Raw genomic sequence first — 243,793 nt, 5'->3', positions numbered from 1 at the left:
AACTCAAGCTCGCATTTTGTTTTCAAACACGCTACTGTATTTTTGTACTTGTTCTGTTATTACAATTTTAAGTCTCTGTAATTATTTATATACTTCTTTGATTGCGATACCTGAAGATGTTGATCAATTCAACGAAACTAGTGTACTAGTAGTATCTTTTCAAATATATCATGTCATATTTTTATCTCTCTGTATCACATATATATATATATATATATTACGAATTTACGATATAAATAGGTTATGCATGTAAATCTCAACATGTTCCTTAAATATGAGGGGGCGACACTTTCTGCGAGCCTAGGGGTGAGAAATACCTAAATACGCCACTGCCTATACGAGAATAAATAGAAGTTAGTTGATTTTTTTTGCATGCATACATTCATTAATTAATGTCATGTCATAGATACATTATATTTATGTATGTATGACATCATCATCATTATTATTATTATAAACCTCTAAAAAGAGGTTTTATAATCAGTAGAAGTGGCTTCCTCGAGACTCACGACGGCCACACATACACGAACAGAAATTACCCGATGTGGAAATTAAACAATAGCATCCTCCACACAGACAAATTTACTACAGACATAAAACAAATATTAGACAGCATAACTGACATTAAACATCCAGTGGATGCCTGGAACAAATTTAAAACACAAGTTAAAAAAGCGGCTATGAAAATAGGGAAACACAGAAAATACAACACAAACAAAGAAAAATTAAGCATAATAAAAGAACTCACTTAGAGCCTGTGTAGTTCAGTGGATGTGGCGTTTGCCAACCACGCCGCTTGGCCGCACGAAGGTAGACTTGGTTTCGAGTCTAGTCGGCGACTAGAGGAAATTTTTCTAAGCCTTTTTTCGACCGGTTCCTGAGTTAGTCGATCTCTGGCACGGGCAAGCAGGTTTTTCCTCCCGGAAAATCGGGTTTTTCGTCCTCTAAACTCAAGAAAATCGACCGTAGAACCCACATTATTTCAGACATTAAATATATTGTGTCAGGGTTAGGGACCACGAGATGGCGGCACATTTGAGCCGTCTCTCTTCACTGAGTACCGCTTAATTAGTGATAGCCTTGGGCCATCTATCTCTGATTGGTACCAGTGGAGATTGAACTGCCCACTCAATCTCCGTAAGTTAGATAGGGCTAAATGGCCTCGCCTACTCCCCATATACGGGAATAAAAAGGCGTTAGCTGATTTTTTTTTTAAAGAACTGACAAAAAATACAACACAGATAGATCCCTTCTACAAAACAAAACTGATATTAACGCCCTGAAAGCCAAATTGAGACTAATCGAAATTAAAGAGGCTGAAGGGGGCATGAATTCGGGCGAAGACCAAAACTATGGAACAAGATGAAGGTAAAACTAAATCTGGGTTTCTTGTTTGGAGACTTAAGAAAGCAAAAAACCACCTTTTGTAAAATCAAACACGAGGGGACGGAGGTCGAGGGAGACGCAAATCTCCTCCGCCACATCCACTCGGAATATACAAAGATCTTCGCCCGAAAAGACAGTTACACAACAGAGACACAAAAACTATTAAAAAACTTCCCCACACTCAAGGAGACAGAAGCAGAACAAATAGACTCACCAATCACAGGAACAGAATGCAAAAACACCATTAAGGCACTTCCACTACACAAACCACCAGGACCCGATGGCCCACTTCGGAATTCTATAAAGCGTACTACTCACTTTTTGAGGCACTATTTGTGAACATGCTTTACGAAATACAAAAATCTGAAAGCATCCCAGACTATTTCAACCTTGGATACATAACACTTGTACCCAAAAAGAAAGACAACACAAATAATGGAAACACACAATGGAGAGGCATTACACTTCTCAATACAGACTTTAAAAGCATGTCAAAAATATTGTCACACAGAATATAAACACACATTCATAAATTAATATCGCCATCCCAAGCCTGCGGTATAAAAAGCAGGAAAATATTAGACAACATCCTACTGGCTCGTTGCGTATATGAGCATTGTCAGACTACACAGCAGCCTTGTGTGATGATAAGGCTTGATATTGAAAAGGCTTTCGATTCAGTTAGCCACCACTATCTGAACGAAGTCCTCATAGCTGCAGGCTCTGAGAAGACATTCCAAAACAATATCTAACATATACAACACAGCACAGTCACGCCTCATAATTAACAATAAACTGTCAGCACCTGTTAAAATTGACTGTTCGGTCAGACAGGGAGACAGTTTATCTATGATTCTTTTCGCTCTTGCCTTAGAACCGGTGATACGCGCAATCTCAGAACATCCCAGCATAGCGGGTACTCACATAGGAGGTGAGGGACAAACAAAAGCCGAGTCCTTCGAGCTGGATCTCGATATATTCCACACATTTCACAAAGCTTCAGGTCTAAAGTTAAACCTAAATAAATGTCATGCGCTGTTCGTCGGCAGGTGGGCAAATAAGCCAACCTTGCCGAACGAAATAAAAATCAACGAATACCTCCCACTCCTGGGAATCACAGTAGCAACAACAACAAAACCCACTATGGGAACTAGCCCTTAAAAAAATAATAGAGAAAATATCACAAATGAAAACCAGAAAACTTTCGGTTAGGTCGAGGGCAAAAATTTGCAACCAATACCTACTATCAAAGGTACGGTATCTGGTGGAAAACATCAATTATAACGGGAGACAAGTAGAAAAAATACACCGAGAGTGTGCAAAATTTATTTGGGGTTCAAAATATGCACTCCTAAGAAGGACCACAAATTTCCATGACGTTGAAGCTGGAGGACTTGGCCTGATCAACGTACACCTGAAAACTCTAAGTGCAAGAGCAAAGCTGATAGGGAGAGCGTACTCCGAAAGAAAAGAATGGAGCACATACATTATACATTATACACAAAGAATAATGCCAGACAAAATAATCTGTACCCTTTCCCAGTCGCATGGCAAAATATCCAAAATGTTCTATGAGATTGCTGCAGGATATAGTTTCATTAACAATTACATAACAATAAATGAATTCCTAAACATGAAACCCAAAACATGGCAAATCAATCTCACGAGAGCTGTAATACCCCCCCCCCCTCAGCACCGTGAGATTGAAAGAGGACAAATAAAACAATCCCATGTACTAAAAAAAGTATTCACATTACCCATTAACCCAAACTTAAAACATTCTTTTACAAATTACACCACGCCTGTTTACCCACAAAACTATGGTGCATCGCGAAAGGCATTCCACTGCACAATCCAGCCAAATGTCATTTTTGTCACCAACCAGAAACACTATACCACATAATGCTCTACTGCCCTCATACGTCTAAAATATGGAATACCGTACAGCCTCATACACACACAAACTACCCATCACAGAACACACTCTTCTGGCTAAACGAAGGCCACATTAACAACATTACAGCAATAATCATCATTTCAGCGACGTATGCTATCTGGACCTGCAGATGCAATAAAGTTTATGGCAGAGAAGCAGGCCCAGATATAATTACAAAGCTGAACAACTACTTAAAACAAATCATTACAGACTATACACAGAAAAAAGATTACAAGAAACCAATGGCGCAGATCAGGTCTCATGACAGAAGATGTGGATTAACAAGTACTTATTCAAGAAATAAAAGACCCACCGTAAAACAACAAATCAAGCCCATCCCCTATATACGCATACATACAAGAGATAATGATATAGCAATAACCCAATTAATGATATACAGCCAAAAATATATGAAAGAAACTATATGTATAGAATATGTATAATAGGTAAAATAATTATATCTATAGAATATGAATGATCATATGTAGAGAATATGTATTATATGTAAAGTAGTAATAGGTATATATGTATGTGTATGTAAATGTGTTTATATGTATATACATATATAAATATGGTATATCGAAATAGAATTCAGTTGTCAGATTAATTCACAATGTAAAATCCGAACCTGTATATCTTAAAACAAACCTTACATAGGCTTGTTTTTTAAGTGTCTCCTAACAAGAGATACTAACGTAGATCGAATCCCATGTGTAAGTGGAAATATACAACAAAAATATATGAATATCATATAATAGAAGGAAATATGATTTATGAAAATAGATATGTCACTGTTAACTTAAATTCATAATATTAAATTGAATAGATACAAAAGATATGTTATATTAAAAGGAAAAAAAATACTGCTCAGCTCATGTTAAAAGGACTTTAGGATGAAGCAGACACTGAGCAGATTATGATGTTAAAAAATACGGAAGAATAAATTGTAAAAATATATATATTGCTAAGATATGAAAAAATGTAAATCAAAATGCCCAATAGAATAAGCATTCTATGTACATGTGTATATATATTGTAAATAGTTGTACATATATTTATTTTGAATGTACTTAGATGCTTTGGTGTAAATAAAAATATAAATAGAAGTGGCGTTTGCACTCTACAGCGCTTGACCGCACGAAGAAAGGATTTGGTGGTTTAAATCTAGTTTCCGACTAGAGGAAAATTTTTTAAGCCTTTTTTCGACCGGTTTCCGTGTTAGTTGATCTCTAGCAAGGGCTAGCGGGTTTTTTTCGTCCCGTAAACTCAAGAAAATCGACCGTCGAACCCACACTATTTTCAGACATTAAAAATATTATGTTAGGGTTAGGGACCACGAGATGGCGGCACTAGCTTGCCGTCTTCTTCACTGCATACCGATGATGAATCATTGATAGCCTTGGGCCAGCTATCTCTCTGAATCGCTACCAGTGGAGATTGAACTGCCCACTCAGTCTCCAAAAGTTATATAGAGTTAACGCCCCCCCTACTCCATATGCGGGAAAAATAGGCGTTAGCTCATTTTTTTTTTGATTTTTGATTAAAAACCTCTATGGAGTTAAAGACTCATCATGGGAGGTCTACTGTTATACACTCAGTTTATCATACCATGTCATAAATATGTTCACTGTCTCTGTGCTCACCACTCTCCATGCAAAAACTTGCTCCTAATTCCTTGCTCACACTTTCCTTATACAGTTTCCCAGAATGACCTCTCGTTCTCTTCATATCTTCACCCATTCTATGCAAAATCTCCCTGACATTAATCTGGCAATGATCTCTTAACAGCTTATGTCTCGATCATATTCCCTCTCCTCTGGCTATCCACCAATTTCTGCAAATTGCGTTTTGTCAGTTTGTCTTCATACTCAACACTCCAGAGACCATAACCCACATTACACAATTATCGCTGAACCTTTTCTAATATATTTCCATCTTTTTGAAAATCAGGTGACCAAAATCTTCACACAGTAATCCATATATGGCCTGATCAAAGCCTTATACAAGGGAACCATAACATCCTTACTCGTAGAAGTCAGTGCAGTCTGCATCATTCCCATTATCCACTGTGTTGTTCTCACAATTTTGGTAACATATCCGCGAAATTTTAGGTCCTCCTCTACAATTAGTCCCAGATCTCTCATCTCCTCTTCCTGTATATTTCTACCGATTGTGTACTCTACATCCAATCTCTGCTTCCTAAATTTCAAAAACCTTACATTTTGCATTTTAGCTGTACTACTGATAACTTTGCATCATCTGCAAACAACTATTCATCACCATTCAGACCTCTTCAAACATCATTTTAATACAAATTAAACAGCAATGGACCCCCGACCAGACCTTTAGAGTACAACACTAGTAACTTTCCTCTTCTGAGATATCGCTCCTTTATAGATATCTCGCTGATACCTATCAGACAGCCAATCTCCAATCTAGCGAACTAATCTACTGTTCAGCTCCATCCGTTGGAATTTAATTACTAGCTTGTCACGTGGCAATTTATCAAACGCCTTTGCATAATCTAAATATACCAGTGATATGCAACATCCCTATCCAATGCATTTGTTACTTTATTATAAAAAGTATGCCGTAAAAGTGGTCCTAACTAATTGCTCTAACACCTTAACTACAACTCCAGACAAACAGACTGTTCTATAATTCAAAGCCCAACTCTTTTAATCTCTCGAATTGGAACAATTTTATCCTCTTTCCAATCCTTCGGAACTTGACCCAGTGAAAGACTCATGCTGAAAAGATATGTAAAAGCTGTTGTTAACTCTATGGAACATTTTCACAAAACACGTGGTAAAATAACATCACAAACATGTATGATGAAGTATTGATGTATGTATATCTGGTTGTGTGTATATATATTTTTTCCTAAAAATCTGTCGGCTGAATTGATTATAATGTTTTTTAGAAAGCCCCATTCATTTTCAGCGTTAACATCTTCCTTGTTATGTTTTATATATATTTTATATATGTTTTATATATATGTATCATTTCTTGTATCGATTATATATATATATATATATATATATATATATATATATATATATATATATATATATATATATATATATATATATATAATATATATATATATATATATATATATATATATATATATATATATATATATATATAACCCAGTGAATTTTAGTGAACGGTGACAAATGTTGTCTGTACTTGTTTATTGCATTATTTGCTGTAATTAAAATTTAAAATTTGCGCTATTATGTTCAGGAAGTTTTTGAATTTCGATGGAACTCATAGACTCACAAAGTTATAGGTGATCGAGATTCCTGATAAGTTGTATAGCTGTTCACTGAAATGTCTGTGTAAGATTGGTTCAGGAAGAAATCGATGTTCCAAGATATCGATAAAGCTTTTTTTTAATGGAGCTGATTTTTCTCGCAAGATATATGTGAGCCAGACTGATATCATCAAATCCCGTGTCCTGTCTGGTTGTAGAAACCAACCAAAACTAACAAAAAAAGAAAAAAAAAAACATACCAATCAACCTGAAAATAGGGTACTAACAATGGCGTTAGCGTCAGCGAAACAGTTGTTGGATGAGTTAATGGGACGTGATCGTAATCTGGATCCGTCTGATAAGAAACGTGATTTCAATTGGAAAGCTCCAGAAGTAAGTGTACTGATAACTTTAGAAACTGTTTGAAATTTTCCCATCGATTGAAATGTAGCAGTAAAGCAGTTGATTTGTATGTACACAGTATAATGATTAGTATGTGCGATCCGTGCATAGTGAGTGGTAAATTTACAGTACTATCTTCTTCTTATAAGCACCAGTAAAACATTCGTTGTAAATAAAGTCTTATATCCGAGGTATGATAAAAGTACAACTTAAAATAAACATAGCGTTGTATTACACTAATTTTCATTTTATTTCAATGTAGGTAATGGGGATTCATGTTAAAAAAAATATGAAACTGAAACAACTGGAAATAAATTTGAGTATATACTAATTTAAAAACTGATTAAATTTCAAATACACAGAACTCATTGTTTTCCTAGATTTTTATAACTTGCATTATCACAATACACACCACAGAGGGGGGGGGGTAGCAGATGCTGCTTTATTATTATAGAACTAGATGGTTCCACATTGCCCTCTTTGTCGCTACACATACCAGCCTCTGAATTAAATTCCTTTATGCAGATGTATGTAAACTCACTCAATATATATGCAAAATGGTGTCAAGAACGCCATGACTAGATGCTAGAAGACTGGAAAGAAGTCATGTCTGATGAATCATGGTACACCTTATTCTGTACTGAGAGTAGGTAGAGAGTTTGGTGGGAGCCCCCTCCCGAAGCAATGAACCATACCTTAAACACATCTCAAGGACCTGGAGCTGTTGTCATGGTGTGGGGCATGTTCTGTTGGTATGGAACAGGATCCTGATATTGCTGGTAGGTCGGATGCCCTTCAAGAAATATCTTAATATTGTTGCTGATCAAGTCCATCCTGCAATTGACTTTTTATCCATCAGGTGATGGTGTTTCATGGATGACACTGCTACTGTCCTTCACTTGAAAATTGTTCAGCGATGGTTCACCAAGCATGATAACAGCTTCCACCATCTTCTGTTGCCACCACAAAGTCTGGATCTGAACCCCATTGAGAATGTATGTGACATGTTAGAAAAACAGATCCAGGAGCAAAGTCCCTTCCTTCAAATTTGAGCTAGTTAAAGGACATCTGGTGAATGCATGGTATGTTGTAGACGTAGCTACAATCCAACACCTTGTGGAATCTATACCAAACTGCATATCTTCTGAAATTATGGTTTAAGGTGGTCCAACAGAGTATTAAATAAAAGTCTGTGATTCAGTGACTGGTATGTGCATGTAGATTTGTGTGTTCATGAGATGAGTTTGCCTGTTTTGAGGAATGAAAAACCCAAGTTTCAAGGGGAAATCCCCCACTACCATCATGAGACAAAGCTTACTCCCTTTTTTTGAAAAGCCCTAATAAAGATTCTTTCTTTGCATTATAGACAAGATTCAAACTTAGTTTCAGCCAAAGGGATCCATTGAAACCATCTTAGGTATAAAGGTACCTCATCAGTAGTTCGAGATTAAAAATAGTTTGTACAAAGGGATGGGAAAACTGCTGCATATGATAGATTTTTTTTTGGTTTTCTTGGATGGCAGTATGAAGTGAGAAAGAAAATGTTGATTGTCATGTGCTAACTAAAAATAGATAAAATTGTGTCGTGATCGGCTTCTTTTATTCAAGGTCACCTCTCCAGAGAATCCAGTCATAATGCAGCAGTTCTGCATATCCTTGGAAAGCACATTTAACTACTGATAATACCTTTACAGCTCCACTGGCTGTTGGTGTATATGTATACTTGTGCACATGCACTGCTAGATAATACCAAGATATAAAAATTTACTGAAACATTGATTTCTGTATATTTTGATTTTATAAGTTAAATTGTTTTTATATGTTCACTTTGTTTCTGAGTGGTTTCAGTTCAAAATATTTTTTCAATGTGAACTTTTTTTTCCTAAATCATAACATTCTGTACAATAATCTGTATATAATATTAGTTAAAAAACAACAACTCACATTTGGTCTTTCAGTTTAATACATATATATGTGTAGAATGCAGAGAACATTTATAAACTTTTATTACATTATTACATTATATAGGCTGCTTGGAAAGATAAAAGAGAATAGTGTGACAGGAAGGGTAGCCAGTGTGTTGCTTAGGTATAATTGTGGTGAAATGAGGCAGAGAGCAAGGATTATGAATGATATTCTGGCTGAAATGTATGAGGAGATGGGAGTACAGTTTGTTAATGTGTGGAATGAGTTTGAAGCCACTTTCCAAGTGAGTCAGCATGATCACTGTCACCAATCAGAGGCAGAATAGTTATGTCTTTAACTGAAACACCCTCTGACACTATAATCAAATTTAACATTCTTTGACCTCAAGTTCTTTCTGTTATGTGCTGTTTAAGGAAGTTGTCTTGCAACAGCTAAATAAATTCAGTTTTATCCTTGTGAGAATTTGCTGCTACTCAATCAATATTTGGATAATTAAAGTCTACCCTCCCCCATTATGATTATTCTTTTTGCACCAATCATCTTTAATTGGTGATGCATTTGTTCATTACTAGCAACTGATGGACTGCATTTGAGTGGTTATGGTGTGAGTTGCTTGGAGAGACTACTGTTGGAAGGTAGAGAAGTGAATAGAGAGAATGAATCAGATCGAGAGAGGAGTGATGTGGAAGAGCAGGAGAGTAAGACAGGAGAGATTGAAGAAGTGGAAATGAATGGGGAAGTGAGTGGTATGAGTATAGAAAATGAGAGAATGGGTGTGCAAGAGGAGCAGGGAAACAGGGAGGCCCAGGGTGGGCAGGGGTACACAGCGTGAGAAAGGTGGATGCTCCAAGAGGAGGTGAGAGCGTGTGTAGGCAGGAAAGAAATGGGATGACCAGGGATCAAGAGGAAACAGATGAAATTGAAAAGGATTCTAAATTGAAGAAGCAGAAAGGGAAATGGCCCCAGTCCAGCATGGAGAGATCACATCGAGTGAGTGGTATCAGTGGAACTAGCTGTAGATCCAGAAATGAGCTGTCGTGTTTGTATACCAATGCTAGAAGTATAAGAAACAAGGCAGATAAAATGGTTGCACTAATTGCGTCTGTTCACCCAAAGATTGTCGGAATAAGTGAGACATGGTTAGATGAGGACGACATCCTGACAGGAATAGAGATGGAAAGGTATGATATGTTTCGTGAGGATAGAAGGGGTAAAAAGGGAGGGGGAGTGCTATTGACGATAGAGAAAGCGTTATGTCCATACAAAGTAGAGATGCAAGAGGGAAATATGGCCAGTAGTTTTGAGGCAGTATGGTGTGAGATAGAGGTGAATAGAATCAAATACTTGGTGGGATGTTGTTATAGACCAGGTAATGTGGATGGTGGTGATAGTGAGATGTATAGTCAAATAAGCCAAGCAAATAAGAAAAGGGTGATCATTATGGGTGATTTTAATTATGGCAGTATAGACTGGAATGAAGAGATAACAACTGGAAGTAAAGAAAATGAGTTTCTTGAGTTTTTGAGGGATAGCTACCTCAGACAGTATGTAACAGAGGGCACACGAGGATTAAGAGTCTTGGATTTGGTCATCTCATCAGAGGATAATATTATAAATGAGGTGTCAAATCATCCACCAATTGGTGAGGGTGACCATGAGGTGATTACCTGGGTGGTTGCCAGCAGTGCAAGGATCCCTGTGAAAAAAGGGTATATGTGGAACTATAAGGGGGGAGGGGCGATTATGAAGAGCTCAGGAGACAGCTTGCGGGTGTAGCATGAAATGAGGAGTTAGCTGGAAAAGAGATCAATGCAGCTTGGGGGATTTATAAAAACTATCTAGTAGATGCAATGTCTAAATGTATTCCAAGGGTGAGAAGGTTAAATAAGGTAGGTGTGAGATGGATGAATAAAGAGATTAAGCATGCGATACAGAGAAAAAGGGCATTGTGGAGGCAGCATAAGAGAAGTGGAAATAACCAATTCAGTGAGGTCTACAAAGAACAGCAAGGAGGATGACTTGTTTGGTGAGAGTAGCTAAAGAGAGGTATGAACAGCAGTTAGCTAATGAAACCGAAAAGAATCCTAGGGAGTTCTTTCGATATGTAGCCAGCAAAAGAAAGAATGATTATGGAAGGATGACATTGATTGGAGGATATGGTATAAAGACAGCTGTTGCAGAATGTGTGGTGGAGATACTTAATGAGCAATTCATAAAGTTCTTTCAATCTTGTGAATGTGACTTCATGGAGATATTGAGAGCAGTTGATAATGGGGAGGAGAGACTGACTGTAAGTGAGCAAGAGGTGTTTGAGGAGTTGAGTAAACTAGATGTAAATAAGGCTGTGGGACTTGATAATATAACACCGCGTATTCTGAAGGAATGTGCCAGAGAGTTGACACCTGCCTTGACATATTATTTTAATAAGAGTCTTGCACTTGGTCAAGTTCCTGAAGAGTGGAAGGTGGACAAGATTGTGCCACTTCATAAAGGAGGTGATCGAACTCAAGCATTAAACTATAGGCCTATCTGTGTGTCAGGTGTTGTTGGTTAAGTTGTTGGAGAAGCTTGTGAGAACTAGGATCCAGAGTTGGGTTGACAACAATGGTATAATCTTTGATGGACAGCATGGATTTGCTAAAGGAGGTCATGTTTTAGTAATCTTCTTACTTATTACAATAAAGTAACTGCTTCCTTGGACAGAGGAAAAGGATACACAGTAATATACTTGGATTTTGCAAAGGCTTTTGATAGAGTACCTCATGATAAGTTGACAGTCAAACTAGAGCAGATGGGGTTGGATATTAGATTAGTGCATTGGATTGGAAACTGGCTATCTGATAGGTATCAACAAGTTGTGTATGGGGGTGCGATATCCAGGAAAAGGAAAGTCACTAGTGGAATGCCTCAGGGGTCTTTTAGGGCCATTACTATTTAACTTGTATATTAATGATATTGGCGAAGATTTGGATGGAGATATTCAGTTGTTTGCAGATGATGCAAAGTTGTGACAAACCATAAAGAGTAGTGAAGATGTTGTGGCTTTGCAAGAAGACTTGAATAAATTGAGTGATTGGGCAAGCAAATGGGGATGTGAGTTCAATGTTGCAAAATGTAAGATTTTAAAATTTGGAAAACAAAGATGGGATGCAGAATTTATGCTTGGTGAGAATATATTGTTGGAGGTAGAGGAAATAAGAGATCTGGGAGTGATAGTGGATAAGGATCTAAAATTTAGGAGGACACATCGCCAAAATTGTGAAGACAACAAAGACTTCTGGGAATGATGCGGAGGACACTGACATGTAGAAGTAGGGAGATTCTTGTTCCATTGTATAAGGTTTTGATTAGGCCACACATGGACTATTGTGCCCAGATTTGGTCACCGGTTTTCAGAAGGATGAAGAGATGTTTGAAAGGTTCCAAAGGCGACTGACTAAGGTAGTTTCTGACCTCTGGAATGTTGAGTATGAGGAAAGATTGAGAAGATGTAATTTGCAGAGTCTGGTGGAGAGAAGGAAGAGGGGGGGAGATATGATAGAGACCTACAAGTTGGTAAGTGGTTGTTATAAGATCAATGGTGGAGAAGTTCTACAGAGAATAGTGGGAGAACCAGAGGTCATCCCTGGAAACTGTATAAAGAGGGTGTGATTAGGCTAGTGAGAAGCAGGTTTTTTCGTGCAGAGTTGTGAATGATTGAAATGCCTTGCCTGAGAGTGTGGTGTCTGCAAGGAGTTTGAGTGTGTTTAAGGCACAGTATGATGAGATGTGTGTGTGATAAAAGGACCTCCCAGATGAGTCTTTGACTCCATGAGGTCTTGGGAAATAATAATAATAATAATAAAGACTTTTCAGCTGAAGTTGAGTTAGGCAGTAATGTATATAGATGGTGCAGTTTCATATAAAGATGTGTATGAATGCTTCTGGGTTTTTCCCTTAGAAATGTGTTCTGTCCCTCATTTTCAAATACAAAACTGGTAGGGTTTTGTTTTCCTGTTGGAATTTTAGTCATGTATACTCTATAAACTCTATGAAACATGCTATTTATACAGATAACTTTTTTTATTTATTAATTATTTTTATTTAGTTATTTTTTTTTGTTATAATGAAACAAAGAACCTCTATCATAAAGAACCTGGAGATTTTTTTTATTAGTTTTTGCAGGGGCGTGCAATTTAGGTGATGACACAGCAATGCCAGATGTGACATTGAATAATTAGAGAATAGAGGTTGAAGAAATGGAGGTGCCTTGAACTATTGCAGAACCTCAATATGAACACATCTGTGGGATTAGAGGGCATATTAGCCCATGTATTATGAGAATATGCAAGGAAACAGATTCATATATGCAAGGAAACAGATTCATATCCATCCATTCATCTGGATGGATATGAATCTGGTGATTTGGATTAGAGTGTTACTGATGGACAGATATTAAAGAGCGGAGTTGAGTTCAGGAGAAGGCAAGTGACCAGTGATGGGCCCAAGAGCTCAGTACTTGGGGTCCTATGTTGTTTAATTTGTATATCAGTGATATAGGAAGTGATTTGATGGGAAATATTCAATTGTTTGCTGATGATGCTCTGCTGATTGGGAAGATAAATGGTAACTGAAGATAATGCAGAGATCCTGCAGGAAGACTCAGACTAGCAATATGAGCAGAGGTAAATGGCTGCCAGTTTAATATGGCCAAGTGTAATGTGATGCACTTTGGGAAGAGATCAGAAGCTGTGTACTATAAGGGGGACCGGAAAGTAATCAATTATTTTTAATAGGTCATTTTTAGCAGATTTTTTTTTTCTTAAATAACACATAAATTATTAAATTTGATTTTTATTTAAATATTAGCATTACTTTTCTATTTAAAAAATCTCTTTTTTTAAATTTTAGATTATTTTTTTTAATATGGCTGACTTTAAAGTTGAAGAGCACCATTTACGTCATTGTATGCTGTTTTTGTTTCACCAAGGAAAGAATGCTACCGAGGCTACCAAAATCATTTGCTCAACTTATGGAGACGTATTGAAGGTTAACAAATGTCAGCGATGGTTTAGGATATTTGCAGAAAAAAATATTTTGATCTCTCTGATCGTCCTCGATCTGGAAGACCTCTTACTCTAGATGTCGATTCTCTTAAGACTCTCTCATTGAATCAGATCCAAAACAAACTATACAAGAATTAGCAGAGAAACTTAATTCATCATGGTCAACTGTCCAAGAGCACTTACATAAGAGTGGCAAGGTTCTTAAACAGGGTATATGGGTAGCACATGAACTGTCAGAAAACAAAGCTCAGAGATGGGTGATTTGCAATTCATTGTTGACCAGACAACAAAAGATCCCTTTTTTGGAATGAGTCGTAACTGGTGGCAAAATATGGGTGCTGTATAAGAATAATAAACGCAAAAAACAGTGGCTTTCTCCAAATCAAACTCCAATTCCAATACCTAAAGATGGACTTCATCAACAAAAGGTTCTGTTGTGTGTTTGGTGGGGTATTCATGGAATTATTCATTACGAACTCATGGAACACGGTAAGACTATCACAGCAGCCATCTACTGTGAATAATTAGAGCGACTACATCAAGCATTGTTAATCAAACATCCTGCGCTTGTCAGTCGAAAAGGGGCAATTTTGCAGCAAGATAATGCAAAACCACATTCTGCAAGAATGACTCAAGAAAAAATTAGGCAGTTAGGATGAGAACTTCTACCACATCCTCCATATTCGCCGGATATTGCCCCTAGTGACTATCACTTATTCAGGTAATTAGAACACAGCATAAGAAATAAAACCTTCCATTTGCAAGATGATGTCCAAAGGAGTTTGATATCATTTTTTGCCTCTAAAGAAAAGACATTTTTCAAAGAAAGAATTCTAAACTTAGTAGATCGTTGGAATACGGTTATAATTAACGATGGCGATTATAGAATTGAATAATGTTAATTTGTTCTTTAATAAAATTTATATTAAAAATGTAGTTCAAAAAATTTATTACTTTCCGGTCCCCCTTATATATTGATAGAACTGAACTGAACTGCATCAAACTGATGAGGTCAGGTACTCAGGTGTGATTATAGACAGGTAGTTGAAGTTTAGAGGACATATTGCAAAAGTTGTGAACTGGGCTGCGCTGTGGGTAGAAGGCGCCCTTGTGCAAAATTTTTTTCAGCTTCCCCATAAAATAAGTTTCCATGAAAAATTTTTGTGAAAAATTTCTTTTTTTAAAGTACAAAACAGTTTATACGCATACATAAAAATAAATTTTATTTAACAGTAGTAGAACATTGTAATCACTGAAATTCATTAATAAGGAATTTTTAATAATAAAGATTTTCAAAAATATTTATTCCTTAATATATAAATACAAGAGAATATATATATGTATATATATATAAACCAAAATTACATTATTTTAATATAAAAAGAAATATTACATAACAAAGATAATATGGATATATGCTTTTAACTGTATATCAAGATTAGTATAAATGTAGATTTATTTTACATATTTATCTGTCTTGCTTTAGCCGCCACAAAATTTTTAATATTATCTTTAATGTCTAATGAATCCATGATATTATTTTCAATTGATATAATTGATAAATCCTTTAGATGCTCTCCAGACATTGTTGACCGCAAAAAAATTTTTATTAGTTTCAGTTTTGAAAAACTTCTTTCCCCTGATGCTACAGATATTGATAATGTTAAATAAATACACATCACAATCGCAGTATTCGGAAACGTGTCGGTTAATTTATTTTCGTATATATAATTTAAAACATCCTGAGGAGCTGACCCTTTTTTAATAAAACATTGCAAAGTTTTTAATTCCTCAAATAAAGTCATACCATCAATATTGCAATTGTCGGAATCTTGATTGTCACTCAGTTTTAAGTGCAAATCTTTACAATGTTTCATTAAATCTTCATCGCTCCAGTCTTTTAATTTGCTAATGTCTCTTATAACTTTAAAGTCCTCTCTATGTTGTTTTAAGAGTATGAATCTTTCTGTGACGGAAGTTAATGTCGTGTCTAAAATCATGAAGAAAAAAATTATTTTAAAATTTTGTTTAGGATCATGCATTGTCTCATCTGATGCTTCGTAACCAAACATTTTTGTTTTTGTTCTTTTGCGAATGTCCGGAAAAATAAGATCAATATTAAGATCGTTTGCTACTTCTTTTGCTATTGTAATAATATTTTCAAAATATTGGTCTGTTCCGCGAGTATTTAATTCTTGTATAACATAATCAAGATTTTCTGTAATTTTTCCTATATCAAATGTCAGATTCTGCATTATTTTGCTTGTAACATTTACAAGACTTAAGATTTTGTACCAAACATGAACAGAGCAAATAAGCTTAAACGGATAAATCTTTGAAATTAAGTTGTCTGCCTGAACTCTAGAATCAATATCTTTAGTTTCATCTTCCGTAATATCAAAAAGAGCCTGGTAAATTTCCTTGATATTATTTTTAAGTGGCTTTATTACTTGTACTCTACTTTCCCACCTAGTAACAGAAAGTGGTTTCAAATTTAAAACATGAATGTTTTTTTAATATGCTCAATGCTTCACAGATATTGAAAAATAATTATATAATTCCTGTATTACCCCCCCAAAATTTACAGCTTCACAGGATATCTTAGCATTCATCATTAACTACCAAATTTAATGAATGAGCAGCACACGGAATAAAAAATGCCCTTGAATTTATTTCAAGGATTTTATTTCTGCAGCCCGTTATGTTTGCCTCGCATATTTGAACCGTTATCATAAGCTTGGCTGTGTAAATCCAAAATGGTAATATTCAATAATTTTAAATAATTTTTTATAAATTGAAATAGTCCTTGCCCAGTGGTATCTTCTATAGATTGAAAACCCAAAAAATGTTCATGAATTTCTGCTATATTTGTATCTTTATTTTGATTAACAAATCTAATAACAATAGATAATTGTTCTGTGTGGCTTATATCTGGAGTAGTGTCAAGAATTAATGAATAATATTTTGCCTCTTTAACCATTTCTAAAATTTTTTGTTTTAGAGCTTCAGAAATTATACGGATGATTTCATTTTGTATTTTGTCATCTAAATAATGAGCAATGTTCCTTTTTTAGATGTCTGAATGCGATTCACGTGTTCTGCCATTATCGAATCAACAACAATGAATTAAACGACACATCAAATATAATCATTATGGTGAAGCTGGCCTTTCTGATCATGCTCTGAACATCTTACATAGAATTGACTGGAAAAGCACTAGTTGTCTACATCACACCAAAACATGGTATGAACGCAAATTTAAGGAAGCTTGTGAGATCATTATCAACCACCCCAATCTAAACAATAATGATTGTCTAAAAATCCCATACATATATATATTCATCCCATGAATCCTTCTTATCTAAGAACAACTATAAACAGGACTCTAGAAAATCCAGGATCCTAAATCTATAAAATGAACTTTAATACTGAAAAATAGGACATGTTGTAATTTTTAATTTTTTAATTTTTATTTATTTATTTTTATTATTATCAACTTTTCTGATGCTATAACGAAATCCAAAACTCTTGAACCTCTTGTTCCCTCTGTTACATGTTGCCTAAGACATTAGTCCCTCAAGAATTCTAGAAATTCCATTCCCTTATTGCTACATGCATGTTCCTCTCCCCAGTTTATACTGCTGTAGTTAAAATCTCCCATAACAATCATTCTTCTTGCACTTGCCACACTCAACTGTCTCAACATCTCTTGGTCCCCACCCTCTGTGCTCCTGAGTCTGTAGCAACACCCCACTAAATATCCTGCCTTGCCCACCTCCACCTCACACCATATGCTTCCAAAATCATTAGTGCCACAGCTTTCCAAAGCCTCCACTCTTAGAAGACATAGGTCGTCACTTATCATATGCAGTATCTCCCTCCACCACCACGCTTTCTCTTCCTATCCTGCCGAAAAATGCTATACCCAGCAACTTCTATTCCTGTTATTATATCCTGTTATGTCAACCACGTCTTGGTGATCCCAATAATCTTTGGCCAGGCTGATGCTATCACTGCCACCAATTCCTCTCCCTTATTCCGAATACTCCTGGCATTAGTATAAAGCATAAAAATGCCATTGTTTCTATACCCAGCACATTATCCCCTCTAGACTCCACTGGACTCTGCGTTACCTGATGTCCCTCTTCTCCCAAGTACCCATTCCTGCAAGAGGCCATTCCTGCTACCACCCACACTGGGACAAACTGACTCGTTCAGAACAGCAATTTCTTCAGATGCCTATGTCCTTCCTCATTCAAATGCAAGTGGTCTCTCGCATACAATTCCTCTCTGTTCTCAAACGCACTCCAAGCATCCACATATTCCAATCCTGTCTTCTGACACATTCTCGCTATTATGCCATTCAATATCACCGCTCTTCTGCTCAGCTCATCACTATCATACCTAGGCAACACACACACACACTGTCTTTCCTCTCTGTGTCTTCTTTCGTACACCCTCAAGCAAGAATCTCATATCTCTCTCTGCCCTACTTACATTGCCACTCATGTCATTTGTTCCTACCATCACAAATATCTCATCCACCCTTTCACCTCTCTTAATTGCCATAGCCACATTCTCTGTTGTTCCTCCAGGCAAACACTCCTCATGCATCCTATCTTGCACACCACGAATCATTGAGTCACCATACATTACACCTCTCATTATTCCCTCTCTCCTACTGTTTCCATTCCCTCCTTCTCCATCACTCCCATAACCCTGTCATTCCCTCTCTTCCAGTATTCCCATTTTCTCCTCTTCTATCATTCCCATACATCTCTCTAGCATTCCCGTATCTCTCTCTCTCATTCCCTCTCTCCTGCTATTTCCATTCTCTCCTCTTCTGTCATTCCCAAAATGCTCTCCTCTCTTGTCATTCCCAAAATGCTCTCCTCTCTTATCCTTCCCAAAACTCTCCCTCTCTCTCCTACTCTGATTTGCCTTGCATTTATCTCTTCCATTCTCCTCATCTCATCTTTCATACTTCTCATCTCATTTGCAAGACATTCCACCTCCTCTTTCAGCCCATCTATCTCCCTCTGCAAGTCAGTCATTCTAAATTGAAATTCACTCTCCCAAACAAAACCATCTCTGAAACTTTCACAGTTACTCATGCCTTCCACACTATCGACTATTATTTTCTCATTCATATTTTTTTCTTCATTCTCTCCTATCACACTACTCATCTTCCGATATTCATTTCCCTTTCCTGGAGCAACTAGGTCAGTTATTGATATATCTATTTCATTTATTTCCTCCCATTGGCTGCATTTCACGCAAACCCCCCCCCCTCCCTCTCTCAACAGCCACATATCCAACTTCTTGTTGGTTTACCTAGTTCTACTTTTGTTTCAACTGTTTGGTTACAAAGGTTTTTAAAATCATTTTCTAATTCCTCTATTTCTACTTTTAATATTGGGATATGTTTTGCTTCTTCCTTCTTTTGTGTATTAATAAATCTCCATGTTTGTTTCTGTATACCATAGAAATTATGTTCAAGTTCTTTTGTATATGATTCCCAAAATTGATTTTTGCTTTCTATTTTCATTTGATTTATTTCTTTATATTTGTACCAATTATCTGTTGTTTTCATTTGTAGATATTTTTGATATTTTTCTTTCTTTTCTTTTGTTAATATTTTTATTTCTTCATTAAGCCGTGGAGTCCATCTTCTTGATTTTGTTATTCTTTTTTTTTTTTACCCCTAATATTTCTGTTACTATTTTAGTTAAATTTGTTTTAAAAATCTTCCAGTTATCTTCTACATGTTGTTCACTGCTTAATGAGTTATCTTGAAACTTTTGTTCGAATCTATTGTAGTGTAATGTTTTTATACTTTCTTCTTTTAATAATTCCACTTTAATTTTATTTCAGCATTCTGTTGGTTTTCTTTAGATTTTATTTTCACCCATTTCTTGTAAAGTCTTAGTTTACATATTATGAACACTTCCATGCTGATGCTAACACTCTAATATCTTCTATTTCTGATGGATGTATTACTTTTTTACATATAATATAGTCTGTTATTGATTCCTGTCTTCTTGTGTTTCCAAAAGTTATTTTATGCTGTTTTTTATGTTGATGAATTGTATTCATTATTTTAACTTATTATTTGCACAGAATTGTATCAATGTTTCTCTATTATTGTTTCTTCATTAAATCTTTGAATGATTTCATTTATTGGTATATTTGCTATTCTAGCATTTAAGTCATTATTATCATCATCATCATCATATTCCTGCCATGTGCCCTCAAGGGGTATACAGTATATGATAGTACTACATGAAAAAAATTACATCATTACTAACTTCCTATCTACAATTTTCCTCCAAATCAGTCTGTTACTTGTCAAGACTCCAACATTATCAGATCTTATATTTCTATCGTCTAAGGCACTTTGTACTGTATCAATCCATCTATATCTTGGTCTTCCTCTGGGCCATTTTGCTGCCAACCTGGCAAAGAACACTTGTTTTGCTAATCTTTCCTCTCCCATTCTGTTTAAGTGACCATACCACATGAGATTAGCTCTGTTAACGCATTCCTGGATGTTGACAGTGTCAAGTTCTTTCCTAATATATTCGTTTTTAATATGATATTGCCATTGATGCCATCTATTCACGCCTATAATCTTTCTCAGGACTCTCATATCTGTGGTCTCTAGTCTTTGGTCAAGTGTTTTACTTTTGACCCAGCTCTCAGATCCATAAGTTAAAACTGGTTTGAACTCTGTCTTGTATACAGCTAATTTAGTGTTCCGACTAATTTCTCTCTTATTCCATATGAATTTCTTCAATTTACTTCCCACCATACCAGCTTTGCTGATTCTGTTGTCTATTTCTATTTTTAATTTATCATCTTCAGTAAAAATCGTGCCTAAGTAGCTGAAATATTTTACTTGTTCCACAGGTTCTCCATTCACAACACAGTTGACATTTTCAATGATTCTGCCTATTTTCATTATCTTTGTCTTTTTATTGCTGACCTTCATACCATATCTAATTTAGTCAGAGAATCTTGCAGACTTGTAGCGGATTTATTTAGAAGTATAACATCATCCGCATAAAGCAAAGAGCTGACATTAACATCTCCAATTTCAATATCATTTTTAATACCACTTTCTTTCATAATGTGATCCATATAGATAATGAATAACGGAGGGGTTAATGTACATCCTGGTCCCAAACGAGATTTAACATTAAACCATCTTCCTGTACTTCCTTCAATTGTACCTGCTGATTAAGGATTGCTTGATATAATGTCCCATTGACACCATATAACTGCAACGTATTGAATAGCTTCTCTCTTGGCACCTTGTCATATGCCTTCTGCAAATCGACAAAACTTAAATACAGATCTTTGTTATATTCCCATGCTTTCTCGACTATTTGTCATAAAGTGAAGATCTGATCATGACAGCCTCTATTTGGCCTGAATCCAGCTTGTTCTTCACCAAGCTTTTCTTCCACAATTCTTCTCAACCATTTCTCAAGTATACTTGCTTAAATCTTGCCAGGAACACTCAGTAAGGAAATACCTCTGTAATTCTCACATTCAGTTTTATTTTCCTTTTTATATATGGGTACTATGAGAGCTCTACTCTAATCATCGGGAATTCGTCCCTCTATCCAGGCTTTCTGAACTATGCAGTGCAGCCACTGTAAGACTCTTATACCACTATACTTCAGCATTTCTGGTCGAATATCATCTACTCCTGCTGCCTTTCCACATTTCAAACCTTTGATGGCTTTTTCTACTTCAAGTATGGATATGTATTCCTGACTGCATGCCTAGTCAGTGTTTTTTTACCACTGGGCTGTCATCACTGCTTGTTTCATTTAACAGTTTTTCAAAGTAATTACTTCATACTTCAAGGATATCTTTTTCTCCCGTTTTCATGTCATCTTTATCATCTCTAACTTCTTTTACAGCACTATTTCCTCCATTCCTAAGCTTCTTCAACAACCTCCAGAATATTTTGCCACCTTCTTGATATTTGTTTTCTATATTTTTGCCAAAGTCCTCCCATGACTTTTGTTTAGCTAGTTTTACACAGTGTTTAGCATTCTTGCATTTGTCTCTGTATTCTCTAAGAGCACAAGCTGACTTATTTGCAAGGAACTTTTGATATGCTTTCTTCTTTTCCTTCAAAGCCTCTTTAACTTCCTGTGTCCACCATGGAGTTCTGATTTTTCTATCCTTGCAGACAACCGCATCACCACATGCCTCTCTAGCTGAATCAATCAGGGGTTTTCTTCAAGGCCTGCCACTGAATCACCAAAGTTTGATTCCTATTCTCAAACTCTTTCATTTTTTCTTCAATAATCTTTGTGTATTTTAGTCTACAGTTCACATCTGAGAGCTGCTCAACTTTTATTCACTTTAAAACTTTCTTACATGTTATTCTTTTTAATATGAAATTCAATTTTATCCAGCTCAAGACTAAATAGTGATCACTTCCAATTTCTAATCCTCTGTACACTCTGGTGTTCTGAAACAGGGAGAAAACATCACTATCAACAACAACATAGTCAATGAGACTTTTCTTATTCCTAGCCTCTTCTCTCCATGTGAATTTGTGCACATTTTTATGTTGGAACATGGTGTTAGTAATAAACAGTCCATGTCCAGCAGAAATCCAACAGATATTTGCCATTATTATTAGCTTTGCTCTTTTCTCCAAATTTTCCAAAATATTTTTGTATGTCTCACAATCATTTCCTACTCTGCTATTTAGATCCCCAACAAGGACCAACTTTTCCTTTTTCATTGTGTCAGTTACTTTTTCTAAAGCCTCAAAAAATTCCTCCACTTCTACCTTAGTAGAACCTTCTGTGGGACCATAGGCACATATAAGTCTCATTCTCCATTTCCCCATTCTCATATTTGCCCACATTACTCTAATTGAGACTGACTGCCATTCAAGAAGATTAGCCTCGTATTTTGTGTTGAATACTATGGCTACTCCTTCTTTTCCTTGATTGTCATTGCCTGAATATAACATTTTGTATTTATTGCTCAGAAAGATCTCACCAGTTTTTGTCTTTTTTTTTGTTTCAGTCACCCCTATTATGCCGATCTGGTACTTATTTAATTCCTCAGCTAGCTCCATTTTTTTGCCATTCAGGCTTCTTACGTTGATAGTACCGATCTTTAACTCTGGTGATGTTGAGTTGGAGTTTGTTTTCAGATTTGTTCCAGTAGCTGACTTTTTGCTGTTTGCCCTGGTTCCCTGGGGAAAACAATGGGGGGCCTTGTTTAACCGGGCGACGCCCCAGCCGGAATGAAATTTTGTCATGTTGTACCATCATTTTTTATTTTGGTTTAACCAATAAGAATACAATTTGGTCGGCTAAATCCCAAATTGCCAGCCCATCCTCATTCGTTCAGTATCCAAGTAGATACTCAACAGGGTGCACCGCGAGAAGGTGAGGATTGGACATTAGGTCAGAAGCCTTGGTCGGTTCACCGCATTCCTTTGAAGGCTATGTGGAGGTCTCCTCTCAGTTATACAGCTTTGAACCTTAAGCACCCCTACATTTAAGTCTCCCATTATAATTAATTTTTCATTTGGTTTTATTTCTTGTATTATTTGTTGTAAGTCCTCATAAAAAGGTTCTATTTTATCTTTTCTTCCTTCTTCTGGGACATATACTTTAATTATATTTATTTTACCTCTGTCTGTTTTTAACCTAACTGTTAATATTCTTTTGTTTATATATTTATATTCTATATTTTCATTTAACTCTTTATGTATTACTATTCCTACTCCGTTTCAGCTCTATTTTGTTTTTTTATTACATTGTATATAAATATATAGTCTTGTATGTTCATTGTTCCATTTCCTTATTATTATTATTCTTTTTTGTTTGTTTCTGTTATGTGCCATATTTTAATGTTTCTTTTGGCTATTTCTTGTACAAGTTTTTCCTCTTTTTCATTAATCGCTCTTACATTCCATGTTGCTAGTTTTATTATTCCGTATCATTTTCTTTTCCATTTCCAATCGATATCCAATTTTTCCATCCGATTCATGTTTGTCTTGGTTTCTCGAGCAATATTGTTTTATATCCAATGATGGGTTGTTGGCCCAGTCGCCAGATGCCTCCCACGTTAGCTGAGAATATTGATGTAGCTTTCATGCCTAGGGTGGCCCTGCTGGAAGATCAAGCTTCCAATGAGGTGTGGGTAGGATTTAGAGAGGCCTTTTATAAATTTGATAAATAATACTATATTCACAAAACACTATTTCGCCAATGCATGTTTCTAGAAAACAGTTGCTCCTACATAAATATTGGAGAGTTTAAATGTTCCACATCACTTTCAAAACTCAGTTTACAAGTATATGACTGCTACTGCTTTGTGATAACTGAGAATCGACAAAACCATGTATATATATTTCGTCTTAAACATGGGTGTTTATATAAAGAAAGTGCTGAAGCCTTATGTCATGAACCCATTCTGAACTGTAATGACCATCTCACTATCCCAAAAGTCTGGGAAATTATTATCCTCAATTGTATAAAATAAATTTATCAGATATATTTTAATTTAATTTTAATTATGGCCACCCCACCCTTCCCAAAAAAACAAAAAAAACATGCTACTGTACGCATAGAGGGATTCCAATATGAGCATGCGCACTGTGGTATACATGTGAATTTTTAGTTATGAATACTCCACAGGTTTCACTGTATAATAGAATGCAGGGCTGGTCGGAGAGTATCTGATGCCCCTAGACAAAGAAAATTTAGGCGCACTTGTACATTGTCTCTCTCTATATATTTTGTCATATCACACAAACACACATACACCTACACATGTGCCCCCCCCCCCCCCCCCGAGGCGATTGCCTAGGTTCACCAAATGATAAAACTGGCCCTGATCGAATGTATGTATGTATGTATATATATATATATATATATATATATATGACTCGTAACTGGCGTTACCCGAGGTGGCCACTTACTTGATAGTGTGCTAAGGAAGATAAGATGATACAGATTTTAAACAGATGTGGTAAGGATAAGAAAATGATATCAAGCTCCAAAAAATTGAATGAAACCACACAACAAATGATAAAAAAATGCAAAATAAACAATATAATAAAACCAACAAATCACAAGTGCATGAACAGTATCACACAAACACCATACCATTTATAAAATCAAGAAATGACAACTAACACATCAAACTTTAAAAGGATATTTAATTTGTATGAAGACAGATAAAATGTCAAAAATATTCACAACATAAACATTATTATTATTATTGTCATACACAAACAGGAGAAATATATAAACATAACACAAACAGGATGGGGAAAAAAGCTCCATTTGAAGAAATATTAGCAATACAAACATTAACAAAAAAAAAGACAAAAACAAGTAAAAAAACACCAATGTCATCAATAATACAAATAGTGCTGACAGATACAAGGAAAACAGCAGAATGCAACATTGAAAGTTAACTTAAACTTCTGGAATGCACATAACTTTGTGCCTTTTGATTTATATGCTAAACAACCACCACCATTTTTACTCAGTCCCGTCATTAGCTTAAAAAAATGCAGTTATTTATTTATTTATTTATTTTTGTTCAGATTGTCCTACATTTATAATAAAATGTTAATATTTTTTTTATGGGTTGATGGGATATTTTTGTGTAATGAATTATTTTAACCTTCCTCTGATCATACATTTTTGATTTATAATTTGAAAGCAAATTAATATATTTTGGTAAATAAAAGTTTTGTATTTTTCCTGCCACTAACAATATGATGCAAATGGCAGACAACATCCATGCTATTGTGTCATTTCCATCACCTTTGCGGTATAGACTTTAAACTTGAATATCAATATAGTAAGCCATCTGGGAACACCTCAGCCCATAGTATTTATATTCGGCAACATTGAACTACATCTATTATTGTTTGTCCATAGCACTAATCTGTTCAGATCTCTTCTTGATGAGACATTGTATCAGAGCTGTTCTGTTATCGCTGTTGCATTTGTCAGCATTAGCAGACAACTGGGTATCCCAGTTTAAGCCTTTATGAATATCATCAGCATGTTTACTCTGAGCAAGGACAAAGTGCTTTGTGTTATGCTTGTTTGTGAGACATGAGAAGTTGTTTTATGCTTTCTGTTTGCATTTTGGGTGAACATGCCATAAGTTATGGCATACCTGCTTTCCAGTTCAATTCAAAGCTATGAAGGGTGGTGTAGGTTTCCAAAACTCTGTAGAAAGGGAAAGAATGTATTAGTTTCAGAATAACCAATAATTAAGAGATTTTGTATATTTGTTTGACATGTTAAATTATTTAAGGATAGAGAGAATTGCATATAATTTATAGTCTAGAGGCATGAATTACACATGCATTAGTGGTAGATTTAAGGCAGAAAATAAATGTTATATAAAGCAAGAGAGAAATTTCGTACCAACAAATAAATACCCAATAATTTAGAAAATGTTTGTATATAGGTGGTATGGAAAATTACTGTGGAGTAAAACAAGCAATGTGAGCTTATAATATGTAATTGTGTGTTTTATATTGAACTGAGTGCAGCAAAAAAACCTAATATGGAAATAAATTTTATAAGAAAGGGAAAAAATAAACAGTTTCTGTATGAAATCTCTGTAGCTTTTTGGAAATGGCATTTGAATCCATAACACCAACCTGCCTGAAGAAAGATTGTTTTACTCTAGTTGCTGACTAAAGGATTTTTTTTTTTCTAAGCCTTTTTCCAAATGGTTTCCGAATTAGTTGATCCCTAGCTTGGGAAAGTAGTTATTTTCATTCTGCAAACACAAGGAAATTGACCATAGAACTCACACCGTGTCAAACTGTAACATTTGGTATTCAGGTTAGAGACCTGTGAGATGATAACGGTTTGCAATACTCTCTTTAAATAGTAATATTAAAATTGCTGATAGTTTTGTGACCATCTGTCTGTGACTGGTTAAGGGTGGAGACTGGCTGCCCACTAGTCTCTGAAAGTTAGTGAAGGCTGAATGGCCTCGTCTACTCCCTTTGGGAGAATAAAAGATGTTAACAGATTTATATTTATTTATATTTACAATTTCTATATATATTTGTAGCTTAATAAATGATGGCGGGAAGAAGCAAATCTATCTTTTTATAGTGTGTATCATTATATGAATCATATGTGCCGTAGAGATTGGTGCTTAGCAGACAAAACTCTACATTTTGATTGTTTTTATACAGTTCTGAAGAAAAGCAAATAAATGATATTTCTTGTCATGTACATACTTTTTTTTTATATATTTATGACATGAAAGAAAGGAGGGGATCTTTTTTAGCTTTAGGAGTGTATTTTCACAAATATACAAAGCTATATAACTGAGAGGAGACTTCCACATAGCCTTCAAAGGAATGCAGAGAACTGACTAGGGCTTCTGACCTAATGTCCAATCCTCACCTGCTCATGGGGCATCCTGTTAGATATCTCCCTGGATACTGAACGGACAAGGATGGGCTGGCAATTTGGGATTTAGCCGACTAAATTGTATTCTTATTGGCTTAAACCAAAATTTCAAATGATGGTACAACATGACATGAGTGTATTTTCACAAATATACAAAGCTATATAACTGAGAGGAGACTTCCACATAGCCTTCAAAGGAATGCAGAGAACCGACTAGGGCTTCTGACCTAATGTCCAATCCTCACCTTCTCATGGGGCATCCTCTTAGGTATCTCCCTGGATACTGAATGGACAAGGATGGGCTGGCAATTTGGGATTTAGCCGACTAAATTGTATTCTTATTGGCTTAAACTAAAATTTCAAATGATGATACAACATGACAAAATTTCATGCTGGCTATGGCGTCGCCCGGTTAAACAAGGCCCCCCATTGTTTTCACCAGGGAACCAGGGCAAACAGCAAAAAGTCAGCTACTGGAGCAAATCCTAAAACTTACCCCAACTCAACATTACCAGAGTTCAATATCAGTACTATCAGCATAAGAAGCCTGAATGGCAAGGAAATGGAGCTAGCTGAGGAATTGGATGAGTACCAGATCGACATAATAGAGGTGACAGAAACAAAAAAGACAAAAACTGGTGAGAACTTTCTGAGCAATAAATACAAAATGTTATATTGAGGCAATGACAATCGAAAAGAAGGATTAGCTAATCCTTCTTTTCGATTTAGTGTTGAATAGTATTCAACACTAAATACGAGGCTAATCTTCTTGAATGGCAGGCAGTCTCAAGTAGAGTGATGTGGGCAAATATGAGAATGGAGAACTGGACACTGAGACTTATTTGTGCCTATGGTCCCACATGAGATTCTACTAAGGTAGAAGTGGAGCAATTTTTTGAGGCTTTAGAGAAAGCAACTGACACAATGAAAATGGAAAAGTTGGTCCTTGTTGGAGATCTAAATGGCAGAGCAGGAAATGATTCTCATACATACAGAAATATTTTGGTAAAATTTGGAGAAAAGAGCAAATCTAATAATAATAGATAATACCTTTTTGGATTTCTGCTCAGGACATGGACTGGTTATTACTAACACCATGTACCAACATAAAAATGTGCATAAATTCACATGGAAAGAAGAGGCAAGGAATAAGAAAAGTCACGTTGATAATGTTATTGTCGATCATGGTGTTTTCTCCCTGGTGCAGGACACCAGAGTGCACAGGGATTTGAAATTGGAAGTGATCACTATTTAGTCTTGAGCTGGATAAAATTGAATATCATTTTGAATAGAATAACATGTAAGAAAGTTTTAAAGCGAATAAAAGTTGAGCAGCTGTCAGATGTGAACTGTAGACTAAAATACACAAAGATTATTGAAGAAAAAATGAAAGAGTTTGAGAACAGGCACCAAACCTTGGAGAGTCGGTGGTAAGCCCTGAAGAAAACACTGATTGATTCAGCTAGAGAGGTATTTTGTGAGGTTGTCTGCAAGGATAGAAAAATCAGAACTCCGTGGGGAATACAGGAAGTTAAAGAGACAGTGAAGAAAAAGAAGAAAGCATATCAAAAGTTCCTATCAAATAAGTCAGCTTGTGCTCTTAGAGAATACAGGGACAAATGTAAGAAAGCTGAACACTGTGTCTTCTTCAACCTTTTGGTTCTGTCCACTGCTGGATGAAGGCCTCCCCCATAATTTTCCAGATCAAGGGGGAGGCCTTCTGGGATGGATGGGAGAGGATTTCTGCCTCTCCCATCCATCTCACTCGTGGAGTTTGTTCCAGTTAATCCCTCTGCCTTCTTCTTAGTCTTCCTCTTTGTCTTGCTCCATCCATTGGTCTCCACTCTGTTTTTTTCTAGTCCATCTCCCGTCACTGCATATGGCAATATGACCAGCCCATCTCCACTTAGCCTGTTTAATGTATTTTACAATATCCATTACACCTGTTTGAGATGTTATCCAGGTATTTGTCTTCCTATCTCTTAATGTTATTTTTAGCATACTTCTTTCCATGCGATGTTGTGTTGTTCTGAGCTTTTGTTTAGGACTTCTGTTAAAGTCCATGTTTCTCCTCCATATGTTATGACAGGAAGTATGCACTGGTCGAAAACTTTCCTTTTTAGACTCATAGGGATGTCACTTCTGAATATATCACTCATTTTCGCCTAATCCATCCATTCAAGGTGAATTCTTCATTCAATCTCATTTCTTTGGCACTCCTCAAAGGATAACAGTTGGCACAAATATACATATGAAGTAACTTGTTTTATTTCATGGTTTTTAACTTTGACAGTTCTATGGTTAATATATTTATTCATCATTATTTTTGTTTGAAACTGGCTAAACAAAAGTCATGGGAGGACTTTGGCAAGCTCAGAAATGGAATAAAGAGTGCTGTAAAAGAAATTAAAGATGGTAAAGTTGACATGAAAACAGGAGAAAAAGATATACTTGAATTATAGAGTAATTACTTTGAAAAACTGCTAAATGAAACAAGCAGTGATGACAGTACAGTGGTAAAAAAAACACTGACCAGGCATGCAGTCAGGAATACATATTCATACTTTAAGTAGAAAAAGCCATCAAAAACCTGAAATGTGGAAAGGCAGCAGGAGTAGATTATATTCGACCAGAAATGCTCAAGTATGGAGGTATTAAAGTCTTACAGTCGCTGCATAGTTCGAATGCTTGGACAGAGAGACGAATTCCGGATGATTGGAGTAGAGCTCTCATTGTATCCATATATAAAAAGAGAAATAAAACTCAATTTGAGAATTACAGAGGCATGTCATTACTGAGTGTTCCTGGTAAGATATATGCAAGTATACTTGAAAAGTGGTTGAGAAGGATTGTGGAAGAGAAGCTTGTGAAGAACAAGCTGGATTCAGGCCAAATAGAGGCTGTCATGATCAGATCTTCACTTTACGACAAATAGTTGAGAAATCATGGGAATATAACAAAAATCTGTATTTAAGTTTTGTCAATCTGGAAAATGCATATGACAAGGTGCAAGAGAGAAGCTATACGATACGCTCCAGTTATATGGTGTCAATGGGGCATTATATCAAGCAATACTTAGTCTTTATTTCAGTTGTAAGTCAGCAGTTACAATTGAAAGAAGTAGAGGAAGATATTTTAATGTTAAATCTGGTGTGAGACAAGGATGTGCATTATCCCCTCTCTTATTCATTATGTATATGGATCACATAATGAAGGAAAGTGATATTAAACCTAATATCAAAATGGGAGGTGTTAATCTCAACTCTTTGCTTTATGTGGATGATGTTATACTTCTAAATAAATCCGCTACAAGTCTGCAAGATTCCCTGACTAAATTGAATAACTGTTGTAATAGATATGGTATGAAGGTCATCAATAAAAAGACAAAAACAATGAAAATAGGTAGAATCATTTAAAATGTCAACTGCATTGTGAAAGGAGAACTTGTGGGACAAGTAAAACATTTCAGCTACTTAGGCATGATTTTTAGTGAAGATGGTAAATTAAAAATAGAAATAGACAATAGAATCAACAAAGTTGGTATGGTAGGAAGTGAATTGAATAAATTCATATGGAATAAGAGAGAAATTAGTCAGAACACTAAATTAGCTGTATACAAGACAGTGTTCAAACTAGTTTTAACTTATGAGTCTGAGAAACTGGTCAGAAGTAAAACACTTTACCAAAGACTAGAGACTGCAGATATGAGAGTCCTGAGAAAGATTAGAGGGGTGAACAGATGGCATCAATGGCAATATCATATTAAAAATGAGGATATTAGGAAAGAACTTGACATTGTCACTCCAGTAATGCGTTAGCAGAGCTAATCTCAGGTGGTATGATCACTTAAATAGAATGGACGAGGAAATATTAGCAAAACAAGTGTTCTCTGCCAGGTTGGCAGGAAAATGACCCAGAGGAATACCTAGATATAGGTGGATCGATACAGTAAAAAGTGCCTTAGAAGACAAATAAAGGGTGTCCCAAAATTCACGCAAGATTTAAATTTAGCGCCATTTGTGTGGTAAAGTGTTGCCAATGAGAAAAAAAAGACAGCGTGACAGCTGACAGTTCAGGGTTATTAAAAATGGAGCGCTACACGAAAGAACAATGCATTTTCATTGTTGAGCAATATTTTAAAAATAGTGAAGGTTTGGCAGCTACAGTTTGCAATTTTCGAAACTCTAAGAACTAGGACTAAGATCTATGAGTTTCATACTGAAAAACTATAGGCAAATCCAAGTGTAAGGCAAGTCCAAGGCAACTCGTATCAAAGGTGGAGCAAGCTCCCACACTATATTTGATATTTTCTCATAATGTAAAAACACAGCCCCTAGGGGATGTAATACTGTAATTACATTATGAAGAGAGGTCACTACCCAGACCGGTTTCAACCTTTTTTGAGGTCTCACCATATTATAACATAGAATAAAAGCCAAAAGGCTAATATACAGGCACACCTTTATGGCATTCATTTAGTGAAGGTATGTAAGTTCTTTTCACTTAAATCTTGTTATCTTCCAGGTCTACCTACTCACTGATGATATCTCAAAAAAAGGTTGAAACCGGTCTGGGTAGTGACCTCTCCTCATAATGCAATTACAGTATTACATCTAAGGGCTGTGTGTTTTTACATTATGAGAAAATATCAAGGATAGTGAGGGAGCTTGCTCCACCTTTGATACGAGTTGCCTAGGTGTTGTACTATCAAGTGGTTACTTACACTTGGATTTGCCGATAGTTTTTCGGTATGAAACTCATAGATCTTAGTCCTAGTTCTTAGAGTTTCGCTTACTGGCAGATAAACATCAAAGGATTTGTATCCCCTTCATTATTATTAAGGTTGCCAGAAAAATAGCCTTTTGGCTTTTATTCTATGTTTAAGTTATACTATTTACCCCCCGAAGATGTAAATCCTACGATTTACGAAACTTGTCAGGAACTATTATTTCAGTATTTTGTATAACTGAATAATAAAAAATATGGTGTAATCACCGAAATATATCTTTTGAATGTTAAATGTAGTTAAATGAAATGGAGGTGCATAGCATATTACAGAACCTTGATGTGAATACAGCTATGGAATGCATATTGACCACATTGTTTAATCTGAGACACACACCTTGGTTAGTCCCAAGGGTGGAAAGAGAGAAAAGTCGTTCCATTGCATAAAGGTGGCTCCAAGACTGATTTGACAAATTACTGATTGATCAGCATATTAGGAGTTGTTGTTGTCTTCGAGATACTGGAGAAGTTGGTCATGAGTGAAATTGGATGCTGTATATGGGGGGAGCAACATGGGTTTTTTGAAGAGTAATTTTGCTCACATTTTATAATACAGTGACAGCTGAGCTGGATAAAGATGTTTTCTGTCAAAAGCTTTTACAGTGATACTGCGACTAACCGACTAACCCAGACATTGAACTTTGCAAAAGATTTTGACAGGATATCACATGGAATTCTAATCAGTAAACTGCAGCACATTGGGATGGATATAGGGTTAGTGAGGTGGATAAGAGGGTGGTTGATGGAGAGATATCAGAGAGTAGTTTATTTAGGAGTAGAGTCCAGAAGAAGAAGGCCTGTGACTAATGATATATCACAGGACTCTGCTCTTGGTCACTACTGTTTAATTTGTACATTAATGATATAGGAAGGGATCTAAGAAGAGCTGTTCAGTTGTTTGCCAATGATGCAAAATTGGGTAGTGCAGTAGTTAATAGAGATGATGATAAAATTTTGCAGGATGAATAGACTGGCAGTGTGGGCAAAGAAGAATGGATGTCAGTTTAATGTGGCAAAGTGTAAGGTTATACATTTTGGGGTGAAATGATTACCAGCTGTATACCACATTGGTGGAACTGGACTCCATGAAATTGACGAAGCCAGAGATTTGGGAGTGTTTGTGGATAGAGAGTTGAAGTTTAGAGGGCACATAGCAAAAGTGGCTAAAGAAGCCTATCGGATTACTTGGTTACTGAAGAATACTTTGACGAGCAGAGACAAGCATGTTATCCCTCTTTATCAAACCTTGATAAGACCCCATCTTGACTACTGCATGCAGATCTTGTCACCTAGGTTTCTTGGCGATGGAGAAGATCCAGAGGTGAGGGACAAAGATGGTAGCAGGTCTATGGAATGAAGGGATGGTTGAAAGAATGATATGGGTGATATGATTGAGACATACAAATTAATGCAGAATAAATTTTTCAGAACAGGTCTGGTGGTGGTGGGAGAACTAGGGATCATCCTTGGAAACTGAGCAAGGGTGTTAGAACTAGTTTTTTTTTGCTTGGAGAGTGGTGAATGAGTGGCCAAAGTCTGTTGTGGCCGCCATGACTGTGAATGAATTGAAAGCAAAGTATGAAAGATACTGTGCAAATGTTGGATAATACTTGGCATGATGTTTAGGTCCTACCTTGATGAGGCTAAGAACTCCATAGAGTAGTCCATAATAATAATAATAGTAATAATTTCTAACCAAACTCCTCAAATCCATAAGTTAAAATTTGTTTGAACATTTGTCTCATTTACTACTAGTGTTTTGGCTAATTTATCTTTTATTGCATATAAATTTATTGAGCTAGCTCCCCACCATATTTTTACTTTGCTTATTTTATTGTCTATTTCCATATCTAATTTGCCATTCTCGCTAAAAATTGCACTTAAAATAGCTAAAGTATTTTACTTGATCTATAGGTTATCCATTCCAGATGACTGATATTTTCCATGTTCCTGCCTGTTTTCATGATTTTGTCTTTTTTATTGATGAAATCAGCAATGAAATTTGTCATAGCAATTATTCGTTTTGGTAAAAGAATCCTGAACATTTGCACTGGATTTCTTTCAGAGTAGATCCGTGTAAAGCAAAGAGCAAGTTGGATTCTCCAATTTTTGTATCAGGTTTTATACCACTTTCTTTCATAATATAATCCATATAAATGATGAATAATAGTGGAGATAAAGCACTTAAAACATCCTTGCAATATATTTGATTTCATTAAACCATCTTCTTGTATTCCTTCAGTTCTGTTTGCTGACTTTAAACTTAAGTAGTAACTGTGCATTTCTTGATAGAACAAGGTGCTAAGAAGAACAGGTTTTCGCTTGGCATTTTGTATGGGGCAGGGGGGGGGGTCTGGAAAGTTTTCATAAACACCTAGAACAAAAATTAATTAATTTTTTCTTATTATTTATCCTAAAAGAAAAAGAACAAATTATTAAATATGATGAAACATGGGAATTAAAGGGTTTTAAATTGTGTTCTTTCTTTCTTGTGGTTATATCTGTTGCTTTAATATCATTTTTGTTTATCAGAAATTTCCATACCCTCCCCATGTGTGTGCGTGCGGTCGCGCGCACACACACAGGTATCCCTTGGTTAATTGATTAATGCAGCAAAATTAATTGCGACAAACCCTTTATATACACGGCAAGAGTTTTAATTAACATGCCTTTAAATTTACCACACAAAAACATGCAAGCCTCGAGGAATGTTTGATGATGACATCATTCCTCCCATTAAGCATTAAGAGTGGGTGTATTACAAGCTCCAATTGTTCTGCTGTATTTACAAATTACATTCTTCGTAAATTTTACACCCCATTATTAATTTAAAAATTATAGGTGAAACTGCAAGTGCCGATGAAGATGCTGCATCTACATTTCTTGCTGAGCTGCAGAAAATTATCAAAGAAAATAATTACGATTACCACTAAATTTTCAGTATAGATGAAACTGGACTCTGTTGGGGAAAAAATGCCATCTAGAACTTTTATATCAAAAAAAAAAGAAGCAGATCAATGGCTATAAAGTATCAAAAGATCTCTTAACTTTTTATTTAAATTAAGAGATCTTTACTTAAATAAAATTTAAGTAACTTCTTGAAATTGAGTGCTTGGAGGAAATGCTAATGGAGATTTTAAATTGAAGCCCTTGCTTGTCAATCAAACTCAGAACCCAAGGGCTTTAAAAGGATGTAACAAGAACTCTTTACCTGTAATTTGGGTGAATCAGAAGGCTTGGGTTACCCAAAGCCTATTCGAAGATTGGTTCGAGTCTTATTTTTGTCTGGCAGTTGAAGTTTATTGCAAGAGAAATAACTTAGCTTTCAAAGCTCTTTTGCTTTTAGATAATGCACAAGTTCTCTTAATGATCTGTGTGAGAATGTGACAGTTTTATTTTTCCCATCAAATACGACATTATTGCTACAATCCATGGATATGGCGTCATTGCAACTTTCAAAGCTTGTTTTCTTACAAGGACATTCTCAAAGGCAGTAGAAACAACAATGGGAGAAAATGCGATTACGCTCCAAGAATTTTGGAAAAATGTTAACGTTAAACATGCAATTGAAAACATTCATGACTCGTGGGAGCAAGTATCTTCTAGCTGCATGAGAGCTGTTTGGAAAAACCGTTTGCCAGAATGTGCTAATGACTTAGGTGATTTTCAAAATCCTGTGAGCAATGTCGTTGAAGAAATCGTTGCAATTGGTGAAGACCTTGATTTTGATGGTGTTGATGCAGAAGATGTTAAAGAATTATTGGATTCAAATTCAAAAGATTTCAGTGACAACGATCTTCTTGAAATTGAACAACAACAACAAACAAATGGAATGTGAAGATGAGGTGTTAAAGGAGATAACAATCAAAGAACTGGATGGAATATTTTCCAGTTTAGAATTGCTTAAGCAGCAAGTAATGGATATGGATCCATATGCTAATCGAAGAATGCTTGTTTGCCGAGATCTAGAGAGTCATTTTGCTTTGTTATTGTAGAATTTATGCTGATAAGAAACAAACTAAAACTGTTCAAACGACTCTTGATAACTTTTTTTTTTTGACAAAAAATTGCAGTAACTAATGTAGGTACAAGCATTTGTTAAACATTTACTTTGCATTCATTTTTTATCTTTCTTAAAAGAGTACTATATAAAACGAACTATTAATACAGTAATCGATCATGGATGAATTGTAATTTTTACCATTTATTATATTTAATTAATGTGATTTTGATATACGCACTAACATCGAGAGATTAACCTCTTTGCAGGCCATGGTGGATGAAATAGTGAGACCAAATTGCACTACTTATCCATGTTATTCTGTAGGTGTCACAGAATCGTAACCACATTTTGCTGGACATCTATAGATGTCATGGCCAGTTGGGGTGTTAATTAATTCACGTTAATCAAGGGATACATGTGTATATATATGATGCAATGGCTTTGTTTTGCTATATGACAGTTATTTATAGCTGCCTCTTGTAATGCATATTTTTGTATTTCTCGTTTTCGTTTTCTAATAAAATGAAACTAAGTTGTGTGCTCAAATAATAAATAATATATATACAGGGTGTCCCAAAATTCATGTAAGAAGTAATTTTGATAGAAAACACAGGTTTTTAATTAAAAATTGTAATTTCTTATTGATTCATAAAGTGTACAGCATAGGGTTATGCATGGAATAGCATATCGGGTAAATGGCCTCCATGGCTTTGCTGGCATATACGCACTCTTTTGTCGAATTTTTCCATGACCGTTTTGCATAAATGTGGCTGAATTTCGTTGATACAGCGCTCAGTTTCCTCCTTCAAGGCGTGGGTGGTCGTGGGCTTGTTGGCATAAACCTGATACTTCAAAAAACCCCAAAGAAAAAATTCCATTGCCGTTAAGTTCACATGATCTAGGCGGCCAATTCTGATCACCAAAACGGGAAATAACACAACCAGGAAATGCCTCATGCAGTAATTGAATTGTTTCTCGGGCTGTATGGCATGTGTCACCGTCTTGTTGAAACTACATGTCGTCCACATCCATATCTTGCAATTTAGGCACAAAAAACTGGATTATCATGTCGCAATAGCGAGCACCATTAACTGTTATTGCCTTACTAGCCGCATTTTTGAAGAAGAATGGCCCGATGATGCCTCCAGCCCAAAATCCGCACCAAACAGTGACACGTTGTAGATGCATTTGTTTCTCAACAATCACTTGTGGATTTTCTGAACTCCAAATGCGACAATTTTGTCGATTAATGAAGCCATCAAGATGAAAATGAGCCTCATCGCTGAAGATGATTTTGTTCGAAAAATAAGCATCCACTTGTTGTTTTTCCATAATCCATTCAATGAACTCTCTTCACTGTGTGTGGTCAGTAGGCTTCAGTTCTTGAGTCAGTTGAACTTTGTAAGCATAAAGATGCAAATCTTTCGTGAGAATATTCTGTAGAGAGCTTCTCGAAATGCCCAATTCAAGACCACGGTGCCGAATTGATGTTCCTGGACTCTCAGCAACACTCTCATGAACTGCTTCGATGTTTTCTGTTGAACGACTTGTTAGGACGGCCAGAGTGTATAAGATCGCTAATTGACCCAGTTTCCTTGAATTTTTTAATTAATCTTTTCACAGTTGATGAAGTTAAATCACAGTTCCGACCATATTTTGTACGAAAATTGCGAACTGTAGCTGCCAAACCTTCATTATTTTTAAAATATTGCTCAACAATGAAAATGCATTGTTCTTTTGGGTAGCGCTCCATTTTTAATAACCCTGAACTGTCAGCTGTCACGCTATCTTTTTTTTCTCGTTGGCAACACTTTACCGCACAAATGGCACTAAATTTAAATCTTGTGTGAATTTTGGGACACCCTATATATATATGTGGGCAAGGGGGGTCTGAAAAGTTGTGATAAACACCTAGATAAAAATGATAGTAAAGCAACTGATGTAACCACATATAACCATTCTAGTAGAAGAATTATGAAGGTAAATTATGTTATTATATCAGTTGCTTTAATGTCATTTTTGTTCTAGGTGTTTATCAGTGCTTTCCAGACCGCCCTCATGTATGTGTGTGCGTGTATGTATATATATATGTTTTTTTTCCTTTTTTTTTTTTTTTTAAAGTAATAATGTAAGAAATTACAACAGCAACAATAAATGTATTATTTTTGTACATAATGTTTTTTTTTTTTTTTAATTTAATTTATTTTTAATTGCTCTATCGGACAGTAGGTAGGGAAATAAACAATGGAAACTATTTTTCAGTTTAACATGACAAATTGATCATCTTTATTATTATTATTATTATTATTACAGGCAACTCCAAGGAGTCCTTAGACTCATCAAGGGAGGCCCTGAACATCATGTCAAGAACTATCCAACATTTGCGCAGTACCTGTCATACTTTGCTTTTAACTCATTCACAGTCATTGTACCCACAACAGACTTTGGCAACCTATTCCAATCATTCACTTCTCTCCAAGCAGAAAACCTAGTTTCCTAATCCTTGCTAACTACACCCTTACTCAGTTTACATGGATGACTATTAGTTCTCCCACCAACACACCTGTTCTGAAAAATTTCCTCTGAATTAATCTTGTAAATATCCTCAGTAATTGGATGTCTCAATCATATCACCCCTTTTCTGCCTATCAACCAGTTTCTGTAACCCACAAGTCTTCAACCTGTTCTGATAAGGTTCATTCCATAAACCAGCTACCAACTTGGTCACTCGCCTCTGGATCCTTTCCACCTCCTCCTCTTCATCACCAAGAAACCACAGCGTCCTGCCTTATCAAGGCTCGATAAAGAGGAACAATAACCTGCTTGTCAAAGTATTCTTCAGTAACCAAGTGATCTGATGAGTTGATTTAGCCACTTTTGCTATGTACCCCCAAACTTTAACTCCCTATTCCACTAACACTCTCAAATCTCTGGCTTCGGCAATTTCCTGGAGTACAGTTCCACCAATGTAGTATACAGCTGGTAATCTTTTCACCACAAAATGCATAACCTTACACTTTGCCACATTAAACTGATATCCATTCTCCTTTGCCTAGTCTCTCAATCTATCCAAATCATCCTGCAAAATTTTGATATCATCTGTACTAACTCTTGCTCTATCCAACTTGCATCATTAGCAAATAACTAAACAGTTCTTTTCAGATTCTTTTCTATATCGTCAATGAACAAATTAAACAGTAGTGGTCCAAGAACTGAATCCTGCAGCATGCCACTAGTCACAGGCTTTCCTTTCGACTCTGCTCCTGAATTAACTACTCTCTGATATCTCTCCATCAACCACCCTCCTATCCATCTCACCAACCCTATATCCAACCCCATGTGCTGCAGTTTAGTTTACTGATTAGAATTCCTTGTGGTATCCTGTCAAAGGTCTTTGCAAAGTCCAGCAGTATCACTGTAAACCTGCAAAATTTTGTAGCTAATGAAAACGTGAGCAAGTTACTGAGGCATGACCTGCCTTCACAAAACCATGCTCCCCCCCCATACAGTATCCCATTATTTCCATCTGCCCATTCCTGTATTTGCTCTTGACCAACTTCTCTAATACTTTTACTACATCGGTTGGTAATTTGCTACATCAGTCTTGGAGCCTCCTTTATGCAATGAACTATTTTCCCCTTCTTTCCATCCCCCCCTCCCCTCAGGACTAACCCTGTGCTGAGGCTTAGATTAAGCAATATACTTTCCTTCATGTTTACACTGTGATCAGAATACGTTATGCAAATTATGGAAACAACTACCATGTTAGAGTAAAACTTTAGTTTAATATAAATCAAAATTGACACTCCATGTTTCGACCTTCACATTAAGGTCATCATCTGGAGTATACAAAGAAACAAGCTGCACTACAATCTACATGGCATGCTAAAGTTACTGACCAACTGTTACAACTATTTTCCTGACCTCTGGTAAAAAAAATAAAATAAAATAAAATAACTCACTACATCAAAGCTAGAGTCCTATTATTGTTATTATCCATTAGGTTACAAAATTAAATGAAGCGGAGAGCAACATGTTTACAAAGAAAAAAATAAATAAATAAAAATTATTACTTATATAAGTATGCATATAAATTGTAGCCAACTGGTATGGATAGTGGCCAATAAAAACGGAAAAATTGCTTGAAGTCCTAAAGTCAGGGTATAATGGAAACTAAGTGGGCTGAATGTGTGCCATCCAAATTCTTGGGATTTTTATGTCACCATTATTGTTATGATTTGGGTAGTTAATCAAAATTTCACAGGCTTCTTTAAACTTTTGTTCATAACCAGGGTTTTTGTATGATGTAATGAGCAAGTACTTTTCCAATCGATTTGGTGTAGGGTGTTAAGAGCATGATCTGAGAGGCCTGCTTCACCAAAATTGTTAAATTTAATGTGGCATTTTATACGTCCAGTTTCCCCAATATGAATAAGTTACAGGTGCAATAGATGCAATAAACCAAAAAATTCAAATCCTTAGAGGGGTTGAATGTGTTTTTTAATTTTAAAGATGGTTTATAAGTGTCATTAAGTTGTACTGGTGTAGGATTCTATTAATTTTCTCTGATAACCCTTTAATGTATGGGATAGCAATGGTTTTACTGTAATCTATATTATTTTTTGATTAAGTTTTATGAAGAATTTTATTAATAGTATTTTTTCTATAGCCGTTATTTATGAATGTATTGCTAATAATTTTTACTTCTTGTTTAAGAGCTTCTTCATTACATCAAATTGTAATAGCTCTGTTTTTGAGGGTGTTAATGACTCCAAATTTTTGTGAACGGTGATGATATGAGTTAGCATGTATATATTGCTCTATTCCATAATTTGCATAATGTATTAAACAATATTGTTAAAGGCACTGACAATTATCTCGCTGCTTTATGTAAAACTGGAGTTGGTATACCAACAACATCCAATCCCACAGCTGTATTCACATTAAGGTGAATACAGCTGTGAGATTGGATGGTATTGTTAAGATGCTATGCACCTCCATTTTGTCCTCAATTCCCATATAAGCCTTTGGCTCTCTCATTCCTGCAATATCACCACCTGGATGATATACTCTTGCAAAGTGTTCACTTAGTAATTCTACTATTTCAACTGATTCAGTTACCTCCCTACCATCGGCATTCCTTAAACTCATTCTACCATATGCATTCTTTCTTTTACTTGCAGCATATCAAAAGAACTATTTGGGATTCTCTTTAGCCTGCATTGCTAAATTCCTTTTATAATCTGCTTTTGCCTTTCTTACCACACTAATTACCATTCTCGCCAGTGTCTTGTACTGTTCCTGCAGGTCACCTATCTCCTTAAATTCCCTCCACAATTGTTTCTTTTATTGTAGCTCCAGCTTGATGATGATGATATTCACCCATTTAACTCCCACTTGATTTACTCCCCTGATTCTAGGTATGCATCTGCCATTATATCCCTCAAAGACTTCTGTACCACTTCGCATGAAATATCAAATTCCAGTCATTGCAGTTTTATTTACCATGGCACCGATCCAAGTAATCTCCTAAGGTTATCATGCTTATAGCCCTGTAATTCCACATGACACTCCTTAACTGAAAATTCCACACATTTGGCTACCTTCCAGGTCAAGACTATATGGTCACTCTCACCAATTGGTGGCAGTGTAGTCATGTTCATTATAGACAAATTCTTAGATGCAGTCACTAGATGGAACACTCTCGAATCCCTAGTATATTCCATTACATGCCGTCTCAGGTAATTATCCCTTAGTAACTGCATAAAATTCATTTCCTTCCTCTCATGTATCCCCTCCTCCTTCCAATCTATGTTTCCATAGTTGAAATCCCGCATAATAATAATTACTTGTCCTCCACTCATTGAGTCAATTGCTGATGCATACTATCTCCATCATCTTTTCCATCCCCTGGTCTATAGCAGCATCCAACTGTATATTTTGCTCTGCTGGCCTCAATCTCGCACCAGATAACCTCAAATGTGCTATTTTCACTGGCCTGCAGTTGAACTTCTACTCTCTTTGGTTGCAGTTCATCGGCTATTATCAATATACCCTCCTCCCCCATTCTTTTCTTTCTGTCCTCCCTGAACACACTGTACCCTTCACATTCTATCGCACTAACTATATCATCTTCTGTTAGCCATGTCTCACTAATGCGTTAACCTTTGGCCAGGATTAGCCAACCAATGCCCAAAATTCCTCCTGCTTTTCCTAATGCTCTTGGCATTAGTGTACATAAAGTGCAAAAACCCCTTAGGCCCACTGCTATCTTGACGCTTTATACTGACTATCCCATTCTGGTTTGTTACCAGTGGTACTAACTTAAGGCATATTATACACATTCTTACACTCAACTGCCTCACTGATGTCTGCATATCCACTCAATAGCTTAACCCCCCTCCCTTCCCCTCCAAAGCTCTAGTTTACCTGATTCTGCACATCCACTTTCACTTCATTCAACAACACTTTTTCCAGTCTCCGAACACCGAATCCATTCAGATGTAAACCTTCTTTCCTTCTTGTATAAGTCCTTTCGCCCGCCATTCACTATTTTAGCTCTCCTTCTCAGCTCTACTTTGTCATACCGCATCAACAGACTCACTATCTCAATTCTCTCACTCTTTTGTTTTGCTACTTCCAGTAATTCTTTCATGTGATTGCCTTTGCTTTCTCTTGTTGTATTTGAAGATTGTGCAGTATGCTATACATATATGCAGGAACTGACTAATGATCCCAGTTGGAATTTTTAAAGTTTTTTTGAAAAAAAAACTTATTCTTTTGTCTTTAAATGAAGTTTTGTGGGGGTTTTTCTAATGTGATGCACACACAAAAAAAGGAATCTTCCCTCTTGGTGAACATTCTTAGCAGCCCTAGTACTTCCTTTCCATTTCTTTTATATTCTAGTGAAATCTTTCACCTGCTGTTTGCTACCCATTGTGGGAACATTCTCAAAGAAATAATCTAAACAGTGCCAGAAATGAAACATCATGTTCATATTTCAGCCTATCTGAATAAGAATAGATATGAGATAATAACATGATTAAAAAAAATTAAATACTTCGACTTATGCAAATATTTTATTTTCAAAAAATATTCGGCCAAGTTTCTTGCCCATTCTGAGTGCAGTATGCAAGCAAAATAAAATAGTTATACAAATTAAAATTTGCAACAACGATGTGTGTGTGTATTTTCAATGTAGATGGAGAGATTGGTTGGAACTACAGTTAGATTCCATTAGGAATAATAGCCGAGGTGATATATATGTTAAAAAAATTCCTCCTCTAAAAAAATTAGCAACTGTGTGGGTGTGTTTAACAAGACTACCTCCAAACTGGGAGAGTTTTAAGATGGTCATTTATATTAGGTTCATACTGTGCAGATCTGATTTGTCGTACTCTTGAAATTGTCAGATTATGAAAAATTGGTGTGCCTTACATGATTTTAATAAGCTGTTTTGTAAATCATTTGGAAGGTGACATATAGATTTACAGTGTGTAGAGCTTTCTCAAGGTTGCTTGGAAGAAAGACCATAGTTACTTATTATCTTCTCTATAAAGCAGCAGTTATAATTATTAGTGAGAAAATTGGATTTTTTGAGTTGTTATTGTAAGAGCAAATCTAGGGAGCATAAGTGTGAGTTTGATGAACTTGTATTTTCCTGGTGCTTAACCAAAGATAAATGTGATACATATGTAATGTCTTGTATCTCTTAGTGCTTCATTTCTTTTTTGGACCAAACATTGTGACTGCTTCTTGGTTGTCCTAGAATGAATCTAAAATGGAATCCATTTGTTAGTTTTGACCTTCAAGATTAATTGAATTTTCTGATGGATTGCGTTTTCAAAGGAACATTTGTAATTCTTTTGCTGAAGAGCTCCAAATCACAAAAATATTGTCCACATAGCTGAATGACATGGAAGGGATGCAGAGAAAAGATGTTTAAGGTGCACTACTTAAAATATTGGATGAAGTGAAATTGGTGAATCCATTGCTGTTCCTTCTATCTGTTTACAAAGTTTTTTCATGTGAAGTATACAGTATATCTGGAGGAATTTTTTAATAATTCTAGTGTTTGAAAATGGAATGTTTATCAATACTAGGACTGTATCCAGACTAATTAAAATGTTTGGATGAATATAGGAGTAAATTAGAAATATTTTAAAAATTTTCAGTTTTTGATGTAGGAAGGAGAAATTCCAAGAAATGGCTAGGGATAAAAAAAATAGATGTTTATCCAGATTAGGAAATTGTCTGTATATTAGAGGCTTACATGTGTGCAAAACACAGTTAGCCTCTATATACAAGTAGACCAATCAAGAAGAAATTTCACATGGAAACTTTGTTTACTTATACTTGGGTAAAGGATGAAAATAAGAATATAATTTGTTAAGCATAATGCACTTTGTAACCAAGTGAAAAAAACTTCTCATCTCATCTTCCTTATACCCTCTTTTACCTTGCGGTGTCGAGGGTCCATTGATCATCGGACCTCACTCCGTTTACAGGATAAGGTGGTCAGCCTTATGCCCCGGTGTATCCTTTGGCCTGTAGTGTTGAGTTCTCAAGGCCAGTTTGCCTGCTTTGTGGGATGAAAACCCCCAGAATAAACTGGGGGAAAAACCCTGCTGTCCACGCCCAAGACTGGCTAACTTGGCTATGGCTGAGGAAGATCCTTCAGCTCCTCACGTCACCGATGGGAATTGAACCAAGGACACTCCTTCCCCAGGCATATGGTTGTGAAGCGCATAGCCACTAGGCTAACCACGCGGACTCCTGTGAAAAAACTATCTGCAGCTATCTCTGATTGAGAGTATTTTAGTAATATGGTGATGTATCATTTTACTACTCATGTATGGAAAATATAGAACTTCTTCATTATCTTTCTGAGTCTCATTTCTGCTGATGAGAAGATGTCAATAAAGATCAAACTGATCATCTGGGTAGCAACCCTTACCATAATGTAGCGGTACGCATATCCATAAGGAAGTATGCTTTGCATGATGGGGTACTGAGGAGACAGTTGATGTCAAGTCAGTAGCCTTTATATACAATGATATACAAGTAGATTAGTCACAAAGATACTTCACGTGCACACTTAGCTTACTTAAGTAAAGAATTAAAACAATAATATAATTTCTTTCAAGTTCAATATACTTTGTAACCAAGTGGAAAAAACTTACTACAGTTTTTCTAAGAATATTGGAAAAGCAAAAAAAGAAAAAAGCTACGATTTAGTAATTAACTGAAGATTGACTTTTTTTTTTTCTGGCAGATGATGCAATAGATCAGGAGTGTCAAACTCAAATTGGACTGCAGGCCATTTGCTATAAAAACTGTATCTCAAGTGGGCCGCAAAAAATTTTCGACTAAAAAAACCTGCACTAATTAGAATCGAAGGGAAGTGAAAAAATGAGTATAAATAAATTGGAAAATTAATAATAAAAATTTTATTTATTCTAAACATTGCAAGACATAAAATAATAATATAATGATTATGACAACTCAAAAAAAATAATACTATAAAGAATATTTTTATTATATTAATATTTACAATAGATAGCATTTAATCCAAATTAAAACGAAATTAAATTTTATTAATTTCGTTTTAATAAAACAAAAATTTTTAGAATGTATAAATATTTATATATTTATACATTCTAAAAAAAAAGTATAAACTCTCATTACTAACCATCACAAAAATTTACAGAACGTCCTGTTAGTTTGAAATTTTTTGTGTTTGCGTTGAAATAAAGTACTTCTATATATATATATTTTTTTTTTTGGTGGTGGGAGGGGGAGGAGCCTATATTTTGAATTTTTAAATGTTACTGAAAATATTTTGGGGGAAATTTATAAAATTTTCCAGTTAAAAAAAAAAAAAAAATATATATATATATATATATATATATATATATATATATACATACTTGCATAATATAATTATAATAATTTAATTTCAGTATTTTATTTTTTTCCCTGACACTTGACAGCGTTTATTATTAACCAGCCTGTCAAAATTTGGAATCAAAGATTGTAAGCATACGACCTTCATTATGGCAGAAAGGTTGACGTCGGTTGATCTTGAACTGTGGGCTGTTTTGTTACCTTTCATACATGAGAATAATTGTTCACATAAATAGGTGCTTCCAAAGTAGAATATTTGCTGCAAACTTTTTTATTTCCAAATATTTTTGACCTAAATAACTGTATATTTTTGGTACACCAACTTCTTGGTATTTCGCTTTTAGAATGGAATCATTTTGGAAATCAATAAGTTCCATTTGAATACAAATAGGAGCTTTTTTGAAATTAAAGGAAAAAGGATCCATAAAAAGTGAAAAAACTTCTCCTTGAAATCTTTAAATCGCCTATCAAATTCTCCTTTTATCTTTTCTAGTTTGGGACAATATTGAGAACAGGTAAAACTTTGATTCTTATTGTTCAACTGTTCACACATAGGAAAGTAATTTAGAATATTCTCTTTTAAATGATTTTGAAACAAAACTAACTTACATCTGAAACTTGCCAGTGCATCATACATGTGTGTTATTAACTGATCTTTCCCCTGAAGTTTGACATTTAAATCATTCAAATGTCCTAATATCAACTAAGAATGCCAGATCTTGTACCCATGTCTGATCATTAAGAAATGCAACATCATGATTTTTCATTTCTAGGAACAATTCGATCTCCTCTAAAAGTAAAAAAAAAAGCTTTTTAAAACCTTATGACAAGATAACCAACGAATCTCTGTGTAATAAGGTAGCCCTTCAAATTCACACTCCAAGTCTTTTAGAAATTGTGCAAACCTGCGGTGATTGAGGCCTCTGGATTGGATGAAGTTCACGGTATTTGTCACAGGCTTAAGTACGCTGCTCATTTCCAACATTTTGGAGCACAGGACCTGCTGATGAATAATGCAGTGGAAAAATTGCAGTTTCGGAATGTCTGGATACATTTCCTTTAACTTTGCTGCAAGTCTTGACACAAAACCTTTATTTTTGTATGTCATTGCTGGAGCACCATCGGTTGTCACTGCTACGAGCCTGTTCAAAGGAAGTTGATATTTTTCAAAAATGCCCAAATGGTGTCAAAAATGTCTTCCCCTGTAGTGGTTCCATGAATGGGAATCATTTCCAAGAACTCTTCAGTAATATTCATATTGTCGTCGCAAGCCCGAAGAAACAAAGCAACTTGAGCCACATTGTGAATATCGAAACTTTCATCAAGTGCAATTGAAAAGCACTGTACGTTTGCGGATATTTCTTGCAATTGGTCACGCAGATTATCTGCCATTTTGGTTATTCTTTCAATCACGGTATTTTTGGACAAAGAAATATCGCAAAATACTTGCACATTTTTGGGACATACATTTACGGCTGCTTTTGTCATACATTCCTTAACCAAGGAACCGTCACTAAAAGGTTTGGAATGTTTTACCAATAAATAGCTGATTTCGTAACTGGCTCTCACTGCTGATTCATTATCTTGCATAATTTTTGAAAATACTTGTTGTTGACTTTGAAGTGAATTCTTCATACTTCTTAATTTTTCTTCTCTCAGTTTACCCTCAAAGCGTGAATATTGTTCTTTGTGAATTTTATTGTAGTGTCTTTTTATATTATATTCTTTGGTGATACTAATTGTTTCATTACAAATAATGCACAATTTTGTCCTTTGTTTCAGTGCAGAAGTAATTTAATTCCCATTTTTCTTGAAATTTTCTCCTCTCATCAGCAATTTTTCTTTTTCTTGTTGGCTTGGAAAGCGACATTGCCTTGGTGAATAAATATAGTATTAATATTATTAACAATTTTTATAAAAATGTTTGAATAAAACCACACAAAACTGTAGACCAGTGCACGATACTATTGCAAATAAAAATAAAAAATAATGATAAAAGGGATTCTCTCACTGCTAGATTGTCGTTGAATTGTGTTTGGCGCACTGACTTCAAAGATCACTGATTGACTGTAGCAGGCAATTATAAACTCATAGCTGAATTCCCATGAGTGTGTATGCTGCGCATCACCTGAACATCTGTAGCCAATAGAATTCAACTTTTTCAGTATGCTACCAGCAGCATGCTGTAAATTAACAATGAAAGCATAAATATAGTTTATGACTGATTAGGATTGGATCTTACATTGAAATTGCGACATAAATTTTTATTATTGCAATTATATTATAGCAGATTGTTGCATCCATATTGTAATTATATAGTTTACGATTGATTAGGATCGGATCTAACATTGAAATTGCAATATAAATTTTTATTACTGCAATTATATTATAGCAGATCGTTGCATCCATATTGTAACTATAAATGTCATATGAAAACGAATAAATTGATACCGTATTTACTCGAATATAACTCACACTTTTTTCCACAAAATTAAAGATAAAAAATCATGGTGCGAGATATATGCGGGAATTTTTAGAAACTAAAGTTTTCAGAAAAAAAACTGAAAATGGGGGATGACTTACCAAGAATCTCCTCTTTGTTATAGCTACTTCCGGCCTCCAGAGCAGTTTTCTTGTATGCATTGTCAAAGTCATCTATCCAAATAGCGTCATCTTCTTTCCCATTATTCCAAGTAAAAATTACAAGTAATTTACAAGATTTTAGATACGTAATGAACACCCTTCACGAATGTCTGAGAAGTGAAAGGCAGCAATGGTAGGCCAGTAGAGATAGAACAGCTATGAAGATGTGGATATGATTAGTGTGGTATTAACAAAAGTTCACGTTACCAAAACACAAAGTCAAGCCGACATTTTTGAGCTGAAATGCTAATTCTCTTCAACCAAATTCCATAATATCGTCTTAACAACATTCACTCTATATGTCTTAGTTTTAACACGTTTACGAATTTTATTGCAGCTTTGTGTTTGAGTTAGTGGGGCACTCACACGCATCTAACTAAAAACAATAGATTTTAGTTAGATACTGTGTTTGCCGGTGAAACATATGGTTTTGCATAAGTCTAAGCAGTATGGTTAATGTGGGAGGGGGACATGTGATTCATTAGTTAGTGCCATTTTTATACCAGTTGTCTCTAATTGCAGTTGGGGAAGGCATGTTGTTTACCGCATTGAGCGAGTTATTGTTCTGATGTGAAAGTGGTTAAACTTTATTTTCGTGTGCAATATACAGTACATGCAAAACTTTTTAATTTCTTTTTTCATAAAGTAAAATCAGGATACAGGGATGTGAGTTATATGTGAGGGCGAGTTATATTCGAGTAAATACGGTATTTCTGTTTTATTATAAAAAGCTATCATCCTTTTTTTAAAATCTTTCCTTGAGGCGTTGGGGGCCGCACGAGGCCTTCCAGTTTGACATCCCTGCAATAGATCATCCAAGTGTAACAGGAGTGGCAACAAAGTTGGACAAAAATTATGGCCAATACCAAAGGCATGCAGTTTGGACATATTGCATGTTTCCTGCTTTTGGTTGTTTCAGAATTAGTTTTGGATGTGTGAGTAGTTTTCTTGCAGCTATTCTGGACTTGCATATTAAGCAGTAAAACAAGATGGGCATTTGGATGAAAGCCAGTTATGGGAACTTGGTTCTTAAAACGTGCTTGTACACATTTTGGAGAGCTAAGATTTAGATAGGAGATGGGAATTTAGAGTGGAATGGAGAATAAATGTTTCCATTCAATAAGAATTACATTGGTGATATGTTTAGTACATGTGCTTGGCTTGAAACAGATGTTAGAAGATCATCCCACTTGGCATTCTTATGGCAGACAACACATGGATGAGATTGGCTATGTGCTTGTAGGGGAAGAGAATATTAGATTGTAGTTGGAATTTCCTAGAAAGACAAGCAAAATTCACAGGGTTGCTCGTCTTTAAAATCATTAAAATTAAAATCTCCAAGGATTAGGACTTCACTGTTAGAAAATTGACTGATTAAAATCAACATTTAAAGAAAATAAATTTAAAAACAGTTTTGAATAGTTGGTGGTATTAGGAGAATGATGGAGACAACAAATGAATTGATAGAATGGAAAAAAGAGATTTTTATCTAATGAAGATAAAAAAACAGATTATAAGTTGCATAGCCTTTCACCTGGTATACCAGAACCAACACATGCACAAGTACTAGCAAGGAGTAATTCTAGGGTGTTTAGTAAGTGATTTAACGTTATTTAGTATTTTGATAGGCATGTGAACAATTTGTGTGAGATCATTGATGATAGCAACTTTCTCAGCATTTCTACCTGTTTATATGCATTTGGGTGAGAGAACCTACTTTGTGTTGTGCACATTAAAATCTCCAAGGATTAGGACCTCACTGTTAGAAAATTGGACTGATTAAAATCAACATTTAAAGAAAAGAAATTTAAAAACAGTTTTGAATAGTTGGTGGTATTAAGAGAATGATAGAGACAACAAATTAATTGATAGAATGGAACAGAGAGAATTTTATCTAATGAAGATAAAAAAACAGATTATAAGTTGTGGAATGACTTCTAATGGGACTATATTGATCAAGTACATATAATAAACAACTATGTTATACCAACTAGTTTCACCAACTAGGGCTGTTGGCATCTTCAGGGTACATAACTGATGTCAGGCACTGAAAAGTAAAAAAATGTTACAAACTATAATCAACCGATTCCAATTATATTAGACAAAGAACAGAGCGCGTACAATACATGCATAGAGTGTGCATGATCTCAGTTGTTTTTAATTATGAACATTCTATAGTTGGCACTGCAATTCAGTTCTGTTGAGTTAAGAATCTAATAAGGATCTTGCAGATCACGGGCAAGATTAATCCTTGGTTCCTTTTAAGGTTTTGTATACAGCGGGCAACTGCTGTGGCTTCTTTAAAAATTCGGGAGCGGAAGTCCTTTATTTAAGGAATTGTGCTTCTATCCCACTCTATGATATGGTACGTTCTTGAGAAATGAAAAGCTAACTCCGATTTTTTCTTCTCTGTTATTATTGATGTCACCAATGTGTTCTTTTTGCCTAATTTCAAGGCTCCTTGAAGTCTGGCCAATGTAATTCAAGCCGCACGAGCAGGGTATGTTGTAAACTCCAGCATATTTGAAGAAAGGATGGCTATCTTTTGGAGATGTTAAGAATTGCCTAATCGTTTCTGTAGGTAGATTACTCCATATTAAATGAAAAGACATCAAAATTTTCACTAGATGTTAGAGTTCACAGAGGATATGAAATAAGCAGTAACCACTTCCTTGTTAAAATAAAATTAAGATTACCACCTAAATGGCTACAAGTAACAAGAACAGAAAGAAAAATTAAAACATTTGTTTATAAAACTAGACTATTGTATGACACAAATGTACAATGGCTATATGAACAAAGAATTAACCAGTATCTAGATAAAATAAAACAAAATGAAGAAATAGAAATAGAATGGCTTAATATAAAAACGATACTGAATGCAGCAGCAAATGGAAAGCTAAGGAAAGACCAAAAAATTCAATGAAAGAAAAAAACTGAAGATCTGGGATGATACAATCAAAGAAATAATCAAAAAGAAAAAAGAAGCCTATCACAAATGGTTAAGCAGTAAAAGATTAGAAGATGAAATAGAATATAAAAGAATAAGAGCCATAGCTAAAAGAGAAGTCAGAAAAAGACATAGAGAATCATGGAATAAATTTGTTTCTAATTTAGAACATGATTTATATAAAATAAGACCCAATGTATATAAGATTTTGAAACACCTAAATGCAGATACCAAAGAAAACGTAAAATTAAACACTGAATTGAAATTAGAAGAATTTCTAAATTACTACACAGAACTGTGGACAGACAAATATTTTAAAAAAGACAACTGGCAAACAATTAACGAAAATGAAAAGGAAATAACTGAAGAAGAATTAGAAATCAGCCTGAAAGAAACAAGAAACGGAAAATCACCTGGAGAAGATAAGCTAGGTTCAGAACTATATAAATACGCAGGAACAAGATTCAAAGGAAGACTCTTATTATTTTTAAATAAAATTTACTCAACTGGTATCCCCCCAATAGAATGGAAAAAAGCAATTGTGATTCCTATCTTTAAGAAAGGTAATAGAGATGACCCTAAAAACTATAGAGGTATCAGTATAATAAATTCATGTTACAAAATATACAGCAGAATCTTAAATAACAACTAATGAAATATTCTGAAAACTTTATTCTAGAGGTACAAAATGGATGGGACGATCATGTATAGACCCAGCCTTCTGCCTAAAATTAATAATAGAGAAAAGAAGAGAATATAATTTAGAAACACATATTGCATTTATTGACTTTGAAAAAGCATTTGACAAAGTTAAAAGAAACATATTATTTAACATATTAAAAGAAAGACAAATACCAAATAATATCCTAAAAGCTGTCACAAGTATATATGAAAATAATCAAATACAAATAAGATTAAATCATGAGCTATCATATACAAGAAAGATAAACCAAGGGGTCCGACAGGGATGTCCCCTCTCAGCAACTCTTTTTAATATCTACTTAAATGAAATAATAATAAAATGGAGTAAAAATTTACATCAAGGAATTAAACTTTCACCTACAGTTAACTTAAACACTCTCCTCTTTGCAGACGACCAAATAATAATTACAAATTCTGAAGATAACTTACAGAAAGCTATTTGAAATCTAAATGAGATATCCAAAGATTATGGTATGATAATATCAATGGAAAAATCAAAAACTATGGCCTTTAAAGGACAAAATCCAGCAAGAACTAAAATAGTATTAGATAACAAGATCTTAGAACAGGTGAATTCATTTAACTGCCTAGGATGTATGATCACTTATGAAAATGAAAAAGACATAAATATAAAAATTGCAAAATATTTAAAAATAACAGGATTAATTAACTCTATATTTAAACCAAACCTAGTTCAAAAACAAACGAGGCTAAAAGTATACAATACATTAGCCCTACCGGTCTTAATGTATGGAAGCGAAATCTGGACAATAAAACAAAAAAGACAAACAAAGATTAACAACAGCAGAAATGAAGTTTATGAGAAAAACTGCAAAGTATACCCTATTTGATCACAAAAGAAACGAAGATATTATGAAAGAATTAAACCAAGAACCAGTTGAAAAAATTAAAAAATATAAACATAAATGGATGGAACACGTTCAAAGAATGAAAACAGAAAGATTACCAAAACAAGCCTTAAAGTACAAGCCATTAGGAAAAAGAAAACCAGGACGTCCTCTTAAATGATTCAACGATGACTTCTAAGGCCGGAACAGGCCATACTAGGCCTAAATCCTTGATACGTATGATGATGATGATGATGATGTTTCTGTAGGTTTAAAGGCCACTCTTATTTTATGTGGTCTAAGGTGTCTTACAATCTTATTCGAAACTGTCCCTAAGTATGGAATGACGATGGAAGAAATATAACGTATGTCATCTCGTTGTCTTTGTGGGGGGGGGGGGGTCAGAGAAAAGTAGCTTGTGGACGAGTCTTTGAGGAAATCCATTCATGGTAAGGTTGTTAGTTATGAGGGATAGTTCTTCTTGGAGGTCTTGTTGATCTGTTGTAAGGATAGAGGCTGGGTTCTTCAGCATGTGTACAATGCTAAGTTTCTGAGAAATGTAGTGGGAGGAAGTGAAATGTAAATAATGTCCTATATTCGTAGGTTTGCGGTAAACTGAGCGGCTGATACCACCATTCGTTAGCTTCTTAATTAAAGTGTCCAGAAATGGTAATTGGTTATCTTTTTCAAGTTTTAGAGTGAATTTGATTGTGTGATGTAAAGAGTTGATCTTTACACCACAGACTTCAAGGAGCCTTGAAATTAGGCAGAAAGAACACGTTAGTGACGTCAATAATAACAGAGAAGAAAAATCAGAGTTAGCTTTTCATTTCTCAAGAACGAACCATATCATGGAGTGGGATAGAAGCACAATTCCTTACATAGAGGAGGACTTTCGCTCACGAATTTTTAAAGAAGCCACAGCAGTTGCCTGCTTTATACAAAACTTTAACAGGAACCAAGGACTAATCTTGCTCATGATATTAGATTCTTAACTCACCAGAACTAAATTACAGTGCCAACTATAGAATGTTCCTAAATAACAAGTGAGATCATGCACACTCTATGCATGTATTGTATGTACTCTGTTCTTTGTCTAATATAATTGGAATCAGTTGATTATAGTTTGTAACATTTCTTTACTTTTTAGTGCCTTACGTTAGTTATGTACCCTGAAGATTCCAACAGCCTTAGTTGGTGAAACTAGTTGGTATAACATAGTTGTTTATTATATGTACTTGATCAATATAGTCCCATTAGAAGTCATTCCAGAGCTTTTATGGTCAAGAAAATTAAACGTTTTTTAACAGATTATAAGTTTGTTAGCCTTTCACCTGATATACCAGAATCAACACATGCACAAGTACCACCTTGAAACAGAATAAGTCAAAGTGTACAATTGAGATAGCCGATAAGAATAGTGCTCGAAGAGCTGAAGTTTGAGTTTTTGTTAAGAAAAGCAGTTTAAATTTTGGAGACTGAAGATGAAAATGGACATTGTTGAGGTGGGAACTGAGATCATGTATGTTGAATTTTTTCTTGACAATTATTCATAAGACTATTACACTTTTTTTATATAATCTTTGTCAAGTAGCTTTATTTTATTCTCCTACATGTTTCGCCAATTTTTCTATTGGCATCCTCAGGGAATATAAACTAGTAAGCTAAAATAAAGGTTACAGACGTTACAGACTAGATTATAACTGATGGTTCTAATTCATACAAAAAATTGGTATTGTGCGTGTCTCGTTAACGTGATTTATTCGTTATGGCTCATGACGTAATTGTTATGAAAGTTCATTTCTTTGATGTTTAATGATCTTATAAAGGTTTTCCAAATTTCTGGTAAAATTAGACCTTGATTCTTGTTTAGGTTTTCAGTTTTACGGGCGACTGTAGCTGCTTCTTTAAAGGTTCTTGCATGGTAGTTATCTTCTATGTATGGCATAAGGCTCTTATCCCACTCAATGTAATGGTTAGTAGAGGCAAAGTGGCATGAAAGGCCTGAAATCTCTTGTCTGTTATTATTATTATTATTATTATTATTATTCAGGCCTCCAAGGAGTCAAAAGACTCATCAAGGGGAGCGCCCCCCCCCCCCCCCGAGAAACACAAAGTCTATCATACCACTCTTTAAACTCACTGACCGTTCTCGCTCCCACCACTCCATCAGGCAATGCATTCCACGGCTCAACCACCCTCCACACAAAGAAACCACTCCTTACCCTCTTGCTCACAGTTTCCTTTCGTAACTTCCAGGGATGGCCTCTTGTCATCACTCCTTCCCGCTGATCAACCAAGCGAAAGAACTCCCCAGTGTCAACCCTGTAACCACCTCTGAACAGTTTAAAAGTCTCAATCATATCACCTCTCCTTCTTCTATCCGACAAACTCTGCAGTCCACATTCCCTCAGCCGATCCTCATAACTATCCTTGTACAGTCCTGAAACCATCTTTGTCATCCGTCTTTGTATCCTTTCCACAGTTAATTTATCCCCTTCAAATCCTGGGGACCAAATCTGAGAACAATAGTCTAAGTGTGGTCTGATCAGAGACTTATACAACGGAATGATAACCCTCTTATCTCTGCAGGTCAGTGTCCTTCTCATAATAGCAGCAATCCTCTGTGTTACCTTCACCACCTTTGCAATATGTCCCCTAAACTTCAGGTTTCTATCAATCATCAACCCCAGATCTCTTGTCTCTCTTACTTCCTCCAGCATAACTCCTCCCATAGAGTATGCAGCATCCCATCGATGTTTCCCAAACCTCAAGACCTTACATTTTGCTGCATTAAACTGACAACCCCATTCATTTGCCCATCTATCTAGCTTATTTAAATCCTCTTGCAGGGCTACCACATCTGCACTATTACTAATAATCCTTCCCAGCTTTGCATCATCTGCAAACAACTGAATATCCCCCTGCAATCCACTGGCTATATCATTGATATAAAGGTTAAACAATATAGGTCCTAGTACTGAGCCCTGTGGGACCCCACTTGTAACCCTCTGCCTCCTCGAAACTGCTCCACCATACACAACTCTCTGATACTTATCAGACAGCCAATCCTGAATCCAGTTGACCAATCTGACATCCAGACCCATGTGCTGCAACTTAAATATCAGCTTATCATGTGGCACCCTGTCAAGTGCCTTCGCCAAGTCTAAGAAAATTGCAGTATATGCCTTTCCCTCATCTAATGCTCTTGTAACTTTATTATAAAAGGCTAGCATATTGCTAAAACAAGAGCTTCCTTTCACAAATCCATGTTGATTCTCACAGATAACATTACCCTCATCTGCCCAATGCTGTATACGGTTCCTCACTACTTTCTCCAAGATCTTAACAACTACTGATGACACACAGACTGGCCTATAATTAGACACTTCCAGTCTGTTACCACCCTTATTTCTGACATATCCTATGTGTTCTTTCTTTCTCGTTTCAAAGCTTTTAGAGGTCTGAATCGTAACTGTACTGAGATATTGGACGTCATCACGTTGTTGATGTGGTATATCAGTAAAGAGAATCTTGTTATAGAGTCTTTTTGGGTAACCATTTAAAGAAAGTTCTCTGGATATTGTGGTTAATTCCGTTAGTAGGTCATCCTTGTCTGTCGTATACTGTATAGCTCTTTTCTTGAGACTATGGATAATGCTAAGTTTCTGAGCTATGTGATGAGCTGAGTTGAAATGGAGGTAACATCCAGTATTTGTAGGTTTTCTGTATATAGATAGGTTGATACTATTATTAGTTTGTTTCTTTATTAAAGCTAGATAGGGTATAAAGGCCTCGCCTACTCCCTATTAGGGAATAAAAGGCGTTAGTTGATTTTTTTTTTTTTCTTTATTAAAATGTCAAGGAATGGCAGTTTTTTATCATTTTCCATTTCTAATGTGGATTTGATGGTATTGTGGAAACTATTGATTTGGTTGAGGTAATTCATTAGTTCTTTCGTATGATCCCAAATGATAAAGATGTCATCTACATATCTGTACCAAATTTTCGGTTTTGGAATGATCTGGGATAAGATTTTTTTCTCTAGATCTTCCATGAATAAGTCAGCACAAGGAGGTGAGAGGGAGCTACTCATAGCTAATCTAGTGAGTTGTTTGTAGATCGTTTTTTGCCAAATAAAATAGTTAGAGTTAAACAGTGATTGAACAAAGTAGTGATGTTTCTTGGGAACAAGTTGTCTAAGATATTGATGACTTCAACCACTGGAATGTTAGTAAACAGAGATGTAATGTCCAGGCTTGCTAGTATATCCTCTTCAAAGATAGGGATGTTTTTTATTTTATCTATAAAATGTTTTGAGTTTTTAATATAAGTATCCGAGACATGAATGTGTTGTTGTAAAATCTTCGCAAGATACTTAGACAGTTGGTAAGTGGGAGAATAGATTCCATCAACTATTGGACGTAATGGTATACCTTCTTTATGAATTTTTGGAAGGCCATACAATCTAGGAGTTAGTGGGTGCATTGATTTTAGTTTTTTTATAATTTCTATAGGCCAGTTATTCATTCCACGTAATAATTCATTGGTGTCATTATGGTTTTTTGTGGTAGGATCTCTACTGAGAACTTCATATACAGACCTGTCAGATTATAGATTTTTAATTTTTTCTTCATAATCTTTAGTATTTAATATAACTGTATTATTACCTTTGTCGGCTTTGAGTATGATGATATCTTTATTATTCCTTAATTTGAGAAGCGTTCTTCTTTCCTTTTGGTTAGAGTTGGTGTTAGGAGATCTTGACGGAGTTGAAAGGATTATGCTGCTTTTTAATCGTAAGTCATTAGCTATTGGAAATGGTAGTAATGAGAAGGCTTTTTCTAAGTTGCAGATGAACTCTATTTTAGGAATGACAGTGGGTTTTAAAGCAAAATTGAATCCTTTTTTGAGGATAGAGATTTCAGGTTTACTTAAAACGTGTTTAGATAGGTTAATTATCACTTGGTTATCTGGTAGAGATGGTTTGCAGTTGCTATGATTATCATACAGCATATTGAATTTATCAGTTTGTGTCTTTTTGCTGTGATTAAATGTTTTGGTAAAACTGTTGCTAATCATATTGTCTAATAGTTGCCATGTCTCAGCGTCAAGATTATTAGAGATATCTGTGAATAAATTATAGCGCTGTGAGTCTATTTTGCTAAGCATGAATCTCGTATGGAGAATTCTTTCTCTAAGAAGAGCATACGAAGTTCGTTGGTAAATCAAGTTGGCTTGTCTAGTTTTATAATATTGTTTCAAACAAAGAAATTTTGGGATCACGCTATTGTCTCTACATCTTTTATTGTTGACTCCTTGGGCCTTGCACATCCCCTACCACTCTTTGTATTCTAGTTTCCATAATGGCAATTAATAAATTACATTTGACAAGAAATTATCTTGTTTAATCCTTTACCCAAGTGCAAGTAAAGTTTGTGTTTGTGTTATCTTCACAACTAGACTACTTGTATGTAGCAGCTATTAATAGTGCTGATGTCCAAAGTAGCATTTCTTTTTTTAATAGTCAGTGATCCATTTTGTCTCAGTAAAATCATGAACTGTGGACACAATGAAGTTATGAAGTTTTCCTTTTTTATCTTTTCCTGGAGTTGCTGGTTTTGATTGTTTTTAATACATAATAACTCTCCTTATTCTCGTTGCATTCTAATGCTCACTCTTATCAAGCTCTCCTACATTGAAAAAAAAAAAAAAAAAAAAAAAACACACACTCACACTCTCTCTCTCTCTCTCTCTCTCTCTCTCTCTCTCCAGCATTGTTGATTTTTAATTTGTACTGTTATCTTCTAGTTGCTTACAACTACATTGCACTGAGAATGGCCATAAAGCTTGCCTAAAAATTTTGCTTGAAAATCAAGTATTATTCATTTTAACCAGTTCAATTTTTATCATGTCATTTTTTTACAACACCTCCAAGGAATTCAAAGACTCATCGAGGGAGGGCACCTACTCTATAACTTTCTGTCTCTACCACTCGCTCCATCAACTACTGCGAACTGCATCTACACCAATGCCATCTACTGCCCACCACCACTACTAGTATTTTCACAGACATCCATGCCCAGTGGATTCAAAATATCTATCGAGAGGTTATTTCTAAAAGCATTCTAAAAATTCTGAGGAATGATCTCCTGAACGATGAGTCAGCAACTTTAGTTCCTTTTTTTATAGTCTTTATCTCCAGCTTTTCTTTTCATTTTCTTGTAATTTCCTCCACTTAATTGAAGTTCATCAAATAAAGCATATCCATGTTTACAATCCATCTCCCCACATGACAAGGAATGTAATTTTTCTTTTCCTTTAAACATCTTCTTCATTATTTCATTCTCTTTTATGTCTTTTTTTTTTTTATCTTATCCTTGCAGTATTTTTCTAGCAGCCTCTTTCCTGTTGATTGCCAGAAATGTCATGTTGGAAAGGTTGCACATTTGTATAATCCTGAGAGAGCAATACCATCTGGTCTTATTTCCTGGTTACTCTAGGCAACAAGATCAAAGGCAATATTCTAGACGTGATCCAAGTCACTGACTGGGCAAGAGAAAATATTCTATATTTCAAGTTGTCAAGTACCATGTATATATTGTAGTTCACCTGCATTCAAAGAATTCGCATACAAACATCTTCCAAAGAGGATCTTCCATCATTCTTGTGCAGCATCTTCACAAGTCCTCTGGCGATCATTAATTCAGAATGTAAACAGGCCCACGAATCTGTAATTTCCTAGTCACAGATCATATGGATGACATTTGATTCGTTCATCAATATAAGTTTAATTTCAAAGAAATTGACTTTTTTTTTTTTTTTTTCAAAAATTATTTTGATATTTAAAGCTGTTTAAATCAGCTTTTGATTGTAAAAATATAACTCAACACTGTTATTTATTTTAATAGGTGTGCAAGTATCACCTTGTGAAATTTTGTCCAAATGAACTGTTTGTAAATACTAAAGCAGATCTTGGTCCATGTAATAAGATTCATGATGATCACTTGAGAAAAGAGTAAGTTTTTATGCATGTATGTATATGTCTGTGGTGTGTGTGTGTGTGTCTATATAATTATGTGCGTGTACTCTTGTAATTAAAAACTTCATTTTCTTTGTTGTAGTTTTGTTATAGTGACAATATAATGTAATGATAAATAGAATATAAAGTTACAGTTTAGCTTTATATTTGGATGTAGGCCATTAAGATAGTTTTTGAAATGTTCCGATTTCTTCTTTGAGCATTGCCTAAGATGATAAAAATATTGTCAACATGACAAAGCAAAATTTTTTGCCTTTTTTATAGTATCATTCTCTGGCTTTCTTTTCAAAATATTCTATAAGTTGACCAGCACCAGATGTGTGTGTGTGCGTATATGGGGGGGGGGAGTCCATTGCAAGATGTTGTTTTTGTTTCTCAATATGAATCTTGAAACCAAAAGGGGGAAAAAATTGTTTTCTAAGGTCTTTAGTATCTAGTGGAAAAAGTTCTCAAAGAAGATCCAGAATAACTTCTTTGGGAAGCATTTGTGCATAGGTTGGTAGCATCTAAGCTTGCCAGAATGTATGCTGGTTTTATTAACATCTTTCATTCCTTCAGTAAAGTGTAAACCGATTTTAACAAATGGCCCTGTTTTACTGAATGTCCCATCAGTTGGGACAGATTCTGGGTGAATCTATTTTGTCTACAATTGGTCTCAAAGGTACTTCTAGTTTATGAATCTTAAGACTGTAAAGTTTTGGAACTGAAGGGTGTTATGAAGTAAGACATTTCTTTATTTTTTCTAGTTAGTTGACTTTCTTTATGCTTTATTTAACTCTACTAGTTTTGCAAGCTCATAGGTCAGCTTCATCAGGAGCTTATTTAAATTGCAAAAAAGGTTAAAAAAAATACCAGAGAGGTGAACATAAGTTTAGGCAATGAAAGAATATAATGGATTAAAAAATTAAGCTAAACAATGATGAAGGTAAGAGAACACAGTTGATGCTTCCATGTACTGTAATGATGTAATGTGTATCGATCTAGATAAAAACATATGATTGGTATATTAAACGATTTATTATTTTTTTTCTTGACCACAGAAGCTATGCAAATTGACTATTTGGGAAATGTTGATCAAGTATCTGAGAAAAACCTATTTAATACCAACTAGTTTCACCAACTTAAGCTGTTGGCATCTTCAGGGTACAGGACTGATGATAGGAACTAAAGCAAACAAAACATGTTACAGACTAGACATTAACAGAATTCTAATTATAAATTACAAAACAACACTGAACATGTGCAATACACATGTGGCACGTACATGATTTCACTTGTTGTTGTTTAGGAACGTTTTATAGTTGGTACTAAAGTTCATTTCTTGTGTATTTAGAGATCCAATTAGGGTCTTCCAGATCTTGGATAAGATTAAACCTTGGTTCCTATTAAGATTTTCTACAGAACGGGCGACTGTTGTGGCTTCTTTAAAAATATGAGAGCGTTAATTCTCTTCTGCAAGTTTTGCAAGTTGAATGACCCTATTATGAGCCACGAATAAACTTTAGTCCTTGTGTATTTATAAAATTCTGATGTGTGACCTCACATTCACTTGAGATAGACTGAATAAACTCGTATTGAATAAAAATCCTTGTGGAACAGTTGTATCGAATTATCAATCATAGTGTTCCAGAAGAGGATTACCGTTCTCTTATTTTTAAAGAAGCCACAACAGTCACCCATTCTGTAGAAAATCTTAATAGGAACCAAGGTTTCATCTTATCCAAGATCTGGAAGACCCTAATTGGATCTCTAAACACACAAGAAATGAACTTTAGTACCAATTATAAAATGTTCCTAAACAACAACAACAAGTGAAATCATGTACGCGCCACATGTGTATTGCACACCACGTTCAGTGTTGTTTTGTAATTTATAATTAGAATTCTGTTAATGTCTAGTCTGTAACATGTTTTGTTCACTTTAGTTCCTATCATCAGTCCTGTACCCTGAAGATGCCAACAGCTCAAGTTGGTGAAACTAGTTGGTATTAAATAGTTTTTTTTCTCAGATACTCGATCAACATTTCCCAAATAGTCAATTTACATATGATAGGTATGATCAAAACACTAAGGGGCAGAGCCTAAAACATTACAGAATTATAAATAAAAAAAATGTAAAATGCTATTACCTCACTCATACCCTATATCTTAATGGATATGGGCTCAAGACAATCCAGCAAGATTTTAAAAACTCCACCCAAGCAAGCAAGAATTCTAAGGTGCTGTACGTTCCTTCATCAGTAATGTTGCTGAGGGAATTTTTTTTATTTACTGTAGAACCATACATAAAAGTGCCTTTCACTCCACTTCACGAAATTTCCAGATTCTTACACCTTCAGAACACCTCCCCCCCCCCCCAATCATCCTCTAAAGAAACCAGCAGTCTACAAGATTCACTGCTCTTGTGGCATTTGCTATGTTGGCCAAACAGGGTACTCCAGAGAGATCTGCATATCAGAGCATTTCCAAGATGTTGAAAAGAAATGACAACACAAATCTGGATTAACCTTTCACACAACCATTGTCAAACATCCTTACTCTGACAAAAAAAACAGAAATGTTGTACATTGAGCATAATTGTTTTGTAAGGAAATTCAATCAGGGTTTGGAAATGATGATACCTGCTCACTATAATAAAAACAAGTGTGCAATACTGTACCAGATTTGGTCATCATTCATTAAATATTCAAATCCATGGACCAGGGTTGTGGCACACATTACATTACAGGATTTGGCAGTGCCAACTTGATTTCTTACCTTCACACCTTTTGTTGTTTAGTTTAAGTTTTTTTTAATCCATTGTATTCCTTAATTGCCTAAAGTTCACCTAGTGTTTTATCTTTTCACACATTCCTCAATGCCTAACAATGTCAAGTTCCTGTCATTTTTAATATGATTCTGCTATTGAAGCCATCTGTTGACTCTCCTAATTTTTTGTCACAACTTTCATATCTGTGGTCTAGTCTTTGAGTGACCGTTTTACTTCTAACCCAGCTCTCAGATCCATAAGTTAAAATTGGTGCTAACAGTATCATATATACAGTTGCTTTTCCTGTTTTGACTAATCTGTCTCTTATTTCATATAGATTTATTTAGTTGGCTCCTCATCCTATCAAACTTGCTTATGCTATTGTCTCTTTCCACATTTAATTTGTGATCTTCACTAAAAATGTGTGCATATATAGCTGAAATGTTTTATTTTATGTTATTTTGCACTTGATTTTGTATTCAATTTTGCATCACCGTATATCGTTTGATATAACATCCTGTTTACATCCTATAATTATAGCATTTTTAACAGTTTTTCTCTTAGCACCTTAAATACAAATCCTTCTTACTGACCCCATAATTTCTCAATTATTTGCCATAAAGTCAAAATCTGGTCCTTAGAACCCTTATTTCTCCTGAAATCAGGTTCCCAATGTTTCTCTTGCACACTTTTTCTTAGCCTCTTCTCAAGTATGCTTGCATTAAATCTTACTGGAGTATTCAGTAGGTAAATTTCTCTGTAATTCTTACATTGTTTTATTTCTCTTTTTACATATGGGTACCATGAAAGTTCCACTCATCATCTAGAATTTTATAATACAGTCATCCCTCGACTTACGTCCGGGTTCCATTCTATCCGGCAGGATGTAAGTAGAATCGGATGTAAGTTGATACATTAAATCAACAGAGTTATAGGGGTTAGGGACTTAACCGTAATAAGTATACTGTCATTTTAATTTTTAAACCTTATTATATGTACTGTGTGTGTTACTGCCACTATTCCAATGTGCTTTGCTTATTCCTCTTCTTCTTTGCATCATAAGTTTGTTCATAGCAAGCAAACGTGTCATATACTTTCGTCTCTACTATTGAGTAGCATTCAGCATTGGGGTCCATGTCTTCAACCGTTTTGAGAACATCGCTAACTGCGGAGAACATTTCTGCAAGACCCTTCACTGTGAATTGTTTAACTACCTTTCCTTGTTTCTCTTTTCCCTCTTCCTTTCCTTGTTTTTCCCTCTTCTGCAACAGTTGTTTCTCCAGTTCGACCAATTCTTCATTGGTCAACTCTTCAGGGGAACTTTCTATGAGTTCAATTATGTCGTCATCATTCACTTTGAGATTCAGATTGTTTGCTAGGCCCACTATTACAAACTTCCAAAATCATGCACAAACCTTTTTAATATCTTTTTCCATATGCCACTCATACATTGAGAAATCACTTCGTCCCAAGCCACAGCAATAATTTTAATAGCATGATAAATATTGAACGTTTTCCAGAATTACATGAGAGTCTGGTCATTTCCTTCAGTGGCAGAAATGGCTTGTGAAAAAGTTGTCCATAGATAATAAGCCTTAAACACTGCAAGAACTCCCTAATCCATCAGTTCGATGAATGAAGTAGTGTTTGGAGGGAGAAACATGAACTTGAACTTGGTAAAGATCATCGCTATAAGACTTACAAGACGGATGACCTGGAGCGTTATCCAGAATTAATAAAATTTTAAATTCTACATTTTCTTTCACACAATAGCTTTTTATTTCACTCGCATAACAGTTGATTAAGGCATCTTCAAACAATTTTTGAGTCATCCATGACTTCTTATTACTCTGATAATATACTGGGAGGATGCTTCCTAATGTTTTTAAAGATTCGTGGATTCTCACTGTGCCATATCACAAATGGTTTCAGTTTATATCCAGCCACATTACCTGTAACAGAATCGTAATATGGGCATTAAGACTGAAACTTGGTAATAAAATAATAAAGTAACACGTAAAAACCACAGTGAAATCTTTAATTAGTAAAAAGACAGATATTTCGTACTAAAAATAATAGTACATCTTCGGTGTCTGCAACAGTAATAGGAATGGAATACAGGCAAACGTTCGGGGGATCACCTATTAAAATACAATAGTTACTGCGTGCTAGGAAATAATAGAAATAACAAATTCAATCTATTAAGATAAATGGTTTTTTACATAAGATAAAAGTCTCCCAGATCTTTGAGAGAGACATACAGCCATTTCTATTTAAATTTGGTTGGTGTAAGATAGTTTCACAACTTTCTTTGAATAAGCGTTCATATTTAAATCTGCATCTATGGAGGAGAACTGCTTTATCCCACTGGACACTATGAGTAGAGTCAATACTGTGCTGTGCCACACCAGACTTCAGAGGTTTGTTATAATCAATATAATATTGATGTTCTTTTATTCTTTTTTCCAAAGAATTGCCAGTTTGTCCAAAATAAGAGACATTGCATTCGCAAGGTATTTAGTAAATGCCAGCCGAAGATAGAGAAGACATTTTATCCTTTATAGAAGGTAATAAAGAAGAAATTTTGTTGATAGGAATATATGTTGGAATCAGTTGATACTTTTTTAGAATTCTACCTATAGGTTCTGAGATTCCTGGAATGTACGGAATAGGAACTCTGCAGACTGTTGAAGAAACTGTAGGTGTTGGAACATAAGAGTCAAGTATCTGTTGGATTTGATTGGAGTTATAATCATTTGATTCCATTAACTTTTTAATGATGGAAAGTTCTTGTTGTAAGATTATACCTTTGATAACTTATAATTATACCTCTGAAATCTACACCTTTGAAACTAGGTATAGATTTCAGCTTTTTGTGGATGAATGCTCGGGCATTTTTTTAAACAAGGACGTTTCATCCATATTAAATAATTGCTGTGGCAAATAATTTTCCTCGGTAATAATTTTATCCAATTTTTCCCAAAACTCCTTGGCAGCTTTCTTAGCACTTGCAGAATCCCATACATTTTCACATTATGCAGCGCAAAACTCTGCTTGAATCTCATGAACCAACCGGAAGAAGTGTTGAATTCGTAGTCATAATCAGGTTCTGCTTTCTCCTTCAACATGTTAAAGAGACTTAGTGTCTTCAGGTCATCTATATATAGCCGAAAATGTTATTTATTCCCTTATGGGATCACGGGCGTAACTTGAACGGACGTAAGTTGAGGGATAACCACACCTTCTGAATTATGCAGTGCAGCCACAAAAACTTATATTCCAGCTGCTGTTATACACTTCAAATTTTTGATGGCTTTTTCTACCTTGAGTGTTGATGTGTACTCCTGGTTATATTCCTCTTGTATGTTTTCTACCACAGCTCTGCTGCATTTTTATTTCATTTAACAATCTTTCATAGTAATTACTCCAAGCATCTAGATTATCTTCATCAAAATCTTCTAGATGTTTGTGGGTCATGACCCACAGTTTAAGAACCGCTCTTTTAACTTATTCAAAGATTAGTTAACTGAGAGATTGGTTATTTGAAGTTGTATAATTGAGAGATCACTGTAAAAGGACAAATGGGAATAGCTTGAGAACCATAATTTTGAAAACAGCAGAGCTGACTGATTTCTCAAAAGGTAAGATCTCCCAGGGTCTTTAATCAGTGGAAAAATAACCCACATTGCTTGTCTAAGAGGCATAACTGAGATCCTAATACAGTTTTTGGAATGAGATTCCTCTCATTCCTAATACAGGAATGAGATTGTTATTGCCTGAGAAGGCTTGTACAGACAAGCAGAATTTCCTGTGTGCCATAGTTGATTGAAGCATTTAATGAAGGCTGTTCCCAACCTGTATCTTCACTGAGATATGTGCAGGGAATTGAATATGGATCGGTATTGGCAGTTGTATGCCTATACGGAAACCACTGACTTAGTTTCTAATTCAGTGGCCGGTATGTGTATGAGTTTTCATACACATACTGGCCACTGTTTGAACCACTGTTTTTTTTTTTTTTTTGCTTATACAGAAGAAGCCAAGGTATCAGCAGAATTTTATATCAAGAGGAATGGGATGTCCATTTTCTCTGAATTCAATATATCTTACTCTCTACACCAGGTGTTTATTTATTGTGAAAGGAATGTGTGTATATTACAATCCATAACTTTGTTAATATTTGTGAGATTTTTATATAGAGACGTTTATATTATTTGATCTCTTTATTTCTAACAATTATTTTTAATTTACGAGTGCTTTTTATTATATTTATTTATGTACAAGGGTTCACTCCGATTGGTGCAATGACCTTTTTTTACTATTTCTTTCAGAATCTAAATAAATCACCGACTCAAGACCAAAATACAAAATAAACACATTTAATATAACAAAAACAATATATATACACTTCAAAGAAATATTACATAACTAACTACAAATTAATTGGATCCAATTAATTTGCATTTAGCTTTTTAAAAATAAACTTACACTTAAGACTAGACTAAACACTTTGTTTTCACAATGACAAAATGTTCATAGCTAGTTTCTTTCTCTGTCAAGGCCCTTTTCCGAAGATATATGACTTTATTCTTCATTTTCATAGGATCCTTTTTCTTCACTCATTTAGCACACATTTAATTCTTCCTGACTCAATTCTGTCTCCTTTCCAGTAGAAATAATAGTTAGATCCGGCGTCCTTAAGACAGATGAAACTTCCTAATCAGAGTTTTCTCAAACATTCCTTTAGAATGCGAATAGCAATTTCTTATTTTATTCATAATGCTTAATGACAGTTTTATCTCTTCCACTTTAAAGGAATTTAAAGTTCTACGATTCCCTTTTCGGAACCTACTATAAATCTTTCAATTAGTGTTTTTTCCAATATTCCTTTTAAAACGCCTATAGCAATATTTCCCTTTTATTTATCAATACTTATTCCACTTTAAACTTAATAGTTCCACAATTCCTTTTTCGGAATATACTATTAATTTTCCTACGACTGTCACATAAAAAAACTTAAGTTCCTCTGAGCCTAAATATCTGCTTAAATATCTGCTGGCCTGTGTTCTAATTTTCTCTCTGAACGCTATCTTGTTTACAGCTGTTACTCTGATAACGAACGTGTTCTTGTCAGCTGTCAATCACACATCAAACTTCTCAGCGAGCATGCGCACTCCATGAAACTGGCAAGCGAGAAACTAGGTATAATGGCACACGTCTCCATTAGTGACAAGAGAATGTCTTCATAAAACACAAAGTTTAATATTTTAAATTAGAATAAATTTGTTTAAAGTAACACAACTATTAAAATCTGGTAATTACATAAATTTTTAACTGCTTTACATATAATTTTTGACAAAACAATTTCAATAACGGGCACATCGCAAGTGCCGACAGTGCGTGTTATGAAACTAAAACTAATAAACATTCTAACATAAACAATTCGTAAAAATATTCAGAATTTTAAATTATGATTATTTTTACATCTTCTTCTTCTTCATCAGCCATTTTTCTGTCCACTGCTGGATGAAGGCCTTTCCCAAAGTTTTCCATTCACTTCTGTATTGAGCTTTTCTATGCTACTGAGTTTCAGCCCTCTCTCTTTTGCTGATCTATATGACTAAGTGCCCTGTGCTATTTTTCAGCTGAAAGATAATATCAATGTATTTCACTCAGTGCTATGCACTTTTATCCAGGGAATGTTTTGATAATCTTGATTGCTCATGTGAAAAATGTCTTCAACATGACGGTGCATACCATGGCATGTTTTTCTTATAATTATTTTATAATTCATCTATTAAAACTTTTACCCAGATGGAGGAAAATAAAGTTATATCAAAATGAAAATCACCACTAAAATTTCTCTATATTTTGGTATATCATTTTTTTCTGGGCCAAATTGTATATACTGTAAAGGCTAATCACCATACATAATATTCTTTCTCTAGTTTCTTGTATTTGTTTGATTACTTATTTCAAATGATTTGTTTGTGCAGTTATTGATAAAAAGTTTATCAAACTGTGCATTAGAAACCAGAATAATCATTGACAAAGAAAATTTTTTTATTTATTTAGTATTGCTGATTCAAAGTTCTTAGTTTTAAGTGTTAATTTAAAGCAGGGGTCGCCAAACTTCTTTGACCGTCGTTCCCTTCAAGAGTTTCTTGACGTTTTATAGACCCCATCTATTTTACTATTACGTAATTATAATAGGACAAGTGAAAAAGACGCTTATGTGAGTTTTTAGATTGTTTATTTTATAGTTACAGTGTTTATTGTATGTATAATATAGTATATATTATTATATTACTATTACTACTACTATTACTATCACTAGTAATATCACTGGTATTACTACCAGCCCTGCTCAACTCTTCAACATAGAGAAGTTTAGTTCGTGAATGAATAACGATTGAATTATAATATGCATGTTGATGAATTTTAGAACATTAATGCTCACTTGTCTGTCGATGCGCAAAAATGATACTGGGATCGAATACGTGTAAGTATAAGTAAATAAGCAACCATGCACGTGTTGCCATCTCGCTCCTGCTGCACCAGCCGGGTGGGAACCACAACATCCGTTTATTGGTAAATACGTCATGTAACTATTTTCATGACCTTGCTCCATCTTACAGGTCTTATTCATGTCACTGTTCCCACGATTTTCTTAATTGTGTTGTCATTCAGGATGGAGGTAATCCAAGTTAACCGAATTAAATATTACCCGTACAATGATGTATTATATTGTTCTATCGACCCCTGAGCCCGACTCGTCCCCTAACAATGTTATATCAACACCTGGGGGTCGATATCGACCACTTTGGCGACCACTGATTTAAAGCATTTGTTTTGTTGTTGTTATTTTTCGAAAAAAAAAAATGTTTGTTCAATTTTAAAGGTATGAAAGAAGTAGTCATTATGAACAAATGAACTATGAAGATGAATTTCTTCGGTATTGTCAGAATATGTTATCAGATGTTGAGAAAAGAATAAGAAGAGCAAAACAGCGATTAGCTCTTGGCAGTCAGGAAGGAGGGGTAAGTGATATATGTTTTTAGTATTTCTGAATATATAATACTACAAAATTTTTAAATTTTACTAAGAAGCAAACTTAATGGAATGTTAGAAATGTGAATTTGGAATTTTATCTCTTGGAGTAATTTATGGATCATTAAGGGCCAATAACCTGTGTTAAGTCAAGAACGCAGAACTGCAAAACATGTAGTGGCATTTATATATGCAAAAAATTTTGTCCCATCAGCGCAGCAGGATAAAACAACCTTGTAGTGAGTATTTTTGTGTTACGAAGTTTTAACAGTAACACCTTTTGTGCCCTTGGAATCTACAGTTTTGTTTGAGGGCACATCAAAAGTCAGTAGAATCTCGTCCTTGTTTCCTATTTGCTCCAGTTCAAAATTTTCTCATTTCCTTGCATTAATGAAGAATTGATGAAATTCAATAATTTTTTCTTTATATTCAGCTGGCATAGCTGGTTTCTCTTCATGAATCCTGAATACCATGATGTTGAAGTAGTAAACTTGGCAATCCCTCTGTTAGTGGCTATCGCTTTTGCTTGATGAATAATCGTTTTTGTAGACACTGAAAGTCCCGCTTTTCTGTGGTCTAAAATCCAAGTGTTCAGTCTGCCTCAAGTTCTGGACATTTTGCAGTTTCACTTCTTAGGTTATGTTTACTGTAAGTTGCTTTTTTTAGATCTTCTTCCTGATTCCGCCAAGTTCTTATCATTTTCTCAGTTGGGGATGGCCCGAAATGCCTCTCTGCACCCTGTTTCCATGTTCTTTAGCATATGCTATCACATGTAGCTTGTATGCAATATTGTAGCAATGCCGACATTTTTCAGCCATAATTTGCCAAGAAATTTAGAGAAATTTTAACAGCAGAAATTTATCACCGTTCACAACAACCACAACAACATGCGCATCCACCGTAACTGAATGCTCTCACACATTGCAAAGAAGCAAGAGAAATCGCGTAACTCGGAACAGAGAAAATTTCCAGAAATGAAAGTAACAAAAAACCGAGTATCGGCATATATAACGCATTCTGTTTTTCAGACCTATTTTCAAAGAGAGAAGTGTGTCTTATATGCTGACATATACGGTACTTCACAGATATAAACCATTTATTTATCTTTTGTAATCAAGGGTTTGAGTGTTTCCACATGCAACCAATTTCTCTCTCTCTCTCTGTTGTATGTATATTTATCCACTTCTTTTGGTTGCCAATCTGTATTCCTTGATCTTTCCATTTAAACTATGAATACCTATCTCCCTTCTAATGTCTTTATTTTTTATGTTTACTTCTTAAAAATCTCATTTCTGCTGCTTGTATTTTACTTTGATTTTTCTTGTTAACAGTCCATATTTCTGAACCATATCCCCTCCATGTGGGGCACCTGTTCGTGGTGGAGGGGACCTCCCAGTGATGGTACTGGCCCTTTTCATTTCTCCTCTTTTTCTTTGCTTTTCTTCCCATATCCTTTGCTCTACTTCTCCTGAGTCTTATTCACTATACTTTTTCCAGACCACCATCACTGGGATCCAACGCCCTGCTGCCGTGTTTGCCATGCAGTGCGACCCGTGGACATCCGGAAAGGGATGTTCCCTTTCCGGATGTCCTGGTAGTCTTGCACTACTTTGGCCTCTGCTTTGGCAAGATGGGCGGATGGCCCAGCCAGGATCAATTGGCTAGTGGGCTTGCCTGCAAGGGTCAACGGTGTTGGTAAGTCTCTCACCCCATGGTCCGGGGTCGGGATCCTAGACCTGCTACAGTGCCAGTATAGTGTCCAGGGTAGCCCTGGCATTCCACTCCTGAGCACATTCTTTGCTTGCCGGGTAGTAGGCATCCATGTGCGACTCCGTGGTGGGTGGGGAGCTCTGGCGCTGAATTAAAAATTCCTTAAATATGAATTCTTCATCCTGAAATGTTTCAGGGACCCTAACAATGTCCCAACCAAGTACTGATAATATAGACACAGCATATGGAAACAGAAGTAAGAAACAAAAGATATCGGATACTAACAAAAATGTACCAACCTTTTTAATCATTCATGCAACAGGTGAAAAACCAATTGGGAAAATGTCACCCTTCTTTATCCAAAAAGGTTTAGAAGGACTAGCAGGATCTCCGAAAACTGTCAAGAAATTGCATTCTGTTGATATCCTCGTGGAAACAATGTGCAAACAACATTCCGAGAAACTACTGAGAGCAATGACAATGGGTGGAATACAAATTGCAGTAACACCTCACAGAACACACAATTCCAGTAGAGGAATGATATCAGAATGGGATCTCCTTGAGGTTCCTGATGAAGAGATATGTTCAGAGCTTAAAGATCAAGGAGTGATGGGTGTGAGGCGCATCCTGATATGCAGGGATGGTCGCCTAGTCTCAACCAAGAACACCATCCTTACTTTTGATACACCTAGGCCTCCGACATCTAAAAGCAGGGTATCTCAGCTGGCCTGTTAGAATGTACATCCCTAACCTGCTGAGATGCTTTAAATGTCAAAGATATGAACATGCCCAAACTGCCTGTCGTGGTTCTACTACTTGTGCTCGATGCGGTGGTAAAGAACGTGAAAATAAATCTTGCTGTGCAAAAAAAAGCTAAATGTGTCAACTGTCAGGGAGATCATCCAGCATACTTTCGTGCATGTCAGAAATGGAAAGATGAAAAAGAGATACAAAAAATAAAAACAGAACAAAACATAATATATCAGGATGCAAAAAGAAAGCTAGCCACCATTACACCTGTTCTACGATCCTCTTATGCTGAAAAAGTAACAAAAAAAGTGCCAACAGCAACTCAATCATGTATGTCTATTCCACCATTCGATAATTTCACCATATCTGAACTTTACAATCGTAAGTACTTCTCTGTTGAGCGCATTAATCACAAGACATATAGCTTTACTCCAGAGACAACTTCAAAAATGGTCCCATTTAATGAAAACTCATCTGTCAAAAAAAAATTATGGTGGAGACTTCACTCAAAGATAAACCACCAGACATTTGCACAGAAAAAATGGATACCTCGATACTCACTGAAAGCAAACTAAGCAACCGACCCTAACACATTTGATGTTTTGAACACTCTACCAGAGGAAGAGATGGACACTGGCCGTCCATACTTCCCTAAAACAGTGGATTAATATAAATCTGACAAAGGTAAGCCCTCAACCTCTCGAAAACCAGACAAGTCAATAAAATCAAAACAATATGAAAATTTTTACAATGGAACTGTCATGGGATCTGCCAGAATATTGACGATATCAAGATGTTGTTGCAGAAACACAAACCTTTCTGTTTCTGTCTACAGGAAATTTACTTAAGACCCAATGAGGACCGTACCTTTAGGAATTTCACTGTTGTGTGTAAGGATAGAACTGGATATGGTCCTGCTCATGGAGGAGTAGCTATCCTAGTGGGCTGTCATACGCCTTTCCATCAGATCCAACTTAATACTTCTCTGGAAGCAGTAGCGATTCGCTTCTCTGTGGGATTCCTTATTACAATATGTTCAATTTATTTACCACCAAATGCTGATTTAAATGAAATTTATCTTGATAACCTTATCTTGCAACTGCCTGAACCCATACTTTTGATGGGTGACTTTAACGGTCACAATACTCTATGGGGTAGTGCCAACACTAATAGACGAGGTCGAAGCATTGAAAAAATTCTTGATAATAATAACCTTTTCCTTCTAAATAATAAACTCGATACTTTCTTCCATATGCCTACCCGCTCATATTCTGCAATGGATCTTACAATCTGTTCCCCTTCAATTCTTCCACTGCTCATGTGGGATGTTGAAGAGAACATATATGGAAGTGATCACTTTCCTGTTCTTTGTACAATGTCTTCACAGGAACCATGTTCACCCACACGGATACCTATATGGAAAATGGACCAGTCTGACTGGAACACTTTCTCTCATCTTGCAAAATTCAATGCTGACGCCTTCATTGACAGGTGTTTGACTGATGGCGACAACCTCCATTCCAAAAACATAATCTTGATTTCCAGTCTATCCAAAACCTTGGTGGAACCCAGAATGTCAGGCAGCCAAAAAAAAGATCAACACAGAGCATGGAGCATATTTTGTAGATACCCCACCACATCAAATTGAATAACTTTCAAGCGTGCTCGAGCCAAAGCACGTTTTGTAAGACGTCAGAGTCAATAACAATCATGGATCCAATTTACTACATCAATTAATCAAATGACCAGTCCAAAAATTGTATGGGATAAAATACAGAAAACAAAAGGCAGATATAGTACACATTGTTTGTCCACCTTAGATTATAATGGAAGTGTTCTTGCTGATCCCAAAGCTATTGCAGATACTTTAGGAGAAACTTTTGCTAAAATCTCAGCAACAGCTTCTTATTCTCCGGAATTTTTAATACCGAAAGAGCAGCAAGAGAAACAAAGGCTTAATTTTTCTACCGACATTCTTCAGCCATTTGTCAAGGAGGAACTAAAAAGAGCTCTCCTACCATCTCACCCTAGTGCAGTAGGACCTGATGACATCCATTATGAAATGATAAAACATCTACCATCATCTTCTATGGATCTTCTCTTATTATACAATAGAATACTTGCAGAGGAAGAGTTTCCAAATTCTTGGCATAAGTCAATTGTCATTGTTATCCCAAAACCAGGAAAAGATCCAACGCAAGCAAATAATTACCGGCCCATTGTTCTGACCATCTGTCTTTGTAAGATACTAGAGAAAATGGTTAATGCCAGACTTCTCTGGCATTAACCATTTCTTTCCAATACACAGTGTGGTTTCCATGGACATCGATCAACTTTAGACCATTTAGTTATGTTAGAAACTTGTATAAGAGATGCATTTCTGAAGCGAGAACCTCTTGTCTCTGTTTTTTTTGACATGGAAAAAGCTTATGACACAACCTGGAGATATGGCATATTAAAATACCTCTATAACCTAGGTCTCAATGGACACCTCCCTATATTTATTAAAAACTTTCTGTCCAGGCAAACTTTCCAAGTCAGAGTGGGAAGTACGCTATCTCGACCATATCTTCAAGAACAAGGTGTTCCCCAAGGCTCTGTCTTAAGTGTAACCCTTTTTGCTATTAAAATCAACTCAATCACTGAACAGCTTCCTCCCACTGTAGACAATGCTCTATATGTTGATGACTTCACAATTTACTATCACTCACATAACATGAGGGTAATTGAAAGACAACTTCAGCAAGCAATTGATCATGTCTCTCTGTGGGCTCTTAATAATGGGTTTAGGTTTTCAACAGAAAAAAGTGTCTGTGTACGCTTCTGTCGAAAACGCACTCATCACCCAGATCCTGAACTAAGAATGGGACCTACTGTTATTCCAGTAACTACAGAAACCAAGTTCTTGGGACTCATTTTTGACAGAAAACTCACATTTCTAGCACACATTCGTCAACTAAGAGAAAAGTGCAAAAGAACTTTGAACCTCCTTCGCACTCTATCCTCTACTGGGTGGGGTGGTGATCGAGCTTCATTGCTCCATCTTTATCTTGCACTTATACGTTCGAAGCTGGATTATGGGTCCCAAGTCTATGGTTTGGCAAGACATAGTAACCTACGATGGTTGGATTCCATCCATCATCAGGGTATACGGATAGCTACTGGTGCCTTTCACACCTCACCCACTCCAAGTCTCTATGCAGAAGCAAATGAACCGGCTCTATCACTTCGACGAAAACAGTTGTCTCTTAATTACGCCCTAAAAATAAAATCTCTCCTAGATCACCCTACATGGAATAGTATCTTCTCTCTGCATTGGGAAGCTCAATATTACACACATCAAACTGCTATACAGTACATCCTTTTGGTATGCATATTAAAGAAACTGTGCAAGCTGTTAGTATAAATGTTGACAACATTAGCTATACTAAACATAACAGCATTCCTTCATGGCAGGTTTGCACACCATCCTGCAACCTCTCACTTTGTCAGCTACAGAAATCTTATACCCCATCATCCATCTACCTGCAATTGTTTAATGTACACAGAGCAACATATGCTGATTTCTTACCCATCTATACTGATGGTTCAAGAACTAACACCTCTGTTGGCTGTGCTGCTGTGTTTCCTGACATTATTATCTCAAATTAGATCCCACCTGACTGCAGTAATTATACAGCAGAGTTACATGCCATTCAGCTTGCGCTTGTGCATATAAAAGAAAACTGCTACCAAAAGTATATAATTTATACAGACTCATTGAGCTCTTTACAGGCTATCTCCTATCCTATGTATAATCCTCATCCAGTACTTTATGAAGTGGTACACCTGCTTCACAAAATGAAAATCCTTAATTTCGATGTTCAGTTCTGCTGGATTCCCAGCCACATCGGAAACAAAGGAAATGAGGCTGCAGATGCAGCTGCTAAATCAGCCCATACCTTCTCTACATACTATTTGACAGTTTCATATACAGACAACTTATAAGATCAAAGCTAATTGCTCAGTGGAAGTTAACATGGCAAGAAACATCGACAAACAAATTATATAACATTAAACCTGAAATTAAACACTGGCATTCTAGTCAACATACAAAGAGAAGGGAGGAGGTTGTCCTTGCTGAGCTCCGCATAGGTCACAGTCACCTTATGCATTCTTATTTACTGAGAACTGATGACCCTCCCATATGTGAAAAATGCAACACACATCTCACTATTCATCATATTTTGGTAGATTGTCAAAAATTTACACGAGAGGAAATTTTCACCTATCTAACCAAGCCATATACACTCAGGGGAAATGCTAGCAGACTCAGGCAAATTGCATGATGTTTTTAATTTTTTAGAAAGAATTAATTTGTACAAACACATTTGACCATAAATTTGTTTATATGTAAATACTTTTTTGCTTAACTTAACTTTTGTACATATATATTATTCATTATGTTAAATCTGACCAATTATGTATTACCATAGGCCTTGATCTTGTATATTTGTATCACCCTGGTGTAATTTTGTTAATATGTAAATACCATAATGCTAAACTTAGATTTTATGCATCAATGCTGTATAATAATTCCTTTCTGACTCTTAAAGTATTAGTATAATAATGTTTGTTGTAATCTTACTAGATGTAGACACTGCCTTTTCTTGACTTGTTTTGTATATACATATGTTAACCTATAGTTATCTGTTTATGTACTGCTGAAACCTCTGCAGTAATTTTGTTTATATATAGATACTGCATCTCTTAACATGCATTTTGTGTATGCATCTTATTTATTACTTTATTTTTCGAATAATCATGTAGTGTTATAGGACATTAACCTATTTGTGTACTTTCTAGTAATTCTGTTTATATGTATTCTAAATTCTGTTTCTACTGCATTGCTAAATTTAATTTTCATCCATACATATTGTATAATAATCCCTTTTTGCCTATTTTTGTACTGCTATAAAGGCATCTATTATAATCTTACATATATGTAGATACTGCATTCCTTGGATTAGTGTTTCATATATTATGTATTAACTTATATTGTTAACTATTTTTGCACTACTGTAATAACCTCTGACCTTGTGTGTTGCTGTGCCCTCTGCAACAGTTCTGTTTACCTAGAGATGCTGCTTTGTGAAACTATTTTTCTGTAAATGCTAATGTTGTAACCTTTAGTATGGCACAGTATGACCTTAGTAGTTTTTGTGGTAAATAAACTATAAACCAACCAACCAAATCTGAACTATATAATGGAGTGGGAGTGTCCATTACTGTATAAAATTCAGAAATATGGTTTCTTGTCTTGTTTTTTTAATTAGTGCCTTTTTTAATTGTTTCACAGATTTCTGAATTTTTTTCTCATCTGTATCTTTGTCTTTTAGATATGTTGTTATGCAACCTAAATAATTAAACTTTGCAACCTGTTATATTGTTTTATCTTCTGTTATTGTAGAAATGCACTAGTTGTCCAAGTTTGTACCTAGGACAGCTGGTGCAATCCTTTTGATCTCATTCTAACATGAGTTTGAAAGAATCTGCTTTTGATCTCATGCTAGAATGCTGATTTTTTTAAAAAAACTAAACATCTCCCATGGATGTCCTCCTCTGTTGTGGTCTTCTCATTACTCATAAAAGGTTTTTCATTAGGACCTGTAGTAAGTTGCATTGATAGCTTTTCAAAAATTTTCCATTTTATTGTCTGCGCACATTGCAAAGGAAAGACTAAATTTGAAATATGAAGTTGTTGCTTCTATGGACACATTGATTAGTCTAGAAATTATGATAACTAATAATTAAGGAATTGACAGCGTACACTAGAAATATAAATTAAAAACAACTTTAATAAATACTTTCCGATATTTCGGTAATGTCACGTTGCCATCTTCTTGGGAACTTAAAATAAAGAACAGGTGCACTCAAGTGCTACATAACAGCAAATGAGAAACGAAGCGAGGAAGCTACCGTTTTCCTAAAGTCCTGATGGTGCCCCCTGGCTAGCTATATTGGTAATTATTGGCCTTTGGGCTGAAGTTCTTCTGATATATATTTCCCAAATTTGGGGCAGTCGTATGCACCCACATTTGTTGAGGTTTGGCATGTTCTTAAGGGCTGAGACTGATTCCATGAATAGTCTTTCATATTTGAACTTGCTGCAGTGTATTACTGTGGCTTTCTTCCACCTTATTCTGTGGCGGGTATCCAGAGCATGGTCTGCAAGCCCAGAGTGGCTGTACTGGTGAAATCGGATGTAGTCCTTGTGTTCTGAGATTCTGATATTTGCTGTCCAGCCTGTTTGGCCAAAGTAGGACAATTTACAGCTGCAAGGGACCTGGTATACACCAGGTAGGTCTAGGGGAAGTGGTTGGTCTTTAGTGGAGCAGATAAGAGATGCCAGTTTTCTATATGGTCTGTAACAGGTGGCTAAGTCATGTTTTTTTAGGATTTTGTTGATTTTTTCCGAGGTGCCTCGGATGTAGGGGATGGTGATGGATTTAGAGTAATCTTTTTTGTGAAGGGGGTGGGGGTGGGTTGTAGATAACTGGTTTAAATATTTTTTGGATTTTTTTTGGGCAAGGGTAGCCATTGGCTGAGAAAGTGTTAAGGATGTGATTTAGTTCAGTGGTTAGGGTTTGATCATTTGAACAGATAAGTTTTGCCCTGTTGAATAGTGTCTTAATAACTCCATAATTGTTGTGGGGGGGGGGAATTGTTGGTGAATGTATCTGTCTGTATGGTTGGGTTTTCTATAAACTGAGAAAACCAAGGTTCCATCAGGTTGGCGGGTGACTAGTGTGTCTAAGAACAACCTGCCTCCCCCCCCTTTCACAAAAAAGATTACTCTAAATCCATCACCATCTCCTACATCCGAGGCACCTTGAAAAAAATCAACAAAATCCTAAATAAAACATGACTTAACCACCTGTTACAGACCATATAGATAATTGGCATCCCTTATCCGCTCCACTAAAGACCAACCACTTCCCCTAGACCTACCTGGTGTATACCAGGTCTCTTGCAGTTGTAAATTGTCTTACTTTGGTCAAACAGGCTGGACAGCAAATATCAGAATCTCAGAACACAAGGACTACATCCGATTTCACCAGTACAGCCACTCTGGGCTTGCAGACCATGCTCTGGATAACCGCCACAGAATAAGGTGGAAGAAAGCCACAATAATACACCACAGCAAGTTCAAATATGAAAGACTATTCATGGAATCAGCCTCAGCCCTTAGGAACATGCCATACCTCAACAAATTTGGGTGCATAAGACTGCCCCAAATTTGGGAAACATATATCAGAAGAACTTCAGCCCAAAGGCCAATAATTGCCAATATAGCCCGCCAGGGGCACCATCAGGACTTTAGGAAAACGGTAGCTTCCTCACTTCGTTTCTTATTTGCTGTTATGTAGCACTTGCGTGCACCTGTTCTTTATTTTAAGTTCCCAAGAAGATGGCAACGTGACTTTGCCGAAATATCGGAAAGTATTTATTAAAGTTGTTTTTAATTTATATTTCTAGTGTACGCTGTCAATTCCTTAATTATTAGTTATCATGTTTAACCAGCGTATAAGCTTTCAACAAGAATTAATCTAGAAATTGTCTCTATGTTTATTAATGTACCTATAGAAGAAACTATGGAATTACCTTAGCAACACTTTTTTGCCAAGACAGAAGTGACTTATTTGGAAGTGAACTTTTTAAGTAAAAGTTTAAGGATGTTTGCAGGATGATGAGGATTATCTGATATTTTGGTGGGTAGGTAGACAATTTGTGTTAGCCACTGCTGATGGCATATACCTTGCATCCTTCCAGCATGATTGGCAGATTTGGAAGAGGGAAGCCGATTTAAGTTGTGGATATTGAACATCTCAAGGAAGATGAACTTGCTGTTTGTGTCTTTGACTACAAAATATAACTTCAAAGAAGATAATCAAAAAGGTTAGGATTATTCAGATTTGGAGAGAACAATAGAAACAGCAAATTAATGCTGTTTTATTTATTTATTTATTCTTATGGCAAAAGCAGCTACAGGTCAATGTCCAGACCAGAAATCCAATCCAGGGCCTCATCTGTCACCTTGTGGATGTCCTTGAGGCCACCACCATGAAATTGGTGCCTTGGGCAGTCATTCATAATATGAGTTATCGTCTAGGCCACAGGAGAACAGTCACAATAAGGGTTGTCTGACAGTCTCCATTTATGCAGTAAGTAGCCACATCTGGTTAGTTCTGATCCTGTGGTACATTGCTGGTGCTTCAGACACAAGAAGCCCCAGAGATGTAATGCTGGTAACATGAAGCTAAGGTCTCAAACCAGGTATCCAAAAGTATCAAGTCTCCTGGACCACTTGCAGCAACCATGATAATTTAATGCTATAATATGTTATTAATAAGTGTGAACTAGAATTTTTTACATTCTCTGATGCATACTCACCAGATACAAAAAAAATATCACACATACCACCCTTGTTATGCAAGGAATTAATAAAATATAAGTTGGGTAGATGAAATGGTTAATAGTAAGAAGCCTGCACAACGATATGGACAGTAGTTGTTAAGATCAGCAGTTGAGGCTCTGTTAGGAATAATAGGTTGGGTGTAAGTAGTAGTATACATTATTGATGATTTTTGATATTTTTAAAATTTATTTATTTATTTATTGGTTGAATTGGTATGATTTTTATTGGCTGGGAAGCTTTCTGATTCATTAGCATTGGGTTCAACCCTATGTATTATGAATACCAGCCTTTGGAATTGCTTTATCATTGCACCTTTGAGTGAGGTGGTTTCAGATCTCTGCAGCTTGCAATAAAAATGCTCACTACATATTTATTTTGGATTGTACATTTTCAATAAAATAAAATAATAATGAAATAATGTTTCTCTGCCATTTATTATCTGTCATATAACTGTAAATGACTGTAACATCATTTGGTAATGACATTCCCAGTGAAAGTTACCTGCATGTGATGGGATATCTGATAAGATTAAAATCTTTTCCTGGATCACAGTAAAACAGTCTTTCACCAGATGATTATTTGTATAATATTATATAAAGAAATGTCCTAAATGACAAAAAAGAAAGAAAAAAGTACCTTTCTGCTGCACATAAGAAATATGACATGACAAAAATATGAAATAAAAAAACAGCATAATTCACAGCATCACTTGAAAAGGTAAATATAATGCAAAATTATGAGGATTTTTCAGAAAATAAGATAACATCACATCATGTGAAATTGCACTGTTCATGGGAATCATTTGTTTTCCTTTTCTTTAATTACAGAATTGACTTTTTCTGTGGAATGAGTACTATGAATTCTTATTAGACCAAGATCATTAGTATATTCACATGTAGAAATGCTCGTTTTTTTATTTTTACATTTTAAAGTAAAAACATTTTAGTGTGGACTGCTTTATTTTTTCATAATAATTATATATTAATGCCATAACAGGTGATGGAAGGGGTGCTTAAGGGTCAAAGCTGTATAACTGAGAGGAGACCTCCACATAGCCTTTAAAGGAATACGGAGAACCGACCAGGGCTTCTGACCTAATGTCCAATCCTCACTTTCTCGTGGTGCACCCTGTTGGGTATCTACTTTGATACTGAACGAACGAGGATGGGCTGGCAATTTGGGATTTAGCCGACCAAATTGTATTCTTATTGGTTAAACCAAAATAAAAAATGATGGTACAACATGACAAAATTTCATGCCGGCTGCGGCGTCGCCCGGTTAAACAAGGCCCCCGTTGTTTTCGCCAGGGAACCAGGGCGAACAGCGAAAAGTCAGCTACTGGAACAAATCTGAAAACAAACCCCAACTCAACATCACCAGAGTTAAAGATCGGTACTATCAACGTAAGAAGCCTGAATGGCAAAGAAATTGAGCTAGCTGAGGAATTAGATAAGTACCAGATCGACATAATTGGGGTGACTGAAACAAAAAAGACCAAAACTGGTGAGATCTTTCTGAGGAATAAATACAAAATGTTATATTCAGGCAATGACAATCAAGGAAAAGAAGGAGTAGCCATAGTATTCAACACAAAATATGAGGCTAATCTTCTTGAATGGCAGTCAGTCTCAAGTAGAGTAATGTGGGCAAATATGAGAATGGGGAACTGGACAATGAGACTTATTTGTGCCTATGGTCCCACAGAAGGTTCTACTAAGGTAGAAGTGGAGGAATTTTTTGAAGCTTTAGAAAAAGCAACTGACACAATGAAAAAGGAAAAGTTGGTCCTTGTTGAGGATCTAAATAGTAGAGTAGGAAATGATTGTGAGACATACAAAAATATTTTGGGGAAATTTGGAGAAAAGAGCAAAGCTAATAATAATGGCAAATACTTGTTGGATTTCTGCTCAGGACATGGACTGGTTATTACTAACACCATGTTCCAACATAAAATGTGCACAAATTCACATGGAGAGAAGAGGCTAGGAATAAGAAAAGTCTCATTGACTATGTTATTGTTGATAGTGATGTTTTCTCCCTGGTGCAGGACACCAGAGTGTACAGAGGATTTGAAATTGGAAGTGATCACTATTTAGTCTTGAGCAGGATAAAATTGAATTTCATATTGAAAAGAATAACATGTAAGGAAGTTTTAAAGCGAATAAAAGTTGAGCAGCTCTCAGATGTGAACTGTAGACTAAAATACAGAAATATTATTGAAAAGAAAATGAAAGAGTTTGAGAACAGGAATCAAACCTTGGAGATTCAGTGGCAAACTCTGAAGGAAACATTGATTGATTCTGCCAGAGAGGCATGTGGTGAGGTTGTGTGCAAGGATAAAAAAAATCAGAACTCCCTGGTGGACACAGGAAGTTAAAGAGGCAGTGAAGGAAAAGAAGAAAGCATATCAAAAGTTCCTGGCAAATAAGTCAGCTTTTACTCTTACAGAATACAGAGACAAATGTAAGAAAGCTAAACAGTGTGTAAAACTAGCTAAACAAAAGTCATGGGAGGACTTTGGCAAGAATATAGAAAATAAATATCAAGAAGGTGGCAAAATATTCTGGAGGTTGTTGAAGAAGCTTAGGAATGGAGGAAAGAGTGCTGTAAAAGGAATTAGTGATGATAAAGGTGAAATGAAAACAGGAGAAAAAGATATCCTTGAAGTATGGAGTAATTACTTTGAAAAACTGCTAAATGAAACAAGCAGTGATGACAGCACAGTGATAAAAAACACTGACCAGGCATGCAGTCAGGAATACATATCCATACTTGAAGTAGAAAAAGCCATCAAAGGCTTGAAATGTGGAAAGGCAGCAGGAGTAGATGATATTCGACCAGAAATGCTGAAGTATGGTGGTATAAGAGTCTTACAGTGGCTGCACTGCATAGTTCAGAAAGCCTGGACGGAGGGACGAATTCCCGATGATTGGAGTAGAGCTCTCATAGTACCCATATATAAAAAGGGAAATAAAACTGAATGTGAGAATTACAAAGGTATTTCCCTACTGAGTGTTCCTGGCAAGATCTATGGAAGTATACTTGAGAAACGGTTGAGAAGAATTGTGGAAGAAAAGCTTGGTGAAGAACAAACTAGATTCATGACAAATAGAGGCTGTCAGGATCAGATCTTCACTTTACGACAAATAGTCGTAAAGTGAAGATTTGGATTTTGTCGATTTGGAAAAGGCATATGACAAGGTGCCAAGAGAGAAGCTATTCAATATGCTGCAGTTATATGGTGTCAATGGGGCATTATATCAAGCAATACTTAGTCTTTATTTGAGTTGTGAGTCAGCAGTTAGAATTGAAGGAAGTACAGGAAGATGGTTTAATGTTAAATCTGGTGTGAGACAAGGATGTACATTATCCCCTGTGTTATTCGTTATCTATATGGATCACATTATGAAGGAATGTGGTATTAAACCTGATATCAAAATTGGAGATGTTAATGTCAGCTCTTTGCTTTATGCCGATGATGTTATACTTCTAAATAAATCCGCTACAAGTCTGCAAGATTCTCTGACTAAATTGAATAGCTGTTGTAATAGATATGGTATGAAGGTCAGCAATAAAAAGACAAAGACAATGAAAATAGGCAGAATCATTGAAAATGTCAACTGTGTTGTGAATGGAGAACCTGTGGAACAAGTAAAACATTTCAGCAACTTAGGCACAATTTTTACTGAAGATGGTAAACTAAATATAGAAATAGACAACAGAATCAGCAAAGCTGGTATCGTGGGAAGTCAATTGAATAAATTCATATGGAATAAGAAAGAAATTAGTCGGAACACTAAATTAGCTGTATACAAGACTGTGTTCAAACCAATTTTAACTTATGGATCTGAGAGCTGGGTCAGAAGTAAAACACTTGACCAAAGACTAGAGACTGCAGATATGAGAGTCCTGAGAAAGATTAGAGGCGTGAACAGATGGCATCAATGGCAATATCATATTAAAAATGAGGATATTAGGAAAGAACTTGACATTGTCAGCATCCAGGAATGCGTTAGCAGAGCTAATCTCAGATGGTATGATCACTTAAATAGAATGGGACAGGAAAGATTAGCAAAACAAGTGTTCTCTGCCTGGTTGGCAGGAAAACGACCCAGAGGAAGACCAAGATATAGGTGGATTGATACGGTACAAAGTGCCTTAGACGATAGAAATATAAGATCTGATAATGTTGGAGTCTTGACAAGTAACAGACTGATTTAGAGGAAAATTGTAGATAGGAAGTTAGTAATGATGTAATATTTTCATGTAGTACTGTCATATCCTGTACACCCCTTGAGGGTACATGGCAGGAATTTGATGATGATGATGACAGGTGATGGATTTTTTGGTAATTGCTAATCTGCTGCTGAAGCTTAGCAACTAATTTAACTACTTCTGGCACATGCTGTCTGACAAACTGAAACAATGTGCTTTATTTTTAAGTTGATGTCATTTGTGCATTGCATGTGTTCAAGATACTGATGTCCACTTGTTCATGATGCTTTGCATTGCAGTGTTTTGGAACATTTGATGACATGATTCTTGCCATCTTTTTTTTAAATACTGCCAATGCTCCTCATGCTTTTTTTACTCATTGTTAGGAGTAACTACAATAAAATAAGTGAAATTAGTTTTTATTCATCCTCTCCAACAGAAGATATATAATAAATAATACCAAAGTGACCACAGACTAGTAAGGGCAAAAGTATGGATCAATAAAAAATGGGAATGGAATAAGCTCATAAGAAAAAAGTCCAATTTAGTGAATCTACAAAACCTCTGCCACAATAAAAGCTGTTATAGAGAATCATTCAAAAATGGACTAAAAAGGTTAAACACAGCTACTACCATCGATGATGCTAATGAAATATTAACAAAATCTATCTTGAATTGTGCACTAGAAATAGGAGGTGTAAAAAGGCACCAAAGAGAGGAAAAACTAAGACAGGAAACCTTAGATCTGATGAAGAAAAGAAGAAATTTGAATGACACTAATAAAATAGAATATGGGGAAATTTGTAAAACTATACGTAAAAGGATGAAACATGAACTTAGATCATATAATACTAGGAAAATTAAAGAAACAATAGAAAACAATAGTAATATGAAGGTCCTAAGACGAACATTATCAGTTGGAACAAAGGAAATAGCTGCTGTAAGAGAAAAAAATGGTGAACTTATAAAAAATAGAGATGCAATTATCAAAAGAATTCAGGAATTTTATACTGAACTCTATGAAGACAAAGACCGTGACATCCAAGAATCAGCTATGGATAACTCGAGTGAGGAAAAACATGATGCCTCTGAGATCTTACAAGCCAAAGTGGAAATGGCACTGCGAGAAATGAAGAATGGAAAGTCCCCAGGAGAAGATGGAATTATGGTAGACTTCTTAAAACTGGGAGAAAGTCCTGTCATCAAACAGCTGACTAAACTCTTTAATAAATGCCTAAAACAGAGAAAAAATTCCAAAAAATGGGAACAATTCACTTCTAATATTAATTTTTAAAAAGGGCAATAAGGAAAAAATTAAAAATTACAGACCTATAAGCCTACTCCCCACCATATATAAAGTTTTCACAAAAATTATAAATAATAGAATAAAATCTAAACTAGTGGGAATGCAATCCTGTGAACAAGCTGGATTTAGAAAGAATTACAATACTTTGGACCATATTCACACATTAAGACATCTCATTGAAAAATCAATTGAAAAAATAAACCTTTATGCCTGGCCTACATAGGCTACGAAAAAGCATTTGATTCAGTTAAAACATCTGCAACACTAAAAGTACTTGAAACCCAGGGAACTGAGAAACTATATATTGAAACACTAAAACATATTTACAATAATGCAACTTCTGTAATATTAAATTATATAAAAATAGTGAAAAGTTCCCAATACAAAAAGGCATCTGGTAAGGTGACACCATATCTCCCAAATTATTTACAACTGCACTAGAGGAAGTGTTTAGAAGCCTTGATTGGGAAACAAAGTGAATAAACATAAATGGAGAAAGACTGCATCATCTGAAATTTGCAGATGATATTGTCCTAATAGCAGATAATCTTGAAGATCTGGAAGAAAGGCTAAATCAGCTAAATGAAGCCTCCAGAGTAATTGGATTAAAAATAAAAAGAGAAAAAACAAAAATAATGATGACTAAATATAAAATTAGTATATAAATATTTATATACTTATATATTTATATAAATATAAATATAAAATTAAATATGAAATAGAATATACATATGAATTACTTCATATGTATATTTGGGCCATTTGTTATCCTTTGAGGAGTGCCAAAGAAAAGAGATTGAATGAAAAATTCATCTTGGATGGATGGCTTATCTTATGGGAAAATGAGAGACATATACAGAAGTGACATTCCTATGAGTCTAAAAAGGAAAGCTTTCGACCAGTGCATACTTCCTGTCCTAACATATGGAGAAGGAACGTGGACTTTAACAGAAGCCCTAAACAAAAAGCTGAGAACAAAACACAACATTGCATGGAAAGAAGTATGCTAAAAATAACATTAAGAGATAGGAAGACAAATACCTGGATAACATCTCAAACAGGTGTAATGGATATTGTAAAATACATTAAACAGGCTAAGTGGAGATGGACTGGCCATATTGCTAGATGCAGTGACGGGAGATGGACTAGAAAAACAACAGAGTGGAGACCAATGGATGGAGCAAGACAAACAAAGGAGAAGGCAGAGGGATGAACTAGAACAAATTGCAGGAGTGAGATGGATGGAGAGGCAGAAAACCGAGTGATCTGGAAAATCATGGGGGAGACCTTCGTCCAGCAGTGGACTGAACCAAAAGGTTGAAAAAGAAGAAGTTTTTATTCAGCAATAATTAATAATTAAATGTTTATAATTATTTACTAACTTTGATATCACAGTGCATAAGGAGAGATACCCCTGAGATTGTGGTTATCATAAATTTGGGGAAGATCCCATTTGTTTCATGATGAGAACAAGGGATTTTTACATCAGAGGAAATTATTTTAAAAACTTTCAGTTTTATTCAGGAAATATTTTTACTATTCCTGACAAATCAGGAATTTTAAAATTATGACTTTTGTTCAAGAATTCTTTAGAAGAAATTCTGGGGAAGAAACCTAGTTATAATATCAAAGAATGCATTCTTGTTTTTTTTTTTTTTGCTATTATAACTGAAAAGATATCTTGCTTTTGACAAAATATCACTTGATATTTTGTCAGTATGATTTGCAGAAACTTCTGTGTATATTTTAAACTTTTTTTTTAAGATATATATATATATATATATTCAATGTATTTTATCTACTATAGGTACAAGGTCCTCCTGTTTTACGAGGAAATGAAGAAAAAGCCCAAGTTTTGACAGATAAAATAAATGATCTTCTGATTCAGGTGAATTTGCCATCTAACCTCTGTATACACATTTAAAGTCTGTACTGCTATTGATTATTCTTAAAAGTAGCAATATTATTACTCTGTGTCATATATTATCTGTAATTTAATATAATATAATTAAGCATAAATAACCATTTGGTACTGAGGTTTATTTTTGAAAGTTCCGTATATATCCTCATTAGTTTTACAGTTCTCTGCAGTTTTAGATACTGTTTTACACACTTGTGTGGAAGAATTTGTTACGTATAAGTTAAATAAAAACCAGAATTTTACTGTATCAGAGTTGATACAGTAACAGTTTACTGTTATAGCTTGTGTAGGTGGAATTACAGCACATAAGGATTATTATCTAAAGAAACCTGTGGAGAATTCATGACTAAATAAACACACGTAAAACCACATACCACAGTAATAGGTTTTTTAATACGTAAATATTTCAACCTAAGTGTCCTAGGACATCGTCAGTACAGTTGGGAACAATACTGGGAATAACATACAGATAGGGCGCATGAATACAATGGAATCCAAATGCGTGCAACAGCACTTTCTAGCGTTTAAAAAAAATAGATTATTTAGATTACATTAAAATTAAAATTGAATTATTTTACACAATTTTGTATGACAATTTCCCATACTTTAGAAATGGCAAGGACATCATTGCGGTTTAGAATTGGGTCTGTGAAGTATATAAAGAAAGTGCTGAAGCCCTACTTCACAGACCCAATCTAACAATGATGTCCTTGCCATTCCTAAAGTATGGGAAATTGTCATACAAAATTGTGTAAAATAATTCAGTTTTAATTTTAATGTAATCTAAATAATCTACTGATTTGTTTTGTTTTTTTAACGTTAGAAAACGCTGCTGCACGCATTTGGATTCCATTTTATTCATGTGCCCTATCTGTATGTTATTCCTAGTATTGTTCTCAGTTGTACTGATGATGTCCTAAGACACTTAGGTTGAAATATTTACATCTTAAAAAACCTATTACTGTGGTTTTATGTGTGTTTATTTAGTCATAAGGATTATGTATCTGATTCAGTGCTTTGCTTGATTTTTGTCCCTTATTATCCCTGATGGTGCATAAGATGCTTTCAATTAAATTCAGATGCTCCTTATTATGGCAGTCAAGTGGCTACTTTCATGGCACTTTATCATATCTAGTTTTTATTCTAATATTGTAAACTTTGCAAGTTTTCCTGTGCTGCCTAGCACTATCTCTTGCTGCATGCTTAGAAGCCATCATTAACTCATTAAATTCATTTATAAATAAATCCTAATGGCTTTTATTCCCATGTGGTGAGTAGTCAAAGCTGTTTTAGCCCTATCTAAATTTACTTTATATTAAGAAATAGTTATTATATTACTATTTTTATCGAATCTCCATTTGATAAAATCAGACCCCCCCCCCGCTCATTGTGGGAGGTTTCACTATCACACATATGAGCGGGGGGGGGGGGGTTGTCTGGAAAGTTCTAATAAACATCTCAAACAAAAATTAATTTTATGTCTTCTTATATATCCTAAAAGAAAAGTCTTTGCACTCATCACACTTTTTGGCAATGCATTCCGGATTCTGGTCATTCACAGTCTCTATGCAAATAACAGCTTCTCACCCCCTTTACCCACACTCTCCTTATACAGCATCCAGGGATGACCACTCGTTCTCTCCCTTCACCCATTCTATGGAAGAGGTTTTGCATAACCCCTTAACAACTTATATGTCTCAGTCATATTACCCCCTCCCCATCCTCCTATCTGTCAGTTTCTACATGCATTCTCTCAATATGTTTTTGTACTCAACATTTCAGAGACCAGATTGTCTCTGAACCCTTTTTCCAGCACATTTTCATCTTTTTTGAAAATCAGGTGGAGTGCTTAAGGGTCAAAGCTATATAAGTGAGAGGAGACCTCCACATAGCCTTTAAAGGAATGCGGAGAACCGACCAGGGCTTTTGACCTAATGTCCAATCCTCACCTTCTCATGTTGCACCCAACAGGGTGCAACATGAGAAGGATACTGAAGGATACCTGGATACTGAATGAACAAGGATGGGCTGGCAATTTGGGATTTAGCCGACCAAATTGTATTCATGTTGGCTTAAACCAAAATACAAAATGATGGTACAACATGAAGAAATTTCATTCCAGCTAGGGCGGCGCTCGGTTAAACAAGGCCCCCGTTGTTTTTGTCAGGGAACCAGGGTGAACAACGAAAAGTCAACTACTGGAACAAATCTGAAAACACACCCCAACTCAACATCATCAGAGTTAAAGATCGGTACTATCAATATAAGAAGCCTGAATGGCAAAGAAATTGAGCTAGCTCAGGAATTACATAAGTAGCAGATCAACATAATAGGGGTGACTAAAACAAAAAAAAAGAGAAAAACTGCTGAGATCTTTCTGAGTAATAAATACAAAATGTTATATTCAGGCAATGATGAACAAGGAAAAGAAGGAGTGGCCATAGTACTCAACACTAAATATGAGGCTAATCTTCTTGAATGGCAGTCAGTCTCAAGTAGAGTGATGTGAGCAAATATCAGAATGGGGAACTGGACAATGGGATGTATTTGTGCCTATGGTCCCACAGAAGGTTCTACTAAGGTAGAAGTGGAGTAATTTTTTGAGGCTTTAGAAAAAGCAACTGACACAATGAAAAATGAAAAGTTGATCCTTATTGGGGAGCTAAATAGCAGAGTAGAAAATTATTGTCAGACATACAAAAATATTTTGGGAAAATTTGGAGAAAAGAGCAAATCTAATAATAATGGCAAATATCTGTTGGATTTCTGCTGAGGACTTGGACTGGTTATTACTAACACTATGTTCCAACACACAAATGTGCACAAATTCACATAAAGAGAAGAGGCAAGGAATAAGAAAAGTCTCATTCACTATGTTATTGTTGATAGTGATGTTTCCTCCCTGTGTAGGACACCAGAATGTACAGAGGATTTGAAATTGGAAGTGATCACTATTTAGTCTTGAGGAAGGATAAAATTGAATTTCATATTGAAAAGAATAACGTAAGAAAGTTTTAAAGCGAATAAAAGTTGAGCAATTCTCAAATGTGAACAGCAGACTAAAATACACAAAGATTATTGAAGAAAAAATGAAAGAGTTTGAGAACAGGAACCAAATCTTGGAGATTCAGTGGCAAGACCTGAAGAAAACCCCTGATTGATTCAGCCAGAGAGGCATGTGGTGATGCAGTTGTTTGCAAGGATAGAAAAAAAAGAATTCCATGGTGGACACAGGAAGTTAAAGAGGCTTTGAAGGAAAAGAAGAAAGCATATCAAAAGTTCCTTGCAAATGAGTTAGCTTGTGCTCTTAGAGAATACAGAGACAAATGTAAGAAAGCTAAACACTGTGTAAAACTAGCTAAACAAAACCCATGGGAGGACTTTGGCAAAAACATAGAAAATAAATATCAAGAAGGTGGCAAAATATTCTGACGGTTGTTGAAGAAGCTTAGAAATGGAGGAAAGAGTGCTGTAAAAGGAATTAGAGATGATAAAGGTGAAATGAAAACAGGAGAAAAAGATATCCTTGAAGTATGGAGTAATTACTTTGAAAAACTGCTAAATGAAACAAGCAGTGATGACAGCACAGAGATAAAAAACACTGACCAGGCATGCAGTCAGGAATACATATCCATACTTGAAGTAGAAAAAGCCATCAAAGGCTTGAAATGTGGAAAGGCAGCAGGAGTAGATGATATTCGACCAGAAATGCTGAAGTATGGTGGTATAAGAGTCTTACAGTGGCTGCACTGCATAGTTCAGAAAGCCTGGACATAGGGACGAATTCCCGATGATTGGAGTAGAGCTCTCATAGTACCCATATATAAAAAGGGAAATAAAACTGAATGTGAGAATTACAGAAGTATTTCCCTACTGAGTGTTGCTGGTAAGGTTTATGCAAGTATCTTGAGAAACAGTTGAGGAGAATTGTGGAAGAAAAGCGTGCTGAAGAACAAGCTGGATTCAGGCCAAATAGAGGCTGTCAGGATCAGATCTTCATTTTACGACAGATAGTTGAAAAATCATGGGAATATAACAAAGATCTGTATTTAAGTTTTGTCGATCTGGGAAAGGCATATGACAAGGTGCCAAGAGAGAGAAGCTATTCAATGTGCTACATTTATATAGTGTCAATGGGACATTATATCAAGCAATACTTAGTCTCTATTTGAGTTGTAAGTCAGCAGTTAGAATTGAAGGAAGTTCAGGAAGATGTTTTAATGTTAAAGCTGGTGTGAGACAAGGATGTAAATTATCCCCTGTGTTATTCATTATATGGATCACATTATGAAGGAAAGTGGTATTAAACATGATATCAAAATTAGAGATGTTAATGTCAGCTCTTTGCTTTATGCAGACGATGTTATACTTCTAAATAAATCCACTACAAGTCTGCAAGATTCCCTGACTAAATTGAATAGCTGTTGTAATAGATATGGTATGAAGGTCAGCAATAAAAAGACAAAGACAATGAAAATAGGTAGAATCACTGAAAATGTTAACTGTATTGTGAACGGATAACCTGTTTAACAAGTATCAGCTACTTAGGCACGAATTTTAGTGAAGATGGTAAATTAAATATGGAAATAGACAATAGACAATAGAATCAACAAAGCTGGTATGGTAGGAAGTCAATTGAATGAATTCATATGGAATAAGAGAGAAATTAGTCGTAACACTAAATTAGCTGTATACAAGACAGTGTTCAAACCAGTTTTAACTTATGGAGCTGAGAGCTGGGTCAGAAGTAAAACACGTGATCAAAGACTAGAGCACATATGAAATTTCTGAGAAAGATTAGAGGCGTGAACATACACCAATGGCAATACCATATTAAAAACGAGGATATTAGGAAAGAATTTGACATTGTCGGCATCCAGGAATGCGTTAGCAGAGCTAATCTGAGATTGTATGATCACTTAAACAGAATGGGCAAGGAAAGATTAGCAAAAGCAGTGTTCTCTGCCAGGTTGGCAGGAAAACGACCCAGAGGAAGACCAAGATATAGGTATAGGTAGATTTTGAAAGTTTATTTTTCACTTGGTTGGAATATAATAAATTTAGTTTAATCCTTTATCCAAGTGTGAGCAAACAAAGTTTGCGCCTGAAAGTATCTTCAGGACTGAGGTAAGGTGGTACACACCAGGGCAACTCGTTGCAAAGGTGGAGCAAGCTACCAATACTCCTGTCTCAGTATCTCCTGTAATGCAAAACACATCTCCTTGCGGATATGTCTAATGTTATGCATTAAGGGAAGGGCCACTACCCAGACTAGTTTTGACCTTTATTGAGGTCTCTTCAGTGGGAGCCAGGCCCAAGCTGAGATACCAGGCAGAAGCATTCGCAGGTCATCTCTACCTATAGAAGTTGCCAAATGGTGTGCCACCCATTTTTAATAAATTACTCTGGATTTAGAGAAAGATGTTGAAAGTTTATTTTTCACTTGGTTGGAATATAATAAATTTAGTTTAATCCTTTATCCAAGTGTGAGCAAACAAAGTTTGTGCCTGAAAGTATCTTCAGGACTGAGGTAAGGTGGTACACACCAGGGCAACACCTTACCTCAGTCCTGAAGATACTTTCAGGCGCAAACTTTGTTTGCTCACACTTGGATAAAGGATTAAACTAAATTTATTATATTCCAACCAAGTGAAAAATAAACTTTCAACATCTTTCTCTAAATCCAGAGTAATTTATTAAAAATGGGTGGCACACCATTTGGCAACTTCTATAGGTAGAGATGACCTGCGAATGCTTCTGCCTGGTATCTCAGCTTGGGCCTGGCTCCCACTGAAGAGACCTCAATAAAGGTCGAAACTAGTCTGGGTAGTGGCCCTTCCCTTAATGCATAACATTAGACATATCCGCAAGGAGATGTGTTTTGCATTATAGGAGATACTGAGACAGGAGTATTGGTAGCTTGCTCCACCTTTGCAACGAGTTGCCCTGGTGTGTACCACCTTACCTCAGTCCTGAAGATACTTTCAGGCGCAAACTTTGTTTGCTCACACTTGGATAAAGAATTAAACTAAATTTATTATATAGGTAGATTGATACTGTACAAAGTGCCTTAGACGATAGAAATATAAGATCGAATAATGTTGGAGTCTTGACAAGTAACAGACTGATTAGGAGGAAAATTGTAGATAGGAAGTTAGTAATGATGTAAATTTTTCATGTAGTACTATCATATCCTGTACACCCCCTTGAGGTAACATGGCAGGAATTTGATGATGGTGATTTATTTATTTATTTATTCATATGGAGTTTTCTCCCTTTTCTCCCCTTTCCCTATTGGGGTGAGTTGAGTCCCCCCCTCATGGTAGATTAAGTATTTATGGCTGTAGATCTGTGTGCTCACGATGCCGGTTTGCTTGCTTGCTTGCAGGATGAAAAACCGCAGATAAACTTGGGGGGGGGGGGGGATCCTGCTGTCCACGCCAAAGACTCGCTAACTTGGTATGGCTGAGGAAGATCCTTAAGCTCCTCACCATGAGGAGCTTAAGGATCGAACCCAGGACACTCCTTCCCAGGCATATGGTTGCAAAGTGCATAGCCACTAGGCTAACTGCACAGACATAATGATGATGAAAACCAGGTAACTAAATCCGTGCTGTAATCCATAGGTGGCCTGATCAAAGCCTTATACAGTGGAACCATGACATCTTTACTTCTACAAGTCAACTCTCCTTCTGCATCATTTCCATTATCCACTGTGCTGTCCTATCAATTTGAGCAGTATGTTCCCAAAATTTTAGATCCTTGTCCACAGTCACTCTCAGATCTCATTTCCTCTACCTCCAAGATATTTCGACCAACTGCATACTCTACATTCTACCTTTGCTTCCCAAATTTTAAAACTTTACACTTTGCAACATTGAACTGATAATGCCTCTCACTTGCTCACTCAGCCTGTACATTCAAGTCCTCCTGCAAAGCTATAGCATCTGCTTTACTCCTACCCCCCCCCCCCCACAACTTTGCATTATCTGCATACAGCTGCAAATCATCATCATTCAGATGTCTCCCAATATCATTAACATACAAGTAGAACACCAGTGGTCCTAAAACAGGCCCTTGGGGTACTCTAGTAACTTTCCTCTTCTGGGATATTGCTCCTCCATGGATATCTTGCTGATCAGACAGCCAATCCATTGCACTAATCTATCTAGTCCCATTTGTTCTAGTTTAATTACCAGCTTGTCATGTAGTTTATCAAAGGCCTTGAAAAATCTAAATATATCCCTGTGTATGCATCACCCTTATCCAATGCATTTATCACCCTGTTATAATAACTAAGCAGACTGCTAAAGCACGATCTTCCTTTAACAAACCTTTAAACTTTAAAACTTTAACAAATTGTTTAGCTATCAAAATATTTTGCTGTTGTCAACCGAATTCTGTATCTTGGTCATAACTAATTTCTCTGACACGTTAAGCACAACTCCAGACACACAGACTGGCCTATAATCCAAAGCCTTAGTCTTATCGCCTCCCTTGTGAAGTGGAACAATTTTGCCATCTTTCTACTCCTTTGGAACTTGACCCAGTGCAAGACTCATGTTAAGATGATATGTTAAAGCTGTTATTAACTCCCCGGAATATTTCCTCAGTACACATGGTGAAATTTCATCACGTCCTACAACCTTATTAACATTAAGTTTATTCAGTTCCTCATATATATATATATATATATATATATATCTTACTTGCTTACTAACAGTCCCTCCTTCTCCTCCCTTCCCAGTGCATTCAAGTTCTGCATGATGTCACATTCACAAGTATGAAATACCTTTATGAATTGCTCATTAAATGCCTCAGCTATATCCTCTGAAATGATTATCAATCCAACATGCTCCAGCCAGTATCGTCCTTCCATAATCATACTTTCTTTCTTCTGCTGACCTCATATCGGAAAAACTTCCTACGATTTTTTTTTTTAGCATCATTAACTAACTGCTGCTCATATTGCACTTTTGCTACCCCATCAAGCTAGTCACCTTCCTTGCCTGCTCTTTGTACTCCTCATGCTTCTTCCATGATACACTTTCAGACTGCATGTCTTACCTCTTGATCCATTTCTCTTGGCCTTTGGGCATTCTGATATTGCTTCCACCAAATTGTTCTTTAGGGTCCAAGCAGCGTCGACATCCTTTCCATCAAGTTCCTTATTCCATTTTATTGCTGCAAGCTGTCTCTTATGGCTGAAAATTTTCTGCAAATGTGCAAATTGTCAGTAGATACAAATACACTGCCTATTATCACTGCTGCCTCCATTTCAGTTATTACATCTTTGTCTTTTTGTGATCCTTCTGCCAACAGTGAACTCTGCATAGATGGAAGAGTTCAGAGCTCGACTAGGGTATATATCATGTCATCCCAAACGTAATGTCGTTTTTTATACTGTACTTGTTCAAGCATGTCTCAGCTTGTCTAAACATGAATTTTAAAGCTTTATAAGTACTGCTAAGCTGCAAGAGCATCATTCTAAGGAATTCTACCTTGCAAGAACATCATACATTTAAACAAGTTATTGTTTAAATAACCCTTTATTACTATGGAGGTCACTGAAGAGCATATTAGGTACATCATGCTTTATGAATTCAAAAAAAAAGGCAACAGTGCTATTAACACTGTAAAAAACATGCAAGAAGTGTATGGCGATAATGTTTTGAATGCACAAAAGTGCCAGCGATGGTTCTAAAAATTTTGAAAGACTCCCTCGCTCTGGGTGCCCTGTCTCTCTCTTGATAATGATATGCTGGAAGCTGCTGTTGCAAGAAATGCCACTGTTGAAGATTTAGCAGAAGATCTTAATTCTTTGTCATCAACCATCCATTGCCATTTGCAAGAACTTGGAGTGGTGTCTAACCCAGCAAGTGGGTTCCTCACAAACTGACAAACAACAGTTCAAAGAGAGAGAGAGAGTGTGTGTGTGTGTGTGTGTGTCAACATCTGCACTGCTCTTCATTCTTGAGAGGTTCAATCTCTGTTTTTGAGTTGTGTAGTCACCAGTGATAAAAAGTGGATACTTTACAAGAATGTTAAGTGCTGAAGGCAGTGGGTTCATTCAGGGGACACAGGCTTAACCTCAGTCAAAACAAGGCCTTCACCCTCAGAAGGTTTTGTTAAGTGTTTGGTGGGACGTGGCTGGTATTACGGGCCATTGAACTCTTGCCACAAAACCAAACAACCACAGCTGAAGCATACTGTGAACAACTCAGTCAGTTGAATGAAAAACTGAAAGAAAAGAGGTGTTCTCTGATCAGTCGAAAGGGTGTTGTTTTTCACCATAACACACACACTCTCATAATGCAAGAATCACCTGTACCAAGATTAAGGAACTTGGCTGGAAAAGATTCCACATCCTCCATATGCTCCTGACCTTACATCTGATATTACCACTTATTTCGAAGTTTTCAACATTTCATTGATGAAAAACAAGATGATATATTAGAGCAGCGCTTCCCAAACTGTGGACTGGGCCCCCTTGGGGGCTATTAATTTTGTTGAGTGGGGCCTTGAAATAATGAAAACAAATTTAAAATGTTTTAAGACTAAGTGTGTCATGTCAAACATGTATGTAAGATTCTAAAAATGTAATATAAAATGTAATGTAATATTTGATTTTTGTGATATTTGCTGTGTATGTTTTGTATTGAATATAAATACAATAAATATTATAATAATATATGTCTGTATTACAATTTTTTATTTTTTTCCAAGGGGGCCTTTACATCCATAAGTTTGGGAAGTACTGTATTAGAGGACACTGAAATTGAGCCTATGTGACTTCTTTGCCTCCAAATCTCCTGAATTCTATAGAAATGGCATTGTGAAGCTTTCACAATGTTGGAAGAGCATTATTGATTCAAATGGAGAATATATACTTGATTAAATTAGCAAGTAATTTATCTTTTATATCCTTTCAAAACTTAATGCTAAAACAACATTACTTTTGGGATGTACTAATACTAGACAGAAAAACAGAAACCAGAGTCTATGGGGTTAATTAGCTCCCGGCAGCGCTGATCCTATTTCGCTCGTGAACAAATTTACTGCCTCATTAATGTCGTCTGGTATGTCTGGTTCATTCATTCCCAATGATACTTTCTTCTTTATGCCTTTACTGTTAGAACTGCCAAGAAATCTACTCTGAGGTTTTCCTCTTTTTCTCTGACAATGGTGGAAATTTGTGTTGTTTTTTTGTTGCATCTCAACAAGTAACAGTGCCTGTTTACTTGAATCATGTTCACACTTCTCCTGCAGATTAATGTGGGAAGTATCCCAATGTGCAATCTCTGTAAAAATTTGTACATTTAGACTTTCAACAGCACTGAGTACAAAGCTGGTTCTGTATTTACTTCACTCTTGTACATAAAATCTGTTATCACTTTTAAATCTGTATTTTATGTCCTTTAGGATAACAATTGTATGTTTACAGAAGTTTTCAAGAAACATGCTATAAAAGAAAGAATTAGGCAGACAGCACTGTTTTGTGTGTACCTTTAGGCTCTTACCTTTGCACACTAAATTCACACTTACAACAGTTTTACTAGAAAGTAATTCATTAAAACCAGTTTTTATATTGATATGGTAATTATTTCTTTTTAAACGGATTTGCTGAGCTTCCATCTTTATAATTAAATGACACTTTTTCTTAACCACTACCAAGCTGTAAAAATACAACAACCTTATTAGTTAGAGATCGTCATGTCTTTACTGGCATTGCATGCACGTGATGGCATCATCACGTGCATGCAAATTAGGCCTAACTCATCACATGTACAAAATTCCAATCTATGAAAGAATCACATAAGATTATGAGACTTTACTCACCATATTAATGACTTTGTTTATCCTAAGACACTTCTGATCACACTTAGACTATAATAAAAATCAACTTATCAACAAATTAATCATATAAACATGAGAACTATAAAATATACTGCATTAACTAATATGCTACCTGGTGACACCCAAAAATATCACAAGCAATGTTACGATCAGCGCAATATATCATGAATATTAATTTACACTAATAACCTATTAAAATTCACTAATACAGTAATAAAAATTAATAAATAAATGGGTGCAATTATGGACCTCTATGAATAAAATTCATATGAAATACTATACAGTACCAACACAGTAAATAAATTATTAGTTCAGCATGAGAGACTAACAGAAAAGAGGTTAAACATTGAGCTGATCATGTGGCCATCATGGGAAGGATGAGTCATCACTTCGATTTGCTCTTTCTCAAATCTTTTTATTATTAAGTGGAGTCATGGAGTCACATGACTTTAATGAGTCTTCTGACCATGGAGTCACAAGACTCATTATGGAAGCCCAACACAAAGTTTATCATACTACTCTTTAAAATCATCCACAGTCTTGCACGTTCACCATCCCCTCAGGCAATGCATTCCATTACCAGATTTTTCTTGAATATTACAAGATGTGTAATGAGTTGGACTTGCACATAAAATGATAAATATCCGGTCATATAAGTATTTTTTTTACTCTAAGCTGTGTTCATGCACAGTAGCTGTAACACCTACATGCAAGACTCAGTCTCTCACTTGCTGTTCATAGAGAATGTACTAACAAAGCATTTTTTTGTTATTGCAGTATTAATGTAGGCAGCACTAGATCAGTAATGCATGATTTTTAAAAATTTTAAGTTTGATCTTGACAAGATGTCAAAGCACACATGCAAAGATTGGTATATTGGTATAAATTGCCAGGCCATCCTTGTTTGTTTAGTATCTGGTAGATTCCTAACAGGGTGCACCATGAGAAGGTGGCGAGTGGACATTAGGTCAAAAGCATTGCATCTCTGCATTCCTTTAAAGACTATGTGGATGTCTCCTCTCAGTTATACAGCTTTGATTCTTAAGCACCCCTGAAACTGAAACTCTGAAACTGACTAGAACACTTCTAATACAATAGTATAAAATAGGAATGGGAGAATTTGTTGAGTTAAGGCTGTTGTCACTCTTGTAATAGTTATATTTTATGTCTTCTCCACCAAAAAAAAAAGGTTATAAATCCATAGTACATTAGTACTGTTAGCAGGCTAAGAATATTTTTAGTATTTTTTACATAGTTCAGAAACTGTTCTAGAGACCAAACATGGAACTTTTTCAAGTCACTTTAGGTCTCCAACAGTAGGGGAAGCGGTCTCACACTGGGTGATGAAATTCATCTCCTAACTAAAGATAATCACAAACATCCATGTCCATGGTATGATTAAAATCCTCAGTTTGTCGGTTGTCTTCTCCACCAAAGTATGTTAACCACTCAGCCAACTGGGCTGGTGAAAATATCTGCATTTTCATTGTTTATTATTCCTTTTATCTTCCTTTTCTGTTTGTTAAGTAGTGAATTGGAAGGATTTGGTAAATGAAATTAGATGATTTTCTATTTAGTGATCTCAAAAATAAAAACAATCAACATATAACTGTTTAATGTGAAACATATATTATTAAGTGTGTTAAAAAGAAAAAAAAAATGCTGATTGCACAAATTTAAAAGTATTCTTAATCTGGTGATCCATTGTCTAGAGAAGAGAAAATGTGGAAGTAGTACAAGAATTAGTAAATGGAAAATATTATTCATCTATGTTATTGTGAGCTTAGGAGAATAAAAACTAAAAATAGCCCAGATTTTTCAACAGAACAATGTGGCTACTCACTGGGTACGCTGAGCAGTTACAAACTGCCAAAGGTGCAAAATCACCTAAGACGTTCTATTTTTATGCCTAACAAGCTAACATATGCAGAGGTTTCTGTGGTTAAGAAGTTCAATCAAATTATTCCGGTTTTGTGACCACATTTTTATTGAAAAAGACTGTTTTTTAAAACTAAACAAGTACTAAAAAACAAACCCGACAGGTTTCGTTAGTCGTCAGACTAACATCTTCAGGGGTAAAGATAACTAACAGTTTAAAGCACGAACTATAAGAAATTATGAAAAAACAAGTTCATTTATTGGTATTATGAACATCAAAAAAGTTTGTTAAAAAACCGAAACCGAATAACAGATCTATGCAACCATTAATACGGGTTAGCTGGAAACAGTGCTATTTGATGTCGCGTTCTGTGGTTCACTTTCACTCTTTCTGAGGTCTGAACTGGTTAAATTTTTAATAAACGCTGACCAAACTTGATTTAAAATCAAACCTTGATTTTTGTTGCATTGCGTAGGAATTTTAATCATATTTGCTGCCTCTTTGAATTTTCTTGTGAAACAGTTTTTATCAATATAGGACAGTTTGTTCTGTCCCAGAGTACATCATGACCAGTAGAGCTGTGTGAAATGCCAAGCCAGACTTATGTTCTCTTTTTTTTCTACGTCCTTTTGTTGTTCGCTCATACGGATTTCTCTCGATCTCCCTGTTTGGCCTACGTAGCAGATGCCACAGGAACAGTGAATATTATAAACTCCTGGTTTTTTTATTGGGTGATGTGGAGGTTTCGGAGGATGAAGAGATTTTGATATTTTTTCAGGAAAGTCACTTTTATGTTGTACTTGTAGAGAAGTTTGGCTAATTTATCTGTTACATTTTTGATATAAGGAAGGGTGACTGCGTTCTTGAAGTCTTGTTTATTTAAGTTTCTTGCAGGTTATTTTTACTCCTGAAGATGTTAGTCTAACGACTAACGAAACTTGTCGGGTTTGTTTTTTAGTACTTGTTTAATTTTAAAAAACAGTCATTTTTAATGAAAATGTGGTCACAAAATCAGAGTAATTCGATTAAGCTAACATAATATTTAAGGTTTGGTACACACTCTTTTGGCATTGACCAATTAGATAGCAACTCTGTTCTCCAAACTGTGTTCAGACTATGATTTTGAGCCCTATGATGTGCATGATGTTTGTGAATGTCTTTAGATGATAATAAATGTCACCTAAGAAAATACTAAGAAAACCTTTATCAGTTGGCAAAAGTCAAATAACTGCAAATCCTAAGCAGACTAGAAGAATTTTATAAAGAACTCTGTAGTGATTCTTCAATAGATAAATCAAATATAAATAACTCTTTCCCATCACATATGGAATTAATCTCCCCATTCACCTCAGATGAAATAAAACAAGCATTAAAACTAATGAAAAATGGAAAATGATCCTGGTGAAGATCTGATTCACATAGAATTAATTAAATGGGGAGGAAACAATGTAATTCACCATGTGACAAACTTAAGTATATGCCTAGAAGAGTGAAAGATACCAGAAAAAACTGGAAAAATACAACTCTGATACTGTTATATAAAAAGGAGACAAAAGAGAAGTAAAGAACTATATACAAATTAGTATTCTTTCTAGGCATACACTTATTAAGTTTGTGACATGGTGAATTACATTGTTTCCTCCCCATTTAATTAATTCTATGTTAATCAAGTCTTCACCAGGACATTTTCCATTTTTTCATTTGTTTTAATGCTTGTTTTATTTCATCTGAAGGAGCCTGTGTAGCTCAGTGGATGTGACGTTTGCACACCACGGTGCTTAACCGCATGAAGGAAGACTTTTTTCGAATCTAGTCATCGACTAGAGGAAATTTTTCTGAGCCTTTTTTTTGACTGGTTCCCGAGTTAGTCGGTCTCTGGCACGACAAGTGGGTTTTTCGTCCCATAAACTCAAGAAAATCAACCGTAGAACCCACATTATTTCAGACATTAAATATGTTGTGTTAGGGTTAGGGACCACGAGATGGCTGCACTTATTGAGCCATCTCCCTTCACTGCGTGCCGCTAAATTAGTGATAGCTTTGGGCCATCTATCTCTGATTGGCTGCCAGTGGAGATTGAACTGCCCACTCAGTCTCCAAAAGTTAGATATGGCTGAATGGTCTCGCCTATTCCCTATATGGGAATAAAAAGGCATTAGCTGATTTTTTTTATTTCATCTGAGGTGAATGGTGCGATTAATTCCATATGTGATTGGGAAGAGTTATTTATATTTGATTTATCTATTGAAGAATCGCTATAAAGTTCTTTATAAAATTCTTCTAGTCTGCTTAGGATTTGTTCTTGATTCCTTCAAGATATAAAGGCTAAACAGAAAGGCTTTAACACAATTGATCATATTCATGCAGTAAAACAAATAATAGAAAAAGCAGAAGAAAACCAATTGCCTCTCTGTTTAGCCTTTATTGATTATGAAAAAGCATTTGATTCCATCAAAACTAATGCAATAAACAAAGCACACTGCTTTATACCACACTGCAACAATCCAACTTCACACGAGTAACAATAAAATATCAATTGAAAAAGGTATCCTACAAGGAGACTCTCTATTGCCCAAAATCTTTACAGCAGTCCTTCAAGATATATTTAACAATATAAACTGGACACACCTTGGTATGAAAATTAATAACAAACTTAACACACCTAAAATATGCAGATGATATAATTTTTGCAAACACTCCAGAAGACCTGTATCATGAAAGCAGAAAAATTGGCCTAAAAATAAACAGAGAAAAAAACTAAACTCATGTTTAATAATTTTGTAACACTAAAAGATATAATAATAGAAAACGATTTCTTGGAAAGAATCTCTTCATATACATATTTAGGTCATCTCATTGATCTAAACCGTGAACTGCAAAAGGAAATAAATAGAAGAGTTCAACTTGCCTGGAGTGCATTCAGAAAATTGGAAAGCATTTTTCAAAATAATGATGTCCCATTCTATTTAAAAAGGAAGACATTTAACCAGTGTATACTTCCATTTATCACATATGGTTATGAAACTTGGTATCTAACAAAAGCACTGACAAATAAACTAGAAACAACTCAAAGAAAAATGGAGAAGCTGATGCTAGGCATCACATTAAAAGATAAGAAGCAAAACACCTGGATAAGAAGCCAGGCTCGGCTCACTGATATCATTTTTCACCACAAGTGACTAAAATGGAAAGGGACTGGACATCTATCCAGAAGAGAAGATGAGCAATGGACCACCATACTAACAAACTGGATTCCAAAACAAGGGAAACGAGACTGAGGACGTCCTAAAAGAAGGTGGAGTGATGAATTGTCAAATTTTGTTGGTAAAAATTGGTCAATCATTGCCAAGAACAGAGAAAGGTGGAAGGAACTGGAGGAGGTCTTCGTCCAGTGGAAAAAAAATGGCTGAAAAGAAGAAGAAGAAATGTCACCTCTCATCATAAGCCAACCAACTTGCTGATTGCAAGTCTGAAATTGCCAGAAAAGAATTACATATTTGGTCTCTGGAGCAGGGTTCTCAGTTTATCTAACCTTTACACCATCAACAATATTCAATTTTGCCATATCCTCCAAGTGGTTAACATCTGCCTATCACCCAGCAGTATGTGAATTCATATCGTGCTTTGGTAGAAATGTTTGGTTGTAGACAGTTTTTATTTTCTGGTATGTGACTGTTGTTCCATTTAATGGAGAGACTGAAATGGTTTAATAAAGTTCCATGTTTGGTATCTAGAGTAGAGTTTCTAGATTATATTGTTGAAAGTTTATTTTTCACTTGGTTAGACTATAATAAATTTAGTTTAATCCTTTATCCAAGTGTGAGCAAACAAAGTTTGCACCTGAAAATATCTTCAGGACTGAATACTGGGATAGGAGTGATGTTAGCTTGGTCAACCTTTGCTACGAGTTGCCCGGTGTTGTACTACCTTAACCCAGTAAGGTAGTACAACACCATATTCAGTCCTGAAGATATTTTCAGGCACAAACTTTGTTTGCTCACACTTGGATAAAGGATTAAACTAAATTTATTCTAGATTATATTATTTAATCCTTAGCCTACCCATGACATTCCATGGGTGAGATTCATGTTAAAAGCATCTTGTTGGTTATGTAGTGATTTTAAAGGCATTTCTTGGTTAGTATTTTATCTCATTTGACCGTACTGTGATTATTATGTTATTTTTCAAAATTTTAATTAGAATTGTATTAATTGAAATTTGACTATTGTTTTCTTTCTTTTTTCATTTTTTATAATTACCTGAACATGTTACAGTGCTTCAAATGCATATATACCAAATGTATGATGAATACACATACTGTGTTTTATTTTTTCAGTTTGCATGATTCTGATATGAATGAGGTACTTAAAAATGAATCTTACATAGCTTTTTTCTTGTACATTTTCAGGTAGAACAATTAGGGTGTGAAGGTAAGGTGGAGGAGGCACAAGGAGTAATGAAACTTTGTGAAAAATTGAAGGAGGAAAGAGAAGAGCTTCAAAAATCCTCAGATTCTAATCATTGGCTTCAGGTATGTTATGGTTTTTTCAGGTATATTATAGTTATTTCTCATTATAGTAAATTTGTGGAGAATAAAGAAATAATTTGATATAGCAGAAGGAAGGTTTGCTATAGTGAATTTCCTTAGAATAGCAGTGATGCTAATGTGGCTTTAGTTGGAACATTTCTGTTAATGCCATGTTACTTAGGATGCACTTTTTCTATATTTAATTATTGGTAAGAAGTGAATTCACTTCTTCACAAATTTAACAACAGTGTTTCTATATTTAGAGCTGACTGCATATTTATTATGCATAATAGCCAGCAGATACAGTGATTTATATGATACCTATTAACACATTTTCAGTTTGTATTATGAAGCAGTCATATGCTAACCTGCCATCAAACTGGTCCCCTGATGACAGGTTAGCGATTGCTAACTGTTAATTTGCCAAGGAGCTAGTTATTAGAGATAACCAGTTTGTTGTCTAAACTAAGATGGGTGTGGCTGGATACTATGTAAGTTGCTGTAATAGTTGTTTTGTAATAGTTCATTTTCATATAAATTTTAAAATAATAGCTTAAGTTTTACTTAAATATTCACATTATTTGCATAATATATATATATGATCAATCTTTATCTCTATCAGTACTGTTTTCTTCATCATTGATTCTTAATATGTATCCCCAAGGGGGGGGGAGGTATTATGACAGCACTACATGATTAAGTATACATTATTATTAATCTCCTGTTAACAATTTTCCTCCAAATTCGTCTATTACTTGTAACCAGTGGTGAGCTATGGAAATTTTAACAAAGGGCTCGCATCGGGGGAAAAAAAAAAAAAAAAAGGCGTTACATCATTTTTATCATACTTATATTGAGACTTTGTAGAGCTTCTGACAGATATGATAATTCCTGTAGGATATCAATTATTAATGCTAGATCTTTTAAAAATTCCAAATTGAGTAGTCTGTTTAAAAAGCCCTTATATTTATCGTTCGATGCAAAATGCTTGCATAAAGCCAGGTAATTTCTCCACAAAGCAAGAGCCGTTCGTAAACTGCAAGCTGCCCATTGTGGTCCAAACACATGGTCGATCTTTAAAATTTCGATACCAAGGTCTTTTGCAATCATATTTAATTCTCGTTGATTTTTTGATGATTGATGATAAAAAGCATATAATTTATCCATAAATATTTCAAAATGATTTATTTCCTTAATGTTTTTTTATCAAATCGTCTAATGCTAATTGCAATCGATGACTACGCAATACCAAATCACAATGTTGGGAAATTTTTGTAGAAGTTTAATTGCAGCACCTGATTTGTTTCTTAACATTACACTAGCTCCATCAGAACAAAATGCAATGAAATGATTTTTTATATAGTTATCAGAAAATCCATATGAATTTAAAGTAGCAATTACTGTAGCATGTATACATTCCACTGTAGTATTTTCTAGTTCTACAAGATTATTAAACAAGAAGAACAAGGAACTTGCAAATTTGAGAAAAATTTAACAAAGGGCTCACACTAGCCCCTTATAGCTCACTGCTGCTTCTAACCACTCCAACATTTCATTCTTCTAAGGCAGTTCTGACTGAAATAATCCACCCAGACCTTGGTCTTTCTCTAGGTCTCTTTCCTAACATCTTGGCATCAAACACCTATTTTGCTAACCTTTCCTCACCCATTCTATTTAAGTGGCCATACTACCTTAGATTAGCTCTGTATACATGTTCTTGAATACTAATTATGTCAGATTCTTTTCTAATATCTTCATTTTTAATATGATTCTGCCATTGATTTACACCCCTAATTTTTCTCAGAACCTTCATATCTGTGATCTCTAGTTTTTGAACAATTGTTTTATTTCTAACCCAACTCTCAGATGCATAACTTAAAAAAGTGGTTCAAACGCTGTCTTGTATACAGCTGGTTTGGTGTTTTGGCTAATTTCTCTCTTATTTCGTTTAAATTTATTCAGCTGGCTACCCACTGTGCTTTGCTTATTCTGTTGTGTATTTCCAAATTTAACCTGCCAATGTCACTAAAAACTGTGCCTAAAGAAATATTTTACTTTTTCTATAGGATCTTTATTCAGAATGCAGCTGAACATTTTGGTTTTCTTGTCTATTTTCATAGTTTTTGGTCTTTTTATTGCTGATTTTCATGCCAAATTTGATACAGTTGTTATTCCATTTAGTTAGAGAATCTTGGAGACTTGCATTAGATGTGTTTAGTAATACAACATCATTTGTATAAAGGAAAGAGCTAAGTTTGACATCTCCAATTCTAATATCAGGCATAATGCCACTTACTTTCATAATGTAATCCATCATCATTATCAAATTCCTGCTGTGTACCCTCAAGGGGTGTACAGGATATGATAGTACTACATGAAACGTTTACATCATTAATAACTTCCTATCTACAATTTTCTTACAAATCAGTCTGTTACTTGTCAAGACTACAACATTATCAGATCGTCTAAGGCACTTTGTACTCTATCAATCCACCTATATCTTGGTCTTCCTCTGGGTCATTTTCCTGCAACCTGCCAGAGAACACTTGTTTTGCTAATCTTTCCTTGCCCATTCTGTTTAAGGGACCATACCATCTGAGATTAGCTCTGCTAACAAATTCCTAGATGCTGACAACATCAAGTTCTTTCCTAATATTCTCGTTTTTAATATGATATTGCCATTGATGCCATCTGTTCACGCCTCTAATCTTTCTCAGGACTCTCATATCTGCAGTCTCTAGTCTTTGGTCAAGTGTTTTACTTCTGACCAGGCTCTCAGACCCATAAGTTAAAACTGGTTTGAACACTGTCTTGTATACAGCTAATTTGGTCTTCCGACTAATTTCTCTGTTATTCCATATGAATTTATTCAATTCACTTCCTACCATACCAGCTTTGTTGATTCTATTGTCTATTTCCATATTTAATTTACCATCTTCATTAAAAATCGTGGCTAAGTAGCTGAAGTGTTTTACTGCTCCACAGGTCATTCATTTCACAATGCAGTTGACATTGTCAACGATTCTGCCTATTTTCATTATCTTTGTCTTTTTATTTCTGACCTTCATACCATATCTATTACAACAGTTATTCAATTTAATCAGGGAATCTTGCAGACTTGTAGCAGATTTATTTAGAAGTATAACATCGTCCACATAAAGCAAAGAGCTGACATTGACATCTCCAATTTTGATATCATGTTTAATACCACTTTCCTTCATAATGTGATCCATATAGATAATAAATAACAGAGGAGATAATGTACATCCTTGTCTCACGCCAGATTTAACCTTAAACCACCTTCTTGGCTTAAGGTTCAATTCTAACTGCTGACTTACAACTCAAATAAAGACTAAGTATTGCTTGATATAATGTCCCATTGACACCATATAACTGTAGCGTATTGAATAGCTTCTCTCTCTCTCTCTCTCTTTTGGTACCTTGTCATATGCCTTTTCCAGATCAACAAAACTTAAATGCAGATCTCTGTTATATTCCCATGATTGCTCAACTATTTGCCATAAAGTGAAGATATGATCCTCACAGCCTCTATTTGGCCTGAATCCAGTTTGTTCTTTTCCAAGCTTTTCTTCCACAATTCTTCTCAACCGTTTCTCAAGTATACTTGCATAAATCTTACCAGGAACACTCAGTAGGGATATACCTCTGTAATTCTCACATTCAGTTTTATTTCCCTTTTTATATATGGGCACTATGAGAGCTCTACTCCAATCATTGGGAATTCATCCTTCTGTCCAGGCCTTCTGAACTGTTCAGTGCAGCCAATGTAAGATTTTTATTCAGCATTTCTGGTCGAATATCATCAATTCCTGCTGCCTTTCCACATTTCAAGCCTTTGATGACTTTTTCTACTTCAAGTATGGATATATATTCCTGAATGTATACCTATTGAGTGTTTTTTACCGCTGTGCTATCACTGCTTGTTTCATTTAACAATTACTCGAAGTAATTACTCCATACTTCAAGGATATCTTTTTCTCCCATTTTTATGTCACCTTTATCATCTTTAAGTCCTTTTACAGCACTCTTTCCTCCATTTCTAAGATTCTTCAACAACCTCCAGAATATCTTACCACCTTCTTGATATTTATTTTCTGTGTTCTTGCCAAGGTCCTCCCATGACTTTTGTTTATATAGTTTTATACAGTGTTTAACTTTCTTCCATTTGTTTCTGTATTCTCTAAGAGCACAAGCTGAGCTGACTTATTTGCCAGGAACTTTTGATATGCTTTCTTCTTTTCCTTCAATGCCTCTTTAACTTCCTGTGTCCGCCATGAAGTTCTGATTTTTCTATCCTTGCAGAGAACCTCACAACATGCCTCTGGCTGAATCAATCAGGGTTTTCTTTGAGGTTTGCTACTGAATCTCTAAGGTTTGGTGCCTTTTCTCAAACTCTTTCATTTTTTCTTCAATAGATAGGGTAAACGTCCCCGCCTACTCCCTATACGGGAACAAATAGGCGTTAGCTGATTTATTTTATTATTTATAATCTTTGTGTATTTTAGTCTGCAGTTCACATCTGAGAGCTGCTTAACTTTTATTCTGCTCAAGACTAAATAGTGATCACTTCCAATTTCAAATCCTCTGTACACTCTGGTGTCCTCCTGCACCAGAGAGAAAACATCACTATCAACAATGACATAGTGAATGAGACTTTTCTTATTCCTTGCCTCTTCTCTCCATATGAATTTGTGCACATTTTTATGTCGGAACATAGTGTTAGTAATAACCAGTCCATGTATTGAGCTGAAATCCAACAGGTATTTGCCATTATTATTAGCTTTGCTCTTTTCTCCAAATTTCCCCAAAATATTTTTGTATGTCTGACAATCATTTCCTACTCTGCTATTTAGATCCCCAACAAGGACCATCTTTTCATTTTTTATAGTGTCAGTTTCTTTTTCTAAAGCCTCAAAAATTTCCTCCACTTCTACCTTAGTAGAACCTTCTGTGGGACCATAGGCACAAATAAGTCTCATTGTCCACTTCCCCATTCTGATATTTGCCCACATCACCCTACTTGAGACTGCCTGCCATTCAAGAAGATTAGCCTCATATTTAGTGTTGAATACTATGGTTACTCCTTCTTTTCCTTGATTGTCATTGCCTGAATATAACATTTTGTATTTAATGCTCAGAAAGATCTCACCAGCTTTTGTCTTTTTTGTTTGTCACCTCTAATATGTCTATCTGGTGCTTATCTTATTCCTCAGCTAGCTCGTTTTCTTTGCCATTCAGACTTCTTATGTTGATAGTACTGATCTTGAACTCTGGTGATACTGAGTTGGAGTGTGTTTTCCGATTTGTTCCAGTAGCTGACTTTTCAATGTTCACCCTGGTTCCCTGGGGAAAACAATGGGGGCCTTGTTTAACTGGACAACACCTCAGCCGGCATGAAATTTTGTCATGTTATACCATAATTTTTTATTTTGGTTTAACCAATAAGAATACAGTTTGTTTGGCTAAATCCCATAATATCAGCCCATCCTCGTTTGTTCAGTATCCAGGTAGATGCCCAACATTGTGCACCATGAGAAGGTGAGGATTGAACATTAGATCAGAATTCCTGGTCGGTTCTCTACATTTCTTTAAAGGCTATGTGGAGGTCTCCTTTCAGTTATTCAGCTTTGACCCTTAAGCACCCCTGAGAAATTAGTTGGTTTACTAAATTAGCTGAATACAAGACAGTGTTCAAATCAGTTTTAACTTATGGATCTGAGAGCCTGGTCAGAAGTAAAACACTTGAACAAAGACTAGAGACTGTAGATATGAGAGTCCTGAGAAAGATTATGGGCAAGATCAGATGGCATCAATGGCAATATCATGTTAAAAATCAGAATATTGGCAAAGATTTTGACATTGTCAGCATCCAGGAATGCATTAGCAGAGCTAATCTCAGGTGGTATGAATACTTGAACCGAATGGGTTAAGAAAGATTAGCAAACAAGTGTTCTCAGCCAGGTTGGCAGGAAAACGACCCAGAGGATGACCAAGATATAGGTGGATTGATATGGTAAGAAGTGCCTTAGATGATAGAAATATAAGATCTGATGATGTTTTAGTCTTGACCGGTAACAGACTGATTAGGAGGAAAATTGTTGATAGGAAGTTAGTAATGATGTAAATTTTTCATTTAGTTCTATCATATCCTGTACACTCCTTGACGGTAAATGCTGGAATTTGATTATGATGAAAATTTAACAGAGCGTTTTCTTGGTGAGTGACCAAAAATCTTTATGCAATCAACAATATGGATACCAATGATTAATTAAAAGTTGTATGTGTAAAAGCTAATTTCATGTTCAAATCTTTATCCCTTTTTCTGCTTCTTCCTATCTTGGATTTTAGTCCAAGTGGTCTACTACGGTTTCATGCCTTCATTTTCTTGGTTTTCTAATTCTTCGTCTTCCATTTATTTTATATCTGTATAGTATTTCTGGCAGTCTGCTATTGTCCTTTCGATTTATATGTTCTAACCATTTGGTTATATTTACTTATATAGTAGTTAATTGCTTTTATATTCAGAGACTGTAAAATTTCTTTATTTATTTTATGATCTATCATGGTATATCCAGATGTTTTTCTGAGAAACTTAATTTCTGTTGTTTGAATCTGTTTTTCATTCTTCTTTTTTTTGTGGTTCATGTTTCACTTACATATGATAAAGCTTGTTTAGACAGAATGTTATACAATTATGATTCTGGTGTTTTTGTACCAAGGATGGCTTAAATATATTATTTACAGGACGTTTCAAAAAGAATGTCCCAATTTAAAAATTGTATATCTCTGCAAACACGAACCACAAATGAATGCTACTTTTACCATGTGAAGCCTTCGCCCAGAGTTTGAAATGAAGACCAATAGATGCCACTACTAGTGCCCAAATAGCAGCTATTAGTTAATGAGAAGATGGCATCTAGTCAACAGAAGGTTGTGTTCTCGAATTTAGCAAGACTGACTCCGTGATTATGGTGCAGCATGCGTTTAGACGACATTATAGAGTTCATCCACTACTGGACAAAAACATTTGTCTTTGGTATCAACAATTTCAAGAAACAGGCTGTTTATGTAAGGGAAAGAGTCCTCGACGACCACACATCTCAGAGGGTAATATGCAACGAATTCAAGAGGCTTTTCAGCGAAGCCCGTGCAAGTCCACTCGTCGTGCTAGCCGAGAACTTACCATTTCTCATGTGACTGTTTGGCGTGTGGTACGACGACGTTTGCTTATGAAGCCATACAGATTGCAACTAGTGCAAGCTCTTCGTGTTGGTGACAAAAAAAAAGAACAGATTTTTGTGCTAATCTCTTAGAGGACATGGAGGATAACACCTTTCTACAAAGGTTGGTTTTTAGTGATGAAGCAACCTTTCATCTAAGCGGTAAAGTTTTGCACCACAATGTTCGCATTTGGGGACTTGAGAATCCACATGAAATTGTACAACATGAATGTGATTGACCAAAATTTAATGTTTTTTTGCGTGGTTTCTGTTAGAAAGGTTTATGGCCTTTTCTTTTTTGAGGAAAACACTGGTATGGGAAACTCCTATCTTGAAATGCTGCAGGACTGGCTACTTCCACAGCTGGAAGTAGCCAGTCCTGCTGAAAAATGTAATCCGAAGATTACATTTTTCAGCAAGACGGAGCACTGCCATGTTGGAACCTCCAAGTTTGTCAGTTTCTAAACGAAACATTGCCTCAGCATTGGATTGGATGCACGGGACCCCACGACTTGGCACTACACTCATGGCCTCCAAGATCTCCAGACATGATCTCTGGAGTCACCTTGTGACTTCTTTTTGTGGGGATACGTAAAAGACTGTGTTTATGTTCCTCCATTACCTGCTAACTTGGTTGAGCTCAGAACCCAGAATCACGGCTGCAGTAAATTCTGTGACTGAAGACACTCTCTCAGATGCATTTGCGATGAATTCAACTATCGGCTTGATGTTGTCTGTGCAGCAGGTGGAGGGCACATCGAGCATTTGTAATTTTGGTGTGTGAAACTTTAGGCCTTACTTCATACTTGGTAATTTATTTTATAACGCTACCACATTTTCATTATTAAATATAATTATTTGAAATCGGGTCATTCTTTTTGAAACACACTGTATTATGCCATTTACTTTAACAGAATTTAATATTTTAATATCTATATCTTTTTCACATCACAGGTAGTTGAAAGTATTTATTTGTTCTAATATTTTATTATCTATCACTACTGTATTTACTCGAATATAACTTGCACTTTTTTTACCCAAAATTAAAGTTGAAAAATCATGTTGCGAGATATATGCAGAGATTTTCGGAAACTAAAGATTGTCAGGAAAAAACTAAATTGACGTTTATAATTAAATCCTTAGTATTTATTATAATTTATAATTGCTCACATTATTTATAAAATGAATGCATTTAAATTTTAATTATCAACATTATTTATGCAATCGGCAACTCACCTTTGTCACATGATATATTTGAATCTTTAGCGACAATGCTTCTGTAATTAAATTAAAACAAACAGTTTCATTATTGCTTGTCCTTTTATCATTTCAGAATCATATGATCTTTGAGTTTAAAACCAGCACTGTAACTTGAACATTTCTCCATATTTCAAGCAAAAATTTCCAGTAATTTACAGCAATTAAGATAAGTTTGAACAATCCTTCATAAATGACTAATGAGAAGTGCCAGCAGAGTGCAAAATGGATAGCAATGGTAGGGCAGTAGAGATATCACAGCTGTGAAGATGTGCAAACGATTGGTGCGGTATTAACAAAAGATTGTGCTACTCAAAGGCAAACTCACGATTGCTGAACTGAAATGCTGATTCTCTTTAACTGAATTCCAAAATATTTGAAACTGCCCTAACAACATTTACTGTCTATTTCTTAAAGTTTTGAACTTTTTTTGTCTGTGAGGTACATGTGAAACTTTTTAATTTCTTTTTTTCTTAAAATAAAATCAGGGGTACGAGATATAGGCGAGGGGCGAGTTATATTCAAGTAAATACCGTATTTTACTTCTTATTGGTTTTTTTTCCTTTGAAAGCCATTATTTTTGTCTTTACTTTTGATATTCTCATATTATATTGTTCTGAAATTTCATTTAATTATTTTACTGATCTCTGTAGATCATTTTCTGACATAGTTAATACAATTTGATCATTTGCAAATAATAGTGTGTCTATCTTTATTTGTGGGTTTATTTGTATACCAAAGAGGTTATACTGTTTCCAGCTGTTATACTTTTATATATATATATACATATATATATCATCATCATCATCATACGTATCAAGGATTTAGGCCTAGTATGGCCTGTTCCGGCCTTAGAAGTCATCGTTGAATCGTTTAAGAGGACGTCCTGGTTTTCTTTTTCCTAATGGCTTGTACATTAAGGCTTGTTTTGGTAATCTTTCTGTTTTCATTCTTTGAACGTGTTCCATCCATCTATGTTTATATTTTTTAATTTTTTCAATTACTGGTTCTTGGTTTAATTCTTTCATAATATCTTCGTTTCTTTTGTGATCAAATAGGGTATACTTTGCAGTTTTTCTCATAAACTTCATTTCTGCTGTTGTTAATCTTTGTTTGTCTTTTTTTTTTTATTGTCCAGATTTCGCTTCCATACATTAAGACCGGTAGGGCTAATGTATTGTATACTTTTAGCCTCGTTTGTTTTTGAACTAGGTTTGGTTTAAATATAGAGTTAATTACTCCTGTTATTTTTAAATATTTTGCAATTTTTATGTTTATATCTTTTTCATTTTCATAAGTGATCATACATCCTAGGTAGTTAAATGAATTCACCTGTTCTAAGGTCTTGTTATCTAATACTATTTTAGTTCTTGCTGGATCTTGTCCTTTAAAGGCCATAGTTTTTGATTTTTCCCTTGATATTATCATACCATAATCTTTGGATATCTCATTTAGATTTAAAATAGCTTTCTGTAAGTTATCTTCAGAATTTGTAATTATTATTTGGTCGTCTGCAAAGAGGAGAGTGTTTAAGTTAACTGTAGGTGAAAGTTTAATTCCTTGATGTAAATTTTTACTCCATTTTATTATTATTCCATTTAAGTAGATATTAAAAAGAGTTGCTGAGAGGGGACATCCCTGTCGGACCCCTTGGTTTATCTCTCTTGTATATGATAGCTCATGATTTAATCTTATTTGTATTTGATTATTTTCATATATACTTGTGACAGCTTTTAGGATATTATTTGGTATTTGTCTTTCTTTTAATATGTTAAATAATATGTTTCTTTTAACTTTGTCAAATGCTTTTTCAAAGTCAATAAATGCAATATGTGTTTCTAAATTATATTCTCTTCTTTTCTCTATTATTAATTTTAGGCAGAAGGCTGGGTCTATACATGATCGTCCCATCCATTTTGTACCTCTAGAATAAAGTTTTCGGAATATTTCATTAGTTGTTATTTAAGATTCTGCTGTATATTTTGTAACATGAATTTATTATACTGATACCTCTATAGTTTTTAGGGTCATCTCTATTACCTTTCTTAAAGATAGGAATCACAATTGCTTTTTTCCATTCTATTGGGGGGATACCAGTTGAGTAAATTTTATTTAAAAATAATAAGAGTCTTCCTTTGAATCTTGTTCCTGCGTATTTATATAGTTCTGAACCTAGCTTATCTTCTCCAGGTGATTTTCCGTTTCTTGTTTCTTTCAGGCTGATTTCTAATTCTTCTTCAGTTATTTCCTTTTCATTTTCGTTAATTGTTTGCCAGTTGTCTTTTTTAAAATATTTGTCTGTCCACAGTTCTGTGTAGTAATTTAGAAATTCTTCTAATTTCAATTCAGTGTTTAATTTTATGTTTTCTTTGGTATCTGCATTTAGGTGTTTCAAAATCTTATATACATTGGGTCTTATTTTATATAAATCATGTTCTAAATTAGAAACAAATTTATTCCATGATTCTCTATGTCTTTTTCTGACTTCTCTTTTAGCTATGGCTCTTATTCTTTTATATTCTATTTCATCTTCTAATCTTTTACTGCTTAACCATTTGTGATAGGCTTTTTTTTTCTTTTTGATTATTTCTTGATTGTATCATCCCAGATCTTCAGTTTTTTTCTTTTATTGAATTTTTTGGTCTTTCCTAAGCTTTCATTTGCTGCTGCATTTAGTATCGTTTTTATATTAAGCCATTCTATTTCTATTTCTTCATTTTGTTTTATTTTATCTAGATACTGGTTAATTCTTTGTTCATATAGCCATTGTACATTTATGTCATTCAATAGTCTAGTTTTATAAACAAATGTTTTAATTTTTCTTTCTGTTCTTGTTACTTGTAGCCATTTAGGTGGTAATCTTAATTTTATTTTAACAAGGAAGTGGTTACTGCTTATTTCATATCCTCTGTGAACTCTAACATCTAGTGAAAATTTTGATGTCTTTTCATTTAATATGAAGTAATCTGATATTGATTTCCATCCTCTTGCTGCCCAAGTATATTTATGTATGTCTTTATGTTTATAGAAGGAATTCATTATTTTTAGGTTATTATAAACTACAAAGTCAATCAATTTTTTACCATTTCTGTTTAGAGTGTGTTCTCCATGTATTCCTATATTATTATTAATTTTCGTGTTTCCAATTCTTGCATTTAAGTCTTCTGCTAAAATTATGTAATCATTTTTATTTATTTTATTATATATGTTTTGTAGCTGATTATAAAAATCGGTATTATCCTGTTCTCTTCCTTCTTCTGGGGCATATAAACCAATTATTGTTAAATAGCCTCTATCTATTTTTATTCTAGCTTCTATTATTCTTTCATTCCATAATTTATAATGTTTTAACTGTTTTGAAAGGGTGTTATGAATCCAAATCATGACTCCTGCTTATGCTCTTTGGTCTCTGTCGACTCCACTGTATATCACATTAAAATTTTCAGTTCTTATAGTTCCTTTTAATTTCTTTTTTGTTTTAGCGATTACTGCTATTTTAAAATTTCTTTCATTTAATAACTGGTCTGATTCTATTTCTTTATATGCTATTCCTCTTACATTCCAGTTTGCTATGTGTATTATATTTTGTCGTTTCCATTTTCATTTTCCCTTTTCCATTCCAGGGTCGTTTCCCATAGATTCAATCCGACTGTCTTTTTCTGTCAGCTTACAAGTATGGTTATGTTCTCCATGTCAGGGGACTAGCTCTGGAATAGTTCAGATAGATGGAATAGTTCAGTGGTAGGGCTGCTACCTTAAGGCTTCTGAACTCGCCTTCTTCCGAATTTAAACCCATAGGAGGAATAGGGTATATTGAAGGGGAAAGGGTAGATTATAGAAGAAATATAGTAAGGTTTATAGAGAGGATATAGTTGTAAGGCCCCATGGCCTTACAATGAAAAGACCCCATGGCCCTAGAGTACTCTAATAGCACAATGGTCATAAAGTAAGAAGAGTTGGCTGATAAGGCCTTATTGGAAAGATTAAAGTAAGTGGGTCTTCCTCAAAGTAGAAGAAGGAGAGGATAGATCCAGCTAGGGGTCCATGGGAGTGCCGCTTCCCTTACAATCAAGATGATTGCCCCTTATGGCCCTGTTGGTCCACGAGTCCTTATTCAGTATATTCGGACCACCCCACCATATATATATATATACACACACGCACGCACATGTACACACACACACACATGGCGGGCTCCCCTATCCGCCACCCAGGGGACGCGCTCTCTAGGGGTTACAGGGTCCCCTGAGAGACATATATATATATATATATATATATATATATATTAAATTATAAATTAAATATAATTATATAATATAATGAGCCTCCGTAGCTCAGTCAGTATAGATGAAACCCTTTGGCCAGAAAGACCTAGGTTCGATTCCCGTTCATGACGTGAGAAACCTTTACTGGTCTCTTTCAAATAAAGGTGAGTTAACTGGTCTCATCTGGAGGTACAGTGTTTTTCATCCCTCAGAACATGCAAACTGGCTCATAAACACACACGCAGATTTAGTCATAAATACATACTTAATCTCTCATTAGGAGGGCTCAACCAGTCCTATGGAATGGATGAGGAATGGGGGAGGGGTGAACCCCATATGAATAAATAAATAAAATATAATATGATTATATAATATAATTAATTATATATATATTCTTCTTCTTCTGCAGCTTATCCCTCTTACGTGGGGTCGCTGTTTTTAATGAATCTCCTCCATATCCTCCTGTCTTGGGGCTGTAACCATATCTAAGTTCTTCAATTCTCAGGTCCTCCTCCTCCACCAGCTTCCTCCATGTCTTCTTTGGCTGCCTGCACTTCCTCCTTCCCTACACATCTATCTGCATGACCTTTTTTCCCACATACTCGTTCCTCATCACATGACCAAACCTTGCCTCCTGTATCTTCACTGCTAAGTTCATAACTTTCACCATTCCCCTCACATAATCATTTCTCAGATGATCCTTTCTGGTCACACCGCACATCCACCTAAGCATTCCCATCTCTGCTACCTCCATCCTGCTGATGTTATTTTTACTCAGGGCCACAGTTACCATAGCATATGTCATAGCTGGTCTCACTACTGTCCTGTAGATTTTGCCTTTTAGATTGATCGGCACCCTCTTATCCCATTGTTCTCCAGCCATCTCTCTCTCTCTCTCCCTCCCTCTCTCCCTCCAGTTCCTCTGTCTATATTGTATCTTGCATCTTCTACTTCTCTGCCTCTCCATCCTCTTTCACTGTTGAACCTAAGTATCTAAAGTCCCTAACCTTCCTGATGACATTTCCTTCCAGCTCCAGATCTGTGTCTTGGCTGCCATCCACTTTAACACATATACTCTGTCTTACTTCTGCTCAGCCTCATACCTCTCTCTTCCAGTATTTTCCCTCCATCTTTACAGTTTAGCTGCCACTTCTCTTGATTCTGCACACAGCAAGATGTCATCCGCATACAATATTGCCCAATGACAGATTCAGCAGCGCTACTCTAAGGTGGTACGGCCACTTAAATAGAATGGGCGAAGAAAAATTAGCAAAACGTGTTTGATGCCAAGATGACAAGAAAGAGACCTAGAGGAAAATCAAGTTCTAGGTGGATTGATTCAGTCAGAAGTGCCTTAGATGTATGGAATGTTAGATATGGCAATATTGGAGTGCTCACAAGTAATATATTGATTTGGAGGAAAATTGTTGATAAGAGATTAATAATAATGTAAACTTAATTATATAGTGCTGTCATTGTAACCTTAATACCTGAAGTAATTTTAGGATGAGTTGCCATGTCCTGAAATTACTTCATGTACAAACTTTGTTTGCTTAAACTTGGATAAAGGATTAAACCAAGAATATAATTTCTTAGCATCCTTAATTTACAGTATAACTAAGTGGAAAAACTTCCAATATCTATCTCTAATTCTGATTATTTTAATAATAAGATGTGACACCTCTTTGACTATTCATATATGGAAATATGACCTCTGTGTTACTTCAACATTGGTATCACTTCTGGGTCTGGCTTCCAATGATGAAACCTGAATAAAGGTCAAAACTGGTCTGGGTAGTGACTCTTCCCATAACACATAGCATTATACATGTCCATAAGGATATGTGCTTTGCATTGTGGGACACTAAGACAAGTGAAGTTATTAGCTTCTATATACAATTTGCCCTGTCCTGAAATTACTTCATGCACAAACTTTCTTTGCTTACACTTGGATAAAGGATTAAACCAAGAATATAATTTCTTAGCATCTTTAATTTATAGTATAACCAAGTGGAAAAACTTCCAATATCTATCTCTGATCCAGAGTATTTTAATAATAAGGTGTGACACCGTTTGGCTGCTTGTATATGGAAATATGACCTTTGCATTACTTCAGCCTTGGGATCACTTCTGGGTCTGGCTTTTGCTGAAGACCTCAATAAAGGTCAAAACTGGTCTAGGTAGTGATCTTCCCATAATGTATATCATTATACATGTCTGTAAGGATATGTGTTTTGCATTATGTGATACTAAGATAACTGATGTGAAGTCATTAGCTTCTATATACAAGTTGCACTGTCCTGAAATTACTTCAGGCACAATGTGTCATTATATATTTATATATAATGACACAATGAATGGATGAATAGCTTCTAATTTAAAAGAATAATTATTCCAAGACCTCAAGGATTGTCAGACACTATCAGTTCACTTTGAATGAATTCCAAGTGATTGTTTTTATTAGAATGATTTTTGCAGATTTTTCCATTAAGGAAGAATTACTTATGATAAATCCATTGAAAGGTACAATTATTATTATTAATATAACACTCTCCATGGAGTTGGCAGACTCATCGTGAGAGGTTCATTCTTCTGACAACAGATCTGTCATACTGAATATTAAAATCCTTAATATTCCCTGCATTATCAACATATTTCAGTAATGCATTCCATTCACTGACAATTCTCTATGTTAAAAATCTACTCCTCACACCCTTCTTCACCACACTCTTTTACAACCTCTAGGGATGGCCTCTGGTTCTTCCTCTCTCACCTTCTACTCTTTTTATAATCCCTTCTGCATTAATCTGATAAAATTCCCTCATTGACTTTAAACATCTCTATCATATTGCCTCTTTTCATCCTATCCACCAAACTCTGCAATCCACATTTCTTCAACCTTCATGTCTATCATTCCAGAGTCCTGATATTGTTTTAGTTGTTCTTCTCTGGCCCCCTCTCCAATGTTTCTACATCACATTGAAAACCAGATGACGAAATCTGAGCATAATAGTCCAAGTGTGGTCTGACCACTACTTTATACAGTGGCACAACTATCTCCTTATTAGGGATGTGCCAAACATTTGCTTTGGTATTCAGCCACTTCACATTGTTTTTCAGATATTTGGCTAGCTGAAGAGAAAAATTCCTAATAATGATTTACAACAAATGCAACCAGTCAAGAAAAGCTTCCATTCATCTTGTGCGACTGTTCAAATAGAAGGGTTTCCACAACTATTGAATAAACTTATTCCACAGTATAGTTTCTCGGAAAATTTCTTTCAGTATTAGATATCAGTTATTCTTTGAAAGAGTTTTTTTTTTTCCAGAGCTCAGAAATATTTATTATGGATGCACCAAATATTCAGTTTCACTACGTTATTATGTTTTGCAAATATTCGGCCTCAACTGAATCAGTAGAAAGATTGGATATTTGGCCTGTTGAAGTAGAAAAATTTGTCACAAACCAGCATAGCATCCGGAAAAAGCTTATCCATATCTTACAGTACTGCATAACCAAATCTTGTATTGTTTGCTATAGGCATTTATTATAGTGTCCTCTGTGTTAATTTAGTTTCTATTATGATGCCTTAAAATACTAAAAACAAGTACAGTTTTGGACATGAATAATAAAACAAGCAGTATTTGGAAATTTTATGATTCAAAATTTGGAATGTAAAATATGCAAACAGCAAATATCTCAGGATAGTAGAGGAAAGCAAGTACAACTTCTATGATTAATCATGTTCGAAAGCATAGCAATGTATTTGTAAAACAAAATGGTGAAACTGAAATATCAGACCAGAATGCAAGAAATAAGCATTTAGAATTGAAAATAAATTACTGAAACAGCAAACGTTATTTGATGTTATAGAAAAATTCTAAAAATGGGATGTAGATAACAAACATATGAAAACTTTGCATCATGCCATAGCCGAAATGATTGCTTTAGATAACATGCCATATGCAAATGAAGCATTTTGTAGGCTAATGGGAGATCTTACTCCACAGTACAGTATGCCTGGAAGAAAATATTTTACAGAACCTACCAGCGTGTAATCGATCGAAAGTTTCATTAGCTTCACAGGGTTCACTTGCTTAATACAAACTTTCAATATAACCATATAGTTTTGAACCGTCAACATTTTCGCAGAGGTCATACAAATTATATAATTAAAGAAAAGTTTTCAGCTATGTTACAAATGTGAATATACGTATTTCATGGATTCATGTAATAGTTCGACACAGTGGTGCTAATATTAATGAGTTTACGTAATGATCCTGAAATTACAAGTTTTTCATATTTTATTCACACGTTGCAATTAGTAATAATGGACTCTATTAATACACAGATGTCGATTTCAAATTTAATAGCATTGTGTAGAAAAATGATGGGACATTTTAACCATTCATCTGCTGCATGCTCAAAACTAAAAAATATTCAAACCAAATTGAATATTAGCCATATAAAATTAGATCAAGCTGCACCTATTCAGGAACCATTGCTAAATTTATTGGAGCCTTTTGATGAAATTACCAAAACCATGAGAAATTGTTTTATCACCTTTAAAAACGTTTTTAAGATAATTCAATTACCTGTTTGCAACCTCACTTCAATAACTATCAGATTGCAAGCTATGATAGGTTGTCACAATTGTTTTGTCAAACTATATAAGAGCAATGAAGCAATTCCTGAATTTTTACATTATCATTGTATAATATAGCCACAAGTTTTGTGTGCTAAAATATTTAACAGGAAAGAAATTTTGGATATAACTTTCAAGATTGCAAATTCAATTCATGGGTGGGAGGGTGCAAGGGGGGGGGGATTTTTAGGTTTCAGTAGAAGAATACAGTAATGAAGGATAATTTGAATTGCCTGTGCATACTGATATCAAGTGGTTAAACTGAGGCCAATTTCTGTAGTGATTTAGAGATTTACCGTATATTCTCGCGTATAATGTGATCCACATATAATGCGAACTAGAAATTTTGTTTGAAAACCTTAAAATGCCATGTCCACATATAATGCGATCTGTTAATCTTGTTCCATAACATTATAAATAATACAATACGAATTAACGAAAGAAATATTTATTTTAAAACAAAATGTCAAAATCCTTTAAATTCTTCTTCATCTTTTGAGTCATCAAACATTTCATTTATAAATTCATCTGTACGAATTGCGTCATCAGTGTAGCAGTTGTCGTCATCGTCTTCATGCTCTCCATTTTGTTGTGCATCATCCTCGCTTTCATATATGACGTGATCTTCGGATCCATCCATTGAATTACTTATTCTACATTTAAGAAATGAGCTCTGAATCATTTCAGATGGTATCGAATCCCATGCTTCTTTAACCCAGCTGGTGACTAGGGTGATCTCAGGCTTCTGAAAATTCCCACCCTTTGTCATCTTCACCAAACGATGACATCCATTCTCTCCATTTTTCATGTAAGTGATCATTAAATGGCCTATTCAAGCTGACATCAAGCGGCTGCAAAACGGAAGTTAGATCACCCGGTATGACTGCTAGGTCTGTATGTAGCTCACGTGCTTTCTCTTTGCTTGCCTCTGTTAAATGTGCCCGGAACATATCTCAGACTAGCATGCTTTGTTGATGTAACAAGCTACCTGGACGTATGTTCTATACTTGATCCAGTGAACAATTACACCTGGTGGAAATTTCATATGCTTCAGAATTTTCTTCCTTTTAAATATCACTATTGGCTTTAATTTGGTTCCGTCTGCCATGCATGCTAGAACAACGGTATTTATCATGTCCCGTTGTTTTTATGAAGACACCCTTTTCACCAACTGAGTTTACTGTTCGATGCCCAGGCATATCAAAGTACATGGGCGTCTCTTTCATATTGCCAATTTGGGAAAGTTCATATCTGTGACACTTCCGTAATTTTATGATAAATTTATGGAAGGACTGCACTTTTTCTTCAAGCTGCTTTGATAACTTCTGCGCAGTTTTTGTTCGGTGTTGTAATGTTAATGCTTTGTGTTCCAAAAATCTGTTGCACCACCAAGGTGAAGCAAGAAAAGATGAAATACCTGGTGTGTCCATGAATTTACCATTCTTGAGTTGTAGAGCTTGACAACGAATTGCATTTCTTGTTACTATAATGCCATCTTGTCGTTGCATGAAAATCCATTCATTTAGCTCTTCTTCGAGTTCTGGAAAGGATGCTACATCTCCACGATGGGCACGTTTCGTTTTGGAGATTTTTTCAAGACTGTCTTTTTGCTTACGCCAAAGTCTAATATTACTCTCTGCTACACCAAATTCTCTCATAGCAACACTGTTATTATGTTCTTCTGCAAACTGCACGACACGCAATTTAAATCCTGCTTCAAAAGATGAACGTTTAAGTTTCTGTTGGCTCATTTTCAGGCTAGGTTTGTTTAACGAATAATATTTAAAATGAACTGTGGTTAAACCGATATACCTAACTGTGCTCTATCATTCGGCGACGGAGCACGCATCGTATCTGCGCATAAAGCCAGTAATGTAAGTAGCTTTATGCGCAGATACAATGCACGCTCGGTTGCCGAATGCGAGTGGGTCGAGTAGATTTGGTTGCATAGGCATTAGGTAGTATATATTGTGTGTGCAAGTCTAATAAGATGTTATATTTTTTAGGATCTGCATATAATACGAACCCCTAACTTTAAGTAGTATTTTTTACCATAAATTTTTCGCATTATACACGATAATATACGGTAACTTGTGATATTAAGCAATTTCTTGCTGCATGGAGTAAAATTACGAGCATTTGGAAGATGATATTATGTTATTTAGAATTTTTGACTTATGTTACAGCAAAGAATTAAATTTGGAACAAGGTCAGGATAAAACAATTATTCACATGATAAGTATGTAAATGCTTTTAAGCAGAAATTGAAATTAAATCTGTTGGTGTCCAAACTTGAAGATAATAACTTGTCTTCTTTTTCCAAATGATGTTCTAGTCTCACTTAGGACTTGAACAATTTCAGAATTATACAGTTTTTGCATTTCATTTTGTTATTAACAATACTATCATAAAAGCATTGTTGTCATCTAGGTTATTAAGGTCTGACCTACCCTAAATGTCCAAATATTGTGAAAAAAAGTGTTTATTTAAAAGGTTATTCAACTTCTTAAACTCCTTAGCATCCCTCTCATCATTTTGGTTCTTCTTTAGGATGATACATAGATAAACAATTAAAACTTTTAAAGTAAAAATAAATAAACTGATAAATAAATTTTAAAAGGCATATTCCGGTAATTGTACCACATTTTTTTTAATAAGCTAAAATCACAATAAAGAAATAAAACCCGACACGTTTCGTAAGTCATTTGCTTTCATCTTCAGGGGTAAAAGGTAACTTAAAGTATAAAACAACAAAAAAGAGAAATTATTCAAAAAATAGTTCATCCAATACAGTTGTAGCCATCTGACTGTTCATAAAATTGAAAAATCAGAATGCAGATTCAAAGCAGTGCTAAGTTTAAACAATGCTGGATGATGCCACGTTCTGTTGTTCACGTTCATAATGTCCGAGGTCTGACGGAGGTATATTTATCAAAGCTGACCAAACTTGGGGTAGAATTAAGCCTTGGTTTTTATTGCATTGTGTTGGAATTCTAAGCATGTTTGCAGCTTCTTTAAATTTCCTTAGGTAACAGTTTTTTTCTATGTAAGACATGTTTGTTTTCTGCCAGAGTACATTGTGGCCGGTGGAAGTGGTATGGAAAGATGTAAGTCAAACGGCTCACGAAACTTGTCGAGTTTTATTTCTTTATTGTGCTTTTAGCTTAATAAAAAAAAATGTGGTCCAATTACCGGAATATGCCTTATGAACTTCTAAACCACAGAAAACTTCACTTACAAAATAAATTTTAAACAAAGTCAGTCATGGATGGATATTTATTGGAGAAGTAGATCTTGTATAAAAATTAGTGGATACCACTGCTGTATATTTTGTCATATTTCTTTAATTTACAGTTCTAAGACAACAGTATCTGTTTGTACCAGCTGTAATAATTTGGTCTCTGATGAATTAGGAAGCTAATGTAGGCTGACTAATGCTGACTGATATTCAGCACTTATAGCTATTTGTAATTGGAGTTGACCAATAATCTCTTCTTTGTTATGTATCTCATTATTGTTAGTATTTGTATTTTGTTTGTTATTTTATGTGCTTTATATAGGGTTCCTACCAATCCTGTGTGTGTTCTGTTGTCGATGTATGATTGCTGCTGTTTTCTTGTTGTATTTTCTTTCTGTGTGCGATTCCTACTATGTATGAACATTGTTCTATTGTATTTCGTGGAATGAAGTGGGTAGATCAGTTTTTTTTTCATAATTCAGTACAGTAATTTTATTTTTGAGAGAAACTTGTGACATGAAATTAAGAATTATTTACATGTTAGCACAAGAAAAGTATATTTAATATACTGCCAGATATTTCAGTTTGAAAATAACAAACTATCATCAGTGGCTAGACAGAAAACAGATTTTTACAAGGTGGAATACAAACAATTGATCATTCAAAAATAGACCGAGCCACATGATGTTACATCGTTAATCACAATATCATTTCACTGAAGAAAGGCAAACATAAGAGTGCAGAATTAGTTGCATGTATAAATTTACAATGTCATACGAAAAACTTAATTTATAAAATCATACTAAAGATGGCATTAACCAGATGTAGTATCTAGAAGGTCTTCATAAAAATAATAATAAATAAATAAGTAAATAAAAAAAACTTAATGTATTATTCGGATCAAACTTTCCTATATTTTTGGCGGATAGGCAGTCATTATGATTCAGGTTAGTGCAGTGAAGCAAGGCCTCAGCACTCTCTTTGAATATGCATTTGAATTTATGCTGACATCTGTGTAGAAGGTGAGTTTTGGACACAGAAAATAGAGACAAACCACAACATTCTCTGGTCCAAAATTCGCCTTCTACACAGATGTCGGCATAAATTCAAATGTTTATTCAAAGAGAGTGCTGAAGCCTTGCTTCACCACCCTAACCTGAATAATAATGACTGCCTGTCTATGTCAAAAAAATATGGGAAAGTTTGATCCAAAAAACACATTAAGTGTTTTATTTTATTTTATTTTTATTTTTTATTTACTTACTTATTTTTTTTAAATGAAGACCTTCTAGATACTACAACCGGTTAATGACATCTTTAGTATGATTTTATAAATTAAGTTTTTCGTATGACATTGTAAATTTATACATGTAACTAATACATGTAACTAATGCACTCTTATGTTTGCCTTTCTTCAGTGAAATGATATCGTGATTAACGATATAACATCATGCGGCTCGTTCTATTTTTGAATGATCAATTGTTTGTATTCTACCTTGTAAAAAAACTGTTTTCTGTCTAGCCACTGATGATAGTTTGTTATTTTCAAACTGAAATCTGGTAGTATATTAAATATACTTTTCTTGTGCTAATGTGTAGATAATTCATACAGTAAACTTTGTACTATAACCTATTTTTCTGGTTCATAGAGGTTTGTTCTAAGAACATGTCTACTGTAAAACAGGAGTAATAAATTTTATGCTTAAACCTAATGTGGTGCAAAGACAGACTAGATTATAAGATATATATTAAAAGATTAATATATATTTTAATATATATATATATCTATCTTTTTTTGTGTGGTTCCCACCCACGAAAGGTTATTTACAAACCTATAGTACATTTGTACCATGGGCAGTTTAAGAACTTTTTTTTTCTCCCATTATATTTATTGAGTTCCAGTAGAACAATATTTATTATGATTTTATTAATATTTAAAACTTGACAGTTATAAGTTTTAATTAGCATAGTTAAATACTTTGGTTTGATATTGGTTTAAATTGAGAGAATATACCTCTTTTCACTGGGTACTGTTTATAATTAGTGATATCAGCTAGTAGCCAGTCAGTTATTGCTGATTGGCTTCCAGTGCTAATTTATTAGCAAATTTCTTTATTTATTGCTATATTTTTTAACTGTGTTTACTGTTAACTGTATAAAATGAAATAAATTGTTATATGCTTGCAAGTACATGCCCTTAAAGAGCAGTGTTATTAGAGGTTTGTATAGCATTAATGAAACATTTTATAATATATTATTTTTTCTATTTCTTTCTTTCTTTCTCTCTCTCTTTTTTTTTCTTCCTGTTTTTATTTCCTCCTTAGCAGACAGCTGAAATTGCTGCAGCTCAAGAAAAACAGATGGAAGTATGTGATGTTTGTGGAGCTTTTCTTATCGTTGGAGATGCTCAGCAACGAGTTGATGACCATCTGACAGGCAAGCAACATGTTGGTTATGCTAGAGTAAAGGCTGCTGTTGATGAAATTCTGGTATGTGAAATTTAGAGTAAAAAAGTTTAACCAGAGATTACTGAAATTGAAAGATCTCGTTATTATTATTATTACATGATTCCTCAAATAACTCATTGTAAGAGGGCACTCTCTTCCACATGACCATTGTCTACACTACCTAATTCTCCATCTACACACTCTGCCACTATCTGCTCACATCTGTGCACAGTACCAGCTGTTGTTTACTAATTGTATTTTTGTCTGTAAATTGCATGTGTTCTCTTGGGTGATTTGTCTGTATGTGGAATTGAAAATCCTGCTACCTCTGTTTGAGATTGGCCAACTCACCTTCAGTTGAAAATAGTCCATATAAAGATCCCCTTGTCATGATGAGAATCAGACTCAGGTCTTTTTCCAGTTGAAGTGCCCAGTTTCTTCATTGTTCTTTCATTTGCACTGCAGAACTGCTAACACAACATTCACCTTCACAGTGATGGATATATTTTTAAAAACTATCATGTGATGTGAACAGTAATGATAATGATGTATAGGAAAAATGCATTACAAAACTACATATCTTGATACAAAATGTTTATTTTTACCTTAAAAAATGAAAGTTAGTTTGCTGGTTGATTGTGTATAGTCATTATATGCTAGTTAATACTAATATAAGGAGGGAATTGTATCAGTGGGCAGTGTATGAGTGCCAATATCACAATAGAAATTATTTTCAGAAAGTTTTATTTTATCATATGTTTACTCATTATATTTTCTAGTCTTTCAGTTGTCATACTTCATCCACATTATAATGGATTAACCAAGTTAAACATATGCATATGAAACTCTTAATTCAGAATTGACCAACTAATCAGTGCTCTATATTCTAAGAGTTCTTCATATTTTGATGGAACTTTTTGCATAAATGCTTTACAGAAGGACTACCTGTGAAGCATTTATGCAAAAAAAAATTTCATTAGAAATATGGTAACCTATTGAGAAGAACCACACTTCCTTTATAGAAGGTCCTGTAAGATATGCATTCTGACTAAATGAGCACAACTGCCATAAACGTTACAAAAATTCCTAGTTATTCTAGTTATATATGTATCAAATTTAGAAAAGCCTTCATATAGTCTAATGTGAAATTGCACTGATTCATTGTGTTGCAGATTGCTTGCATTAAATACAATGGACATATAATAAATAGTATGCTTTACAAATTACTGAAAACTTTCAACTAAAGCCATGCAGTAATTATATTTTTAGCTCAATGCTTAGGAACACTGGGATCCAAAAATTTCTTTATAGTAATGTGAAGTTTAAATAATTAGTCATATAAATGAAATAACTCAGTCTGTATAATGGAAGTTCAAAATTTTCATATGAAATAAAAATATGCATGGCTCTGTTGGCATAGAAATTTGATTTATTCACCAAAAAGCACCAGACCTTATTTAATTTAAATAATTAAAATGGAAGATATTTTGATATCTTCACAGAAATTATTATAATTATTAAATAATTAATAATTCTTTAATAAATATAATATTATTAACAATATTAGGATTAGTAATTAAGATATTTAGTCATACCATGAATTCTGAAATAAAATAATGAAAAACTTGAAGTAAAAATTGTTTTATTCTATGAATTTCTTCCATACTGTGACCTACTTCATTAGGAATAAAGATATTTGTATACTTTGAAAGCATATAGCAGCATAATGATTTTAAATACATAAACTGATGACTGAATTATCATTAAACTGATGGTGCATTATTGTGTTAAGATACAAATGATTCATTGTTGAACTGCACTGTGAAATATCTATTGCAGCTTGTTTCTGAGTTTCTTAGTTAATCATTTTTATTATCATTTCATGCATTAAAAATTATACTGCTGCTATATGTTTTTTGTTGTATTAAAAACATCTTTATTATTCCTTGAATCTGAACACCGCTTGAGGGTACATATCAAGAAATTGATTATGATGATTTATTCCTGATGAAGTAGTAGTGTGTAAGAAACTAGTAGAATAAAAGTTTTTGCTTTGTATTTTTTTTATTGTGGTTTCTACTGGAAATAGTGCTAAGAACAATACAAACCACAGAAGGTTAATGTTTGGTTTAGTTGTTTTTAGATAAGATACTTTTTGTCTGAAAATGTTTTTAGATAAGATACTTTTTGTCTGAAAATGTTTTTAGATAAGATACTTTTTCAAAGTACTGAAAATCAGAATGATCCTTATTTTCAGGACATATGGCAACTGCGATCACGATCCATGGTTAATTAAACACTCCTTCAGTGACTGAAATGACTTTTTCAACATTCGTGGCTCAGATCTTGCTTGTTTCATAGACTTGCCATTGTAAATTTTACTTAGCAAGAAAGTGCCAAAAAGCACAGTGAAATATGAAAGAATCAGTGAACCATCATTCAGCCAAAATCATACTTTTTGGTTTTTAGTAGATAATCATCATAAGCTGCACTATTCTCTTTCCCTGCCTTCTAAAGCAGTTTGATCCTCTATGTGAGGCAGCTGTTTGTGGTGGAGGAGACTGTCAGTGATGGTCCTGTCCATCTTCATTTTTATTATTTTTTCTTTGCTTTTCTTCATGTACACTTTGAGCTTCCTCTGGGTCTTTTTTTACTACCTTATCTTCCAGACCACCATCAATAGGATCCACTTCCATGTTTGCCATGCAGCGCGATCCTGGTAGTCTTGCACTACTTTGGCTAGGATTGCCTACAAGAGGCAACAATGTTATAGTATGCCTCTTTCCCCATGATCTGGGGACAGGGACAAGGCAAGCTGTGGTGTTAGTATGGTGTCTGTGTTAGACATGGCATTCCACTCCTGAGCACAGTCATTGCTTGTTAGAGATATCTGTGGTGGTGGTGGGGGGAGCTCTGGCACTGAAACAAACTCCCTTTGAATATGAATCATTTGCCTTCTCTTGTTTATCAGAATCCCTCAAGTCCCCAACTATGTTCAGAAACTATTGCAACACCAACAGAATACTAAAATAAGAAGTAGAAAATATCAGAAACAGCAATAAATACACCATACATCTTAATGTAACATTCAGCAAGTGATCCACTTAGAAAAATGTCACACTCCTTCATCCAGAAGGTTGGCAAATCTCCAAAATCAGTTAGAAACTCTGTTCATACATAGCAACAGGGACACAATCCTTGCACCACTAGACCTTTAACTAAGCCAGGTTAAGCCCAAGCGGTTTGACCTGCTCTACTTCTGTTTTAATTTCTGTTTCTGGGACTTACATTTGTAAAAGGTAAGGTTACCTCTTTGATATTTTGTTTGTTACTATGGCAGTGTGATATTTTTGCTGGACTAAGTTAAAAATAAATTCACATGCATTTATTTTCATTAGTGAGCTTAAACTTAAAATGGTATTATTGCTAAGAGGTTAGGACTGCATCCCAATTATGGTAGCAATATTTTGAGCAAACTTTACAGCTTCTACAATGTGTCCCCCGAACTTCAGCTGCATGTCTGCCAACCTTCTCCTCCTCCAACTCCTGGAGTAAGTTCCTCCAATACATATCATTATATCTTCTCTGTCTATTGCATGACTTTGAACTTAGCAGCATTGAGACAGCATCTCCCATTCATCTGCCAAAGTGTCAACCATTGAAATCCTTTCTTATAACAACACAGCAAAGCTTCCTAAAATTGCTCTTCTGAAATTAGCATCTTTTTAGTGTGCATCCCACCCATAAAATCTATTCCTGTCATACATTAATACTTTGGGTTGATTAAGGATTAGATAATCCAGATTATCTAATCCTTAATACAAATCAACCCTGGAACTTTTTTCCAAGCCATTTTAAGCCTCCAATAAGCAGAGTGGTGGTCTTATTACACACTGAAATTCATCTTCCATCTAAGGATATTCACAAAAATTCTTGTCCACAGTAAGATTTGAATCCACAACTTGTTGTTTCAAGAGTATACATGCTATCCACTTGGCTAATCATGCTGACGGTCATCAGCAAATAACTGAACATATCTTGGAGCTTGTATTATTATTATTATTATCATCATCACACGACACCTCCAGGGAGTCCAATGACTCCTTGAGTGAGGCCACTTACTCTATAATAACTCTCTCTCTGCTTCCACCACTCAATTCACCAACCAACTACAATGAACTGCAACTATAATCATCATCTACACCAACACCATCTACTACCCACCACCACCACTACTAGTATTTTCACAATCACAACCATCCATGCCCCACGGCAGGATTCGAACCTGCAGCCTTTTGGCTGGAGAGCAGATATGCTAACCACTTGGCCAAAATCAGGTAGTATATCATCCATATGTAGATTAAATAATAATCTGTCCCAGAACAGGCCTGTGCTGCCCCACTTGTCACTTTTCTTTTTAAGACATTGCACTCCAAAATACAACTTGCTGGACTCCTATTAGCTAACTATCATCCCATGCAAATAGGCTCCAGCTTACTTTCCGTTCCCCAGTACTACTAGTTTTCAGCAGAGGAATATTACCATGCAAACATTTTCTCTGTTCTTCACTATGTTCATTATAAAATATAAGCAGGTTATTCAAGTAAGAACTCCCCTTAATCAACTCATGCTGCATTCTCATCATGTTTGTATTCTACCTCTAACACTCTCTTGACCACTAACTTTGGATTCCCCCCCATCTTATGTACTGGCATCATTTTATTCTCTCCTTCTTACCCAGATTGTTTCTGTTGCTAGAAACAGTCTTCAAGTTTCAAATACTTCACATACCTGAACTTTTGATATATCCTTTTCTTTCCCCCTTCTATTAAATGCTGCTCCAATCTTCGCCAACTTGAAATTTACCAACACAGTACTGATTGAAAATTTCCACTATAACTTCAGTACATATAAGCTATGTGCTATCTCAAGCAACTAAAATTAGTCTTCTATATTCATCCACTCTTCTACTGGTCACATAACTGCAAAATTCTCTAAGCTTTTGTTTTGTGGCCTCAGCGGTCTCATTTCATAAGCCAGCTTCTCCTTCCTGACGTCACTTTCCTTTCATATGCCTTATACTCCATGCGACATCAGGGGTACCCTGTTCTTGATATCTCTTCCATAACATATTTTTTCTGCACACCTCATAATTCCATGTTTTATTTATTTCTTCCTCACTCTGTTTATCCTTCTAACTTTAGGAATACAATCTGACATTGCCATTAATAACAGATCTTCCCTTCAATTGACTATGGCATGACAAGTTTTTTTTTTTCATTTGGTAGTAATCTGTTTCCTTAATTTGTCATAGTTTCCTGTTCTATAATTCCACACATCCTGCCAGCACTTGTCTCACATTTTGCTTGTGCTGCATGTTGTGTAATGGAGCTGAAGGAATTCATTCTTATTTATGCATATTACAGGTAACGTATAACACGGTACTTATACAACACGGTTTGATATAATGCGGTCTACAAATTGTAATAACCCTTTATCTTTTCATATATTTTTCACTGTATGACTTAAAAATCAAATTTTATCTTCGTTAAATTGGCGTCTGGCCGTATCGCGCATGTAGTTATAAGTAGCGAATTTATATTGGGGAAATACCCTTTAGCACGCATGTACGTCAATTGTTTACTGTCTAAAGTGTTTATTGTTGAAAAGTGTCTTCGTTTTCTGCCAGGAAAGTGCATTAAAAATCATAAGTATGTTAATCTCAAGCTGAGCACTTTATTTTCTGGTGAGTTACATGCGATATGTAATGCTTTTTTATGTAAAAATTTTATTTTTTATAGTAATGGCCACTTAGAGGGCTTTTGCGATATGGTTGAAAACAAAATTAGTGAATTAATTGATGGGGAAACAGATTTAAATTAGGAGGAACTGGTAGTACAATTAATAGATGACCTCGAACCAAAAGGCGGGGAAAGTTCTGCCAAAGATTCTAATTATGATGAATCTGTTAAAGAATTCAGTTTAAAGAAATTAGCAGATGGATTGGAGTTGGCAAGAAAGTTAGGATGTTATTTTACAGATAATGATCCCTCAACGGAGATGTTCGGAAAATTCACGAGACGATTGGATATTTGTTTAGCTCCATATTATAAACTTAATAAAAAAATTGCACCATAGTGGTAAGTAAGGTCTTATTACTGACTTCTTGATAAATAAACCAGTCGAAGTATGCAAGGAGAATTATACAAATGATCTGCAAGAGATTTCAAGTGATGACAGTGTCAGATGACTCGTAATTAAAGAACATCTTCCTTTTGAAGACAGTGATGATGATTAAAACATGACTTTATTTTATTTTGCCTAATAAAATAAAAATATTTTATTTTATTTTATTTAAAAAAAATAAAATAAAATATTTATGCATTATGGGCAATGAAGTTGTGTACAATTTGTATTTTTATAAGTTTATACTATGTATTTTGTTTCATAGTTTATATGTTTTCTTAACTTACATAAATTACCTGAATTAAATAAAACGATTTTGGAACATTACCCTACCCTTTCTATGTGATCTGAGTCTCTCATAACACGATTTATATAATGCAGCATTTCTGTGGAACCTAACATCCGCTTTATACGAGGGTTACCTGTATTTCCTGCTTCCAGTTAAAGTTTCCATTAGTCACCCATTCGTATCATACTTGTGACTCTCCAGTCTTGTCTGCCTGAAATTTCAGAATCATCTCTCTGCATTTCTTTCCCTATGGCAACATCCTACTGATGAATGTTTTCTCACCTCTACCTTGCACTAAATCATTTCAAAGCCATACTGCTTCTTTGAAGTTCCATATGAAGGAATCATAACTCTTCTAAGATCATTGAGATTATCCAAATCTCTTATCTTTTGTATCCTCCAAAAAATGGCACGTCCATCATATTCTCTTCCTGATATACATCCTCTGTCAACCATCAACCATGTCTCACTTGTATCTCTGATTTGTGGACTAACTAATTTTATTAATGCAAAATTTTTTTTCTGTTATTTCTGATACTCCCTGAATCATTGTAACTAGATTTTGATAGCCTACAGTCACAGCCCCAACACCCACTCTCTTTCTTCTCAGTGGCATTTTACCCTGCTTCACACTGACACTCACTCAAATGCAGACTATCACCAGAAAACAGCCCTCATCAAATTTATCCTCTGCATCCATATGTTTGAGGCCTCTATGCAAATCTTAAATTCCAATTATTATTAAATTTCATTTGTCTAGAGCTGAGTTAACGCAGTATACAAGGTGTGACCATTTAATTCCCGGAATGCACCTGTAAAAAACCTACGTTTGGAACTATACAATAATGGCTAATGTCACCTTCAAAGTCCCTTGCACATTTATACACTGGTTTAGACGGTGTTCCCATTTTTGGAAACTGGCCTGGAACTCTTTTTCCGGAATACTCTCTCGAGTTCCTTTATCACATTATGCTGGATATCAGCGATGTCACAAAAATCTTTGTCCTTTTAGCGCACTCTTTAATTTTGAAAATAGCCAGAAATCACAGGGAGCTAAGTCAGGTAAATAAGCAGGATGACCTAATTCAGTAATCGATTTTTTGGCCAGAAACTCTCTCATGATGAGCACACTATGGCTTGTGTTGCATTGTCGTGATGGATGATCCCCTTGTCAGCCCACAATTCAGGTCATTTTCTCTGAACAGAATCTCGTAATTTTTCAGCAATGCTATTTCGAGGTGCTGAAAGAATATGAGATTCTGTTCAGAGTAAAAGACCTGAATTGTGGACTGACAAGTGGATCATCCATCACACATCAAGTGGACAAACAGTCAACATTGGTTGACTGTTTGTCCCTGTTCAATGAATTCATAGTAGATTATCCACTTGTGATCAAAGAAACATATCAGCATGGTCTTGAACTGCGAACATGACATGCATGCTTTTTTTGGACTTGGCAAACTTGGGGTTTTCCATTGCATGCTCTGGCGTTTTGTTTCGGAATTGTACGGGAAGCACCAGGTTTCATCACCCGTAATTACTCTCGGAAATGTGCGTATTTGTAGAAAGATCAGTTGCAACTTGAACCCACCGCTGCTTCTGTTCATTCATGAAGATCCGAGGTACAAACTTTGCAGAAATCTTTCGCATGCTTAATTTTTCAGTTCAGATTACCCTGACTGTTTCTCAATTTATTTGCAATTCATCAGCCATTATTTGCACACTTAATCATCTGTCAGACGCTACCAAATCTCGCGCTCTGTTCACATTTGCATCCATCATTTTTGTTGTTGGCTGCCCACCTTTGAATCTCTTATGCCACTCAGAGACACTTGACTTTTTCAGAGCATCCACACCACATTCTACTTTCAACAGCTGCAAGGTTTTAGTAGCAGTTTGCCAATTTTCACACAAAATTTGATGTTAACATGCTGCTCCAAATTTTGATCACACATTTTTATGTCAAAGTTTACACGCAGATCTCTATTGTTTTTGCAATAGCCAACTAGCAAATGGATGTATCAGCTTGAGGTCTACACACATTAGTTAAAACATGTACAAAGACGATTACTCACATGACTCCAGCCAAATCAACACACTGGTGACACTACGTGGCTGTTCTGGGAATTAAATTGTCACACCTCATATAATTGTAGCATGTTATTTCTTTGTGCCTTTTTTGCAGTCTCCGATTAAAACATAAATTGGGATAGGTCAGTAAAGTTTTGAAATGGGTTGACAAAACTATTCACCCAGTGCTCTAGATTAACTTACGTATAGAGTAGATGAACAGACAAAAAAAAAAAAACTTGCCACTGTGTGTTCATTTTGTAAATTAGCAGAATAAAACATGGTAATATATATAACATAATCATGAAGAAATATTATTATTATTACATGACACTGATCTGCCTTCAGAACATGGATGAAACTGCAGGATTAAAAACACAAGTTTCAGGGAGAAAAAATCCTGTTACCTCTATATGAGATCAGCTAAATCACCTTCAAATGAAAAGTCCATACAAAGATTCCTCTCATAATGACAAGAATCAAACTTAGGCCTTTTCCAACTGAAGGGTGCAATATACTGTCATTCTTCCAACTGCACTATGGAGGTGCCATCTACTACCCATCACCATCACCAAAAGTATTTTTTGTCTGTAAATTGCATATATTTTGAAGGCTGATTTGCATGTATATGGGATGGAAAAATCCGAGTTTCCAGGAGAAAAAAACTTGCTACCTCCATATGAGATCGGCTAACTCATCTGCAAATGAAAAAGTCCATATAAAGATTCCTCTCATAACGATGAGAATTGAACTTTGGCCTTTTCCAATCAAATGGTTCATTATAATGTTGTTCTTCCAATTGCACTATGGAGGCACTTAAATATATTTTCTAAATTTTTTTGAGAAGCTGTAGAACATTATATAAGTAGATTAAGCAATTTTTGGATCTGCACAGAGGTTTGAGATCCCCTTTGTTCATTAGCAGAAGAATTTATAAGATTTATCTTCTTTACTTGTATCAAGGTTTATTTACGAGATTGGTTAATTAACAGCTCAGCACAGCCCCTTTTAAATCACTGTGTGTAAGTATGCCATGTTTATTCACGCAATGGTGAAGGAAGGGGTGCTCTGTTTGTATTTTCATATGTTTGTTGCATTGCATAGTGCTTTCATTACTTCTCAGGAAATATCTAATTGGAATGTTCTTTTGTTTTAGTTTATTATCGAATATTTAGTTATAATTCTTCTTTTACTTTGTTTTTCTTTTATAGAATAAACGAGAAAAAGTTCGTGAAGAAAAAGAGAAACAGCGTGAAAAAGAATTAGAAGACCGAAAGAAACAAAGAGAGGAAGAAGAAAAGGAAAGGGAAAGGCGCCTTAAAAAGTTAGAAGATGAGCGCAAGCGAGATAGATCGAGAAGAAGGTCAAGGAGCCATAGTAGAGAAAGAAAACGTTCAAGAAGTCGAAGTGGTGGTCGCAATCATAGGAGCAGAAGTAGGGATAGAACAAGAACTCACAGTTCACGTACAGGATGGCAGAAAGAAAAAGAAAGGTGTGTTTCTGTCGGTATATGTTCATGTGTAGAGATACAAAGAGAGAGAGAGAGAGAGATAGAGATTAAGACTGCTTCTGAAATTCTTGTGGACCTCTTTCCACTTCAGTCAGAAATGTTTAGAATTTTGCAAAGTTTAGAAAAAACACAATTTGTGCATTAAGAGAAAGGATATGTTTGTACACAGTTGCATGTTATAGGTATTTAATAGCATTGATTCTCCATTGGGGGGGGGGATGCTGTTGAAATTTAATTAGCTACTTTATTCATTTAGTTCAGTTTTTTAATCAACATCAGTTTTAATATATGAAAATTGATTTGTTTTCTCCTCAAATTTCAGACACTACATCCAAAAATAAAACATTTTTCTTTGGTATACAAGTTTTCAAGTCATTTGAAAAAATATTAAATAAATTATTTTACAATTAGATGTTGAAAGTAACAAAATATTGCTACAAGATAAGCAACATATTTTTTCATCCTTATTCTGTATCTGGAGGGAAGGAAAGAAAAAATATGGATGTTTTTTTGTTAATATAGTGAAACATATAAAATGGCATAGTTGTTAGGTCAGCTATTTCAGAGAGAATTTGAATTTTGCTCCAGTCTGCTGTCTTCCCATATGAAATTTGGAAAGAAGCTCATGAAATTTAGTAGTGCTGGTAGGTACAACAATTCATGTATAAACCAAAAATGTTGGTAATCATCACTTTCTTGAAATACATCGCCAAAATTAAATTCCTGTGACTTCATTTATTGCATGCCCTCAAAAAGGGAGGGAAGTATATGGACTGTTGTGATAGTACTACAGTATCTTGCACAGCATACTCTGATAATACAGCATAAGTTTGCATTATTACTAGATTTCAGTCAAGAATTTTCTTGACTGAAATTCAGTTATAGTTATCCAAATCTGTTATTTGTGAGGACCTCAATATTGTCAAATCTTACATTTTGGTCTTCTGAAGTACTGCTGATTGCATCAGGCCATCTGGATCTTGTTCTTCCTTTGGGTCTTTTTTTTATGCTATCATAATATGAAACATCTGTTTTGCTAACTTTTCCATTCTCTTGAATGCTAACAGTGTCAAGTTCTTTAATAAATCCTCATTTTTAACATTGTGTAATCGTGGGAATTAAACTCATAGCACTTTATTCATTTAAACTGAATGTTACTTTTACATGTTTCACTGTCTTTTTGGCTGACAGCATCTTCAAGAAGATATTTAACACGAACAAAAAAGATCTGAGACATTTCCAACAGCCATTATTTTTATAAATTAAAAGTCATTTGATTGACACTTTAGTCACATATCTCATTTAGCACATCATGCAAACTTTTTTTGTGATTACTGGCATAACACAGGTCCTGAATGTTACATATACTAATTAATGACTTCCAGATGTCCTATTTGGTATGCTGTGTGAGTGAATTACCTTAGGTATTTCCTTGAACATTCAATGAAAGTATTCTCTTCTAAGTGTAACATGGAGGATGCTTGACAGTTTTCATTGTGATGTTCTGCAAGAAAGGATATTTTGCACGAGTAGTTTGCTTCTTTCATCTCTCTTATTTTCACCATTGCCTTCAGTTTTTTTTTACAGATTTTGAAACTTCTCCCAGTTGGATTTATGTACTGCTTTCTGCAGGAACAAGAAATATCATATACCCCAGAGTGTTTATAGAATGGAATGCTGTTTTTAGGGAAACGTAAGGTGTTAACCAGTTTAAAGGCTGTTCTGACATTGATGGATTTCAATAACTGTACTATTTGTCATAATGTGTTGTTCATGTATGATAAGAAGTGGTGCCTGTGTAAATAATTTCATGTAATTAATTTAAAAATGTATCTTCTTGATAGGAAGGCAAAAAAAAAAAAAAAACAGTATATCCTTTAGAAAAATTGAAATGCAAGGTCTTGCTTTCTAACAGACTAATATTTTGAAAAATTGCAGAGATAATCCTATAATATCTGATTTTCTGAAAAATATGCATTCTGTAAAAGTGAGGAGGATTTATAAGAATGCAAGTTGTGCTCTGCTGCGAGCTGAAATCAAAAAATCATATCACTAGTCTTTCCTAAACTTTCAGTACTGACATACCTGTTTTAAAATGTTAGTAACTCCAGCATACTCCATCAATAAAATCAACAAAAAGAAATATAAGTCGTGACTCTAATGTTCTAAATTCCCCTTTCGTATTCCCTTTCGCATAGGTTCAGATTTTATGAGTGGGAAGTTGGTCTCATACTCAGACAACACTCAGGTTCACATAACAAAACATGTTTATTAGGATCTTAGAGTACTTACAATTAGATTAAAATACACATAAGAGTTTAATCAATTAAACACTAAATCAAACTAGTGAATACAAGTGAACATTCTAATAAATAATCAACAACTCTAACCTCTAAGTTAATCAATGATACACATAACATTCACAATACAAAATTTCAAATCAAATTCTATCTACAATTCTAGCTTCTCACATTAAATTGGTCACACACATGGGCATAAGTTTTCAGACAACCAGTCTAATGAAAACACCAACAAATTGCTAAGCATATTAGTTATTGAAAGTTCCCTAATTATTTGTCCATAATTTCCTTTCCACTAGAAACTGATTCACCTCTCCTTCTAATACTATTGGAAAATAAGTAAGAAAGTTCTGTACATTACCATCACTGTGTCTGATTACCATCTCCGCCTGGTCTGTCTTCTTTTGTTGGATAAGACTCTGCACTTCCATCAGGTTGCGTCCACATGGAGGTCATGTTGTTCATCCGATAAGGCCTCTCTCTGCACTTAGCGATGCTAGCGTTCGTCTTGATCTTTTGCGGGTCACTATGGTCAGCATTCTCGCCTTTGGGAAATAACTTTCCACTGCCTCATTCCAGTAGGACTTCTACTGATGGCTCGAAACAGTGGATGCCGATTTCTCGCATACTGACTGTCCGGTACCCATCAAGCATCCACGGGGGGGAGAGCTCGCTGTCCGACATCGTAGCACTTTCTATTATTGGTCAGCAACCTCAGGTCCATGCGAGAACAGGAACAAAACTCGAGAGAGCTTGAAGCTTGCACGAATCCTTACTTGTTCTATCTCTGTTGCACCCTCTTTTTCGCTGCAGAAATCTTCACATGGCACTTGTGCCCTTAAGCTGTTTCGTCATAACTCTTCTCTGAGGAGTGCTCGTTTTGGGGAACGCGAGCTCAATTCGCCTTCCGCATAAGCCTTCGCCTCAGGCATTACGCTAAACTGGGTGGCTAGCATGCAACCCTTGGACTTTTATTTACACTGGATATACATTTCACATAGAATACATTTTGATCGCTACAACTTACAAAACGGAATTTTTATTTAGACAAACAAAATTCATTTTTCCTTTGCACTTCACATTCAAGTTATTCATTCATGCTCCCTTTTTACAATTTGTTTCCTTACTACAGTACAAGTATCTCATAGTTATTTTATTCTTGTTAAATCTTGAATAAAATAATTTTAATGAAAATTTCTCATTCAAGATCTAACACCATCATATGGAGTACCAAACTTTACCACCTTACCGATCTTCTTGTGGATAGCACTGCAGTATGCTTGTCTGCGTTAATATCAGTTTACCATTTTTGAACCATTGTTTTAGTTTTTTTGAGATTGCATTTTGTAGTTTTTCAGTTGCTAATCTATGTGGAGGGGAGTGTACCATTATTGCAATATTGTCTGCATACAGGGCCATTGTGGTGGACTGTGCATGGGATTTCAGCCACATAGATGGTGAAGAACAAGGCTGATAACCCCTGCTCTAATTTTGCATTCAGATGATCTGATTCCATGCAGCTTCGCTTGGAGTTCGCAGTCGCTGAGGTAGGATTTGGTAAGTTTTTGACCACTCCTAGTGAGAATTTGGCCTCTAAGAGTTTGAAAAGAAACCCATTGTGCCATATTTTGTCAAATACTTCAGTAACTTCCAGAAAGATTGCCCTGTGTGTTGTTTCCAGTTGTATCCTATGCTGATATTTTCCATGATGCTGAGAACTTGTTCTCAGAGTCATGGAAAGTCTTAGTTCTTTAGTGAACTAACTTTCGCAGTCATGTTAGTATAATTGCTCAGTTAATTTCCTAGGTAGGCTTATTGGGCAATAGTTTTGGTGGAATTGTCTAGTTTTGAGATAAAGATTATGTCAGCTGCTTTTTTTTTTTGCTGGAAATTTCATCTTCATTTTTATATCACTTAATATCACATTAATAATAGCAATAATGTACATGACAGCTTTATTGGGAGGCATTTGTTAATTTTGTTAGAAATCCTGGTACTTTCCTTTCTGAAGCTTGGTGATAATTTCATGGACCTCAGTGGGAAATGTCAGTTAAATGAGTTTTTTTAACCTGTGCATTTTAGCATATGACGTATCTGGGTGTGAACTTTACTGATGAAGTCTAGATCTGTGTGTTGTTTGGACCACTCTGTTTCTCTAGACTGTCTAAATCATGGTATGCAAGACCATGTTCTCCATGGATTAGAGAGAGTGCTTTACATGTTCTCCATGGATTAGAGAGAGTGCTAAGTGCATATCAAACTTTGTTCATAGCTCATTTAAGTATCTGTCTATGTTCTGGGAGCAACATTCTGTGGTATTAACACCTGGCTCTGTTCTTTTCATGGATGAGATTTTTAATCTCTTCCAGAGGTCAGTTGAAGTTTGTACATTTGCACATCCATGGTGGCAGCTGTTACTGCATTTATCAGCTTTTCCAAGTTTAAAATTGAGTCATTGATTTTTCCTTTGAGTTGATGATTGGAACTGAGCCAGTAGATTAGTGTAAAGCAGTTGTTAGTTTTGTCCAGTCAGGAGCTGGTCTGGAATATTTTTGTATTGTGAGCCCATTTGGAGTAAAATTGGGTTGTATAGACAACTTCAGAGCTGAAGTTGTTTGTTGCACTTGTTTTGTACTTGGTGAATGCTATTTTATAATATTGCTATAATCAAGAACATTAGGAAGTTCTTCCACACTGTAATATGTAGATTCTTCAGATCCTGGAATCATTAAGTCCCTGGCAGCAGCAAAGTCATTAAGGATTCTACCATTTTGGTTTGTAGTTCTGCTGTTCCAGACTGTACTTGAAGTTCGGATCTCTTGCTACTAACACTACTTGATTTGTGTCCAGAATGTCATTTAAGTCTGCTTCTAGTAACTTTTTTTTTGTCTGAGTTATATGCAGAGTATATTTTCAAGTGGCCTACATTTGCAGTTTGGAACTCCATGCTCTTGGTATCAATGTTGGTAATAGCAGGATTTACAATTTCATTGTGCTTAACAAAGTTGTCCCTCCACATACTTCCTGGTGTTGGGCCTGTCTTTGCAGTATAAAACAGTACCTGAGCCTTCTTCGCCAACTAGTTGGAGGCATGTTTCATTTACAAGTTTTGTATATCTTAGTACTGTATCATATCATAAATTCATGTATTCCACTCATTTTATTTTCTAGACTGTTGGCATTCCAGAACGCAATCTATAGAGATTGTGGCCTCCTCCTACATTTGTAACCATTGACTAGTGCAGTAAAGATTGCTTGTGTATGGCACACAAACTTGTTCTTGGGGTCCTGGCTGAGATTTACTTTGCCAAACTCAATTAACATTTTGCTCATGGTGGCTGCTATGATTGCAGCTTTGCTGGATTTGGTTGGACACTGTTTGACACCACCATCTCCACATATGAGGTACATGCTTCTGTGGTTTGGTGTGCTGTTAGGACGTTATCAGCATTTCCTGTGAGTGCTGTGCAGTTGTTTCTAAGACGCTTTGGTTTTATTCTGTTGATTTTTACCTGGCCAAGTATTACTTGCACCTTTTGTAGTTATTGGGATGTGGTGTGCTGCACTTGGCACATTTAGCTGGTTCTCTTTTTGATTTTTTTGCAGGAAGCCCATTGTGTGGTTTTCTCCACATTTAGCACAGTAGAAATCGACCTTGCAGCAACATTGCAAGTGGCTGAATTTTTGACAGTGGTGGCATTGGACAGTGGGTGCCTTCCATCATGATTGTTCTGGTTTAATAGCCAGATCACATAGGTTTTTAGGTTGTAGATGTGCCAGTATTGTTTGCTGATTTCCACCAAGTCAAGAGACATTGGCTGTTTGTCTACTCAGAGCATACAGCTAGCTTTAACAGGCTATGGCTATACTCCACAGTTTTGGAGGTTATAACTCCCTCAGTGGTTGGATATTCTGTTATATTATATGGTGCCACTTTGAAGTGTTTTTCACTCTTTAGAACAAATGTGTGGTATCGAATGTTTTTATTTTCCAAAAATTTAATCTGTGTGCTGGAGTTGGCTCCTGTCTCTGGCAGTATTTGGACCCTCTCATCCATATCCTGACTTTTGTAAAATTTTACTGCTTTTGAGGGCTGTGGCCCACTGCCATTTATTATTCCTTAGCTGCAGGATAACTGGAGGAACTTTTTCCCAGTTGTGGTTCTTTTCTGCTTAATGAGGTTGCAGTTATGGTTTTTATCGAATCGTTTTTATCCTATTGACTTCATGAAACCTGTTATATTCCTCAGCTGTTTCTTCAGCATTAAATTTAATGCAATGTATCTAAACACTGCTTTTCGTGTGCAGAGTAGCTGGCCTCTCTAGCTCAACCTGTGCTGAGTTGGACCATTTTGTCTGCAGAAATTCTTAGAAACTTCTGAATTGTGCAAATGACTGTTCGAACTCTGTACCTTTCCACTAGGGGTTGCTTGTTTGTAATTGGTAATGTAATTGTGAATTCTATGTTAAGAGAAGGAAGTAGAGGGGGACTCGAACCCAAAATAACGTCTGAAGATCACAATGCAGCATTGTTTCAGTGAATCAGTAATTAATGAGTCACCAACATATATGATCCACACAAGATCATAATGCTCAGTCAAGATATATACAAGTAGCCTTCATGAAGATACGTCACATGCCAACTTTGTTTGCTTTAAACTTGGATAAAGGATTAAACAAGAATATTATTTTCTTGGCAAGTATAATTTGCTTTCAAACCAGGTGTAAAAACTTTCAACAACTAAGCTTCCATGTTCTGTCTTTTTTTTTTTTTTGCTACATTTATTTTCTGTATACACCTTGAAGATAACATATGATCTCCATTCCAAGTGAACAGATGACAAAATTTTGATGTTCTGCTCCATTTGAATGAAGTAATCTGTTATTGATATTTGTGCACCATCCCAACTACACCTTGTAATTATGGTTTTGAATTTCTCAAATCAGCTCTTTTGAATTTTGTAATTAATTTTGATGTAAAAATTCCAACTTTGGTCCTTCGCAGTTGCTCCTATTCTGTCTTCTCCAGCCATACATTAAGGTCTCCTAAAATTATTACACTCTTATTTTGAATAATACCCTTCAGGTACTTCTTTTATTTATTTATTCATATGGAATTTCCTTCCTTTTCTCCCCCGTCACTATTGGGGCGAGTTGAGCCCCCTCATAGGGGGGTTAAGTATTTATGGCTGTAGATCCGTGTGTTCATGGGGCTGGTTTGCCTGCTTGCGGGATGAAAAACCCCAGATAAACTGGAGGGAAAAACCCTGCTGTCCACGCCTAAGACTGGCTACTTGGCTATGGCTGAAGAAGCTCCTCACGTCGGCGACGGAAATCGAACCCAAGACACTCCTTCCCCAGGCATATGGTTGCGAAGTGCATAGCCACTAGACTAACCTCACAGACCTAGCTACTTCTTAGATAACATCTTTCCTCCATGTCTAAACCTTTGTGGTGCATACCCCCAGAAAAGTGAGCTTTGTTTATTTATTGCACTCAAATGCCAGTCTGGTTAGCCAAGTGGTTAGTAAATCCACTCTCCACCCAACACACTGTTAGTTGGAATCCTGCTGTGAACATGGATGTTTGTGATTGTCTTTAGGTAAGAGGTGAATTTCATTGTCTGGTAGGGGACTACTCCCCTGCCTATTGGAGGCCTGAAGTTCCATGTATGGTCTCTAGAGCAGTATTTCTGGACTATGCAAAAAATGTATAAAAATTAACAAAAAAATTCTCGGCCCGCCCACACTTTGAATATACTATTGATTTACAGAATCTTTCATGGGTGTTAGCCACATAAACAAACCTAATTTTTTTACCACTGGTTTCATCAGTTGTTATAAATCCATTATTTATTTCTTTTCTGGTGATAAAAGCAATACCATTTTTTGACTGGTCATCTGCTCCTTCCAAGAACAAAAGATAGTTTCCTCTTAAATTCCTTTTTCCTTGTCTATTCCATATCCATTTCCGTTTTGTCTCACTCAAACCCAGAACATCTAATTTCCTATTCATCATAACATCCACTAATTCTTCATCTTTACCTGTAAGCATCAGTGTGTTTAATGTTCCTATTAGTCCACATTGTTTACCATTTACATCCATCTGGCTTTTTTTGCTTAAATCTACTACCAGCTTGCTGGGCATGTTATTAGCATGTTATTCCTATTAGCTAGAGCTTTCAGATTCCTAATGTATTCTCATCCATTAAGCACCCCCATACCATGCATGTTCTTTTGGCTCAGGTGTGGGACTTGTGAGGCAGATCATATATTGCTTTGTATAATATCCTATTTATACCAAATAATTGTATTGTTGTGCCCTTATGCATGAGAATAATTTTGCATTAATAAGGGCCTCATATGAGGCCCTTATTAATGCAAAATTAACGAATTCATGGTAATACCGTAAGATTAAATGGTACTGTATCATCATTATAATTTTTTATAAATGAATATAAAAATTCATGCATGAGAGGGTTAAATGTGTTTGTGTTAAAAAATGTGCTCTTGAATTTAGCCTTAATCACCAGGTCTTTTGATTGAGCTAGCAATTTAGTACTTAGTTGACCAAATTGTATTCTCTCTAGTAGATGACATGCTGGTTAAGGATGTTACTCATTAATACAAGACCTTGCAGTTTTTATCAGCTAATAAAACCACTTCGGCAAAATACCTTCAATGTGATAATGCAAAAGACAGTTTTTTAGATGTGTCCTCAAAGGGCAAATGGGATAATATGATGTCCTCGTACAATTAAGTTTTCATTATTGCTGGTGTTTCCTATAAACAATCTTTATTGAAATTAGTCTTTACTGGGATTTAGCCAATCAAACTTTATTTATATTGACTTAAATCATCATTTCATCGAGTGTAGTGTCATACATGCTGCATAAAAAAACAGCACTTTTCTTCCATATAATTGTTTTTGTCAGAGTATTATAAATCTTACATTTTGGTTTAGATCTTGTCATTTATCTGAATTATTTTCTTGATATCATTACTATTGTTGCTAATTCTTACTCTTCCATTCTTTAAGTAACCTCTACCTCAGATTAACTCTTCTCACACGTTCTTAAATGCTGTTTGTCAGATTCTTTTCTGATCTTTTAACTTTTAATTTGGAATCAAGCACTCAACTATTGATGTCATCTATTTGCATTTCTCAAATTTCTTTCAATACTGTCATATCTGTGGTATCTGGTCTGATTAACTGTTTTATTTGTATCTCAACTTTCAGATCCATAAATTAAAATTGGTTTAACACTGTCCTCTATATTGCTGTTCAGAGTTTTGGCTAATTTTTTTCATATTCTGTGTAAGTCTATTCATCAGACTCCCTAATTTATAAGATCTACTTATTCTATTACGTATTTCTATATTTAATATGTCATCCAAAACAAAAATTTTTGCCTAAACATCTGAAATATTTTGCTTGTTCTCTAGACAGTTTAACATTGAGAATTCAGTTGGTGTTTTCCATGTTCTTGACTATTTTCATAGTTTTCTCCTTAATGTTCATCCCACATTGAATTTAGCCTTAATCACCAGGTCTTTTGACTAAGCTAGCAATTTAGTACTTAGTTGACCAAATTGTATTCTCTCTAATAGATGACATGCTGATTAAGGATGTTACCCATTAACACAAGACCCTGCAGTTTTTATCAGCTAATAAAACCACTTCGGCAAAATACCTTCAGCATGATAATGCAAAAGATAGTTTTTTATATGTGTCCTCAAAGGGCAAATGGAATAATATGGAAATAATATGTTAATATGGAAATAAAACTGACACAAGTTTTATTTCCATATTAACTTTTGCTGTCTTCAATAAAAATTATAATAATCAAATTCCTGATATGCACCCTCAAAAGATGTATGTAATACTTCTACATGCAAGTAATAAATTTAGTTTAATCCTTTATCCAAGTGTGAGTAAACAAAGTTTGTGCCTGAAAATATCTTCAGGACTGGGGTAAGGTAGTACATGGTAGTTAGATATTTTCAGGTGCAAACTTTGTTTACTCACACTTGGATAAAGGATTAAACTAAATTTATTATAGTCTAACCAAGTGAAAAATAAACTTTCAACAGCTTTCTCTAAATCCAGAGTAATTTAATAAAAAGGTTGCACACCTTTTAGCAACTCCTGTAGGTAAAGATGACCTCACCATTGCTTCTGCCTGGTATTTCCACTTCTGGGCCTGGCTCCCACTGAAGAGACCTCAATAAAGGTCAAAACTAGTCTGGGTAGTGGCCCTTTCCTTAATGCATAACATTATACATATCCACAAGGAGATGTGTTTTGCATTATGGGAGATACTGAGATAGGAGTGATGTTAGCTTGCTCCATCTTTGCAACGAGTCGCCCGGTGTTGTACTACCTTACCCCAGTCCTGAAGATATTTTCAGGTGTAAACTTTGTTTGCTCACACTTGGATAAAGGATTAAACTAAATTTATTATAGTCTAACCAAGTGAAAAATAAACTTTCTACGTGCAAAGTTTATATTATTAACTTCTTAACCACATTTACCTCAAAATTAGTTTGTTATCCTTTAAGAACTCCAGTATTTTCAGATCACATATCTCTTTCTCTCTCCTAAAGCACTTCAATTCACCTAGACCTTGGTCTTTCTCTGGACCTTTTACCCATCTTGGCATTAAATATCTGCTTTCCTAACTGTTCTTTCCCTTTGTATTTAACTATTCATATAATCTTAGACTAGCTCCGCTTGCTGGAATGTCAAGCCTCTTCCTAAAATCTTAATTTTTAATATGATTATGCAACTAATGCCATCTGTTTACTCATAATTTTCTCACAACTCCCCAGTTTTTCAGATATATAAGTTAATTTAGTCTGAATGCCATCTGTTTACTGATAACTTTAGTATTTTTCTGATTTCTCTTTCTCCACATAAATTTATTAAACTAACTTCTCACCATATGGACTTTGCTTATTATGTCAGCTGTTTTCATATTTAATGTGCCATCTTTACTAACAATTGTGCCTGAACAGCTAAAATATTGCTCTGTAGGTTTTACATTCAGGATTCACTTGAAATTTTCCATCTTCCTAAAAAAAAAGACACACTTTTCACAATTTTCTTTTCATGTTGATTATTATACCAAATTTGTTACATCAGTTTTCATTTTATTATTATTATTATTATTATTATTATTATATTATTATTATTGTTGTTGTTGTTGTTGTTCCAGGCAACTCCAAGGAGTCGACAGACTCATCGAGGGAGGCCCTAACATCATGTCAAGAACAACTATTCGACATTGACACAGTATCTATCATACCTTGCCTTGAACTCATTCACGGTCGTAGCACTCACAACAGACTCTGGAAGCTTATTCCACTCATTCACCACTCTCCAAGTAAAAAACCTAGCTCTAACACCCTTGTCAACCACGCTCTTGCCCAGCTTCCATGCATGGCCCCTAGTCCTCCCACCACCAGTCATATTTTCAAAAATATCTTCTGGATCAATCTTATAGAAACCCTTCAGTAATTTGAATGTCTCAATCATATCACTCCTCCTTCGCCTATCGTCCAATCTCTGCAACCCACAAATCTTCAACCTATTCTCATAAGGTTCATTCCACAGACCTTCTATCATCTTGGTCACTCATCTCTAGATCCTCTCCACTTCCTCCACATCATGAAGAAACTCTGGTGCCCATAACTGGGCACAGTAGTCCAGATGGGGTCTTATCAAGGCTCGATACAGAGGAACAACAACTTGTTTGTCTCTGCATGTTAAAGTATTTTTCAGAAGCCAAGTGATTTGATGAACTGATTTAGTCACTTTTGCAATGTACCCGCTAAACTTCAATTCCCTATCCACCAACACTCCCAAATCCCTGGCCTCATCAATCTCCTGGAGTACGTTTCCACCAATGCGATATACTGCTGCTATTCTTTTCACCCCAAAGTGTATAACCTTACACTTCATCATCATCAAATTCCTGCCATGTACCCTCAAGGGGTGTACAGGATATGACAGCACTACATGAAAAAATTACATCATTAACTTCCTATTTACAATTTTCCTCCAAATCAGTCTGTTACTTGTCAAGACTCCAACATTATCAGATCTTATATTTCTATCGTCTAAGGCACTTTGTACCGTATCAATCCACCTATATCTTGGTCTTGCTCTGGGTCGTTTTCCTGCCAACATGGCAGAGAACACTTGTTTTGCTAATCTTTCCTCTCCCATTCTATTTAAGTGACCATACCACCTGAGATTAGCTCTGCTAATGCATTCCTGGATGCTGACAATGTCAAGTTCTTTCCTAATATCCTCATTTTTAATATGATATTGCCATTGATGCCATCTGTTCACGCCTCTAATCTTTCTCAGGACTCTCATATCTGCGGTCTCTAGTCTTTGGTCAAGTGTTTTACTTCTGATCCAGCTCTCAGATCCATAAGTTAAAACTGGTTTGAACAATGTCTTGTATACAGCTAATTTAGTGTACCGACTAATTTCTTTCTTATTCCATATGAATTTATTCAATTGACTTCCCACCATACCAGCTTTGTTGATTCTGTTGTCTATTTCTATATTTAATTTACAATCTTCAGTAAAAATCATGCCTAAGTAGCTGAAATGTTTTACTTGTTCCACAGGTTCTCCATTCACAACACAGTTGACATTTTCAATGATTTTGCCTATTTTCATTGTCTTTGTCTTTTTATTGCTGACCTTCATACCATATCTATTACAACAGCTATTCAATTTAGTCAGAGAATCTTGCAGACTTGTAGCGGATTTATTTAGAAGTATAACATCGTCTGCATAAAGCAAAGAGCTGACATTAACATCTCCAATTTTGATATCAGATTTAATACCACATTCCTTCATAATGTGATCCATATAGATAATGAATAACAGAGGGGATAATGTACATCCTTGTCTCACATCAGATTTAACATTAAACCATCTTCCTGTACTTTCTTCAATTCTAACTGACTTGATTTGACTTACAACTCAAATAAAGACTAAGTATTGCTTGATATAATGCCCCATTGACACCATATAACTGTAGCGTATTGAATAGCTTCTCTCTTGGCACCTTGTCATGTGCCTTTTCCAAATCGACAAAACTTAAATATAGATCTTAGTTATATTCCCATGCTTTCTCGACTATTTGTCGTAAAGTGAAAATCTGATCTTGACAGTCTCTGTTTGGCCTGAATCCTGCTTGTTCTTCACCAAGCTTTTCTTCCACAATTCTTCTCAACCGTTTCTCAAGTATACTTGCATAGATCTTGCCAGAAACACTCAGTAGGGAAATACCTCTGTAATTCTCACATTCAGTTTTATTTCCCTCTTTATATATGGGTACTATGAGAGCTCTACTCCAATCATCGGGAATTCGTCCCTCTGTCCAGGCTTTCTGAACTATGCAGTACAGCCACTGTAAGACTCTTATACCACCATACTTCAGCATTTCTGGTCGAATATCATCTACTCCTGCTGCCTTTCCACATTTCAAGCCTTTGATGGCTTTTTCTACTTCAAGTATGGATATGTATTCCTGACTGCATGCCTGGTCAGTGTTTTTTATCACTGTGCTGTCATCACTGCTTGTTTCATTTAGCAGTTTTTCAAAGTAATTACTCCATACTTCAAGGATATCTTTTTCTCCTGTTTTCATGTCACCTTTATCATCTCTAATTCCTTTTACAGCACTCTTTCCTCCATTCCTAAGCTTCTTCAACAACCTCCAGAATATTTTGCCACCTTCTTGATATTTATTTTCTATATTCTTGCCAAAGTCCTCCCATGACTTTTGTTTAGCTAGTTTTACACACTGTTTAGCTTTCTTACATTTGTCTCTGTATTCTGTAAGAGTAAAAGCTGACTTATTTGCCAGGGACTTTTGATATGATTTCTTCTTTTCCTTCACTGCCTCTTTAACTTCCTGTGTCCACCAGGGAGTTCTGATTTTTTTATCCTTGCACACAACCTCACTCACCACATGCCTCTCTGGCAGAATCAATCAATGTTTTCTTCAGAGTTTGCCACTGAATCTCCAAGGTTTGATTCCTGTTCTCAAACTCTTTCATTTTCTTTTCAATAATCTTTCTGTATTTTAGTCTACAGTTCACATCTGAGAGCTGCTCAACTTTTATTCGCTTTAAAACTTTCTCACGTGTTATTCTTTTCAATATGAAATTCAAATTTATCCTGCTCAAGACTAAATAATGATCACTTCCAATTTCAAATCCTCTGTACGCTCTGGTGTCCTGCACCAGGGAGAAAACATCACTATCAACAATAACATAGTCAATGAGACTTTTCTTATTCCTATCCTCTTCTCTCCATGTGAATTTTTGCACATTTTTATGTTGGAACATGGTGTTAGTAATAACCAATCCATGGCCTGAGCAGAAATCCAACAGATATTTGCCATCATTATTAGCTTTGCTCTTTTCTCCAAATTTTCCCAAAATATTTTTGTATGTCTCACAATCATTTCCTACTCTGCTATTTAGATCCCCAACAAGGACCAACTTTTCCTTTTTCATTGTGTCAGTTGCTTTTTCTAAAGCCTCAAAAAATTCCTCCACTTCTACCTTAGTAGAACCTTCTGTGGGACCATAGGCACAAATAAGTCTCATTGTGCAGTTTCCCATTCTCATATTTGCCCACATTACTCTACTTGAGACTGACTGCCATTCAAGAAGATTAGCCTCGTATTTTGTGTTGAATACTATGGCTACTCCTTCTTTTCCTTGATTGTCATTGCCTGAATATAACATTTTGTATTTATTGTTCAGAAAGATCTCACCAGTTTTGGTCTTTTTTGTTTCAGTCACCCCTATTATGTCAATCTGGTACTTATCTAATTCCTTAGCTAGCTCCATTTCTTTGCCATTCAGGCTTCTTATGTTGATAGTACCGATCTTTAACTCTGGTGATGTTGAGTTGAAGTTTGTTTTCAGATTTGTTCCAGTAGCTGACTTTTCGCTGTTCGCCATGGTTCCCTGGCGAAAACAATGGGGGCCTTGTTTAACCGGGTGACGCCCCAGCCGGCTTGAAATTTTGTTATGTTGTACCATCATTTTATATTTTGGTTTAACCAATAAGAATACAATTTGGTCAGCTAAATCCCAAATTGCCAGCCCATCCTTGTTCGTTCAGTATCAAAGTAGATACCCAACAGGGTGCACCACGAGAAGGTGAGGATTGGACATTGGGTCAGAAGCCCTGGTCGGTTCTCTGCTTTCCTTTAAAGGTTATGTGGAGGTCTCCTCTCAGTTATACTGCTTTGACACAGAATAACTTTAACCCTTAAGCACCCCTAACCTTACACTTTGCCACATTAAATTGACATCCATTTTTTCTAGCCCAGTCCTCCAAACTATCCAAATCATCCTGTAAAATTTTGACATCCTGTGCACTCACAATTGCTCTACCCAACTTTGCATCATCAGCAAACAAGTGAACACTTCCTCTCATATCCTTTCCTATATCATTGATGAACAAATTGAAAAGCAGTGGTCTAAGAACAGAGCCCTGTGGCACACTACTAGTCACAAGCCATCTTTTAGACTCCGCTCCTGAATAAACCACTCTTCTGGTATCTCTCCTTCAAACACCCTCCTATCCATCTCACCAACCCTATATCTATCCCCCATCTGCTCCAGTTTACTGATTAGGGTTCCATGTGGTATCCTGTCAAAGGCCTTTAATATTCTTAATTATTATTATTATTGAGAGAGAGTAATTCTTGTAGAAAGGCTTATACGTTGGCAACACATGACTATTAAATTATTTAGGGAATGGATGGCATTGATTCCCCTACATAAATTAGCCAACCATTTAGCAAAAACGCTTGCACAGTATACTGGCAACACAGCATCACACATAAAAACTCAGCCCACTTCAAAGCCAGTATAGAAAATCTTTCACTCCAACATACTGACATAATGGTCTGTTTTGACGTCTCCGCCCTATTCACAAATGTTCCACTCAAGGAAACTTTACAGCTCATCCAAGCCAATTTTCCTCTTGATATCTCAGCCCTGTTTCAGTTCACAATGAACTCAGGCTGTTTCGTTTGGCAAGGAAAATTCTACAAACAGATAGAGGGGAAAGCCATGGGTTCACCACTCTCCCCACCCTTGGTCCACTTCTTTATGGAGACTTTTGAAGAGAAAGCCTTAAATTCTGCCCCACAAAAACTCACTGTTTGGCTTTGCTATGTGGATGATGTATTCGCTAATTGACCACATGGCACAAATACACTCCACTCCTTCTTAACACACTTAACCACCTTACCGGCCATTATGGATAAAATACACATCCTCATACGCTCTGTATCCATCATATATTTCAATGTAATATCAATGGTATTACAATTTTAATATGCACTTCACATCCATATTAACCTGAACGTATATGTACGTCTTGGCTGGTAATATGGTTAAACAACCAACAACCCAAAATTCTGTTCACCTTGGAAAAAGAGGAAAACGACAGCCTCCCTTTCCTAGACACTCTAATCACTCGCCAGCTTGATGGTTCCTTGGTTGTCTCTGTTTATAGAAAACCCACCCATACAGGCAGATACAATCAGCAGCAATCTTTCCCCCCCCCCCCCTCACAACAATATAGGGTTATTAAAACACTATGTAACAGGGCAAAATTAATCTGTTCAGATGACAATGTCCTAACCACGGAACTAAACCACATCCTTAAAACCTTCTTAGCCAATGACTACAACCCCCAAAAAATCCGAAAAATATTAAAACCAGTAAACTACAGCCCCCTCCCCCCCCCTCCTCTTCACAAAAAAAGATTACTCTAAATCCATCACCATTCCCTACATTCAGGGCACCCTGGAAAAAATAACCAAAATCCTTAAAAAATATGACCTGACTTCTTGTTACAAACCATATAAAAAAATTGGCAATCCTTATCTGCTCTACCAAAGACCAACCACTTCCCCTAGACCTACCTGTAAACTGACCTACTTTGCCCAAACAGGCAGGACAGTGAATATCAGGATTTCAGAACACAAAGACTACATCCGGTTTCACCAGTACAGCCATTCTGGGCTCGCAGACCATGCACTGGATACCTGCCACAGAATACGCTGGAAGAAAGCCAAAGTAATACACCACAGCAAGTTTAAGTATGAAAGATTATTCATAGAATCTGCCTCAGCTCTAAAAAAAACGTTCTAAACCTCAACAAATTTGGGTGCATGAGACTGCTCCAAATTTGAGAGACTTGCATCATGAGAACATCAGCCCAATGGCCAAGACACCCCAGTATAGCCCGTAGGGGGGCACCATTAGAACTTTAGGAACAACAATAGTTTCTTATCTTCTGCCTCATTTGCTTTTTGTAGTGCCTGCGTGCACGAGTCGTATTTGTATGTTCCCATGAAGATGGCAATGCAACAGAGAGAGACTCCACACATTAAGGGACTTGTTGAAGGAGGTCACATATCACCTGCACTGGCTGTCTTTTTTTTTTTTTTTTTTAATTCATTTGCACTACCTGCACTCACCGCCTCCACAGGCAATCCATTCCAATCACACCAATCTATGAGTGACACACCTAAAATCTGTAAAATGAAATGTTCCATCTACTAGTATAGTGTATAACCCTTTCAGAAGTTTGTCTATCTCGATTGTATCACCACTTTTTCTCCTGTTTGCTTCTGTCTGCAGTCCACTATTCCTAATATCATTTTTAACACTCTCCTTTACACCCTCCCCCATAACAACACCATGGAAACCAGGAGACTACACCTGCAAACATTATTCCAACTGAGGTCATATCAAGGCCTTGTAAAGAGACAAAATGACTTCCTTATCCTTACATATTTAGGTTAGTTTCAACATTGCACTCATTCTTTGAGTTGGATTTGCAGTATTTGCTGTGTGGCCCTTGAACTGCTGATCTTCCTGTCTTCTTATCTATTCATTTACTAACATCAAACTAATAGCCATTTTCACATGCCTACAGTTTCAACCACATAACTGATTATTCTGTTATCTATTCTGTTGACTATTCACTAGCAAACAGTTGTATTTCACCTGTCAAATCATTTCCATTGTCATTACTGTAAAGACTGAATAACAGTGGAACTAACAAGGACTGATCCTTGTGGTAAACCACTGGTCATCTTAATATTCTTAATTATTATTATTAAGAGAGACCTCCAGACATCACTCTTTGATATCGTCAGTCAGCCATCCTCTTATTCATGCTAATGGTTCATAATCTAATCACATAACCCTTGAACTTATGCAATAGCTTCCATGTTGTATCCTGTTCAAAGCTTTACCAAAGTCCAAAAGTATCATGGTATATCCATTCCCCTTTTCTAATCCAGCTATAATATTATTATAAAATGTGAGTACATTATTCAAACAAGATCTTTCCTTAGTAAATCCACACTGTTTATTGCAAAATGTAGATTTTCTTTCAATCCATTTCTGTATGTGCGTGAGCTGTTGCCAACTTTAGATTTTGGAATTTTTGGAAGATTTCGGAGTTTATTTACATAAACTCCAAAATCTTCATCACCACTCTCCAGAGATAGGTCAGTAGTTAGATACATCAGTATTGCATCATTCTTGTGTGGTAGAAATATGCATTCTTTCCACTCAGGACACTGATTTAGCATCCATGCTGATATCCCGTAAGTCCTTATTGCCAAGCTTACACAGTTTATGCAACACTTCTAGTACCTTCACTTCGTACACCTGAGTTTCTTATCCAGTGTAATGGTAGAAGTGGACTATAGGTTGCATATGCCACACTGACAGCTTGTAGCAAAATCTCTCTCTCTCTCGTAGTTGCACACCCATGCTTCCGCATCTGTCATCCACGTACCATTCATGATAGAACTTTTTGGATTTTCAGTAGCTTGCAGAACCAGTTTCTTTTCATTCTCAGACTTAGTTTCATAAATAGTTCAACTCTTCTGGCCTGTTCCTTATAATTTTCATAACTGACATCATTAAAATACAATTTTATTTAATGCTGATCATAAAAAGAAACTTATATTATAGCCTACCAGTTTCGCCAGCAGACTGTCTGGCTTTTTCAAGGCGTTTATGAAAAGACATAAAAACTAGTAAATGCAAATTGAAAGGAACAGAGAAGACTTATTGTTCTTATTCATTATCACGCATGCGTGTTTGTTGTAAACGTGTAATGTGATTACTGGCTAGCTATAGTTCAGCTTGATTAAGAGAGAGGATGAGGTTTTACCACGAACTGTTTAGAATTACACCCTGATTTCTGTTGAGGTTTCTGCCGGTTATTGACACTATTGTGGCTTTTCGTTGAAAATAAACGATGTCTGTAGTCATCATCAAGATATGGCATGGAGCTGTTTTGCCACTCTATCGTGTTAGCCGTACAGAAATGATGTGCTAAGCCGGAAGAGATACTTCTGTTGTGGTTTACATCACCAACATGTTCTTTTTGTCTGATTTCTAAACTCCGTGAAATTTGTCCTATATAGGCAAGACCACAGGAGCAGGGAATGTAATATACTCCTGGATATTTGTAGAAAGGTACCTTATCTTTTGGGGATCCTAAAACTTGTCTGATGCTGATGGTTGGTTTGAAGACCACTCTGATGTTGTAGGCTCTTAGTATTCTTGCTATTTGATAAGAAATTGACTCGATGAAAGGGATCACTACAGTAGAAATGTGCTGGGAGTGTGATTCTTCTTGTCTGGGGTTGTCACTGTATAGATTTTTTTTTTATGGTGTTTTGAGGATATCCATTTTGTGATAATGTGTTGGCTATTAGTGAGAGTTCAGTCTGAGTATCCTCCTCTTCTGATAGAAATTTTCTGGCCTTATATTTCAACATGTGGATAATGCTCAGTTTGTGTGTCTTGTGATGGTTTGAAGTATAATGAAGATGTCTTCCAGTGTCTGTGGACTTTCTGTAAATAGATAATTTGACACAGTTTGATTGTTTCTTTATCAAAATGTCTAAAAAATGCAGTTTGTTGTTGTTTTCCACTTCCAGAGTGAATTTTATCTTGTTATGTATTGAGTTGATTTTATCCACAAACGATTTTAGGTTTTCTAAGCTGTCTTGTCATATAATGAAAATATCGTCAACATATCTCCACCATGTAGATGGTCTGGAGGAGATTGTGGAGAGAATTTCTTTTTCAAGTTTTTCCATGAAAAGGTCCTGCACAAGATGGTGATAGCGGGCTTCCCACTTTCTTTTTTAGGATCCCCAAAAGTTAAGGTACCTTTCTACAAATATCCAGGAGTATATTACATTCCCTGCTCCTGTGGTCTTGCCTATATAGGACAAATTTCACGGAGTTTAGAAATCAGACAAAAAGAACATGTTGGTGATGTAAACCACAACAGAAGTATCTCTTCCGGCTTAGCACATCATTTCTGTATGCCTAACCACTCTATTGTTTTGCCACACAATAGAGTGGCAAAAACAGCTCCATGCCATATCTCGATGATGACTACAGACATCGTTTATTCAAGGAAGCCACAATAGTGTCAATAACTGGCGGAAACCTCAACAGAAATCAGGGTGTAATTCTAAACAGTTCATGGAAAAACCTTATCCTCTCTCTCTTAATCAAGCTGAACTACAGCTAGCCAGTAATCACATTACACGTTTACAACAAGCACGCATGCGTGATAATGAATAAGAACAATAAGTGTTCTCTGTCACGCAAACGTGTAATCTTAGCTACTAGTTGGTTTACAACGTTTTTTTATGTTCCTTTCAATTTGCATTTACTAGTTTTTATGTCTTTTCATAAACGCCTTGAAAAAGCCAGACAGTCTGCTGGCAAAACTGGTAGGCTATAATATAAGTTTGTTTTTATGGTCAGCATTAAATAAAATCGTATTTTAATTATAAACAACCTAATATGTTTAGTTTAAACTGACATCTTTTTTTTACTAAGTAATTTAAGGAAATTACAATGTCACTAGGATATACATTAAAATAAATTTTTATATACTTCAATATTTCGGCAACGTCACATTGCCATTTTCAACAAACTTAAGAACAAGACATGTGCACACAGGCACAACAAACAGTAAATGAGGAAGAAGCAGGAAGCTATTATTTCTCCTAAAGTCCTGATGGTGCCCCCAAGTGGGCAGTGTTGGTATTCTTGGGCGATTGGGCTGAAGGTCTTCTGATGTAGGTTTCCCAAATTTGAGGCAGTCTCATGCAGCCGAATTTGTTGAGGTTCGGATTGTTTCTTAGGGCTGAAGCTGATTCCATGAAAAGCATTTCATACTTGTATTTACTACGGTATACTATCGTGGCTTTCTTCCACCGTATTCTATGCCAGGTATCCAGTGCATGGTCCGCAAGACCAGAGTAGCTGTACTGGTGAAACTGGATGTAGTCCTTATGTTATGAAATTCTGATATTGGCTGTCCTGCCTGTTTGGCCAAAGTAGGACAGCTTACAGCTGCAAGGGACCTGGAATACACTAGGTAGGTCTAGGGGGAGAGGTTGGTCTTCAATAGAGCAGATAAGGCATGCCAATTTTTTATATTGTCCGTAACAAGAAGTTAAGTCATGTTTTTTTTAGGATTTTTGTAATTTTTTCCGAGGTGCCTCGGATATAGGGTATGGTGATGGATTTAGAGTAATCCTTGTTGTGGAGGGGGGGGGGGTTGTGGTTTACTGGTTTCAATATTTTTTGGATTTTTTTGGGAGGGTAGCCATTGGCTGAGAAAGTGTTGAGAATATGGTTTAGTTCTGTGGTTAGGGCATTGTCATTTGAACAGATAAGTTTAGCCCTGCTGTGTAGTGTCTTAATGACTCCATATTGTTGCGAGGAGGGGCCAGGTGGGATTGTTGGTGAATGTATCTGTCTGTGTGGGTGGCTTTTCTATAGACTGAGAAAACCAAGGTTCCATCAGGCTGGCAGGTGACTAGTGTGTCTAAGAAAGGAAGGCAGTTGTTTTTTTCTTCTTCCAGGGTGAATTTGATTCTGGGGTGTTGGTTGTTTATATGTGCTAGGAAGGAGAGGAGTGCATCGGAGCCATGTGGCCAAATAGCGAGCACATCATCAACATATGCCGAATGGTTGGTTTTTGTGGGGCAGAGTTTAAGGCTCTCTCTCTCTTCAAAAGTCTCCATATAAAAGTTGGCCATGGGTGGGGAGAGTGGAGAACCCATGGTTGTCCCCTCTATTTGTTTGTAGAATTTTCCTTGCCAAACAAAATAGCCCAAGTTCATTGTGAACTAAAAAAGGGCTGTGATATCGGGAGGAAATTTAGCTTGGATTAGCTCTAAGGATTCTTTGAGTGGGACATTTGTGAATAAGAAAGAGACATCAAAGCTGACCATTATGTCAGTGTGTTTGAGTGTAAGGTTTTCTATGCTGGCTTTGAAGTGGACTGAGTTTTTTATGTGTGAAGGTGTGTTGCCAGCATAGTGTGAAAGAGCTTTGGCCCAATGTTTAGCTAGTTTGTATCTGGGGGAATCAATGCCATCCACTATGGGATGTAATGGCACATTTTCCTTATGTATTTTTGGGAGTCCATAAATACAGGGGGGGGGGGGGGGGTATGGAGTTAAATGGTTTTAATTTGTTAGTGATTTCCACAGGCCAAGAGGTGACCTTCTTAAGGAGCCTGTGGAGTTTTCTAATTTGTGAGTTGGTGGGATTGTACTCGATAGGAAGGTAAGTAGCCCGTTCTAACAATAAAGCTTTCAGCTTACCTGTGTAATCCTTTTGGTTAAGCAATACTGTGGCGTTCCCTTTATCAGCTTTGGTGATTATTATTTTCTTGTTTTTCTTTAATTCCAGTAGAGATTTAGTTTCCTTGCTAGGCATGTTGGCTTTTGGTGGTTTAGCTTTGGTCAGAACACAAGCTACGTCCAGTCTAATATCGTTGGCGACGTGGTTTGGATGGTGTCATATCCCGTGTTCAATTCTTATCATAATATCTTCAGCAGGTATTCTTCTGCTATTCTTCTGGGCGCAATGGCGAAGTTGTGGTCACGTGCGAAGACATCGAGTGCTTCGGTTTTACACTAATTGACGAAAGGTTGACTACCGTTTCGGTAGGAAGTTGTGGTTTCGAGATTGAGTTCTGTTTTAAATTTTCAAATTTTTTGATGTGTCGATCTCGTACTTTTTTAAATTCTCCGCTGCAGTGCATGAGATGTCATATAAAATAGGCCAAATTTCGTGCTTGAAAGGTCATCTTTGAGTGCCTGTATAGCTACGTTAGCATCATTCAGGAAACAGTGAGTCGCAGCAATTTGTTCTCTGAGTAAAGCTTGGCTGGCAAGGTTATAAATACAAAGCCCTTTTGCGAAGAGAAACGATGCTTGAATTTCACACAGTTAGGAATTACCTGGTTATCCCGGCAGCGTGGATTCAGTTACACACAAATACTGCTAGATAACACATGTGCAATTTCTTTTTGTTTGAATTCATTATTTTTCAAAAGTAATTATATTGTTGCTGTTTTAAGCAAAAGTCAAAGACGTGGAATCTCTCATAAAATACCATTGGATATAAATTAAAAAGACTCACAATTGGAAACCCCGAGTAATGCAGTTTAACATCATTTACTGTTCATAAAAAAATAAATAAAAAATCATTTCTAAAATTGAAATGTGTGACCCATATAATCTTATTTTGCAAGGAAAGTAAGCAAAATGTCATATTTATTTCAATAAATGTTACTTAAAAATATAAATATTTGACATAATATTTCCAATGCAAACAAACATTTTTATTATTTATTTTAGCACATGTGAAATTCGTTTTTATTTAGGAAGAGACACAATAAGTAAATTGTGCAGCAAAAAAAAAAGGATCAATCCAAGAAAAGTGCACATAACCGCAATAATCTGTTAACGGCAGGGGGGTAGGGTAATTGCATTTTAACAGATAGAATGCTGATGAAGTTTCATTAGCATTCTGACTTTTTATTAGGTCAAAGGGATTTTGAGTATATTTGCGAACAGATATATATCCAACATAACTTTGCCAGTTTTGTTGTAAAAAGTGCCCCATTTGAAGAAATATTAGCAGCATAATAATAAAATAGCAAAATTCATAATGCTTCAAAATAACTTGATAATACCAAAACAAGATGAGACACATCTGTAGAAACTATTATTATTATTATTAGAGTCCTTTTGATTATGAACTCTATAAAGATATACTTAATAAATTCGTATTTTTGTGTTTTTAAATAAACTAGTTTCATTTTGTCACAGATGGTTTTCGCTAGACTACTTGTACTTTTAGACTATTGTTCTTATCAATATTGTAAAAACTCGATTGTAGCTTAAATATTCCAAAGCACGTGACATCGATTTTTTACTTAGGTCAAGTCCCACAAGAATGTTGTAAAAAATAACCTTGTTTGTCTCTGTATATTTTCTAAATAGCCCTTTGGAAATTAACTGTATATACTTCTTTAATAAGAATATGTTAGAGTGTTAATAACAAAGGCAATGCTTTTTGCTGGAGCTGTATATAATAGATCTACATGGCAGCATTAGAACGGTTGTTTATTAAATTATGTGTATGTGAGAAAGGCTTACAAGCTCTGTACGTAAACACCTCCAAAGTCAGTCAGAAATGTTCAAACAAGTTTCCGATGGTCGGCAACTTACAATCAAAAGAAGGCACAGAAGAGAACAAACAGTGGGCCAAACGTGAAACTTAAGATGAAAGAATCATGCCGAATTCATCAGGGATTACAAACTTCGTGCGAGGCCTCAGAGAAGGCATAATAAAAGGGGACAGAGCCAAGCATATAGGGTTTCCTGGATCCAGAAGTAGCTATAGAGAAAGAAGAGGGCTTCCCGTTTCCAGACATTGCCAGAGAGGAGCTTCCTGGCTCTAGTCTTAGGAGAAGGCTTCAAGTTGCCGAAAGGAATGTTCCAATTGCCGGAGAAAAGCTTCCAGGCCAGAAAGGAATCCTGGTTGACAGTTGGCGGCAATTCGAGTTAGTGGAGGTGGCAGAAAAAGGAGGCAGTCGTCCAGGCATTTTTGGCGCAAATTACCTGAAGCGCCTTCGCTCGGAAGAATAACTTTTTTCCTTAGCTGTATATGAGTACTGTAGGGCACAGCCCGCTGTTTTCCCGATGAGATATTTCTGAAGCCAGATTTCCTGAAGGAAGCTCAAGATCTGAGATGAGAGAATTGCCTTAGAACTCTTTGTGCAAGTCCTTTGACTGAATGTGCGATACAGAGCTTTTGTAAGTTATATACCTTTGTACAATTCCTGTTATAATGTATTTTAATTGGACAATTAAGATTTAGATTACCAGTAACAAGAAGTGTCATTAAGATATACTATTGGCATATTTGAAGTTGATATACAGTTTGTAAAAGTATCTTAGAGAGTTAGCTAACCTCTTTGCAAGTATATTAGAAGTTTAAAAAGTGGAAATTGTAAACAGAGTAAATAAGTTTTTGAGTTAAAGAAAGTTTTTGCGATCATTTTGAAATAGTTCCAGAAACAACAGAGGTTTTTTTGTGTGCTGCTGCTATTTGTATTAACTAGTTGGGTAAGAGCAGTTTCTATATCACATAAATAGAGCATTGAATTTCAAGTTTATTATTATTAATAAATTAAAATGATTTCTCAGTTCATTTTTTTTGTGCATCAAGATTCTAGTCATTTTAGGGTAAAATGTCGAGTAAAAAAGTGGATGTTAGCAAGCATAGCAAGTTATCGTTACTATTTATTGCCATCTACATTTTAACAAAAGCTGGAATTATTATGCTTATTACTGCAACTTAAAAAAATCAAAGCTGGAGTTGAATAAATCTTGTAATAAATAAATGTTGTAATTCCAGACATATGATGATTTTTGCTATAATTTTTATTACCATAAATTCAAAATTTTTATTTTTAGTGAGAATATCTGAAATTTACAGTTCACGAAGTTTCAATTTTTACCTTGATTAGCAAGCTTAATTTGATTGCATTTCAATTCTTTAAAAAAAAAAAAACTTTCATCGCTAAGAAATCGGTTTGCTACTGTAAATGAAGAGCGAATTTGTTAACAGATGAGACAAAATTTAAAGATGAAAAGGAAAGAGTTAAAAAACGTGAAAAAAATGAGTGACGAAGTTTCACAATCTAACAATGAAATTTTATTACATGGGAAAGAAATTTCCCATGTAATATTTTGGAAATTTATTTCCAAAATATTACATGGAAATTAATGAAAGAACAAAAAGCTATTTCGACAAATTTGATATGTTTGACATTTTTTTGAAGGAAGATATAGATCAAGACAAGTACAAGACTAGTATTGATAAAATTTTACAAACTTATGGGACTGATATTGATCCAGAAAAATTTACTGATGAAGTTAAGCAATTTTTAATAATGATAAAGGAAGAAAATTCTTCAATTAAAAATATGTACAAATTTATAAACGATGGGTTAAGGTTTACTTTTCCGAACGTACAAACAATTTTAAAAATATTTTTGACGATGCCTATTTCAAATGCAAGTGCTGAACGCTCATTTTCAATGTTGAAACGAATAAAAAATTATTTAAGAAGCAACTTGCACCAAAATAAAAACAAGTGACATGTCGTTATTAAGCATTGAATCAGATGTAATGGACTCGATCAATCATGATGACATTATAGATATATTTGCTAAAACCAAAGCCAGCAAAAAAACCTCTTTATTTATTAATTTTTTTATTTAAATTTGAACTTCATTTATGTTTATACTTTTTAAAATACAAATATATGTATACCAATGTTGTATTGTATTATTAAAATGAGTTATTTTGGTAATGTTGACTTTTATTTTTGAGGGCCTCATAACGATGTTGACCTCGGGCCTCCAAAAGTATAAATGCGGCTCTGCATAACATTGTATATCCAGGCTCTTGGCAGCATTTCAAACTAATGAAATGTGTTCTAGATGTTTGTTAAGATGTTGCCCTTGCTCTATCACCAAGTATAAAGACAGATTTTGGATTATTACAGCAAAACATAATTGACACACCAGGGCAGATCAGCTTACAAATTGGCTCCTTCAAGCACAGGTATGTGGAAATCTTGACAAACTGTGGCAAGAGGTCTGCAAGAAGAAGGCCTGTAGTCTGTGTCCCTTTATCCACAACTCATTATAGAATGTAGTGTTGTATCCATAAATGGACAAGATGGGCTAACATACTCTTTACAGATGAAAGTAGTTTTAGTCTTTCCTCCAATTATAGTGTCGTGACGACTCTTTTCTGTGTCGTTCTAAATCTATCTAGTTTCAAGTCACTTTTATGAATAATATAACTAATTACGAAATGATCACCGATCCAAAAGTAGGGAAATTTATATTTATACTGCGCCACCCTATTCTTAGATTAGTCTATATAAATAGTAGGATCAGTTCTAAATCAAGTTAGCAGTCATCTCATTAGGCCGAATCATCTATTATCATTTTTACTTGGGGTTCCCGCAAGATTCGAATGTTTATGAACGGTGCAATAATAAGGAATTCAGGCAAACACAATATTTGGATCAACAAAATAAAACATTTAATATATGATATGGTTAACAAATACAAGAACTCTATTTTAAAATGGAACTATACAATTAACTTAACACATCTTCTTAGGTCACTGATGCTAATTCAATGTTCTAACTTTCATATACTATTCACAGTCTCAAAAACACAAATCTTCTTATCTCAAGTTGATATAACAATTTCACATTTTTTTTAGTCTTCACAAATCTATCAGCTCAATGTTTATATTCACAGCAGGCAATAAACTACGTAAGCTATATTCCAAGCAAATATATTCCCGGACCTTGAGCATCGGAGATATATTACAGTTAATGCTAGAATAGAGAAACTTATACAACTACTCTTACCAGACAAATTCTTCAATACATCAAATTATTGAGAGAGCACTTATGAATTAACTTAATTAACATTAGCGGAACACACATAACAAATATTCTCCATAGTTTAAACTGTATTACTGTAAGTCGCACTTCACTATTCCAAACAACAGTAATTAGGTACTAATATCTTTTCCCGTTCACTTTTCTCCAAGTAATCAATATAACCTTTTCCTAGGGCAACATAGAATTTAATCGTAATCCAGATTAACTGGAACTAATCAGAATTTTCGCATTGACTGTCCAGTTTCCTTTTATCTGATTACGGCATCAACCTTTCTTCATAACAACAGCAGATTTCACTTATAACATTAAACTTTATGTTTCACTACTTATAGGTTCACTTCCGAACACTATACTCATAAATTTCTGCCCTCAGGACTTTATAATCTTGGTTCCACAAAACTCTCTCCTCACTCGCTTGATAATAATTCTTCTCTTCCTTTCTGTCTTATCTATGACCTTCCTTCACCTTTCTCTTCTATCCATGACCTTCACTCCCACCTTACGTTCGAACGCCACGCTCTACTCCACTCGTGGTTGTTTACGCGTGCGTCTCCATGACAATAGACTAAACGTAAACATTTCGCTAATGCAATGTATGCTCTTTTACTACTACATGAGTGATTACATAACATTAAATATTTTACAAATAAGAACAACATAATATTTAAGCTACTTCTTCAACTTATTGATTACGTATACAGTTAAAATATAAAATAACACTTTACGTTACATCATACATATTTGGTTATACAAAATTCTATACATATTATTATTTCATAAACTAATAATAGGTCAGGTTTTGAATAAATATTTAATTAGTAATTCTTAATTGAAGAATAATAAACAGTTTTATATAAACCATGATTAATATTTAATAAGCAATGTTAAATGTGAATGAAAAATAATAAATTACATAACATAGCTTCATTCACAATTTAACAATAGACAACACTTGATCATCTGGCATGAAAATAATACTTGCTATCACGAGAATGTTCTTGAAAGCGATAGATATCGTGGTGCTGGGGGTCATGGTGTATGGAGGCATTATGCTTACTGGACACACCGAGCTACAAGTGCTGGAAAAAGGGACTCTGACTGGTGAACAATATTGCAATGAAGTTCTTCAATGTCGTATTCTATTATTCTGTGGTGCTGTAGGCAAAAAATTCATTTTTATGGATGACAGTGTCCCACCACATTGTATATGAGTACGTCTGGAGGCTAAGGATATTAATCAAATCGAGTGACCAGCACACTCCCCAGATCTGAATCCCGTAGAACACATTTGGGATTCAATAGGGAGATGCATTGCTTATCAAAATTCTCCCTCCAGGAAAAAAAAAAAAAAAAAAGCCTTATCCTTGCTCTGAAGTGGGCCAGTTTGTCTCAAGAACTCCTGAATCACTTGGTGCTAAGCAATGTATGACATTGTGAGAGCTGCATAGCAGTTCAGGGTGGACATATTCCATACTGAAATGTCTCTCTGCATAGTTTTTATAAGCACTATACATTAATTCCTTAACTACATCTTCAGGAAATTTGTAAGTTTTGCCAAAAACTTATTGCAATTTAATTTTGTATAATATAATTTATTAGTATGTTGGCAATAAATTTATGTCCACATTTGACTGTATTCATGAATATTTTTTCTTATGTATGTAAACATGTAGTTCATCCTTAGCTCTTGAACACCGTAGTAAAATGGATTATTTTTTTTATAAGGTCACCTGAATAAGACAGTCTTCTTCTTCTGCAGCTTTTCCCACTTAAGTAGGGTCGCTGTTTGTAGTGAGTCTTCTCCACAACCTCCTGTCTTGGGCTGTAGCCACATCCAAGTTCTTCATCCTCAAGTTCTCCTCTACCATCTCTTCTTTGGCCACCCGTGCTTCCTCCTCCTCCCCTGCACCATCTGCCTGACCTTTCTTCCCACATACTCTTCCTCCCACCTCATCACATGACCAAACCATCTCAACCTTGCCTCCTGTATCTTTGCTCCTAAGTTCGTAACTTTCACTGTTCCCCTTACATAGTCATTTCTCAGACGATCCTTTCTGGTTGCACCACACACCCACCTAAACATTCTCATCTCTGCTATCTCTATCCTGCTGCTGATGTTATTTTTCCTCAGGGCCACAGTTTCCATAGCATACTTCATAGCTGGTCTCACTACTGTCCTATAGATTTTGCCTTTTAGATTGATCGGTATTCTCTTATCGCATAACACTCCAGCCATCTCTCTCTCTCTCTCTCTCCAGTTCCTCCATCCTGCTTGTATCCTGCATCCCACTTCTTTCTCAGCCTCACCATCCTCATCTTTCTCACCATCATCATCTTTCATTGTTGAACTTAAGTATCTAAAGTCACTGACCTTCCAGCTCCAGAATCTGTCTCCTGGCTGCCATCCACTTTGCGACACATATACTCTATCTTACTTCTGCTCAGTCTCATACCTCTCTCTCTCTTCCAGTACTTTCCTCCAACTTTCCAGTTTAGCCGCCACTTCTTGTCTTGATCTTGCACACAGCACGGTGTCATCTGCATACAACATAGTCCAAGGCGTATCTTCGCTCACCTCCATCACCACTCCATCACAATATTAAACAGGAACGGACCTAATGCTGACCCTTGATGCAAGCCAACTGTCACTGGAAAACTTTCTCTCTCTCCCGGGCAGGTCTGAACTCTTGTCTTCACATTCTGTACATCTCCTGCACCAACCTGACATATTTCTCTGGTACCTTCTTCTCTCTCAGACACCTCCAGACTTCTTGCCTTGGCACTCTATCATACGCTTTCTCCAAATCAATAAATACCAGATGTAGCTCCCATTTCTTCTCTCGAAACATTTCCATCATCTGCCGTAACCTAAAGTTTGCTTACAAGACATATTTTTATATTACTGTCTAAAAATATGTCTTGTAAGAGCACACTTTGAGAGGAAGTGCTTTTGCATATGGGGGGGGGGGGGATACTAAGGTAATTGATGTGAAGATACTTCATGTGCCAACTTTGCTTACTCGGATAAAGGATTAAACAAGAATATAATTTCTTGGCAAGTTTAATTAAATTTCTAACCAAGTTGAAAAACTTTCTACAATTGTATCATGGGTGTTCTCTCCACATTCTCCTGTATTCTCAGCTATGTTCTTAAAGCAATATTCCCTTATTTTTCTTTCAAAAATTTTTCTTAGTCTCTTCTCTAATAACTCAATAAAAAAATTTTCTGCAATTCCCACATTCAGTTTAATTTTCATGGATGGTCATGATGCTCTGATCTTGGTGAAAAGATGTGCTGTCGAGAAGCTCCTGAAAGATATCCGATTTTTGGTGTTTTATTGGGTGTTTTCTTAGATTGATGGTGTATTTTTAGTATATTATTGTATTTTTTTTAGTGTATTTATTGCACTACAACATTTAATAACATAATAGTAGAAATATTATTAGTTTTTACTACTCTTAAGAATGGCACCAAGAACTCATCACAACAGGGCAGTGCATAAAGCACAAGTTAAAGTTGTTACTACTGAGGAGAATCTTTGTCCCAATGAGCAGAAGTATTGCTGCAGTGATGATGATAATATATCCAAGGATAATCTGACATAGGAAATATCCCAATTATAAGAAATTACTAGAAAATCGACCAGAGAATTGAAAAAAGTGGAAAAACGTTTAATGAAACTCAGACAGGATAAGAAAAAAGATCAGAACATCAGGCAGGAAAGCACAGAACTTGTAATCATAATAACAACAAAGTAAGTCAATTAAAATATAAGAAAAAGAGAGGGGTGTATGGTATGACGATTCAATCGTAACATTTGCGCTTGTCGAGGGAGTCACTACTTCTAGTTTCCTGGGAATGAAAATTAAAGATATGACAAATATCATCGAAAAACAGAAAAGAAAAGTAGAAGAGATGGTAGTCTTGTAGGAACTAATAATTTAAGTAGCGACATTTATAGTATGAGAGAGGATAGGAAAGGTCTCTGTTGGAAATAGTGAGAAAGAAATGTTAGCGTAAAAATTGTAGGTTTGCTACCCAGATATGACAGGCTGTGTAGAAGAAATAGATGTGAATTTTTAGACGTCTGGAGTGTGTTTGATGGTAGAAAAGACTTGTGCAAGGGGGATGACCTGCACTGAATTCATTTGGTGTGAGGAGCCTGGAAAAATTACTTGTTGGGTTGCAATCTTAATGCAAAGAGTCAGGGAAACTAGATCATCAAGGGAGGAATGGGAAAACAGTGTGTGAAAGTTCAGCTATGGTATGCAAATGTGATAAAGATACGAATGGCTCTGAACATGGTTATGCATCTAGCAAAGGGATGTAAATATATGCTTTGGATTCAGACCTTTTCAGTATGTCTGGGGAGGGCAAAGAGAAGTTCTACAGCAAGGCCAAATAGATTGCATATCTAATTATAAGCATAGGCTAAGTGATAATTTGACCTGGTTATACACAAATGCCAGGAGAATTGGAAAGAAAGGGGTTCAGTTTGTTGCTTTATTGAATACGATGTGGCCTATGATTGTTGACATTAGTGAAACCTGGTTATCAGAATCAGATATGGTAACTGGGATTAAGTGTAATGGACATACTATTTTTAGAAATGACCGAAGAGATAGGAGAAGATTGAGAGTACAACTAATGATATTAGATGACTTTAGTCCATTTAGGGTAGAAACACAAGAAAACTGATGGTAACAATGTGTGTGTAGCAGTGAGGCTATCTGGTGTAAGGTGGAGGCTAACAAAATGAAATATATGGTGGGGTGTTGCTACCTGGCGGCTTAGTTGCAGGGGATGAAGAAATGCATTGCCAATTTAGCCTCATGGGTACTAAAAGAGTGATTGTTATGGATAATGGGTGACTTTAATTATCCAAATATTGATTGGGTTGGGTAGAAGAGAAATCTCCTAAGAATGAAGAGGAATTTATTGAATTGTTGTGAGACAACTTTCTCAAGCAGCACGTGAAAGAAGGAACTCAAGGTCAAAGAGCGTTAGATTTGTTCATAGTTTCAGAAGGAATCTCTGTTAAAAATATGAATATTTTACCACCAGTTGGTGACAGTGAACATGCTGTGCTTTCTTGGAAAGTATCTAATTATTATGACGTGACATCTCCAAGTAGTTCGAAGACTCATCGAGGGAGGGCACCTACTCTACAACTGCTTCCTCCACTCAATTCATCAACTACAGCAAACTGCAACTACCATCATCATCATCCACACCAGTGCAGTCTACTGCCCACCACCACTAGTATTTTCACAGACAACTGCAAACATCCATGCCCACGTGTGGATTTGAACCTGCAGCCTTTTGGCTGGAGAACGGATACACTGGATGTTCTCATTAGAACAGGTTACATGCTGAACTGCAAAGCTGGAAATTATTATCAATTTAGAACACTATCTCTGGTCCCATGCTATCAGTTACTGAATAGAAAAAATGTCAGAAATGCATGGGGAATCTTTGGCAAAGAGCTTAACTGAGGTGGTGTCTGAATGTATCCCTAGTGTTCGAAGAATAAATAGATTGGGAGTGAAATGGATGTGTGTAACCTTATTGAGCAAGAGATCCACAAGAAGAAGATTATGTGAAACAAATGTCATGAGAATAAGAATGAGAGGAGGTATAAAATATATAAAGACCAGAAAAGTAACAAGCTCTCCACACAATAAGTATTGTGCAGGAAGCTATATCAGAGTGTGAAAAGAAATTGGCTATGTAGGCTTAAGGCAATTCAAAAGAATTTTATCGTTATGCAGCAAGCAAAAGAAAGAATGAATGTGAAAGAATAACTTTACTGAATGCAGATAGTTCTCTAGTGTCAGAAGCTAATGAGATTGTTCAGTTAATGAGTGCTCACTTTTCTAAAATATATCAACCAGATGAATGTAACATGGTGCACTGTGCTACTGCTACATTGAATAAAGATTAAAGGTGCATGAAAATGAGATTGAAGAACTGCTGCATAACCTGGATAAGAATGTGTCAATAGGGACAGATGAAATATCAGCACATTTACTAAAGGAATGCTCACCTGAATTGCCTAAACCTTTCACGTTTGTATAGCTTGAGTCTCAGCTCAGGAATGGAAGGAATGCATAATAGTTCCATTTTGCAAGGGTTGTGCAAAAGCTGATCTGTCGAACCACTGACCTATCAGTATCTCTGGTGTGGTAGTGAAGATTTTAGAGAAGTTTATTAGAATTTGCATACAAAAATGGATAGACAAACAAGCGATACTCTGCAAGAAGCAGCATGGGTTTACTAAAGGAAAGTCATGTTTTAGCAATTTCTTATATTTTATAACAGTGTTTTGGCCGAGTTGGATAATGAGAATGGATACACTATGATAATGTTGGATTTTGCTAAGGCATTTGGTAGGATACTGCACAAAAGGCTGTTGCATAAACTGGAGAATATGGGATCGGAATATAAACTTGACTAGGATAAGTGGATGGTTGACAGACAGATATCAAAAAGTGGTATATGGTGGGTGTGAATCCGCCAGATTTAAGGTGACCAGTGGTGTATACCTCAGGGTTCAATCCTCAAGTTATTGTTGTTTAATTTATACATTAATGACTTTAGGAAGGATCTAACGGATGTGCAATTTAGATTATGAGGACAGATATGCAAGTATGTGGATTATTGACTCTGGTTAACAGGAGAAAGAAGGGTGATATGATAAAAGTCTATAAACTTCTGAATGGGTGTTACAGGATATTATTATTATTATGTGACACCTCCAGGGAGTCCAAAGACTCATCGAGAGAGGGCACCTATTCTACAACTCTCTTCTCCATCACTATCCACCAACTATACAACGAACCACAACTACCATCATGATCATCTACACAAATGCCATCTACTGCCCACCACCCTTAAATTTTTTGTTATATGGAAGGTAGGGAGAGAACATGGGGAGGGGTTCCCTCTGTGGAAGTTAAATCTGTTCCCAGTCAAGAAAAGGGTAAGAGCTAGGTTTTTCTCTCACAGAGCAGTGAGTGGAATAATTTACCTTTAGGGGTAGTGAGTGCATTTAATGTGAATGAATTTAAGGGAAAGTATGACAGCTGGTTTGGATCATGTATAGCCTTCCTGAGTCCTTGACTCCCTGGAGGTCTCAGATAATAATACAGGGTATCCAAAAAGAAAGCCTGGGTTTTTCACTGAAATTTATTTTATGACATTTTAAAGCAGAAATGCATATAGCATATATTATCAAAGTACAATGTCAAAGTTTGATTATCTGTTTAGTGTGTGCACCATTTGCAGACTTATAGACATCAAAACACAATTCCACCAGATATTGCAGATATTTTCATTATCTTCTAGGTGCATATTTTTCAATATGCATATGTTCCAGTTTTTCATAGAATTCATCATTTCTTTCTTCTCCTGTAGTTTCTATAGGTTTGTGTGCATTAATAAAAGTTATCTTGAACCATTTTGTTTGTACTCCTGGCTTTCTTATTCTTTCATTAAAAGCTTCAGATTCCATTAATGATGACCAAAATTTTTTCCTAATGATGAAACTTTTTCCAAATTCATATTTCTCAGCATTGTTTCTATCATAAAGTAGCAAAAGGTTATCTTTCTTCAAATTGCTATCTCCTGTTCATGTCTCTTTTATATGATATCAAATGGATGTCCATTTTATAGCCTATATAATTTGTGTGTAAGTTCTTGAAATGCTCCAACTCTACAAGCTTCTCATGCTCCATGATCCTATTCAGAAACCATTATTCCAGTCAATATCCATTTAAGTCTGTCCTATGAAGATTACCTGGCCATTGTTCTGTGATCTGTTGTTTTTTTATGAGATGGAGTTGTTGGCCTCATGCTCAACTCTCTGCCATGCACCCTGGAGAACCAGGGTGACTCTCTTCATTTAACCTTTCCCCTGTGACATGTGGCTTGGGAGACCCTGTGGGTTACAGTTCTACCACTGGTATAGCTCACAGGATTTTAGGAATTAGTAAGCCCCCTCCCCCCATACATGATGGAGACACCATTGGGGAGTACGATGCTATGCAAAGGGAAAAAAAAAAAAAAAAAAAAAGAAGAAAATATTCTCTATCCACTGTAACAGACAATTCCTGTTGTCCTAGAAGTTTGCTATAGTGAGAGTGCAATGTTTTTATTTTTATGGACTTTGTATTTCTGATTTGTAATAAAAATTAATGTATATTTGGCAGGTCCAGCTATCGATCTCATAGTCGGGAGCATTCTCAGTTTCAGAATATGCTGTCAAGAGATACACATCATAATCGACACTCAAAGAGCCAATCTCCAGAGCGAAGAAGAAATAAAGATAAAAGTTACAAAGATTCAGAACACAAAAGAAGCGAAAAAAATAAATATGCCAGATCAAAAGATAAAAAGCGAAAGCACAGTTATGAAGATGATGCTTGTACGTATGTATAAATGTTTTGCTGTACTATTGCATATAGAGAATACAGATTCATTAGAATATATTTGTGCTATTTAGTTGGTTATGCATATGGATGTTTTTTTTTCCATTCTCAGTATTGAATTTGTTAAATAAATTATTTAATAAATTAAATAATTTATGATTAATATTTGAGAAATATTTACTATATATAAATAGGTTCATGCTAAAGTTAATCATCATCATAATGCTAATTACAGATATAGACCATATCGGTTTCTTCCAGTAGAATCTGATATTCTCTTTTGAGGCCTACTGTGCCTTTTCTTTCCAATTGGTGTATATTTTATTAATTGCTTAGGATATCAGGTGTTGGCCATTTGGTTTACATGTTCCATCCAATTTTGTTTGTAATTGTTTAGTTTTTCTTCTAATGATTTTATTTTTAATTCTTTTAAAATATCTTCGTTTTTTTTTTTTTTTTTTTTTTTTTTTTTTTTTTTTTTTTTTTTTTTTTTTTGTCCAATGTATATTTTGCAGTTCTCATGAATCTTGTTTCACTTGTTTTTATTGTTGGTTTATTGCCCAATTTTGTTGCCATATATTATAATAATGTAGGCACTGCTAAAGTATTGTATTTTCAAGTGTGTTTCCTTTTGTACAGTATTTGGATGGAATGTTCTATATATCAGGTGTATAATCTGTAAAAATTTTGAAGTTTTTAATTTTATGTCTTTTTCTCCTTCATATGATATTTCACATCCAAGATAATTTGAAAGTATTAATCTGTTCTATTATTTTAGACATAAAAAACATTCGTCCAATCTATCTACTCTCTCTCTCTCACATATATAAAATCATGAACAGAATCCAAAACACACTTGAAGACAACTCCAGTAGAGAACAGGCAGGATTCAGAAGAGGCTTCTCCACAATAGATCATAACCAGATCATTTCACAACTAACAGAAAAATGCAGAGAATACCGAATCTCACTACATTTCCTCTTTATTGATTTTAAAAAAGCATTTGATTCCATAGAACATAATGCAGTCATCAGTGCCTTACTGGAAATAAATGTGGACCCACTTACATCCACATGATAAAAGAAATTAACAAAAATCAGATCACACAAATAACCCTATTTGATCAACCTATAAATATAGATATAAAGAGAGGGGATCCGCCAAGGCGATGTGATCTCCCCAAATCTATTTACCAGCACTTTAGAATACATTCTGAAAAAAATAGACCCGAATGGAGGAATAAGCATAGATGATGAAAAACTACAAATCCTTATGTTTGGATGATCTAGTACTGATATCCCACAACCCAAAAGACCTAGAAGAAATGAGTAAAAAAATATACACAAACAGCAGTAAGATAGGCTTAGAAATGAATCTAGAAATAGGCAACCAAATGGATAAAATCATCTACACAAGTGACAATCACCTATGAATTAATAACATCCCTATACAGCAAGTTGACTCCTATAATTACTTAGGACAAACAGTAAAAATTAATAACGATTTATCTGAGGAACTAGCAAAAAGAAAGAAAGCTGCATGGCTATCATTCAACAGACTAAAAGAAACACTTACTGATCCAAATCTACATCTCTGCGAAGGCAAAACTATTTAATAGTGACATTCTTCCATCACTCACATATGGATCAGAAACATGGAACATGACAAGAAGAAAAGAGACTCTCAGAATAACGCAGCGTGCAATAGAACGTAGGATTTGTAACATCAGCAAAATGGAACATTTAGAAACAAGGAACTAACAAAGAGATAAAGCATAAAAGATGTGGTAACTGCAGTATATGAAAGCAAGATGAGAGGGGAAGATCACATTGCCAGACTCAGAGATAACAGGTGGACATATAGAATACTCAACTGGCAACCAAGAATAAAGAGAAAACCAGGAAGCCCACCTGCAAGATGGGAAGATCCACTAGTGAAATCTATGGGTATAACATGGAAGAGAGACGCAAAAGATCGAGATCGTTTGATGCATCTTTGTCACCTACACTCACGGAAAAAATCCTGAGTAAAACACAGGTCCATCAAGGTAATTATTTTAGTATTAATAACTATTTTACTTCTAACTGGAGTTTGTCTACAAAAATGCATTTCAAACCGTTCTACTATGATGTGTAAATTATATCTTGCTCTTTGTAAATTGTCTTTCTTATTTGATATTATTACCTAATGACTGCGCAGTTAGCCTAGTGGCTTTTTTTTCTCTTCGCAACCATATGCCTGGGGAAGGAGTGTCCTAGGTTTGATTCTCATTGGTGACAAGAGGAGCTCAAGGATCTTCCTCAGCCATAGCCAAGTTAGCCGGTCTTGAATAGACAGCAGGGTTTTCTCCCTGGTTTATCTGGGGTTTTTCATCCCACAAACAGGCTAACCTGTCCCCTGAACACACACACACAGATACAGTCAGGAATACTTAAGACAATCCCTCCAGCCATAGGTCTGAATTGTCAGCTATACCAGTCCCAAGCCCAGATAAAAAAGAATGGGGATTGAGGCCTTACCTCCCCATAAAAGGGGATCACGGCCATTGAATTACCATACGAAATAAATAAAATAAAATTACCCGATCATCCGCAAATAGTACCATATTTATTTTATTATTCCATGTTAATTTCTATATCTGGATTATTTAAGATGTTCCACTGTATTAATATTTCACTAATATAAATATTAAAAAAATTTGGAGACAGAGTGTATCCCTGTCTTTCTCCTTGATGTACAAATTGTTTTTCAGACATTTTTTTTCCCCGTTTATTTTTATTTCATTATCTTTGAATATATTCAATATTGCATGCAGCAAAATATTTAGTATATATATTCTTTGTAATATATCAAACAGTATATATCTTTTTACTTTGTCAAATGCTTTTTCATAATCTATAAACAAAAGATGACACTCGAAATTAAATTCTTTTCTTGACTCTGTAAGTAGTTTTAAACAAAAAACTGCACATCCATTGTAGAGCATCCTTTTCTAAATCCATCTTAACATTCTAATATTTTTTCATTATATATTTCAATTTTTCATTAAGTGTTCTACTATATATTTGGTAGTATGTATTCAATAAACTAATACCACTGTAATTAGCAAAAACTGCTCAAGTTCATTAATCCCAATAAACTGTGATGGCAGCGTTTGAAAACTTTGTACAGGCACCTGTGCACATGATTATTATACAGTGAAAGCCATACTACTGTGTGTGTGGCTAGTACTAGACTTAACAGACATCTCTAAATTGAAAGTTATACCCAGCATGTGTATACACACACTACAAAATAATAGATTACATTGTAACACCAGCAGATAGTACAAAAAGCCAGTTATTATTATAATCTGATATTTATTCCATCTGCTATACTGGGGTGTTTGTGTGGGGGGAAAACTCATCAAATTAAATTGTTTATTTTGGTTATGAAAGAAGCATATCTATAGTGTACATAATGGTTAAATTTTGTTTTTATTATAAACATAAGTTATAACTGTAATTTTCATGCTTCCATGTTCTAACTAAACTTTTTCATCATCCTCATATTCCTGACATGTATCCTCAAGGGGTGCACAGGATATGTACACGGTTTAAATATTACATGAAAATCTTACATCATTACTAACTTCCTATCTATAGTTTTCCTCCACATCAATCTTTTATCTGTCAAGACTCCAACATTATCAGATCTTATATTTCTGTCTTCTAAGGCAATTTTTATATATATATATATCAATCCACTTAAAATTTGGTCTTTCTCTGGGTTTTTTTCCTGCCAGCTTTGCAGAGAGCACTTGTTTTGCTAATCTTTCCTTTCCCATTCTGTTTATGTGACCATACCAACTGAGATTAGCTCTGCTAAAACATGGATGCTAACAATGTTGAGTTCTTTCCTAATATCCTCATTTTTAATATAATCTTTCTCAGGACTCCCATATCTGTTGTCTCTGGTCTTTGGACAAGTATTTTATTTCTAACCCAGCTCTCAGATCCATAAGTTAAAATAGGTTTGAACACTGTCTTGTGTACAGCTAGTTAATGTTTTGACTAATTTCTCTCCTTAATCGAATTATTCTGGTTTTGTGACCACATTTTTTATTAAAAAAAGACTTTTTAAACAAGTACTAAAAAACAAACCCAACAAATTTCGTTAGTCGTCAGACTAACATTTTCAGGGGGTAAAGAGAACCAACAGTTTAAAGCACAAACTATAAGAAATTATGAAAAAACAAGTGATTTCTTGGATTATGAACATCAAAAAAGTTCGTTAAAAAACCGAATAACAGATTTATACAACCGTTAATATGTGTTAGCTAGAAACAATGCTATTTAATGACGCGTTCTGTGGTTCACTCTGTCCAAGGTCTGAACTAGGTAAATTTTTAATAAACACTGACCAAACTTGATTTAAAATCAAACCTTGAGTTTTGTTGCATTGCATAAGCATTGTTTATAAATAATATTGTTTTCAAATAGCATTGTTTCCAGCTAACACGTATTAACGGTGGTATAGATCTGTTATTCGGTTTTTTAACGAACTTTTTTGATGTTCATAATACCAACAAATGAACTTGTTTTTTTTTTGTAATTTCTTATAGTTTGTGCTTTAAACTGTTAGTTCTCTTTACCCCTGAAGATGTTAGTCTGACGACTAACGAAACTTGTCGGGTTTGTTTTTTAGTACTTGTTTAGTTTTAAAAAACAGTCTTTTTTAATAAAAATGTGGTCACAAAACAGAATAATTCGATTGAACTTCTTAACCACAGAAACCTCCGCATGATTAATTTCTCTCTTATTCCATATAAATTTATTCTGTTGTCTATTTCCATATTTCATTTACTGTCTTCACTAGAAATTGTGCTTAAGTAGCTGAAATGCTTTACTAGTTCTGTAGGTTCTCCATTCACGATGCAGTTAATATTTTCAGTGTTTCTGCCTATTTTCATTGTCTTGTTATTGCTGATTTTCATACCAAATTTATTACAAGAGTTATTCAGTTTAGTCAGGGAATCTTGCAGACTTGTACTGCATTTATTTAAAAGTATAACATCATCTGCATAAAGTAAAGAGCTTAAATTAATATCTCCAATTTTGATATCAGGTTTAATATCGCTTTCCTTCATAATGTGATCCATATAGATAATGAATAACAGAGGGGATAATGTATATCCTTGTCTAACACCATATTTAATGTCAAAACATCTTCCTGCACTTTCTTCAATTCTAACTGCTGACTTAGAACTCAAAAAAAAAGCTAAGTATTGCTTGATATAATGTTCCATTGATACATAAAACTGTAGCGTTTTGAATAGCTTTTCTCTTGGCACTTTGTCATATGCCTTTTGTAGGTCTACAAAACTTAAATATGGATCTTTGTTATATTTCCACGATTTCTCGACTATTTGTTGTAAAGTGAAAATCTGATCCTTACAACCTCTGTTTCGCTCTGAATCCAGCTTGTTCTTCACCAAGCTTCCCTTCCACAATCCTTCTCAACAGTTTCTCAAGTATACTTGAATAAATCTTACCAGGAACACTCACTAGAGAAATATCTCTGTAATTTTCACATTTAGTTTATTTCCCTTTTTGTATATCTACTATGAGAGCTCTACTCCAATCATCAGGAATTCGTCCATTTGTCCAGGTCTTCTGAACTATGCAGTGCAGCCACTGCAAAATTTTTATAAGTTCATACTTGAGCATTTCTGCTTAAATATCATCTACTCTTGCTGCCTTTCCACATTTCAGGATTTTGATGGCTTTTTTTGTACTTCAAATATGGATATATATTCTTGATTGCATGCCTGGTCAGTGTTTTTTACCAGTGTGCTGTCACTGCTTGTTTCATTTAGCAATTTTTCAAAGTAATTACTACAAGGACATTACATCAAGGATATCTTTTTCTCCAGCTTCCAGAATGTTTTGCCACCTTCCTGATATTTATTTTCTATGTTCTTGCCAAAGTCTTCCCATGACTTTTGTTTAGCTAGTTTGATACAGTGTTTAGCTTTCTTACATTTGTCTCCATATTCTCTAAGAGCACAAGCTGACTTATTTCCCAGGAACTTTTGATATGCTTTCTTATTTTCTTTCACTGCCTCTTTAACTTCCTGTGTTCACCATGGAGTTCTGATTTTTCTAACCTCACCATATGCCTCTCTGGCTGAATCAATCAGGGCTTTTTTCAAGGCTTGCCACTGAATCTCCAAGGTTTGGTTCCTGTTCTTAAACTCTTTCATTTTTTCTTCAATAATGTTTGTGTATTTTAGCCTACAGTTCACATCTGAGAGCTGTTCAACTTTTATTCGCTTTAAAACTTTCTTAAATGTTCTGCTTTTCAAAATGAAATTCAATTTTATCCTGCTGAAGGCTAAATAGTGATCACTTCCAATTTCTAATCCTCTGTACACTCTGTTGTCTTGCACCAGGGAGAAAACATCATGATCGACAATAACATTATCAATGAGACTTTTCTTATTCCTTGTCTCTTCTCTCCATGTGAATTTGTGCACATTTTTATGTTGGAACATGGTGTTGTTAGTAATAACCAGTCCATGTCCTGAGCAGAAATCAACAGGTATTTGCCATTATTATTATTAGCTCTTTTCTCCAAATTTTTCCAAAATATTTCTATATGTCTGATAGTCATTTCCTACTTCTATTTAGATCCCCAACAAGGACCAACTTTTCTTTTTTCATTGCGCCAGTTGCTCAAAAAGTTCCTCCACTTCTACCTTCTGTTTGACCATAGGCACAAATAAGTATCAAGTTTCTCATTCTGATATTTGTCCACATCACTACTTTATATTACCTACCATTCAAGAAGGCATTTAGTGTTGAATATTATAGCTACGCCTTCTTTTCCCTGATTTTTATTGCCTGAATGTAGCATTTTGTCTTTTTTGTTTCAGTCGCCCCTGTTATGTTGATCTGCTGCTTATCCAGTTTCTCAGCCATTTCTTTGCCATTCAGGCTTCCTATGTTGATAGTACCAATCTTGAACTCTGGTGATGTTGAGTTAGGGTGTTTTTTAGGATTTGTTCTAGTAGCTGACTTTTTGTTCTATACCCTGATTCCCTGGCAAAAACAACTGGGACCTTGTTTAACTGGGCAACACCCCACCGGCATGAAATTCTCTCATGCTGTACCTCATTTTATTTGCGGTTTAAGCCAATAAGAATACAATTTTGTTTGGCTAAATCCCAAATTGCCAACCCATCCTTGTTTGTTCAGTATCTAGGTAGATACCTAACAGGATGCACCACGAGAAGGTGAGGATTGTACATTAGGTCAGAAGCCCTGGTCAGTTCTCCACATTCCTTTAAAGGCTATATTGAGGTCTCCTCTCAGTTATACAGCTTTGACCCTTAAGCACTACACTTTATGAGAGGATATTCTGCTCTACATAGCAGTGGCTTTCACATCTATCATTATACTCACATTGAACTCATTCATTGTACACTCACTATCTCTCCTGGTGACTTATTTCATGCATCTGCCACTCTCCACAAGAAAAATCTTCTTCTTGATAATCGTATATAACTTCCAGGAATGACTTGCATTCTCACATGTCATTTCACTTTTCCTATCTACCAAACTGAAAAGTACACATTCTCTTAACCTGTTCTCATAATCAACATCCTACAGTGCTGATATATGTTAATTAATTATGTCTGATACTTTTTGACATTTCACTTTCTCCTGGGGAAACATCCTCCCATGCATGAAGCAGACTAGATCTGCATAATCAGATTGTGCTACCTTGTATAAGACACTGATTAGATGTAGTCTGATCAGTGTCTTATGTAAAGGGAACAATCACCATTTTTTTGTCCTAAATGAACAGCTTCCTCATTAATATGATGGCAATTATCTGGGAGGCCTTTGACTTTTTTTTTTTTTTTTAATGGGCCTCCTCTCACTTCCTCAAGTACATTCTTCCAAATAGTAGACTGCACATATTGATGTTTTAATGGCAATGAAGTACTGCACGCTGAAATGAGTTAAACAATGGTTTAATGTTATTTCATTTCTGACACAAAGACATCATTCAGGATATAGTATAAAACTATTGTGTATAAATATAAATATACAACACAAAGGAAATGAACATTATTAGACTTATTCTAAAGTCTTAGGAAGGAAGGAAGGATACTTCTATAATCTAAAAACTTTAAAAGAATTGTATTTCTTTAAAGTTCTTGGTATTCTTTCTGATATGTTCCCAGATATAGAGAATAGTAATAGTATTACTGTAATCTGATTGAGAGGATTTTAGTTTGATGGTGGAGGGGATTGGTTTGCTAATTCTGTTGGAATTGTAACTATTTGGTAGAAGATATGAAGAATGTGGCAGATCTAGTTAGGTATAGCCACGAGGGATGCATTTGGTTAGAACAGAGATTGTTTGCTCTGTGTATTTTTATAATACTATGTTGTTGGGAGATTGTGTGAATGTTTGTGAATATACGCCTGTGTTAGTAGGTTTTCTGTTTGCTGGAAAAGAAAGGTTGTAGTTAAGAAGGATGTCTTAAATGTTGAATGTTGGCTGGGATTGTGGAGGGATACATTGAATATGTTGTGACCAAATAGACAACACTTGATCACTATAAGCTTAAAAGTAGCTGTGTTAGGAGCAGTTTTTGTTCACAATACTCCATATAGAAATTGGCCAGAAATGTAGGTGGAGAACCCATGGCAGTGCCATGTATTTGTTTGTAATATTTTGTTATTCCTGATAAAGTTTGGATAACTAGTTAGGATACTTCACTGAATTGGAAGAGCTGGGATAGGTGTTATATAAAAATGTACAGATCTGTGATGTCAAGATTAATACAAGAAAAATTTTATTATTGATATGATGCTGTTTATAAGGGGGATAATTTTGAAAACAGAAGTTTCATCAGAGCAACAGTGATATCTGAATTGTTGAGAATTAAATGTTAGATTGAAGACTTGAAATGGATAGAATTTTTGTATATGGTTTGATATAGGAAGTCCGATGCAAAAAAAAAAAAAAAAAAAAAAAACTAAGACTGTGCCTGTATATCTTTTTATTTAACAAATTGGGAAAACCAATGTGATCTCCTTTAAAATAGTTCCTTCTGTGTTTACATGCAGCTGAATACAATGCTGCCAACGTTCAAAGCAATTCTACAGATTATTTTCTGAAAGGCTGTTGAGGATCTCCGTCGTTTTTGCTTTCACATCTTCTGCAGACAGAAAATGGGTTCTTTTGAGCACCAATTGGGAAAAGGTAGACGTTGAAGGGAGCCGGGTCTGGTGAATAGGAATGGATGCTCAAGCACGCTGATGTTGTGATTAGTTAAAAATTGCTTCACAGATAAAGCATTGTGGGCAGGCATATTACCTTGGTGCAAAATCCACCCATTTCTCCACAATTCTAGTCATTTCCTTCTCATGCGTTCACACAATTTCATCAAGACTTCAAGGTAATACTGCTGATTTACCGTCTGGCTACTGGGAATCCACTCTGCCATTACAATACCCTCGATATTGAAGAAAACAGTCAACATGGCCTTGAGCTTCAAATGACTCATGCATGCTTTTTTTTGGTCTTTGAAATGTTGCTGACTTCCACTCCATTGATTGTCGCTTGGTTTCCGGATTATACATAAATTTGCATGTTTCATCACAGTAATTACCGAATGCAACAAATCTGGTTCATCCTTAATGCGTTGCAAAAGATCCAAACACAGTTCCTTGCCACGTTCGTTTTGTTCATCTGACAACATTTTTGGAATCATTTTTGCACAAACAAACCTTTTTCATGTTCAATTCTTCTGTTAAAATGTGTTGAACACTATCCCTGTCCAAATGGACTTTCTGAGCTACAGCTCGAATACCCAACCTAACTCGAATACCCAACCTTCTGTCTTTTCTAATATCTCGCACTTTTTTAATGTTGTCATCAGTAACTGCTGTGCGTGGGTGGCCTGGGCGATGATCATTTTTCATGTTTTCTCTGCCTTACAAAAATCATTTGTGCCATTTAAAAATATATGCACACTTCACCGTAAGCCTCAGTCAATAATCGAAAAGTTTCTGTCGCAGATTTCTTCAGTTTCACAAGAAACTTGATGTTAACTCACAGTTCACTCTTGCACTCCAACATTTTCTGACCGAGGGTAAGAAAACATCTATATTTTAACATGCATCCACTCGTACTTAGTAAAGCGATGGGGTTGTGCCTTGTCTCACGGTGACAGGTTAGAACATGCTCTATGACTATCTTTGTCTCTTCCCTCCACTCTCCATTCCCAAGCTATAGTGTTTTTTTTTTTTTTTTTTTTTGTGTCTGACCTCATATTAAAGTGTGGTAATAAGGAAGGTTAGTGAACTAATTAGTTGTTTAGCTACTCTGAAGAAGGGGAATCGGTTGTGTCTTCTGTGTGCTAGAGAAAGTTATTTGGATTATGAGTTTTTTTTTGTAATCTAAATATATCAAGAGGGAGGTGGAATTAAAGAAGTTTCTTTTTTTGGTGTGTTCTTTTCTGAGAGTTAATGGGATCATGTTCCTATTGCCTATAAGCTGTTAAACAATGTTAAATATGTTATATTCACCACTGTTAAAGACTACAGTAGCATTACTTTAATCTTTTCTCATAATCGCTCTTTTTTTTTTTTTTTTTAATCTTTCCATAAATTTTGAGAGCATATTTTACAGAGAGATTTTGGGACGGTGCTATATGCAATATATGGTTTAATGCTATACTGGTCTAAGTGATATGAGATCTAATATTGTACTTATCTAGCTGCTACTGTGAAATGAAATGGCTGAGAGTTGTTCATAAGTTGAGCTTAATTATAATTTGCCATATTACCATAAAATATATCATGAAGGCCACACAAGAGTGCAGGTTAAACATGTTGGATAATTAATTTATAACGTTCTGATTTGATATCCTTTTGACCAGTTGTCATTTATGCAGTATTTTTGATGTTCATATACTGACTGATTTTTTTTTTTTTTTTTTTTGCATGTAGAGTGAAAAACAGACACTGCGCGGTTAGCCTAGTGGCTTTACGCTTCGCAACCATATGCCTGGGGAAGGAGTGTCCCAGGTTCGATTCCCGTTGTAGACATGAGGAATTTGAGGATCTTCCTCCGGCATAGCCAAGTTAGCTGGTCTTGGGCACAGTCAGTAGGGTTTTTTCCACCAGTTTATCTGGCGTTTTTCATCCCGCAAATAGGCAAACCGGCCCCATGAACATACGCCTCTACAGTCAAAAATATATCCCCCCCCAGTGGCAGACCAGGTGACGGGTCGGTTGGGAGTAGTACTAACAAGAAGTCGCATCTAAAAGTAACGCGCGGACCCTGCATAGGAAGCGGGAATAACACGTAGAAGAAGAAGAAGTTTGAAAAACAGATATGTAAAGTTGTTGCAGGTTTACATAATTGTTTATAGAGGATATGCTAAATGCAATATATTGCATTAGTGATTCCAAGATTTCTGAAAAATCTGGCATCTTATTTTAACACTAAAGTGTAAAGTCAAAATATAATGGTAACTCTGTGACCTAAGTCAGTTCGATCTTTAGTAAACTTGCCATAGTAGTGTTTACTTAAGATATGAACTGTAAAAAATAAATGCTGAATATATTTACCTTTTATCCTTTTCTTCATGCATTATTCATTTTTGGTTCCCCTGCCAGACAGCATAAATTTGACACCCGTTGTTTTCCATTTATCACTGCTGCTATATAGATTCTAGTTGATTTTTTGGTAAAAATTAAAGATGCGTTGCATTAGTATTTTTAACATATTTCTACCATGATTTATGAAATGCATCAAAAGCCTCCATTGCTTATTCAATAAAGATAATGCCCTTTGGTAAGAAAGACTTTGGTTTGAATCCCATCTATGACATTATGAACCCTTATAAAAACTTTTCAGCTAAAGTGAGTTGCTCTCTTATGAAGGTGACAGCATTTCTCTTCTGATTACAAACAGTTGATTATGCATATAGGATTAACTACCCAAATGGCAGCATGGATGAAATGTATCAGTTAATGCTATCCAAATGTTATTTCAGTTTCAGTGGGCACTTTACATCCATGTATTTATTAATGTGTAAAAACATCAAGGCCCCTAAGGTTAATACTAATATAGCATTAACTAAGTTTCTATAAAGCAACTTACCTGGCTGTTACAGGCATTAAGCCCAACATATATGAACGATGTGGAAGGATATACTTAACCTTGATACGAAAATTTTCTATAAATATTATTCTAATTTGTTGATAGACTAGTCACTTTATTAATGCTAAATGTAGGATTTTATATCAATAGTATTTGTTAGAATTTTGCAGTTTGATCGAGTTATTTGCTCATTTATTTATTTATTATATAAATAGCTGAAAACGGTGACCTCAGTCCAGATCGGGAGCGAATTAAAACTAAAAAGTCAGTTACAGTTGGTGATACTTATGACAGTAGCGAAGAAGCTACTGATAATTGATACCAGTGATATTTTGAGCCACTGGTATTCAAGTAAGTGACAAATGCTCTTAATTTTATTTTTCCTTTTATGAATGTGAGTACTACAGCTCCAACTTAATATTTATAAGAAATTAGTTATTTTTGTTGATATGTAGTTTTTTTTTTCCCATCATATTTTAGCCGTTTTTTTTTTCCAGGATTTATGGATACATACAACCTGGCAGCACAATATTAATGTTTCTCTATTTAACCCATTTATTTACATCAGATTATCTAGTAGTCACCTACATTAAATTACTTGGTATAAAATAATCAGTAAAATAAACTACAAATTTTAACTTACAGGATAAGGATTCCCCCCCCATTCCGAAGTTGTAATTAAAATAATTTAGTATACAAAATTTGAGTGCCATACAAGAGTGTAATAAAGTGGTTCAGTTGCTAATTGTAGCAATTACTATAGCATTGGTGAAGGATATGCTTTTATGCACTTCATATAAACTTGGAGGAAAGAGAAATGCTATTATATGGTTAACTTGAATAAATAATGTACAGAAATGAAATTTATGGTGATCCTTCTTTCTTCCTTCATTTTGAGCAAATTATAGCATCCAATAAAACTGGAAAAATTTTAGAGACATAATACTGAACATTCTGTATTGATCTAGTTTTATACATCTGAAATAGATCTTAATAAAATACACTAACACTTGTTGGGATTATTATTTTTATTTTTTTATTTTTTTCCTTGCAGCAAATGGGAGGTTTTTTTCAGGTGGCTTGAAAAAGTTCCATGTTTGGTCTCTAGAGCAGGATTTCTGGACTATGTAAACAATAAATTAAAAATACAAAAAAAATATATAAAATTGATAGAAATAGAAAAAAAAAAATCCTTAGCCCACCCACAGTACAAAATATACTCTAGGTTTGCATATAACCTTTCGTGGGTGGGAGCAACATTTAAAAAAAAAAAAATTGATAAGTCCATTATTATAACAGTCACGCACGCACGTGCACACACACACACACACACACACACACAAATAAATAAATAAATAAAAATTAAGATTTTTATAGTCCCATTTTTTATAATGAACTCTTTTTGAAAACAAACACTGAAATATAATGCCACCATAAACAAAATACCAAATTTTTTTCCCCTATTTATAACTTGTCCAAATTTGAAATCAGTTTATTCACATTATTATGTAGTATATATACATATTTACAGAGTAGTGTGTTTGTTAGATATATTCTATATATACTATGTTGCAAAAATTATATGGTTGCCTGATTGTTTCACAGATCTCAGTAACCTTAGACCTACATTTGACCCTGTGTGCCCATTTTCTTATTGTAGATTTTCCAAATGTTCATAAGTAGTGTTTCATAAGCCTCAGTAAATGTTTACCCACCTGTGGTTCTGTCTACCCATTTTTCTGATAAACTTCCTCCTCAAAAATGTTATTTTTTCACTGAGCCTGGATATACCACTTTTCTCGTCAACCAATGTTTTAACTATTCTCAAAGATATTCTTCTTAAGTCGATTTGAATCAGGTTCCTGTGTTAGCCAGTTAACTCTTGCACTTCCATTTCCTTGAACCATCTTGCCATAGCCCTTGCACAATTCATAGTCTACCCACAGTACTTGTGTACTATAGTGTTTGCAGAAAAATGCTAAACAGCCAGTTATTTAGCATGCATTCTTTCTTTTATACTTGTGTTATTGGTACACACTTCAAGAAAAATGGGGGTTGTCTGTATAATTTTTGTACTGTAGTGTATATGCTATAAATCAGTTGCACTTTAAATAGTGTTTTTATATTCATTTATTTCTTTTAATAATTTTTTTTTTAATATTAGAAAGATTTTGAAAAAATTTCTAGGGAAATACTAGTAACAATAGAAAATCTGATCTTTATAATAGCTCGTAATATCAGTCATTATTAAAAATCGAACATTAGAAATAAAATATGATATAACTGAAAGACATGTAGAATAACTGAGTTTTTAAATATTTAGTAAATATATATATACATACATATATATATATAGAGAGAGAGAGTTTGCAGTTGACTATGAGTAGACTGATTGATTTGGACATCCTCCTTTCGTAATCACAATACAGAAAACATCATTATCATATATTGATTAAATAATTTGATGTTAACCCATAAATAGTAAATATATTATAATAAGGCATAAATAGCTTATCCCTCTTATAAATATTTAATATTAACCTCTGAACTTTCCTGCCACATCCAGTTCATCACTTTTATCAGGGTTTTGTCTTGATCATGCTGTGCTGTGAAGAGAAGTCGTTGGTCATTTTACAGTCCTACTTGTCGCAATGGTTTCCTGGAGTCCTCCTGTTATCAGGTGATCTATTCTCTTAAGAATGTATGGCTTTCACTCATTGGGAGAAGTAAATGCCATTATAATTATTTTGTATAACTAAGCTTCCTCTGTTGGTGCAGTAGTGTTTAATCGATCTCTATGAATAAAACAACATATAACAAGTCCAGTTTAACATGAAAATTCACTTGGTTATTTTAATGATAGTGTTAACATAAACTTTCAGCAAAGGTAAATAATTTTTTTTTATTTAAGTTTAAAAAAATTTTAAGAAGCATTATATTAGTTTCAAATTTTGTTAGTGCTCCTTACAGTTGCAAGTCCAGGTTATTGCATTAAAAATGAACTTTGAAGTTTTTGATGTCTTCAACAGAGAGAGAAAGAATTTAATCAGAAATGTATTCTTTCTAGCTGTTAAACCAGGTAGGTGGTGTACAGAAATTTATCTTGTTTACTTGTTGACTATGCATGAATATTTGTTTTAATATGTGATCACTAAGTGAACAAAGACATTTATAAATTTGGAAATATCAGTAAATGTCTTAGTTACTTGGGCAAAACGTCATAGTGTTTAATCACAATTTTATGTTTTATTACCTTTGATCATGAGCAATGCATGGTCAGTGACAAGGATTTTTTTTTTTTTTCCTTCACTTTGTATGTTGCACAGAATGTGTTATCAAGAACTTTGCCATTTCATTTTGCCATAGCTTTTTATTACTATATTTATTCAGCTGAAACCAGAACTGGTAACAGAAATATGTGTTTATTATTCTAATAATTCATAGGATGGGGAAGGGAACGACGGTTGACATGGTTGAATATTTCTGATAAACCAATTCCAAAAAAGTTAAAAAAAATATTATGATCATGGTGCAAGAATGGGAAAACACAAAACAAGTGCCCTTTGATGTCTTTGATATCAAAATTCAGTGTTGTTATTTTTTAAAAAAAACATTATTTCTTTATTGAATTTTGTTTTTAAATGTAAGCGAAAAAATGCAATGCCAATTACTTCTGTATAATATTCAATATGCTGGAAACAGGGAAAATTGCAATGAACTGTCAACTTTCATGAAATGGTAATGAGGGAAATACATACATTTTAAATGAAAGTTACTTGTACTTTGATGGCTTTGTGAACTAACAAAACTGTGGAATATGACAGATATCATTTAAAAAGTAAAATTCTTAGTGTTGTTATTTTGAGTGTACCTTTCTTATACTAGAATTAATAATAATAATAATAAAAAAAGTTATTTAAATTTACTTATAATTGCAACCAAACTTGCTACATTTTTACTTCATTTCTTGCTGAAATAAGTTAATCTCATTAACTAATTTATTATAAAAGAAATTTTATTAAGTTGTTTTGGTGGATGAAAGATTTTGTAATCTAAACCCAAACACTTTAATTAACTTTGAGTAATATAATTATGTATTTACTGTATTTTCTGGTGTATAAGACATGCCCCAAGACATTTAATACAATTTTCTGGAAAAAACCTAAACTTTAAAGTATGATTTAAAAAAAAAATGGATAAAATAATAGGTAATTTTTAATAGTAAACTGACCTTTCAGAAACCTGCAAAACCCAAGTCACTGTCATTTGACTCTTCTCTATCATCATTAATTTCTTATAATATAGAAATAATTTTGTCTTCATATTCTTTTGGCATTTTTTGACTGATTTTTGTTTTTGTACGCATACAAAGTCCACTGCATTTCATGAAACGGTAACACCATGACACACCACCTTTAAAATCTTCAATGTTACGCTCACAGGCTACTTTGACTGCATGTGTACGAATCATTTTTGTTGAAATGGCAATGCCATTTTGCTGATTTTCTTGCACCCATTTCAAAACTTCGGTCTCTAGTTCTGGCCACTTCGCAATTTTTCCACGTTCCGTACGCTTTTCTTTACGCAAATTGTACAAAATCTCCTTCTGACCACGCCAAGTTCTAATAATTTTTTCTGTAGGCAGAGGTTCAAAATGTCTTTCAGCTTCCCTATTCCCGTGTTCTTCCGCATATTTTACAACCTGCAATTTGTAACTTGAAGTATATGAATGTCGCCTGTTTTTTTCCATCACTAAAATCTACGGGGAAATATCAAACCGAACACAAAATATCTCGACACGTCAACTCAATACTGATAAACATCGGTAACTGATTACTCGGATAAGATATTATGAAACTTGAATAGGGGCTCCCCGTTCTTAGCCAATGATGCGCTAGAAGTCATGTGAAGGTCAGGCATCAATTTGATTGCACCATTAACCGCCTACAAAGATCTTGGAACATAAAAGGGAGTGCGTATGACTTTGAAAAGAGGAAACAATCTTTACCTTCATTTTATGACGCACCCCATTTTTACGGTAAAGAAATGCGTCTTATACAATGGAAAATATGGTAGTTATTATATCACTTCAAGCCAGTTTAATTAACTAATTGAAGGAAAACTGAATAATATACATTGACCATCAATTCAGTGGACTACAAAGACCAGAGGAATGGTTTGTTATAGTGGAATTAATTATAGTGAACTTTTAGTCAGTTTGTTATAAGGAGCGAGTTCACTATAAAGTGTTTGCTATAATGAGAAGTGACTGTACCAAATAAAAACTAAGCAAAACAGACTAGTATTTAGAAAGGTTTTTTCACTTGGTTAGAAAGCAAATTATACTTGCCAGGAATTCTTGTTTTAATCTTTTATCCAATTGTAAGCACATGAAGTTTGTGTGTGAATTATCTTCATGACTTGGCTACTTACATATGTATAGAGAGAGAGAGAGAGTGAGACTGTTGACTTCGCATCATTTGCCTTAGTGTCCCATAATGCAAAGCACACTTCCTTTCAGAAGTGCATAATGGAGAGTCACTATCCAGAGTCCAATTGTGAAGATACCTCATGTGCAAACTTTGTTTGCTTATACTTGGATAAAGGATTAAACAAGAATATAATTTCTTGGCAAGTATAATTCACTTTCTAACCAAGTTAAAAAAAAAAAAAAAGAATTCTACAATTATCTTTGATCCAGTGTATTTTAATAATAAGGTGATACACCTTTTTGCTACTTATATATGAGAAATATATGACTTCTGCGTTACTTCAACTTTGGTATCTTCCTGGGTCTTGCTCCCTCTGTAAGACCTCAATAATGGTTGAAACTAGTCTGGATAGTTACCGTCCCTTAATGCATTATTCAATTCTGAAAGGAAGTGTGCTTTGCATTATGAGATACTGTGGCAATTGATGGGAAGTCTTCAGACTCTATGTACAAGTAACTCAATCATGACGATACCTCTGTGCGACCTTTGTTTGTTCACTTGGATAAAGGATTAACAAGAATATAATATCTTGCCAAGTATAATTTACAATGCTGGTATTTTCATTGTTTTTGTTGTTGATAAAGTGAAATAATTTCTTGAAAGATCAAGAGTTAAAGGTTATAGATGTTAATTTCATTATTTCTTGCTTTGCTTAGGTATGAAATCATAAACAGAAAACTTTCTAAAAATATTCTTTTTAGGAATAAGAAGGATTATCAAGGTCTGTGAAGAAAAAACTTGTATAAATTATGTATACCAATGAATATACTGTTTTTGCCAATTATGAGCTATATACACCATAGGAATATTTCCCATAAATGACATAATCTTTTGTAGATATCTGTGGAATTTATTATTTACTGTTATGATAGTTAGATGGTGATTTCAAAAGCTATATATATTTTAAAAAATGGGAAGAAAACTTTGCTTCAATGGCATACTGCTATCATTGGGCACATTAACTATTTGCAATAAATCCTATTTAATTAAACCTCTGATAGTTTAATCAGAGCATATCCCATTCACCCCATGAACTAAATATAATTTTGTTTTGCTGATGAAGGGATAACTGAATACCACATTGAAATAGAGTTATGCATTAAGCACAGTTACAGTATTTAATTGACAAAGGTTAATTTATAGTACAGATACTTCAGTACATGTATTTCCAAACTATCTTCTTTAGGGGAACCTTCTGTGATATCATAGGCACAAATAAGTTTGTCCATTTCCCCATTTATGAAGTTTGTCCACATTACTCTACTTGAAATTGCCTGCCATTAAGAAGTTTATCTTAATGTTTGGTGTTGAATGCTATTGCTACTCTCTTCCTTTCCTTGTTCGTTATTGTCCAAATACATCCTGACAATGAAATGAAATAGAATAAATATTATGAAAAGTGGGGGCGGCGGGGGGGGGGGGGGGGGCACATGTGGTTTGCTTCTGGAAAATAAGACAAGATTGTGGTTTGGTATCACTGAAATTCACTAGATTTTCTTCACCCCATTTATGAGTGGTGTAGAAAACAGTGCTTAAGACACTAGTTATAAAAGATCTTAAAGCTTGAATCATTTGAGTACTACAAGGTTTCTTGAATGAAGAAGAGTATAGTATACTCTTCAGAAAAAGTGTACATAAGATTTAAGCTTAGTGAGAGAAGGTTATTAATGTATAGCTGAAATAGTATGGGTGAAATCACAGTCCTTTAGTATACTAGCATTGGTAGGAATACATCAGAAATCATGCAGTAAATGACCAGAAAGGCTACTAATGATCCAATCACAAAGGATTTCGGGCAGATCACACAGTGGTACCTTGGCAAGGAGGTATCTATGTCAAACCTCATCACCTACTGTGAAAATATCAAGAGTGACCACGAGTTGCACTGAACTACTAATGTCTAGTATCCAAATGTGAGTAGTTAGAATATCTACTGTAGAGCATGAGTAGTGCAATATATATTGGTGATCACTAATTAATTATGGGCCTCTGAACAGTGAAGAAGTTAGCTGTTAAGGACTTTCTCTATTATTTCCAAGAGTGTTTAGGCAAGTGGATTAGTAATATATGATGGGTTGTTTTTATACTTTTTTTACTTATAAGCTAATAAATGCTGTCATGTTGGTGCCAGGGGAGTATGAAAGTTACAGACAATACTAGAGATATTCTTTCTGTATCTGGAACACAAATTTTTAGCATACTTGAGTGTTACCATTAGGGTAACAGACATTAGTATCTAGATTGTTCTGGACTTTCTAATGAAAGGTTAAAAAAAATAATAAAGGAGGTATGCAGTGAATTTTTCACTGTAAAGAAGGTGATTTTTCTTGGTCATGTTACAAGATTTGGAGGAGCAAACTGATGTTTCCATGATACTATTACCATCTGGATGTGGAAAGAGATGGAAAAGCAGAACTTGCATCCAGAAAGCTTGACTGAGTAGAAAGGCTTTTTTTTTAATTATTTTTTTTTATTTTGTACAGATTACCTCTTTTAAGATTTTTTTTTTTTTTTTTTTACAGATGTTGTAGGCCATAGTGTAGTAGTTTAAGTGCAAAGCTGGGATTGTTTTGAGCCATTTAAGATTGCTGAATTTTTCTTTTGTACTTCTCTGATATGCCTATTGGAGAACCAAGGTTTGGATAGTGGTTGGTTTTTTCGTGGAGTAAGATTTTTTTTATAAATTAATAAAGGAGGTATGCTGTGAATTGTTCATTGTAAAGGAGGTGATTTTCCTTGGTCATGTGTACAAGAGTGAGAGGAGTAAACTGATGCCAAGAGGTTGACTTTGTCTTAAAATGTTTCCATGATACCATCTGGATGTGAAAAGAGGTGGAAGAATGTAAAGGCCATCTGAGTACGTGGTTGGATCAGGACGCTAGAAACAGTGATCATCCTATGGAAAAGTGTGGCAAAGAAATCCTGGAGGACATTCCATTTAGCACTTATAATGCCAAAAGACACAAGACTGCGAGAATGTCAATCTGTAGAAACAAAACATCGACAGTGTTAGTCAGAGTTACTAAGAGGAGAGCTAATATCAACAGTACCTTTTTAGAAAAGGTCCATGCTAATAGAAGAAATATAGGAAATATATATTAAAGTTTAATTTAATTTATATTCTAGTATACGTTGTGAATTCCTTAAGTTATTTAGTAATCATATATAACCAACGTATAAGCCTGTCTACAAGAATTTTTTTATATATATGAGGAGTATCTAGTTGATGGATGAACAGTTTGTATTGTAACATTACCGACAGCAATGTAATAATTAGATAATTATGAAAAATGTGATAATTAGACTATAGAAAATTAACATTCAGAGATAAATAACCAGAGAGGTTTGCATGATCGTTGTCATTAGGAATATGGTAAAGGTAGCAAATCAAAAGTGGCAGCAAAATGAGACACTGAAATCTGAATGCAGAACAGATCAAGTAAGAGGGTATTAAAGATTTTATAGTCTCTCACATGGAATGTGAATCTATTAAATGCCCAACTTCTGCTCCTCTTATGGAAAGAATCATACAGAATATAGGTAGGATAATTAAAGTGAACTGTAGTTGTCAAAGTTACCACTTGAGATCCAGTAAGGAATAAGATATGCAATATAGGTGTATGTAAGTGATGATACATGTCACTAATGTTTGTCAGTGTCCCAGATTAAGTAGTTGTTTTTTTTTGGGGAGGGGGGAGTATTTTTGATATATATGATTACTAAATAACTTAAGGAATTCACAACGTATACTAGAATATAAATTAAATTAAACTTTAATATGTATTTGGCCAAACAGGCAGGACAGTGAATTGCAGAACACAAAGACTACATCCGGTTTCACCAGTACAACCACTCTGGGCTGGCAGACCATGCTCTGGATACACGCCATAGAATACGGTGGAAGAAAGCCACAATAATGCACCGCAGGAAGTTCAAATTTGAAAGACTATTCATGGAATCAGCCTCAGCCCTAAGAAACATGCCAAACCTCAACAAATTTGGATGTGTGAGACTGCCCCAAATTTGGGAGACGTACATCAGGAGAACTTCAGCCCAATGGCCAAGAATACCTAATATAACCCACTACGGGGCACCATCAGGACTTTAGGAAAAACGGTAGCTTCCTTGCTTCTTCCTCACTTGCTGCTTGTAGTGCCTGTGAGCACGTCTTTATCTTAAGTTCCCATGAAGATGGCAGCGTGACATTGCCGAAATATTGGAAATATATATTAAAGTTTAATTTAATTTATATTCTAGTATACATTGTGAATTCCTTAAGTTATTTAGTAATCATGTATAACCAACGTATAAGCCTTTCTACAAGAATTTTTTTATATATATAAGTTACAGTGCGACTAGCATTTATTATCATATACTTCATGGTTGGTGATGTTAGTAACTTAGAGGAGGGACATGCAATAAGGATGAAAGAATTGAGACATGATTCCCATTCCCAGACAAAGTCTGGGAATGGGAATCATTGAGAAACTGTCAAGTATGACCTTGACAGTTTCTCCCCTGCATATTGCTATAGCTGACAGAATGAATAGCAGCAGCATTATTTGCCAGCTAGTTTGGGAAGCCTCATGTTGCATTACCATCAGGTTTTGCTGTGTACTATTTTAGCATTCAGCCAACAGAACTGCTTTATTGCTATATCCTTAAGACTGCCAATCCTCACTGCAAGTCAGGTAATCACAACAAATCCTAACTGAATTTACCTATACACGGACTGCAATCCACTTGTAACACTTTTTCATCTTACTATTTCCTTCTTAACTGCATTTGACAAGAAACAAAAATTCCAACACACCGCCATGGCATCCTTAGTATGATTTTTTTTAATTGTTTTGCATGGTTTAATCATTTTAGAACTAATGGTTATCCCAGTATACATATTAAAGCTTCAAATAATTTAATGTTTTAAATTTAGAGAATTTAATAGATTCTTAATTAAGTGTTTACTGATTTACTAAGGGCATATCTTATATTTGATATTCATTTGAGAAAGGAATAGTGTTTGAAATTGAAATCGGCATTAAAAGATGGCAATAGAAAAACAAGAACTATTGCCATCTGTTAAAGCAGATCATAAGTTATGTATTTCAATACTATATTCTAGTACATTATATCTGAGTTTATAAGGATTTAAATAAAAGGATTGTTCCAGCAACTTAAAGCTTGCCAGTCAAGTGTCAGTAATTCTAAAAATTGGAGCTACATGTGCTGTAAGTGTCATTCTGGTAGAGAGGCTTATATGTTGTGCATTCATTACTGTATGTTTTAAGGAAATTACAATGTAGATAAACTATTGATTAAAATTATAAATTTAATTAATATTTTCAATATTTTGGCAAAGTCAAATTGCCATCATCAGGCAACACAATACAGTATGATATGTATGCCAGGCATTAAAAGCCATTAGCCCACTAGGAGTGGGCTGGTGGGTGGCTTTAGCTGTTGGACTGAAGTTCAGAAGATAAGTGCTTTCCACATTTGGGACATCTTCATGCAACCAAACTTGTTGAAGTTTGGATAGTTTCTTAAGGCTGAAGTAGATTATAGGAATAATCTCTTGTACTTATATTTGCTGCAGTGCAGTAGAACAGCCTTCTTCCAGCATATCTTGTGGTGGGTGTCCAAAGCTTAGTCAGGAAGTTCTGAGTGGCTGTAGCAGTAGAACTGCGTGTAGGCCTTGTTCTCATTTCTGATATTGGTCATCCCACTTGTTTAGCCATAATAGGACAATTTCCAATGCAAGAAACCTGGTAAACACCTGGCAGGTCTAGTGGTTATGGATGGTTTTTGGTGGAGTGGATAAGGGAAGCCAATTGCATTTTTTTAGGATTTTTGTTAGTTTTTGTAATGTACAGAATGGTGATGGATCGACTATAGTCTGTTCTTGGGGGGGAGGACAGTTTTGGGATTTTAATGTTTTTTTTTTGGGGGGGGGGGTTGTAGCTTTTGGTTAAGAAGCTGTTTGAGAATGTGGTCAAATTCAGTAGTGAGGACACTGTTATCAGAACAGATTAATTTTGCCCTGTTATATAGGATTTTTATAATCCCATATTATTGGGGGGGGGGGAGTTGATTGGCCTGTTGGTGAATGTTTCTGTTAGTGTCTGTGTGTGTGTGAGAGAGAGAGAGTTTTCTGTAGACAGAGAATGCAAGGGATTCATTAGACTGGTTTGTAATCAAAGTGTCCAGAAAGGCAAAGCTATTATTGCTTTCCTTTTCTGAGATGAACTAGATCCTGAGAGATGTGATAAGAAAGTGTTTAGAGCATCCAGGCTATGTGGCCAAATGGAGAACTTATCTACTAGTGTAGTCAAACAGCAGTGAGTTTATGTGGTGCACAATTTAAGGCTTTTTCCATGAACAAGGTAAAGGTAATAATTTATTTATAAGGCCATATATAATATCAACAGAAAATCAAAAACTATGGCCTTTAAAAGACAAGATCCAGCAAGAACTAAAATAGTAATAGATAACAAGATCTTAGAACAGGTGAATTCATTTAACTACCTAGGGTGTATGATCACATATGAAAAAGATATAAACGTAAAAATTGCAAAATATTTTAAAATAACAGGTGTAATTAACTCTATATTTAAACCAAACCTAGTTCAAAAACAAACCAGACTAAAAGTATGCAATACATTAGCCCTGCCAGTCTTAATGTATGGAAGCAAAATCTGGGCAATAAAACAAAAAAGACAAACAAAGATTAATAACAGCAGAAATGAAGTTTATGAGAAAAATTCAAAGTATACCCTATTTGATCACAAAACAAATGAAGAAATTATGAAAGAATTAAACCAAGAACCAGTAATACAAAAAATTAGAAAATATAAACGTAAATGGATGGAACACGTTCAAAGAATGAAAACAGAAAGATTACCAAAACAAGCCTTAAAGTACAAGCCATTAGGAAAAAGAAAATCAGGACGTCCTCTTAAACGATTCAATGATGACTTCTAAGGCCGGAACAGGCCATGCTAGGCCTAAATCCTTGATACGCATGATGATGATGGTGAAGGCCATATATTTCAGCCTGAAAATTACAGACCATCTTCAGTGGCAAAAAACAGTTGATACAAGGCAGAATCCAAACAATGGATTTTATTTGAAATAGAATGTGCTGCGTGATGTTATATTTCAAGTAACGTTATGTGCTAACTGAGGAAAAGGTTAATCATAACAGAATGTGTGTGTGAGAGAATTAATGATCTGTTATTCTAATCAGACTTTCCCATATTTTTGATAATGATTTCCAAATCAAGTTTGGGCAGTGAAGCAAAGCTTCATCACTCTCCTTAAATAAATGTCCACATTTGTATCAACAGTGATGTAGTAGGTGTGTTTCAGATCAAATAATATTGTGGTCTGTGTTTTTGTATTCTCTTTTCTATTGAGAATCCAGTAAGAGGGGAAATAAGTTGAGAGTTTATTGATGGGTATAAAAGTAGCTACTAAATCATATTTAGAATTCTGGAAATCGATTCTGAAACACCAGAATGTATGGGATTAGAACTCAGCGTACTGTTTTCTTGTTGTTTAGCTTAGGTTTGTTGGAGTCAAACAGACATTGTATAGTCCTTTCTGAGAAGCCATTTAATTTCATATATTGTTTGATATTTGTGAGTTTCTTGTAATTGATGAGGAGTCACACAATTAGTTTTAGTTCATCAAATTATTTATGATTCTTGTCTTTTGAAAAGGATGGTATGCAGATTGTTGAAGAATGTACGTCCAATGGAAGTGGACTTTCGATGAACCGATGTGGTTAAATCACCTGATGGTGAGTGGATGAGAAGAACATCTAGAAAAGATAATTTGTCTTTTTCTGCTTCCATGGTAAATTTGATACAAGGATGTAAAGTATTTATAGTAGCTAAAAACATTGGTCAAGTTTCTTTATTGTGAGGCCACAGTGAAATATTGGGTGTACTAAGTTCCTTGTGAATCCTATTTATACTACTTCAGACAAACTGGATGCTCAATACATACACCTAAACCTCTTTTTATGCGGATTCAGAGTTACACGAATTGGGATATTAAAAATAATATTTTTTATACAATTTTTATGCACTGTTATGCGACCGAATTAAAGTCTAAGTTAGGAAAAAATCCTTAATTCAAGAAAATTCTGAGAATTTTGTAGAATTGCATTCTCATTTCAATTAAGAAAATTCTAAATTCTAGAAAGTTCTGAGATTTTTTTTTTTTTTTTTTTTTTTTTTTTTTTTTTTTGCATTCTCGTTCAAATTAAGAAAATTCTAGATTCTTATGAATTTCATTTATTGGGAATTCCCCAAATTACATAACTGACTGCGCATAAAAAAGCAGTTTGAATTTGGTGTTTGAGTAGACAACACAGTTATCGCATTTTTTGCATTTGCATTTTTTAAGTGAAATAAAAATAAAAATCGCATTATAAAATTAATAATTTTGCCAAGAAATAATAAATGGTAAGCTATATGTAATTTTCAGACTTTCATTTCATTAACCGAAGATTTTAATCCAGCCGTCACATGATGTTGCCGATAACCAAAAAAAAAAAAAAAAAGGAAAGCCGTTTCCTTGGATATAAAAATTCAAATTTTAGATCTTCTTCAAACTGGGGAAGGTGCGGCAGCTGTGGGTAAGTATTTTGGAGTCAGTGAATCAACTGTCAGATCTATAAAAAAAAATGAAGAGGCTATTAGAAAAGAGGTATGTTCTAGTACAAAATCGAGTGTGAAATTATCATCATACACAAGAGACGTTGTTCTAGAATAGGCCGAAAAAGCTTTAGTGATGTGGATAGAAGATAATGTACAAAAAAGAATGCCAGTTGATGGAAATGCAGATTAAAAAACTGCAGCCAGATACTTCATCTCAATCGAGGAAAAAATATGAATTTCATGCAAGCAATGGTTGACTGGCTAAGTTTATTAAAAGACATGCTCTTCATAATATAAAAATTAAAGGTGAAACGGCTTCTGCTGATGAAACAACTGCTAAAGCATTTCCACAAAAACTTGCTAAAATAATTGAAGATGGAGTTACACTTGTGAACAGGTTTGAAATATGGATGAAACCGGCCTTTTCTAGAAAAAATGCCAAACAGAACTTATGTATCAAAAATGCAAAAAACTGTTGGTGGGTTCAAAGCAACAAAGGATCACATAACTCCTATTTTGTTCGAACACTTTAGGAGATCGGATGTTAAAACCACTGTTCATAAATCGATCATTAAGACCATGGCCAATGAAAGGCGTAGATTTTCAAAAATTACCAGTTCATTGGATTGCCAACAAAAAAGCTTGGGTGACCATTGATATTTTCACTGAATGGTTCCACAAACGGGGTGCTTAAGGGTCAAAGCTGTATAACTCAGAGGAGACCTCCACATAGCCTTTAAAGGAATGTGGAGAACCAACCAGGGCTTCTGACCTAATGTCCAATTCTCACCTTCTCATGGTGCACCCTGTTGGGTATCTACTTGGATACTGAACGGATGAGGATGGGCTGGCAATTTGGGATTTAGCCGACCAAATTGTATTCTTATTGGTTAAACCAAAATATAGAATGATGGTACAACATGACAAAATTTCATGCCGGCTGGGGCGTCGCCCGATTAAACAAGGCCCCCGTTGTTTTCGTCAGGGAACCAGGGCGAACAGCGAAAAGTCAGCTACTGGAACAAATCTGAAAATAAACCCCAACTCAACATCACCAGAGTTAAAGATCGGTACTATCAACGTAAGAAGCCTGAATGGCAAAGAAATGGAGCTAGCTGAGGAATTAGATAAGTACCAGATCGACATAATAGGGGTGACTGAAACAAAAAAGACCAAAACTGGCGAGATCTTTCTGAGCAATAAATACAAAATGTTATATTCAGGCAATGACAATCAAGGAAAAGAAGGAGTAGCCGTAGTATTCAACACAGAATACGAGGCTAATCTTCTTGAATGGCAGTCTCAAGTAGAGTAATGTGGACAAATATGAGAATGGGAAACTGGACAATGAGACTTATTTGTGCCTATGGTCCCAGAAGGTTCTACTAAGGTAGAAGTGGAGGAATTTGTTGATGCTTTAGAAAAAGCAACTGACACAATGAAAAATGAAAAGTTGGTCCTTGTTGGGGATCTAAATAGCAGAGTAGGAAATGATTGTGAGACATACAAAAATATTTTGGGAAAATTTGGAGAAAAGAGCAAAGCTAATAATAATGGCAAATATCTGTTGGATTTCTGCTCAGGACATGGACTGGTTATTACTAACACCATGTTCCAACATAAAAATGTGCACAAATTCACATGGAGAGAAGAGGCAACGAATAAGAAAAGTCTCATTGACTATGTTATTGTTGATAGTGATGTTTTCTCCCTGGTGCAGGACCCTAGAGTGTACAGTGGATTTGAAATTGGAAGTGATCACTATTTAGTCTTGAGCAGGATAAAATTGAATTTCATATTGAAAAGAATAACATGTAAGAAAGTTTTAAAGCGAATAAAAGTTGAGCAGCTCTCTCAGATGTGAACTGTAGACTAAAATACAGAAAGATTATTGAAGAAAAAATGAAAGAGTTCAGCATAGTACCCATATATAAAAAAGGAAATAAAACTGCATGTGAGAATTACAGAGGTATTTCTCTATTGAGTGTTCCTGGCAAGATCTATGCAAGTATACTTGAGAAACGGTTGAGAAGAATTGTGGAAGAAAAGCTTGGTGAAGAACAAGCTCGATTCAGGCCAAATAGAGGCTGTCAGGATCAGATCTTCACTTTACGACAAATAGTCGAGAAAGCATTGGAATATAACAAAGATCTGTATTTAAGTTTTGTCGATTTGGAAAAGGCATATGACAAGGTGCAAAGAGAGAAGCTATTCAATACGCTGCAGTTATATGGTGTGAATGGGGCATTATATCAAGCAATACTTAGTCTTTATTTGAGTTGTAAGTCAGCATTTAGAATTGAAGGAAGTACAGGAAGATGGTTTAATGTTAAATCTGGTGTGAGACAAGGATGTACATTATCCCCTCTGTTATTCATTATCTATATGGATCACATTATGAAGGAAAGTGGTATTAAACATGATATCAAAATTGGAGATGTTAATGTCAGCTCTTTGCTTTATGCGGATGATGTTATACTTCTAAATAAATCTGCTACAAGTCTGCAAGATTCTCTGACTAAATTGAATAGCTGTTGTAATAGATATGGTATGAAGGTCAGCAATAAAAAGACAAAGACAATGAAAATAGGCAGAATCATTGAAAATGTCAAATGTGTTGTGAATGGAGAACCTGTGGAACAAGTAAAACATTTCAGCTATTTAGGCACGATTTTTACTGAAGGTGGTAAATTAAATATAGAAATAGACAACAGAATCAGCAAAGCTGGTATGGTGGGAAGTCAATTGAATAAATTCATATGGAATAAGAGAGAAATTAGTCGGAACCCTAAATTAGCTGTATACAAGACAGTGTTCAAACCAGTTTTAACTTATGGAACTGAGACCTGGGTCAGAAGTAAAACACTTGACCAAAGACTAGAGACCACAGATATGAGAGTCCTGAGAAAGATTATAGGCATGAACAGATGGCATCAATGGCAATATCATGTTAAAAACGAGGATATTAGGAAAGAACTTGACATTGTCAGCATCCAGGAATGTGTTAGCAGATCTAATCTCAGGTGGTATGGCCACTTAAACAGAATGGGCGAGGAAAGATTAGCAAAACAAGTTCTCTGCCAGGTTGGCAGCAAAACGACCCAGAGGAAGACCAAGATATAAGTGGATTGATACAGTACAAAGTGCTTTAGACGATAGAAATATAAGATCTGATAATGTTGGAGTCTTGACAAGTAACAGACTGATTTGGAGGAAAATTGTAGATAGGAAATTAATAATGATGTAATTTTTTTTCATGTAGTACTATCATATCCTGTACACCCCTTGTGTACAGGATATGATGGTATCCTTCCCACAAACATTTTGTGCCAGAAGTTAGATGGTATTTGAATGACAAGGGTCTTGAATTTAAAGTGCTTTTGATTCTTGATAATTCACCTGGTCATCCTGCTATAGAACACCCAAATGTGTTTTTTTTTTTTTTTCTGCTGCCCAATACCACATCATTGCTACAACCTCTAGATCAGGGTATAATTGTGACTTTTAAAACATATGATGTCAGACGAACATTTCAGTACATTTTGAACAAGCTAAATGATGATGAAACACTGTCAGTTATGGATGTGTGGAAAAAATTTTCAATTATGGATTGTAAACACTGTCAGTTATGGATGTGTGGAAAAAATTTTCAATTATGGATTGTATTGATCAGATTCGATCGTCGTTATCTGATCAGAAACTATGGTTATCGAGACCAGAAATTATGAATGCATGCTGGAAAGCTATTTGGCCTGCATGTGTTAAAGAGAATGCTCCTGTTCCCTTCAATCATACTTCAGAATTCCTTCCCCAATATAATAAGTTTGGCATGTGAAATTGGCAGAGAAGGATTCAATGATCTTACGTCAGCAGATATTGAAGAATTGTTAATTGATAAACCTCTTAGCAAAGACGAAATAGTGGAGATTGTTTCTGAGACTCCTGAAAGCAAAGAAGTTAATGATAATGATCAAGATAATCCTATTTTTACTGCTGATATTATTAAAGAAGGTCTTAAACTGGCCAGTAATTTAGGCAATTTTTTGCTCAGCATGATCTAAATGAAGAACGTGCTGGGAAGTTTTCGCGTGAGCTTAAGTTGTTAATGTCTTCATACAGAGAATTATATCGTGACTTATCTAAAGCATCAACGCAGCGATTAATAACTGAGTTCATGGCTAAAACTACTGAAACAACCAGTGGTACTTTTGTTCAAGACATGACAAGAAGAATTCCACAAGTTGAGGCGGAAGTCAATGACATTAATACCATATCTAGTAATTCTAGTGATATTACAGTCTCACGAAAACTTTCACGTTTATTGTCAGAAACTGATAGCGAATAACATAATTTTTTTATAGATTCCTTAGCAAACAACTGAAATTAATATGTTTTTTTTTAAGTTATTAAAATTCATTATATGTATGTGTGTTCTCCATGAAATGTAAATAAAAATCTTATGATCCTAACGAATTTAATGTTTGTTTTTTTCATTATTTTGCTTATATTTCAGGTTTGGAACCAATCTTCACTTTTTCTATGGAGTGTCAGTAGTTCTTTTTATGCAAATTCTATTTATGTGTAATTTTTAGGAATGTATCTATCGCATAAAAAGAGGTTTAGGTGTACATCACTGTCAATAAAAATTTGAACTTTTATTTAAGGAGAGTGCTGAATCCTTGCTTTACCACCCAAACTTGAATCAGGATGACTCCCATATTTTTGATAACAATAGGCAAAGTCTGATCAGAATAATGCATCATTATTTTTTATTTATTTATTTTATACTGTTATGATTAACCTTTTCCTCAGTTAGAACATAATGTTACTGGAAATGTAATATCACGTTGCTTATTCTATTTCAAATAAATCATCCATTGTTTGCATTCTACCTTGTGTCAACTGTTTTTTGCCACTGAAGATGGTCTGTAATTTTCAGACTGAAATATATGGCCTTATAATAAATCATTACCTTGTGTTTACATGTAAATAATTCATAAAGTTATGGCACAAGTTTCTCTAAAAGAAAGAGTCTCTGTGAAATAGTTAGTCTGTGAATTTGGGGAGGGGGGGACAGGAAATGATTAATAATTAGTCTGCATTGTAATTTTCTTAAAAAAGATGATGTGTTATTTTCATTAAATGGATTCCCAATTATCTACAGGATTTCTATATGTGGATGGTATAATACTATGGAATAAATGGCACATAACTATTTATTATGATATTAAAAGAACAGAAAATGTGTAAGGCATAATGGTCAGTATATATTTTTAGCTTAGTACATGACTGTACGATTGCAAAAATTTACATCTGACCATAGCATGAATGATGATTTTACTGCTAGTATAGGTATAGCATACTAGCAGTAAAAAAAAAAAATCATGTAGTAAAACATGTGATATGAATAGCATTTAGTTCTGCTATTTATTTCTATGAAAATGCTTACTTATTTATTCCTTAATTTTGTTTTTTTGGAAAGTACGTGTAGTTAAAAAGATAAAAATAAGAAATCATAGAATTAATGCAGGATCTACAATTTGAAATCTGCTGATATACCCAAGTGTTTATTTTATTCAGGAATAATAAATAAATAATATATATATATATCCATTGGAAGATTTATTCGGTTAGATAATATATTCTATAGTATTGAATGACTGGAATTGAGGGTTAAATAAAAACTTTATTTGCATGACTAGTTTCATCTAAACCTAGATTTCTTCAGGTGCATGACAAACATATGAATACCATCAAAACTTGAACGGAACCAGTATTTTAAAAACAAAAGCTAAAAAATGTATCAAAGAAACTGTAGAGATTACAGCTTAGAGTTTAAAAAGAAGAATAAACTCTGGCTGTATTATTGTGCATATGCATGCGTATGAGGTCTCGAGCATGTCATTATTGAACAGTAGAGCTGTGAGAGTCCGGTAGGCTGTAGCTTAGATTGTTGTTAATATGGATGGGGTTAAGCATTATTTCCTTAGATTCTATAATTTTTCTTTTCATCTTGTCACAACAGCGGTGAATATTGTCAGTTCTGTCCCAGAGCACCAGATGTTGAAGGTTTTCTTCATTCGAATTGGCTGAAAATAGAACATGACTAGACAAGGCACTGGCACAAGTTCTGTTGTAGTTAATGTCTCTCTGATGTTCTTCTAAACGTAGTTCTATTTATTTCTCTGTTTGTCTGAAGTACAGTTTACCGCAGTCACAAAGAACCTTATATACACCAGGATATTTGAGATTATTGTGTTTAGTCTTTGGACAACTTAAGATTGAATGTAGTTTAGGAAGGATTATGAAGAACGTCTTGGTGTTATATTTCCTCAGAATTTTAGCTAATTTCAGGGATATAGAACTAAATATATGGCATAGAAATACTACCTTTAGAAATGGTGTTATCTTTGTTACGCCGTATGAGGGTTAAACAAAAATTTGTCTATAGTCTTTTTTTGAGTAGCCATTAAGTGAGAATGTACTTCGAAGTCGGCTGAGTTCATTTTTAAGTTCCTCTTCATTCGAAAGAAGAGATTGGGCTCGGTGACCCAGAGTAGAGATGATACCTAACTTCTGCAGAGGATAATGGTGAGTCAGCCTACCGGGCTCTCACAGCTCTACTGTTCATTATTTGTATGCTTGAGACCTCATATGCACAATAATACAGCCAGAGTTTATTCTTCTTTTTAAACTCTAAGCTGTAATCTCTACGGTTTGTTTGATACGTTTTTTAGTTTTGTTTTTAAAATACTGGTTCCTTTCAAGTTTTGATGGTATTGATATGTTTATCATGCACCTGAAGAAGTCTAGGTTTAGACGAAACTGGTCGTGCAAATAAAGTTTTTATTTAAACCTCGGTTCCAGTCATTCAATACTATAGAATATATATGTATATATATTCTATAGTATTGAATCCTAATATAAAATTTACTGCTGATCTAGAAAATAATAACTCCTTAGCTTTCCTGGATGTCATGCTTACACGATGCTCTGAAAGATTAAAATTCTCTATGTACAGAAAACCTACTCATACAAATAGATATCTGCATAATCTTTCTCATCATTTTCCACCACAAAAACTTGGAACTATATCTACCTTAGGACACAGAGCACGCTCTCTCTTGAATGAACCAGATGAACTACAAAAAGAAATAAATCACCTCACTCTTATCTTTAAACAAAATGGATACTCTGAAAAAACGATTAAGAAATTTCTTCTGGATTCTCCTAAGCAGTGCACAACAGAAACTATTGATCTTTAAGGTAGCATCTCCATTCCATACATTAGCACAGTCTCTAAAAAATTAGCTAAAGTCCTTAAAAAATATAATATCAAGACGTTCTTCACCACACTTCCTAAAATCCGTTCTCTAATCAGCCATCCAAAACCTACTCATCACAACCTAAAATATCCAGGTATATATAAATTATGGTGCAATTGCAATATCCCTTATTTTGGACAAACTAACAAATCTATTGAACAACGTATAGAAGAGCATAAGAGAGACATCTCTTACAAAAGATCTCATGCAACTGCGTTATCCAGTCATGTTCTTTTTTCAAATAATCCTAGTGATGATCAACAAAGCCACTCCGTTTGCTGGGATAGATCAGAAAATATCTTTCGCTGTGATGATGAGTTTGAGAGGAAAATTGTAGAATCAAGGGAAATCCTGCTGAACCCTGTCCACTTAAACAACAATTTGAGTTATAACATCCTAGATAGCCATGCTGCAGTTATTCAATGTTGCCGTTCACGTGAGCCTGCATGCACACTTGCAGTAAACAATGGCACGCCTGTTAGAACAACTTGAAAAAATACAACGTTTTTTATGTATCAATTATGTGTGGCAATTTTTACCTGTAATTTACAGTTTGTTTTGATACTTCAATGTTTATTACTATTCTTGTCCCTTAAGAATACCTGAGGAAGGCTGTTATAAGCCGAAACTAGTCGTATTATTCTTATTAAAATCTTTATAAGTTATCTCGGTTTTTAGTCATTAAATCTATGTTTTTAAAAAGTATATATATGTATGTATATATACAGGGTGTTCGGGATAAATTTGACATATTTATAATTAATTATATTTTTCCGTAAGTTACATGTATTAACACACACTTCTCTTCATTTAAAAGTTTGGACCCTTCTTCATTCATATACAAGATGTCAGAAAGGATGGATAGCTGGAACCCACCTGAATCATGGAAGAGAATAACTTGTATCATGATGATTCGTGCCCGCCATCAAAATAAGGATATTACGACTGCTGCCCAATGCTCCCTGAATACAGTAAAAACAATCAGGCATGAACTAGAGACTTGCAATGGTGACTACGAGGATGTAGCAAGAAGAAAGATCCCTAGCAGACGATCTGATTGCGTTCGTACAGCAGAATTCCTCGCAAATCTGCAGGAACAGGTGTTGAAGAACCCTGGCATTGGAATTCGGGCTTTGTTCGTGGAGTTGCTAACTGTAGTCAAGCCCTGGATAACAAGGGTAGCCAATGGTAGGCCGTATGTATGGCAGCAGGATTCGGCCCCTTGCCACACCTCTGGGAAAAGTCAAAAATGGTTGTCTGAAAATTTCTACGACTTCACCAGTCCAAATGTTTGGCCTCCAAACTCCCCAGACCTTAACCCCATGGATTATTTTGTATGGGGCGCAGTTGAAAAAGACACCAATCGCACTTCCAGTAATACAAAAGCCCAGTTAATGGATAAAATTAAAACAGTTTTTGCGGCCCTTCCCAGGGAGACTGTAGCATCAGCTTGTTCGAGGTTCCGAAGCAGAATTGAAGCTGTGATCGATGCTAATGGTGGTTATTTTGAGTAAATCTTGTTGATAGTATTGTAATTAACTCTGCCTGTAATGTTTTTTTGTCAATTCATTAAATTTAATAGATACAAAGAAGATTTTCTTTTTCCTTACGAAACTGTCAAATTTATCCCGAACACCCTGTATATATATATATGAATGCATGTGTATATTTATGCATAAAATGTCCTATTAAAAAAATTTGATTACTAAATAGCTTAAGGAATTCACAACATGTGCTGGAATATAAATTAAAATAAACATTAATATATACTTCCTATATTTTGGCAATGTCATGTTGTCATCTTCATGGGAACATAAGATTAGGACACGAGCACACAGGCACTAAAAACTGCAAATGAGGTCGAAGCGAGGAAACTACTGTTTTTCCTAAAGTCCTGATATAGCCCCAAGTGGGTTATATTAGGTATTCTTGGCTGTTGGGCTGAATTTCTCAAGATGTACATCTTCCAAATTTGGGGCAGTCTCATGCATCCAAATTTGTTGAGGTTTGACATGTTTCTTAGGGCTGAGGCTGATTCTATGAATAGTTTTTCAAATTTATACTTACTGCTGTGTATTACTGTGGTGTGTATCCAGAGGATTCCGTATTTTCTCAAATTCTTTATCTGCCGAAGTGCACGAGACATCATATAGAATTGACCAAAGTTTGTGATTCAGTATGTTGGAAAGCTTGTCCTCTAGCGCCCGAATAGCTTTATTTGTGTTAGCTAGGAGAACGCGCGTGGTGGTTTTAGGGTCAAGCCACACTTGCACGGTCATAAATTCGGAGAGCCTTCTGTGAAAAGAAACGGTGCTTAAATTTCATACAGTTTGGGATTATCTGATTATCCCCAGCAGGTTATAGGGTCAAACGATTCAGTGGTCTCGATACCTTCAGCTTCAATTTACCGTATTGGTGGGCCTTGCATGCGATGTAATCTCCGTGGATGATAGTGATTCTCGTGGAAAGGCTTATACACTGGTTGCACATGATTACTAAATAACTTAAGGAATTCACAACGTGTGCTGGAATTATAAATTAAAATTAACTTTAATATATACTTCCTTACCTCCTATATTTTGGCAATATGTGCCATCTTCATGGGAACATAAGATTAAAACATGTTTAGTGCATGCAGGCACTAAAATCAGCAAGTGAGGTCGAATCTAGGAAACTACTGTTTTTCCTAAAGTCCTGATGGTGCCCTTTATATATTCTTGGTTGTTGGGCTGAAGTTCTCAAGATGTACGTCTCCCAAATTTGGGGAAGTCTCATGCATCTAAATTTGTTAAGGTCTGGCATGTTTCTTAGGGCTGAGGCTGATTCTATGAATAGTCTCTCAAATTTATACTTGCCGCGGTGTATTACTGTGGCGTGTATCCAGAGCATGGTCTACAAGCCCAGAGTGGCTGTACTGGTGAAACCGGATGTAGTCCTTGTGTTCCGAAATTCTGATATTCGCTGTCCTGCCTGTTTATCCAAAGTAGGACAGCTTACAGCTGCAAGGGACCTAGTATACACCAGGTAGATCTAGGGGAAGTGGTTGGTCTTTAGTGGAGTGGATAAGACCACTCAAGACCAACCACTAATCATAAAAAATTACCAAAATCCTGAATAAACATGACCAGACCTCTTATTACAGACCATATAAAAAATTGGCATCCCTTATCTGCTCCACTAAAGACCACCCACTTCCCATAGACCTACCTCGTGTATACCAGGTCCCTTGCCACTGTAAGCTGTCCTATTTTGGCCAAACAGGCAGAACAGCGAATATCAGAATTTCGGAACACAAGGACTACATCCAGTTTCACCAGTACAGCCACTCTGGGCTTGCAGACCATGCTCTGGATACACGCCACAGAATACTGTGGAAGAACCTATATTCTAGCATTTAGTAATAATAAAAAAATTTGAATTTTCTCTGGTGGGAGATAAGAACAGAACTTATATCTCCCATCTTAACATTGACATTTCACAGTTTACTGATATATATCCTAACATAATCCCTCAGCCATACGGCTGGTGTGGGGTAGCTATATATTCTACCATACTAGAGAGATGATTATGAGCAAGGTGATTTCTCGTTGCCTTCCTTGCCGTAGTACATTTTATGACTGTAGCCACGTGTGTTCACGGGACCAGTTTGCCTGTTTTGAGGGATGAAAAACTTTAGAATGACGAGATATCATTTACATCAGTTTGATTAAGTGATGTATATTTCATCATATTGAGTACTTTTTTTTTTTCTTTTCTGTTTAATGCTGTATAAATTCAAGGAGACATTCACTTCAGGTATTACATAGATTCGAACCTGAAGCCATTTTTGATAACGTTCAGCAGATTTTACCAGATGAACTATCGACAGAGGCTTCTTTTTGAAATTTCAAGTGACTCTCTATGTCTTGCTGATCTATTTATGAAGAAATCTAAGAATCATTCCTATTTCAGGCTTTTTAATGTGAATTCCACCCATGATCTAAACCTATTGTACATTAGTAAATAAATTCTCTTCATCAATCATCAATTCTCTACAAGAATGTACATTAGTACTGTGGGTGGACCCATGAACACTTCTTTATAGATCAAACATCAAACTTGTGCAAGCTACTTTAGACATGTGCACACATGTACACACACACGTGTATATATGTGTGTGAAGAAAATATTTTCTCTTTCAATTTCATTGCAAATATAATGATATAATAAGTGTTATATAATATAATAATGATGATAATATATAATAAAATGATGTGAAGATAGGCAAGGCAATCAGGGATACTACTGATATCCAGTATGCATGGAATGATTTGAATAGGCTGGAAATTTGGGGAAACGAAAATGGCTGTCAGTTTAATGTTAGTAAGTGTAAATCAGCTGGGTTATGCTACAAGAAAGTGATGAGGCCAGGGATCTTGGCATAATGGTAGATTGGAATTTGAATTTCAAAGATCATATAGCAAAAGTTACAAATACATCTCAGAGGATAATTGTGATGTTGAAGTGAACCTTGACATGTAAGGGTAATGTTGCCTCTTTATAAGTATAAGGCCTTGATAAGATGGCACCTGAATTATTGTGTGCTGATTTGGTCTCCCACATTCCAAGAGGATACAGAAGCTATGGAAAGGGTGCAAAGAAAAGTTACAAAGATAACTGGATTATGATGACAGATTGTGAGTTATGTGGATTACAGACTTTGGTTAACAGGAGAAAGAGGCATGATATGATAGATGTCTATAAACTTCTGAATAGGTGTTATAGGATATTGTCTGATGAAATTTTGTTATATGGAAGGTGGGGAGAGAACATGGGGCATCCACGGTAGTTATGTTTGTTTGTTTGTTTGTTTGTTTGCAGTCAAGAAAGGGATAAGAGCTAGGTTTTTCTCGCACAGAACAATAGTTTGTCTTTAGGAGTAACGAGTGTGAATGAATTTAAGGGAAAGTATGGCAGTTGGTTTGTGTAATGTATAGCCTCTTGATCAGTCCTTAACCTCCTGGAGATCTCAGATAATTATAATAATAATATTAAGTACATAGAGAAATCTGCTGCCATTTGTGATTTTTTTTAAGTAGTTGAGAAACTTTTAAATCTCTAGAGATATACCAAACACATTTTTTCATATTAGATATGTTTCATAAGCAGTTATATATTTTCTTATAACTTCATCATCATTTGGTTTTTTGTCATGATCATCCCATTTCCCTTGCCTCAGTTTTCTCAGAAATAATGGAGAAAGCCATCAACTGACTGCCAGTATGGATTTTTCCAATCTCTATTTCTGCATCAGAGCTAGTTGACATTGTCTATCATGGACTTAAGTCATGGAAAGATTTGAAGAAATTTGTGCACTCACTGCAACATTTTCAGTTCATTTGGTCTGATCTAGCATGGAACCAAATTTATCAAACCACCATGCTTGGCCTATTTCATTCTAGTCATGGGCCACCCAAGTTATAATTGGGTAGCCAGTTTCGTCTTTGACTGTTCCTTGTGTATCATGAAGTATGCTTTCTCTTTTCAGATTTTTCTACAAATATTGGGGTGTTCCAAGCTTTGCACAGAACATCCCTATGTATAAATGATCTTATGTCTTTTGACTCAAATCTTGCCTATAATTTCTTCTTCCTCATTTGGTATAATTTGCATCACTCAAACATTCTAAGCTGCAAGATAAAACCAGAAATATGTGGTCATTTTTTTTTTTTTTTCATGATAAAAACATCAACTAGTTCCATTGAACACCAGTCTCTTTAACTTCAGTGGTATAAAGATAATCTCATCAATTTCAGTGCTGCCAAAACACAATCCCATCTTTCTCACAAGAAAGATCTTAGTTTGTCTCCTATTACTTTTGATAATATCCAGATCTCTGGACAGAATCAGATTTTTCTTCTGGAACAGGCTGACTTCTAATCTTCCCTGGCACAAACACATTCATAGCCTCCTTAGTCTCCAAAGCACTTTGATCCTTTTCTATTCAGGATACTATTGTCTCTACAACAGCTCATCCTATAAAGATCCCAAATCTTCTTAACCTTAGAATACTGTTCTCACATTTAGAATGGTGTACCAAAGCATCCTTAAATCCTGTTGTTGGTGATTCTCTCTCTCACTGTCATACACACACACAGACACTGGCTTTGAGTGTTATAGAAAGTTTTTTCCCACTTGGTTACAAAGTATATTAGAAACTTTGTAATTACTTGACAAGAAATTGTGATAAAGGATTAAAACAAGAATATAATTTCTTGGCAAATATAATATGGCTATAAAATGTTGTTCTCTGGGCTAGCTGCTGGTCAACATCCATTCACTTAAATTTCAAACCTACAAACTAACACTCCTCCTTTTTCATTTTCGAGGAACTACAGTCTCCAGCTCTTTAAAGGAAACAAAAGAAAATATATAATTCTCCTAATAATTAATTATCCAGTCTCATATGAAGATGGCATGACTTTACTACTTTGAAACTCAGATTTTAACTCTGAAAAATTGAAAAAAATTGGCAAAATCACCAGAAGTACATCATTGCTAGACAGTATACACCCTGTGTCCAAAAAGAAACCGAACTTTTTGAAAATAGAAGAAACTAGTGGTGCCACCTTTTGCATTTTTTTTTTTTTTTTTTGTTGTAGAAAGCGGAAACCTTCATTAGTGGTGTGTCAACTGTTTATGACATTTGTTTCATTAGAAGCTGAGTTATAGTGCCAAGAGTGACAGTGCATTTTGATGAACAATCGGAAAATGAGTTTCAAATAGAGAGCTGCAATTGACTTTTGTGTTAAACTTGGTAAAAGTTTTACCGAAACGCATCAGATGCTTCATGAAGCATACAGTGATGAATGCTTATCCCTTACTCATGTTTGCGGGTGGTTTAGCGATTTCAAAGTGGTCGTGAGACGCTTGAGGACGACGAAAAGCCGTCCGTCCAAAAACTGGACCGAGCGAAGTTAACATCCAAAAAGTGGCATCTCTTCTTTGATGAAATCACGTGATTTCATCAACGAAAACCCGAAATTGTCTGTGAGATTGATTGAAGATGAATTGGGGATTCCAAAATCTACTGTGCCCAACATTTTGACCTAGAGTTTGGGCCTTCGTAAATTGAATTCGTGGTTTATTCCTCACAAGTTGACCGACGACCAAAAAATTGTATCGAATTGAACACTGCAAGGACCTCATTAAAACCCGCTTGTAAGTTTTATTCGCTCAAACTTTCTTGAAATGTTCATTACTGGTGACGAAACGTGGTGTTTTGAGTACGAGCCCGAAAAAATGTGCTGAGTGGAGACCACCAGAAGAGGGGCATCTGAAAAAAAGTCGCTTGGAGAAGTCAAAAGTAAAGACAATGCTGATTTGTTTCTTTGATTCCAAGGGCATTATACACAAAGAATTCGTTTCGCCTGGCCAAATGGTCAATGGTGAGTTTTATCTCGAAGTTTTGAAGCAATTGATAGTAAGAATTCGCCATATACGGCATGAATATCGTGATACAGGCAGCTGGTCACTTTTATACGATAATGCATCATCTCATCATTCGAACATGTGAGACAGTTTTTGAGCAAAAACCAAGTTTGTGTGTTGGATCACTCGCCGTATTCACCTGATTTAGCACCCTGTGACTTCTTTCTCTTCCCCTGACTTCATTTGCCGATGAAAGAAAAGCAATACAACACCATTGAAAAGTTCAAGCAGCAGTAACCATGACCCTCACCAGTATCCCAAAAACCAATATAAAAAACTCATTTAACAAATTAATTGACCATGCCAAATGCTGTATCGAAGCTGAGGGAGAGTATATTGATTGAAATAAATAATTTGAATAATTATAATTGGCCTGTGTTTTATTTTCTATCAAAAGTTCAAAGTTTCTTTTTGGACAGAGGGTGTATATCTCATAGCCTCATAATTATATAAAAAAATAATAATAGCATGTTCTATTAGAATTAAAGAGTATTTCTGTCCATTATGAAGCAACTCAATGTTCACAATTAAAACTTCAAAGAATTAATAAATAAACACCATTTTTTTATTATGTTGTTGAACAAGAATCTCCAGTGTTTACATTATTATTGTATGCAGTTACCAGGCTTTTCATAGGAATGTGTGGTAGACATAATACAATTTTTTAATTAATGGTTTTACACATGTAAAAGAAACTAGAATTTATTAAATACTCCTATATATTTTGCTGATGAGCATCATTCAGGAAGAAAGCAAAAGAATTGACTATGACATTTAAATTATGAACACAAGAATGAGTCATACAGCATGTGCAAATTTAAAGAAGCTGTCAGTTCATTCGACAATCACCCAGCTCTGTCCATGACAAATGGGTTATAAATTTAACTAACTACCAATGATGAATTAAGTATATTATGAGATTTTTCATTAACGCCTCATCGATTACCTTATTTAGACTTCTAGATGTAGAGGCATCTGGGACTTACACACAGATTAAGCTAACAAACTATGGTTTGAGACTGCACAGTTTGTATAAAGCCAAACTTCCTTTATTGTTTCCTATCTTGTTTATTGAACATGATCTTCATTCCTTATGTCACAATACTAACATTGTCATGACAAAAGCCAACAAAGGAAATGCAATAGTTTCGATGGATACTACTGATTATAATTGCAAACTTAATGTTTTAGTGTGAGTTAGATCTACTTATAATATAATCAGCAGAGTTCCTATGCAAAGCCAGCTCAATAAATTATTAGATCAAATATACTTCTTAGATGTTAATACTAATGAAAGGTTGCGTATTATCATGCTGATCCCTAACATGGCATTCCTAAAGTGCAATCTGGTTATCCGTTACATCCATAGTTGATTTCATAGGGTCTTCTACGAAACTTCATTGTCAGAGCCTCATCATCATCATCAAATTCCTGCCATGTACCCTCAAGGGGTGTACAGGATATGATAGTACTACATAAAAAAAATTACATCATTATTAATTTCCTATCTACAATTTTCCTCCAAATCAGTCTGTTACTTGTCAACACTCCAATATTATCAGCTCTTATATTTCTATCGTCTAAAGCACTTTGTACCATATCAATCCACCTATATCTTGGTCTTCCTCTCGGTCATTTTCCTGCCAACCTGGAAGAGAACACTTGTTTTGCTAATCTTTCCTCGCCCATTCTGTTTAAGTGACCATACCGCCTAAGATTAGCTCTGCTAACGCATTCCTGGATGCTGACAATGTCAAGTTCTTTCCTCATATCCTCGTTTTTAATATGATACTGCCATTGATGCCATCTGTTCACGCCTATAATCTTTCTCAGGACTCTCATATCTGAAGTCTCTAGTCTTTGGGCAAGTGTTTTACTTCTGACCCAGCTCTCAGATCCATAAGTTAAAACTGGTTTGAACACTGTCTTGTATACAGCTAATTTAGTGTTGCGACTAATTTCTCTCTTATTCCATATGAATTTATTCAATTGACTTCCCACCATACCAGCTTTGCTGATTCTGTTGTCTATTTCTATATTTAATTTACCATTTTCAGTAAAAATCGTTCCTAAATAGTTGAAATGTTTTACTTGTTCCACAGGTTCTCCATTCACTAACACAGTTGACATTTTCAATGATTCTGCCTATTTACATTGTCTTTGTCTTTTTATTGCTGACCTTCATACCATATCTATTACAAGAGCTATTCAATTTAGTCAGACAATCTTGCAGACTTGTAGCGGATTTATTTAGAAGTATAACATCATCCGCATAGAGCAAAGAGCTGACATTAACATCTCCAATTTCGATATCATGTTTAATACCACTTTCCTTCATAATGCGATCCATATAGATAATGAATAACAGAGGGGATAATGTACATCCTTGTCTCACACCAGATTTAACATTAAACCATCTTCCTGTATTTCCTTCAATTCTAACTGCTGACTTACAACTCAAATAAAGACTAAGTATTGCTTGATATAATGTCCCATTGACACCATATAACTGCAGCGTATTGAATAGCTTCTCTCTTGGCACCTTGTCATATGCCTTTTCCAGATCAACAAAACTTAAATACAGATCTCCGTTATATTTCCATGCTTTCTCGACTATTTGTCGTAAAGTGAGGATCTGATCCTAACAGCCTCTATTTGGCCTGAATCCAGCTTGTTCTTCACCAAGTTTTTCTTCCACAATTCTTCTCAACCGTTTCTCAAGTACACTTGCATAGATCTTGCCAGGAACACTCAGTAGGGAAATACCGCTGTAATTCTCAAATGCAGTTTTATTTCCCTTTTTATATATGGGTACTATGAGAGCTCTACTCCAATCATCGGGAATTCGTCCCTCTGTCCACGCTTTCTGAACTATGCAGTGCAGCCACTGTAAGACTCTTATACCACCATACTTCAGCATTTCTGGTCGAATATCATCTACTCCTGCTGCCTTTCCACATTTCAAGCCTTTGATGGCTTTTTCTACTTCAAGTATGGATATGTATTCCTGACTGCATGCCTGGTCAGTGTTTTTAACCACTGTGCTGTCATTACTGCTTGTTTCATTTAGCAGTTTTTCAAAGTAATTACTCCATACTTCAAGGATATCTTTTTCTCCCGTTTTCATGTCACCTTTATCATCTCTAATTCCTTTTATAGCACTCTTTCCTCCATTCTTAAGCTTCTCCAACAACCTCCAGAATATTTTGCCACCACCTTCTTGATATTTATTTTCTATATTCTTGCCAAAGTCCTCCCATGACTTTTGTTTAGCTAGTTTTACACAGTGTTTAGCATTCTTGCATTTGTCTCTATATTCTCTAAGAGCACAAGCTGACTTATTTGACAGGAACTTTTGGTATGCTTTCTTCTTTTCCTTCACTGCCTCTTTAACCTCCTGTGTCCACCAGGGAGTTCTGATTTTTTTATCCTTACAAACAACCTCACCACATGCCTCTCTGGCAGAATCAATCAATGTTTTCTTCAGAGTTTGCCAATGAATCTCCAAGGTTTGATTCCTGTTCTCAAACTCTTTCATTTTTCCTTCAATAATCTTTGTGTATTTTAGTCTATAGCTCACATCTGAGAGCTGCTCAACTTTTATTCGCTTTAAAACTTTCTTACATGTTATTCTTTTCAATATGAAATTCAATTTTATCCTGCTCAAGACTAAATAGTGATCACTTCCAATTTAAAATCCTCTGTACACTCTGGGGTCCTGCACCAGGGAGAAAACATCACTATCAACAATAACATAGTCAATGAGACTTTTCTATTCGTTGCCTCTTCTCTCCATGTGAATTTGTGCACATTTTTATGTTGGAACATGGTGTTAGTAATAATAAGTCCATGTCCTGAGCAGAAATCCAACAGATATTTGCCATTATTATTAGCTTTGCTCTTTTCTCCAAATTTTCCCAAAATATTTTTGTATGTCTCACAATCATTTCCTACTCTGCTATTTAGATCCCCAACAAGGACCAACTTTTCATTTTTCATTGTGTCAGTTGCTTTTTCTAAAGCATCAACAAATTCCTCCACTTCTACCTTAGTAGAACCTTCTGTGGGACCATAGGCACATATAAGTCTCATTGTCCAGTTTCCCATTCTCATATTTGTCCACATTACTCTACTTGAGACTGCCTGCCATTCAAGAAGATTAGCCTCGTATTCTGTGTTGAATACTACGGCTACTCCTTCTTTTCCTTGATTGTCATTGCCTGAATATAACATTTTGTATTTATTGCTCAGAAAGATCTCACCAGTTTTGGTCTTTTTTGTTTCAGTCACCCCTATTATGTGGATCTGGTACTTATCTAATTCCTCAGCTAGCTCCATTTTTTTGCCATTCAGGCTTCTTACGTTGATAGTACCGATATTTAACTCTGGTGATGTTGAGTTGGGGTTTGTTTTCAGATTTGTTCCAGTAGCTGTCTTTTCGCTGTTCGCCCTGGTTCCCTGGCAAAAACAACGGGGGCCTTGTTTAACCGGGTGACGCCCCAGCCGGCATGAAATTTTGTCATGTTGTACCATCATTCTATATTTTGGTTTAACCAATGAGAATACAATTTGGTCGGCTAAATCCCAAATTGCCAGCCCATCCTCGTCCTTTCAGTATCCAAGTAGATACCCAACAGGGTGCACCACGAGAAGGTGAGGATTGGACATTAGGTCAGAAGCCCTGGTTGGTTCTCCGCATTCCTTTAAAGGCTATGTGGAGGTCTCCTCTCAGTTATAACACTTTGACCCTTAAGCACCCCTTCAGAAAATTGAAGAGCTTTGTCTTCAAGTGTCTGAAATGATGGTTTCTTTTGATGTAGTTTCTTTCTTTACAAACATAGCACTTGAAAAAAGCTCTACAACTTTACAAGGAGATTTCTCTAATGATGTCATTACATTATTTAAGTTTACTATAATGGCAGTTACTTTACTTAGCAAATAAATTATTTCAACAAATCTTGGATACCGCAATCGGCAGTCCTATACCACCTGTTTTAGTGTGTTTCCTCGGTTTCACCATTTCTCTTCGGTCTCATGTTTGGTGAGACTGAAGAGAAATTGCAAAGACATTGTCAATGTTTTGTTGATGATGTCTTTGCAATCTGGTCTCACTCTGAAAACAGAACTACTTCATTGTAACTCTGTTGGTAATATTGAATTTTCTGTTTTCAGGAAGCCATCCTTTTCAGGCATGTATATCCATGCAGCTTCACATCATCATCCTTCACAAAAAAAACATGTATTATCAAAACCCTTGTACACCAAGCTTACACAGTTTGTTCTGATTCTCTTCTGTTAGAAAAATGAAATAAAATAAAACCCACTCTGCCACTAAATAGATATAATGAAACCACAATACAGAAAATTATTATCTCTCTACCAGACTGCAATCTGATGTTTAAAGGATCTGCATGCCCTACCTTAAAGGGACTTCTGAACAAATAGCAAGGACTTGTCACAGAAATACGCTTTATACCACTTTCAAACCAGCCCAGAAGTTATCTTCTTTTTTACCACCTTTATGGATAAATTACCACCTCTGTCCTTTCCTGGTGTTTATCAAATGCCCTGTTCTTGTAATCTTTGCTACTTTTTACAGATTAACTGTTCTGCTGAGATTAGAACAAAAGGACATCAATTATATACGATTTCTGGACTTGGAAGATTTTCATGCCATTGACACCAGACATGGAGTTCACTGGAATGAAACAAAGATGTTGCACTACAGGAGGCTTAAATTTGATAGTCTCTTTCATGAATCATGAAAGAGACTATCAAATTTCTGTTTTAAATAAGACCTAATCTTAATCAAACAGACTGTATGCCTATCTCCAAGTTTTGGGAAGTAATTGCTCTTAATTGTTTATGATTTTTGAATTACATAACTATACTATTTCCCTGGAACTTTCCTTCTTCCTACCCATATAGCTGCAACTGAGACGTGTTGAAGTATGTAAATTCTAGTTTCCTTTATATGCGTGAAACTGTTATTTAAAAAAAAATTGCATTTTACTATACACAACATTGCTTTCCTGCAGGAAGGTAGGGGAAAATTGTAACTTTTTGAACTTTTGTAACAGGGCAAAAGTTCAAATTATTCCACTCACTGCTCTCTAGGAGTAAAAACTAGCTCTTACCCCTTTCTTGACTGCAAATAAATTTAACTTCCATGGATGCCCCTAATGTTCTCTCCTCACCTTCCATATAACAAAAAATTTCATTGGTTGATATCCTATAACACCCATTCAAAAGTTTATATTGACAAATGAAATTGCAGCCATGACCATTAAGAATTGATCTGAAGCTTGGTGGATAAGCTTGATAGTTCAAAAAGTTGATCAATAGCATGTTGTTTTCACCAGTAAACCATGTATATTTTATGATTTTCATTATCTGAACTCCATGTTTGAGACAATCTTCTTTACTAGTATCTTCACTGTGTAGAATAGAAATATGCATGTGAGGAACATATGTTTAGATATTGCATCAATACTTTGTGTGCTTGTTAAATAGCAATCTAACAGTATGATAAATGGTTTTCCAATGCTTTCCATAACATGACTTAAAAGGTAGCTAGAATTCTCATATCACTTTTTTCCTTAACATGTTAGACTCAGTGGCCTGGTTCTTAAAAAATCAAGTAACTTTGTAATAAACCTGTAGTGCTACAGTGGAGTGATTAATCCTATCTAAATATTCTGCTAAGTGGCTGTCTTGCAAGAACAAAAAATCCTTATAACAGCTCTTCATATTCTATGACAGGATTTGTCTGGGTTTTCCAACCAGAGGGCATTGTCATTACCAACTGAGCTATGGAAGCTAAGAAATCATATGTATAATATAGCATATATAAGGTGCCTGCATTCTTTCCCTAATTTTCCATCTTACAACTTTTTTTTGTTTGAAACACATTTACAAGTACAGTAAGTCCTTGACTTATGCAGTTAATTTGTTCTGATGGCCTTCATGCAAATTAAAGATCTGTATACATTGAATGTTGCTTGAATATGATAAACCTGTTGTAAAGCTACAACAGGTTCTGCTTAAGAACAGAAAATAAGAAAACTTTGAGAAAATTGAGTGTCAGATTGTAAGAAAACTAATACAAATGCTATCACATATTCATATGAATATGGAATACTGCATGCTCAGTCCATACTAGTGCAGATTTTCTTCTTTTTTTCTTTTTTTTTAAATTCTTCATAAATCACTTGACAGCATGCAACAGCATGTTGTGTTTTCTCTTGTATAAGCATAAGACTTATCGGCATTCATTGTTGTATGTTTTTTATCCAGTTCTCTAATACTTTTCCCATTCTTTCTATTAATATATATCTCTTTGTTTGGAAGTGACTGTGGATTGCATTGGCTGAACTTTTCATGTACTGTATAATTCGAACTTTATCTTTTATAATAGTTGTAACAGTCGATTATTCATTTCAAGCACACACAGTTTCTATGAATTTATTACCGTTTTTATGTCATTTAATAATTTCTAATTTTAGTCTTCGTTGTTATTTTACATGAATACATGTATTGTTCTCAGATATATTTATGGTTTATGTTTTATTTACAATAAGTACTATCTGCTAATAAGCTTACTAACAAGAAACAATTGCTCTCAAGGTAGAAACAAAAAAATGCCAATGATATTATCAGCTGAATGTCAGCTTAATGGGAAATTATTATTATATTAAATTGAAGGATATTATGGATCTAGCCTTATTTTATAACCAAATATAAAAAGAAACTTTAAAAAGTTTCAAAAAATTACAGACAGCTTAAGAACAAGGCTCAACAAATTATGCAGAATTCTACTCGCCATGCAAAAATCATACTCATTGGTGATCCCCATTTTTTTCTAATGATATGTCTCAATAAATTAATAGAAGTTCCATAAACTGATCACTGGTGTTGCATCTCTGTTTTTTAAACTTAAAAAATTTCGCTTAGAAAGATTTTTATTAAATAAAAATATTATATTTCATCCAGTGTGCAGCTACTTGCCAGCTGGCAAAATCACCTGCCACAGGTGAGTGGATTTGTCGAACCTTAAGCATCAGAGTTGTCTTGCTTTGCACTACTTAAGACCAAGGAACACATATGCTCTCTTTCTGTTGGATGAATATATGGACACAAATAAAAGGACAGCATTTGAGCTCCTTGGGCAAAGCTTGTGTCATTTAAGAAGTGCAAAGTAAGGCAACTCTATGAAGCTTATATTCTCATAACGATACAAAATTAATAACGGAAAAAACTTGCCTATAAAAATTATTTAATAGTATAATTTCGCTTGTGTGTCACAGGCATCTTCAGTACGTATTAAGCTCAAATTAAACAATAACTGACAATTCCAAAAAGCGCCACCAAGTACAAAAGTAGCTGGTGTAAGATAACTAAAAAGATCAATAAATTTCCTAAAAAAAAAAAATAATAATAATTAAAAAAAAATCAATACAATAAAAAGTTAGGAAAGATTAGCTGATTTGTAAAGTACTGTCTCCCATAAAGGGGATAGACATAACCCGTCGGATCTGTTTAAGTTAGGAGAATGAAGTAGAGTTTCACATGTTTCTTTATAAAGGCGTTCCATGAGGAACTGACTTTTGTGAAGAACTCTTGTCTTTCTCCAACGAACTCTATGTCTAGTGAAGATGGCATGTTCTGCAAGTCCAGACTTTTCAGGTTAAAGTATTCAATATAAAATTGGTGTTCTTCTAGCCGAATAGAGGCAGATCTTCCCATTTGTCCGAAATAAGATAATCCACAAGAGCACAGAATCTGGTAGACACGTGGATGATTAAGATGTGGAAGCTTGTCCTTAGGAGAAGTGAGAAAGGTGGAGATTTTTCTAAACAGTCGAAAGGTAACAAAAATATTCAGTGGTTTTAAAACTTTTGCTATACGTTCACTGATACCTTGTACATAAGGGATAGGAATGCACGTTATTTCTTCTGTGTTTGAAGAGGAAGACATATTAAAACCTCAAAGTTCTTTTAATAAATAACTTTGAGGTTTTAATATGTCTTCCTCTTCAAACACAGAAGAAATAACGTGCATTCCTATCCCTTATGTACAAGGTATCAGTGAACGTATAGCAAAAGTTTTAAAACCACTGAATATTTTTGTTACCTTTCGACTGTTTAGAAAAATCTCCACCTTTCTCACTTCTCCTAAGGACAAGCTTCCACATCTTAATCATCCACGTGTCTACCAGATTCCGTGCTCTTGTGGATTATCTTATTTCGGACAAACGGGAAGATCTGCCTCTATTCGGCTAGAAGAACACCAATTTTATATTGAATACTTTAAACCTGAAAAGTCTGGACTTGCAGAACATGCCATCTTCACTAGACATAGAGTTCGTTGGAGAAAGACAAGAGTTCTTCACAAAAGTCAGTTCCTCATGGAACGCCTTTATAAAGAAACATGTGAAACTCTACTTCATTCTCCTAACTTAAACAGATCCGAAGGGTTATGTCTATCCCCTTTATGGGAGACGGTACTTTACAAATCAGCTAATCTTTCCTAACTTTTTATTGTATTGATTTTTTTTTTAATTATTATTATTATTTTTTTTTTTAGGAAATTTATTGATTTTTTTTAGTTATCTTACACCAGCTACTTTTGTACTTGGTGGTGCTTTTTGGAATTGTCAGTTATTGTTTAATTTGAGCTTAATATGTACTGAAGATGCCTGTGACACACAGGCGAAAATTATACTATTAAATAATCTTTGTACGTGAGTTTTTTCCGTTATTAATTTTGTATCAATATGTCTACTCGTGGTATACCTCTTTTAAAACTTATATTCTCATATAAGTTCTCTGTAAATTTTTGAAACTTTTCTTAATTTGCTTTCTATATTTGGCTATAAAATAATGCTGGATCCATAGTATCTTCTATTTTAATATCTTACCTATGCCAAATGTAAGCCTTTTGGATCTACATTTTAGGCATCTTTTACATTGATGCAACATCATCTATCAAGTGGCACTTGATAGATGATGTTGCATCAATGTTGCATCAATACAACTAGCAACATCATCTATCAAGTGGCACTTGATAGATGATGTTGCTAGTTGTAAGTCGAAGTACTGCAACTGCTTATCTACTAATCAGTGTAAGTCAAGGACTTACTGTACTGGCAATAAAAAAACTGCAAATAACGTATGCAACATATACAGGATTCACTGTGTAAAATGAGGTGAATAACTTGGACATTTAGACTTAGGCCACTGACTAATTTGCAGCAGAAGTACATTGTACAGTCTCTCATGATCACTTGTTCTCCCTTCCCCTATTTTTTCATGGTGTGGACTATTTCTGCCATAGAAGAATTTGGAGGAATTGATAACTAGATCTGCTAGGCTGTAGATGACCTTTGTTGAAATACCACCATTTTGTGTATTGAAGGCCTGAAGTGATTGGTGCTATGTTTTGCACTAGAACAGACTTTCTGGCATCTATCCCCATTTTCTCTTACACACACAAAAATTGATGATACCTTTCAAGAGCACCATATGTATAGTGTCCGTGTAAGAGAAAGTGGGGATAGATGGTACTTTTCAAGAGACACCATACATTTGGTGCTCTTGAAAGGTATCACAATGATATATGCATAAGAGAAAATAGGAATATACTTTCTAGCATCTTTCCCCACTTTCTCTTGTTCACATGCAGTATCATTAATGCCACCCTTGGATGATGGTTCACCCATGGGTAGAATACAGCAGTGAAGCAATTATTCAGGCTAGCTAGATGGTATGCGGGACTGATATTGATAATAATGTACCAGGAAGCTTCCGGATCAGTTATTGCATCTTGCTGTCACCTGTTCTGCCAGAACCTAGAGGGAAGCCAAGTTGTATGATATCTGGAGAAGCACTGTTGAACCTCCATTGTGGAATGCAGAGAGACTGAATGCTCACTATGTTAATTACATCTTAGAGTCTGTTTCTTCTCACTGTATATCTATTAACTTTTTTAAACTTCTCCAACATTAACATGATAAACAAATAATTAAAGTGTTACCGAAATTAAAATTTCCAAATAAATAAAAAAAAGTATAATACAAAAAAAAAAAAAAAAATCAACCAAAAAATATAAATTTATTTCCACACGATATTACTGACATCCAGACTTAACCCCTTGTTTACAACTGAACCTCAAATAGCAGCTAAGACAATTGTGGTAAATCTGAACTGTCCGAATTACATGTGGTGATTCTTTATACCACAAAGGTGACACTAGTGAATTTACTGTCCAGTATTGCATGCTAGAGAAAGTGTCAAATCTTGAATTTATTATTTGCTAGCATAGAATATTGGATTGTGCTTTTGAGTCACTTGCAAAAGCCATTAGATTCAAACTTTTGTCCATCCATATTTCCATTCTTCTCTCCCTCACACACACACATTCTGATGACATTACCCTAACAGCTCCAGACAAAGCTGACTTCCTGGAATTATTAATGACTGCAGAAGTATGTTCTGCCACTCATGATCACTAACAGATCTAACCATCATCTGCTTCTGTATATGTACCAGGGGGGGGGAGAGGAATACCTGTGCTGTTTGTTGCACTTGATATTTCCAAAGTCTGTCTTCCACCCTTTGTAACTGTATAGCCAATTTTTTCCTCTGCTCACTGCATTCCATGATAGATCAGATTTCTCTACCAATGTAGGAATGTCATATGGCTCTCTCTCTCTCTCTTCCTGATTCAAGTGATGACAGTGATCTCCACTTCCTTATTCATTTAACAAACCTTGCAGTGCTCAAACATCCCAATCTTCAAAATCTTTTATACCAGTACTGTAAATTCATCTCTGTAATCTTCATTGCAGTGTGAACCACTTAGTGATATTTGATGCTACAGAAACATAGTTCAGTTTATCTCACAAAAATGATCTTATCTCTCTCTCTCTCTTCTGCCTTTGATAATATTCTGCTCTCCAAACAAGTCCAAATCTGTCTTCTTTGAATTAGTCTTAACTGACATTGACATGTCACAGTTATAGCTTACTCAACTTCTAAAAAACTTTGTTCTTTTTTCAACTTAAAAGTAACTGAATACATTACATATCACTTGTGAAAAGTAACATGTAACAAAAGTAGCTTTTCACTTATCTAGCTGCTAATTCTTTACAAATCTGAAATCCTTTACCCAACCTTAAAATATTGCTCTCACATTTGGGATAGAACGATGTTTAAAGATTGGGTGGAGGAAAAAAACTTAAAATTCTTGATGCTATCTTACACATCCGCTCCAGTCACTGTCTCACAGATTGTCTTTTCTACAGGTATTTTCATGACTTCTGTTTCTGAACAGGGAGGAATAATGGGTGCTAGTTCTATGATATTATTGTTTACAGTGGTGTTACTATAAACCTACAATAGCATGAGCAGCAGTTGCTGATTTACATTCTAACTGCTACTTATTTTTCATACTCTTTCATCCCATCTATTTTGTTCTCTGGAACAGTCTTCCTAATGAATGTTTCCAAGGACTACAACCTACAGTTGTTCAGAAATAAATAAATAAATAAATATAAATAATAGATTCTTTCTCTTAACCCCTACCCACACACACACACAGCTCTGATGTGTCATAAATTATGAAACCTCGTGTGTGGGGGAAATCAGTATAAAAAAATAAAAAATGTCAAAACAGATGGGGAAAGTCAACATGTAAGTTATGTAAAAAATCTTTTTGTTATATAACTTTTAAGTTATACAACAAAGTGTCTCCCAGGGCATCTTGATGTGAAGTCAGCTGTTTTCTATATACAGATAGCCTAGTAACAAAAATATTTCATGTGCAAACTTATGTTTGCTCATGCTTATAGGTAAAATAAGAATGGAAAGAACTATTTCTTGTCAAGTATAATTTTACAGATCTTGCAGTTTATATAGTTCAATTATCATGTTGATAATTGAACTATATATATTGATAATTCAACTAGGTCATTTTCATAGAACTGCCACTGCAGTGTACGCAACACAAAAGTACCCAGAATATCAACCTTGTTCATTTTCTCTGTTGTCAAGATTTGGAAGAGTCTCATCCTCATAAATAGCAAGCAATAGTGCTTCTCCCCCCACCTCCTTTTTTTTTTTTTTTTTTTTTTTTTTTTTTTTTTTTTTTGTAATTATCTGCAATCTCACATTCCAGCATGTGGCCCAGCTCTGTAAATAGAATTAACATTACTTCACCTTTTGATTATGCTGATGTCTAGTTTCTAGATGAAACATTTGCAATAATAAAAATTATTTTCTTCTGAATACGTGTCTCTAATAAATTTGTTCATTTTTCTAAGCACTTCAAGGAATAGTAGTTCAAAGCAGGCTTCCCAAATTTCCAAAATGTAACATGATTGCTACACTTAAACATAATTGATATTACCTGCTAAATAATGTTCTTTTGGCAGCAGTTACATTCATACATTCATCTGATTTGTAAAGTGTGTTATGTACTGTTCAATCCATTTGCAGCCCTTCAATGGATACTGAGGAAACAGAGTTCGGTATGCAGTACTTTGGCACAAACCTCTACTTCTTGAGCACCTTGAACTTCCTTGAGCTCAGAATTTCTTTCCCTGCTTTATCTGTTACTGCTTTTTAGAAAAAAAATTAACTGGAGAAGGTTTGCCTAGTGAATTTAATGTTTATAATTAAACCGAGTTCTTTTTTGTTTCTTTTTTTTTTTTTTCCCTTCGCTTATTCACTAGAACATAGATAATTCAAACAACTTGTTATATACTTGACCTTATTAGTGATAAGTCATATATGTATACTGTGTTAGTTTTCATATTATGTGGCACTTTTTCCCTCCTCTATTATGTTGTCACTACATAGTATCCAGGGGCACGGCAAGGGTATTTGCCACTCGGGTGCAAACTTTTATTGGCCACCCCTAATACTGCATTGTGTAATCCAAATTAGATATTAGCTACATAAAATGCCGCCCGGGTGCAGTGCACCCTTGCACCCTCGGGTTGGTGTGGCCCTGATAGTATCAAATGGATTGATCTGTATAAATTCATATCCTTTCTTCATGGGATTCTTTATTTCATTTTTATTTATTTATTTATTTTAAATTTTATCCCCTGATCTGAATACTTGTTTTAATTCCATTATTCACATCTTTGTCCTTAATCTGCTTGTCACAACCGGTGTACAGGTATCCCTCGATGTCACCGTGTATATCAAAATCGTGTGAATCAAATCTAATAATAATAAAGTACAATTCGTTCCTGATTGATTACTTTACTAATAGTTCGTTTTATATGGTACTCTTTTAGGAAAGATAAAAAATCAATGCAAAGTAAATGTTTAATAAATACTTGTACCTACATTAGTTACTGCAATTTTTTTTAATCAAAAGAAGTTATAAAGAGTCATTTGAACCGTTTTATTTTTTTTCTTATCGGCATAAATTCTACGATAACAAGCAAAATGACTCTCCAGACCTTGGCAAACAAGCATTCTTCGATTAACATCTGAATCCATATCCATTACTTTCTGCTTAAGCAATTCTAAACTGCAAAATATTCCATCCAGTTCTTTGAATGTTATTTCCTTTGGAACCTCATCTTCACATTCCATTTGTTCGTTGTCTTCATATGTGCATTGTTCAATTTCAAGAAGATCATTGTCACTGAAATCTTTTGAATTTGAATCCCATAATTCTTTAACATCTTCTGCATCAACACCATCAAAACCAAGGTCTTCACCAATTGCAACGATTTCTTTGACCACGTTATTCACAGGATTTTGAAAACAATCTAAGTCATTAGCACATTCTGGCAGAAGGTTTTTCCAAACAGCTTTCATGCAACTAGAAGACACTTGCTCTCACAAGTCACAAATGTTCTCAATTGTGTGTTTAATGTTAAATTTTTTCCAAAATTCATGGAGCGTAATCACATTTTCTCCCGTTGTTGTTTCTACTGCCTTTGAGAATGTCTTTTTAAGAAAATAGGCTTTGAAAGTTGCAATGACGCCCATGTCCATGGGTTGTAGCAATGATGTCGTGTTTGGTGGGAAAAATAAAACTTTCACATTCTCACACAGATCATTAAGAGAATTTGGATGACCAGGTGCATTGTATAAAAGCAAAAGAGCTTTGAAAGCCAAGTTATTTCTCTTGCAATAAGTTTCAAATGCAAAAATAAGACTTACTGTATATTATCGCGTATAACGCGAAAAATTTATGGTAAAAAATACTACTTAAAGTTAGAGGTGCGCATTATATGCGGATCCTAAAAAATATAACATCTTATTAGACTTGCAAATGCCTATGCAACCAAATCTACTCGACCCACTCGCATTCGGCAACCGAGCGCGCATTGTATCTGCGCATAAAGCTACTTACATTACTGGCTTTATGCGCATATACGATGCATGCTCCGTCGCCGAATGATAAAGCACAGTGAGATAGATAGAGCACAGTTAGGTATATCGGTTTAACCACAGTTCATTTTAAATATTATTCGTTAAACAAACCTAGCCTGAAAATGAGCCAACAGAAACGTAAACGTTCATCTTTTGAAGCAGGATTTAAATTGCATGTTGTGCAGTTTGCAAAAGGATATAATAAGTATTGCTGTGAGAGAATTTGGTGTAGCAGAGAGTTATATTAGACTTTGGTGTAAGCAAAAAAAGATTTTACAGTCTTGAAAAAGTCCCCAAAATGAAACGTGCTTGTCATGGAGATGTAGCATCCTTTTCAGAACTTGAAGAAGAGCTAAATGAATGGATTTTGATGCAACGACAAGATGGCATTATAGTAACAAGAAATGCAATTCGTCGAGCTCTACAACTCAAGAATGGTAAATTCATGGACACACCAGGTATTTCATCTTTTCTTGCTTCGCCTGGGTGGTGCAACAGATTTATGGAACGCAAAGCATTAACATTACAACACCGAACAAAAATTGTGTAGAAGTTATCAAAGCAGCTTGAAGAAAAAGTGCAGTCCTTCCATAAATTTATCATATAATTACGGAAGTGTCACAGATATGAACTTTCCCAAATTGGCAATATGGAAGAGATTCCCATGTACTTTGATATGCCTGAGAATCAAACAGTAAACTCAGTTGGTGAAAAGGGTGTCTTCATAAAAACAACGGGACATGATAAATACCATTGTTCTAGCATGCATGGCAGACGGAACCAAATTAAAGCCAATAGTGATATTTAAAAGGAAGAAAATTCTGAAGCATATGAAATTTCCACCAGGTGTAATTGTTTGCTGAATCAGGTATAGAACATATGTCCAGGTAGCTTGTTACGTCAACAAAGCATGCTAGTCTGAGATATGTTCTGGGCGCATTTAACAGAGGCAAGCAAAGAGAAAGCACGTGAGCTACGTATAGACCTAGCAGTCATACCGGGTGATCTAACTTCCGTTTTGCAGCCACTTGATGTCAGCTTGAATAGCCAGTTAATGATCACTTACGTGAAAAATGGAGAGAATGGATGTCATCTGGTTTGGTGAAGATGACAAAGGGTGGGAATTTTCAGAAGCCTGAGATCACCCTAGTCACCAGCTGGGTTAAAGAATCATGGGATTCGATACCATCTGAAATGATTCGACGCTCATTTCTTAAATGTAGAATAAGTAATTCAATGGATGGATCCGAAGATCACGTCATATACGAAAGCGAGGATGACGCACAACAAAATGGAGAGCATGAAGACTATGACGACAACTGCTGCACTGATGCTGCAATCCCTACAGGTGAATTTATAAATGAAATGTTTGATGACTCAAAAGATGAAGAAGAATTTAAAGGATTTTGACATTTTGTTTTAAAATAAATATTTCTTTCGTTAATTCGTATTGTATTATTTATAATGTTATGGAACAAGATTAACAGATCGCATTATACGTGGGTATGGCATTTTAGGGCTAGTTTACAAACAAAATTTCTAGTTCGCATTATACGTGGATCGCATTATACACGACAATATATGGTAAACTAATCTTCGAGTATACTTTGGTTAACCCAAGCCTTCTGAATCACCTGCCAAATTACAGGAAAGAGTTCTTGTTACATCCTTTTAAAGCCCTTGGGTTCTGAGTTCGATAGACAAGCAGCGGCTTCAATTTAAAATCTCCATTAACATTCCCTCCAAGCATAACAGTTAAGCAATCTTTTGATACTTTATAGCCAGGCTGTGCTACTTCTTTTTTTTTTTGATATAAAAGTTCTAGATGGCATTTTTTTCCAATAGAGTCCAGTTTCATCTGCATTGAAAATTTGGCAGTAATCGTAATAATTTTCTTCGATAATTTTCTGCAGCTCAGCAGGAAATGTGGGATGCAGCATTTTCATCGGCACTTGCAGCTTCACCTGTTATTTTCACATTCTTTAGTCCAGCTGTAGATTTAAAATTTTCAAGCCAGCCTTTGCTAGCTGCAAATTTTGAATTGTCTTCTTTATATTTAGTCTCTTTAAGTCTTGAAAACAGGTTTAGAGCTTTGGCCTTGATATTATAGGCTAATTGGAATTCTCTTTTGATTGCATTCTTCCAGCCAAATAACCAACAGATCTTCCATTTCAACCATTATAGCACTCTGGTTATGTGTGCATTGCATACTTGCAGATGTAGTTGCCACTTTACCTTGCTCGCAGTGCTCATCAGCTTTGGATAAAATAGTCCGTATTGTAGACCCGTTAAAACCAAATTCGCATCCAATCTTACTTTTACTTTCACCACGTTTAAATCTTTTAATTATATCAAGTTTTGTATCTAAGGTAATTACCTTCCTCTTCTTTTTTTTCACTTAATGACCTGGTTGTGGGATTGCTCTTATTCTTCGACATGATCAATGGGCTATAAAATTTACGAAGAACGTAATTTGCAAATACGTACAACAGAACAACTGGAGCTTGTAACGTACCCACCCTTAATGCTAGCAGTGAAGTAACTGGTTGGCACTCAGCCTCATAGAGTGATTTTCCTGATTTTCACCCGTTGTTGTTTCAACTGTCTTTGAGAATGCCTTTTTAAGAAAATAGGCTTTGAAAGTTGCAATGACTCCCATGTCCATAGGTTGTAACAATGATGTTGTATTTGGTGGGAAAAATAAAACTTTCACATTCTCACACAGATCATTAAGCAAATTTGGATGACCACGAGGCTGCTAGCCTCGTGGCATGAGCATGATTTTGCTTGGTAAATTTAAAGGTGCGTTAATCAAAACTCTTGCTGTGTATATCAAGGGATTGCCACAATTAATTTTGCCGTGATAATTAAATCCGCATTAAGCAAGGGATACCTGTATTTATGTAGATGGTTCTGTTGCAACATTATCTGGCAGTATGTGTTTCTATTAGTTTTTGCATTAGCTTTTCTACATTTTCCCCCACCTATACTCAAAACTTTGTGCTCAGTGCCTTCTTTGATGTTTCATCAGAAAGAGACTAGACAAGACTTGATATGTATTCTATTCCTTAAAGGTTAAAAAATAAATAAAAAAGGTAGAAAACTCTTGAGCATTGAGCTGTAGTAGTCCTGCTGCTGTGAATATCCAAAGATGAATACTTATATCATTTATCTTTGGGCAGATGCCATGAAATGGTTAAGAAAACTCAAACAGTTGCTTTTGATGCTGGCCTTGTTGGCAGAGTGGTTAGCGTATCTGCTCTCCAGCCAAAAGGTTGTGGGTTTGAATCCTGCCATGGGCATGGATATTTGGGATTGTGAAAGTATTAATGGTAGTAGATGGCATTGGTGTTAGGTGATGAAGATTGGTGGAGTAGTGAGACGAAAAGTTGTAGAGTAGATGCCCTCCCTCGATGAGTCTTTGGACTCCCTGGAGGTGTGATGTAATAATAATAATAATATTTCCAGGAATGTAGATCATGTTTGACGATGGTTTTCTATGTAGGTCTCCATTCTGTGACTTTTCTTCAAGAGAAAATAGCCAATCAACTGCTCCTAAAATACAGGTTATGCATTTTTAGTTGAATGTCTTTTCTGTTTTGGCCTCATTAGGTGTACTGTTCAATTACTTTTTATCCTCAAACCTCTCTTTTTTTACTGACACAAGTGCCATAGAGCACTATTCTTTACTTTTTTTTTTTTTTGCTTTTGTTTAATAGTGACATTTTCTTGTTGGTTGCAAATATCATCAACGAATTTGCTGAATATAGTACACTAAGCCTGTTTTTCTTATTCTGCAGATCTTGCACTATAGAAATGTAAGCAATATACATTAGCAATATCTACCCCATATTTCTATAAAGTTTGATCTGTATACCATTTTTAAACAAGAATGAAAAGTAAGTGTAGTTAACTTTATTATCAGCAAAATCTAATTCTGTCATATTTCACTTAATGGAAAATTCTTCTTATTTCTGCACATCAGTAATTACAAATTTTTAGACAAGAACAGTTTATTTTTGCAGTAGGGGATATTTCTTGCTTCAATGAATAGTCCTTTACTCTCTACAAATTCTAAAACCCATTTCCTTTAATACTCATCTCGTTTTAGGTAGAATCCCTGACTCTTTAAATTGACATGTATAATTTTTCTGTTTTTACCTGTCAACTCAAGCAACATCACAATCCATATACAATTCACTTTCATTCTTGTTAGAGTACCTTTTTTCCTTTCTTACATCCTATCTTTTAGTGACTGATTTTAAGGTATCAGTTCCTTAAGCTCTATAAAGTATAAAAATAATGTATTTTATCCAGCACTATATATTTTTAATCTTAAAATACCAACACAGTTCTTTGAGTAGCAAATAAGGTGTATATTTTTAAAGACATCTTGTTGTTAAATTTTATTTTCTAAAATACAGATTATTCATTTTTTGAAGTGATAATTCTCTCAAATTTGTTTTGTATTGGGCATAACAATGATAGGAAACAAAAATAGATTGTGTTTGTTTTGAAAGTTTTTTTTGTTGTTTTTTTAACATTAGCTTCCTGTATTTTTATGTGACCTATTTAACCATGAAAGGCTCTTCTCTCTCTCTTATTTCAAATGGATTTCTTTGGATGGAGAAATGGCTGATACTTCTTTTGATGAATGTGTATTACACTTTAGAAGTGCATTAAAAGTTGCATTGCAGTTTTATGAAAATGTTTGTTTACAATTCACAGTTCTTCAAAACATTGTCATTTGTGAATTTTCAGGTTATTTGATGTGTAAAAATTAATTTACAAAAAAGTTGATACAATACTTCTGTTTATTATATAAACAGAAAATTTTTTAAATTAAAAAAAAAACATACTTATTGTACACTTTGGAAAATATATGAGAACAGGTTAAATTGTGTATATTTGCATTGTTTTGTTCAACATTATTTTACTTACAAATATTATTTTAAATGTGCAAAGGAAATAGTGACAACAGAAGACTTGCATGAAGGCTCCGTCAGTCATCTGATAACAAGGTGGGAGTTATGGAATCTGAAGAGTAGTTATTAAAAGTAATATGTAATATATGTTCAAAAGATTTATGTTACTAGAAGAGGGATATTTATTTACCTTAAGGTTTTTAATCAGCTATCAGCTGTATTTAGTAGGAACTTTAATTAGATAATAAATTTGTTACATTTCTCTTTAGATCTATAGAATTATGTTTGTAATTGTTTAATGCAAGGAATATGTTTTTATTTATTTAATTTTTTATAGAGTAGCTTCGATTTGGAAGTATACTGGTTCCCTTTACTGCTCCTGAAGATAACCATACAAAGGTTGAATGACTTCATTTAGGGAATTCAAGGTGACCTCATTTTCAAGATAAATAGAATACAGAAACCTTTTTTATTCTGCCTGATTTACTTGCATCTAATTTGTACATAACTGTCTATCTATCTATACACACAGCACACACGCGCATATGTTTTCTACTGTTAGGTTGTTAACTAATCCTGTGAGTTACAAATTATAAATATTAATTTTAAAAGAATGCATATATATTATTAATCTGTAACACATTGCATTTTTAAACCATTAGCCTCACACTTGTGATCAAATTAATTTGCCAAGAAAAATATTTTTAAGTTTTTCATGTAAAAATTTAGTTTCTGATGTAAAAATTTTACATTTCTCCTGATTTCAAGGTTTCTGAAATAAAATGGGGGATTAAACAGTTTTAATTGTGACATTTGATTTCATATATAGAAACACAGTCAGTAATTGGAAAATGATGAAATATCTTTTAAACAAAGAAAAGAAACAATAAATTCTGTTTCTTTTAAAATATGGCTTTCTTTTTCTTTGTGTTATGTGTAATTATTAAATGGGTTTTATAATATTCATTTTTGTAATGCATATTAATTTTTCACCAATGGGTGGTGATAAAATATCATTCAAAGTACCGAAAGATAAGTTTTTTAGAAATATTTAGTAACAGTTAAGTCATTCTTCAGAAATTAACCCGCTTCAGAAGATTATCCATGAAAGGTAAACAGAATAAACTCTGTTGGCTTGCCTGTTCTCTAAACAGTCCTTTCATATTGATAAAATCAGTTCCTTCTTTGTTCGAATACAGTTTTTTATTTTGTGCAGTATTCTGTAATATATGCCATCAAGAAAAAGGCTTGACAAAAACTCTTGCCCAGATTTTACCAGCTGGTGAGAATAGCTGTAGATTGGACAAAATAGAATATTTTTTTATTCAATAAAAAAAAGAAACTCTCTAAACAATATATTTTTACTTTTAAGAAATCATTTTGGAACACTACTATTAATGATACTCTCTGAAACTCCTATTGACTTATTGGGACATATCGTTAAACAAATGTGGATTTGGGCAAGTAAATGTTTTGCATGTAGTGAGTAGAGTTTTGCTGAATTTGTCAGGTCCTGATGAAGAACTCTATTTATAGCAAAACAATTTTCTATCTTCAGACTCATCTAGTGATTGGAGAATAAAGAAAACAACAGCAGACCAAATTAAAGGAATTTACTTCTTCCATACTATACATTGTTTATCCTTTTAAAACAGCATTGAGGCCTTCTAGATATTTATCTTCTGGTGGTCATTTACCTTTTGAAAGAAACACTCTCATGTAATCTATATGTCTCTGATTCTGTTTTTTTTTTTTTTAACTTTTTACTCTCTCCTTTATAAAAGGAAGGGACTCGCATTCTTATTCCAGTCTCCACAACAGTGAAATGAAAACAGCTTCACAGCTGTTGCTATATGTTATGCTGATTTGTTAATGCCTATACATGTGCACACTCACTTCAAACTACCAGTTTAAACTATAATACATTTTTGTTGTGCAGGTAGAATAAACTAGTTTCAGCCTATTTAAATAAAATAATGATAATTTCTTGACATATACAAAATTAAGTGCATTTTTTTTTAACTTAAAAACTGTCAATTCCATGTGTTATCTCCATCGTCATTACAAAATATCATCAAAGTTTAACAGTACTTGATAACATTAAGTTATAAACTGTTTTAAGAACCATAGAGTGTTATAAACTGAGAATCTCTACAAAGAGAATACTTTTTATTCTCATTGTAGAGATGAAGAAAAGTGAATCTAATTATAACAGTACATTAAATTTCATGACTGACAATTAAAAAAAAAAACTGAATTACATTAATCTAAATGGGATGGAAGAAATTTAATACATTTAATTATACCAATCTCTCCATTTTTTTATTATAAAATTGCTTGATACATAAGTCAGCTAATTTATTAAAGCCTAAAATATGGTTTATCTGAATGAACTTGATCAGAACTTTGCAGTATAGTGAATGGTACCCTCAGGTACCATTCATTACACAGGCATCTGGAAATATGTGAAAAAGTCGGCAAAAATCTGGTTGACATAATCATCTACTATGTAGTATAATAAACACTGGCTTGTTTCCTGTGAAGGAACAGTGATTTTAAAATTATGTCAGCAGCTGTAGCTTTCATTTGCAGAGAATGCTTTAAAAAAAAAAAAAAATAAGAAACTCTTCTGGGAAAGAAAACCTAGGTTAAAAAGAAAAGGGGGGGAAATACGCATGGAAAATGTTTCTTGGGAAAAGCTTAAGCAATTACTATTCTGTAAATCAACCCTGTTTTCCAGTCATAGACACCTTATCACATTTGTTTACATGCTAGCAATGTTTTTCTTATATAACAGTCATGTGAGGTTGGATGTTTATTTTGCACTTCGTTAGACTATAATAAAATTAATTTAATCCTTTATCCAAGTGTAAGCAAACAAAGTTTGCACCTGAAAATATCTTCAGGACTGAGGTAAGGCGGTGCAACACCAGGCAACTCCGAGCAAAGGTTGACTAAGCTAACATCACTCCTATCTCAGTATCTCCCATAATGCAAAACACATCTCCTTGTGGACATGTATGCTGCTATGCATTAAGGGAAAGGCCACTACCCAGACCGGTTTCGACCTTTATTGAGGTCTCGTTAGTGGGAGGTAGACTCAAACGTGGAGATACTAAGGCAGAAGCAATAGGAGAGGTCATATTTACCTATAGGAGTTGCCAACAGGTGTACCACCTTCACTGATGAGACCTCAATAAAGGTCAAAACCGGTCTGGGTAGTGGCCCTTCCCTTAATGCATAGCAGTATACATGCCCACAGGGAGATGTGCTTTGCATTATGGGAGATACTGAGACAAGAAGTGATGAGAGCTTGGTCCACCTTTGCTCAGAGTTGCCTGGTGTTGCACAACCTCAGTCCTGAAGATATTTTCAGGCGCAAACTTTGTTTACTTACATTTGGATAAAGGATTAAACTAATTTTATTATAGTTATGTGAGGTCAAAAATTATCATCCAACCATTGCTTGAAGAATTACAAGTCAAGTCATCTTTTAAAAAATACATAGTCTGCACATTGTGTTTTATGATATCATGAAAATGCCTCTTTTTTAATGTTGAGTCCATACACAGGAGGTTGGTTGGTCAACCTATAGTATGTTAGTATTGTGTATGGGGAATTTGCTTACATTTGATTTGAATGACTTTAAATTGTCTTCCTTGGGAAACACAGCAGGTGGGAGACTGTTCCATAGTGCAGTTGCAGGGATGAAGGAAGAGGAAAAGAAACTTGTTCTGTTTGTTTCTAGGTGTACTGTGAAGGGATGTTGTGCAGCAGCTGCACGTGTTCCAATGAGCTTAGTACTGAGTGGAGGAATTATTGATGTTATTTCAGATGATCATTTCCCATGGAAATATTTGTAGAATATACATACTGCAGAAACCATATGTCTGTGTGAAAGTGGGGGGAGAGAGAGTTGGTATGGGATGGATCATTGATAAGTCTAATTGCTCTCCTCTGTATTGAGTTGAGCATTTTGAGAGAGAGAGAGAGAGATTTTAGGGGACCAACCCCATATGTGGGAACAGTATTCAATAGCTGGGCAGAGTTGTGATTTTGTATAATGTTAATAGCTCTTCGGGGGTGAAGTAACGTCTTGAGTGAAAGAGAAATCCTAGTTTTTTTGAGGCTGAGGATGCAATGGTTGAGGTTTGATGTGAGGGTGATTCCAAGAAGCGAGATCTCAAACTGTTTGGAAATTTGGGTATCGTCAAAAAGGATACTAGGAAAATATGGTTCTTTTTTTTATGGGAAATAGTACATAACTGGGTTTTATCGGTGTTGAAATTTATGAGGTTATATGAACCCCATTGTAGGATGGCTTAGAGATCGGAGTTGAGGATGGTGGTGGTGGTTGATGTTCTGTAGGTTGAGGTGAGTTGTGTAGGGTAAGGTTTATCAAATGCAAGCGAGGAGTGTAGTGTGCTGTCGTCTGCAAAACTGTGTATTGGATTGGAGGTCAATTGCAGTAGGTCATTGATATGTAGCAGGAAGAGAGTTGGTGAGTGGACAGAACCATGTGGGACCCCAGCATTAATTGAATGGTGAGAGGACACCATCACACACACAGTGTGCGTTCAGACCGAAAGCTGGCAATCCAACTACAGAAGTCCTGGGTCTAGTTGGCCTTTGTGGCAGACCCGGCCAAAGGCTTTGGAGATATCTAGTGCAACAACTTGAGATTCGCCAAACCTCTCCATAGCATTTGTCCAGAGATGAGTGACGTATGTGAGTAGATCTCCTGTTGATTGGCAGTGGCGGAATTCATACAGCTGGTCATTTATTTGGTGAGTGTCTTCAAGACAGTGTAGGAGTTGGGAATTGATTTTTTCCATTACTTTTGACAGGACTGAGGTAAGCGAGATAGGCCACTTTGCACTGTTATAGTCCCCCAACTACTTTTGTATGGGAGTGTCTGTGTAAACGTTGAATGGGGGAGGAGATGAGCACTAGGTTGTGCTCAGAATTGCCAAGTGGGGCTCACTACTTTCACTGTATATTTGGAGGGGTCATTGATGAGGAAGAGATCTAGGGTGTTTGGGGAGTGGTTTGGGTTATCTGGTATTCTGGTCGGCATCTGGACAAGTTGTGTAAGGTCGTTAGCGATGACAAATGTTTCAGCATCTCTGCCTGCAAGATCTGTACAACTGGAGGAGGAAAGCCAGCTAGTGTTGTGGATGTTAAAATCTCCTGGGAGGATGATTTCGCTGTTGGGATAGTGGGATTGGAGAAAGTCGATTTTTAGGGAGAGGAAATTAAAGAGCTCAAGGTGGTTGGTTGTGTTAGGGAAGCGATAGAGACAGCAGATGAATTAGACTGAGTGGAGAAGGGATATTTTCAATCAAAGAAGGTCAGAGTTGGGTGATTCTAGGTTGGATTCTCTCTGGAAAGGTATGTCAGAGCAGATGTATGTGCAGACGCCACCCTTAGGACCAATGTTGTTAAAGAATGAGTGGTTTGGAAGGTTGATATAAGTGGTGCTGGGAGGAGGTGAGATTTGAGTTTCTGCCAGGAAGAGTAGGAGGGGTTTGGTAGACTGTAGGTGGTAGTGGACACTCTTCAGGTTGGAGTTTAGGCCACGGATATTGATGAAGCGGATGTGTAGGGTCTTCTGAGTCATATGTTGGACCGCATGGGTCTTGAACATTTCCTATGTGGTGCCTGCATGCTGGTCTCCATGGTGGCTGCTAGTGGCATCACTTGGTTTTTTCACCAGTTTATTTTGTCTGTAGTCGATGATCCAACTGTTGTCAGTATTTTGATGTTTTTCTTCGAGTTGTCTTCAAATCTGGTGTCTTTGTTCCCTTTGTGCAAATGATAAGTCTGGTTGTGAACGTATGCACGATTGAAAACAGGTGTCTTTGAACTTGTTGCTGATCGCTGTTATTATTTTTGATGTGCTTGTCGGCGTGTCGCAAGTCACTTTTACTAGGCGCGGAAAGTTCGTTCCATCCTTCCTTTTATTTATAGGCACCCGGCGATATTCTTAGGATCGATGTTGCATTCTTCAGCTAGTTTGTTCATGCCCTCTTGTAATGATTTTCCGTTTTCCGTTGGGAAGTTCAAAATGATGGCGTTGAGTTTTTTGTGTTTGACCTCCATCAAGTCGTTTACCATGGATACTATTAGATCACGAAGTTCTTTCACTGGCGAAGTAGAGCTTGTGTTGTGCTGGTTTTCAGTTTGTTCTAGCTTAGCTTCGACTATACGTATTTTGGAGGTAAAAGTTTCATTTAAAGCATTGATGTGCTGTTCGAGGCTTTCGACAAGTTTACCTATATTCAGAAGTTGTTTTACCAAAGGGAGGCACAGCGAACAGAAGAGCAGCTGGTTAAGTTTGATAAGTAGCTTTTGGACAGCTTTGTCTGTTTTCGCACAGGAAGCGTGCAGTCAGTGGCAACAGAACTTGCAGTGCCCTTTTTTCTGCCTGTGACACCAGTTTTGCAGCTGCAGCATGTAATAGGTTTGTCAGCGGCAATCGATGGCACTGTGCTGGAGACACTTAGTGCTCTTTCGCTGTTGACTTTTGATGCCACCGTCTTTTCTGCGTATGGTAGGCATCATGAGCACTTACACGTGGCTGATTTAAAATTGGAAAACTATAAGTATTTACAGGTTGTACTGAAGTATTCCTCTGCTCAGCACCCGCTGTTAAGGTTTCCGTTTGATGGTTAATTTCGATGAAAAAACACTCGCAATAACATTAAACTGGGGGAGCACAAGTTTGGAGTAGCTTGTTCACCGACACCGCCTGGCAGAATATGTGTAAGCTTGATTATTTTATGAACGCATCTATTCATTTAATCTTTATGTTGGATACCAAGAAGACTGTTGTCAACATTTTAAGCA

General features: G+C 35.2%; 1 protein-coding gene across 6 annotated transcripts; it reads left to right on the top strand.

Moving 5' to 3' along the window:
• Nucleotides 1-6,505: 6,505 nt before the first annotated feature.
• Nucleotides 6,506-237,744, top strand: LOC150094878 (luc7-like protein 3). Of its 6 annotated transcripts, none has more exons than XR_016550110.1 (11): nt 6,506-6,974; nt 60,151-60,257; nt 69,931-70,069; nt 88,326-88,406; nt 105,584-105,706; nt 128,675-128,839; nt 138,554-138,834; nt 175,279-175,493; nt 187,884-188,019; nt 236,985-237,040; nt 237,287-237,744. XR_016550110.1 is itself a non-coding variant. In XM_090410860.1 (10 exons), exons 1-9 carry the CDS (start codon nt 6,870-6,872, stop codon nt 187,985-187,987), a joined length of 1,317 nt encoding a protein of 438 aa, XP_090266986.1. In that variant the 5' UTR covers nt 6,506-6,869; the 3' UTR covers nt 187,988-188,019; nt 237,282-237,744. The 6 variants fall into 6 exon arrangements, 4 of the variants coding, with proteins under 4 accessions (XP_090266986.1, XP_090266985.1, XP_090266983.1 ...); XR_016550109.1 differs by having other exon boundaries at nt 237,282-237,744; XM_090410860.1 differs by lacking the exon at nt 236,985-237,040 and having other exon boundaries at nt 128,678-128,839; nt 237,282-237,744.
• The last annotated feature ends 6,049 nt before the right edge of the window (nt 237,745-243,793 follow it).

Source organism: Typopeltis vanoorti, chromosome 21, assembly GCF_054136105.1.
Source record: "Typopeltis vanoorti isolate ZY-2024b chromosome 21, IOZ_Tvanoo_1.0, whole genome shotgun sequence".
Classification (NCBI taxonomy): domain Eukaryota; kingdom Metazoa; phylum Arthropoda; class Arachnida; order Uropygi; family Thelyphonidae; genus Typopeltis; species Typopeltis vanoorti.
Note: the sequence above shows the minus strand (reverse complement) of the source record. Positions and strands in the feature narration are given on the sequence as shown.

Bases quoted from the DNA above. Each gene is read 5' to 3' on its own strand.
- LOC150094878 (XM_090410859.1), top strand. From the start codon at position 6,870: ATGGCGTTAGCGTCAGCGAAACAGTTGTTGGATGAGTTAATGGGACGT. The intron at 138,835-175,278 runs GTGTGTTTCTGT...TATATTTGGCAG, and splicing joins TGGCAGAAAGAAAAAGAAAG to GTCCAGCTATCGATCTCATA. The intron at 175,494-187,883 runs GTACGTATGTAT...TTATATAAATAG, and splicing joins CAGTTATGAAGATGATGCTT to CTGAAAACGGTGACCTCAGT.